The 280,976-nt window shown below is 47.9% G+C and overlaps 2 protein-coding genes, 1 non-coding gene and 1 pseudogene across 8 annotated transcripts; 2 read left to right on the top strand and 2 right to left on the bottom strand.

Moving 5' to 3' along the window:
• Positions 36,053–38,776, bottom strand: LOC102171112 (annotated as a pseudogene).
• MOCS1 (molybdenum cofactor synthesis 1) lies at positions 69,825–103,807 on the top strand. Of its 4 annotated transcripts, none has more exons than XM_018038896.1 (11): positions 69,825–70,033; positions 78,062–78,188; positions 79,627–79,794; positions 93,005–93,169; positions 95,522–95,583; positions 95,875–95,986; positions 96,398–96,510; positions 96,991–97,101; positions 99,504–99,624; positions 100,117–100,179; positions 102,322–103,807. In XM_018038896.1, exons 1-10 carry the CDS (start codon positions 69,920–69,922, stop codon positions 100,170–100,172), a joined length of 1,149 nt encoding a protein of 382 aa, XP_017894385.1. In that variant the 5' UTR covers positions 69,825–69,919; the 3' UTR covers positions 100,173–100,179; positions 102,322–103,807. The 4 variants fall into 4 exon arrangements, with proteins under 4 accessions (XP_017894385.1, XP_017894384.1, XP_017894382.1 ...); XM_018038895.1 differs by having other exon boundaries at positions 100,117–100,164; XM_018038893.1 differs by lacking the exon at positions 100,117–100,179.
• On the bottom strand, positions 104,433–235,162 carry DAAM2 (dishevelled associated activator of morphogenesis 2). 3 transcript variants are annotated; one of them, XM_018038890.1, is made up of 26 exons: positions 235,098–235,162; positions 158,570–158,795; positions 149,515–149,604; positions 146,411–146,485; positions 145,877–145,971; positions 141,816–142,149; positions 140,389–140,499; positions 138,815–138,918; positions 137,656–137,722; positions 136,495–136,612; positions 134,159–134,297; positions 130,062–130,120; positions 129,548–129,732; positions 128,697–128,996; positions 124,387–124,494; positions 122,047–122,073; positions 120,916–121,022; positions 119,831–119,915; positions 115,831–115,937; positions 115,396–115,484; positions 111,553–111,721; positions 111,045–111,152; positions 110,100–110,160; positions 108,796–108,927; positions 107,602–107,772; positions 104,433–107,407 (listed from the first exon to the last, which is right to left on the bottom strand). In XM_018038890.1, the coding sequence occupies exons 2-26, from the start codon at positions 158,735–158,737 to the stop codon at positions 107,186–107,188; spliced, it is 3,231 nt and encodes a 1,076-aa protein (XP_017894379.1). In that variant the 5' UTR covers positions 158,738–158,795; positions 235,098–235,162; the 3' UTR covers positions 104,433–107,185. The 3 variants fall into 3 exon arrangements, with proteins under 3 accessions (XP_017894379.1, XP_017894380.1, XP_017894381.1); XM_018038891.1 differs by lacking the exon at positions 235,098–235,162 and adding an exon at positions 234,381–234,804; XM_018038892.1 differs by lacking the exon at positions 122,047–122,073.
• On the top strand, positions 199,689–199,761 carry TRNAG-CCC. Its single transcript has one exon. It is a non-coding gene; the product is annotated as a tRNA-Gly (tRNA).

Below are 280,976 nucleotides of genomic sequence, written 5' to 3' on the forward strand. Positions count from 1 at the left end.
AAATGCTGGAGAGGGTGTGGAGAAAAGAGAACGCTCTTGCACTGTTGGTGGGAATGTAAATTGATATAGCCACTCTGGAAGATGGAATGGAGATTCCTTAAAAAACTAGGACTAAAATCACCATATGACTCAGCAATCCCACTCCTAGGAATATACCCTGAGGAAACTGAAATTGAAAAAGACACATGTATCCCCTTGTTCACTGCAGCACTATTTACAATAGCTAGAATATGGAAGCAACCTAGATATCCATCAACAGATGAATGGATAAAGAAGTAGTGGTACATACACACAATGGAATATTACTCAGCCATAAAAAGGAACACATTTGAGTCAGATCTGATGAGGTGGGTGAACCTAGAATCTACAGAGTAAATATCGTATTCTAACACACAGATATGGAATCTGGAAAAATGGTACTGAAGAATTTATTTACAGGGCAGCAGTGGAGAAACAGACATGGAGAATAGACTTATGGACATGGGGAGAGGGGAGGAGAGGGTGGGATGTAAGGAAAGAGTAACATGGAAACTTACATTCCTCCTCCTAAGTCACTTCAGTCGTGTCCGACTCTGTGCGACCCCATAGACGTCAGCCCACCAGGCTCCCCCGCCCCTGGGATTCTCCAGGCAAGAACACTGGAGTGGGTTGCCATTTCCTTCTCCAATGCATGAAAGTGAAAAGTGAAAGTGAGGTCACTCAGTCGTGTCCGACTCTTAGCGACCCCATGGACCGCAGCCTACCAGGCTCCTCCATCCATGGGATTTTCCAGGCAAGAGTACTAGAGTGGGGTGCCCTTGCCTTCTCCAAACTTACATTCAGTTCAGTTCAGTCGCTCAGTCATGTCCAACTCTTTGCGACCCCAGGAATCGCAGCACGCCAGGCCTCCCTGTCCATCACCAACTCCCGAAGTTCACTCAAACTCACGTCCATCGAGTCAGTGATGCCATCCAGCCATCTCATCCTCTGTCGCCCCCTTCTCCTCCTGCCCCTAATCCCTCCCAGCATCAAAGTCTTTTCCAATGAGTCAGCTCTTCGAGTGAGGTGGCCAAAGTATTGGAGTTTCAGCTTTAGCATCATTCCTTCCAAAGAAATCCCAGGGCTGATCTCCTTTAGAATGGACTGGTTGGATCCCTTGCAGTCCAAGAGACGCTCAAGAGTCTTCTCCAACACCACAGTTCAAACGCATCAATTCTTCAGCGCTCAGCCTTCTTCACAGTCCAACTCTCACATCCATACATAACTACTGGAAAAACCATAGCCTTGACTAGACAGACCTTTGTTGGCAAAGTAATGTCTCTGCTTTTGAATATGCTATCTAGGTTGGTCATAACTTTTTTTCCAAGGAGTAAACGTCTTTTAATTTCATGGCTGCAGTCACCATCTGCAGTGATTTTGGAGACCAAAAAGACAAAGCCTGACACTGTTTCCACTGTTTCCCCATCTATTTCCCATGAAGTGATGGGACTGGATGCCATGATCTTCATTTTCTGAATGTTGAGCTTTAAGCCAACTTTTTCGCTCTCCTCTTTCACTTTCATCAAGAGGCTTTTTAGTTCCTCTTCACTTCCTGCCATAAGGGTAGTGTCATCTGCATATCTGAGGTTATTGATATTTCTCCTGGAAATCTTGATTCCAGCTTGTGTTTCTTCCAGCCCAGCATTTCTCATGATGTACTCTGCATATAAGTTAAATAAGCAGGGTGGCAATATACGGCCTTGACATACTCCTTTTCCTATTTGGAACCAGTCTGTTGTTCCATGTCCAGTTCTAACTGTTGCTTCCTGACCTGCATACAGATTTCTCAAGAGGCAGGTCAGGTGGTCTGGTATTCCCATCTCTCTCAGAATTTTCCACCGTTTATTGTGATCCACACAGTCAAAGGCTTTGGCATAGTCAATAAAGCAGAAATAGATGTTTTTCTGGAACTCTCTTGCTTTTTCAATGATCCAGCGGATGTTGGCAATTTGATCTCTGGTTCCTCTGCCTTTTCTAAAACCAGCCTGAACATCAGGAAGTTCTCGGTTTTCACGTATTGCTGAAACCTGGCTTGGAGAATTTTGACCATGACTTTACTAGCATGTGAGATGAGTGCAACTGTGCAATAGTTTGAGCATTCTTTAGCACTGCCTTTCTTTGAGATTGGAATGAAAACTGACTTTTTCCAGTCCTGTGGTCACTGCTGAGTTTTCCAAATTTGCTGGCATATTGAGTGCAGCACTTTCACAGCATCATCTTTCAGGATTTGAAACAGCTCAACTGGAATTCCATCACCTCCACCAGCTTTGTTTATAGTGATGCTTTCTAAGGCCCACTTGACTTCACATTCCAGGATGTCTGGCTGTAGATGAGTGATCACACCATCATGATTATTCGGGTCGTGAAGATCTGTTTTGTACAGTTCTTCTGTGTATTCTTGCCACCTCTTCTTAATATCTTCTGCTTCTGTTAGGTCCATACCATTTCTGTCCTTTATCGAGCCCATTTTTGCATGAAATGTTCCTTGGTATCTCTAAACTTACATTACCATATGTAAAATAGATAGCCAACAGGAATTTGCTGTATGGCTCAGGAAACTCAAACAGCAGTTCTGTATCTACCTAGAGGGGTGAGACGGGGAGGAAGATGGGAGGGAGCTTCAAAAGAGAGGGGATATATGTATACCCATGGCTGATACATGCTGAGGTTTGACAGAAAACAACAAAATTCTGTACAGCAATTATCCTTCAATAAAAAAAAATTTTTTTTAAGTACATGGAGTGGGTAGCCATTCCCTTCTCCAAGGGATCTTCCCAACCCAGGGACTGACCCCAGGTCTCCCACATTGAAGGCAGTTTCTTTACCGTCTGAGCCACCAGGGAAGCAGTTAAGCAGCATGATGGTGCATCACACCTGACACTGTGAGCGCTTCTAGCTAGTAGCAAAGAGGGTAGTCAAAGCCCCTCTTAGGAAGGGGGTCAGAAAGGAGAGGACATTACTGGCTACTTCATAGATGACAGCTAGACTGGATTTAGAGGGAGAAAGGCATGACCTAGATTAAGTGGGGAAAGGAATTTAAGTAGAGGAAGAGGTGTGTGGATACACCTGGGGTGTGTGTGTGGAGGGGTGGCTGCATGGCATATATTGGGAATGGCTGGAATTCTGACATGATTGAAAAGGCTTTAGGAAATCAGAAAATGACCTTTTCAATGATACATATCCAAAACTGATCTTCCCCTCCTCCCTACCCACTTCCGTGAGAAACAGGATATTTTGGTGAGGAGAGGCACGGGTGAAGCTGTTGTGCGGTTAGACACCCACACAGCTGATGACAAACCCAAAACGTCTGAGTTAACAGCTCCAGGTTACTGTTTAGATCTCTCCATCCCTCCTTCCACGTCCTTCCCAGTGTCTGTCGAGCCACGAGGATAGTCAGATGTGAAAAAACAGAAGATTTGTGCAAGATTAGAGTGAGTATCCTTAGGGGTCTAGAGATGGGAGACAACATCGTTTCTGCAGCTCTTGTCTGTGCACAGATGTGGGAGTTCCCATCTCGGGTACCTCTGGTGTGATAAAAGCCTCAAATACTCTTCCTGTCAATCCTTGTTCTTAGGCTGTCTCTCTCAGGCCAGTAGTTTCTAGCACCTCAGAATCAATCCTAGGGAAGAAGAAAAAATCAACCGCTAATATATACTTCTCCAAGGTACCTACTTACCTCTAAATATTTTCAACACTCTTATGGAATTATGAGCATTTTAAACTAAGGTTGATAAAATACCTATATTAGAGGGGAAGATCATAAATCTACCAATGTCTATTATTCCTAGCAGTATAGATGGTTCTTTATGCTATTAAGGTAAAACAAGGGATTGACAAGCTTTGAAAGGGAGGAGGAGGAAAAGATGAAAAAATATTGGGCTGTTGAATGCAGAATAAGGAGAGATTTGCAGCTTGAGGGTTCTGGATAGATGGGAAGAATCATGCAATGGAGATCAATAGGCTTGAACTTATCTAACGGTTACTTGCCTATTCATGTCTTGGTTTCATTCTTATCCAGCTGAGCCTGGTACATGTCTCGGGAAACCTGCTTGGAGCAGAGCCTCGTGATGGTTATTTTGTATTTCATTTAGCCTGTGTGGGGAATTTCATTAAAACTGCCAAAGAGGAAGTTGATCTTGACAGCCATGGGTTAGCAATAGAGGAAGCTGACAGGAGTGTGGTTCCCGACAAGCTGTGTGCCCCTTGAGGGTGAATGGGAGTAGGAGACGGGTGATGCAGGCGGAAGGTCAGAAGAGCCAGCCCAGACCGCGAATGCGGTGGCTTGACTCTGAAGATCATCCTGGTCTCTGGGCTGGTCAGTGAATGTTGTAAGCCTTAATTCCCATCTGGAGTTGGGTGGGGAATACACTTTGACCCCCTCACACAAGGTTGTAGGTAAAGAGAACATTTGAAGCCATGTTGAAGGATGAAAAGCCACCAATATGCTGAACTAACCAACATTAACTCCTTCCTCCAAGAGGAGCACTGGCAAAGTTAAAGCAGGAAATGCCAGAAGAGGAGAGGGAGAAAACTCTCCCTTAATATTAGAAAACACATAAATACAATCCGGGCTTCCCTGATAGCTCAGCTGGTAAAGAACCCACCTGCAATGCAGGAGACCCCAGTTTGATTCCTGGGCTAGAAGGATCCCCTGGAGAAGGGATAGGTTACCCACTCCAGTATTCTTGGGCTTCCCTTGTGGCTCAGCTGGTAAAGAATCCACCTGCAATGCAGGAGACCTGGGTTTGAACCCTGGATCGGGAAGATCCCCTGGAGAAGGAAAAGGTTACCCACTCTGGTATTCTGGCCTAGAGAATTCCAGGGACTTCAATGGAGTTGCAAAGAGTTGGACATAGCTGAGCGACTTTCAAGTACAATCCGCTACATACGAGGTTAACAGAAAATACTGAGAGACAGTCCTCTATGGATCCTATATTTATGCATATTTTGTGTGCGGAAACTCCTGTGACCTTCAAGACCTCCCATTTCTTCAAGATCATTGTGTAAATAGGTTGAAAGATATTGTCTTTTCAAAGTAGATGACAGACTTTTCACTCTCCAATATAATAAAGATAATGTCTCACTTCAGACCAAATGTTGAATAGATTTGCTTGTAGCCTATTTCAAAAGCTTCAGGTTTTCTCAGCTAGAATGCAAATCCACTTCATACGCATTATTCACCTTTACTGCCCTCTGTTGTTCCTAGAGGTATTGAGAGGCAAGGGGATATGATGTTAGCATGAATATAATGCTGCTTGCGCACCGTGAATAATAGTCCCTTATTTCTTATAAGAGCCTCATGTCTTTTGCCAGAGTCTATAAAGCCACAGTAGGCTCACTGACTAGCTTGCATGGGGATTAAAATCTCAAACCCTCAGAGTTATCTAAAAAGCTCATGATAAAGCATGTCATAATGTTCTGTAGCCATTTGTGGTTGAAAAATTTTAAATGGAATCATTAAAAGCACTTATTTTAAAATTAGAAATGAAACAAAAAATTTCACAAACTTATTCAACATTGTATTGACAGTCTTAGCCAGGGTAATAAGACAAGAAAAATACAGGCATAAGGACTGGAAAGGAGGAATTAAAACGTCATTGACTATAGAAGGTACTCTGTATATTGTTGTTGCTCAGCCACTAGTCATGTCTGACTCTTTGCAACCCCATGGACTGCAGAACACCAGGCTTCCCTGCCCTTCACCATCTCCCAGAGCTTGCTCAAAGTTATGTCCATTGAGTCGGGTATTTCATCCAACCATCTCATCCTCAGTCACCCTCTTCTCCTCCTGCCTTCAATCTTTCCCAGCATCAGGGTCTTTTCTAATAAGTAGGCTCTTCACATCAGGTGGCCAAAGTATTGGAGCTTCAGTTTCAACATCAGTCCTTCCAATGAATATTCAGGGTTGATTTCCTTTAGGATTGATTGGTTTGATCTTCTTGCTGTCTAAGGGACTCTCAAGAGTCTTCTCCAGCACCACAGTATAAAGGCATCAATTCTTCAGTGCTCAGCCGCCTTTATGGTCCAACTGTCACATCCATACATGACTACTGGAAAAACCACAGCTTTGACTACATGGACCTTTATCAGCAAAGTAACATCTCTGCTTTTCAATATGCTCTCTGGATTTGTCATAACTTTTCTTCCAATGAGCTAGCGTCTTTTAATTTCATGGCTGCAGTCACCATCTGCAGTGATTTTGGAACCCAGGAAGATAAAACCTGTTACTGTTTCCATTGATACCTCACCTACTTGCCATGAAGTGATGGGACCAGATGCCACGATCTTAGTTTTTTTTAATGTTGAGCTGTAAGACAACTTTTTCACCCTCCTCTTTCATCAGGAGGTTCTTTAGTTCCTCTTCGCTTTCTTCCATAAAGGTGGTGTCATCTGCATATCTGAGGTTATTGATATTTCTCCTGATATTTCCAGTTTGTGCTTCATCCAGCCCAGCATTTCTCATGATCTACTCAGCATATAAGTTAAATAAGCAGAGTGACAATATACAACCTTGACATACTCCTTTCCCAATTTGGAACCAGTCCATTGTTCCATGTCCAGTTCTAACTGTTGCTTCTTGAACTGCATATAGGCTTTGCAGGAGGCAGGTAAGGTGGTCTGGTATTCCTATCTTTTGAAGAATTTTCCAGTTTATTGTGATCCATGGAGTTAAAGGCTTTAGCATAGTCAATGAAGCAGAAGTAGAATTCTGGAATTCCCTTGCTTTTTCTATGATCCATTGGATGCTGGCAATTTGTCCTGTGGTTCCTCTGCCTTTTCTAAATCCAGCTTGAATATCTGGAAGTTCTTGGTTCATGTACTGTTGAAGCCTAGCTTGGAGAGTTTTGCATATTACTTTGCTAGTGTGTGAAATGAGTGCAATTGTGCAGTTGTTTGAACATTCTTTGACATTGCCCTTCTTTGGGACTGGAATGAAGACTGACCTTTTCCAGTCCTGTAGCCACTGCTGAGTTTTCCAAATTTGCTGGCATATTGAGTGCAGCACTTTAGAAACAACATATATTAAGAAGTCTGGTTGTATATGTATTCAAACTTGGTTGTATTTCTAGATAACAGCATTGAACAATGGGAAAATGTAGTTGAAGAGGAGAAACCATTTACAGCACTATCAGAGAATATAAAGGATTTAAGAATAAAGCCAACAAAAAGATGTAACACCTGTATAAACATAAATCTTAAATATTTTGAAAGATGTAAACAATTAGAGAGTTACATCATGTTTGATTGAAAGCTTAATGCTGGGGTTTTATAAAATTCAATAAGATGATTGCAAATTTTATATGGAATGGTAAATAATCTCCCAAAAAAGGGGGGGAAGGAGTTTTCCATATCAAATATAATTACTAGGCATGATGCTACATTAATTTAAACTGGCTGGTACTGAAAAAAAAAACGGACAAATAGACAAATGAAATAGAATTGGGACCCCCAGAAACATACCATGATTAGTAGTATGTCATGTTATAGGTGAAGGAATAATTTTTCAATGAGTAGCCCCCCCAAAATTCTAACTATGTGTAGTCAAATCAAATTGAACTGTACCTCACACAAGTCTCAAACACATATGCATCCAGTAACTTTACATGAATTAAAAAATTCACTTATTTCCTGAGAGTTTTAAAGTTTCATTTTTTGAAACTTGGAAAAAAACTTTGGAAATTTTTCTCAAAACAGGAAGAGCATTTACATGACAGAAAACTGACACCCCTGCCTAGGCTAAAATTAAGACTTTTTCATTAAAGTGAAAAAAACAGTTTACAAACTGAGAGATTTCTGTAATACATACTAATTATAAAATACTAATATTCAGTATATATGAAGAGGTCCTACAAGTAAATAGCAAATAGGCAAAGATATAAATGGGCATTTCACAAAAGATGAAAGATACATAACCAATAAAACAGTCATCAGTGATCCAAAAAGTACAAATTAAGATAGCAGTGAAACACCATTTTATATCCATTCAATTGGCCAAAAAATGTCTTGAAATCTAATAATACAAAGAGCTGGAAATGCTATGCATTCACAAAATTTCTTATCATGCAAGTGGAAGTATAATTTGGTACAGTCGTTTTGGAAGATAACATTAATAAATACCACAGTATGCAAAATTCTTTGCATAAACACACAGGAGGGGAGTGACTGGGTTGTAAGTTCAGTTGCTCAGTCGTGTCTGACTCTTTGCGACCCTACGAATCACAGCATGCCAGGCCTCCCCGTCCATCACCATCTCCTGGAGTTCACTCAGACTCATGTCCATCGAGTCCGTGATGCCATCCAGCAATCTCATCCTCAGTCATCCCCTTCTCCTCCTGCCCCCAATCCCTCCCAGCATCAGAGTCTTTTCCAATGAGTCAACTCTTCGCATGAGGTGGCCAAAGTACTGGAGTTTCAGCTTTAGCATCATTCCTTCCAAAGAAATCCCAGGGTTGATCTCTTTCAGAATGACTGGGTTGTAAATTGTTGGACATTATCTCCTAAAGCTCTTCTGAGAAAACAAACTTCCTGGTCTCTTGGTGGTCCATTTCTCCAGGGGATCTTCCTGACCCAGGAACTGAACCCAGGTCTCCTGCACTGCAGGCAGATTCTTTACCAACTGAGCTACTAGGGAAGCCCAGGTGGTCCACAGGTCTAGTTTTGACCAATGAGTTCTAAGTGGAAGCGATATGTCACTGCAATACCGGAGCCCTGAAATGCTGATGCCAAAACCTCCAGGGCTCCCTTTTCTCCCTCCGGCACACCTACCATCAACGTTTGAAGTGGTGACTATTTTGTCAGCCTAGGTCCTTAAGTGATTATAATAAGCAGAGCCTTTCTTTTTGACAACAGACATAGCACGGTGAGAAATAACCCTTTGGTGTTTTAAGGCTTAGATTTTAAAGATTGTTACTGTAGCAAATTATAGCTTACTCTGACTGATACATACACAACGGGAAACATGTAAAAGACTGTTCATAGCACTGTTATTCCCAGTGGCTTTGGAAACCATCCAAATGCCTGTCCCCTGAAGGAGAATGAATAAATTATGATATATTTACTGTGGGCAATTATTCAGCAGAAAGAACAAAATAAATGCAGTGACATATAACAATACATGTGAACTTTAACCAAGTAAGTGAAGTGAAACAATCCAAAGGATTATTTTTTAGTATAGAAAATTATATCAAGATGCCTTTTTATAAAGTTAAAAATACTAAAATGCAAACATAGACTCTTTATGCCAATAGTTGTAATAAAAAGAAAGCAGAAAAGTAGGAAAGTCATCAACACAAGATTCAGGATGGTGGTTCCCTGAAGCAGGAAGAACGAGGGCAGGGGATGGGCGAATCTGCATCGTTAGATGCAGGTGACTGGGGGAGAGGGGACAGTGGAGAATACATGTATTATATTATTAAAATAGTTCAATGCCAAGTCAGTCATGGGTTGATGATGAATGCTTTGTAGACCAAGGTTACAGCTAATCCATAATCCAATTCTACGTGAGATTGGCTTTTTAAAAAAACATATGGGACGGGTTCTATTGTGATTATGTTTGAAAAGAGGGCTATATATGTGGACAGATTCTCAAACATCCAGAGGTTGAGTTAAAATGTGGAGGTGGGTGAACCTAGAGCCTGTCATACAGAGTGAAGTATGTCAGAAAGAGAAAAACGAATATATATTAATGCCTATATATGGAATCTAGAGGAAATGGTACTGATGAACCTATTTGCAGGGCAGGAATAGAGACACAGATGCAGGGAATGGACTTGTGGGCACAGATGGAGGATGGAGAGGGTGGGACGAACTGTGAGATTAGAGTAGCATTGAAATATATACACTGCAATGAGTGAAACAGATAGCGAGTGGAAAGTTGCTGCATAGCTCAGGGAGCTCAACCTGGTGCTCTATGAGGGCCTAGAGGGGTGGCAGGGAGGATCAAGAGGAAAGTAATACGTGTGGTTCATGTTATTGTATGGCAGAAACCAGCCCAACATTCTAAAGCAATTAATCTCCAGTTGAAAATGAATTTTGAAAGAGAGATGGAAGAGCACCATTCATTAGCATTAAGCCCTGAGAGTAGGGTGACCTGAAGCCAGAGAATCATTCTATCTGTTGTTCTTTTTATAGGATCGCTCTCAGCCTGAGAGTTCCTGTATCATTCCTTTCCTTATAAGATTCTTGGTTGTATACCACAGTTGCAGACTGAGGAGGAGATAATTTCTGCAGGAAACAAAACCAATGAACAAGTATCATGGTTACTGACCTGTTGACCATCTCGTCCCTTTCCCAGGCATTGTTCCTGAGACTGGAAGTAGGATGGTATGAATGAGACCTCAGGAAGGCAGGGAAGTCACAGTTTGCTGGGACCCAAGGGCAAATAAACCAGTGCCATGATAAACCAAATCTCTAAACCAGACTGTTGATGGGAGGAGGCGACAGTCAAGTGAAGACCTAAGGTACAAGTAGAATTCATCCAGATAAAGAGTTGGAATTGTGGGGCTCAGGGATACGAGATACTTGAAAAAGAGGGCATGTTTCAGGCAGAAGGCAGTGCACTCATCCCTCTTTAACCACGGGAGATACATTCTAAGATCCACCCCCGCCCCAGTAGATGCCTTCAACCAGAGTACCAAACCCTATATAGACTATAGTTTTTTCTCTGCACACACACATGTGTCAGTTTAATTTATAAACTAGGCACAGTAAGACATTAACAACAATAATAAAACAGAACAGTGACACTAACATATCAGAATAAAACTTACGTGAATGTGATGCCATGACAGTCAGTCCCATAACCCAGATGGCTGCTAAGTGACTGACGGGTGGGTAGCAGGCACACTACGATCACGAGGGCCAAGGGAATGAGTCCCATGCCAAGCAGGATACAGCAGAACGGCGCGAGGTTTCGTCACACAAGTCAGAATGGCTGCAATTCCAAGCTTATGAATTGTTTACTTCCGGAACTCTTCGTCTCATGTATTTTCGGACCACAGTGGACCATGGGGAACTGAAACTACAGAAAGCAAAGCCACGGATGATGGGAGGCAGCTGTGTGTGTAAACATTCAAGACAAGGAGGTTTTGAGCAACTCTAAACCTTGGCCTGGCTGGACTGAAAAGAGAAAGAGGGACGATGGCAAGAGGAAGCATGAGAACAGATCATGCAGGATCAGGTAGGAGTCTGGACTTGAGCCTGAGGGCACTTAATCATGTTGGTGTGTGCTAATCAGGGGGAAAGTAGCAGGGTTGCCTTTTAAAAAAAATGGTTCTGGGCCATTGTGTGCAGAGTGGATTACAGGGGTGTGTTGCAGGGGGCTCATTTAGAGGGTGTCTCAGCTTACCGTGGGAAACACGTGACACATTTATAGGGTTTTATTGAAAAGTTCATGAAGGACTGTTTACACAACCCAGAAAGAATGGTGCAGCACCCGGGGACTAGCGCTAGTGGGAGCCTTTAATACACCAAGCCCAAAAGCTCAAGGGGAGAGAGCTGGAGTCATAGGAAGAGGGGCCGTCTAACAGAAGCTGGGACTGTAGAGGAACGCAGCCAGTGCCATGAGGGAAGCAGAGGGGAGACCCCTCCCCATGAGCTCAGCCCATGCTTCCCGCTAGCCTGATCTAACCAGAAGACAGATGTCATGAAAACCTCAGAGACGTGGCCTGTGGGGGTCAGCCTCCTGGGGCACAGGGAAGGATGTGGAGGGGCGAATGAAGAAAAGTTTGCACATGAGGCACTGGTGGTGATCCCAGCATTTTGGTGGCCTGGGCTAGGGGCATGACCCAGGAGACAAAGACATGTGGGGACTTGAAAGAGATTTAATAGGTCTGCCTGCATAGCAGCCTTGTGTTCAGTGGAAGAATGGGCATAAGAGCACTTCAGACATGGGCCATGAAGGAAGAGACCGCCTTTCCACCTCCCTGAGGGAGCATGAGGACAGAGGAATCTCTAATACCCTTCAGCATTCCCTCATTCCTCTGTGGGAGGAGAAGGGCTAGTATAGTAGGTCAGAATCCGACATCCACGGGCCATGCTTCACTAGTGGGGTAGAGTCACTGTCTCGGCGCTTTTACCTAGAATCATTTTCCCTCTTTTTTCACATCCAGAAGCCTCCTAAGACAGGCTGGCCAATCTCATCCATGGGTGGAGTTGGTCAGCTGAGCCGGGGCCCATGCTATGGCCGTAGATCCCATCCAGTGACTGTGGGCAGATGTATCTGCTCTATATGCCTTGTCTCTCCTCTGGGGGTGTAAGGTCTAGACTTGCAGAGCTGGAGCGGGGAGGATCTGAATGAAACTGAGAATCAGATCCAAGCCACATTCTCCAGTCCACCACTACCAGCAATTAGGATTCTAGCTTGATCACTGGTGTTTACTTTCCCATTGGTTCCAAGGAAACAAGTGACGCCCCCAAACCCCACCATGTGTGCTGTAGGTTGTCCACACGCGCTGTGGTGGTGACCATCACAGCGGCCCCTGAATGAACCTTTCAAAGGTCAGTCTTCAGCCAGTAAATGTCCACTAATGTCCAGCCCAGCAGGGAAGGCTTTTAGACAGTCGTTAGTCAAAAAGTGGTCTTTTTGCTCCCAAATGAGAGCCACGGTTCAGAAATACCATCACTCGTGGCTGTCACTCATTTCATAAAGTACATTAAAGGGAAGTAAATTATGTTCTAAATCACAGGGTTGTGTTAGCAAATTGCAAATAACTAGGACTATGAAAACACAGCTGATGCAAGCTGAGCAGTGATCTACTTTATATGTGTGGGTGTGTGTAAATAATCACTTATATGTGCAAAGTTCACCTCCTGCCTGTCTTGTGCACTGTAACAAAGGATTTAACATAGACCTGTAGACGATCTGGAACAGCATGGGCTCAGAGGAGGATCAGCCAATAAACCCACCCAGCTGAGAAAGGAGAGGGCTTGCATGGGTTTAATCGATTTCCTAGAGCAAAGAATCAGCCATACTAAGTTCATGCCATGCATCTGCAGCTTGAAATTATGTTTGTAAACTAAGCTTAATATTGCAGCCTACCAGCCACTTTAAATTTATTCACACCTACTTGTTCCAAACATGATTGAGTGACTGTGCATATTATGAAATATTTGCAATTTATAAAGCCATTCTCTTGTCTTTATATAAAGTCTAAAGTTCAAGAACTCCTTTGAGTATTATAGACAATTAAAGGTGTTTAGTTCAGATATCTGAGCACTGAAACGTTCTCTGTGATGGAAGATAATGCTTATTTCTATCTGAGAGCATCACATTTAAATATGCAGAAGTAGCTGAGCTATAAACATGGGGGATTAGTTACAAGAAGTAGGCAATTCCAATGTCTTTGTCTCAGCATCTGTTTGTGGAGGAACTGAAAGATTCCAGAGCAAGTCATTTATTTTGGGCTTTCAGATGCTTTAAAACTTCCCAAGTGATTTGCAGTGTGAGTCCAAATTTGAGAATCTGACGCTAGCTAATAGAGATGATACTATTAAACAGTTGACTGAGAAGCTGGAAGCTCTAATCTTTAAACTGTTTTTTAAAACTGGCCTTAGAAGTCTTATCTTAGACTCTCAATTGACAAATGAGGAAGCTAAATCCCAATAGGTAAACATTCAGCAGTCAAATAGCTGATTGAATATTCTTGAATATGCAAAATATGCAAAATATTTGGTGTCTATACCCAGACAGCGTTTAATAAGCCATTGTCTGATGTAGAATCAGATGCGAATGACCCAAATGTACCAAGCATTTCATTGCCTGACTTAAAAGAAATTTTTATGGCCTTTTCTCTCTTTAATTTTTAAAAACATTGATATTTCAGTGTCCTGACCACCTCCTTCTAAACAAAGCAAGATTTGGAGGACAAAAATGTAAACGTTTTTTTAAAATCCTCAAACAAGAATTAAGAAGTTTTACAAATCACATATTAAAAACTACAGACTTTTAGTAAGTAAAAGAATCACATACAGAACTTTGCAGATACAAAAAGAGTACAAGATTGAAGTACTTTTGACTTTTATCTCAACTGTTCGCCAGCATATGAAAACTGCCATTACCAACTGCCATACTTGGGACTAGGTATATTACCATCGCCTTGTGCAATTCCCCAGGTGTGGAAATTAAAGAGTAACTCATTTATTGGTGCATTGTAGTTTTGGAGAAGCTTGTGTGCATTGAAACAGCATAAGGCACATCTTTAAGAACGGTTTTGTTTGCTTCCAGTGTATTTTGCTTTGCAGAAAATTGCTAAAATAAGTAACATAACTTCATTTCTTCCACTTCAGTGCACCCCACCTTGTCTTTATTTTTTTATATTTACTGAATTGGCTGCATCAGGTCTTAGTTGAGACACATGGCGTCTTCTGTTGTGGCACACGGACTCTAGCTGTGGCTCTAGAGTGTGGGCTCAGAAGTCGTGGTGTGTGGGCTTAGCTGCTCTGTGATATGGGGGATCTTAGTTCCCTAACCAGGGACTGAACCCATGTGCTTTGCATTGCAAGGCAGATTCTTAACCACTGGACTACCAGGGAAATCCCCTTATCTTATGAAGACAGTCCGACTCCTAGGGAAGGATGAGGCCAGCTCCTGCCTGTAGCCTCGTACAGCCAATGCAGACGTGGTTCCCTCGATGTACGATATGCTGCATGGGAAATGCAATGCAATCAATTTCATCCAGTCAAATGTGCCAAGAAACCATCAGTGGCTTTTGGTATTAGTAAAAGGGCTTTCAACGCAAGATCTTTAAAACTGAATAAGGACAAAAAAATAAAACCACCTCTTAGAAGGAAAATTATAGTTTTCCTGTAGGGGTATTTCCAGTATTATAAAGGCAAGCAATTAAATTACCTTTATATTGCCTTTATAATACTGAAATCAAAATATGCTTAGTCTGATTTTGCCTGGAGCCAAGGATCATTTGCTTCATACGTTTCACATTCTCATTTTTGTTTTCATGCTTCAAGACTCCTAGTGAAAAATATTAAGCATTGAAGGGAATAGTCTGTATTTTGTCCATACCTTAGGTTTAGCCTAGTGCATAGGAAACTTCATCTGGGACATTGCTTGAAGTCAACCCTGAGCAGGTAGTGGGAGGCACTTTTGAGAGTTCAGTTCTGCCTGAAGTGACTCCTTTGGGAAAACATGTGCTGTCTCTGGCTCCCTCCCTCTCCCATGTGATGAGAGAGCTCACCTGTGGGAAGTGCCTGCAACCTGGAGCAGCCCATTTTGGAGAGCCGGAGCAGGGGGCTAGAGTTTCAACACTATGACCTCTGGGTACTCCTAGCAAAAGTTGCCCCAACTCTGCCACTTTATTCTAAAGTGTCTCACTGTAACATAATAAATATTTGACTTTTGTCCCAGGTTCCTGGCCCAGAGCTCCCAAAACCCTTGGAATTTCCTACCTTTTGTGTGCTAGTGAAATGGCTCCTGGGCTGGAGGAGAGGTTACTAGATAGCTTCAGGATGGGACTAGTTGTCACAAAAACTAACCACATGATGAGAAGGTTGAAGGCTTCAGCTCCACCCCTCAACCTCCAGGGAAGAAAGAAGAGCAGGAGATTGTGTTCCAATCACCAATGACCAATGATTCAATCAATCCTACCCACATAATGAAACAGCCAAAAGACCCTTAAATGTTGAGGTTCAAGGGACTTTGCAGCTGCTGGACACACTGAGGTTCTGGGCGGGTGGCACTTCTAGGGAAGGCATGGTGCGCTGGGCAACCCCTCATCCTTGCCCTGTGCTTCTTTTCCATTCAGCTGCTAGTGTCAGAGTGGGAGTTTTAGACACCTAGCTGCAGGTGGGTGTCAGTTCTCTACCTGGGATGGTTTAATCTAGCTTGACCCTGTCTCTATCTGTGAAAGGACGTGACCCACCACCGCTAGGGGCACGTATCCTGGGTTTTCCCCACCTGGAGATACATGAGTTCCTGGGTGAACAGCACCAAGAGGGAGAAAAGCTTCCTCTCTCAGTCGAAGGTGGTTCTCATGGGCCCAGAGTCTCACTGTGTATCACAGTCTCTCCCAAAAAGCAGGTCCAACCTCTGTCACTGTGACTGTGGGGCTCAGACCTCGTGCTACCTTTGTTTACACTTGCTCCTTAGACTTTCCTTTCCTGCCAAAACTGCTCCCCCAATTTCCAAAGCAAAATCTGTCATCTGGTATCTATGTGCTTAGTCAGGTATGTTTGGGAGAAAGGAAGTGGAAGCGTAATCTGCACAATGAGAAGAGCCCAGCTCAGCCAACAACAAGACATTACACAGACAATAAAAAGAAACATTTGCATAGGTATGAATAAAAGAAATCTCAAACAGCCTCCTTTCTCCATCACAGGATGTATAACCATTTCCTATTCTCTTGCCCCTCTGCTTCCAGATGGATAGACAGAGTTGATGGGTTAGTCATGTCTACTGGTGCCCAAGGTCACAGTGCTCAATTCCAGAAGGCAGAACCAAGAGGCTGAATGTTGCTTCAAATTCTGGTACAATGTAGGCCACCAGAGGCTTGGAAAGGTCCCAGGGTTCAGAGAAACATTGGCTTTTTGTTAGTTATTGATTGCTATGTACCAAAATACTGCGGAAGTTAGATTAAAGGGACAAAGAGCTGTTGTAGAGTTTCTAAGGGCCAGGAGTTTGGGAGTGGCTTAGTGTAGTTCCAGCCCACGAGGGGACAGTCAGCTGCTGACCAGGGCACCAGGCATCTGATGCTGGAGAATCTGCTACCAAGCTCACTCACGTGTGTGTTGGCAGGCCTTGGTTCCTCCCAGGCTGTTGGAAAGAGGACCACAGGGGCCTCTCTCTCCATAGGGCTCCCTCCGGGTTCAAAATACTTGGCAACTGGCTTCTTCTAGAGTAAGTGATCCAAAAGGGGGAGAGACCCCAAAACAACGCTTCAATGTCTTTTATAACTAGAGGTGGCTATGGCTGCCTGCCGTTAATCACACAGACCAATCCTGATACAAGGTGGGAGAGGATGACACAAGAGTATGGGGATCACTGGGCTTAGGGATCATTGCGGGTGTTTGAGTCTGGGTGTCACTTGATGGGAATCGTTGCAGGTCCTGTTGGAAGCTGGCTACCATCCTCCTGGACCCTCCTACCTAGCAAAGAGTAAGTGTCGGAAGGAGGAGGCCCTAGTCCAGCTAGCAATCAAGGAATAATTGCCGCACTTCTCAGTTCAGCTCCTGTTCCTTGTGCTTCTCTAAGGAACATTGTGGACTGGAGGAATCACTGACACACTAGAGTCCCATGGAAATGCCATCTAATGTTATTAAACTCCTCCTCCTCTTGGACAGTCATGGCAGACAAAGTGGGTACGTTCACAGAATCTGGGAACCAACCACTACATTGTTATTAATAGAAGGTAATGGTCTCTAGTGGTCTTCCCTGGCAGCTCAGATGGTAAAGAATCTGCCTGCCATGCAGGAGACCCAGGTTTGACCCCTGGGTGGGGAAGATCCCCTGGAGAAGGAAATGGCAACCCACTCCAGTATTCTTGCCTGGAGAATCCCATGGGCGGAGGACTCTGGTGGGCTACAGTCCCTGGGGTCACAAAGAGTTGGGCACGACTGAGTGGCTAACACTATCTCTAGTATATGACTGGTTCTTGGATCACGGTCTGTATTAGAAATGCAGGGGTTCAGGGGAATCCTAGGGTCAGGACAGACACTCTCTGAGACATTAAATTGTGGAAGTGGCTGCACCTGTTATGAGTCTCTGCTGACTGATCTTGCTCCACCTGGAGAGGGCAGGGCTATGGCCTGGGCCCAAGAAAATGCAATTCCAAACAAGCCCTTTAATCTTTGTGGGTAGAATGGCTTCTGCCATCACAACTGTTCCTCCTTCATCTCAAAGTGCTCGTTCTTAGATGCTTCTCAGGATATGTTTTGCTTCGCCAGTGGGGAACTGATGTTGCCAGCAAACTGATAGAAAAGAGAGATTGGGTGCTGCCTTTGGAGTAGTCAAGTCAGCCATGGCCTGGGGGATCCAAAGGCTAAGGAGAGAGTATGGTCCTGAGAGCCCAATGCATTGCATTGGGTTTTTGGAGCATAAGCAAGGGGACAGGTTCTATAGCTCTTTAAGTGGGGTTTCTGCAAGGTTTGGAAAGAACTGGCAAAGGTCATTGAGTTCACTGGACTACTACTATGTTAAAAAAAATTTGCATCAGGACAAGCTAGAGTGTTTGGGCTTCCCAGGTGCCACAGGATTAAGAACTTTCCTGCCAATGCAGAAGGCGCAAGAGATACAGGTCCGATCCCTGGGCCAGGAAGATCTCCTGGAGAAGGAAATGACAGCTCACTCCAGTATTCTTGCCTGGAAAAGTCCATGAACAGAGGACCCTAGTGGGCCACAGTACCAGCAGTTGCAAAACGCTGGACATGACTGAGTGGCTGAGCACACACACAAGCTAGACTGTACTGTAATAACACACACTGTCTCCATTTTGGTGGCTTAAAGATATGTTTTTCTGTCATACATTGTGTTCATAATAGATTAACTTGGTGGTTGTCATCATAGTCACTCAGGGACCCAGACTGGTGAAGCATCTAAAATTTTGAACTGACCACCTCCCAGGGCAGAAAAGGACCCGAGAAAGGGGAGTGGAGCATGCAGGGATGTAAACAGAATCAACACAGCGAGGCTGTCTCTAGTCGATTGAGATAAATTAGAAAATTACAAAGAGACTTGCTTCTAATTTCTCTGAGACTTTTAATTTCCCCCAGGGATGAGAGATTCTGTTTTCTCCATGGCAACAAAGAAAGGGAGAGTTTGTTACTAGAACTTAAATATCTCTGAGAGAATTTAATAAAGGGTGGGGATTCATATGGTTTCAATTTGGGACTATTTCTATATTGTGGCCATTATACATGTGTTACTTTGCTGTTCTAGTGAACTTTGCTGCTCTAGATTTTTCTATCAGTTCAGTTGCTCAGTCATGTCCAACTCTTTGTGACCCCATGGACTGCAGCACGCCAGGCTTCCCTGTCCATCACCAACTCCTGGAGCTTGCTCAGACTCATGTCCATTAAGTCAGTGATGCCATCCAACCATCTAATCCTCTGTCGTCCCCTTCCCCTCCTGCCCTCAATCCTTCCCAGCATCAGAGTCTTTTCTAATGAGTCAATTCTTTGCATCAGGTAGCCAAAGTATTGGAGCTTTAGCATCAGTCCTTTCAATGAATATTCAGGATTTATTTCCTTTAAGATGGACTAGATTGACCTCGTTACAGTCCAAGGGACTCTCAAGAGTCTTCTCCAACACCACAGTTCAAAGCATCAATTCTTCAGTGCTCAGGTTTCTTTATGGTCCAGCTCTCACATTATACATGACTACTGGAAAACCATAGCTTTGACTAGACAAACCTTTGTCAGTAATGAGTCTGCATTTTAACATGCTGTCTTAGGTTTGTCATAGGCTTATAGTTATTTGGTTGGGAAATACAATAGGAGGTCAACCTTTGGTAACTCTCTGATTTGAGGCTAAAATGTCATATTCTATTCATTTGAGATGTTTCTAGAAGCAACAGCTGCTGCTGCTACTGCTGCTAAGTCACTTCAGTCACGTCCAACTCTGTGCGACCCCATAGACGGCAGCCCAGCAGGCTCCCCTATCCCTGGAATTCTCCAGGCAAGAACACTGGAGTGGGTTGCCATTTCCTTCTCCAATGCATGAAAGTGAAAACAAAGACGCTCAGTCGTATCCGACTCTTAGCGACCCCATGGACTGCAGCCTACCAGGCTCCTCTGTCCATGGGATTTTCCAGGCAGGAGTACTGGAGTGGGGTGCCATTGCCAACAGAACTGCTCATTTCTCTAGTCCCAAGAGTTTATAAAAATTAGTGGTCAATGTCAGGGCATAGCCTCAGAGATTTCCCTTGATAACTGTTGCTCTCCCCCGCTGAAGGAGGTTGTCTCATTCCTGGTTGACCAGAGCCATGAGTGAAAACCATAACCTTGAGCTCACTGGGCCAACAGAAATGAAAGTGAGTAAACGCAAAGTGAAGAGTTCTACTAATCAACCTGCTTCTTCCTAACTCTACTCACCACCGAGGAGGATTTGTTATCTACCCTGATGGCTGAGATTGGGTCTCACTTCCTAGTTGGGGAAGAACTGGGCCTCCTGGGGGTTTCTGACTCAGTGCACCAATTCTGTGACTTGGAATGAGAGGGGCCTTCAGGAAGTGTTGTGATCTTTATTATGTGGGTGTTAATTGTTTAGTCATTCAGTCCTGTCCAACTCTTTGTGACCCCCATGGACTGTAGCCTGCCAGGCTCCCCTGCCCATGGGATTTCCCAGGCAAGAATATTGGAGTGGGTTTCCATTTCATCCTCCAGGGGATCTTCCCAACCCAGGGATCAAACCCAGGTCTCCTGCACTGCAAGCAGATTCTTTTCCACTGAGCCACCAGGGAAGCTCATTGTGTGGGTAACTTCATTGCATTCTTCCTTGTAGTTTGAAGCTCTGCTCTTTTTCTAAGCACATAGACCACTGATCTATGACTTTTGACTTGAACTAGGGTACTAGCTCTACTTAAACCTCAAAGCCGGGAGGGAGGTGGAAGGGGGGTTCATGTTTGGGAACGCATGTAAGAATTAAAGATTTTAAAATTTAAAAAATAAAAAAAATTAAAAAAAATTAAAAAAAAAACCTCAAAGCCAAGCCTTGTGCATAATTCAGGCCTCCGTTTCAGGTTTACATGTCCCTGACCTAGCTAATAGAAGCAGCACTGTCTACTTTTCCTAAATGTGTCCTCTGGGTCCCTGGGGAGCTGACGAGTAGAGATCTATTCTCACTTGCTCAGCATCCTTTCTCCCCCCTAAATACCAATCTTGTTTAGTAACAACACTTTTCTTTTGAAGAATTCTCCTCCTCTACTGCAGTTAGGCAGTTTGAGCAGCAAGTTGTCAATCATAGGCTATGGGTGGACACATGACCCAAGATAGACCAATCAGGGCACCTGGTTCCTTGGCAACAGGAATGATTGGCCCTGCTTTGATCACATGCCCCTCTTCTGCAATATCAGTTTTTGTGGTTGTTAAGTCCTTGTTGAGAAGAGCCTTTTCCTTTCTGGTAGTGAAATTGACAAGTGATGCATGGAGAAAGTCAGCCTTCCGCAGGGCACAATGAATTTGACACTTAAAGCAGCAGAGCAGAGCCATGAGAATTTTCTAGGGAGATCAGCTCAGTTCAGTTCAGTCACTTAGTTGTGTCCGACTCTTTGCGACCCCATGAATCGCAGCACTCCAGGCCTCCCTGTCCATCACCAACTGCCAGAGTTCACTCAGACTCACATCCATCGAGTCAGTGATGCCATCCAGCCATCTTATGCTCTGTCGTCCCCTTCTCCTCCTGCCCCCAATCCCTCCCAGCATCAGGGTCTTTTCCAATGAGTCAACTCTTCACATGAGGTGGCCAAAGTACTGGAGTTTCAGCTTTAGCATCATTCCTTCCAAAGAAATCCCAGGGCTGATCTCTTTCAGAATGGACTGGTTGGATCTCCTTACAGTCCAAGGGACTCTCAAGTGTCTTCTCCAACACCAAAGTTCAAAAGCATCAATTCTTTGGCACTCTACCTTCTTCACAGTCCAACTCTCACATCCATGCATGACCACTGGAAAAACCATAGCCTTGACTAGACGGACCTTGAAATCCTTAATTCCAATCTTTCCCCAGCTGCACTTGCACCCTTCCTAATGTCAATGACATCTTCTTTGTGTGTTGAGTAGATTTAATTGGATTCTATCGCAGCCAAGAGAGTCCTTACTGATCTAGCAGGGGACTGTTAGAAATGCCCACGTACCCGGCCGTCCTCAGGACCCCAGCCATAATAACACCTCCAAACCTACATCCTTAACAGTATAGAGGAGACAACGCAGTGGCCCAGCAGTGATCAAATCTCCTAAATGGGTCAGAGATTGCGTCCCAAAGAGAGATCTTAATACATAGGTTTCTGAACACAAAGCTCCTTAAACTCTGCATGGTACTGTTTAAGTGTAGACACGTAAAAGGAAGGAAATCCTGCAACACAGGGAATATCTTACATCATGCTGTAGATTAGAACTTTATCCCACAAGTCAAAGGGAACCTCAGTGTAGCTGCTCTCTAAGACTCACGACCTCTTATTGCTCTGCTCAGATTGGCACTTCTTGTTTTGATTCTAAAAAAAAAAAAAAAAAACAGAAAAAAAGCTTCTACGGTTCTAGAAGCAGAACCTAGAGTCACTGCATTGTCCCTAAAAGTCTGAGGCAAGGAGAATGGGACAGGGCTAGTCGTTGGTATGCTCAGAGCAAATCGCCCCGCCTCCCCATCCTCTACCTTCCCATCTGTGAAATGACATTTTTCCATTGAGCCCCCTCTATTCGCCAAGAAACCTTTGCAGACTCATGTGCTGACTGACGCCGCCATCTAGTGGGCACCTTTGGAAATTATTCTGTAGGATCACACCCCTGCTCCACCCTCCAGCCCTCCTGCTGCCTCTGTACCTCATCAACCTAGGAGACAGGGATGCCCTGTCCTCTCTGCCTGGTCCCTCGCTGATTGTCTCTCTAAATTCAGGCTCTCTTCCCCTCGTCTTCTCACCCCTGTGCACATGAACACAATTCTCTACCTGGAAATATGGGGCTCTACACCTTGCAAGCGATGCTCCCTTACCATCCTCCACGGCCCTTGTCATGAACATAGAGAGATGGCAATACCAGCAGAACGTGGCATTTCTCCGGGTCCCTCATTAGCTATTTTTGAATGACCTTCAGCCCCTTCTTATTCCTTCTCAGTGATTTTGGGAATTGTGTGTGCCAGTCAACAACTCCAGTCATCTTGGTAACAGTAATGCCTGCCATATTTGCTTAAAAAATAACAAGCTCTAGCTCCCTGGGCTGATGTGTCCTTCTGCACTTCATTCATGAGTACCAGCCCCTCCCCTTGCTTGATGAGCTACCAAAGCCCATGTAAGATATTAGGGGCCCTATATCCACGCTGAAAGGGCCAGCGTCACTAGATATGCCATAACGTCTGATATACTGATGCCATTGTCAAGGACACTGCTATCCAAAGTTGCTATTACCAAGGCAACACCCCTCCCCCATGTCTCCTCCCCACCAGCAGTGGTGACCAAGAGCACGCTCACACATGTCTTATGAGGACATCAGGAGATAAGGTGTCTGCTCTATAGTCCAAATATTTCCAAAGAGGAAAATTACCCCTATTTCCAGTTCTTGACCCCAGCTTCTGTTTACAACTCTTTTGGCTTTGGGGTCAGAATACCAACACCTCTATTAGTGGCCTCAGGCACAGCTCCGGCCCAGCAAGTTGATTCTTCCATTCCCCACAATTTAAACCTGGAGCATGGCCAGGCCGAAGGCTGGAAGGAGAAGAGCAGCTGCAGAGCCGAGCCTTGTGTCTGTCTGTCTGTTGCTCATCTTGGGAAAAGGGTAGTTGATGCAGAAGCCCCTGAGCAGACTCCTGGCACCATTCCTGGTGGATTTCTAGGACCAGGAAGTTCCTTGAACATCATCTACTTCAGCTTGAATCTCAGTTGGAGGAAGAGGGGAGAGAGGAGCTGGTAGAAGGGAGAAAGAGACAAAGATAAAGAGGATATAGTCAAAATTTTATGACAAAAAAAACAATTGTCTGCTCTTTGAAGTCATTTGTTGATCTCTTAACATGACTCCCTGCCTTCTTTCATGTGTGAAATTGAAATCATTGAAATTTTTTTACACTTAACCTATTAATGAATGTAACATGGGAGTTTGCAAATATTTTACTGTGCCCAAGATAATTTCAGGATTCATAGAACACAATCAGGTCATAGCATACTGAAAATAGTCTGTTATTGGGCCACTAATTTTAAGTTCCACAAACATCTTTCCATCCCTTTATGACGTGCCTAGGATTTTAGTATAGATGATCTTATTTGAAGTTAAGCTTAAAAGTCTGCAGTTGAGGACTTTTATGAAGATGAGGCCCACTGCCACCTGCAGAGATCTTGTTTGTGACCTTCCCTGTCCTTTAAGAATGTACCCTTTGCCTCTGAGTTGTGAAGCTCAGTTAACACTTATGAAATCATTGAAATGGACTGACTTGCCATCTGTTCAGTTCTGCCAGCAGTGAAACAGATGCAAAATAAGCAAGACAAAACAAACACCCTTCCCTCTGTTTTGGGGAATGATTTTGCAAGGCTGCATTATCAGCACAAATCCCAAGGATTATATTTCTTCTTTCCTGGCAGCACAGGACTCCACCCTGCTTTCCTGATATGCTAGGCCTGTTTTCCCTACCCATCACTAGGGAAAGAACATGGAAAGAGGGGAGGGGAGGGTTGAAAGGGTTTCCAGAGGTAGAAGTGGAACTGGCCTGAGGGGAGGCAAGTGGTCCGGTCCATGGAGCAGAAGACCTGGCTCCCACGCTGACCACTGTTCATTCAGCAGTCTCTCACTGCATGCTTCCTGTGTGCCAAGACTTGTGTTGGGTGCAAGAAACCGACATGTCAGCAGAGTGTCATGGCTAGGAGAAGATATCTAGAAGATGAATCTGGATGTGTATGCAAAACTCAGTAAAGGAGGAAGCAATTCAGCAGTTGGAATGAGTAGCTCAGAGCAGCAGAAATTGGAAGGGCAATTTCAAAAGGTTCTGCAGAGGCATTTAGAACTCATATGCATCTGAAATCCTACAGTGTCAGAAACTGAGGAGAATCGGGGAAACACTAGTGGAACCTACCCATTGTGCCCGTGAGGTGGTTGAGTCTTGATTCTGACACCACTTTCTGGGCAACATCAGGCAAATTTTTCTACCTCCAATTCAGGTGGCCTGATTTGCATGGTCCCAAATTCCTCTGAGGTTGGAAGAGCCCGTGTGGCAATGAGTAGAAGATTCGAATTGTTGACAGTGAGATGTCAACACGGCAAGAGAACGTGATGTCCGTGTTGCAGTCTTTGGAAAACCCAAGGAGCCAGAATAAGGATGTGCACTTGTAGAGCCTGGAGATTGGGTGTCCTCATTCACCAATGAATTGAATGTCTGGTATGTGCTAAACTATTTACAGAACGCTAAAAAAAAACAAACAGACAAAAAAAACTCCTGTTCTGAAAAAAATCATAATTATACAGTGTATTCACATTTTCCTTTCTCCAGATTATCCAACTCCAATATTCCTTTTTTGACTAAACTCCTTTCTTCCATCCCACCCTCTGCCCACACTTACTGATCACCAACCTCCCCACCAGCCATTGCCAAGTTTGCCCAGGCTCCCGACCTCTGCCCCCTCATGTCTGCCTCTGAATCCATGGCCAGCTGTACCAGCTGTATTCTCACCAACCCTCTCAACTCCCCAGTGCTCTTGACCTTTGCTCTCTCCACCCTGCCAGTTGCCAGTTTCCAGTTTGGGCTCAACTATGCTGCCTTCCATTCTTTGAATAAATATTCATTAAATACCTACTGGATTTCCCAGGTGGCTCAGTGGTACCAGGCTAAAGTCCATGGGCTTGCAAAAGAGTCAGACAGGAACTGGCGACCAAGCAATAGGTTCCTGCTATTACCTAGATACTTTTCTAGGTGCTGACGCTACATCAGTGAGGAGCAGAATTCGTCCTGGGGCTTATGTTCTACTGGTGGTAGATAATTTTCACTGAAGGAATAAATATATAGTGAAAAGTAAGCAAGTAATACAAGGTCATATGATGATTAGGGCTACAAAAAATAATCAGAGTGGCCAGGGAAAGGCTCTTTTAACCTGAATGGAGTATAAGAGTGAGGCAGGCGAATATCTTGGATTAGAACAATGCAGGAAGAATCAATGTACATTCCCACCAATGGTGCAAGAGGGTTCTCTTCTTTCCACACCCCCTGCAGCATTTATTGCTTGTAGGTTTTTTTGTTTTTTGCTTTTTGATGATGATGGCCGTTCTGACCAGTGTGAAGTGATACCTCACTGTAGTTTTGATTTGCATTTCTCTAATAATTAGTGATGTTGAGCATCTTTTCATATATACCTTTCGGCCCTGTATGTCTTCCTTGGAGAAATGTCTACTTAGGTCTTCCACCCCTTTTTTGGTTGGGTTGTTTGTTGTTTTGATATTGATCTACGTAAGCCGTTTGCATAATTTGGAGATTAATCCTTTGTCAATTTCTTCATTTACAAATATTTTCTCCCATTCTGAGGGTTCTTTTCATCTCAGTTATGGTTTCCTTTGTTGTGCACAAGCTTTTAAGTTTAATTAGATTGAATTTGTTTATTCTTGGTTTTATTTTCATTACTCTAGGAGGTGGGTCAAATAAGGTCTTGCTGTGATTTATGTCAAAGAGTGTTTTTCTGACGTTTTCCTCTAAGAATTTTATAGTGTTTGGTCTTACGTTTAGGTCTTTAATCCATTTTGAGTTTATTTTTGTGCATGGTGTTAGGTAGTGTTCCAAAATAAAATTTTTTTTAAATTCCAGAAAGAGACCCTGAGGGGAGAAGTGTGGTTGGTATATTTGTTGTTGTTTAGTCACTAAATTGTGCCAAATTTTTTGCAACCCCGTGGACTGTAGCCCACCAGGTTCCTCTGTCCATGGGATTTTCCAGGCAAGAATACTGAAGTGGGCTGCCATTTCCTCCTCCAGGGGATCTTCTTAACCCAGGGATCAAACCTTCATCTCCTGCATTGGCAGGTAGATTCTAAATGGATATGGTTTGGTGAGTTGATAGAAAGGAAAGGAAGTAGGAAACGGAACTAGGGCCAGCTCAGATGGCGCCTTGGGGGCCATATTGAGTTTCTATTCTAACTGTGATGGGAAGTCATTCCCAGAGGGAGAATTTGAGTAGGAGAATGACGTGATCACTGGAGAACAGAGTTGAGCGCTATTGCAGGAATGCTGGGGAGGAGTGCGATATTGGCTTATATTAGGAGGTGGCTGTCATTGGGAGTGATAGAGTGCTCAGGGGCAGGACAGAGACGCATGGGTAGAACTGACAGGATCTGCTGATGAGCTGAACGTGACTCAGAAGGGAAAGATGACAAGACAGACGCAGGGATGACGCCAAGATGAAGAGAAGTGTCATTTTATGAGATGAGGAATCATGGGGGAGGAGTAGGCTGGCAGAGGATGAAGGGGGAATCAAAAGTCATTCCTTTTACTTGTTTGAGATGCCTGCTGGATACCCAAGTAGAGACAGTCAGTGGGCTGTTTGATAGACAGTATCAGTAGGGCGTGCTCAGATTACCAATGACATTTAAAACCAAGATGCCAGAGGAGATCACCCAAGGGGCGGAAGTACACAGAAGGGTTCAGAGTCTGGGCCTCAGCGACGCCCCTACATTTAGAGGTCTGGAAGAGTGGACCCACCTAGCCAACTAAGACTGGGACAAGGTAGTCAGCGGGGGGCCGAAGGAACACCAGGTGAGCACAGAAGGAAGGGAGAAGATGTCAGAAAGGAACCTCTGGTTTCTCCACACCTTCTGGGCAGCCACTAAGACCATGAGCCAACCCACAGAGCGAGGGAGCTCGCTTCCCCCACACATTCTTCCTTTCCTGCCCCTAGTGAGCTCTCCTGTTAGTCCTCTCCGGGTAGTTTTCCTGGCCAGGGCCTACAGTATTTTTCCACTTTCCCACCCTCCAATGCCATCACATCTCACAGGCAACCTCTCATTTCCCTCTTAGGTCAGAGGGGCAGAGCAGTACCCTCCTCGTTTTCTTTGGACATTTCTATCCTTGCCTCCTTGATTCCCAATATCCCAGCTCCCAGTACAGATCTAACTGCTCACCCTGCCCTGATCTGGCTGCCCAGTCCCAGTCATGAAAACAGAAATACAGGTTTGCCCTAATGTGGACAGGCTCCTATATCCCTCTCAAAATTTACCTTCTACCAGAAGTATCTTAATAAAACCCAAACGTATTGATCATAGTGTTTTCCCTGTTCAAAAAAACCTTCAGAGAATTCCTTCAGGAGAAATTCCACATTGATTGCAGGGCCTTCAGGTCAGGCCCCTGCTGTCTGACTCCCCAGCCCTCCATCCTAGCCTCATCTGGCGCAGTAGATGATGCCCACTTCTTCCACAGGGGTATATAATCTCCAAAACTACCATGTACTTTCTTGACCACAGGCCAAGTTAATCCCTGTGCCTGGATTCTACAATGGAGCCTTCAAAGGCCAGCTGAAACCTCATCACCTTTGATGTTTTCCAGACCATCTCCTCCCACACAGAGCTCAGGCTTGCTGGGTTTTTAAAGGGGTGGGAGGAAGGCTTTCCAACACTTGGGTGAATTTTCCATCACTCAAGTATATAGTCTCATCTTCATAAATTTAGAAAACATAGGTTGTACTGAACCAAATACCCTCATAACCACAAAGGGTATGTTTCCAAGCTCACAGCCTGACCTGCTGAGAGCCCAAAGCCACACCCACCTGGATTGGTGTCCGCTTTCCCATGGTTCTCTCAGGGCCTCTCTCCCTGCAGGTCCTGTTCTAGTCTTACCAGCTGACCTGGGCGTCTCATAGTCCCAAACCAACCACTACCGAAAACAAACAAAACCCAGCTCTTTCGCCAAGACACATAGTTCTCATGAGTGTAAACCTGAGAAGTTCTAACAGAAGTCTCAGAAGAAGAGAACAGAAGAACTGAGGGTGGGACAAGGGGAAAGGAAATCACTAAGAAAATAACAGCTAATAATATGTCATTAAATTGAAAGAGCCCAGCAAGTATTAAGCAGGCAAAAAATCGAAAATACACACACCTACGTATCTACTAGTTGCGGTTTCTGTATCTTAAGAATGAGAAAATTTCAAAATGTTTTTGCAAAGAAACAATAAAGACCTCATCAACAGTTCTGGATACTAAACGACAATGGAGCAATGCCATCAAAAACTGGGGAGCAAATGACTGGGAATTGGATTCTAGGTGCAAAAAAATCAAATGTGAGGTGAAATTAAGATGTTGTGCAAGTTCGGGTCCTGTAAGAAACACGCCAAGACGGAGTTGTGTAAGAAGTATATGAAGCAAACACCTAAAGAGATAAAGGCACCCAAGAGGGTCTCTGAAGCTTCAGACCAAGGACCACAAGGCTAATCTGACTCCAGGGAAAGGGGAAAAGGAAAGGAGGAAGGGTGGGAGTGTCTTAGACTGCAGAGAAAGTTTAGAAGCACTCAAAAAGGCTTCCAGGAAGTCCTCAAGCTCAAGTGGAGTCCCTGGTCTCCTTGCTCATCATTGGCTGGAGGCAGCCTATGGGAAGGCTTAGCATGAACTCTGTGATGGATCTCACAGCAGCCGTGGGGACCACGGGTCCATCATGCTCTCTGCAGTCAGAGATCCAAAGAGCGTGCATTCATGACAGCCACTCATGTGTTCTGATGTATAAAGATCCAGAAAGTTTGCTACCCACTGGCCCTGTGTGTTAAAAATGAAAAATGTACTTTACCAAAAGGAATCCAAAAAGATGGAGCAAAATCTGAGACATGGCAGCCGCTGAGTACATCCCAGAACCAGCAAAGGAAGCTGAGTGATTATGAAAAGAAAATGCCTGTAACCTCATGGCCTGGCCCAGTCCCCTTCAAGGGAAACCAGTTAAATATGTGGTTTGCCTTGTGGCTCTGCGGTAAAGAACCCACTTGCCAATGCAGGAGATGCAGGTTTGATCTCTGGGTCAAACCTACCAAACATGAGCGCTTAGCCTAATCTACCTTAAATGTGCTTAGGATCCTTACATTAACACACAGTTGGGCAACATCATCTAACACAAAGCCTACTTTATTATAAAGTATTGAATATCTCCTACAACTTATTGAATAATGTACTGAAAGTAAAAAAAAAAAAAGTTGTATGTTTACAACAACCCTTAACAGAATGGTTAAGTATATGTGTGTGTGTGTGTGTGTGTGTGTGTGTGTGTGTGTGTGTGTGTATTTTTTACTTTCATGATAGCATGGCTGACTGGGAGCAGCAGCATCACTGGAGAGTATCATGTCACATAAGCCTAGCCCAAGAAAAGATCAAAATTCAAAATTCTAAGTTTGGTTGCTATACAATGCATATTATTTTTGTGCCACTGTAAATTGTTAAGTCAGAGACTGTCTGTATTCTCCGTTACTTGGGCTATATACATGGATTAACTTTTGTCATTTTAAGATGTTAACCATATAAAAGACCTCTAGGAATAAATATGTTATTTTGGGAAAAGTGTAGGGAATTCCCTGGTGATCCAGTGGTTATTAGGACTTGGCACTTTCACTGCCAAGGCTCAGGTTTGGTCCCTGATGGGGGAACTAAGATCCTATATACCATGAGGTTGAGCCAAATGAACAAGTGTAAAAATAGAACCTTTAAATACTCCGCAGGAAGCAACCCAGCTATCATTCTTATTTGTGTGTGTCTGTGTGCAGCTCAGTCATGTCCGACTCTTTGCGACCCCATGGACTGTAGCCCACCAGTCTCCCCTGTCTAGAGGATTTCCAGGCAGGAATACTGAAGTGGGTTGCCATTTCCTTCTGCAGCTCTCTTTCTTAGGAAACAATATTGATGCCACCCTTAACCTGAGTACAGATTTCTTAGACTAAGATGTCATACCAGTATTAGTATTACTAGTGGTCCGATTAGCATTGCTAAGTATGGCATTGTCAGAACTTCTTTTGTCTGGACAAGCGGCAACCCGCTCCAGTATTCTCGCCTGGGAAATCCCACGGATAGAGAGCCAGCAGGCTAGAGTCCTTGAGGCCGCACATAGTCAGACATAGCTGATTGACTAACACACTTTAGCTTTTTGGTTTCTGGAATATTCAGCTTCAAATCTGGGATTTATGAGGCAAATTGAAAACCCAGGAAACACTACTTTGTGGTCCCTAGCCACTCAGCCTCCTCTCTACTTTTCAGAGTAGTCTTAGGTTTGTTTTATATTTAATGTTCAGGGTTCTTGGTTGTACTCTGAGTAGAGACTAGGGAAAAGTATATTTATTCTATCATGTATTTTATCAGAAGTCTGAATTACTTGTTAATTTAAAAATAGGTAGACACTTACTCAGATTTTCTCTCTTCTTTCATTTGATTTCAGTAAGTTGTTTTTCTAGGACGTTATCTACTTTAAGTCTCCAAATTCACTGGCATCAAATTATTCACAGCAGTCTTTCATTTTAAAGCTCACTGAATGTATCCATAGCTCGGTCTCCTACTTTATTCACCATTTGGTCATTTGTTTCTCTTTCCTTCCTCCTCTCTGATCCTCCCACCCTCTCTTCCACTGCCACCCAATCATCCATCATGTCTGGCAAAGGCTTCTGATAGATGTCTTTTCAGAAGGTCGGATTTTAGGTTTGTCAATTCCCTATTATATATTTTCTGTTTCATGAATGAATTAGCTTTTGCTGCAACTGTTCAGTCGCTGAATCATCTCTGACTTTTTGCGACCCCATGGACTGCATAGCATGCCAGTTTCCTCATCTTCTGCTGTCTCCCAGAGTTTGCTCAAATTCATGTCCACTGAGTCAGTGATGCTATCTAACCATCTCTTCCTCTGCCACCCTCCTCTCCTTCAATCTTTCCCAGCATCACTGTCTTTTCCAGTGAGTCGGCTCTTTGCATCAGGCGGTGCAAGTATTGGAGCTGAAGTTTAGTCCTTCCAAAGAATATTCGGGGTTGATTTCCTTTAGGACTGACTGGTTTGATCGCCTTGCTGTCCAAGGGACTCTCAAGAGTCTTCTCCAGCACCATGGTTCGAAATCATCAATTTTGGGCACTCAGCCTTCTTTTGCATATCAAACCACAACTCAGCATTTAAACAAGATTTCCTTCTGAAGGATATGTGAGTCAGCTGTATCATCAGGGCTTGGCTGTAATTCAGGATCTAGACTCCAAGTTTCAGGTTCTGTTCATGTCTCATCCTCCTCAGCCTGAAACAGTGCCCTTCAGGTTGGGACTTGACTTGAACCCAACCAAAACTCATGGTCTTTTAACTAAGAGTACACGCCTGGCCTCGGGACTTAATGAAGCCCAGGTTCTTGATGTCTCGTCGCACAAAGAATTCAGGGAGAAACAAAGTGATAGGTGAGAGGTGGATTTATTTAGAGAGAAACACACTCTGCAGACAGACTGGGCCATCTTAGAAAGGGCTGTCACTTTTTACAGGGTAATTTCACAGGCTGATGAGTGAGTGTGGGTGTCGATGTATAATCCTATTACAGGAGAATGAAACACGGAGACTAATAATCCAATCTACTACAATTAAATGCTGATCATATCTTTATTATCCTCTATTTAATTACTTTGAACTCTGTTCTTTCTAACTTCTTGAGTTGCATGATTAACTCATAAATTTTCAGACATCTTTGAGGATATGAGGATCTAAATTTCTCTAAAGGTACTGCTTTGGCTGTACTCCATGAGTTTTGATATGTAGATTTTCATTATTGTTCAGTTGAAATACTTTTTAATGTCCCTTACAATATTGTCTTTGACCCCAACACTGCTTAACAGTGAGGTTTCTAAATTTCCAAATATATTTCTATGTGATCTTTGTTATTGTTTTCTAGCATAATGTTACTATAGTCAGATAATATAATCTGTGTGATATTGATTATTTTAGTATTTGTAGAGATTTGATGGGTGGACCAGTGTGTTCTCTTGGCAAAACTCTATTAGCCTTTGCCCTGCTTCATTTTGTACTCCAAGGCCAAATTTGCCTGTTGCTCCAGGTGTTTCTTGACTGCCTACTTTTGCATTCCAGTCCCCTATAATGAAAAGGACATCTTTTTTGGGTGTGAGTTCTAAAAGGTCTTGTAAGCCTTCATGCAACCATTCAACTTCAGCTTCTTCAGCATTACTGATTGGGGCATGGGCTTGGATTACCGTGATATTGAATGGTTTGCCTTGGAAATGAACAGAGATCATTCTGTCGTTTTGGAGATTGCATCCAAGTACTTCATTTTGGACTCTTTTGTTGACCATGATGACTACTCCATTTCTTCTAAGGGATTCCTGCCCACAGAAGTAGATATAATGGTCATCTGGTCATAGAAAACACCCTCTTCCAACAACACAAGAGAAGACTCTACATATGGACATCACCAGATGGTCAACACCAAAATCAGATTGATTATATTCTTTGCAGCCAAAGATGGAGAAGCTCTATACAGTCAGCAAAAACAAGACCAGGAGCTGACTGTGGCTCAGATCATGAACTCCTGATTACCAAATTCAGACTTAAATTGAAGAAAGTAGGGAAAACCACTAGACCATTCAGGTGTGACCTAAATCAAATCCCTTATGATTATACAGTGGAAGTGAGAAATAGATTTAAGGGACTAGATCTGATAGAGTGCCTAATGAACTATGGTCGGAGGTTCGTGACATTGTACAGGAGACAGGGATCAAGACCAGCCCCATGGAAAAGAAATTCAAAAGAGCAACATGGCTGTCTGAGGAGGCCTTACAAATAGCTGTGAAAAGAAGAGAAGTGAAAAGCAAAGGAGAAAGGGAAAGATATAAGCATCTGAATGCAGAGTTCCAGAGAATAGCAAGGAGAAATAAGAAAGCCTTCCTCAGCAATCAATGCAAAGAAATAGAGGCAAACAACAGAATGGGAAAGACTAGAGATCTCTTCAAGAAAATTAGAGATACCAAGGGAACATTTCATGCAAAGATGGGCTCGATAAAGGACAGAAATGGTTGGGACCTAACAGAAGCAGAAGATATTAAGAAGAGGTGGCAAGGATACACAGAAGAACTGTACAAAAAAGATCTTCATGACCCAGATAATCACTGTGGTGTGGTCACTCACCTAGAGCCAGACATCCTGGACTGTGAAGTCAAGTGGGCCATAGAAAGCATCACTACGAACAAAGCTAGTGGAGGTGATAGAATTCCAGTTGAGCTATTTCAAATCCGGAAAGATGATGTTGTGAAAGTGCTGCACTCAGTATGCCAGCAAATTTGGAAAACTCAGCAGTGGCCACAGGACTGGAAAAGGTCAGTTTTCATTCCAATCCCAAAGAAAGGCAATGCCAAAGAATGCTCAAACTACTGCACAATTGCACTTATCTCACACGCTAGCAAAGTAATGCTCAAAATTCTCCAAGCCAGGCTTCAGCAATATGTGAACCATGAACTTCCATGTTCAAGCTGGTTTTAGGAAAGGCAGAGGAACCAGAGAACAAATTGCCAACATCTGCTGGATCATCGAAAAAGCAAGAGAGTTCCAGAAAAACATCTATTTCTGCTTTATTGACTATGCCAAAGCCTTTGACTGTGTGGATCACAATCAACTGTGGAAAATTCTGAGAGAGATGGGAATAAGACCACCTGACCTGCCTCTTGAGAAATCTATACGCAGGTCAGGAAGCAACAGTTAGAACTGGACATGGAACAACAGACTGGTTCCAAATAGGAAAAGGAGAACGCCAAGGCTGTATATTGTCACCCTGCTTATTTAAATTCTATGCAGAGTACATCATGAGAAATGCTAGGCTGGGAGAAGCACAAGCTGGAATCAAGATTGCCAGGAGAAATATCAGTAACCTCAGATATGCAGATGACACCACCCTTATGGCAGAAAGTGAAGAGGAACTGAAAAGCCTCTTGATGAAAGTGAAAGAGGAGAGTGAAAAAGTTGGCTTAAAGCTCAATATTCAGAAAACGAAGATCATGGCATCCAGTCCCATCACTTCATGGCAAACAGATGGGGAAACAGTATCAGGCTTTATGTTTTTGGGCTCCAAAATCACTGCAGATGGTGATTGCAGCCATGGAATTAAATATTGTAAAGTAATTAACCTCCAATTAAAATAAATAAATGTATATTTTAAAAAATTAAAAATTTTCTCCTTTTCACCTATATTTGCTTGGAAGTTACACATTCTATCTGTACCATTTTAGTGATTTACTCTTAAAATTGTCACAAGCACACATAAATTAAATGCTTAGACTAATCAGTGTGTTAAGTTGAATTCTCCCAAGAGTTGCCCTTAGGACCAGACCTTGAATACAGGCATTTGGGAGGTGACATCAGGAAGGGCTAACAAGGGGGAAGTGAGGCAGGGGAAAGAGAAAAGCAGGGCTAGGAAATGCTCAGGAGCAGTTTATTGTTGTGGGTGCCAGGGGCTCAAATCCTCTGAACGACCGCATGAAGCTTGGTTCAGAGTTTTACTGTGAGGAGATAAGAAGGTTGGAACATTTATCTACTGACTGCTCCATTGATTGAAAGTCATTCCCGGAAGTGTTAACTCCCTTGCATGTCCAGATTACACCTGCTTAAGGCAGAGAAAGTTCTATGATGCAGGAGAAAGACATCAGGCATAGAAGAGAGACACGTGCTGGAGCAACATCTGGCAGCCTGTTGAACTGTCTGTCCCATCAATAAGTGAACTTAGGTGGACAGAGAGAATATGGGTTGAGTGACAACAGTGTTTACTACAATAAACATTCCTAAATATCGACTGCTTTTTGCCAAACCTTGAACTTGTTCATTCACATCCCCTATCCTACTTTGCATGTTCCGTGCATACTTTATTTATGTAGTTTTTATATTTCCCCCAAACAGTTGTTTTTTATTATTATTATTTTAAACAATCAAGGATCACTTAGATTTATCTATATGCTTTGTCATTTTTCTAGCTCTTCATTCCTTCTTAAGACTCACTTCTTTCTTTGTGAGTTAATTTCTTGCTTTAGTGTAAGTTGTTTTCATCATCTGAATTTTTGGGTTCCTAGACTTGGATGATTTGGGATATTGAGATTGAAAAGTACACCATGTTATGCAAATCTTTTTTATTCCTGAGTTTCAGACAGCAAATAGCAAGGGTTTTCATACAGAAGGATCCATGTACTTCAGCAGTTTTCTTTCAGTGTTAATGAATTTAGACTTCGCCTTTCTAAAAATGACTTTCGTTTTCCCATTCCTGAACGGTAGCTTGACTGAGTATAAAAGTGTAGATTCACTATTTTCTTTTGCTTTGAAGATACTATTCAACTGTTGTTAATTAGAAGTCTGCTGTCTATCACTCCACTTTGATGATGTAATTTTTCTACTTTTTTTTTTTTAACTTCAAGACTTTATTATCTTTATAAGAGCAAAGGATGATGCTTAGAACTGGACCACTTGACCTATTCTCTCCTTAAATCCTCCCAGTTCAAAATGTTTACATCTCTTAATAGCAAGAATCCTTTGATCTACAACTTCAGCACAGTCTTTGTGACTTTAGTTTTTCCTGGAAAATTGGCTTAGTCTGCTCACCATAGCCACTCTGCTTCCTCTCATAATGCCGCATTCCCTGGACACAGGCATGCTTCTTGCCCTTCTTGTATTGTGCCACTTTGAGGGGCCGGTGCTCACCACCCTGCTAACAGAAAGTCCTGCAGGGTTTTGGCATGTTCACCGTGTTTGTAGGAGCACAAAACTCTGGTTGTTTCAAGACAGTCTCTCTGTCTTTATTGTTATATTCTGCGCTTCAGTGTGTCTGTGTGCATCTATTTTTATTTACGCCATCCACAGCTGTTGTCATCGTAAAGCCGAAGACCTGAGATTGCCAAAACCTGTAACCCAAAGACATAGGAAAAAATGAAAATAGTGTCCAGCCAGAGAGTAATGAGATGAGTGAACAAAATCAGTTGCAGTCTGGTTGGAGGTTGAAAAATTCAAATGATCAAGTCATCAAAAGGGAAAGCGGTTACAAAGAGTATTATGTGGTTGTGCAATTGGAAGAGGAGGTATCAACCTTGCCTGAAGGGTATAGACATGGAGTCTCCTGTAATTTCGAGATTCCTAAAACTGGACTCAGTATGTCAATGTGTGATACAGGAAGGACCACACTGGACATAGGCAGCTGCAGGTCTGGCATTCCTGAAATAAATGTGTCTTTTCAATAAGCAACTCCAACTCGCCCCAGGTGACAATCATACTCTTTGCTACTAAGCCTCCTGAGAAGCCCAACATCCTGAGTTATTGGCTCAGGAATTTTAAAGTCACAGTAAAGCTCAGTGGGTTGTGTCTGTTAACCCCAGAAATATGAAATTATGAAACATGTCAAACCAATGGCATTAATCATTTTGTATTATAATCAAGATAATCACTGTTTGGCATTTAAAATCCTTATAAAATATAATTGAATTTGCATATTAAAATGTATGACAAATTGGCCTGTGATTCCAAATTAAACACTTAATTTGAAGTTGAATGATGTAAGTGACTTAGTTTATAAACAGTGGTAGAGTAGTTAAAAGAACTTGCATTAGAGAGTTATTTAACAATGTGGGAAGGATTAGCTTATTGAGTTATAAGTTTGTTGAGTTTGGACATTCCAAGTCTTAAAGAAAACTGAATACATTAAACATATAAATATTATTTGAAGTATTTAAAGGTAATTAGTCTGTCCAAGTTTACTTAATATTATTCAAAAATCAAATTCCCTTAAATAATCAGTCCATTTATGTGGAAGTTTCCTTGAAATTGTCTCATTTTATATAAAATGTACTGGATATGAAATTGTATAATAAAACATAAATTCAGGAGTTTAAGAAAAACTAGGCTTTTAAATTTATAACTGCAGTAGGTAAAGTTGTAAAAAAGACCCAAATAAATGAAAATCACCTTCTCTGCATACAAAAGCCATCCTTGGACATCAAAAATATCTCATAGAAACTGAATCTAAGGATTCATGTTCTTTATCAGCGTAACCTCTTCCTGTCTACTTTCACCTTCTGAAATTCCTATTGGATATAAGTTTCATCTTTTCACTCTTTCGTGCCTCATTTTTTTTTCTTTATTCAGAATATAGCATAGAGATGCTTATTTAGGACAGCACATAGACTAAAATTGGAATGATACAGAGAGGATTAGCATGTCCTCTGCACAAGGATGACACGCAAATTTATAAAGCATCCCATATATATATATATATAGCATAGAGGTATAACTTCTTAAATTATCTCTTCCAATCTACCAGTTCATCTCCAGCTGTATCCATATACTATTCAAGCTACCTACTGGGAAGTATTTAATTTCTACGACTCTATTTTTAATTTCATATCAGAATCTAAGCTTGTTCACCTCCTCAGAGTCAAACTGCCTCTCTATCCTCAGAGTTCTTCCAACTCCTAGTAACTCCCACAAGTGTGCGGGTACTCTGCTACCTCTGCTGAGCTCCCCAAGTTGGCTGGAGGCCTGGGATCACGATGCTTCACCTTCTACATGCTAGGGTGTCTGCACCAAGTTGTTCCTCTGCTTCTGGACCGAGGATCTAGTTTATTGAGTGGCATCAAAGGATGAGCAACACTGCACTCATGGATTAGCTCTCCATGGAGTGGATTTGAACAATAGGAAACGGGAGAAAAGAGGGAGCTGGGGGGAGATAAATTCTCCTTCCAAATAGAGGTAGTGTTTCTTTCCAGAAACTTTCCAGAGACATCCTGGGTGCTAGGCAAAATTCCTGCTAAATGACCAGCTATTTCTCCATGGCTCATCAAATAGTGCCCAGCACTGTAACATACCCTATCACCTTGCCTCATGTCTTTCCTTGGCCCACTTCCCCTTTCTTCCTTGCCTTAATCTCAACAGGCTTCTTCTCCTGAATAACAGATCAATAGCCTAATCCTTGCCTTCAGCTCTGCTTTCTAAAGACCCTCAGGTAAGAGAGTCTTTAAAACTTTTGTTTGATTCTTTTTGAGAGTCTCAGTTTTTGGTTATGTTTTGTTTTTAATTCTATTCTTTAATGTGACAGATTCAGCCAGAGGTTAAATAAAATATTAAAAATAACTACCTTAAGTTGTTGGGAATCTAATCCTGCTCCTCACACTACTAAAGCTCACTCATGGTGGATTATTTCCTTGTTGGTTCTGCAGTTTTGGATTGTGAGATCATCTTCAGGGCTATGTTGAAGAGCACCCTGAGAATCTGCTGAGGGTTTATCCCTCCAAGAGGACTTGTATTCACTCTGTCACGGGTATTACAGCTTGGGAGTTCTCAGCCACAAGAGTGGTATAAACGCCAAACTCTGCCTTCCGTGAGGGCAGGTATCATAAGGAATCTTTTCCCTTTATCCAGATATAAGTGAAGATAGACAAGCTTCCTTGATCTCTTTTTGCTGATATTTGGCTTTTAGTCCCCACTTTTGTGCTAAAGCTCTTTGACAGTTCTCAGCTTTACGTTCAAAGTTGTCATGAAATTCCCTTGTGACAGCTACACTGTGAACTCAGGACTGCTGCTTCGGTGTTTAGGTCCCTCTCCATTTTGCCCCTGGGTTTTGTTTATTTTTGATAAATTCAACTATGCAGGTAGAAGACTATTTTCTGTATTTCAACATAATTTTATGGTATTTAATAATGGAAGGCTTGGGGGATTATCTAGTCTGCTATAATAGTAGTCATGTAAGATCTGGTCTTTAATAACTGAAATGGATTGAATTATTACCATTTGTCAAATACTATTGTAAGCACAGTAAATGAATTAACTCCTTTATCCTCTCAACAACTCAGTGAGAGGTAGGAACTAGTATTATCCCTACTGTGTTAGTCCAGGTCCTCTGAGAAGCAGATACCAAGACCAGAATAAACATGCAAAGATTTTATTAAGGAAAATGCCTTTGAGAAAGGAAGTGAAGGGGAGCTGGTAAAGGCTGGGAGAGTTGCTAGGCCACAGCCCAAGTTTAACCCTGAGTGAAAGGGAAAAGAAAGGTTGGTAGAATTGTCTTGGATGGCAGAGCAGTTTTAATGAAGTTTACCAAAGCTTAGGAGGGGGTTGTCTTCAAGCTAGTGTTAGCTGATGGAATCTAGTATCTTTCAGAAATGAGCCCGCCTTGGTATCCCTGCCATGTCCCATCATTGGTGGGGAGCAGCCCATGGGAGAAGTGGCTGTATCACAAATGCCACAGTGGATTCCAAAGTGCAGCAGTGGGGACCTTCAGCCACTGTGCTCCTTGAACCAGAAGGTCTGCCAAGTACCTCCTCACGGCCACTCTATCTACTTTATGGATAAGGAAACAAACATGGGGGCTAGATAACTTGCTCAAGGACACACCACTGGTATATGTGGAGCCAGATTTCAAACTTAAGTAGTTTAGCTCCAGGACACAATTTCATAACAACTATGCTATGCTTTAAAAAAAAAAAAAGAAAAGAAAAGAAAAAACTTTATCACATTGGATTTTTGCGCAGAAAGAATATCATTAAACAGTTGTGCATATAATTTGCGTGTATTTTTTTGGAGTTAAAAAGGTCTATTTTTAATCAGATTCTACAAGAGGCTGTATAAGAGAGGGGAGAAAAAGACCTTCAAAGTTTGGAAACTTCAAGGGCAGTTGCCTATGAATTTGGTAGTAACCTTTAAAATGTGGGGCTTCCCTTGTGGCTCAGCTGGTAAAGAATCTGCCTGCAATGCGGGAGACCTGGGTTTGATCCCTTGGTTGGGAAGATCCCCTGGAGAAGAGAAAAGCTACCCACTCCAGTATTCCAGCTTGGAGAATTCCATGGACTGTATAATCCATGGGGTTGCAAAGAGTTGGACACGACTAAGCGACTTTCACTTTTTAAATGTGACTGCTACTGGAAATTCAATGACTGATGCATTGTGCCTCTCTCTTCAGACTGGTTAATGACAAATTAATGTTTCTCAAGGGTATATACATGTCCCCTCCGTCTTGAACGTCCCTTCCACATCCCACCCCTCCAGGTTGTCACAGGGCACTGGGTTGAGGGGCATCTTTATTTTTCCCTCTATCCCTCTTAGAAGAAAACCATCTAGCTGCCTACTCTGTCTAGTCCTCCTTCTTCATTATTAATGACCAGCCCCCCAACAACCAACAATAAGCCATATGTATATCCCTACGTCCCTTCAGCAGAATGGCCATCTAACTTCTAACTGCAAGAAGAAATTGTTGGGTGAAGCTTTTAGAAAGACTTCTTAAAAGAGGCTGACTCAGCAGGCCTGTGACTTATATCATTCTGAATTCTAGCAGGGAAGCAGCTGGAACACTGAAATTAGGATAACATGGAAGGTGTTATATATTATGGGACTTGATAAACATGTGAGCAGGACGTACAGAAATCATGAAGAATAGAACAGGAGAGCAGGATTAGTATGCGGTGGCAAAGAATCTGCCTGCACGTGCAGGAGACGCAAGAGACGTGGGTTCCGTTCCTGGAGCTGGAAGATCCCCTGGAGTAGGAAATGACGACCCACCCCACTATTCTTGCCCTGAAAATTCCATGGACAGGGGGGCCTGGTGGGCTACAGTTCGTGGGGTTCCAGAGTCGGGCACCCCTGAGCACAAGCACAGAAACAAGATTAGGCTCAGCCAAACGGTTATCTTTCTGTGCTGGTAAGCAGAGGGTCAGTAGAGCAGATTGCCTTGAGAACAGCGGCCTTCAGGTGGCAGCCAGCCAGATGTGACTTTGTAGAAAGGGAGCCAGTGAAGGAAAAATCCTGAGCCCATTCTCTTCTCACATTCTAATCTCCTGCAATGGATCCTGTTGGCTGAACCTATCAGAATACCAAGGGCAAGAAAGCCACTGATGTAGCCCACACAGGCCAGCCTGCTGAAACAGAGAGCAGATGGGAAAGGAGAACAGAGTTGAAATGAATCAGGACAAATAGGAGATGGCAAGCATGCACACTGCTGCCCTGTCTTCCTTTCTTTTTCCTTTCAGTTCAGTTCGGTCGCTCAGTCGTGTCCGGCTCTTTGCGACCCCATGAATCGCAGCACGCCAGGCCTCCCTGTCCATCACCAACTCCCGGAGTTCACTCAGACTCACGTCCATTGAGTCACTGATGCCATCCAGCCATCTCATCCTCGGTCGTCCCCTTCTCCTCCTGCCCCCAATCCCTCCCAGCATCACAGTCTTTTCCAATGAGTCAACTCTTCGCATCAGGTGGCCAAAGTACTGGAGTTTCAGCTTTAGCATCATTCCTTCCAAAGAAATCCCTGGGTTGATCTCCTTTAGAATGGACTGGTTGGATCTCCTTGCAGCCCAAGGGACTCTCAAGAGTCTTCTCCAACACCACAGTTCAAAAGCATCAATTCTTCAGCGCTCTGCCTTCTTCACAGTCCAACTCTCACATCCATACATGACTACTGGAAAAACCATAGCCTTGACTAGATGGACCTTAGTCGGCAAAGTAATGTCTCTGCTTTTGAATATGCTATCTAGGTTGCTCATAACTTTTCTTCCAAGGAGTAAGCGTCTTTTAATTTCATGGCTGCAGTCACCATCTGCAGTGATTTTGGAGCCCCCCAAAATAAAATCTGACACTGTTTCCACTGTTTCCCCATCTATTTCCCATGGAGTGATGGGACCAGATGCCATGATCTTCGTTTTCTGAATGTTGAGCTTTAAGCCAACTTTTTCACTGTCCTCTTTCACTTTCATCAAGAGGCTTTTTAGTTCCTCTTCACTTTCTGCCATAAGGGTGGTGTCATCTGCATATATGAGGTTATTGATATTTCTCCCGGCAACCTTGATTCCAGCTTGTATTTCTTCTTTTTCCTTTGGTATCTGGAGCAACACTGGCCACTTTTGCTACCTGAGACTACCTTCTAAAGATGGTAGAGCAGAAATATAGAAGAGGCCTGAGAATTAATGACATGACTGAATAGCTGTATCAGCCCTTAAGTGCTCACCCAGACTTCTTTTATATGAGAAAAATGTAAATCTTCGGCTTAAGTCACTGTTTCTTAGATTGCTTGCATTTGTAACTAAGCTCAATTCTCCGTGATATACATCTCCACTCTCTGAATTCATGGCTTGATTTCCTGCACCTCTGCCACCATACTATTGTCTTTTCTTCTTAGTTGACAAATGGCCTTTTGCTCCTTCCACTTCTTTAGCTTCTGCCTTCTCAATCCATTCAGACATATGGGGTCCCCCAACCGTGGTTCTCTCAGGGAGGGAACTTGGTGTCTGAGAGTCAAGGGGTTGGAGGGAGACTTTTCAGGTACTCTGTTTTACAATTTGGACTTTGTATCGTACATACACATTACCTAAACCAACTGAAAACGTAGTTCTCTGAAAAAAAAAAAACTAATTAAAAATATTCTATCACATCACTGTTTCAACAGGATTTTCAAAAAGAGTTCTGGAGTCCAGCTTCTCCATGTAGACTTCTCCCGAAATAATACCTGGCCAACTTGAAGATCGGCACATTCACATTTTAGTACCTGAGAATTTAACAGATTCTTACAATTGCGGTTATCCAGGTGGCAGCTGCAATGCAGTTATTGTTGTCTGCCTGTGCACAAACTTTGGATGGATGTTAGCCCATGTTTAAATTGTCTCTAAACAGTCTGTTGGCCAAAATGTAGAGGACTTGCAATTGACCAGTATGCCACCGGAAATATGAGTCCTGATGGTCTGCAAACATTTTATTTGACATCTTTTAGTTAGATCAATAAAGATCCAGCAAAAGAGACACAGATGTATAGAATGGACTTTTGGACTCTGTGGGAGAGGGAGAGGGTGGGATGATTTGGGAGAATGGCATTGTAACATGTATACTATCAGGTAAGAAATGAATCGCCAGTCTATGTTCGATACAGGATACAGCATGCTTGGGGCTGGTGCACGGGGAAGATCCAGAGAGATGATGTGGGGTGGGAGGTGGGAGGGGGGCTTCAGGATTGGGAACTCATGTACACCCGTGGCAGATTCATGTCAATGTATGGCAAAACCAATACAGTATTGTAAAGCAAAATAAAGTAAAAATAAAAATTTTAAAAAAATTAATAAAGATCCAGCATCAAAACCTATAGGATAAGCATCAGCAGCTTGAAAGACAATCACAGATGCAATATTAGAGCCCTCTTAAGAATAGGTGCTGACTCCCCAGAGAATGATAGAGTGTGAAAATACTCTGATATCAACTCTCACTGAAAATAATTCAGAGGACTTGAATTCTATGGGAAAAAATTAGGGACCCCTCAATCAGTGTTTACAAATTTAAGTCAGATTTATTGAGGTAAACTTTACATATTATAAAATATACCCTTTTTAGGTATGCAAATCTATGAGTTGATAAAAATGTATAGTCATATATCCACCACTGAAATCAAGAAATAGAATATTTTTAAAATATCCTTATTCCCCCTTTATATCCAGCCCCCCACCCATACTCCAAGCCCTCGGCAACCACGGTTTTCTATCTCTATCACTTTCTCTTTTGTGTAATGTCATGCAGCGTTTTGTTTCACTGAGCACATGTTTCTGCATTTATCAGCAGTTCATTTCTTTTTATTGTTGAGTAGTATTCCATTATGTAATTATATCAGGGTTTGTTTATCCATTCACAATAGAAGAACATTTGGACGGTTTTTCATTTTTGGCAACTATGAACAAAGCTATAAATGTTTAGGTACAGGCTTTAATATGAATATATAGTTTTATTTCTCATGGGTAAATACTTAGGAGTAGGATTTCTGGGTCATATGGTGAGTCTATGCTTAACTTTATAACAAATGGCTGAACTGCTTTCCAAAGTGTCTGCATTATTTTACATTCCCACCAGCAACGAACGAAAATTCTAGTTACTCTGCGGCCTCACCAGGGCTTAGTATGATCAGCTTCTTAAAAGCATAGGCATTCTCTTAATTTATAGTGGTATCTCATTTTGTCCTTAACTTGCATTTTCCTAATGATGTTGGGCATTTTCCGTGACCTTATTTGCTGTTTATATACTTCCTCTGAAGAAATGTCTGCTCAGATCATTTTTTAAAATTGTTTATGTATTGGCTGTGCTGAGTTTTTGTTGCTGCAAGCAGGCTTTCTCCAGCTGCAGCGAGGGGGCAGGGCTACTCTCGAGTTGTGGTGCCGGGGCTTCTTGTTGCAGCGGCTTCTCTTGTTGCAGGGATGGGCTCAGAGTGCAAGCTTCAGTAGTTGTTGCACGTGGGCTTAGGTCACGTGGCCCTTCCCAGACCAGGGATTGAACCCCTGTCTCCTGCACCAGGAGGCAGATTCTCAACCACTGGACCACCAGGGAAGTCCCTCACATCATTTTTAGTTGGATTATATTCTTATTGAGTTATGACAGTTCTTTATATTCTGGGCATCCTTTATCAGATGTTTGGCAAATATTATCTAAGTCTGTGGTCTATCCTCATTTTCTTGACAGTATCTTCCCAAGAGCAGAATAATTAATTTTCACGAAGTCCAATTTGTCAAGTTGTTTTTTTTTTAATGGCTCTTGCTTTTTGGGTCCTAAGAAATCTTTGCCACACGCAAGGTAACAAAGATGTTCTCCTGGGTTTTCTGTAGAAGTTTTATGGGTTTTGTGTGCTGGGTGTCTAGTCGCTCAGTCGTGTCTGACTCTTTGCACCCCCACGGACTGTAGCCCACCAGGCTCCTCTGCTCATGGGGATTGTCCAGGTAAGAATACTGGAGTGGGTTGCCATGCCCTCCTCCAAGAGATCTTCCCTGGCCCAGGAATCGAACCAGGGTCTCCTGCATTGCAGGTGGATTCTTTACCATCTGTGCTACCAGGGAAGCCCCTTTTGGGGTTTTAGGTTTTTACAATTAGGTCTATAATCCATTTCAAGTTATGCTTTGTATATGGTTCATGATTATAGGTTAATATCCTATTGTTTCATTATTGTTTATTGAAAAACTTTTTCTCCGTGTAAATGCCTTTCAAATTTTATTGAAAATCAATTGAACATGTGAGTCTATGTTCTGTTCCACTGATCTGTCTAAACTTTGGCCAATTTCATGCTATCTTGATGACTGTAGCTTTATAGTAAATCTTGAAATAGTGTAAGTCCCCCAAACTTATTCTTGTTTTTTAAAATTATCTTGACTATTCTTGTTCTTTGCTCTTCCTCATAAATTTTAGAATCAACTTTCCATTTCTACCACACACAAAAAAAACCCTCTAGAACTTTGCAATTTGGGGGTTATGTTGAACTTATCAATTTGAAGAAATTGATACCTTGACAATATTGAGTCTTCCAACCCAGGAACACAGTCTTATTTCTCTCAGCAATGTTTATAGTTTTAAGCATAACCTTGCACATATTTGATTTATCTCTAAATATTTCATGGGCTTTTTTTAGCACTATTACAAATGGAATTGTTTTAATTTATAATAATTCATCAGTAGCACATGAAAATATATTTGATTTTTATATATTCACCTTCTATCCTCCAACCAAGATAAATACACTACCAACTTTTATTTTAGATTCTTTAAGATTTTCTATATAAACAATCATGTCTGCAACCAGAGATAGTTTTATTTCCTCCTTTTCAATTTTTATGCCTTTTTTTTAATTGTGCTAGCTAGATATTCCAGTGTAATGTTGAATAGGAATGGTTATTTTTTTCCTATGTATATACAAGGTTGAGATATGATAAATCTGTCTCAATAAGTATTAAAGAGCTCTTTCAATAAATATACAGTGAAGTGAAGTGAAGTCACTCAGTCGTGGCCGACTCTTTGTGACCCCATGGACTGCAGCCCACCAGGCTCCTCCGTCCATGGGATTTTCCAGGCAAGAGCACTGGAGTGGGTTGCCGTTTCCTTCTCCAGGGGATCTTCCCGACCCAGGGATCGAACCCGGGTCTCCCACATTGTAGGCAGACGCTTTTACCGTCTGAGCCACCAGGGAAGTCAATCAAAATAAAAGAGCATTTTTGTCTTGGCTTAATTGGCAGCTTCCCTCCACACCCACCCCACCCCCCCACCCCCACACACACAGTGGCACCAAAATAACATGGAAATACACCCATCGACTGTTAGGGACAATGAAATACTGCAATAGTGGGAGTAGTCACATTGCATATTTCTAGACTGTGATGTGAATACTTCCTTGAAGCTGCACAATGTGGAGACCCTGGTATCAGGTTACAAGTGCCTGCGCTTCATAGTTGATACTGTCACTACTGATGTCATTTCACTTAACTGCACACAGGGTGTTCAACTTAACTGTGAGTGAAGCCTGCCACTTGGGGTTCCCTAAATCTAGCAAAGGTTACTGAGCCAGAGGCATCTACTCGATGCTAACCATGATACATTTGATCAGGTGACTCTCAAAAACAGAAGGACCTGAGATTTTACCTTACTGGCAAGCTGACAAGTTACCCTGGTACCATTTGATGGTTGCTTCCGGGAGACACTGAATGCCTAGGTAGAAATGAGGGACTTGATTACTCAGAGTAGAGCAAGCAACATGAGTTTCAAGTCTGCACAGGTTCCCCTTGCCCACCAAGTGCCATGGGGCAATGCAGGGCATTCAGTGGATGCTGACCACATAATAGTTTTCCTTCACCCCTGAGGAGCCCCAAGCATAGGGAACTTCAGTCTTTAAAGGGGCTGCAAGAAAATGTGTCTAACTTTTGCCCCAGAGGGAGACATTATCTTTTTTATCCTGGACATCAAACTAATGTGCCTTCAGATCTGCAGGACCTCCACGAAAAAGCCCGGAGTGCTCTCAGGCTCTCTGCTCAGAGGACGATGCCCATAGAGAATTGTTTCCCAACTGGAACAGAGACTCAGTTGTCAACTGGGAATGTAATTTTGAGTAGAGAGTAATGTCTGTCCCTCATTTGGTCCCCAGCTGTCATAGTCTTCCTGTACATCCAACAAACCTGTTTCTTTTTGGTCTGGACTGACGGATTTCCCTACCTCCTGTAGGCCATGAATTAGTTGGCCAAGGAAACATAAATAGAAGTGATGTTGCCATCTTGAGGCATGACTCTACAAAATTCTCTGTGCTCCCATTTTCCCACCCTTTTCTAATTCTTTCCCACCCTTATCTAGCTCTGGTTGAATGCAGAAAAGGGCATCTTCCTAAAAGATGGTGGAGTCTTATGATGTAAGACAATTGGGTCCTTGAATGACTGCATGGAGTTTTCCCTAATATGCATCTAACTGTGAAGCAGATGAAAAATAAACCAAAGACTTTTTAGTGGCTTGACCATAAATGTTAATTCTGGTGGCTAGCAATGGGTACTCTAATTAATACATCAGCTTTACCTACATGTCATCCCCATATTAAATCTCTCTCCTCATTTCTCTAAATGGGCATCAGTTTTAATAGCCCTCTACGGGTTTCCCAGGCAGCACTATTGGTAAAGAACATACCTGCCAATGCAGGAGACCTAAGAGATGAGGGTTCAATCCCTGGATCAGGAAGTTCACTTGGAGGAAGACATGGCAACCCACTCCAGTATTCTTGCCTGGAGAATCCAATGGACAGAGGAGCCTGGCAGGCTACAGGCCATAGGGTCACAAAGAGTCAGACATGCCTGAAGTGACTTAGCACGCATGCAGATGTTACAACATGAGAAGCTTTCTACTATATTTGCAATGAATGTAGTGTAATTTGTGTGTTTTTGGAAGCAAACGATGCCACTATCTGGTAGTGCAGGGTTGTACTGGGCAAAGGTGAGGGCAAGAGGCAGGGACTTGGCATCTAAAGGGCTGAGTAGAGCCCTGCTCTTTCACCTGGCAGAACAGGTCACTGTCTGGAGGTACCACAGCTCATTTATTTATTCACCTACTGAAGGGCATCTTGGTTGCTTTCAAGGGTTGACGATTATAAATAAGGCCACTAGAAACATCTGTATGCAGGTTTTTGTGTGAACATAACTTTTGAACTCCTTTGATAGATGCCAAGTAGTGCAGTTACTGGATTGTATAGCAAGACCATGTTTAGTTTTATATGGAACTACCAAACTGTCTTCCAAAGTGGCTGTACCTTTTTGCATCCCCACCAGCAATGAATGAGCATTCCTGTTGCTCCACATCCTCAAGAGCATTTGGCGTTGTCATCGTTTTGGACTTTGGCCATTCTAGTAAGTGTGTGGAGAAATCTCATTATTGTTTTAATTTTCATTTCCCTGATGAATTACAATGTAGAGCATCTTTTCATATGCTTCTTGCCACCTCTATATCTTCTTTGATGAGGTGTCCATTAAGCTCTTCAGCCCATTTTTAAGCTGGGTTGTATGTGTTCTTACTGTTAAGTTTTAAGAGTTTTTTTATATTCTGGATTACCATCCTTCAGCAGATGTGTCTTTGGCAAATGTTTCCTCCCAGGCTATGGCTGATCTTCTCATTCTCCTGACACTGTTTTTCACAGAGCAGAAATAATCTAATTTTAATGAAGTCTCTTTTTCCCATGGATCATGTCTTTGGTGTTGTATCTAAGAAGTCATCAGCATACCCAGGGCCATCTAGGTTTTCTCCTACATTATCATCTGGAGTTTTTTGGTTCTGCATTTTATAATTATTCTGTGATTGTCTGTTTTTGTAAATGAAGTCATATTGGGGCCCAGCCACACTTTCTGTTTAGCATATTATCTGTGGCCACTTTCCTGCTATAGCAGCAGGGTAGGTGCAGTGGAGACCTACCAAACCTAAGATATTTAGTCTCTGGTCCTTTAGAGGAAAAGTTTGCTGACCCCTGGTATAAAGCCATAATTAAGCTCATTGCATATATATAGAAACCGAGGGTCTGTATATTTAAACGATTGGATTTAATCCACAGAACCTGTCAGTGGTCAAGCCAGTCAGCTAGAAATTTAGATTCCATCTAAGACTCCTTCTGCCGGCACATGCTGTTAGAAATTCTGCACACATCTACTTAGCCTAGAGTATGTGTTTGATTAAAAAATAACAAAGCTAAAACATATAGTATGTATGCTATTCATGGCATACTTCTTTTCCATTCTTTTCTTTCTCAAGAACTAAGGTGACTTGACTCATCCTGGAAGAAAAAGGCAAAATAACAAGAACAACAAAACAAACTTTTTCAAAACCCCTGACTGAAGGAAAACTGAGGTGGTCTCTGAGTTTTATAGACAGTTTTGGAGACAGAGGGATGGCCAGTAGCCCCCAGGGACCCTTCTGTCCAAAGAATCCAGCTGGACCAGCAGGACACCCAGGCAGATGAAACCTTGGTGACATGTCTCATATTTCTGAGGCTGGTGTGTGTGGGGGGGGTGGGGGGGTGGGGTGCAGGGGTGGGTTGTTATCACGCTCACTTCTTCCCCAGTGGCTCAGTGGTAAAGAATCTATCTGCCAATGGAAGAGACGTGGGTTCAATCTCTGGATTGGGAAGACCCCCTGGAGAAGGAAATGGCAACCCACTCTAGTATTCTTGCCTGGGAAATCCCATGGACAGAGGAGCTTGGTGGGCTACAGTCCATGGGGTCGCAAGAGTCAGACACGACTTAACAACTAAAACAACAACAACATCAAGCTTACTATGACCTGTGGGTCATAATGTCTTCACTGAGAAAACAGAACCTGGGAAACCCTTTGCATCACTGTCTCACTCTGAGTTTTAAACGCCTGTATCTCACCCTCACTCTTTCTTGCTCGCTTTGTCTCTCTAGCCCGCTGCATCTCTCTCTGTCTCTCGGCCCCATTCAGGCTCCTCTTCCTCCCACCCAAGCTTCTATGAGATCTTCTGAACATTCAGTCCCTGAACTGCTTCATTTTTATCTTACTCTATCACCTCCCTTCCGAATGCCCAGCTTCCCCATCCATCATTTCAAGCCCTCTGTTACCCTCGGCTTGCATCTTGCCTAGTTGTCCTCACAGGCCAATTCTCCAACTTTGGATCAATCCTATCATTCACCTTCTCCTCTCCTACCACCAGCCTGGTGCAGACAGTCATAAAACCAAGAGGTGTGAAGCCAGTACAGATTCCTCTGTTCTTAAGCATCAGAACCCTACCTGAGCACAGCACATCTTTGAAGCCACACCCCTTTTAGGGTGGGACTCGAACCCAGCCAAAACTCAGATTAGGACTCAAACCCATGGACTGGGACTTGAACCCACCTACATCTCAGTTTGAGACTTGAACCCATGATCCCTGACTAGAAAGGGACTAGAACTCTTTTGATTACAACTGCTCACTTGGTGTCAGAACTTACTGACACTTGGCTTCTTTTGTCTCATTACAGCAAGAATTCAGCATGAGGCAAAGTGGCAAAGAGTGAGTTTATTAGCATAGCATGCTTGTGGGAGATATTAATACAAGCAGGCAGGCAGGGGAGCTCAGTGGCCCCCAAAACAAAGAGGGCTACACTTTTATAATTTAAAAAACAGTTGGGAGGGGAGAAGCCACCTTCTTCCTCATTCCTGGGCAGACACTAAGGCTGACATAATTAGTTCTTCAGCCCTGTGTGGTCTAATCAGGACTGTCATAGTGCTATTTAACTCGTGTGTGAAAGTTGCTCAGTTCGTGTCCAACTTTTGCAACTCCATGGACTGTAGCCCACCAGGCTCCTCTGTCCATGGGATTTCCCAGGCAAGACCACTAGAGTGGGCAGCCATTTCCTTCTCCAGGGGAATCTTCCGGAACCAGGGATCAAACTCAGGTCTCCTGCATTGTAGGCAGATTCTTTACTGTCTGAGCCACCAGAGAAACCCATTTAAATCATATATATATATATTAGCAACCAGGTAGTAACACATATGTAAATACGGTAATTCATTTCAGGTTTCGGGATAATGTCCCCTTTCACCTAGCTTCTTTCCTTTTTCACTTATATTTCTGTCTTGGCTCCGTGCAGACATGTTACTCTTCAAGGACTATAACTCTCTGACTTCATGTAACAAGATTCAGACAGCCACATCTACTGTCTTGTATTTTAACCGTCAGGGTTTCTGGATTGAGTGTGTCTGGTGTTTGAATGCACCTGGTCTTCCTTTAAGGTAGTATAGATTGTTGCTAGGTTACTGGATTCCTTTCTTGAGTGGTCATTAGCTTACAACAGTCGCTAAACTCATTTAAAATTTCCTTTCTGTCCTTAATCCCCTAGTGCAGTTTCTAAACTACTACTTAATTACCCTACTCTACCCCTGTCACCGTGACAAATGTTTCAACAGTTGCTTCTCACATTTTCCCCGGAAATGAACTACGGCGGACATTTGTTGGTTGACTTACCGCATCTGTTCCCTGCCACCCTCCACCTCAACCTTTTCCTCCAAAACACCCAAATTTTCCTTTAAGGCAGTGCCCCTCCCCCAGTCTCAGTGCTGTTATTTGGGTGGGTTTGGCTTCATTTGCATTTCCAGCAGTGGGCTTCAGCCAATCACCTCTCCTGTTTCTCTGGATATGGTGATTGGTTCATCACGGACATCACCCAATTTGGGCCAATGACACACCAAGAGACAATTGTAGGGGATTCTGGGAAATAAGCATCCCCTGTCTTCTGCTGGAGTCCCAGAGGAGACCACATCCCTCTGGGTGTTGCAGTGGGGACATGGTGTTTATAACTGCGAGGGCCAGAAGGTGCAGTTACGGAGTCAGATGGAATCCTCACTCTCTGGGCCAAACGATGCCTGTATCCAAGCCTGCCTTTAGACTGTCAGGTTGTATCAAATCTATTCATTTTCTTTCATAAAAAAAAATTTGTTTATCTATTATTTATGTCTGTGCTGAGTCTTCCTTGCTGCACGCAGGCTTTCTCTAGCTGCGGTAAGCAGGGGCTCCTCTCTTTTGTGGTGTGCGGGCTCAATAGTTGTGACACACGGACTCAGTTGCTCTGCAGCATGTGGGATCTTCCCGGACCAGGGGTCAAACCTGTGTCTCCTGCATTGGCAGGTGGATTCTTAACCACTGGGCCACACGGGGGAGTTCCCTCCACCTTGTTTTCTTAAAGCCAGTTTGTGTTGTGCTTTCTATTATTGCAGCCTAACTGGTGCCCCATTCCCAACGTTTGCCTGTACTCTCGAATCCTCCGTTTCACTCTACCCCCAGCAAATGATCTAGCCTCCTGGTTCAAGCAGGAAACAGGCTAACTAGCGAGGGTGACATCAGCATATTTCCCTGGCACCTGCAAGTATCTGAATCTGAACCTTCCTCCTTCCTTCCTTTTAATCATTCCCTTCTGCCTTCTCAGAACCTCAGCTTCTCCCACATCTTTGCCATCTTTCTTTTCACTAGTTTCCTCCATTCACCTTTCATTTGGTTAGCGTACTTACCAAGACAGAGACAGGCAGAACTTGTCCAACCCCACCTCCTCACATTCCTGCCTCTCTTCTTCTATCCTTCTATTCCAGACTTCTTAGGGGGTAAATGTACCACCACAAAGACTTCAGTTGGTGAATGCGTATTCGGTCTCTCAGTCATATCCGACTCTTTGTGACTTCATGGACTGTAGCCCGCCAGGCTCCTCTGTCCATGAAATCCTCCAGGCAAGAATATTGAAATGGGTTGTCATTCCCTTCTCCAGGGGATCTTCCTGACCCACAGATTGAACCCAAGTCTTTTGAGTCTCCTGCATTGGCAGGAGGGTTCTTTACCACTGAGCCACCTGCAAAGCCCTATCTGAGGATGCACGGAACATTCAAGAGGCTCCATCCAGTGGGCAGGTTTGCATCGGAGGAGGCTCAACCCAGAGGTCTGGCTGGGATGTGAGGATGGGGGCATCACTGGGATTTGTTGGAGTGGAAGCCAGTGAAGTTGGTGGTCCCCCAGGAAATGCGAGGAGTGAGAAGAGAAGAGAGCTAAGGAGGGGCTTTGGGGAATATGGATGCCTAAGTGGAAAGTGAAGGAAAAAAGGGGCATCTTTTGAGTGAGACCATGGTAAGAGGAAAGTTTACCACCAGAAATTTCCATCATTAGAGGAAAATGGGAGAGAAGGCTGTCCCCGAAGCCAGGAGAGGAGTGTGTGCCAAGGAGGAAATGGTCTGTCAACTGGTACCTGGAGGTCAAGTGTGATAGAACAGGATCCCTGGATTTGGCAAGACCTGGCGATTCCAAGTGGCAGGGACAGAGCCAGCTCTCAGTGGGATGGGAGAGTAAATGAAACGTAAGAGGGGGAGAGAGAAGCGAGCAGTGATTTTACTTTCCTCTCCAACTGTCTTAGTTTAGATTTCTCCAAAAAATAGACCATGGATGAGTATTTGGGTATGGCAACCCACTCCAGTACTCTTGCTTGGAGAATCCCATGGACAGAGGAGCCTGGTAGGCTACAGTCCATGGGGTCGAAGAGAGTCGGACATGACCGAGCAACTTCACTTTCACTTTCAGTCTATTCGGAAGGTGAAACCGGAAGTGCAGTGAAGCAGGGTGAAGGAGGCAGGGAAGAAAGAAAAGGCAGGACATCAGGGTCCTCACCGGCAAGACAGCCACACACAATGAGGGTGCCGTCCTTCTGCAGCCCCACCTCGGGAACCGTGTGAACCAGGCCTCCGAACGCTCCCTCAGTCGTGGGTCTGCTGCCTCCTATGACCCTGCTGGGTGAGGGTTGCCTCTGGCCGTCCCCACCACCAACGCTGACCAGGTTACCGCCTCACCCTTGCCAAGCGAGCTGCCCTGGCTTCTGAGAAAACCCTCTGCCTCCAGGTGGGAAGAATTGCTGTGCTGGGGCTGCAAACCATACCTGCTGTGCACCCTGGAGGGTCTGGGGAGTGTGGGCCGGGCATCAGCCCACACATGACCCAATCAGTCACATGGTTAAGGTAATAGGAGGGAGCCTTTTGAAGTGTAATTAGAGGCAGGCATGAGAGAGAGATTTTAGCATAATTGAGGTGAGGAGAAAGTGTGCCAGCAGGAGATGAATCCTGGCAGAGGTGGGAGAGGTCTGATCTGGGTTTTAGATAAAAACTTTTCTCAGCCTTGCATTGTTCTCTTCTTAGAACTGGGGCAGGAGGAGGGGGAGGTGCAGAGGCTGTGGCAGTGTCCTGCCCTTTGACCCTTTGCTGCAGAAACTTGGGGATGCACATGGTCATCCCCATGTTTGTCAGGTCATCTCCCCGCATTTTCCTTCCCTATGACTGACCTCTGTATACTCGGTGTTAAATTAGAGAACTTAATGACTTAATCTATCTTCCTTGACTACACCTGCACTGTGATTGATCATGCACCATGTGTTAGGAGCTGGAGAAAAAGTTTATCTTAAAAGTGAGCAATGAACCAAGAAATGGCAGCTGCAGAACTGTGGCAACACAGCCTTGAAGCCAGCGTAGAGGCCAGCTGAACTAGCCAGCGTCAATCACTCCTTTTTCCTCTCTCTACTTTCATCCCTTTTCCTGAAGGTCAAGGGTAGAAGACAAACAAGGTGTGATTGGGTAAAACTGGGGTGGAGGGTGGGGGTGGAAGAGGCTGGCAGTGCTGAAAGCCGATAGAGTGTTGAGTCCCGTGAACAATTTCCAGTTGCCCAGAGGAAGGTCTCCCTTCTAGTGTTTCGTAGAGGCAGAACTCTAGCCTTCTGACTATATACACTCTGAGGGAAGGAAAGACAGCCAAAGAATGAAAAGCCAGATGACAAGGGGTTGTCTCTTAGGAAGAATGATTCCTGTGGAGGCCACAGGAAGGGAACTGAATGATTGGATGTCTGCCCTCTTGGGTCTGTCCTGGATGACCTTGCACTTGACATCTTTGCCTGATCACTGGGCCCCTCACACATTTCTGGGGGCCCTTCCTAAATGTCTCAAAAAATAGACCCAGGTAACAACACTAGATCCAACCAGTCCATTCTGAAGGAGATCAACCCTGGGATTTCTTCGAAAGGAATGATGGTAAAGCTGAAGCTCCAGTACTTTGGACACCTCATTGACTCATTGGAAAAGACTCTGATGCTGGGAGAGAGTGGGGGCAGGAGGAGAAGGGGACGACCCAGGATGAGATGGCTGGATGGCATCACTGACTTGATGGATGTGAGTCTGAGTGAACTCTGGGAGATGGTGATGGACAGGGAGGCCTGGCGTGCTGCGATTCATGGAGTCGCAAAGAGTCGGACATGACTGAGCAACTGAACTGAACTGAACTGAACTGAACAACCCATGAGGAAGAAGCATGCTTATTTGCAGGATAGGGATAAATGGGAAAGGAAAATCATAAACATAAAGGTATAGGTGAAACTCCAAGGGAAAGTGTAGTGTCCTGGAGCTGGTGACTGTGTGTGTGTGTGTGTGTTGGGGGTACGCCTGAAGGAACAAGGAAGAGGGGGCAGATAGCAGATTCCAGGAAGGAGAAAGCCATGTTGGAGAGGATGCCTTGACAGAGGCTGTCACAGCAGCTGAAGGACACGGGCCTCCCAGGGCAGCCATTCAGGAGCCCAGGGACTAGCACCCAGCCACTGCCCTTCCCCACTCCCAGCTCCTGCCAGGCTCCCTGCTGGACGAGCCCCATCAGAAGCTAGAGGCCACCCCTGTAGGTCAGACTTCTGAGGCCCAAGCAAGGTGGAGAAGATGGAAGGGGGTCTGGAGGTGCAAAGAGAAGCTATTTCCACTTCCAAAAGCAAACACTCTGATGCCTTTCTTAGGGTCAGTGTTTCAGAGCATAAGGACTGCCCCAGTCTACCAAACCACAAGGGGAAAAAAAGAGCTCTTTCATCTTGACCTGGGGAGGGGACAGAGCCAGAAACTGCATCCTCTTTCCCAAGGAAGTAACTAGAACTAGAAGGGGGAAGTATGTGCTCCTCCCTCTGATAAAAGTTTATTAGATTTATTACCCTTGGCCCGATTCTGATTCTGTATTACCTCACGCCCACAATCTTTTATCTCTAATTCTCCAAGCCAAACTACTTCTGAAAAATAAAGTTCTTCATTTGTCAACATAACATGACCTACTGATATGAACTGTATATCACCATGATCTGTTCTACTTAGTGTGAATGTCTGTTTACTTGAGAAAAAATATTTGGTTTCTGAAGGCTTCCGTAGACCCTGTGTATGTGTATAATATACTAAATAAGACTTTTCAAAGCCCTGAAACATTTCTAAATTCTGAAATCTATCTGGCCTCTAGGCCTTCTGATAAGAGATCTTGGACTTGTGTTTTCATTCACATTAGCTTTATAATATTTAGGAAAAAAGCTAGGGAATGGTATATTTTTCATTTCTAATTAATATACTTTACCTAGAATTCAGCTCTGATATAAAATGTAAAGTTCTTTTAACTCAAAACTATTTTTTAAAGTAATTCCCAGTCTCTTTTTTAATATTTTGTAAGATTGTGAACAACCGTAGACTATGGTACAGAATTACAGCAGGAAAGAAGTGAGAGCTCTAGAGAGATACTCAGGGAATTAACTAAAGGACTATCTGAGGGATGTGGTGAAGGTCAAGGCTACCAAGAGGTCAGAGTGCCTAAGAGCATGGATTCTAAAGCCAGACTTTCTGGGTTCAAATCCCAGCTTCACCACTTGCTATCCATGTGTTCTTGGCCTACTTCCTTAACCTGTTTGTGCCTCATCTTATGTTTAATAACCCAGCATAATTCTATTTAACTTATTTTTTTTCATAACCACCAGCCCGTGAAGTAGATAAGACAAACCAATTTCCTTTTGAAACCCAAGAATTTATTTGCCCATGGCTAGGCAGTGAACTTGCAAGTAAGGACAGGCAACCAGGTCTCCCTGCTGCCAAGCCAAACCTCTTTGCAATCTAGTACCAGCCTTATTCGCAGAGGCTTGCCCCTCCCTGACTGCTCTAGCAAGGGAATGTGTCATGAGCAGCGTTCTCAGTTCAGTCAATCTCAGCTAAGTCCCAAAGGAACAGGAAGACCTTCTGAGGTATTTCCAGAAGTATCAGTCTTTGATACTCCTTGTTTCATTTCTCCACCCTGATAATTACCCCAATTTAATTTAAGAAACAATCACATAATCTAGAGAGTGAGACTTAATTTTGCTTGCTTAGGAATCAGGCTTATGTAAGTGGCTCTGATTGTCTTCAGGGAATTACAGGCTGTTTTCCAGTTCAAAGGAAGAAATGAATCAAGAGGGTGTCGATTTTCTTTTAAATGCATGGACCTTAACAGGGTGAACCCTTGCTCTGCAGGTCTGGATAAAACAAAGCCATGTGTAATATCATCTCTTGCCTCCCTAGGATGGTGGGAAGGAAATCATAGTCAAAGGGATAGATGTCCATACCTCTCTCTTGTCTTGCCTTCTGCTCCCCTACCAGTGTTTTCCATGGATGAAAACCAACCAGAAGCCTGAGGGCAAGGGAGTCCACACAATCAACCTCTTAAGAGCAGAGAGAGAAGGAAAATGATCCCACATAATGGTGGGGTGAAATGGAGAGCAAACAACTCAGAATTCCAGTGATACAGATATCAAGTTTACTTCAGTTCAGTCGCTCAGACATGTCCAATTCTTTGTGACCCATGGACCACTGCACGCCAGGCTCCCCTATCTATCACCAGCTCCCAGAGGTTGCTCAAACTCATGTCCATTGAGTCGGTGATGTCATCCAACCATCTCATCCTTGTCACCTTCTCCTCCTCCTGCCCTCAATCTTTCCCAGAATCAGGGTCTTTTGCAGTGAGTCAGTTCTTCACATCAGGTGGCCAAAGTATTAGAGCTTAAGCTCTAGCATCAGTCCTTCCAATGAATATTCAGGACTGATTTCCTTTAGGATTGACTGGTTTGATCTTGAAGTCCAAGGGACTCTCAAGAGTCTTCTCCAACACCACAGTTCAAAAGCATCAATTCTTTGGTGCTCAGCTCTCTTTATAGTCCAACTCTTACATTCATACATGACTAATGGAAAAACCATAGCTTTGACTAGACAGACCTTTGTTGGCAAAGTAATGTCTCTGGTTTTTAATATGCTGTCTAGGTTGGTCATAACTTTTCTTACAAGGAGCAAGTGTTTTTAAATTTCACAGCTGCAGTCACCATCTGCAGTGATTTTGGAGCCCAAGAAAATAAACTCTGTCCCTCTTTCCATTATTTCCCCATCTATTTGCCATGAAGTGATGGGACCGGATGCCATGATCTTAGTTTTTTGAATGTTAAGTTTTAAGCCAGCTTTTCACTCTCCTCTTTCACTTTCATCAAGAGGCTCTTTAGTTCCTCTTTGCTTTCTTCCATAAGGGTGATGTCGTCTGCTCATCTGAGGTTATTGATATTTCTCCCAGCAATCTTGATTCCAGCTTGTGCTTCATCCAGCCCAGCATTTCTCATGATGTACACTGCAAAGAAGTTAAATAATCAGGGTGACAATATACAGCCTTGATGTACTCCTTTTCCTATTTGGAACCAGTCTGTTGTTCCATGTCTGGTTCTAACTGTTGCTTCTTGACCTGCATACAAGTTTCTCAGGAGGCAGGTAAGGTGGTCTGGTATTCCCATCTCTAAGAATTTTCCACAATTTGTTGTGAAGAACACAGTCAAAGGCTTTGGCATAGTCAATGAAGCAGAAGTAGATGTTTTTCTGGAACTCACTTGCTTTTTCGATGATCCAGTGGACGTTGGTGATTTGATTTCTGGTTCCTCTACCTTTTCTAAAAAAGAATACATTTGAATCAGTTCTAATGAGGTGGATGAAACTGGAGCCTATTATACAGAGTGAAGTAAGCCAGAAAGAAAAACACCAGTACAGTATACTAACAGATATATATGGAATTTAGAAAGATGGTAACGATAACCCTGTATGCGAGACAGCGAAAGAGACACAGATGTATACAACAGTCTTTTGGGCTCTGTGGGAGAGGGAGAGGGTGGGATGATTTGGGAGAATGGCATTGAAACATGTATAATATCATATATGAAGCAAATCGCCAGTCCAGGTTCCATGCAGGATACAGGATGCTCGGGACTGGTGCACTGGGATGACCCAGAGGGATGGTACAGGGAGGGAGGTGGGAGAGGGGTTCAGGATGGGGAACACGTGTACACCCGTGGCGGATTCATGTTGATGTATGGCGAAATCAATACAATATTGTAAAGTAATTAGCCTCCAATGAAAATAAACCAATTTATATTTTTTAAAAATAAATAAATCCAGCTTGAACATCTGGAAGTTCTCAGTTCACATACTATTGAAACCTCACATGGAGAATTTTGAGCATTACTTGGCTAGTGTGAGAGATGAGTGCAATTGTGTGGTAGTTTGAGCATTTTTTGACATTGCCTTTCTTTGGGATTGGAATGAAAACTGACCTTTTCGAGTCCTGTGGCCACTGTTGGGTTTTCCAAATTTGCTGGCATATTGAGTGCAGCACTTTCACAGCATCATGTCTTAGGATTTGAAATAGCTCAGCTGGAATTCCATCACCTCCACTAGCTTTGTTTGTAGTGATGCTTCCTAAAGCCCATTTGACTTTGCATTCCAGGATGTCTGGCTCTAGGTGAGTGATCACACCATCACGGTTATCTGGGTCATTAAGATCTTTTTTGTACAGTTCTTCTGTGTATTCTTGCCACCTCTTCTTAATATCTTCTGCTCCTGTTAGGTCCATACCATTTCTGTCCTTTATCGAGGCCATCTTTACATGAAATATTCCCTTGGTATCTCTAATTTTCTTGAAGAGAACTCTAGTCTTTCCCATTCTGTTGTTTTCCTCTATTTCTTTGCATTGATCACTTAGGAAGACTGTTATCTCTCCTTGCTATTCTTTGGAACTCTGCATTCAGATGGATATATCTTTCCTTTTTTCCTTTGCCTTTCCCTTCTCTTCTTTTCTGGGGTATTTGTAAGGCCTCTTCAGACAACCATTTTGCATTTCTTCTTCTCGGGGATGATTTTGATCGCCACTCCCTTTACAATGTCATGAACCTCCATCCATAGTTCTTCAGGCACTCTATCAGATCTAAGCCCTTGAATCTACTTGTCACTTCCACTGTATAATCGTAAGGAATTTGATTCAGGTCATATGTGAATAGTCTAGTGGTTTTCCCTACTTTCTTCAATTTGAGTCTGAATTTGGCAATAAGGAGTTCATGGTCTGAGCCACAGTCAGCTCCTGGTCTTGTTTTTGCTGGCTTTATAGAGCTTCTCCATCTTTGGCTGCAAAGAATATAATCAATCTGATTTTGGTATTGACCATCTGGTGATGTCCATGTTTAGAGTCGTCTCTTGTGTTGTCAGAAGAGGGTGTTTGCTGTGACCAGTGCATTCTCTTGGCAAAACTGTGTTAGCCTTAGCCCTGCTTCATTCCGCATTCCAAGACCAAACTTGCCTGCTACTCCAGGTATATTTTGACTTCCAACTTCTGCATTCCAGTCCCCTATGGTGAAAAGGACATCTTTTTTTGGTGTTAGGCTTCCCAGGTGGCTCAGATGGTAAAGCATCTGCCTGCAATGCAGGAGACCCGGATTTAATCCCTGGGTCGGGAAGAGGCCCTGGAGAAGGAAATGGCAACCCACTCCAGTATTCTTGCCTGGAAAATTCCATGGACTGAGGAGCCTGGTAGGCTACATTCCATGGGGTCACAAAGAGTCGGACACAACTGGGTGATTTCACTTCCACTTTCTAGAAGGTCTTGTAGGTCTTCATAGAACCATTTAGCTTCAGCTTCTTCAGCATTAGTGGTTGGGACATAGACTTGGATTACTGTGGTATTGAATGGTTTGCCTTGGAAACAGAGATCATTCTGTTGTTTCTGAGATTGCACCCAAATACTGCATTTCAGACATTTTTATTGAGTATGAGGGCTACTACATTTCTTCTAAGGGATTCTTGCCCTTAGTAGTAGATATAATGGTCATCTGAATTAAATTCATCAATCCCATTTTAGTTCACTGATTCCTAAAATGTTGATGTTCATTCTTGCCATTTCCTGTTCGACCACTTCCAATTTACTTTGATTCTTGGACTTAACATTCCAGGTTCCTATGCAATATTGTTCTTTAAAGCATCAGACTTTATTTCCATCACCAAACACATCCACAACTGCATGTTGTTTTTGCTTTGGCTCAGCCTCTTCATTCTTACTGGAGCTATTTCTTCACTCTTCTCCAGTACCATATTGGGCACCTACTAACCTGGGAAGTTCATCTTTCAGTGTCCTATCTTTTTGCCTTTTCATAACTGTTCATGGGGTTCTCAAGGCAAGAATTGTGAGGTGGTTTGCCATTCCCTTCTCCAGTGGACCACATTTGTCAGAACTCTCTACCATGACCCATCTGTCTTGGGTGGCCCTACACAGCATGTCTAATAATTTCATTGAGTTAGACAAGGCTGTGATCCATGTGATCAGTTTGGTTAGTTTTCTGTAATTGTGGTTTCCATTCTGTCTGCCCTCTGATGGATAAAGATAAGAGGCTTGTGGAAGCTTTCTGATGGGAGGGACTGGCTGTGAGGGAATCTTGGTCTTGCTCTGATGAGCAAGGACATGCTTGGTAAATCTTTAATCCAATTTTCTGTTGATGGGTGGGTCTGTGTTCCCTCCCAGTAGTTTGACCTGAGGCCAAACTATGGTAGGGGTAATGGCAGTAATATGCAGCCTCCTTTAAAAGGACTATGCCAGGACTGCTGTACTGATGCCCTTGACCCTACAGCAGGCCACTGTTCACCCATGTCTCTGCCTGAGATTCCTGGACACTCACGGGCAAGTCGGGCTCAGTCTCTTGTGGGGTCACTGCTCCTTTTTCCTGGGTCCTGGTGCACACAGGGTTTTGTGCCATCCAGGAGTCTGTTTCCTGTGGAAGTTCTGTAATCCAGTCCCACTGGCCTTCAAAGGCAAATTCCCTGGGGGTTCTCAGTCCCTTTGCTGGATCCCCAGGTTGGGAAATCTGTTGTGCACCCTAGAACTTTCAGAACAGTGCGAGAACTTCTTTGATGTAATTGTTCTCCAGATTGTCTGCTGGGTGGCTCTATGGTGGGGCTCACAAGCCACACCTCCCAGGTCTGCGGCAGTCAGAGCCCCAGTCCCCACGGCAGACCCTTGCTGACCTGTGCCTCCACAGGAGACACTCAAAAACTCAAAGGTAGGTCTGGCTCAGTCTCTTGTGGGATCCCTGGGTCCTGGTGCACGTGACGTTTTGTTTGAGCCCTCTGAGCATCTCTGGCAGGTATGGGGTTTGATTCTAAATGCGATTTTGCCCCTCCTACCATCTTGCTGGGGCTTCTCCTTTGCCCTTGGATGTGGGATACATTTTTTGGTGGGATGCAACATTCTCCTGTTGATGGTTATTCAGCGGTTAGTTGCAATTTTGGAGTTCTCACAGAAGATGAGTGCGTGTCCGTCTACTCTGCCATCTTAGCAAGGATGTGCTGTCAAAGGGCACCCCTTTCCTGTAATTGGGCCAGGCAATATATTTAAAGAAATAATAACACACAGAAGGAATTTGCATACTGTGTTAGTTATCCACGGCTGTGTAACAAGTCACCCCAAATGTAGTGGCTTGAAACAAACATTTTCTCACACAGTTTCTGAGGATCAGGACTCTTGCAGTGGCCAGCAGTGTGATTCTGGCTCGGATATTCCAAGAGATTGCAGTAAGATACCCACAAAAGCTGCAGTCGTTGGAAGGTTCAACTGGGGGTGAAGGGTCTGAGTTCAAGATTGCTCACTCACAAGGCGGGTTGGCTGGAAGCCTCAGTTCCTCACTGGCTATCAGCAGGAGGTGTCCCTTCCCGGTCTGTGGGCCTCTCCGAAGTACTGCTCACAACGTGGTACATGGATTCTCCCAGAAAGTGAGTGATAAGAGAGCAAGGAGGAAGCTGCTTGCCTTCCACAAACTACCCTCAGAATCCTAACACCATCACCTTTGCCACGTTCCAATTGCTACTCTTCCTAAATCCAGCCCACATTTAAGGGCAGGGAAACAAGGCTCTACCTTAAACAAAAGCAAAAAACTAGTGTTTTTATTTTAATTCATTTTTTAAATTGAAGGATAGTTGCTTTACAGAATTGTGTTGGTTTAAGCCAAACATCAACATGAATCAGCCATAGGTATACATAGTCGCCTCTCTCTTGACCTTCCCTCCCAGCTTCCTCCCCACCCCACCCCTCTAGGTTGTTATAGATTTTCCCGAGTCACACAGCAAATTCCCATTGGCTATCTATTTTGCATATGGTAATGTAAGTTTCCACATTACTCTCTCCATACATCCCACCCTCTCAGTTTTTTTTGGCCTTGCTGCATGTCAAGCAGGATCTTAGTTCCTCGACCAGGGATTGAACCTGAGTCCCTGGCAAGTGAAACCACAATGTCCTAAATAACCACTGAACAGCCAGGGAATGCCTGGCTCCACCCGACTTCCCTGGTGGTCCAGTGGTTAAGAATCCACCCACCAGTGCAAGGGGACACATGTTTGACCCCTGGTCTGGGAAGATTCCATGTGCCGTGGGGGCAACTAGCCCATGTACCACAACTACTGAGCCTGTGTGCCCTAGAAACCATGCTCTGTAATGAGAAGCCACTGCAACAAGAAGCCCGTGCACTGCAGCTAGAGAGTAGCCTCCACTCTCTGCATCTAGAGAAAGCTCAGGTGTATCGACAAAGACCCAGCACAACCAAAAATAAATAAATAAATATTAAAAAAATGTGGGCCAATCTTAAACCACCCTATAGTCAGGAAGAGATTAGGAGAAAGAGTTCAGAGTAATTTCCTAGCAGGGGTGGGAAGGTCTCACAAGGTTCTCAGCACCCTTCCACACCTTCTCCCGCATGCCGAGGGCCTCAGGGCTCCCTGGTAGTTGGTTTGCCGCTGGGACCTAGCCTTCCTGGCAATCCCTTCTCAACTTTCCCAATTTATTATCATACCTACCTCATTTCGCATGATTGCTATTGGCTACCTATCCTTGGAAAGCAGTTAAGCTAATTTGATTCGAGGTGTTTATGGTGTGGACTCACAGACCCCTGGAGGCTTAAGGAACCCAATGAAATCAATCTAATCTCTTTCATGTGGGGCAAAGATGGTTTTGGTGGCACTAGTAAGGCACTCTTTGCTCCTAAACAAATTATAAAAGCAATAGAGCATTTGCTTTGCATTATGATTTAATCCTAGGGAAACTGAAGACCTGTTTATGATTCCTAACTGATTAGGAACCTGAATCAAATGAATAGAAAGTGACTAAATGACAGAGGTTACACTGAAGTGTGGGGTTGGTTTCCAATGTGGGGTTCCTTCATTGAACCCGGTTTCCTAGGGAGGATTCCCTGAAACCATCATCCCACCACTATCCTCTTCATAAAACAGATAGCCCACCAGGAGCCCAGGGAGATAGGGACTTGGTCTGAGGGGTTTTTTTTGTTTTGTTTTGTTTTGTTTTTTTATGGTTTAGGGAATATGATGTGATCAGAGAGTAATTATAAAGCACTATTAGGCTGCCTCTGGGTCTGCAGAAGATGAAAAGGCATATATTAAGGCAGAAATTCTCAACCTTTTTGTCAAGAAACCATTCTACTCTTTAAAAGTACAAAAGACCCATAGAAGTTTTTCTTCTGTGTGTTATGTTTATTTAATATATATTTAGTATGCCAATTTGTTTATATTTATCATATTAGAAAGTAAGACAGAAATTTAAAAATATTTAACTCATTTAAAAATATGAAAATACCTATTATAAGCATTCTTATTAAAATATCTGTATTTTCCAAAACTTAGGAAGAAAGGTGGCATTGTGTTCCATTTTTGCAGATATCTTTGTTGAGCTTTATAGAAAAAGCTGGATTTTCATATCTGCTTTTGCATTCAATCTGTTTTGAAACCACTATTGCATAACCTGTTTAAAATCCGTCTATAGAGCCATAGGAGCATGAGAATGGACAAGGCAGATAGTATCTTAGCAGTATTAGGAAGCATTGAGTATTAGTATTTGTATTAATACAACTGTTAATATGCACAAGTATTAGTGTTTGACCTTGGAAACCCACACTGTAAGAAGCACTGAGTTCAAGACATACTACAAACTCTCCCCGCTAATTTTGCTCACAGACTACTGAATGGTGAAGTCAGCACTTCATAGCACTGGGATGGTGCCATGTGCAGAGACACAAAACTTCCATCGTTGGCTTCAGTATATAATGCAATACCCAGGGATGAACAAAGGCAAGAGCTGTCCAGGGGAACAGAACAGCTTGCATGATACTGTATTAAAACACAAGGGGAAGTTTGTTCCCTTGGTAACATTCTTACTGTTCACCAATATCTGCTTCCCCTCTCTGCCAGGAAGCTAAGCTCCTCTTCCCTTTGAAATTCTATGTAGCCACATGACTTCCTAGAAGCGGAATGGTGTGTGACCTTTCCAGGAAGAGGCTCTAAGAGCTGGTTTGCTCCTCTACACACTGCTTCTCTCTCCACACATTCTGTGTTGATATCAGCTTCCCCACCAACCTGGGGCTCAGAGTCAGCACAACACTGATGGGAAACAATTTTCAGCTAACCCATACCGGACATGTAGCCATTGAGATGTTGGGATTGGTTGTTATAACAGCAGAATCTAGTCCATCCTGACTAATACAGCCACCTCACTGGAAAGGCAAGTCAAGGCATAGAGTGTACTATTTAATGCACGTTTATCGGGAGATTACTGTGCATTAAACACCATGCCAGGTGTTGTGATTACACATTACTTAAATTTGGCAGCAGCCCTCAAGGAGCTTATACTGCAGGAGGCACGTAGATAAGCTGTTGCTGTCCTGTAATTACCTCTATCAACAAGGGTGAATCTAGGCTACTGTGGGAGGGAAAAATCCTTGAATCCTGTATCAGTCTTGGAACCAGCAAGAAACCGACAGTACATGTAGGTGGGCTTTCCAAAGGGATCATTTTTGAGGTGTGGGCAGAGTTCAAGTGGCTAACAGGGATGTTGAGGCATCTGTGACCACCAACAGAGGTAAGCCAGCCCCACCCCAGCTTGAAGGGACAATGGCTAGAAACAGTGTTGTCGGACCTGGTGTTACTGGACTCATGATGGAAGGGCCATTTAATTATAGTTGTAGAAAAGGACAGTCAATGCCAGACCACCGCAAAACAGGCAGGAGGAGTAAACACTCTGAGTTCGCTCTCTTTCTCATCTCCAGTCTCCTGCTTCTGCCTCCTGCTAGGCAGGAAACCAGAGACAAGGGTGCCTGGGGGATGCCATCAAACAAACAGCTGGTAGACACCAACATTCTAGTCCTCAGAGCAGGGTGGGGAAGGTCACGGAGAATCTGGAGAGGCGAATGGAGAGCCGCGTGAATAAGGTCCAGACAACATAGACATTAAATGAATTGCTGAAATATTTTTCAAAACTTCAAAAAATTTCATCGCTTAATTAAAATGCCTAAATTTGCAGAGTCCACAGCTACTGATGGAGCGAAGAGGGATTTGAATGAGTGTAGAGGGCTGCATACTTGAGGCTTCTATTATGAGAGAGACAGAGGCAACGGGCATACAGCCAGAAAACCAACTGCGGGTCTTTGTTGAATAAAGACTTTGTTTATTAGAGAAGTTTTAGGTTCACAGAAATATGAAGAAAAAGGTACAGAGATTTTCCACATACCCACTGCCTCCACACATGCACAGGCTTGTCCACTGTCAACATCCCCCACCCGGGCGGTGCATGTTACAACTGACAAACCTATGCTGACACAACACAACTAGCCAAAGTTCAACATTCACAATTTGGTTAATTCTTAGTGTTGTATTGATACATCCCGTGCTTTTGGACAGACGAATAACAATCTGTACCATCATTGCAGTATTATAGGGAATACTTTCACGGTCCTAAAAATCCTCTGTGCTCCAACTATTGACCCTTCCCCACTAAACCCTGGCCACTACTGATCTTTTTACTCTCTTCATGGTTCTGTCTTTTCCAGAATGTTCTATAGTTGGAAACATACAGTCATATGTAGCCTTTTCAGATTGTTTTCTTTCACTTAGTAGCATGCAGTTAAGGTTCCTCCATATCTTTTCATGGATCATTAGCTCATTTCTTTTTAGCACTGAAATAATATTGCATTGTCTAGGTGTACCACAGCTTATTAACCCATTTACCCACTGAAGGACATCTTGGTTGCTTTCAAAAGTTTTGTCCTGGGTCCTTTTTGGCGGGCGGCGGGGGCGGGGAGGAGTTGAGAAGAGGGAAGACAGGCATCAAACTTAGCTGTGGAGACAGAGCTTGAACAGTCCTCCATGGGTTCTCAGGCCCTTTTCAAATAGATTTCCATCAGGCCTGTCCCACTGTTTCAAATGTACCCAAACATACCTTCAACCCCTGCATATATTGTCTGAACTTTGACTGAAACATACTATCAAGTGTGTATTAGGAAATAAACATACAGTTCCTGGGTAGAGAGGAAAAGATAACTGACAATAATGGATTTGTACAAATGCAGTGAGGCTTTCAGAAAAGCTAGGGTGATTTTAGTTTCAAACTAAAGGTGAGTTTCCTATGATGTTTTTTAGTGTTTGGTTCTTGAAGTTCCATAGAGATATAACAGATAGGCCTATTTGAGTATAAGGATTCTTAGTACATAGATTGGAGAAGGCAATGGCACCCCACTCCAGTACTCTTGCCTGGAAAATCCCATGGACAGAGGAGCCTGGTGGGCTGCAGTCCATGGGGCCTTTAAGAGTCAGACACGACTGAACGACTTCACTTTCACTTTTCACCTTCATGCATTGGAGAAGGAAATGGCAACCCACTCCAGTATTCTTGCCTAGAGAATTCCGTGGACAGAGGAGCCTGGTGGGCTGCTGTCTATGGGGTCACACAGTCAGACACAACTGAAATGACTTAGCATGCATGCATGCATTGGAGAAGGAAATGGCAACCCATTCTAGTATTCTTGCCTGGAGAATCCCAGGTACGGAGGAGCCTGGTGAGCTGCTGTCTATGGGGTCGCACAGTCGGACACAACTAAAGCGACTTAGCAGCAGCAGCAGCAGCAGCAGTACATAGATTCATTACTGAGGGTGCATTCCATGGAAAGTTTCAAAGACTATGCTCTTTGTTTCTGAGAGAGAGAAAGGGACCCTTCTCACCAATTCCTGATATATACTGAATCTTGACTTTAGGAATCGTATTGTCTTGGGTTTAAATCCCAGTTTTGCCAGCTATCAACCATGTGACTCTGGAAAAAATTACCTATCCTCTCCAAGCGTCTGTTTCCTAAGTTGCAAAGCTGACATTCTATTAACTGTAAGACTATTGTAAGTATTAAGTGATACTTAGCATGGTGTTTGGTGTGTAGGGAGCATTCCAAAGATGATATCCACTTATTCTATGACTTCTTGCTACATACGTTTTTAAACACAGACAGCAAGATTGTTAGTGTCCTTTGGGGCACTAACAGTTGGAGAAATGTACCCTGAAGGAGGGAGCTGACCATCCTACAACCAGGGCCTAGACTCCATGAAAGGACTTAGAGAAGTCATAATGTGCAGGCTCAGATATTGCCTTTTTTAAATTGATTAAGAACTATTCAATAAACTCTATGGGAAATGTACTGTGCTGAACACTGTAGGTGATACAAAAATGATCCCCTCTTTCTAGAAGACTGCAGTCACTGGGTATAGGAGCATTACAAATATATATAAAATTATAGTACATACCATAATAGGTTAAAGGATTTATGACAAAGAAAGAAATAAAAGCCTAAAAGTTTCAGGAAAAGAGAGAACATTTGGTTGAGTATGTGTTTAGGGCTTAGGGCACTGTTGAGATTAGTGAAATGGAATTTCTTGTGTCTGAGCATGGATGACCTTTAAATCAGCAGAGATGGGCAGAGGTGCATAGGTAGGAAAGCTCAGTTGAGGAAATGGCCAATAATCCTGTGTCAGGGAATGCAGGACATACTTTGGGGAGAAATGGCTGATAAAGCTAGAAAGATGGTGAGGGAAAAGCCTACAGCTATTACTCATTCTTATCTTTTTCCCTCAGATCTTTTTATGTAAAATGTTGTTATTTTGTTCATTATGGGTTTTTTTTTTTTTTTTTTGCATTCTGACTTTTTGAGATATTGCATTAAAACATTATCTTGAAAATCTACTTTTTTGGCACCTCCTCAAATTTCATTCACTTGGCCCTAAAGCACTTAGGTCGTGGTATGCGACTAGCACAAAGTCCAGAGCTGCCAGTAGGAAAAGACTCAGGATCTTTTGCTGAGTTTGAACCTGGCGTTTTCCAAGCCCTCCCTAGATAGAACACAACCAGCCAGGGAAAAGGAGCAGCGGGAGTGGACTACAACTCCCAGAAAGCCGCGCGGCACGGCGCCCACCCCGATTGGCTGCTCGGGCCCCGCCCCCGCCCCGCCCCTGCCTCGAGGACCCGGGGGCGGCGAGTCCCGGGCTAGCGTTCTCCCGAATCGGCTACCCTGTGGGATCTTACACCACCGGCAGGCTTCAATGGCGGCCCAGCCAGTGTCCCGGGTGGTGCGGCGGGTCCTGAGAGCCGGTGTCCGAAGCTGCAGCTCCGGGGCTCCGGTGACGCAGCCATGCCCTGGGGAGCCTGTCGTGGAGGTGAGCCCGTCCGCATCCACACTTTTCCTGGGGGAGGCAGAGGTCAGGCCACTAGCTGCCCAGAAGCACCCCGGCCCCTCCGCGGCAGCTGCTTCTGAAAGTGGTGTCCGCTCCTGGGAGGGACCCCCCTCGGCACTTAATTAGGCGCGCAGGGAGAGGGAGGTGTGGAAAGATGTTCTCTAGATCGACCGCCCAGTCCCACCTGGAATCCCAGCTGGGGGTGGCGGGGTGGGGGTGCTCCCTGGGGTCTGACTCGAAAGCTTCCCTGCCCACCTGGCCAGGCAACCTCCTTCCAGGTCTGAGTGACTTCCAGAGATGGGGGAGCAGGCGGGCAGGGACCAGTGCGATGTTATTAGCACCCGTCTCAGCCCTGCCTCACCCCCTTAAACAGCTTCTTCCTTAAACAGTTTCCTCACTGTACCCCCCAGGGAGGTTATCTGTGTGATCAGGTGTTTTTGTGACACCTACTTCATAATGTAGCACTGACTAAAAATGTCACTTTGTAGTCACCTGGCTGTGTGACCTGTCCTTCACTGGCTGTTTGTGTTTCATCTTCATTTCCCTTAGGAGGGTTCAGCCTGATTCTGGAGCAGAGTGGAGCCCAGAACCTGGGCTTTTGCAGGTTTGGGAATCTGCTGTCTCTTTAGGGTTAGGATAGCCACCCCCCTATCCCCACCCCCCAGTCCTTAACAGCATCTCTCAGAGGGATTTTTGGCATGACAAGTTTTCAGTTTGTTTTGCCCATCTTGTCAGGGTATCATTTTGGGAGAAGCATCTGTTTTTATTTGGTGAAACCTTTTTTCTGGGTCCGTTTGGTCATTCCTTTCCCACTACCTGGCACAGGACTTCAGGTTCCGGGGCTCAGCAGGTCAGCAGATTGAGCACCTGCTGTTGCTCAGTCAGGAGGAGGGTCTCAGGCTAAATTGCTTTTCCCCAATTCTGACCTCCCTACTCACCATCAGGATCCTTAGATAAGCAATTCGCATTGCTGGGAGGTGAAGAAGTGTGTCCAAATTCTTGAACTCCGAGAGTTACGGAGGGAAAAATGGGAAAACCAAGATGGCTGAGAGGTCTTTAAAGAATTTAGGAAGAGGGGAAGTTTCTCCTCCACACCCCGAGCCCCTAACTTACTTTGTACTTTTCGGCCTGTGCTAAGTGGCTTCATTTATGGTCTCACTGAGGCCTCACAGTAAACCACCTGAGGTGAGTAGAGTTTGTATCTTCAGGTGAGGGAGCCCATGGAAGTGAACTCCCCTGGACCCCCCTGAGCTATAAAGTGAGTGATCAGGAGCGCAAACTCTCGCACCTGTGCTCCGGCTTCTTTTCTTCAGGGAGGATGTGGGGGGTGGGGGCTGTTCCTGCCCTTTCCTTTACACTGTGAGGGCGGAGGTATCAGTAGCAGGTAGGGAGGTGGACTTGAGCAGAATGCCTCAGTTTGAATCCCAGCCCTGCCACTTACGAGGTGTGTGAACGTCAGCAAGTCTCTTCACCGCTCAGTGCCTCAGTCTTCTCCTCTGTGAAATGGGAAGAACAGTGTCTACTCCTTAGGGTGGTTATAGAGATTAAAGGAGTTAATGTGATATATATATATATATATGTACACACTTGCATAGTCTGGCCCATGTACATGCTGTGCATGTGTATTTCATGTTTGTCTTAATAATTATCCTTGCCACCATTGTCACATGCTGTGTCCCATAAGCCCCCTCCCACCCTGGACGTCTCTCAGCAGTGTTATCCTCCGCAGACAGGTTGCTCCCCTGTGTTTCCAGGTACGGTGCTTACCCAGTGTTCTGCGGGCAGTGGCGTCAGCAGATATTTGGGGCCGTTTGAAACAGACCTGGTGAGGTAGCACGCGACAGAGCGCTGGGCAGGACGCCCCAAGCTTTCACACTTGCTGTGCCCCCAGGGTGACCCGGCTCCTGGGCCTGTGGTTTCCCCTCTTTTCATGTCTTTAAGACCAGGGGGTGGCCAGCCCATCTGTACGCAGTTGAGGGAGGACATAGAATGTCCTTTGGAGACTCTGAGAGGTGAGCGAGTCTTGGAGACAGCTGTGTTCTCCGCTGAGCTTGCCAGTTGGCGGGAGCTAGGGTGGGGGCTCCTGGAATCCCTGTCCTCCCTTGCCTTTCAGCAGGGCCCCTTTTCCCCACACCACCATGCCCTGGATTGCCCTGGAGGTCTGGTTTGGGATGGGAGGTGCTGGGAGAGACAAGGGGAAGTCAGGAGGTGTTGTCCGTTTGTCAGGGTGTGGGCGGGAGAGTGATGTGAGGTGTGGGGAGGGAGCTGGCTGCGAGGCTGGTGGAAGGGGGCCTTGGGCTGGGTCCACTGGCAGCTTGAGGAGGTTCTCCAGGTGGACCGGGGAGGTGAGTGGGTATACAGGGAGGTGGGTAGGGGAGACGGAGCTCCCTGCCAGCCTGGTTGGCACAGTCAGGACAGAGGGCTTCCCACAGTTGCAAGCACTACACCCCTTTTTCTCCATCTCAGGCTCCGGGCAGGCTTTGTTGGGGTGACACAGGGCTGGCCTCAGGTCCTGGGAGTGCTGCCTCGGTTCAGGGGAGAGGGTGATTCCGTGCCAGTGGCACCTAGTTATTCGGAGGGCTGGGAAGAGCACGTGTTGGAGAGGTTTCTGCAGGGAGGGACTGTGTACATGAGGAGGGTGGCCGGGCCAGGCCTGGGTCAGTCACCCTCGGGAGGAAAGCCGACTTTGCAGGAGGCCTGTCTGAACGTCCAAAGTATGACTATCCTTTCAGGTGTGACGTCCTCAGACTTAGGGTGGGGCTGGAGGGAGAGTGGAGGTCAAGGCCTGGGGCTGGGCACTTTGCCCAGGTCCCCTCATTTAATAGAGATGAATTTTGAACATCCCTGGGTATAGCTCGTCCCAAAGAGGTGTAAATTGGGCCAGTGCTGTTTGGGTTTGGCCTGTCTCTCTGTTCCCCATCTCCTCTGGTATCTACACTCCAGAGCAATTTGGAGCTTGGCCTTTATCAGTCAAATCAAAGGCCCGATGTTGGTGGATACCAGGGAAGGCACTTGGAGGGCAGGTCCCTTCCTAAACTGACTCCTTCCTACTACCCTTCCCCACCTCACCCAGTCTGCACTGGTAGGAGACGAGATGTAACCAGTAGCATATGGTTGGCTGCCTTGTGCCCAGTTAATCACGCTGGTGTCCATGGTCCCTGGGTGGCTCAGACCCTGCTTGTCCTGCTTCGAGTGGTGTGAGGGCAGGTCTGGAAGCCCCGGCCTTGGGCCCTCTGCCATTAAGTAGGGCTTTGCAAGACTAGGGAAGCGGACATGAGTGGGAAAACTAGTCATAGTGTATACAGCTAGTGCCCCTCCATGGATATATGATGACTGGATATTTCTGAGTAGGAGTTAGATTAAGTGAATGGGAGCAGTCTCTTCCTGAACCCCTACTGTGTGCCAGGAGCTCCTCTGGTTGACTTAGGTAGCATTGTTGTCCATACTTTATGGACAAGAAAGCTAAAGCTGAAAGGGTAGTAGGCAACTGGGCCTGTCGTTCAGGTTTACCTGCCTCCAAAGCCAATGCTCAGAACTGCAATCACCCGGATTAACATGGCACCGAATTCTGGTGTGGCTGAGCCAAGGGTTCTCAACCTGGGCTGCAGACAAGAATAGGAACGCTACACACAAAGCCAGGGCCCCAACTCAGAGCAGCTGAGACAGAATCTTTGGTCTGGGGCTTTGACATCAGTACTGCTAAGAAGTTCTTCAGGTTATTTTCATGTGTAAAAAGAGTTGAGAGTCACTGTTAGAGGCTAAACCTTTTTTTTTTTTTTAACTTTGGAGAAGGGCATGGCAACCCACTCCAGTATTCTTGCCTGGAGAATCCCGCAGACAGAGGAGCAGGCTACAGTCCACGGGGTCACAAAGAGTCAGACACGACCGAGCAACTAACACACGCATTGTTACTTTACAATGTTGTACAACAGAGTGAATTAGCTGTATGTATATATTGGCCCTTTCCCTCTTGGCCCTCTGTGGGGCTAAAGCATTTTGACAGTAGAGACCAGCCTAGAAATGAATGGTTACCCTAGTGTAACTGGGTTTCACACACACTGCCTTTCTCTCTGGATTGGGGACCTGCCTATCTGTCCATTGACACAGGTGATTCGACACCTGCTATGACTCGGGAACGCTGAGTCAGGCAGGAAGACTTCCCACCCCAGGCGAGGCCCAGGGAGTCTGTGCAGCCAAAGGTGTTCTGCTTGTGACATGTCCTAGCCTCTCCTGGGCGAGAGGCTTCACTGTCTAATCTGCCCGGTAATTCCTCCTGGATTCCAATCTCCTTTGACTGGTGCTAATATTTTTTTCCCTCCAGGGAGTTTAAAGGAAAGGAAAAAAAAGGAAGAATGGAAGTAGGACATGCAGTGTTGGAGGAGAGAGGAGGCAGGGATGAGGCGTGTTAATATCCAGGCGATGAGTTTGCAGTCCTGGCAGGGAGAGGGAGACGAGAGATGTGTTTTGTGTGTGTTTAGGAGGCTGCCTCAGGTACTGGCTGTATGATCTGAATGAATGTAGATAAGGTCCTTCTTGGTTTCAAAAATGAAATCAAGCCTGCCCCACCCTTGGCCAGAACAGAGGGCCTAATTCCTTGCTGGGTTGCTCCATTCCACACTGCCTCTCCGGTTTCTGCTGAGTCATGTGCCTCTGTCCTCTCACTGGCTCCCATTGGGGGTTCATTTGGGTTCCTCCCTCCCCCAGGATGTTCAGATTAGGGTGAGGAGGACGTCTTGGCGAGGGGGAGGAGGGGCCCTGGAGTGATTAGCCAGTTACTAAGTTGTGAATAGCTGCAGATTCCTGGGTGTCTGGGCTCCTGGACCCTGGTGGCCAGTGGGGATGGGACTCTTGATTCCGCGTGTGTCTTTGCCCCACCCCCAAGGGCACGGGTGGAAAGGCCGTGGGGTGAGTAGGGAGGGAGGAGGGAGCACTGTTGTGATTATTTCAGACTGCAGTTCAGGGAAGTGACGGCTACTTTCTGGTCCCTGGACCATGAGCAGAGTTTCTTAGATGATTGGGAAACCGGTCCTGGAGTGAGCAGAGTGAGGTCAGTTTTATGGACACAGGAAAAGCCTGAAGCACCCCCTGCTCTCTCTCTGTCTCACCCCTTCTGCCTCTTGAGTCAATCAATGGCCCTTAACCTTGGCTGTACATTAGAATCGCCCAGAGAGATGAAAAACGCAAGCACCTGGAGATCTGAATTCAACTGGTCTCCATGGGAATGTTTTCCTTCAACTCCCCAGATGGTTCTAACATGCAGCCAGGGCTGGGGAGGTCCCTGAAGGAAATGTTTCTCTTTTCTGGACCGCAGGAGACCCAGAGACCTGCTTTCTTTCTTTTTTAAACATTTAAAAAAATTTTTAAATGGAATATAGTTGATTTACAATGTGCCGTATAGCACATTGCTGCTGTCCAGCAAAGTGAATCACTTACACATGTACCCACTCTTCTTTAGATTCTTTTCCCGTATAGGCCATGACGGAGCACTGAGTGGAGTTCCCTATGCTATACAGTAGGTCTTTATTAGCAGTGTGTGCACAGGCTTCCCTGGCGGCTCAGTGCTAGAAGGATCCACCTGCTGATGCAGAAGATGCGAGTTGGATCCCTGGATCAGGAAGATCCTGAGGAAGGAAATGGCAGCTCGATTGTGCATTCTTGCCTGGAAACTGCATGGACAGAGAGAGGAGCCGTGGAGTCAAAAAGAGTCAGACATGACTTAGCAACTGAGCGCTCAGCACACAAGTGTGTGTATGTCAGTCCCCCTTTATAATAAGTCTTCCGATTTATCCCTTTCTCCCTTGGCAACCATAAGATTGTTTTCTACATCTGTAACGTTTTTCCCCTATTTTGTAAGTAAGTTCATTTGTACCTTTTTTTTTTTTTTTTTTTTTTAGATTCCACAAGTAATTGATACGGTATCTGTCCTTCTCTGTCTGACTTCAAACTCAGTGTGACAGTCTCTAGGTCTATCCATGTTGCTACAAATGACATTATTTGTTCTTTTTTTTATGGCTGAATCATCTTCCATTGGGTATAAGTACCACATCTTCTTTATCCATTCCAGAAGCCTGCTTTATTAGGTTATAAGATGGTGATAATCTGGGGTGTTTCTCTGCCAGCATCCTGGCTAACCCCCTCTTTACAGCAGGACACTTTTAGCCCATAACTGTCCTTGTTTTATAGCTGGGTGAGCAGACCAAGAGGAGTCAGAGAACTCTGCCAGTCTGTCAGGGTACACAGAGCCCGGAAACCAGGGGTTCCTGCCCCCAGTCCAGAGCTCTATCCGTAGACCTCACAGATGACCACCACGATCATGATTTCTTGTTCTGAAGACTAGAGAAATGGCTTCTCCCTGCCCTGTATTCCATCCTGTGTTCCTTCTTGGACACACCCCATGCAACTAGGGCAGAGACTGCAGAACTTAGACCTGGATTTGAGTCCTGGTTCCACCAGGGGTGTTCGTGGACCCCATCCAAGCACTGGTTATAATAATCCTTTCAGGTGTGGGGACGGAGCAGAGAACGTTCTTTGGAAACCTCAAGATGCCTTGCAGATGTTATTTCTGTGGGGCAGTTATCATCAACATCGGTCATGACCCAGGGTTGTGCTCTAAAGCAGGGGTCCCCAACCTTTTTGCTACCAGGGACCAATTTCATGGAAGACAGTTTTCCACAGACTAGGGCTGGGGGCGAGGGGATGGTTTCGGGATGATTCAAGTGCATTACATTTCCTGTGCACTTGATTTCTAATCTAATGCTGCCACTGATCTTATAGGAGGTACCGGTCCACAGCCTGGACTTCGGGGACCCCTGCTCTAAAGGGAGGCGGGGAGAGAGAGCAGATGATCTCACACTTGGGAAAGGGGGACGGAGGCTGGCTGCCTTTCTCTCCCCCAGGATGCATTTGCGCCTTGTGAGAAGCCTCCAGCAATCCCCTCCCCATTAATCCCCAAAGTGTGGGTCCTTAACCCTTTCTTCTGGCCGTGGGTAGGTGAAGGATAAGGACTGACGTAATCTGGGCACAGGGTTAGCATGGCGGCCATCCTAGCACCTCCATCCTCCCTTCCTGGGGGCTGGTGTCCTCATTCCCTGTGTGGGTCCCCCTGGTTGTATTGTCCTTATCCTAGGGTCTTCTACAGGAGGGGAGCCCTCCATCGTAGGTGTACCCATCCTGGCTGGCTACCCAGCTGCTCCTGGGGGTGTAGTCTGTTGGGTCCCCCTGGGCAGTGGAGAGGCAGCTTGTGTGACCCCATCTGCCACAAGGAGTAATTGCTTTGAGCTCAAGGTAAGGAGGGCTTCCCTTGTGGCTCAGCTGGTAAAGAATCTGCCTGCAATGCGGGAGACCTGGGTTTGATCCCTGGGTTGGGAAGATCCCCTGGAGAAGTGAAAGGCTACCCACTCCAGTATTCTGGCCTGGAGAATTCCTTGGACTGTATAGTCCATGGGGTCACAGAGAGTCAGACACAACTGAGCGACTTTCACTTTCAAGGTAAGGAAGGGGAAGCCTGGGTTGGAGAAGTGGTTCCATGTTCCAGGCCAGTGGCCCTCATAGCTGCCTGCTCCTCCCTCCTTGTTTCTGGACGTGTTTCTTGGGTGCCGAGAGGCACATGCCCTCCCGGTGACCTGTCCAAAAGATGCTAGGGATGGCTGTTCCTGGATGGGCGTCCTTTGAGGGAGGCGTGACAGGGAGGAGGTTGGGGCTGGGTGGGGTCTAGTGCCCTTTGCCCTGTCCTGATGCCCAGGCAGCTGCACCCCAGCAGAGGCCCTGCACCCCCAGGGCTGAGTATGGGGCTTGGAGGGGCAGGTCCTTCCTTCTAGACCTGTCTCTCATCCTGTGAATGAGGGGAGACTTCCAGACCCCCAGAACCACGGAGCCCACATATGGATGGAGAGGCAGTGTGCGGGTGTCAGAGGGGAGGGAGGGGGTGGTTGACAGGGGTGGGGGTTGTGTCCCGGAGGTGGGCTCTCCCCACACCTGCCCCCAGCCTGTGGTTCCTCCCACCCACTGCAGGTGCCGTCCAGGCCGAGGCCGTTCCTGGGGGAGCGCGCGGCCCCCTTCTCCGCCTTCCTCACCGACAGCTTCGGCCGGCGCCACAGCTACCTGCGGATCTCCCTCACCGAGAGATGCAACCTCAGATGTGAGTTGCCCCCCGGGCCTTCTCTGGGCACCTGTCCCTCTGCTGCAGTGGCCCCTGGCCCAGGAATCCCCCTCCCCATTCCTCTTTCTAGGAAACTTCGTCCAGCCTTCTTCCTTGCTCGTCAAGTGGGGTTCAGGGGTAAGGTGGGGATCAAGAGTGAGTTTTGTGATCCTGGAAGCTGGTTCTCCTTGGAATCAGGCTGGAGAACAGAATTGCTGTTGGATTCAGGACTGAGGCTGACCCGGGACCTACCACGGGCTCGGGACTCTTTCTCCCGCCCTCCTAATTCCCTGAGGTCTGCCCAGTGCAGGACATGGCATGGGGCTCGCCGGGCACTGTAAACAGGTGAAATAGGCCAGTGCCCACGGCCAGCACGGCCGGGTATAAGGAAACACTCCGGTTGCATGAGACAGGTCGTCTGGGGCCAGGCTGGTACACAGTCCTCATTGCATAACGTCGTACAGAGAGCTCTGGGGTGGGTCCACTGCTGGAGGGACTTCCAGAGTGTGCGTGTCCATCTGTCCTGCCTTTCTTCCATCTTTCCTCCCTCCCTCCCTCCCTCGCACTGTAACTCACGGTAAGAAACGTGTTTACTTCATGGCCCAATAAATACATGTCTGTGTAGTAAATGTTCAACCTAACAATACTTACCCCGTGCAGTACTGATGTTCTGATGTTCTTGCCTAATCTGTTCCATCTTCAAAGACCAATTCTAGACCTTTCCCTAATCTGCCCGACTCCCTGGCAGGTCCTGACCACTAGTGCTGTTGAACCTGTCCCACGGGAAATGAAGGGAGGACATGGTGCCCCACTGACCAGCCAGGGCTTGCCTCGTTTATCCCCTTTTGCTCCCTTGCCCTGAACAGGTGGTACCTCAGTCTTCCAGTCTGTGAAATGGGACTGGTGTTCAGTCACCTGAAGGACTGTAGCCTGGGTGTGAGAACTCATGTTGCCAAGGAGGAGAGTGGCCTTGCCCAGGGCAGGGAGCACCTCCTGGCCTCCTGCACCTCAGGACACGCAGAGGTGGGGCTCACTGTCACAGCCAGAGGCAGTGAAGGCACTGAATGATGGCCGGAGTGGGCCCAGGGCCCTGGCCTTCTGCGCAGACCCCGCCCAGCGGCCCCTCACAGAGGAGGAAGTCTCGGCCTGCCCCTACCCCCAGCCGGGCTGCCCTGGCCGCTCATTTCTCATCTTTAACCCACTGAGGGACACCAAGGCCAGATGGGGAAGGGTGTTAAATTTTATGGAAATGGAAGGTGAGCCTCAGAGTGAATCTGGCCTAGGGTTTGTGCCACCTCAGACTTGGCCAGGTCTCTCCTCCTGGCTGAGTTGGGGTTCTGGAGAAACTTGCAGCATGGTGGGCAAGTTGGGGACCGGAGGCCTCGCGGTCTGACCGCCGCAGTCACTTCCTTCCTCCACGTCCCCTCCCTTCCCTCAGGTCAATACTGCATGCCCGAGGAGGGGGTCCCTCTGACCCCCAAGGCTGACCTGCTGACCACAGAGGAAATCCTGACCCTGGCCCGGCTCTTTGTGAAAGAAGGCGTGGACAAGATCCGGCTCACTGGCGGGGAGCCGCTCATCCGGCCGGATGTGGTGGACATCGTGGGTGAGTTGACCAGAGTTATCACCACCTCTCCCAGGTCCTGCTCCATTCACCTTGACTCGAGTACAAATATCAGAAGCCAACACTCCCTTGGGACCTTATGTTCACAGAGTCCTGCCACGTCCTCTGAAAACAAGCACTGTCCTTATTCTCATTTTTGTTAAGAAATGAGGCACAGAGAAGTTGGAGAACTCGCCCAAGGTCACACAGCTAGTAAGTGCCAGAGCCCAGTGGTTTTACGTCAGATTTAGACTAAAGTCCTCCCCCGGGCTTAGAGGCCCCGTGATCTCGTTCCATCAACCCAGAGACCTCTCTCCTGCCGCTCCGCCCCAAGCCTCTCCCGCATTCACGCTGCCAAGCCTTTCCACGTGCCACTGCCCTCCCCGGGAGCAGAGGGCTGCCAGCCTGTCTCGTTCAGGGCTCTGCCCCCAGGTCACCTCCTTAGGGGAGGCCTCCTTGACCTGAAGTCCCTCCCTGCATACACGCCCCCAGCTGTTTTGTTTCCCAGGAGTTGGCAAGATACCGTCCAGGGCCACCAGCGGCTTGCGTGTAGCCTGTAAGCTAAGAATAGTTTCTCTGTTTCTAAATGTGATTGAAAAAGAAAATCAAAAGAATAACGTCTGTGGCACGTGAAAATTATTTGAAATTTTAAATTCGCCGTGCATTAATAAAGTTTTATTGTGACGTAACCACACCCACTTATTTACATATCTCCCACGTCCAGTGCTCTTGCCTGGAAAATCCCATGGACGGAGGAGCCTGGTGGGCTGCAGTCCATGGGGTCACTGAGGGTCGGACACAACTGAGCAACTTCACTTTCACTTTTCACTTTCACGCATTGGAGAAGGAAATGGCAACCCACTCCAGTGTTCTTGCCTGGAGAATCCCAGTGACGGGGGAGCCTGGTGGCTGCCCTCTATGGGGTCGCACAGAGTCGGGCACAACTGACGCGACTTAGCAGCAGCAGCAGCAGCACGTTGCAGAGCTGAGGCGTTGCCGCAATGACCATATGGCTGGCAAAGCTGAAAATGTTTACTCTTTGGTCTTTCTGACAGAAAAGGCGTGGCGACCCTACTCTACCACAGTATGTTGTGTGGTTAGTTTTTGTCTTCTCATTAACTAGCATGAAAGCTCTCAGGGATCTAGGTGGATTCTGTTCATAGCTGTGTTTCGAGCACCTAGAAAAGTGCCTGGCACACGGCTGGTGCTCACCGGTGTTTGCTGAATGAATGAAGGTGGTTTAAAATGATATCTCTGAAGTATGATACACCCTTGTGGGGATCTCAGCTGCACCTGTATACTACTGTTACAGTAGTATATCTCGGGCAACTTTTAAAGTCCATCCTTAGCCTTCAGATGAAGAGGGTAACCTACCTTATAGACTGGACCTGGGGAAGAAATAAGAAGGAAATGTCCAGCAAGTGACAAGTGCTGTGTGTGGGGTGGCCCTTGCCGTATGCTTGTTCTAAGCCTTGAGGTCAGGCAGGGACTGTGAGTGTGCGATTATAGAAGTTGAAGTCAGAGGAAAATAAGGTTTCATTTTCTTGATTGCTGAGGCCCTCACGTCCGCTGCTCGGGGTCGGACCCCCGGGTGGGACTCCCCCCCCCCCCCCATCCCTCAGCTGTCCGCCTCGTTTGCTGGTTCAGTGCATCTTCTCTAGGGTGCCCGCTTGTGTGCCTGGCACTGTGTTGCGGTCAAAGGTGAGTGATCGCAGGCCCCGCCTTTGAGGATCCCAGCCCACTGGCAGGTGTAGTTCCTGACGACTGCCATCTAACACAGAGTTCAGTGGCTGTGGGGGCTCTGAGAAGGGGCCCAGGGACCCCTGCTAGCTCTTTCCTCCCTCCTGCCCTGTAGCCAGCTCCCTGCAACCCCCACTGGTCACTTGACCTGGAATCCTGGCATCCTTCCTGGGCTGCACACACTGGCCAAGGGGAGTTGACTTGACCCGCCCTGTTCCAGGCCATTCCTCAGGGCCTGACTGGCAGACCAGGTTCCAGGAAGGGGCCAGACCTGGCTGGCTGCCCTTGGTCAGGGTGCTGCCTCTGCTGTCTGTCCAGGGCCTGTGGGTGAGCCAGAGGGTGGGGATCACTGTTGGTTAGAGAGGGCTGGCTGAGCACAGTCAGGGGGGCACAGACTCTCCTTGCATAGGAGGAGGCCAGGGAGCCCGGAAAGGTGGCCAGCTGCGTTTCCACTCTGGGCTCTTCTGCCCCCTTGCCGTGTGAACTTGGGCAGGTTCCTGCCCCACCCTGGGCTCAGTGTCATGATCTACACAGTGGTTGCTTCATGCGCCCTCCTGGTCTGGGTTATTGGTCCCGGCTTGGTAGTGTGATAGTCGAGGGTTGATCACCACATAGATGGTGGTTTGGACAAGGAACTGGCTACAGTGACCTACTTTGAATGATGGATCTCTCTCTTCAGTGGTGTGTATTGGGGTGGGGCAGGGGGCACTGTACCACTCCCCTGCTCTCCCCCAGCCCTCCACCAGTGTCCTGAGACAGTGGCAGTCACAGGGCCTTGAATTCCTGTGCTGCTGTTTGCTGCCACTTTGACATCTCCCAGCCCAGCTCCTTTGATTGGCAGAGGTACTTATTCAGAGTAAAACTGCCCTGTAGGGCAGGGTAAGTGGGGCTAGTGAGGAAGAAGAGCTAGATGGAGGGGAGGGGGCAGCAGGCAGAGCTGAGATGTTCACAAGCACTTGTCCCCTACCCTCCAGATGAGGGTTTTTAGGGGCCCCATCCAGGGGACAGAGTGAAGGGGTGGTGGGTTTCACTAAGTCAGCCGTCTTGGTCTCTCTGGGTGCCTGCTTGAGGCTGTCAGCCCTGGGACTGGTGCTGCAGAACTCCCCCTGAGAAGACAGCTCAGCTTGGAAGCCCCTCCAACAATCCTGAGCTGATCCTGCACTGCTCCTCCTGGCTTGTGTATGAGCAAGTTCCTCCCGTCTTGTCGTAGGTTTAGGGCAGTGCTGTCCCACAGAACTTCCCAGGATGATGAAAACGTTCTATGTATTGTCTGATACCGTAGGCAGCCTCGGGCTTCAGATGCTGCTACTGTGACTGAGAAACTGAATTTGTAACTTTATTACAGTTTCACTGATTTAAATGCCCACGTGTGGTTAGCAGCTGCCACGTTGGATGGTGACGGTTTGTGATTTTCAAAAAAAAGGAAGCATCAAGTAGGCACACCTTACTTGATGATGCTTTGCTTTACTGTACTTCATAGATACTGCGTTTTTCTACAAATGGAAGGTTTGTGGCAACCCTGCATTGAGCAAGTCTATTGGTGACGTTTTTCCAACAGCATCCGCTCACTGTGTCGACATTTTATTCTCACATTTCCAACTCTTTTGTTGTCGTTACATTTGTTATGGTGATCTGTGATCAGTTATTTTTTAAAAAATATTTATTTGGCTGTACCAGGTCTTAGTTGCGGCATTCGGGATTTTCAATCTTTGTTACCGCTTGTGAGATCTTAGTTCCCTGACCAGGTATTGAACCTGGACCCCCTGCCTTGGGAGCTTGAAGTCTTAGCCACTGGACTTCCAGGGAAATCCCATGTGATTGGTTATTTTAGATGTTACTACTGCAACTCCCTGAAGGCTTAATAGGAGTAATTTTTAGCAGTAAAGTATTTTTTAATTCAAATATGTACATTTGCTTAGACTAATGCTATTATTGTACTCTTAACAAACTACAGGGTAGTGTAAACATAATTTTTTTTTAACCACACAGGCTTTCTCTAGTTGTGGCCAGTGGGGGCTACTCCTGGTTTTGCGGTGCACGGGTTTCTTATTGCAGCAGCTTCTCTCATTGCAGAGCACGGACTGTGGGTGCTTGCACTCGGTAGTTGTGGCGCACAGGCTTAGCTGCTCCGTGGCATGTGGGATCTTTCCAGACCAGGGATAGAACCCATGTCCCCAGCATTGGCAGATGCATTCTGAATCACTGGACCACCAGGGAAGTCCAGCGTAACTTTTACATGCACTGGAAAACCAGGAGACTCAGTGTGACTTGCTTTATTGTGATCCTTGCCTTAGTGCAGCGGCCTGGAATCAGCACCACAGTATCCCCAAGGTATGCCTGTAAATACACGTCCTGCGATAGTGCTGGCAATGTCTGCAGGGCACTTTTTTTGGCTTCTGACTTCAAGACTGACTTGGCGTCACATGACAGCTTAGTTGGAGAATCGCTCAGTCCTGCAGGCTTTCCCTTTTTGGTTTTGTTCTTCCATCCTCTGTTCTGTTCTTCCATTATGTTGAAGAAATGAAACGTGGAGCATCCAGGTCTCAAAGCTTAGAACCCCTGGTAAGAGGCCTGATGCAATGAAGAGGCATGAAAGATTTTTGAAACAAGGTGAAGTTTTTTAAATTTAGTTTTGATGGACTCTAGTTACATAGAATTTTAGAGTAAATCCTGATCCTAGGTTCATTAAATAATCTCATTATTGATCCATGCATGGCCTTTTTCACTTTATTTATACAAATGTATTTACATATTTTGATAATGCTATGAATTCCTAAGGAAACCCGCTACCTCATCTTTTTTTTTTTTTTTTTTGAAGAATCAGAACCCTGGAAAAAACCTTTGACCACCTCTGTGGACTTCACTACCTTGTATTTCTCCTTCCTAAGAAAACACTTTTAAATGCCTTGTCTATCACTTCTTTGCTTTTTAAGAATGAGACAGTGTTCCAGAATTTTTAAGTATTGTGCTGTGTGCGGTCCTTCAGGAATTAGTCTTTTGACGTAACTGAAATTCACAGATGTCAGCCTGAGTTGCGGTTGGTTTCTTTCATCTCCTTTTCTCTTCGTCTCCTGTTCCATTATGTGAATATACCACACTTCCTGTTAGTGAACGTTTGGGTTCTTTCCAGTTTCTTGATGTTATAAACAGTGCTGCTTTAAACACTTGTATTCTCGTTCAAGATGTAACTGCATCTTGGTGTACACTTTTTCTAGGAAAGGAATTGCCAGGGTATGGAATATGTGAATGTTTAACCTTGGCAAACAAGTTGGCATTGTCTTACAGTGGCTGTACAACTTTACACTCTCCCTAGCAGTACCTAAGTGTCTTTTGGATCCTTCCCAACATTCAGTATTATCATTCTGGACTTTTTCCAGTGGACTGTGTATAAAATGCCATTTTATTGTGGTCTTGCTTTGTACTTCCCTGTTTAGAATGAGGTCAGGCGTCTTGTCACGTGTTTATTAGCTATATATATATTTATTTATTTTCCTGCGTCATGCCAGATCAGGTCATGTGCTCATTTTTCTGTTTGGTTTTTCATATTGGTAGGGTCCAAGTTTTTGAGATACATTGCAAATATCTTCTCCCAGTTTGAAAAAACAAGCCATCCTTTGTGTAACAATTTTTTTGATCAGTAGTAGTTCTTGAATTTATTAGTTCTGTCTGTTATGGTTAGTGCTTTTTGTACTTAATGAAACGCGTCACTCAAGGTCAGAATAATGCCTATGGTTTTACTAAAATATTTGAAGTTTTGTTTTTGCATTGAAGTCCTTAGTTAATCTGGGGGTAACTTCGGGGAATCCAGTTTCATTCTTTTTCATGTGAATAGTCACTTTTTCTAGTTCCATATTGAATAATTCCTGCTGCTAGGTCACTTCAGTCGTGTCCAACTCTGTGCGACCCCATAGACGGCAGCCCGCCAGGCTCCCCCGTCCCCGGGATTCTCCAGGCAAGAACACTGGAGTGGGTTGCCATTTCCTTCTCCAGTGCATGAAAGTGAAAAGTGAAAGTGAAGTTGCTCAGTCGTGTCTGACTCTTAGCGACTCCATGGACTTCCTCCATAAATCAGCTATGTGTGCATTGGTCTGTTTTGAGTTTGTTTTATTCTATTTAGTTTGTCTTTCTGTATGCCAGTATCACACAGTTTTAATCTCTATGGCTTCATAAGTCCGTTATCTGATAAGGGAAATCCGTTTTAATCTTCAACAGTGCTTTAGCTAGCTATACCAAGCTTTGTCCACGAGAATTTTAGAATCTGATTACCATGTTCCCTGGAAAATTCTTTGGGGATGTTCCTCCCCCCCACCTTTTTTTCTTGTGTTTAAATACATAGAAAATTCACCATCTTACTGGTTTGGGCTGTTCTAAGACCCATAGCAGGAAAGCTATGACAAACCTAGACAGTGTGTTGAAAGGCAGAGACATTACTCTGCCGACAAAGGTCCATATAGTCAAGCTGTGGTCTTCCCAGTGGTCACATACGGTTGTGAGAGCTGGACTGTAAAGAAGGCAAAAAGCCGAAGAATTGATGCCTCAAACTGTGGTGCTGGAGAAGACTCCTGAAAGTCCCTTGGACAGCAAGGAGATCAAACCAGTCAATCTTAAAGGAGATCAACTCTGAATATTCACTGGAAGGACTGATGCTGAGCCTGCAGCTCCAGTATTTTCGTTATCTGATGCAAACAGACAACTCTTTGGGAAAGTCCCTGATGCTGGGAAAGATTGAGGGCAGAGGAGGAGATGGCTGGATGGCCTCACCGATGCAATGGGCATGACCTTGGGTAAACTTTGGGAGATGGTGGGAGACAGGGAGGCCTGGCATGCTGCAGTCTATGGGGTCACAGAGTCGGACACAACTGGGAAACTGAATAAGAACCTCATAGAAGTGAAATCCTGTAGCATTTGGGGTTGTGTGTGTGTGTGTGTGTTATTGGCTTTTTTCATTTAGCAAAGGTCCTCAAGATTCATTCTTGCTGTAGCATATTGAAGAATTTCCTTTCTTTTTAAGGCTAAATAATATTCCGTTGGATGAATGTGCTACATTTTGGTAATTTATTCATTGATCAGCTTGGGTTGCTTCCATGTTTTAGCTATTGTGAATAATACTGCTGTGATCATGGATATACAGTTATCTGTTTGAGACTCTACTTTGAATTCTTTTGGGTGTATATCCAGAAGTGGAGTTTCTGGGTCATATGGTAATTCTGTTTTTAATTTTCTGAGGAAATTCAGCACTGTTTGTAGGGAAGTCAGCTTCCCAGTTGGCACTAGTGGTTAAAAAAAAAAAAAACCTGCCTGTTAATGCAGGAGATACAAGAGATGAGGACTTTAATTCATAGTTTTATTAAAGTGTAATTTAATTATATGGCCAGAGAATCTTATCTGTATGAAACTTATCCTTTCACATTTATTGAGGATTGCTTTATGACCTAGTATATTAGCAATTTTTATAATTTTTTTTTCAAATTCTTGAATAGCTTATCCTTTAATTATTGCATAAAGAAATCTATATTTGTTTATTGGACCCAGCTGGTTAATTTTCTTGCCTAAACCTTTGGTTATGTCAGTCTGTGCTGACTTTCCGTCTGCGTGGCCTGCCAACAATAAATAAGTGGGTGGATTTGTTGGTTTCTCTCAGAGGTCCTATTGCTTTTTATTTTATCTATAGTTGAGGTGATTTTCTTAGGTTCATGTGTGGTTAGAATTGTTATGTCTTCTTCATAAATTGGATCTTTTATCACTAAGTAGTAGGTCTCCATAATGATATTTTTGGTCTTAAGGTTTATGGATTTGATTTTACTGAAGCTTTATCAGCTTGCTTTGAGCTTTCATAAGATTATTTTATCTGTTTTCATCTATTCATTTTTAACCGCTAGGTGTTCTTGTTCTTTCGGTATGTCTCTTCAAATAGCACATAGCTATTACTTTGATCAAATTTGACAATCTTTGACTTTTAACTGGCAAGTTTATTCTAGTTGCCTTTGTTGTAATTATTGAGATAGTTGGACTCATCTCAACAGTTTTTAAAAATCTGTTGTACTTTTTTGTGTTTTTTCCTCCTCCTTGGCTTTTAAATAAATGACCCGCCGCTTTTCTTCCAAACAAGGCAAAAGCTTTAGCACACTCTTAGGCCTTTGCTTTTTTTTCAACCTTCCCCACTGTTATTGTTGGTGTTTTCTAGAATTTTACTTTCAGGTTATTACGAATAGTCTGCCCGTCTGTATCTCTTGTCAGCACCCTCCCTTTCTTTTTAAGATAACTTTACCAAGTATTTGATCTTGTGTAAATGTGCATTTCTTGCAGTATCTCTTGGATTTGTTTCTCTTCTTATATGAATGTTTTCGTTGTGATGGTTTTTAATGGTGACTCGAATATTGATGGTGAATCTGATTAAATCTGATGTGCCAGGTGGTGTTTATAATGTTTTAAAGCAGTTCAGTTCAGGTCAGTCGCTCAGTCGTGTCTGACTCTTTGCGACCCCATGGACTGCGGCATGCCAGGCCTCCCTGTCCATCACCAACTCCCAGAGTTTACTCAAATGCATGTCCACTGAGTCCGTGATGCCGTCCAACCGTCTCATCCTCTGTCGTCCCCTTCTCCTGCCACCTTCAGTCTTTCCCAGCATCAGGGCTCTTCAGATGAGTCAGCTCTTCACATCAGGTGGCCCAAAGTATTGGAGTTTCAGCTTCAACATCAGTCCTTCCAATGAATGTTCAGGACTGATTTGCTTTAGGATGGACTGGTTGGATCTCCTTGTAGACCAAGGGACTCTCAAGAGTTTTCTTTCTCCAACACCACAGTTTTATAATATTAAAGTAGTAATTTTATAATATTGTTTGAATGCATACACAATTTTGTGTTCAAAGTCTGTTCCTTCATCATGTTAAGAATCTCACTGCAATGTCTCCTTAATCAGCCTGGCTACTGGGAGAAGTCTTACATCAGTCTGGTTTTTGCTGTTGGTGATATGCTCTTCTTCTTGGGATTGAGTGTTGCTTTTGTTGTCTACTTTCCTTAAATTTTACCTAATATGTCTAGGATAAGCTTTTCCTTATCTGTCCTGTTGGCATTCAATGAAATTTTCCTGATATAGGGAATTTTTTTTTCCCATTATTCTGTTCCTTCCTTCTCCCAAGTTTAATTTTTTTTTCTTGGACCTCTATTTTGATGTGACCCATCTGCTTAGATCCTCCACTGTTCGCAAATTATATTTTAGTGTCTTATTCTCCTCCTCTTTTTGCTAGAAGAGCCCTTCAGTCTTACCTTCCAGCTCATCAGTTTTTCCTGTGTGGATGTTACCATTTATCTTCTTGTGTTATTTATTTCACAATAATGTTTTTAGCTACTGCTTTCCCTTGTTCCCTTTTACCATGAAAAATTGTGTTTCGTTTTGTTCATATCCTCTGTTATTTGTTTTGTTGTATTTATATTTCTCTTACAGTCTTGGTCTGTTTGATTTTTTTTTCTATTTATATGAATGGAGGGTTGGGGTTTTTTGGTTTGTTTTTGTTCGGGGAGGCACTAGATGTACTTCTCAAGGGTCTCCTTGGTTTAGCCAATAAATTTACTGCCCCGAGGATATGCGCTATTCTGTATGACACTACTTCACCGGGAAAGGTTCAAGGCCAGATCGTCGTCTTTGTTAGGCCCAGAGAGCTCAAGATGCCAGAATATCACAGTTATTCACTCATGTTTGTAATCTTCCCCACCAGGGACCAGCCTAACCCTAAACCCTAACCCAAAATAAGTCTCTGGCGTTCTCACTAAGTAAGGTCTTGATATTGTCTCTACTCAGGTCACTGACACTGCCTATAATGGTGGCCAGACTCACTCCCTGTCACTGGTCATAACTATAGCCTTGATGCTTGCCCCAACAAAGGCCCTGACAATGTCCCTGATAGCCTCAAATGCCCCTCACTATCCCCCTAATCCTGTCCCTAAATAAGCCCTTGATGCTGCCCTAACTAACAACCTGCCTCTTACGAGGGCCCTCAAGTTATCTCCAACAGAGGCCCAAATATTGTCCCTAACTAAGGCCCTGAGGCTGGCCCTAACTAATTCCTGACTATGGCTCTAACTCATGCCCTGATGCTGGCACTATTAATTCCCTGCCGCTGGCCCTAACTGAGGCCCCGAGGCCCTTCCTAACCAAGCATGCTAACGTCAGACTGTGCAGGTTGTGTGCTGTGCAACTCCAGAAGATGCTGTCCACCTAGAGCGTGATGAGAACGGCACCTCCTGGAGCGATGTAATCCTGGAGTGATGTAATATGGTGGTCCAGCAGGCCTTCTGCCCTCGGGGAGAAGCAGGTTGGAAGGAAGCAATGACCCTCAGTGGGCTTTGGAGGAGGGAAGTGGAGGAATGGATGCCTGAAGCCAGACGGTCTCCCACTGTGGTCTTCAACTCACAGCAGGACGTTGACAGCTGCCCCCCACTGCACCACACCCCCTGCCTCCCCCGCCCCCACCTGACCTGCAGTGAATTCCTGAGCTAGTTCTCTGGTGCTCCTATCACCAGATTCTTCAGTAAGAGGACAAGCAGTTACCATACTGAGGCATCAGTGCATAAGGGCAGAGAGAAAGCTAACCTGCCCACCCCCCACCCTCGCTGGCTTTCTCTTAACTGCTTTCATCGGCCAGTCCCCTTCAGCTCCACACCCCCTTCCCCGGACCAGCTCAAAAGGGACTGTCCATCATCCTGTGAGTTTCTCAAGATTTTTTTTTTTTTAAGTTCCTAGATTTCTGTGTTTCTTCAGGGTTGATTTGTTGAAGGGAGCCAAGAACTACTACCAATTTTTTCACATTGGCAGAGTCCCCAGAGTAAAGTTCTTCTCTTTGTTTTTAAAACAACAACTTTTATTTTTACACTTTCATTTTCTTATTGCAAAAGTAATACATGTTTATTTCAGATAAGCAAAAATAATATCACTGCTGCCCAACTGAAACTGCTGTCAACATTTTGGTTTGGCGACCCGCCTGTCTTTTTCTCTTCTCACCCTAATTTTTAACCTGCCCTCTGGACTTTGTGTATTTCCCAACATCCTGACATATTTTGGTACAGAGTCATTTTTAGTTGCGTGATATTCCATCATTTAGACAAAGCATAATTTACCAGTTGTCTATTTTTGACATAGGGGTGCCCTTTTCTCCACATCCTTGCCAAGACTTGTTATTTCTTGTCTACTTGATCATAGCCATTCTAACAAATGTGAAGTGATATCATTGCTCGTTGATCAGTACGCATTTGTCGATGAATATCGTTCACATCCATGATTATTGGTTGGTTTTTTTTTTTTTTTTTTAGTTTTTTGGTTTTATTTAGATTCCATGTTTAAGTGAGATTATGTGGTATTGGTCTTGTCTGTCTGACTTATTTTCATTTAACACAATACTCTCAGGGTCCATCCATGCTGTTGCAAATGGCCAGATTTCCTTCATTTTATGGCTGAATGACATTCCATTGTGTGTGTGTATACCACATTTTATTTATCCATTTATCCATTAATGGACAAGTCTGGGTTATTATAAATAATGCTACAGTGAACATGGGGTGCATATATCTTTTCAAGTTAATGTTTTCACTTTCTTTGGATAAATACCCAGAAGTGAAATTGCTGATCCTAGGGTAGATCTATTTTTATTTTATTTATTTATCTTTTAATTTAAATTTATTTATTTTAATTGGAGGCTAATTACTTTACAATATTGTATTGGTTCTGCCACACATCAACATGAATCCGCCACGGGCGTACATGTGTTCCCTGTCCTGAACCCCCCTCCCACCTCCCTCCCTGCACCATCCCTCCAGGTCATCCCAGTGCACCGGCCATCTTGGCACCGTTTTCCACAGGGGCTGCTGCTGCTGCTGCTGCTAAGTCGTGTCCGACTCTGTACCAGTTTGCATTCCTACCATTTTTCAATCAGATGGTTGTCTTTGTTTTTGCTTTTGTTTTTTTTGATGCTGAGGTGTATGAGTCCTTTGTACATTTCGGATGCTAACCCTTCATCGTATGTATCATTTGCAGATACCCTCTGCAGTTCAGTAGGTGGACTTAAGGCCACCATTCCCTTTGCTGTGTGCAGGCATGTTCCTTTGATGTAGTCTCACTTACTTATTTTTGTTTCTGTTGCCTTTGCTTTTGGTGTCTAATCCAAAACATCATCACCAAGATCAATGTCAAAGTAAGCCCCTTTGACTCACTGCCTGTCTCCTCTTGGGAGTCCTGTGGTTTCGCATCATGATTTAATCCATTTTGAATTGAGTTTGATTTCTGTGTGTGACATGATAGGGTGGCCCAGTGTCACTCCTCTGCACTTGGCTATGTAGTTTTCCCCGTCCTTTCCTCACTGTGTATTTCTGGCTTCCTTGTTGGAAATTAGTTGACCACACGTGCATGGGTTTATCTCTGGACTCTGTTCTGTTCCGTTGATCCATGTAGCTTTGCTTATTTATTTGGCTGCTCTGGGTCTTGGTTGCAGCATGCGGGATCTTTAGTTGCGGTATGTGGGATCTAGTTCCCCGACTTGGGATTGAACCCAGGTCCCCTTCACTGGGAGTCTTATCCACTGGACCACCAAGGGAATCCCTCACGGGTCTTTTTTTATGCCAATATTATACCATTTTGATTGCTACAGCTTTGTAATATAGTTTGAAATCAGTGAGTGTGATGCTTCAAGTCTTGTTCTCCTTTCTCAAAATTGCTTTGACTGTTGAGATTCTTCTGTGGTACCATACAGGTTTTAAGATTGTTTGCTCTCTCTCTGTGAAAAATGCCATTGGAATTTTCATAGAGATTGCATTGAAGCTGGAGATTGCTTTGGGCTAGGATGGCGCATTTTAGCATCGTCGATTCTTTAACCCCTGAGCAGAGAACATCTTTGCGTGCATTTGCGTGGCCTTCAGTCCCTTTCTTCCGTGTGTCGTAGCTGTCAGTCTCTTCCGACTGTCTGCAGCTACTCAGATAGGGGTGGGGGAGGGTTGCCCCCACCCCCTTCAGCTGGCTCAAGTGCTGCAGCCTTGGGGTAAAAGTTGCGGCCATCCCCCTGCTGGTGGGGATGGTAGGGCGACCAGCACACACAGCTCGTCTGTATACAGTTCCCTAGAAGGCAGCCTCCCTGCCACGCACAGGGCCCCCGCTTCTGCTCCTTGTCTAGGTGCCTGCTCAGCTTGGTGCAGGCTAGCTTCCCTCCCACTTTGTGCAGAACCTCCTCCTCTGCGCTCTTTGGGCTCTGGTCTCCTGAATCCAGCCGGTCCCATGTGCACTCTAGCAAAGGGAACGCTCGGTGTTTGATCTTTTGGTTGCTTCTTTAGATTATTGTTTTTATCCTTATGTTTCTTGTTAAGCTAAACCTGGTCAGTAGTAGTCCACAGAGAGCTCGTTTTCTATCCATCTTACAGTTTCTCCTTTCAGCCCTTCTCCCTTCTTCACCAAGAACAAGCAGGCTGATACCCCTCCCTGTTCTCTCTCCAGCCCAGCTCCGCCGGCTGGAAGGGCTGAGGACCATCGGTATCACCACCAATGGCATCAACCTAGCCCGGCTGCTACCTCAGCTTCAGAAAGCTGGTCTCAGCGCCATCAACATCAGCCTGGACACGCTGGTACCTGCCAAGTTTGAGTTCATCGTCCGCAGGAAAGGTGATCAGATGGGGTTCACCGTGGAGGGTGCCCCTCCCAGGCCCTCGTAGCATGGGAGCCATGGCAAGTGTGAGGGCCCTGGTCTCTCCCTCTCTGTGTCTGGGCTCTCGCAAAGCCTTGACGTTTATTCCTCCCTCCTCACTCTTGCAACATGTCCCTCTTCTGTGTGGCCACCCCCTTGAGGACAGTTTAGGGTCAGATGCTAATGAACCATGGTGAGCAGCCTTCCCTCTTCCCTGCCCAGCACAGAAAGTGTTCCCAGAACACAGAACGTTCCATTTTAAAACCAAGACAGTCCCTGGCATGCTGGGACAAGTTGTGTACCCTGTAGTGAGGTCTGAGGAAGTGTGGGGCAGCCTGGGGGGTGGAAGCCGCCATCCTAGATGCCAGGGACAGGGCCAGCGCTGCCAGGTGGGGGGGTCCCCCAGCACCCAGGGGTGCTCGCTGGGCCCCTCCTGATGTAGCAAGCCTCTTCCATCACCCCCTGCAGCCAGCACACCCACGGCCGCCTCCTGCCAGGCTCCATCAGGGAGGGGCCGGGCTCTGGGTCTCACTGGACTGGCACCGGCTGTCCATGAGCCCTGGGTTGGGCGGGAGGTTCTGTAGAGGGTCGAGCGCCCTTTGATTTGGGAAGGGCAATACACTACGGAGACTGCTCTGGAGGGTCAGAGAGATGGCTGGGGAGATCTGGCTCTCCTTCCCCTTCTCTGGAAACAGCCCGGAGATCTCAGCCCCACCTCCTCCCCCTACCCCACCCCCGGCGTGTGACTTCCTGTTTATACCCAGCAGTGTGCTGTGGAAGCTTGGGGCAGTCTTTGCTTCCTGAGAAGGGCCGCTCTGGGCACAGTAGAAGGACAGACACAGGACGCTGCTCTGCCTTATAGACTACGAAGGGCTGAGAGTGTGATGCCAGGGGACCACCTTTGCTGGCTGTGTGGTGTCAGTTCCGGCCTTCAGAGGGGACGAGAGAACTCTCTCTCTAGGGCTGTCTCTCCTAGCAGGGGCATACTGGGAGGGCTTCAAGGAGGAGGCATTTCTGCTGGGCCTTGAGGGATGGGGCATTCGAATCAAGGGAGCTTACTTTGACGTGGAGCATCAGTTGAACCTGCAGGAGCTCTGAGGCGGGAAGGTGGAAGGTGTAATTGGGAGCTTTATTCGCACCCGCCTACCTGCTATCGCCCACCCGCAGACATACACATCTGCACACCCCCTGCCTCCTTGACTCCTTTCCTGGAATGAAGATTGGAGACAGAAGATCCTAACGTCAGATCTGCCCTCCCACTTGCACCTCTGTGTCCCCGGCCTCCTTTTGGAGGGAGAGTACTTTGGAGAAGAGGGAGCTTTCTAACGACACATTGTGTAAATGCTGCCCAGTCTTTCCTTTGCCGTCTCCTCCTGCCGTCTTGGGGAGGGCATGGCAACTCACTCCAGTATTCTTGCCCGGAGAATCCCATGGACAGGGCCGCCTGGCGGGCTATAGTCCATGGGGTCGCAAAAGAGCCAGACACAGCTGAGCAACTGAGCACTGCCGTCTTACTCCAGAAATGCTGCAGGGAAGCCATGGAGGCCGGCTGGGGGCAGGGGAGGGTCTGTAGGCACCTAGATGTTTGGATGCATGAGTGAGCTGGGGCAGGAGGAGAAGGCAGCCTGGGACCACATTCACTGCATTAACCACAGAGATGGGTGAGACTCACATGCACGGGACGTGCTCACCAGCCCGGCCTGGGCCTCCTAGGTGCTTGAGAACGTGAAGAGTGGGTGAATGGATGCACTGGGGAGGACAAAGTGCTGTGAGGGAGTTGGGGAGCCTGCATCCTGAAGGATGAGTGCGAGCCGCCCCCTCCCTCCCCCAGCCCCGCTGGGCACTGCCTGTCTCCCTGGACCTCGGTTTCTTCCTCTTGACCATCAGTGGGTTCATCTAGATCTGGGTCCCCACACTACAGCCCACCAGCCAAGTCCAGCCCCTGTGCCTGGCTTTTTACAGCCTGCGAGCCAGGAATGGATTTTGCTGATAGCATTTGCCATGAATTTAATGATAAGGAACATTCGCCATGAATCCCAATTAAGCGAAATATTGTCCCTGCAAAAAGAACTTCATTTTTCCATTCTATTTGCAGAGCTGTGTTATAAGTTATACTCAATTATTATCATATTCTGAATTTAGTTAATGAAGCCTTTATGATACGTGTCTACATAATGCCCTTGATTTTGCCTCTTGGCCTACAGAGCCTACAATATTTACCCTCTGGTCCCTGGACTCTGGTCTCTGAGGCTCTGGCGCTTCACTGTGGGTGTGAGATCGGGGGAAGAGGGAGGTGGTGCCTGGACCCTTGCTTCTCTCCCTGCCCACAGGCTTCCACAAGGTCATGGAGGGCATCCACAAGGCCATCGAGCTGGGCTACAGCCCCGTGAAGGTGAGGACTTCCTGCCTCCTCCAAGACAGGCTCCATCCCTGGCCGGAGCAGCTGCAGGGCAGCCCCCACTACCTTTGGCCCACTCCCTCCAGCCTTGCCCCTGCTCCCCACAAGAGAGAGGAGAAAACCAGTGACCCCATGGGATCTTCCACCCCATGGAGAACTGGGGGAGGGCTGCAAGGAACGGGACCCTCGGTGGAGAGCCTTAGGGAGATGCCAGAACCAGCCCTCCGCCCCCGGAGAAAGAACACCGCAGGGCTAACCCTCACGGTTCCCTCATTCCCCGACAAGGTGAACTGCGTGGTGATGCGAGGCCTGAACGAGGACGAACTCCTGGACTTCGTGGCCTTGACCGAGGGCCTCCCCCTGGACGTGCGCTTCATCGAGTACATGCCCTTTGACGGTCAGTGCCACAGGGCAGGGTGGGTGGGGGAAGAGGAGGCCAGGCCTGTCCGCGGAGCCTGACCAGGGCCTTACTGAGAGCACAGTGGGGGCCTGCCGAGGACCCTGGGAAGGGCTGAGTGGGCAGGCAAGGTTTGGCCACCCCTGTGGATGCTGCTGACCTCAGACCCCCTGTGCACGTAGAAATTTCTCCATGGGTGGTGGGGAGGGGTCTGGCAGGCACCAGGCCCATGGTGGGGATTGGAGGCTTCTCATGGAGAGTGTAGGTGTGGTTCCATTCCCCCATTTCAGGCTGAGCCTCATGCCCTCCTGGCCCAGAGGCAGAGAACTGGTTCCTGGGTTGCGGGAGGGTGAACTTGAAGCCCTGGCATCCCCATTGCGTGCAACTCAGTGGCTCCCACCCCCAACGCAGGCAACAGGTGGAACTTTAAGAAGATGGTCAGCTATAAGGAGATGCTGGACACCCTCCGGCAGCAGTGGCCGGAGCTGGAGAAGCTGCCCGAGGAGGAATCCAGCACAGCCAAGGTTGGGGGCAGATGGAGGGGCTGGGGCTGGGAGGAGGGTCATGCCACCACCCTAGGACCCTCGGACGGGAGAGCTGGCAGGGGCTGCGCTGGGGTCGGAGTCAGTGATACAGGACAGTGCTCTTTAAGCGAGAAGTGGTTCAGGGCCATCATAGCGGACTCCCTGCTTCACTTATAGAAAGGAAGGCTTAACATGGGTTAAGGAGCTTGTCGTGGGGCACTCTGGAGTAAGTGGTGGAGGGGAGCTTGTCTGGCCCTTCCACGTGGCCGTCTCTGGTTGTGCTGCCCCCAGGCCCCTGAAACTTAAGGAGCCTTCATCTTGGGCAGGCCAGGTGCGGGCAGAGAGCTCAGGGGTTCTGTTGTTTGAGGGTCTTGCGGGCTGCTTTCTGCGGGGCTCCCACGGAGAGGGAACGGTGTCAGGTGTGATGTCATGGGGGGAGAGCTGGCCCACCCCCATCTCCTCCTTTGCACCCGCCCACAGGCCTTTAAAATCCCTGGTTTCCGAGGCCAGGTCAGCTTTATCACGTCTATGTCTGAGCATTTCTGTGGGACCTGCAACCGGCTGCGAATCACAGCTGACGGGAACCTCAAGGTGAGTGTCTGTTCCCCTGCGGGACCCCTGCCCCTTTGCGCTCTGTATGTGTCTTCCCAGCTGTGCCCCCTGATTGGAGGCACGGCTCACAGGGTACACGGGAGTGATGGTGGAATGGTGTCAGGTTTGGGGGGATGATGGGAGCAGCACATGGGGGTGAACTTGTGGCTCCCATGGAACTGTCTCCCTGGTTCCGTCGTTGCTTGGGTCCCTGAAGTAGCTTCTGCTTGATTGGGAGCCCCTCTCCAGGACTCAGTGCTGTGGAAGGTAGGGGGCCAGGCAGGCAGGGATCAATGTGCCTTTTGCCCCCAGCCCCTACCCCGGCTGCCCTTCCCACCAAGCCAGGGGCTCATCCCTGAAACCACATCCCTTCCTCATGTCTAATCAGCACACGCTGTGCTGTGCGTTCAGCACTGGACACAGGGGGTGGAAGGGAGGCGCAGACAGGCCCATTTCCTATGGGCACAAAGGTTCCTTCTGAGACCAAGGAGCTAAGGGTGGTAGCATGTGATTCTTTGTCAAATGAGCGCTGGACAGGCCTCCCTCCAGGTGTGGGGAAGGAGGCATATCTGAGGCTCACCCTAATTTGGGCCAGGGCAGATTTCAGTCAGCTCTGGGGAGACCACGTGGAGGGCCTGAGCACCCCCTTGAAAGGTGCAGAGTGTGTCCCGTTGACAGTAGGGTGCTGTGCAGTTTTTTTTGCAAGGTGGAGGTCGGATGCCCCATTCGTATTTTAGGAAGAATCACTCCCAGCTTGAATTTGGAAATAGACAGTTAGATGCCATTTAGTGATGTTCCAAACATGTTAAGAGTTTAGGGGAAAGTGGGAAGGAAGAGAGAAAGAACTTGGAGATGCAGGTGGAGGTGGAGAGAGGGGTGCCCGGGTGTCTGGTGGGCTCTGGGACCTGCTTGGGGGCGGGGGTGCTGGTGGGTGGGCTTAGACCATCAAGGTGGGCATCAGAGCGGAGCTGTGCAGCAGACTGTCATAAAGCCAGGGGCTGGATTCCCTGGCGTCCAGTGGTTAGGACGCCACACTTTTACTGGAGGGTTAAGGGTTCAGTCCTGGTTGGGAAACTGGCTTGAGGGTGCAAGAGACCCATAAACTCCGACATACTGCGTGGCGTGGCTCAGCCAAAAAGAAAAAAACCAAAGGCTTATCTGGGCTGGAGGCGTAGGACTGACTGGGCTGTAGATGAGAGATGATGGCTTTGTCATTCAGCCTCCTGCCGCCGCCCCAGCCCCAGGAAGTGAAGCCAGGATTCTGAGCAGAATGTCAGAAATAGGCTGTTTATAGTGCACGGTTCAGGGGGCCTGTTAAGGAGTGTTGAGGCACTGGATGAGCTGCAGCAAACTGCTGTCCCACCCCTGGGAGGAAGGGGGCCCAGGGGAAGATGGCGTACCTGGGGCCCTGGGAGAGCTGGAGCCTGGCAGAGTGGCTGCCTGGCCGGGGCTGTGGGTGGAAGCTCCACTGCCGAAGTGCCCGGCCTCTCCCTCCTCTCTCCTTCTGACTTCCCAACAGCCAAATCCCCAGGCAGAAGGCAGCTGGAGGCCCCCCAATCCCCCCACCGGCTGCAGAGAAGGGCAGAAAGTGGCGCTTCGGGGCTGCTGGGGAGCAAGGAAGGGCACCAGCCCACACGGGGAGGTGGCTGTGCCTTCCGCTTAGCTCTCGTTCACATCCTCTCCAACCATCTCAGTTTGTCAAAGATGCTTTGCTGCCTGTGTCCAGAGCGCCGTGTACAGAGCTGGCACTTAGTAGGGGCTTTATATGGCTTCGTGGGAGGCAGTAGGTATCTCGCTTTGTGGGACTGCCCCGTCAACCCTGAGCCCAGAAGCAGCAGAGCGTTGAATCAAGTTCGACCCCAGGATGCCGTCTCCACCAGCCCTCTGCTGATCATCCGCCAGTCAGGGACCACAGACAGAGTCGGGGCAGGCGGGCAGGGTCCAGGAGCGCAGGGACAGGGAGAGGATGGGGGGGAAGTGGTCTGTGTGTGCCGGTCTCCCAGGAGACCGCTTGGACGCGGCTCCCACTCTCTGGGATCTGTTCTGGCAGCCAAGAGGCCATTCCATGGACTGTCTCAGGAGAAGGTTCGAATCTAGATACTGATGCGCTGTCTCTGTTGGCAATTAATTAAGTTTTTAAAGCACACTCTACACCCTGAAAGAAGCATGACTGGAAGTCAGACACAGGCCTTGTCTGGTTTTGTCTTCCTGCCCTTGCAGCCCCTCTTGACTACTCCATCTAGCACCTTCCACCTCTCATTGCAGGAAATCTTGCTTTGAGTCTGACCAGCCATGGGAGGCCCTCCTGCTCAGCCCAGGGCGGGGTACTCCTCTAAGAGTGGGGGCCAGGGCTCAGGATTCAGAGGGTGTGTTGGCCTCACCCACCATGTGACCCTCTCCAGGTCTGCCTCTTCGGGAACTCAGAGGTGTCTCTACGGGATCACCTGCGGGGAGGGGCCTCCGAGGAGGAGCTGCTGAGGGTCATCGGGGCTGCAGTGGGCAGGAAGAAGCGGCAGCACGCAGGTAGGGTGCAGGGAGGCCGGGCTGGGCGGCGAGTGGGCTGTTGGCAGCAGGAGGGAGGTCTGTGCTTTGGGGGCAGGAGGATCGGGGCAGCCTGGGGACCCCGTGTGGTCTGTGCTCTCCATCACTCCTCTTGGACCTCTCAACTTGGGGGTGCAGTGATGCTTCTTGGCACAGCAGAGCCCATGAGAGACAGGGGAGCCCAGAGGCTCTGGGGCCGTTCTCATCGGGTGGGGGAAAGAGAGGGGTGTCATGGCCTCAGTCATCCCACACATTGTCTTCCACCAAGGCAGGGTCCTGGCACCCATGTGCGCTCTGGGCTCTGTCGTGGGTGGCCTTGCGGGTCCTGCAGGGGGTTTTGCTGGGGTGCATGTAGGTGAACGCGTGTCCCGCGGCTCTCACACCACTGGGTCCATCGTGCGTTTAGTGAACTCTCTTCCCTGCCCTTTCTCCCCCGTCCCGACTCTCCTCTCCTCACCCTTTCCCTCACCCCAGGCATGTTCAGTATCTCCCAGATGAAGAACCGGCCCATGATCCTCATCGGTGGGTGACCCATCAGTACGTAACCGCGCACTCTTGTCACTGGGGATCCCCTGGGGCAGGGCCCCTGCCATAAGGCAGCCCCCCGCCCCGATCCTGCACTTCATCCTGAGGTTTTCATCCTTCATCTTTTCCTGCCCCATCCAGCCTTTACTGCTGCTTTTCTTCCCTTCCTCGGCTCCCCCTCACAACACATCCCCAGGAGTCATCATGCTGTCTCATGAGAGATCAGGCTTGGGGAGTGGGGTGGCTCTAAGTTCATGATCGCTGCGGTAGTTGTCCCCTGAGAATGGAGTTTCTGGTTAAGACAGAGACCTGTCCTTGGCCCTGGCATCTCCCAGCTCGGATGCAGTCATTGTCTGTCCCTCCCCTTCCGCCCTGAGGGCCAGGCCACGAGTGTGTCTGGACCATCAGTGCCACTGGGCCGTGTGTTGTCATGTTTCTGTGCTGGGCAGCGCTTAGGCAGCTAAGCAAGCGCATGGCTCAGCTTTCTATGGAGGACGCAGCCAGGATCGCAGCTACCTAATTCCTGAACTCCCGGGAACTGAACATATGTGCCCAGGGTGTCTCTAGAAGGAAATGGCAACCCACTCCAGTATTCTTGTCTAGAGAATCCTGCGGACAGAGGAGCTTGGTGGGCTGCTGTCCATAGCGTTGCATAGAGTCAGACACAACTGAAGCGGCTTAGCATGCATGCATGCACTGGAGAAGGAAATGGCACCCCACTCCAGTATCCTTGCCTGGGGAATCCCAGGGACGGGGGAGCCCGGTGGGCTGCCGTCTATGGGGTCGCACAGAGTCAGATGCGACTGAAGCGACTTAGCAGCAGCAGCAGGGTGTCTCTCCTATGCATAGGATGCTTCAGGCAGAAACCCCTTGTTATTGAGCTGCATGTGGGCTCTAACCCTGGGGACCTGGCCGGTCCACAAGGAGCTTTAGGGATGCTGTCACCCGGCTGGCACATGCCCAGGCTAAAGCAGGGGAGGCCTTGCCCCCTTGGCCACAGGCAGATCTGGGCCCCTGAATCGTGCCCTAAGCAAGAGAAGGCAGAGAGAACAGCTAGGGGCAGGGGTTCTTTTCTTCAGCACGTGGAGCCGAGCCAGCCAGTGCCCTGAGGCAGCCCAGGGGCCACACCAGCCTCCCTCACCACAGCGTGCCATCGAGGGGAAAGCCGTGTCAGCTGTCTTCTGCCCTCACCTCCACACCCTCCTCCTCCTGTGTTGGGCCTTGACCCAGGCTGACACGCCTTGATGGCAGAGAGTGGGGGATGCCTGGATAACCACCCCCACCCTCCCACCGAGGGAGGTCGTATCTGTGACACTGACAAGCTGGGGGACCCAGAGCATGTTGGAAGGCTGGGAGTTGGGAGCCCTGATTGATTCACAAGGAGTAAGGTTAGTGTCAGGATATAGAGTAACTAGAGTGGGCTCATTTTTTATAAAACCGAGAGTTGTCCAGAACAGGGCCGCTTAGACTTTCACACGCACTTGAATCCCTTAGAGATCTTGCTATTTCAGACTCGGATTTGAGAGGTCTAGGCTATCTCTCTAACAGTTCTCAGCAGGTGCTGGTCCCTGGACCACCCTTTGAGTAACGAGAGCCTGCAAGGTGGTTCCCCAGGTCCCTGGGACCATGGGAAGCAGCCTGTTGCTTCGTGTGCACTTCTGATGTGCTTGAGATGTCATTGAAATAGATTCATTACTTCCCTTAGAATCTTGTCTGCAAAGCAGATGATTACTGTTAGCCCTTCCTGGAAAACTTGAAGATGAGAGTAACTAATTGATAATTCAGGCTGAGGCGTGGCTATAGTTTTAAGAAAATGAAGGGACAGAGTGGTCGTGTGATCGAGGCTCCAGTCTTCAGACCTTGCGTGGTGGCAGCAGGCGGGAGCTCCCCCACCCTCCACTGCAGGGCAGGTAGAGACCCCGACCCTTGCTCTCTGTACCTCCTGGTGAGGAAGCCTGCGTAGTTACATTCTGGGGGCCCCTTCTCTGTGGATCTTCTCTTTTCTGTCTTCTCACTGTGCTCTTGGCCCTTCATTCCACGTTCCCTGACATGAATGGGGGAGCTCGGGGTGGGATGGGGAGAGAGAGTCAGGGGAGGAGATGGTTTTGCAGAAGACCCTTTTGGACTGAGTCCCCTCTTCTGCCTTCATTCTAGAGTTATTTTTGATGCGCCAAGATTCCCCACCAGCCCTTCCAAGCACTTTCCGGAACTCTCTCCGTGTTCAGGTTCTGAGACACAGAGTGAGTTTCTCCAGCCAGATAGTGACTTTATGGAAAGGAGGCGGGGTCCCCCAGGCCCCTCTTGTTGCCCAGCAGTGGCTGGGGTCCAGCCTCCCTCAGAGACACTTCAGTTCCCACCTGGACTCAGATGCCAACCCAAAGTGCCTTAGCCCAACAGAGCCCCAGGCTCCTGCCGCCTCCTCAGGACCTCTGCCAGACTCTGAGCAACTGACCCATGTGGACACAGAAGGACGGATGGCTATGGTGGACGTGGGCAGGAAGCCAGACACAGAGCGGGTGGCCGTAGCCTCGGCTGTGGTCCTCCTGGGGCCTGTGGCCTTCAAGCTCATCCAGGAGAACCAGCTCAAGAAGGGAGATGCCCTGGCGGTGGCCCAGCTGGCAGGCATCCAGGCAGCCAAGCTGACCAGCCAGCTGATCCCTCTCTGCCACCACGTGGCACTGAGCCACGTCCAGGTGCAGCTGGAGCTGGACCGCGCACGCCACGCCGCGGTGATCCAGGCGTCCTGCCGGGCCCGGGGCCCCACCGGGGTGGAGATGGAGGCCCTGACCGCCGCTGCCACAGCTGCCCTCGCCCTGTACGACATGTGCAAGGCCGTCAGCAGGGACATCGTATTGGCGGAGATCAAGCTCGTTAGCAAGACTGGGGGTCAGCGAGGGGACTTCCATCGAACGTAGAGCTCCTGCCCCCGCTCTCACCCCCAGGCCGGCAAGGTCAAGCAATGGGATGTGGTTTCAACCCAAGGGAAAGAGGTCAAGTTCCTTTCACCAGTTACCTTCAGCCGGAAGGAACCTGAAGCCAGCCCACCCCTTCACTGCTGGATGACCTTCACTGACCTACAGGGTTTCCTGTCTTCCAAGAGGAAACCAGCAGGGCCTTCAGCCTTCCTGGATCCTAAGGTTGTGCCTGGGAGGGTTATCTAGCCATAACCACAGTGTGATTTGTGAACTTTTTGAGACAATCAGTCAAGCCCATGACCTCCACTTCTCGAGTGGGTTTTCTCTTCTCCTCCTTTTCCCGGGAGGAACAAGGGCTTATAAGCAGAGGAACCCGCTCTGAGGAAGGGAATGCGGCTCGCCCCAGAAATGGATCACTTCTCTTTAACTGCAGCCCCGGCCTCCCGGCTGTGCTGCCTCGAAAAAGCAGGTTATCCCCCTCCCATTGCCTGAGTCTGTCCCATCAGATGCGCAGGCTTCCAGCTTATCAGTTGCACCGTCCTGCAGCTTCTTCCCTTGGCCCCTCCTCCTCCTCAGCAGTATCCCCCGTGGGCCACAGCCCCGAGGCCTCCTGACCGAGCACACCTCCTGTACCCCTTCATCCTGGGACACACCAGGTGGGGAGGAGCGGTGGAGCTTGCCTTCACCCTCACTGCGCACAATAAAGCCACGATGCCAGCTTTGGAGATGCAAGAGTGTCTGTGCCCAGGGCACCGAGCCGTGACGCAAGGTCTGCCCTGCCGCCTAAAGCCTCGCCCCCTGGGGGAACAGGAGCCGCAGAGATGCTGGGAAAGGCGGGGGCATGCAGAGAACATGCTCTCCTCCCTGGGGGAGAAGAGAGGCTTGGAGTAGGAGGTATGGAGATGCAGCGTCTCCCGTAGCAGCGTCAGCTGGGGGCGTCCCAAGTGCCTCCCGTCAGGGGTGCAGTTAGAGGCTCCTGGTTTTCACATCCCCCCAAAACACGATGCGCTCGCTGGGTTCTCTCGACATTGGTGGGGTAGCGTGACCCACCCTCTCACCCCACCCTACCTGCTTCCGTCTGCCCTACACCCAGGTCTGCTGGGAAACCAGTAACAGCCACCCAGCTCTCAGACCGTGGAAAGTGGCTTTTTCTTTTCCAAGTCTTCCCACCTTGGCTGATTTCAAGGTACCGTACAATGTGAACTGGCTTGCGGAATCCCTGAGGTTGTAACAGTCAGTGCTCCCAGCGCTGGTAGGATCTGGTCCCAACACCCCACAGGCTCTGCCCCCTCCCCAGCACACTTCACATCCCCACCTGGGAAGGAGACACAGGTTTCAAGGCAGGCTAGGTGAGGGTGGTACAGATTTAATATTTTTTAGTATTATATTCTTATAAAAAAGGTGCAGGCAAAAAGGACACTGCAGATTTTGTACATTAGCCTCATCTGTCGTCTGAAAGAGCTGGTGGGAACAGCCTTGGTGTGGAGGTGGCAGAGGTCGGGGACATGGCCATCCCCCACCCCCACCCCCAGTGGGTGCAAAGTGGGAGGGCGAGGCCTGGATCAGACCCTTCCGCATCCACCTGGAGAATTTCCTCCTGCTGCTGCCCTGAACACACCCAGCTTCCATCACTGAGAGGAAGGGGGTGGGCGGTGGGTGTTGCTGCTGAGAAAGGGACAGGTTGCATCAGGTTAATTGGAGTTTTACACTGGACACACAGTAAGACAGCTAGAGAAACTAACCCATAGGTGGCAGGTGCAGGGTGGGGGTGGGGCGGGAAGGGCATGGGGGAATGACCGAGGAACAAATGTAACAGGCGTAAACACGGAGTGTATTGAGGACCAACTCGGCCATCTCTAAGGCGCCTGCCCCTCTTGCTGAGTCGGCCACGATGGTCCACAGTCCAAGGCACTGTTGGCCATCTGGCTACAGCAGCATCTGGTGTCAGAGCCACTGGCCAGATCTAGAAAATAATAAATAGAGAAGGCAAAACCTTTAGAAGTGAGACGCCTGAGCCCTGGAACAATATACGTGTCCTCTGTAAACAGTTAAACCACACTGTGCTTTTTCTGTGATTCCCAACGTGTCTTGCCAAACGCTTCTGTTATCCCTTCTTTTCCTGGTGCGTATCTAGTCTTCCATGGTGGGCGGGAACGCTGGGATCTGGACAGGCCTGCCACCTAGGCGGGGAGGCCTCCGGCCTGGCCAGTCTTGGGGAGGGCCTTAAGAGGCCCCACCACAACCTTCCCATCATCCCAGCGCCGGCTTCTTAACAGCGGGGGCTCGTGGGTGGCACATTGCTCTGCGGCCAGTCTTCCTGGAGGCCTTCCCTGGCCCTCACACGGACTCCAGTGGCCTTTTCACACCTGTCCCCATCACACTCACACTTACTCCAGTCCCTCCCCCTCGAACCAACACACGTGCTGGGCTCACCAACCCTGTGTTTCTCCCCCACCCCGCAGCTACTCTGGTTCCACCTCCAGAAAAGACAGCTGAAGAGTGGGCCCCAGCCCACCAGTCTGTCCACTGGCAATAACCCTGAGCTGGAGGAGGTCAGAGGTGAGAATCAGAAGAGGAGGGCAGGACAGAAGGGCAGGGAGCCTGTTGATGGGGGAGGCGGGGTGGGGGTGGGGGTCAGGCAGGTCTCCGACACTGAGGATGAGGGGTTAATTCTAGGAGATGGGAAATGTATTAAAAGTATGAACCTTGCTGGAGTTGGGCTTACCCTGTCCTTTTACGAGAGAAAACTATAGATAGCAGTCGTCATCCTGCCCCATGAGGACAGTTCTAGGACAGAATGAAGGTGAGAGTGGACAGGAGCACCAGAATGGGCCCCCTGGAAGTCAGGTGGGCCAAATCAGGCACCAGAGATGGGCGAGTGGGACCCCCTCAGCTTTCCACCATTGGCTCCCCTGGGCAGTGTACTCCCCGGCTTCTGCTTTGCTCTGCTGTGCCTCATGTCTGAATGCTGCTGATGGGGTGGGGGGGGGCCCTCTTACCCCCTTAGAGGTCGCAGAGGGGAAGCTTTTGCCCTTGGGACCCTCTCAGGAACCGATGCCCCAGGGCTAACCTCAGCCGGATACAGGCAGTTTAAAGCAGCCCCATGCAGGCTGAACAGAGCAAGAGGTCACTGCAGATGTTAAGAGAAGTGTGGGCTCTGAGTGACGGTGGTGACCCAGGAGCTCTGGGGTGAACCTAGCCATTCAAGCGCTGGCTTCTGGAACCCCCAGCCAACGTGTGAGGTCACTGTCTCCAAGACAATAGTCAGGATATACCAGGTCTGGGTGGGGAAGGAGAGTTCTGTTCCAGAATCCCTGTGCCTAGGATCCAGGGTGTGATGATGGAGTATTTGTTGAACCCTTACCAGATCCATCAAATACCTGATGGTGAGCCACGGTCATGGGAACCCAAAGGTGAGTTTTGAAATTCTGGATTAGTAGACTGGAGATGGCAGGAGAAAAGGGAAAGAGACTTATGACATGCCAGAGAGGGGCCAGCGGACTTGTGATCTAGGAAATGGGTACTGCCACCCTATCGTGGTGACTTGGTCCCCACAGCATCCTCCCAGCATTGTTTTTTTTCTTTCCTGGAACACATAGCTGGCATCTCTAATGCCTCTTCCATTTGATAGGATACTTCACCCCAGATCAATGTTCCATCAACCCTACTCTTGAGAGATGGGGGCCTGGGTGCCCCCACCCCGCTGTTAACTCCCCACGGCATGGAAAATCTGGACATGGTCTGTGGACCTCGCTCCAGTCTAGATCAGGAACAGCTCTGTGCCAACACACAGGTGCCCATGCTGCAGGGTGGGGAACAGGGCCCCTTCAGCCGGGGCTGGCCGGGGAGGTCCAAGTCAGCCTCAGGAGAGTGACCGCTGGGGCTGGGGTGCAGGAAGAATAATGGGAAGTGGAGATGGGGGGAACCCCTTCAGGTGGGGAGACACCAGGGTCCTGCCACACACAGCCCTGCCCCCAGGACCCAGCCCAGGGCTCTAAGCCCAGCACCAAGTCGCGTAAGTATCACTCGCGCCTCCTCCACTCGTCCCCTCGGGGGGGACCCATCCCTGTCTCCCAGTCTCCCGCTGCCGGCCAGTCCTCAGGTCAATAATTTAGCCTGTTTATCGCCCGCTCCCGGGTGGCTTCCAGGGCCTGGCTCCCTGATCGCTTGCGGCTGCGCTTGAGTTTGCACAAGTCCTTGTCGAAAACTTCTCCGGAGCGCAGGGCCGACACCAGGTCGTCAAACTCGCCGCCTTCCTCCAGCGCGCTGCCCGCGTGCACCTTCCGCTGCCGCTGCCACCGCTCGCGTTCCCGCTGCTCCTTCAGCTGGGGAGTGGTGGGGAGGGGGAGGCGAGGCGGGAAGGTGAGGAGCTGGCAGCCACAGGGTGACTGACGCCTGGGCTGCGTCTGCCCCCTGGCCACCCCCGGGGCGCCCCGAGCCTCCCGCTCCCAGTGCGCGCTCCCCTCGCCTGCTCGGCTGTTCTCAGCCGCACATGCCCAGCCCCCAGCGGCCCCCTTACCATAGCCTCCATGCGCGCCCTCCGCTCCTCCTCCTCTTTCCTCCTGCGCATGGCCTCCAGGTCCTGCCGGGCCTCTGAGAAAGCCTGCAGGAAGGCGTCAAAGATGCCGAAGAACTCGTCCGGCTGCATCTTGCTGTCCTGCTCCCCAAAGTGTGTCAGGGCCTTGGAGAACTGTTGGGAGAGAAGGGTTGATGGAGGGTCCCCTGCCTGAGCCCAGTGGGCAGGTGGGTTCTAGCCAGAGCAGAGCTCATCCGGGTAGAGGACCTTAGGCTGAGGGGGCAGGAATAGAGAGGGGAGATCCCCCATTGTCATCCGGGGTAAGGGCAAGGCTGAAGGAAAGGCTTGACACCTGCCAGAGGTGAGGGACCCAAGCCACCTCTGGGTCCACTAGGGTATAGGTACAGGACCAGGAGCTACAGAGCTAGGGAAGCACATGCACAGGCCCGGACCTGCCTGGTGAGAACCCAAAAGGATGTCAGATCATCTAGTTATTGGGCTAGTTGTTTAACCACTCTGTGCCTCAGTTTCCTCATCTGTAAAATGGGGATAACAGGACTACTTCATGATGTTGGGGGAGTTAAATGAGTTAGTGATGTAGGGCGCTAGCCATGTGCCTGGCACTGTTTACTGACAGCTACGTCTGTAATTCAACCTGCTGAAAACCCTCTAAGACAGCCCTCATGACTCTTAAGCGTGCTCCTTGGACTGGCAGCAGGGACACCTCCCAGAAGCCAGTTGGAAGACTGAATCTTCGGCCCCAACCCAGACCCTGAATGAGGACCCACATCTCAATAGGATTCTCGCAGCAGGGGTCCAGGGGCATGCCTGCCGGAGAGGCAGAGCTGGGCTCTGGAGTCAGGCTTCACCCAGCTCTGTCTAGCACAGCCGGGCAACCTTGGGCAAGTTACTTAACCTCACTGGATGTCGCACATCTGTCGAATAGGACAATACCCCTTCAAGAGACCCATAAGGTGGGTGGTGAGGCAGATGGTGGAGAACGCTCAACAAGGTGCCTGACACTGGTCGCGGATGGTAAGTTTTACAACAGAGTTGCTTTTCTTGCAGGAGTGAGGACAGGTTCCTCCTCAAAGCTCTGTGCCTCTGGGTGGGTCCCTCTGCGCCCTCTGTGGTGGGGGTGGTGCAGGTGGAGAGGAGTCGCGGTGGGGTCAGCCTGCAGGCTTGGGGCCCCCTTACCTTGGCCCTGGCTTCATTGAGCTGGTCCTCCAGCTCTGAGAAGCTGAAGCTGGAGACCGTGATGAAATCGCTCATGACCGGCACAAACTTGTCGTTCGGATCCCGCACCTGCCGTTTCTGATATTCCAGCTCCTGAGGAGGGAGAGTCAAGTGCTGGTCAGACCTGTGCCAGGACGGGAGTCAGGAGTCCCGGCTCACCCCACCCCCCACCCTTCTTGCCAGCTGCCGGCTCTGAGTCTTTAGGAAGGGGCACACCCCAAGCCTCCAGGTCTAGGGGTGGCAAAGAGTGTGAGCTTTCAGCCAGTCTCCTGCCTTAATCCTTCCCTCCTCCCCACTGCCATCTTGCTCCAGGTCCTGGGACCAGCACCGTGAAGTTTTCTATGAAATAGGTTCTTGGGCTCACTCAGAATTAGCATCCGCATTTTAATAAGCCCCTCAGGCAATTCATGGGCGGATTAAAGTGTGAGATGCATTTCCAAATCTCCATGCGATGCTGCTGCTTCATGGAGCGCATTTCGCATTTCGGGTAGTGCTTAAAAGAGCTATAAATTAGGAAGCGTCCCCCCTCCTGCCACAATAATGGCAACAAAAGGTTCTTTCTCTTACTTCTCTAAACCCATTACTCCCTTAGCTGCCTACCCACCCCCACACGGTGAAGATGAGAAGGCGCTCCAGTTTCTGGGAGTACGGGCCAACCCCATACTGGGTACCAGAGACAGCGCATCATCGGAGAAGCCCTTAGAGCTGGAATAGGATGACGACAGTGGTCCCCAGTGTCACACTGGGTGCTACCTGCCATGAGCCATTTCCAAGGCCTGCAGATCCTCTTTCCCATCCATCTGAATCAATCTTTTTTTTAAAAATTTAATTGGAGGCTAATTACAATATTGTAGTAGTTTCTGCCATACATTGACATGAATCAGCCATGGCTGTACATGTGTCCCCCATCCTGAACTCCCCTCCCAGCTCCCTCCCCATCCCATCCCTTAATATGTGGCTAATTCACCATTCATTCCCATCCCCTCTATGGTGACAGGTTGCACTGTCTTGGATGGATGTCCCCTATTCAGGAGTCTAAATCTAAGCCTTGAATAATTCAGCTACCCTTTCCTGAGGGCCCACTCTGTGCTGGGGGCTGTGTCCGTTACACCAGCTGCTCTGTCAGTCCCGCCAGGAGTTTTGGGTCACAGAGATGCCTCCAACAGAATGTGCAGCTGGGGTTCCACCCTCTGGCCCAGTGACAGGCAGCCACCAACCCAGGCAGCATCCCTTCAAACCCAGGCGGGCACAGACGATGTACTCACCACCTCGACTGCTCTGAGGCCCCTCCTGAGGTTGCCTACCTCCTTCTCCAGCTCTGCCAGGCTGGGGGTGGGGGGTGGGGGGTGGGGAGGGGACAAAGGGAGGGAGAGGAGCTGGGGTTAGTTCAGGGCAGTGTCAACCCCAGTGGCCTTGGGATTCAGTGGGCCTGGGTTCCAGCTCTGCTTTTGCTACTAACCTGTGGCCCTGGCAAATCACCTCCCCTCTGAGCTCTGACTGTGCATCTCTTGGAGATGCTTGTATCAGCCTGTATATGTTTAGGACTGACTTCTTGCCTGTAGCAGATTGCTTTGGTGCCCCCACCCAATAGCTCCTCGGACCATCCATCCCAGTGTGCAGCCCTGACTTCCAACCACTAAGCACTTTTTCTGGGGGGGGGGCGGTCACAGAGTCATTGCCCCCCCCAAAACCCCTCAGCCAGGGACCGACAGATGATGGTTCCCCTCCTTTGCAGTTTGGGGGGATAAGCAGAGTGAGTGCCCCATGCTGCTGCCCAGCTCTGCAAGCAGGATTAAGCTCTGATGCCTGCAGTGGTAACTGACTTAACAACACTCCCATTGTTGGCATTCTTCCCATCTGCCTCCCTTCCCCACTCCCCACTGCGTTTCCTGGGAGAATCTCTGAAATGAGGATTTGACAGCAAATAGTGTCTTTTGTTCTGGAGAAAGAAATGGCAACCCACTCCAGTATTCTTGCTTGGAGAATCCCATGGACAGAGGAGCCTGGCGGGCTACTGTCCATGGGGTCGCAAGAGTCGGACACGACTTAGCAACTAAAGGACAACTCCTAGTGTCTTTTGTTGGGTTCCCCCAGAGCAAGCCCCAAGACACTGTTCATTCCTAGTCAGCCTGGAGTAGCCCCGAAGGAGGAAATTTAGATGAGAGAGTACATGATCACAGGGAAAAGGAAGCCTCAGGGGGTCCCCTCACTTGACTTTGGCGGCTTCTGGAAGGTGCTGCAGCTCAGAGGGCATGTTCAGGATGTCAGGGAAGTGCTTCTCCAGAATCATGATCAGGTAATGGAGCAGAGAGATGTTTCTGTGGGTGAAAGTCAGGTCAGGGTCAGGGGCCAAGGGAATTGGGAACGAAAGTTTGGCAGAAATTAGGCTGAGGTGTTAGGGGAAAGCTGTGACCTATTTTGGGAAGGCTTCCCCGGTGGCTCAGTGGGTAAAGAATCCACCCGCAAATGCAGGGGACACAGGCAGATGCAAGTTCGATCCCCGGGTTGGGAAGATCCCTGGAGAAGGAAATGGCAAGCCCACTCCAGTATTCTTGCCTGGAGAATCCCACGGACAGAGGAGCCTGGTGGGCTGCAGTCCACAGGTCGCAAAGAATTGAATATGACCGACCGGAGCTACAGCACACATGTACAGGAGAGGGGAGAAGGGAGAGGCCAGCGCGGGGTGAGAGAGGGGCCACAGAAGCCGGTAGGTCCCACCTGTCGATGCTGGACTTGGTGTCAGCGATCTTGTTGAGGCTGGCCACCCGGAACCCGTAGGCGCCCCCACGCTGCCCTTTGTTCATGAAGTTGCCGATGGCCAGGACCACCTCCAGCATCCGCGCTAGACGCTTGCTGCGGATCAGCTCCCGGGAGGCCAGCAGGATGGCTGGGGGAGGAGGGACAGGTGAGAGCCCTGCACACGCCGGGGCTCCTGGACCCTCGGATGGTGCCACCAGAGTCCAGAAAAGGAGTCGTCAAGTGTCACCTTCAGAGGGGCAGAGGCTATTCCCATGTCCCAGAGGACAAGCCTCTCCACACCTGCCTGCTTCCGGGGGAAGCCGACAAACTCACCAAAAGCCAATTCAGCCACATAACCCTTTCTCAAAATGTGCCAACATTTCCTAAGACGAGACTTGAGAACGTATCTTTCCTACATATAAAGATTACTGTTTTTTCCTATGGATATATGCAAGAATATAATACTTTTACTTTTCTAAAGTGAAAGTGTTAGTTGCTCAGTGACTCTTTTGTGACCCTATGGACTGTAGCCCACCAGGCGCCTCTGTCCATGGGATTTTCCAGGCAAGAATACTGGCATGGGTAGCCATTCCCTTCTCCAGGGGAACTTCCCAACCAGGGATGTAACCTGGGTCTCCTGCATTGTAGGCAGATTTTTTACTATCTGAGCCACCAGGGAAAGCCTTTACTTTTATAAACCTAGTGATTAAAATTTTTAATTTCAGCATGGTACATACTATGGGACTATTTCTGCCTCTTTTGAAGTGCTGTATTTTGTTGATTTTTTTGGAAAGGAAAAAAATCCCTGTCAAATTAAAACATCAACTGCAATAGTCTCATATTTTTTCTTCGATAATGTTATGCTTTGCAGTTGATGGTGCCTTAGATTTGATTAAATAGGTTAGGTTACATGACAGCCTGTTGAATAGCTTTTAAAAATGTCCTTCAACCTTTAGACATTTAAAAATTTCCCTCTAATGCCTTAAATGATACCTTTGCTGGAAATACAAGCAATCTAAGGCCAACCCGTCACCAAAACTTGAGTATTTCATTCTGATAGGCTGTTTTGGCCCTTCCCTTGGCAATTCTGTATTTATGGTGGGTATGCAGAATTGGGACACAAATCCTACACTGAAAATTTGGCTTCTGGTTAAAGAATATGATCTTGGATTATTAAATGTGATGAGAAGATCAAGCCAATGTATTATGATTTTAGCCTCTGCCAAACTAAACATTCCGTAAGATGCTGCTATGAAGATAAAATAAGAGTCATTTGACTAAAAGTATGCAAAACTCTTCAAAGGCAGTTAAAGTAAGTAACTGTCCAAAAGCTGTAAAAAAAAAAACGAGAAGGTAGGTTGGTCAGTGGCTTCTAAACTCAAACATATGCCACCTAGCAGTAGCGTTCCTCTTGAAAGGTAATTGAGTGGTTCCTAGTCTGCCTTTTTTTAAAAGTTACATCTAGATTAGATTAAGTACATTATGGTATATTCATACAATGGACTAAAATGCAGCACTGAAAATAAATAGCCCACTGTTCCTTACAATCATAATGCTGAACAAGAGACCAGCAATGATCACACAGGTGAATTCACTTTGGGATGGTTCATCAGTTAGGACTCCTAGGGTCTGTGCACTTTTCAAAGTGCACATTCCAGTCGTGAGTTTAAGTGCATGCATGCGTGCTAAGTTCCTTCAGTCGTGTCCAACTCTGCGTGACGCTATGAATTGTAGTCCGCCAGGCTCCTCTGTCCATAGGAGTCGCCAGGCGTGAATGCTGGAGTGGGTTGCCACGCCCTCCTCCAAGGGATCTTCCCGACCCAGGGACCGAACCTGCATCTCTTGTGTCTCCTGCCTTGGCAGGTGGGCTCTTTACCACTACTGCCACTTGGGAAGTTTCTGGCAACATATATTGGTTGTGGTAGTTTTTCTTAGATTGATATGCTATCTGAAAAATCTGCAGAGGAATCCTAAAAATGCTAAAATGTTGACAAAACAGAAAATGATAAGAATTCAAAGGGCATCAGTATAAACGGAAAAATCGCCATTTGCCATGGACACATTTTAGATATACTCATAAGAATAATGTATTCATACATATATTCATAAGAATATATTTCCATGTGAAGCCATATTCATCTTGACTATACTCTGTAAATATGTTCATAATGAGAACTGGTGAATTTGGGATATTCAGCAATGAACATATTTATAAGAAGAATATATACAAGAAGACTATGTTCATGAATATATTCATAGGAGAATTGGTAAATTTGTTAGATTTGATGAATTGACTTTTGGCAAATTGACCCAAAAGCCCTGCCTGGGCATGGATGGATGGATGCGAGGGAGGAGAGTTAACAGCTTATCAACCAGCTGGGACAGGCAAAATCTTAGCTTTCGCAGGAATGTTTCTTAGGGAGAGTTTAGGAGTGAGCTCCTGGGAACAGAATTATCTGAGATTAAATCTACCCAGTGGCTAAACTAGTTCCACAGCACCAAACTGCAGGCCATTGCTCACAATTGCTCCGCTGATCCAAGACGCACAAATAGTTGAGCACAAGTCTTGGGCTGAACCCCTGTGTCCCTGCCTCAGGCCCCAGAGACAGTCAGCAGCAGAACAAAAGTAAGGACTCGCCCATCAGCAGGGCAGGAGATGCCTCCAGACCACAGCCCTGCCGCGTCACTGCTCAACCCTTGCTTCCTGCTCAGACGTGTTATCTGTGATCACACAGCCTGAAGACCCCTTGTTGTGTGTGTGCACATGTGCGTGTGTGTCCAGATTACAGAAAATGTCAGCCTCGAGTTCTGTCATGCCCCACCTGACCCCCCAGAGTCCTCCCGAAGCAGCTCATCAAACTCCAGGAAGGACCATACTCCGGACCTGGCCTCCCAGGGCGTGCGGGCCAGCCTGGTGTCCAGCAGAGGGGGCCCGTGCTCTGCTCTGCCCCAAGCCTGCCCCCCAGCATCCAGTACACAGGCTGTCTCCAACCTGCTCAGCCTGTTCTCGCCACACAGGGGCCCACAGCCTCTCCTGCTTCTCTCCTAGGGGCCCTCATGGGCTGCCCACCCTCCTGACCACCTGCCCCTCCCCCAGGCTCCCTGCCCCTCCATCCTCTGCCATCCCCAGGCAGTTCCACATGCCCTCTGGGACAGGACAAGAGGGAAGGGCTGGATTCTGAAGAATGACATCTGCATTCCAGCCCCGGCTCCACCAACACCAGTAGTAACACAGCCTCGGGCCACTGACACAGATCCATCTTAGAGGTGAGAGAAGGGCCCCCAAACGGGACCATCCACGGCCCGTGCTTCACACAGTGCTTGACCTGTGCTTCTTGTCTAATTACAAAGTTTCCACCTGAAATAGGTGGGAGAAGTTCCCCAGGTCAGAAAATCAGATGCCTCTGGGGATCACCTCACCCAAGTTCCCTACTTTCTGAGTAGCTCACACTTCAAATAACGTGTCTGGAGGTCTTCTCTGCACCTCGGACCTCTCCCAAGCAGGGCAACGATGGGTTAGTCCAGGCCAAGAAGGGTGCTAGCTGCTTACTATTATCATCCTTTTTTCAGCATTTCCGTCCCAGGCTGGGGCAGAGAGCAGCAGGTCTGTGGCCTCAAGAGTCTGCATGCTGAGCCCGGGGAACAGGGTGCGGGGCTGGCATGGGTGCTCATATACACAAGCGCCACATCTACGAAAAGCATAGACTCACATCCTGTCCTTGGTTTTGGGGGCGAATCAAGAATAAGGAAGGAGTTTCCCTCTGTGCCTGTCCACTGACTCCCACCCCTCCCCAAGGCTTGCTCCCCAGTCCTGGGCCGTACCTTCCACTTTGGGCTTGGCCTCAGCCAGCCGCTCCTGGAACTTCTTCTTGAAGAAGAGAGCCTGCAGCCGCTGCTGGTAGTGGTCGATCCTGTGGACAGGGTGAGCTGCATGGTGAGGCAGCCCCCCTCCCTCCTTGGCCTGCCCACCCCCCCACCCTCCTTGGCCTGCCCACCCCCGCTGCCTCCTGCGATGCCTGCTGCTCTGATTGGCTCATCTCATAGAGGAAGCGGTCTGCCCCCATCCTGGCCAGCTCCAGCCCCGCTCCTCCTCCACCTGCCCGCCCCCGCCGCCTCCTGCCATGCCCGCTGCTCTGACCGGCTCATCTCATAGAGGAAGGCGCCTGCGCAGGCCATCCGCATGGCGAGGCAGCCCCCATCCCGGCCAGCTCCAGCACCCCCGCCCCCGCTGCCTCCTGCCACGCCCGCTGCTCTGACCTGCTCATCTCATAGAGGAAGCGGTCCGCGCGGGCCATCCGCTCGATCTCATGCTTGTGCTCCTCCAGGAGGTCAACGTCGCTCTTCTCCGGGATGAACTTGAGGAGCTGTGAAGGGGAGTTGAAAGTCACGAAACTGGTGAGAGGCTGTCATGGGGTTGCAGCCAACGGAAACCCCCCCACACTGACCAGGCTCAGATGAGGAAGGCCCCCCCAGCTCTGTCAGAGACGCATCCTCGTCTGGGTGGTTCATGTTTCATCTGCTCCAAGGGATTCAGGGCACCCAGCTCCAGACTTCCTTCCTTCTTTTTCACTTTTTAAAAGTGAGCTATAACTTACATACGGTAAACTTACATACAGTGTTCTTAAGTGTACAGCTCAATGAGCTTTTTCTTTTTAAACCAACATGATTGAGGTATGTGAAAGTCTCTTAGTCGTGTCTGACTCCTGCAACCCATGGACTGTAGCCCGCCAGGCTCCTCTGTCCATGGAATTCTCTAGGAAAGAATACTGGAGTGGGTAGCCATTCCCTTCTCCAGGGGATCTGCCCAACACAGGGATTGAACCCAGGTCTCCTTCATTGCAGGAAGATTCTTTACCATCTTTTTATTGCAGGCAGATTATTTACCACCAATTTCAGTTCAGTTCAGTTGCTCAATCGTGTCTGACTCTTCGCAACCCCATGGACTGTAGCATGCCAGGCCTCCCTGTCCATCACCACCTCCTGGAGTTTACTCAAACTCATGTCCATTGGGTCGGTGATGCCATCCAACCATCTCATCCTCTATCATCCCCTTCTTCTCCCACCTTCAATCTTTCCCAGCATCAGCATCAGCATTTTCAAAAGAGTCAGTTCTTCTCATCAGGTGGCCAAAGTACTGGAGTTTCAGTTTCAGCATCAGTCCTTCCAATGAATATTCAGGACTGATTTCCTTTAGAATGGACTGGTTGAATCTCCTTGCAGTCCAAGGGACTCTCAAGAGTCTTCTCCATCAATTTATTGAGGTATAATTTACATAAAATAAAATGCATTCATTTTAAATGTCAGAGAAGGCATTGGCAACCCACTCCAGTACTCTTGCCTACAAAACCCCATGGACGGAGGAGCCTGGTAGGCTGCAGTCCATGGGGTCGCTAAGAGTCAGACACGACTGAGTGACTTCACTTTCATTTTTCACTTTCATGCACTGGAGAAGGAAATGGCAACCCACTCCAGTGTTCTTGCCTGGAAAATCCCAGTGACGGGGGAGCCTGGTGGGCTTCCGTCTATGGGGTTGCACAGAATTGGACATGACTAAAGTGACTTAGCATAGCATTTTAAATGTACAACTAAGTGAATTTTGATAAAACTATCTTGAGAGTCCCATGGACAGCAAGGAGATCAAATCAGTCAATCTTAAAGCAAATCAACCCTGAATATTCACTGGAAGGACTGATGCTGAAGCTCTAACTCTTGGGCCCCTAATGTGAAGAGTGGATTCATTGGAAAAGACCCTGATGCTGGGAAAGACTGAGGGCAGAAGGAGAAGGGGGCAACAGAGGATGAGATGGTTGGATGGCATCACTGACTCAATGGACATGAGATTGAACAAACTCCAGGAGATAGTGAAGAGCAAGGAAGACTGGCGTGTTGCAGTCCATGGGTTTGCAAAGAGTCGAACACAACTTAGTAACTGAATAACAACAAATCCATGAATTGAACCATCCAGATTAAGATACAGAAGATTTTCATCCCCTGCAAAGTTCCCTTGTGCTACTTTAATAAGAAAGCCACCTCTTCCTCCAGTGTAGCCTCTCAACTGACCTCTATCACCTTAGATCAAATTTAGCTATTTTTTTTGGACATGCCACACAGCGTGTGGGATCTTAGTTCCCTGATCAGGGATTGAACCTGTTTCCCCCTGCAATGGAAGTGCAGAGTCTTAACCACCAGACCACCAGGGAAGTCCCATATTTGGCTATTCTTGAACTTATTCTTGAACAAATGATGCTGTGTGCTCTTTCTGGGGTCTGGTTTCTTTAACAGAATATCTGAGACTCATTCACATTTAGGTATGAAAGTGAGAGTGGAGAGTGAAAAAGTTGGCTTAAAGCTCAACATTCAGAAAATGAAGATCATGGCATCTGGTCCCATCACTTCATGGGAAATAGATGGGGAAACAGTGGAAACAGTGTCAGACTTTATTTTGGGGGGCTCCAAAATCACTGCAGATGGTGACTTCAGCCATGAAATTAAAAGACGCTTACTCCTTGGAAGGAAAGTTATGACCAACCTAGATAGCATATTCAAAAGCAGAGACATTACGCTGCCAACAAAGGTCCGTCTAGTCAAGGCTATGGTTTTTCCTCTGGTCATGTATGGATGTGAGAGTTGGACTGTGAAGAAGGCTGAGAGCCGAAGAATTGATGCTTTTGAACTGTGGTGTTAGAGAAGATTCTTGAGAGTCCCTTGGACTGCAAGGAGATCCAACCAGTCCATTCTGAAGGAGATCAGCCCTGAGTGTTCTTTGGAAGGAATGATACTAGAGCTGAAACTCCAGTACTTTGGCCACCTCATGCGAACAGTTGACTCATTGGAAAAGACTCTGATGCTGGGAGGGATTGGGGGCAGGAGGAGAAGGGGGTGACCCAGGATGAGATGGCTGGATGGCATCAGTGACTCAATGGATGTGAGTCTGAGTGAACTCTGGGAGTTGGTGATGGACAGGGAGGCCTGGCGTGCTCCGATTCCTGGGGTCGCAAAGAGTCGGACACGACTGAGCGACTGAACTGAACTGAATTCATTTTTTATTCATTGATGAAAGTGAAAAGTGAAAGTGTTAGTTGCTCAGTTGTGTTTGACTCTTTGTTGACCCCATGGACTGTAGCCCACCAGGCTCCTCTGTCCATGGGATTTCCCAGGCAAGAATGCTGGAGTGGGTTGCATTCCCTTCTGCAGGGGATCTTCCTGACCCAGGGATTGAACCCAGGATTCCTGCATTGCAGGCAGATTCTTTACCATCTGAGCCTCCAGGAAAGCCCATTCATTGCTGAGCACTATTCTACTGTGGGAATATATCTCAATCTGTTCGCTTTCCTATTGATGGACAGTTGGGGTGTTAACAGTTTGAGGGTTTTATAAATAGTTATGAATATTCCTATAGTCAGTATTTGTACCCAGTGGGATTGCTGGGAAATGGAATAGGTGTGTGTACTGCTAAACTGTTTTCCAGAATCGTTTCACCAAATGAGAGTTCCAGTTGCTTCGCACCCTTGCCAACAGCTCGCATTGTTGGCCTCTTCGGTTTTAGCTGTTTAAGCGGGTGGCTGGTTCGCCCTCACTGTGACTTTCTGTGTTTCTCTGATGGCTAATAGTACTGAACATCTTTTACCGTATTTCTCTGATGAGGGATGGTATTGAGTCATTTGGAGATTCTCTTTTATAAAGTACCTATTTGAATCTTTTGCTCATTTTTAGGTTGGTTGTCATTTTTCTCACTGATTTGTAAAGTCCTCTGTTCTGATTATGAGATCTTTGTGCAAAGGTCTAAAGCTTGTCTTGCCTTTTCACTCTGGTAACAGTGCCTTTTGATCAACAGAGTTCTTAATTTCAATGTCCAACTAATGGTGGCTTTGCTTGGTAGTTTCTGGGTTTCTCTTGAAGGACACAGCAGACTGATGAGGAAGAGATGCGAATCCGTGTCTCCTGTGTCTCCTACGTTGCAGGCGGGCTCTTCACCTGCTGAGCCATCAAGGAAGCCCTCAGCAGCACATGGCTGCAGCCACTGTCTTTGCCCTGAGACTCATGGGGGAATCACTCCTCATGTTTCCTTTCTAGGGGCCTCAAGCCCCTGAAAAGATGTAGTCTGTTCTGGTCTCCTCTCAGAGAGGTTGATCCAGGGAAGTTTCTATGAGCCTCTCCCTTGCTCCTCCAGCCTGGCTTCTCCTTGACCTAAGAGTCTCAGCCTCCCTGGGGACTGTCGGGAAGGGATACGGCTGCCCCCTAGTTTCAGGGGCCTCACCTGCTCCAGCATGTCCTTAGCGAGGTCCTCCTGTTCGTCCATCTTCAAGATAGCTTGCCGGATCTCCTCATTGGACAGCTTCAACCTATGGCAAAACCCCACCCTGAGCAGCCTGGCCTGGCCCCTCTGCCCAGGACAGACCCCTGGCCTCCTCCTTCCAAAACCAGAGCCGGGGCCTTCTCTCTCTCCTTTACCTTTGATAGCACTCCCTGCTCGGTAAAACCTTTGACACTAAACTCACCCGGTTCCCTCTCTAACTTGAGCCTGAGATATTTTAGTCCCTAAACAGAGACGTGAGTACTCTGGTCTCTTGCTTGAGTCTCTATCCTCACTGATGGGGACGTTTGGGAGGAAGAGGGTCATCTTCAGTGTAGACTGAGACAGGGACACACACACACACACACACACACACACACACACACACACACACACACACACACACACACACACACACACACACACACACAGCCCATCGGGAGCGGGCAAGCAGAAGTCTCCCTTGCCATCGAGGGGGAGACACCGAGCCCTGGGGCCCTGTGGGAGGAAAGCGGGGATGCGTGTCCTAGGGCAGCACTAGAATAGTAAGGGAGGCGGTGCCCTCTGACCCCAGCTCAGGCGGGAGGCCCCGCACAGAAGCTAGGCTGTTAGCCCAGACACTGCCCTGTTTGTTCTGCAGCCGCGGGAAATGCTTGGGGGCTGACATCATGCTGCTCTGTGGCCTAAGCCAAGCGGGGCCCTCCGCGGGCTTAGAGCGATGCCACTGCCAGACGCCGACCAGGCAGGTCAGGGGCCTCGTGCCTGGGGCAGTTTCCTGTCTGCAGAGCCTGCACCGCTGCTCCGCGGGGGCTCCCGGGAGAGGATGCTTGGATCAGGGGCGCCCTGCCATTCCCAGGGGATAGCTGGGAGATGGGGGGAGCCCAGAGGTCACCACCACCCCATCTGTCTGCCAGTCCCTCTCTCCCCAGGCACTCAGCTCCCTCCTCTTCTTCTCTAGCCCCAGCCCAGGCCTCCACTCTCTGGGGGCGCATCCTTCCCACCTACAACCTTCCCTGGGGCAGGGCCACAGAGGCAGGGCGGGCACCTACTTGGAGAGAAGGATGATGCAGTTCTGTGCCCTCCGGCCGTCAATAACAGACAGCTCTTTGACCTTGCGTGAGGCCAGGTGGATGTCCTCAGTGGAACCCAGCTCTTTCTGCAACCGACAAGCCAAGTGGCAAGGGTGAGGTGTGTGTTTCCCCCAGTCTTCTTCCTGCCCACCCCCAACCCCAGCCCATGAGCCACCCCAGTGCCAACCAGGGAATGCTCCTGGTGTGAGCGGAAGAAAGAAAAGGAAAGAACAAGACTGGGGAGAAAGGAGGGTGGTTAATAGCTGACTAATTCGAGGCTCTGGGACTTTAGCCTGGGCTAGAAGGGGTTGGGGGCAATGAGAAGCCCCCTGTTCAGACACTGCCTTCTCTGGGCAGGCTAGAGGGGGAGTTACTGATCCCTATAGCTGCGGGCAGTGGGATTTGACCCATGCCAGATCCCAGACAATCAACCCCCACTCCCCTCACCCTGCCCAGAGAGCCTCCTCCCGCTGATCTTATGGTGAGAAGCTGGCTCCAAGTCCCCAGAGGGCCATGGTTCCTGGACCCCTGAGGACTTTGGGTGCTTCCCAAGGTGCCCAGGGTGGAGAGTATCCACTAGTTCAGAGGGGAGGAAACTGAGGCACAATTCCTTGCAAAGTTCTCTCCTCTGGGGTTCCAGCAGGCAATTCCCAAGAAATCAGAGACCGTCCTCTTGCCTTCCCTTGGGCCCTGATGAGGTACACAGGAGGCTGGCTCCTCCTCTGGGAGGTCCTTCCATGCACATGCTCCAGGGGCGGCCACTCACATCACTGCCTGTGTGGACTGTGCCCCTGGAATTGTGCAGTGCCCAACCTGTGCCGTCTTATAGGACGGCCTTGCCTTGGGCCTTGTGGGTGAGACAACAGACCTAGAAGCTTCCTCACTTCTGCAGACGTTCACCTCCCTTGTGGTGGGGGTCTGTTTGCATTAGCTCCTTTCCCTACATTTCCACTTTTTCTTTGGGGACCCAACCTGATGCCACCCTGTTAAGATGAGTAATAAGGCAGAAGGTAGAACTGACAAGCCCCCTCTTTGGAGCCCAGTATAGGGCAGCAGAGCCCAGGACAGTGGTTAAGAGTTATAGTGTCCAGAGCCCCAAGAGTGACTCACCTGCTGGGAAGGATTAGTTATCAGCTCCTAGGCAGGTAGCAGCCACAGCCAATAGAGAATCAAACATGCATAACGTTAGCCAAGAGGTTTGGGGACCCAAGAGTAGCAGGAAAGGAACGGGGACCCCTTAGCATCTACTCTGTCTGCCCCACCCCAAGGGAGAGCCCCCCATGGCTGGAGATGGAGACTGCAGGTAGCACCAAACACGAGCTGCTTCCAGCAGACATGCACTCACAAAGAAGCCAGACCAAGCGGAGGACAGGCAGCCTCATCTGTGTGCCCCGTGCCCAGGGAGACCACCACTTCCTGGTCGGACGGGCCCCCCAAGCTGCCCACCCAGGCTTTGACTGCACTTCTTCCCTCTCCCACATAGAGCATCCCAGTGCCCCTGCATGACTTCATTCTTCCAAAACAGGGGAGGAGACACAACCACAACTGAACTTGAGCTCAAAGCAAGTGCATGTCGCATTCATTGAGACAGAGGAAAGCAGACATCCCTGAACTTTGTCCCTTGCCCTCTGCCCCCGTCTGTCCTTTGACTTCCAAGGAAGCAGAGGGGGCAGAGCTCACACCTGGTTCTCCCTTCCTGACCCGGGTGGGGTTGAAGTCACCAGCTCAGGACTGGCAGAGGGCACAGGACGGTCCCTGTCCCATGCGCCCAGGACCCCAAGACAGAAAGAGGAGGCCAAAGAGGCAATGCAGCCTCTGGGATCTCTCCAGCTCTACGGCTGTGAATTCAATCCCCCAGAGTCCGGGCGACCTGCAGAGTGACAGTCCTCTGTGTGAGCCCAGCTCTGAAATGGGGCGATAGACTGAGAGGGCTCAGAGGAGAAAGAACAGGGCGCTGTCCATCTTAACTCTTCCTCATCCCCAAACTGGGGGTGGGGTGGGGGCAGGCCCCATTTGTCCTAAACCCCAGAGTCCCGCCTTCCCTACTGGACCTGGTCCTACCCCAGGACCTTGGAGACTGGGCAGGCAAGGCTGGAACCCTGGCCTGGAGAAAGACTCTCAAAATACAGGGAGGCCAGGCCTGATCCTCCGCCACCCCCCGCACATCCTCTGCATCCCTCCCTGGTGCCCGCTCAGGAGCACTGATCACAGGAGCAGCAAATGCCCCAAAGAACCTCTTCCGGCCCCAGTCGGGCCACAGTGGCTGCTTGGGCCATACCAGGCAGACATGTCCATGGGGCTAAAAGTGCTTCCTGGATTAGGGGTACAGAATCAGACACCCTGAGCACCTACATTTAAGCTAAGCAAATAACCGTTGGGTTTTTCTAGAACCCTAAGGCATGGGCAGAGCCCCACCCTCACCGCAGCCCTTTGGCTATTGGCTAGGCCCCACTCCCTGCCCCGGAGCTGTCACCGTGCCCTCAGCCCTGTCTGCCCTCAGGAGGGGTCACCCACAGCTCCGGGCTTGGCAGAAAGCAGTGAGGAGATCGGCCGAGACACGCAGACCCAGGAGGGCTCAGAGCCTTCTCGCAGGCACTGGGGGACGTCCTCGGGGTTGGAACCCCGGACTCAGTGGAGAAAACACGGAAGACAGCACAGCCCAGAGAATAAACAAACCCTGCGGGAGGGCCAGAGCGAAAGCAGAGGCACCGAGGCCTCTTTCCACACTGGACCTCCGAGGAAGGCCCCAGCTCTGCTGTGCAGAGTTCTGCGCCCTCGTACTCATGGGAGGGGGAAATCGAAGAATTGGCATTTGTGGTCATCCCGGCAGCTACCGCCTCGGGTTGGCCCTGCATCCTGCTATCCACCCCACTCCCTGTCCTGCCTCGGGAAGAGCAGGCTTGCTGATCCACCTCTGCACAGCATCCTCAGAGCAAAGCCCAGGGGCCTCTCCTGGCCTGCCCCGCCCAGCTTCAACCCCTCAGTGTGACCTGGAGCAGCGCCACCATCCTTGACACGAGATCCTCTGCTCCACTCGTGGGAGTGTCAGGATATGAGAGCAGAGTGGAAAAAGCGGTTGAAAAGTGATCGTGCCTTGTAGGTATAATTCCTAGGTCCTGGGCCAGAAAAAGAACTAGGTCCGCAGTGGCCTGGCCCTGCTCCTCTGCCTCCAGCGCTCCAAGACCAAGGAGAGAAATGGATAACATATTACATCATCCCGCGATGGGTAAATACAAACTAATACAGTGGGATTCTTCCCCTGTGCACAGCACCCCTCCTCCCCAGTTCATGTCCCAGAAAGAACATGGTACCTGATAAAGAATAAAATCAATTAGTGTATGTGGGAGGGAGGAAGAAAGGCAAGGAGGGGCTCAGGGTCGAGTTCAAGGGATGATGTCAAGTCACGACTGGAGGCCAAGACTCAAGACACCAGAGCGGGCAGGGTCTTACCTGATGCCTCTGATAAGCTGAAAACATTTTTTCAAAGTCCTCGAGGTCTAGAATCCGAAACACCTGCATGTCATCAATCTCATTCCATATGGTGCCAGGGACACGTTCCTAAGATTCATGGGGAGGGAGGAGGCCGTGGTTGACTCGGCTCCTTTGTGATGGAGATGCTGGTGCCCCCCGACCCTACCTCTCCTCCAGGTACACAGACGCAGGCAGCCAGGCTCCCAGGCCTTCAGAAGGGGGGTGATTCCTCCCCGCGTCCCCCCTTCAACACTCCGCTCCAGGGGAGCGACGAGAGACCACTCCTGCTCTTCACCTGGGGCCATATGTCAGCACACCCCAGAAATCAACAGTAGCGCTGGAGTGACGGGTGGGCAAGCATGGAAGAGGGCTATGAAACTCCTTCCAGAAAAAAACCAAGCCAGTGTTCTCAAAGGACGTCCCCCCGCAAGGTCGGGTGGCTGTGGTGATGGCAGGAAGAGTGCCCCCACATACTCGGGGATCCTCAAGTCCCCAGGGCTGCGGGCATGTCCTGTGTCTGAGACGGTCGTCTTCTCTCCCGGGGGTCTTCCTCCCACCTGCCCAGATTCCCAGAAAGTGGACAAACAGCAGAGGCCGGGCCATCCTGGCCCTGCTAGTGACTGTTCCGGCCAGCAAGACTCTGCCATGAGTTCCTGATGGTCAGAGGCCGTCTCATCCCTTGAGACTGGAATGGGCCCAGGGTTATATTCCAAGGTCTCTCAGCTGAGGCAATGTCCACTTCTGGGTAGGATCCTTGCACTGAACTCCACTCCAGGGTTCTGGACAAGATCTGGTACCCATGCCGGGAATGCCCTAGTAGTCTTGCAACATCCCAATAATGGCTTAGAAGCCGAGACAAGAGGCCCCTACCCAGGACCCCTCGCCTCTCCCTGAGCTTCGCTGCCCTTTAAAACAGAACCTCCCCCACCTCTCTGCCTGCGGGGGCAGCCGGGAACCTTCCTAATGCCACTGCCACCCCCTCTCTCCATCACCCCTCAGCAAGGCTCGGAGAGAGAAACATACCTTTCACTCACTTTTATTTTCTTAAACTCTGCAAAGGGGAGGCAAGGCCAGAGTGGGAGGGGGGAAGTGGGGACATTCCTGCGGCCTTCCTAAGGCCAGGGACCCTCTCGTGGAATGCCGGGCTGGGAAGCTGGGAACAGCAAGGGATGCAGGCAACTGGCCAAAGCCAACACAGACACATTCTTCTCATGGCAGAAACAACCACTCTGTGTGTGTGTGGGGGGGGGGGGGTGGGCACGTGTTGGGTAGGGGACTGGGGAGAGGAGCCAGGCTCTCGGATGGGGTACGTGGGAGGCAGATAGGAGATGGGAAGGAGAACTGGACCGGGGAAGGCGGGGGGGTGGGGGTCAACATGGGGAAACATTTCCATGAGTCAACAGGCTGAGGACCCAGCTCCCCTCACTGCTTCCCAAACACTCCCCCTGCCCCGTGGTCACCAGGAGAACCTAGGATCCTCTGTAAAGGTGGAGTTGAGGTCTGGGGCCAGAGACTCATACATTTCTTCCTAACATCTTCCACATCCTAAACGCCACCACGCCACCCCAATGTGTCCCTGTCACACAATCATTCTCAAATTTGATCTTCACACTGCTCCGGCCAAGACTTCACCACTTCCAGTCCAGATCCCTGAAACTTCTGCCCCTCTAGGGACACCCTTTACAGGCCAGGGAATCTTGCTCAAGAAAGTATGTTTCCCTCGAGCATCTGGGGTCACACAGCCTCTAAGTGGGGCAGCTGGCAAAGAGGGCGTTTCTCTTCTCTTCCTCCGCCCCATGAAAGGAAACTGAGTCTCACTCACGTTTGCCTGATGGAGCTGGAGTGAGGGTTAAGGGAGAGAGCACACGTACGGCACGCGTGGTAGTCGCACTCATGGCAACTCGCCTGCTCTTCTTATTTTAAAGGCTTTCTGTGTGTCAGTCGCTTTGCATGTATTAAGTCAATCCTCACAACAACCTTTTGATCTGGTTATCATCATTACCCCCATGTTACAGGTTGGGAAACCAATGCCCACATGACGAGATGACCTGAATTTAGCCATGCAATTAAAAGCTTGGGGCTGGGATGACAAATATGACTCAAAGCCCCACACTCCCCACACCCTACATGAGCTCAACACGTGTTCCATCAAACCTGGACTTCCCAGTCTAGGAATGAGACTCTGGCCAGTTCTGGGTCCCTGAGGAATTGATATACACTTTATTATTGCTAGATCCCAGAGAAAATCCTAAGCACTAAGTTCTTTAAGATGAAAATATTTAAAAAATATTAGATGCCTTATCTGTTCTCCTTAATTGTGGAGATGCCTAATCAATCCTTCATTACATGATCAAAACTATAAATTGCAAGTGTGGGAGGCAAAAGCAAAAGTCTTTTTTTAATAGCAACTTAAAAATACTACTTCTGGTCATGAACAATGAACATTTCTACACAGCCTACAGCCTTTGGTTCTGCGGAACCATTTGCCTGCTCATATGCAGCTGGTCTATCTGGCTGGTCTCAAGACCACAGGGAAGCAACTACAGGGCACAACCGTGCGATGCAGTTGTCACAAACTTTAACGATATTGCTTCAAAGTGCTGCTAGCAGGTGGCTCTACATCAGAGCTCCAGGAAGTGACGGATGGGCTATATTCATACTTTGTCTTTCTTTCCACTTAGATGACAAAACCAGAGGTAAAAGGAACCAGAGATCATCTCACAGATGAGCAAACAGGTACAAGATGAATGATTTCTGCAGACCACACAGTTAGTTTGAGCCAAACCTGATTTGGTTAGAAGTTAGAACCATTCCTTCAACCCATCCCCAGGACCTCAAGGTAGTTCCTTGGACACATTTCCTAATTTGCCAGATCCAAAGCTCTTTCAGGGCAATATTATGTCTCATCCTTTGTTATTATCCATCACAGCCCCCTCCCCACCATAAAAGAAAGCTTTACATAAAGCGCAGCTCAGACTGATGGGCTAGCTGGTCTACCAGCAGGAGACGGCACCTAGCAAACAGCTGAGCATCTACTTAGCAAACTGTGTCTCCTCCTACTTAAGTCTCCATTTGAACTAATTTACGCTCAGAGTTGTAGAGTAGTGATTTCCCCAAGAGTTAGTCCCTGGTCTATACAACAAGGTCAGAGGGCATCCATTGGTCCCAGTTTCAAACTGTTTTTGCAGTGTGAATGGGCCAGGCTAACTGAGGCCAGTTCCCTTGTCTTGCTGAAGTGAAAGTTGTTCAGTCATGTCCAACTCTTTGCGACCCCATGGACTGTAGCCCACCAGGCTCCTCTTTCCATGGAATTCTCCAGGCAAGAATACTAGAGTGGGTAGCCATTCCCCTCTCTGGGGTTTCTTCCTGACCCAGAGATCAAACCTGGGTCTCCTGCATTGCAGGCATTCTTTACCATCTGAGCCACCAGGGAAACCTACCATATCTATTAGGTTGGCAAAAAATGTTTGTTTGGGTTTTTCCATGTTGATATGGAAAAACCCAAACAAACTCTTTGGCTAACTCAACATTTACCTCAAGGATAAAGCCACTGGTCCTTGCAAGAGGACACAGCACAGAACCAGAGCAGGGCTTGGACCAGGCTGGGACTGGCCTTCAATTACTAGAGGTCCAATGTGACCCAGGACATCTCTACACTCATGAGAATCCAACAGAGGAATCAAGCCCCACATGTCAGCCTGGGATGAGAGGTTCTTAGTGGATAATATTCATGAGGACCTCTCACTGCTGAGCAGTCTAGAGAAGTAGCCAGTGCAGGCACCCTCCCCTACGAGGATGTCAAAGTGGCTGTACCTTGACATCAAACTCTTCCTTGTCCTTTTCCTGTTACCCTGTCATAGCCTCATCATTTCAGTCCTTTGTACACACTGGTCTTGATCGTCTCTAGACCTTGGCCAAAGATCTTCACCTATATGTTCCACCCTTTTCCTTAAATCAGCCCTATCCTTAGCATTCTAGCCAAGCCCTTGTCTAGAAAGCATCCTTGACTGGCCCTACATTACTCCATGAACCCTCAGCACACTCATATTCCATGTGTAGGTGGCTCTGCCAATGTGAGCATCACCACATGCCAAACCATCTCCTCTCTGTGCTCTTCCCAACAGACAGCCTGTCATCTGCAACCCCCTGTTCTGCATCCACTGTGTCTACCCTTACCCCGACCAAAGAAAGCATTCGCCACGGAGATCTGCAAACAGCAGGCTGCCGATCTATGGGCTGACTGCCCCGACCTGTAGAAGGGACCCACAGACAGATCTCTTGTTACTCACCTCATTCAGCTTGACCCAGTTGAAGGACTTCAGTGGGTGTGAAGGCTGGGGGACACACTTCTTCCTGAGTGGGACATCACTGCTGGGGAAGGGGTCTGGGGGGAGGGGCATCCCCATGCTGAAGCAAGGTGGGGCACCGGGGGGAGTCAGAGGCCCCCCGGGGGGCAGAGGAGGGGGTGGCGGTGGGGGGCAGCACGCGAACGGAAGAGGGGGCGGGGGTGGAGGCAGGTCGTTGGTTGTCATCGAGGAAGACAAGGTAAGTGGGCCCCCAGGGGGAGGTGGGGAAGATACAGGTCCTGTCTGTGGGGAAAATAGAGACATCAGGAAGACAAATCCATCAACGAGGATGCCTTTTAGTCCCCAGTCACTATGCCTTCCCTTACTCTTATTCTCCCTCTAGGCTAGACCCCAAAGTCTGTTCTCACCGCCCACACAAGCTGAGCCCTGTTTTCTCGCCCTGCATCCTGAACACCTAAATATCCTGAACACCCAGGTGCACCCACAAGTCAAACACAGACAGCGGACAAAGTCAGTCATTGCCGGCAACAGCAAGACTGATGATAAGGATCAGTCTGCACAAGGACATCCAGCTGCAGGCGGGGAGGGGAACCAACACCCAGCCGGCCCTCTGCTTTCCAAGGCGTGCTTCCTGCTTCCCTGGAGGAAGGAACATGGTTTCTCTAACACAAAGGTGCCGACCTTGCAGACAAGGGTGCCCTCTATCCTGGTCTGAGATCCTCTCTCTCTCCTCCTTCATCCTAGGGTCCTTGGTCCCTCCCTACACCCACTTTTCCCTGCCTGACCTGAAGGTCCCAGCTCAGCTCTGCAAAAGGAGAGGAGAGGCCACGCACCGAGATTTCACTGAGTTGGGCCACCAGCTCTGCCACTTGTCCCCGAGCCTGGCGCAGCTCCTGAGACTCACGCGCCAGCTTGTCCTTCATCTTGTTCAATGTCCGCATCATCTCTTCCTTCTCCAGCGTCTTGGTCTCGCATTCCCGCTCTTTCCTCTCTAGCCTGCTCACCAGCTCTGCGTGTTCTAGGGTGGAAGGGCGACAGGAGGGGAAACGGGAAGAAAGGACGTAATGTGTGTGCCTTCTCCTAAGGGTGAAGGACTTCCCTGGCGGTCCCGTGGTTGAGACTCCACCCCTCCACTGCAGGGGTCATGGGTTCAATCCCTGGTCTGAGAACTAAGATCCTACATGCCCCGTGATGCAGCCAAAAATTTTTTTTAGAAAGAAAAAAGATGGCACATTTAAAACTTAAAAAAAAAAAAAAAAAAAAGAAGTAGGCTAGGGGATGATCCTGAAGTGGGCAGGGGCAGGGGAGGGTGGGAAGCAGGTGGTGGGTTTAGGCAGAGCCCCTCACCTTTCCGGAACTTCTCTGCCTGGTCTCGCCACTGTTTCACTTCATTCTCGTTGATGAGCCTGGGGTTGGGGTGAGGGGGTTGAGAGAAGGAGCTGTTGACTGTTGGCTCATAGCTTCCCAGAGGGCAGGGTACCTTTCAGTCCCCCTCAATGGTGCCCTGATCTCCAATCTGTGCAGCTAGAAGGCTAGGGTTCTGACTCTTCAGATGTCTCTCCAGGTCCCACCCCTGACAAGGTCTCTTCACCTGTCTCTCTGTGGGCTGAGAAAGTGAAAGCACCCTCAGAGTCCAACCCCTCTGTGATAAAGAAGATGAAGCTAACTCGTGGTCAAGCTAGGATGATGTCCCAGGTTTCGCCTAGTTGTACAATGATTTGTACCCCTTTGTAATAATAGGTCCTTGCATCTGAGAGAAGTCAAAATATCAGCTGGACTTCCAGTCTGTTACAGCAAGAGAAATTACTCACCCCAGCAACTCAGAGTGAGTGGGCAGAGGGTGTCTAAGTCATACGCCCTATTCATGTCAGACTCTCATTATGTGGGGTTTAAATGAGGGCTGTACCCAGACACATCCGCATATGAGAGGTGAAGTTCCAAGGTGAGATCCCAATCATCATTTCTTTTGTGAATCTGGAAGCATGGAGGGGATAGATCCACGACTCTTGGCCTCCTCAACCAGATCAAGGATACGAAGAGGAGACAGGGACTTCCTCGGGGGTCCAGTGGTTAAGGAAATGGGAAGAGAGGATGTGAATGCACGTGTGTCCTTCTGCAGAGGACGGAGGACTTCCCTGGTGGTCTGGTGGCTGAGGCTCCATGCTTTCAGTGCAGGGGGCCAGGGTTCCATCCCTGGTCAGGGAACTAGATTCCACATGCCGCAACTAAGTCCCAGTGCAGTCAAATAAACACATAAATTAAAAAAAAAAAAAACTAAAGAGGGGGTAAGGTATGAAGGAGGAAATAATTTATGAAGAGATTTCTCTGGAGCAAGCTATGGCCATTCTCCCTTGGTGGGGAGGTTTAGGGAGGGTGGGTACAGGGAGGTTCCCCTTCACTGCCCCCTAGTGGAAGTGACTTCCTTGCACCCATCCAGAGAGTCTGACCCATGTCCCCTGCTTTTGGGAGGGAGGCATGGCGGACTGAGGCAAGGCAGGTCCAGAGGGTGGGCTGGCGCCCACGGCACTCCAAGAATTTGTTAGTATGAGAGATAGCATGAGGGTTGCTCATGAGTCAGAGAGCATCACGGAGGAACTAGGCTGAAGCTGTTGTAAGTCTCATTCAAAAAATGCACCTGGGAGAAGAGTGGACACTTCAACAACGTAAGTCTATGTGTACTGTTGTTGTTCAGTTGCTAAGTCACGTCCGACTCTTTGTGACCCCATGGACTGCAGCACGCCAGGCTTCCCTGTCCTTCACCATCTCCCAGAGTTTGCTCAAACTCATGTCCATTGAGTCAGTGCATTGTACTGCCAGTGAGCCAGGGTCTGATAGAAGGGATGGTACCAGGCAGGCTTGGAGGGAAAAAAGAAAAACAGGCCTCGCCAGTGACCAGGGTTTTGTAGTGAGAGGCACCCAGCAAGGAACATCTGAAGACCCCAGGGATATACGTCATCTCTTTATCCATGTGCTAAACCCAGAGAGCAGGAAACCTCTTCACTAAGTTACCTGATCAAGCAGGGCCTTTTCCCATTTTTCCTTCCTGCCCTCATGCTCCCTCTGGTGGGGGTTCAGAAAATGGTTAGCTAGAGGAAAGGAGGGGATAGAAGGGGCTGAAAGAGAAAGAGAACAGATAAAGAAGCCAATCATCACACTCACACGCACGCACACACACACACACACAGACACACACAGACACACATATGCACACGCACACACACACACACGCACGCACACACACAGACACGCATGCACAGACACACACACACACTCACACAGACACACACACAGACACACACGCACGCACACACACGCACACACACACAGACACATACACACACACACACACACACTCACTCTTCCCACTGCAGCTTCCTGCTCCAACCCAGGAAGGAAAGAGATTTAAGGCTGAATCAAACCTAGAATGCTGATTCACCTCTAAGACTAGCCCTTCTACTTGCAGATTTGAGACCATATTGGTGGCTGAAAGTGAGCCTAGGACTCTTATTGTCCAAGAAGCAGCAAAAAGTTCACTGCACCTGAGGAGTTGTCATCCTCAGCAGAGGAGAAGCTTCCCCACTAAACAGTGTAAAGAATGAGCAAAAGATTAAAAAATAAAGCTGTTTTCACTGTTTATAATAGCCAAGACATGGAGCAACCTAAATGTCCATCGACAGAGGAATAGATAAAGAAGATATGGTATATATAGAAAATGGAATATTACTCAGCCATAAAAAAGAATGAAATAATGCCATTTATAGTAACATGGACAGACCTAGGGATTATCATACTAAGTGAAGTAAGTCAGGCAGAGAAAGACAAATACCATGTGATATCACTTATATGTGAAATATAAAAAATGACACAAGTGAGCTGATAAACAGAAACAGCCTCACAGACATAGAAGACAAACTTAAGGATGACAAAGGGGAAAGATGAAGGGAATAAATTAGGTCTTTTGGATTAACAAATACATACTACTATATATAAAATAGGCAGTCAACAAAGATTTACTGTATAGCACAGAGAACTTCACTCAATATTCTGTAACAACCTATATAGGAAACGAATTTTAAAAAGAATAGATAGATACACGTTTAAGCTAAGCTAAGTCGCTTCAGTTGTGTCTGACTCTGTGCGACCCCATAGACGGCAGCCCACCAGGCTCCCCCGTCCCTGGGATTCTCCAGGCAAGAACACTGGAGTGGGTTGCCATTTCCTTCTCCAGTGCATGAAAGTGAAAAGTGAAGTCGCTCAGCCATGTCCGACTCTTAGCGACCCCATGGACTGCAGCCCACCAGGCTCCTCCATCCATGGGGTTTTCCAGGCAAGAGTGCTGGAGTGGGGTGCCATTGCCTTCTCCCCAGATACACATTTACGTATAACTAAATCACTTTGCTGTACCCCTGAAACTAACACAACATTGTAAATCAACCATACTCCAATATAAGATAAAAATTAAATTAAAAGGTTTCCTAATAAAGCTGGCTTCTGATTACTAGCTGTATTCTGCCAGCCTACCAGTTAGGATTTTGACTATAACACCCGGCTATTTGTGCAAATGAAAACAGTAGCGTGAATAGTTCAAAAATCATTTTCTACTTGGCCTTGCAATACAGCACAATGAATCATTGAGAGAAAATGTATCTCCTTAAGGGCAACAGACTCAGACTGATACTGAAAGCAAAAATTTAAAATTAAAACTAAGTGTGTTAACATGAGGCCTGGTTATTAACTGATGCAACTGTAAACTCATTTCTTGGTGTTTTTTTACACCCAGGGTGAGTCAAAGATGATAAGCCAGAGACCTTAGGCTCTGACGTCCTTTTCTGATGATTCAATTGTCATGCTCCATTTTCAGTGGTCGGCAGACCATCTCTAAAGGGCCAGAGTAACCATTTCAGGTTTCATATGTGAGGTCTCTGCTGCAGTATCTTGTGCGTGATTTTAACACCTCTTTTAAAATCTAAAACTATTCTTAGCTCGTGGACCACACAAAACAAACTGGAGGATGGGGGCTAGCCCACAGCCACAGGTTGCTGACTCTTCCTCCATGTTACATTACCATCTCCCTCCGTCCACTCCATGCAGTGGGTCATGGGGAGCGGTAAGCACCCTCTATAAACCTCTACTATCCAGTATGGTGGTCACCAGCCACATGTCTCATGGCTACTTGAGTTTAATGAAAATGAAATAAAACGTGAAACTCAGTTTCTCAGTCACACTAACTATGGGTCAAGCGCCCAGGAGCCACGTTTAGACAGTGTGCATAGAGACCATTTCTGCTATCTCAGGCAGTTCTATCATCGGATGCTTCGGCCCAGGGCCCATCTGGAGCCCTGTCTGGGTTTGCGAGAGGGAGCTGAGATTTTGCTGGTGAGACGCCAAGTAGAAGAGAGATGGGGGAGGAAGACGAAGACAGGTGAGGGATGGCCACTGCTCACATGTTGACGATGTTCTTGACATTGAAGTTCTCCAAGGGAGCCTGGTCAGGATCCACGCCCCTCTCATCCTGGAGGACGATCTGCTGTAGAATGCGGTCCAGGAGCTGCCACTGCTGGAAGTAGCCGCCGTTTCGCTTGTCTGCGGGAGGACAGACATCCTATCTTGACTGAGCTGCAGAGCCCCCTGGGGCCCTGCCCTAGGGTCACCGCCTGGGGCCAGGCCCCTCCCCACCCTCTGCAAGCTCCCTGGATGATGGAGGAGGAAATGTGATTGCTGATAATGAAGGCTCATAAATCCTATCATTTCTTGCTGATCTGCAACTGACCTTTTATGAATGTGTCAACCCTCTAGATATATTTCTCTACTCCCTGAAACGCTTTCTGGCTGCCTCTTCCCTGTTGGTACCGTGAGCATCCCATGCCTTAGGAATGCAAATTGCTTTTTTTTTTTTTTTAACAATTATCTTAGAAAAGCACATTCAAGGAAGTAAATCTCCAAACATTACATGCTGAATGATGAAGTCTCTAGGGAAATGCTTTTTAAAAAACAAAGGCTCTAGGATTATCGACGTTATTGTCCTACAGAGAAAGATGAATGGAAAATAATTACAGGTGTGTACTGAGAGGGGGAGTCAGAAAGGGCTGGAGAAGAAGTCTTGGAATCCAGGCAGATTTCTCGGTGAAGGTGACCCTGAACTGTGAAGGCAAAGGCATTGTGTGGGTTGTGCCTATTTCTACAGGGCCCTACTGCCATCTGCCCTAATCGTAGTCTGGCTGGAGAAGGACTTTCTTTACATGGGATCGCCACAGGCTCCTCTTCCTGGGTTCTTAAGTACTGCGTTTCTACTGACCCCCAAGGGCGGTCAAGCAGCAAGATCCTGACCTCAAAGGCAGACCATAATGCCTACAAGGAGGAAGGTCATGTCTGCACAGCTCCATTTTGAGGCAGACTAGGGGGCCCCATTCACAATGCCCTCGGAGCACCAAACAGTCACGGGAACAGAAGTCAGAATTCCCAGGTCTTTCGCCAAGACCTGCTAGCCTGGGTTTTGGAGAACTGGCAGCTTCCTGGTCCAGGGCACTCCATCTTCCCATCACTTCACCGGCACATGCGTTGCAAAATGATAATGTCTTCCATTTACCTTTCATCCAGGAACACAGGGTAAAGCCTGTGTTCACAGTTGTAGAAAGTGATTCATCTAAAGCCCTGACCCCTGGGGACTTCCCTCGTGGTCCACTGGCTAAGACTCCATGCTCCCAATGGGGGCCGGGGTGGGGGCGGGGGGGGCCTGGGTTCAATTCCTGGTCAGGGAACTTGATCCTGCATGCTGCAACTAAGACCCAGTACAGCCAAATAAATATTTTTGAAAAAAATTTCTCTTAAAAAAATTAAAAAATTAAGTCCTCATCCCAAAGGAACAAAATTCTTTCATATGTAAAGACTGTCTGAGTCTCAGGCTCACCCACTATAAGGATGTAGATAATAAAACACATGCCTTAAGCCATTTTGAGATTTACAGACACTATATTAATCTTCCATCACACCCAGCCCTGAGTGGGCAACAATAAATTGTAGTTTTCACCACCACCTTGATTACCAACACCATCACCACCACTAAAGAGAGTCTGCCTAGGCTGACCATTTTGTTGGTCCAGGCCAGTTTCCAAATCTGCTATTTTATGAAGAGCTTAAATACCAAATGGTGCAGTTACAACTCATTTCAGATCGCACACTGGGGTGGCTACTAGTAACTATGTAGAATTTATTTGGTCACTGTATACACCTGGATCTTAAGGGTTTAGCATCTGCCCCTATAGACATGGTCATTTGGTATTTGTAAAGTGAGGCAGGAACAAGGGTGCTAGGGTGGGAGCCAGCAAGGGCTAGATGGAAGAGTTAATAAAATCTTTAAAAACAAACAAACAAAGCAGCGAGTCTGCTTGCACGTGATTGCCACAACCTCCACTCCGCAGCTGGACTGCTCCCGCAAGCAGGAAACTTCTTTCTGGAACGCCCCGAGAAGGCCCATCACAACGCTGCCATGAGCTGGCAGTCAGGGCTGTTTGATTTAGCAGGGATCAAGTTCTGCTTGTTGGTCCAGGATGTTGGCATTGCTCAGGGCTGAATCCTCAGCCCCTGCGCTGGGGACAGTGAAAGTCTTGACTCCAAGGAAGACGGGTAGAGTAGGGCTCTGAGTCCTCCAGTCTGACCTCCTGGGAACTGGGGTACAACTGGGCCAGGAGGGAGACACACTGACCCTGGGAGCTTCTGACACCTTGTCTCGAGATGCCCCGGGCCAAGGGCTCAGACTGGCCAAGGGCGGGGTGCTACTCACAGGGCATCTGTAGGCAGTGGTGCAGGACGGACAGCAGGCAGGGGTAGGCCTCCGTGTGCTTCAGCTTCTTGTGGATCAGGTCAAACATCTGGGAAGCACTCTTGGTGTCAATGTGGACCTGAGGGTGTTGGGGGGGGCACCGTGAATGGGGCGAGGGGAGGGGAAGGAACAGGGGAAGAGAATAGAGGGGGGACGACCCTGTTTCCATCCACTGAGCCCCATCCTAAAGGAGAGCATTCCCTCCCTGCCTCTGGTCCAGGCTTAAAAAAAGAGAAGGGCAGAGAAAAGGAGGAGAGAGATGTGCTAATTATATAAGCCAGGGTTCCCCAGCCTTGGGAACCCTGCATCTCAAACTAGATGGTTCTTTATCGGTGGGGGGTGAGGGGCTGCCCTGTTCACTGCAGATGATTTAGCAGCATCTTAGCCCTACACCTACCAGATGCAGAGGCATCCTCCTCACACCCGCTGTGACAGCTAAGAACATCTCTAAACATTGTAGATGCCTCCAGAGGAAGTAAACTCGCCCCTGGTTGAGAATTACTGATTCAAACTAAGCGGAGGAAGCAGGGCCTGGCCGACTCCAGGAGCACATGGCCTAGATCCACAGCCTGGGAGCAAACGCCAGAACAACTCTGCAGCTGTGTGACAGCAAGAAGCTGCTGGTCCTCTCGAACATTGGTTTCCTTCTCTTTGTACCTGGGGCTCTTTTTAGAATTGAAAATGATGGTGCTTGGCCACTGAAGCACCAGCCCAAAGTAGATCTCTATTTGGACAGGGATTTTCTAGCACCATATTAAAGCAGCAGGTGTGTGTATTTTCAGGGTTACCAAGGCTCACATGGAAATGATTTTGTTTGCTAAGCAGGATCAGGTTAGCAATGGGGAAAGGTGACTCAGATTACTGGAAGACAGGGAGAAAGTCATCCCAGAGGAGGCAATCAAGGGTAGCCGTGTGTAAGAATTGTCTCTCCTTCCTTTGGGGGTTGCAGTCTCCTCCAGGGGAGATGCTCTCCCAGTTTGAGGCAAGGCCCTGTAGAGCCACTATAGTGCCAGGGCTCCAGAAGTGAGACCCGGCCACGGTGGCACCACCAGGGAACCAGGCTGACACACAGCACAGGAGTCGGGACCTACCGCAGTCGCCCCACCTTTCCAGGCTTCTCACCATGTCAAACCTCCTGGCCAGCTCCAAGTCATCCTCATTCCGGACCATCTCGAAGAAGTCCAAATGCCTAGACGGGATAGGGGGATAGAGGAAGCAGACATCACCACCAGGTCAGCCCTGGGTGAGGGTTACGGCCCCTTTAAGCCTCTGAAATGACTAAATCTGAAGGCTTCATGCAAATGAGGCCAAGACAAGACCAGAAAGAAGTTAGCTTCCTGTACGTCATAGAATCTCATGCCTGCCCCTGGAGAGGCCAACCCAGGGTCCTATAGCCTTCAGTCAGGCTCTCCCAGGTTGACATCTGCGGCTGGATCATCCCTGACTCTGTGGGGGCAGGTGGACCTGTGAGTTGAAGGACATGTACCAGCATCCCTGACCTCTACCCACCAGATGCCTGCAGCGGCCTCCACTCTGAGTTGTGATGACCAAAAATGTGTCCAGGTGCTGCCACCTGTCCCCTGGGTTGGGGAGGGGGGTGAAGTCACCCACAGTCAAGGATCACTGCCCTAGGTTGACCTTCCCCAGTGTTCTCAGACCATCCTAGGTCTCCACTCAGAGCCAATCTGTCATCTTCTACCCCATCCCCTCCTCCACTCCACTGCAAAAGGGTCCATCCACCCATGCTCTCTCCCTTAAGACCTAGTGTCATAAAATAGCCTGTGTGAAGGGGGTGGCCCAGAGGGGCCCACCGGTGATGCACGGGAGCTTCATTGTGCTCTTTAGTCAAGAAAGACCTTGAGGGGGCGGGTCTCTGCTGAGCAGGAGGGCACGGTGGATGTTTGGCGTTCCTGGCTCCCTACAACCGATGCAAGTAGTGCGTCCCCCAGCCAGTTTGAAAACCAAAGAACACCCCTACATTTCCAAATTCCCCCCAGGATTGGTACTGCCACGGCAGAGGACCACTGGGCCCACCTCCTCTAACATCAGAGATGAGACAGGAGGTTGGCGAGGAGGCCAGGAGGGGACATAGGTGATGTGGGACAGGGGGTGGGAGAGCCATTGTCCACCTTTCCCCCAGACCCAGAGCTGCTCCTGAACTGATGCTGGGTATGGCAGGTGGTCTCCCAGGGAACAGAAGCCTCTCTGAGGGTCTCACCCATCCTCCACTGAGGCGCTTTCCCCATAGGTCTGCAGTGGGGATGGGTGGCTTGGGCCTTACTTGTCCAGGATGGCATTCTCGTGCTGCCGGAGTTTGTCAATCACGGGCTGTATCCCCAGCATCAGGAACTCGTACCGCAGATGCAGGCGGAACTCCAGATTATCCTGGGGGTCACCAAGGGGGTACTAGGCTCACCGGCTGGTCTCCATTTCTGCAAGAGTCCCCCAGTGGTCCCCTCACGGCCACTCCAGTTCCACCACATCCCCAGCAGCAAATGCATCGGAACTGCTTCAGGTCCCAGAGCAGCAAGGAGGGGTTGGGGGAGACATCCTTTCACCTTGTTAGTCACGCGCTTTAGGTCTCCTGCCTCACTTCTTTTACATCCTTCACCAGCTTTCTCTAAGATTTTGGCCTCAAAGAGCAGTGCTGAAGAGCGATACAGAGCACACGCTTTGGAACCAGACAGATCTTGGTTCCAATCCCTGCTCTGTCACTTACCAGCTTTGTGACTCTGCAGAAGGCTTAGTTTTCTCATCAGTTAAATGGGCATGACATTACCTACCTAACAAGAATGATATTTATAAAAACTACCTAATGAGATATGGTTAGCAACTAATCAGAACAGATGTCAGTATAAATAGCTAGTACTGAGCCAGGTGATGTCAGCATCTTGCTGCTGCTGCTGCTGCTGCTGCTAAGTCGCTTCAGTCGTTTCCAACTCTGTGCGACCCCATAGACGGCAGCCCACCAGGCTCCCCCGTCCCTGGGATTCTCTAGGCAAGAACACTGGAGTGGGTTGCCATTTCCTTCTCCAATGCATGAAAGTGAGAAGTGAAAGTGAAGTCGCTCAGCCGTGTCCAACTCTTAACGACCCCATGGACTGCAGCCTACCAGGCTCCTCCATCCATGTGATTTTCCAGGCAAGAGTACTGGAGTGGGGTGCCATTGCCTTTTCCGTGTCAGCATCTTAGGGACAGGTAATTCCCTCAACCTATCTCACTTAATTCAGGTCATCAGGATGGGATGCAAAAAAAAAAAGAGAGAGTATGCTGGCAAAAAACAGGGGAAAGCAAAGATCATTAAGTTGCCCCTTTTGACCTTCAACAAGCTGACCTTCACCGAGGCATCAGACTGCCTTAGAATTTGGGGAGTTCACCTGCTCTTCAAGTTCATCTTCCACTTTTCTATTTTTAAGGTCTGGGAATCTCATTCTGACCCCATTCTGAAGGAAAATCAGAAGTTGCATGTCCTAACAGAAGATTCTAGAAGACTATGACTGGCCAACTCAGAAATCAGTGCAGAAACAGTATTTAGAAAGCTCTAGAAAGAAGAGCCAACATTTGTCCTCCTCCTATAAATGATCTCCTGCCATCCTAAGCCATCATCAGCCAGACAAGCTTGGGTTTTGCCCATGACACACATAATCCACGGCGCCACCCATGCAGGAAGCTCCCCAGGAACCCCTCCTTCTTGGTGTCCAGTGCAGGGGGCAAGACGTGATTCAGACAATCTGAAGACACGATGATGGCGGCGGCAGCCACACCGACCCTCTGCCACCTCCCCAGGCAGCACTCACGCCCTCTTCCCAGGCCAGAAAGTCAGAGCACAGCAAGGACACGGAGAAGAGGCCTCACCTCTCCGGCGCCAGCGTTGAGGACAGCGTTGATGAAGGACATGATGGCTGTTTTCAGGTTCACTTCATCCCGGTATCGGCCCAGACTCCGGTCCAGCTCGTTCAGCAGGGTCTGGATGGAAAGGCAGGACCGAAAAGGAGGGAGGGATCAGGATCCTACAGGTCCAGCCTCGCACCTTTGCTCCCACCATTCCAACCACCCAGAACGCTGCATTCATCCTCTGTACCTGATCTATCCAACTCATCTTGAATGTTCTCTAAGCTCACCTTTTCCAAGAAGTGGCCTTTGCCTCTCCACACCTCAGCCCCAGTCCTGCCTTAGTCCTCTCCCACTCAGCCTTGAGGACTTGCTCTGTTTTGCTGGGTGATGCCAAAATGCTGTTTCAGCACTTTACAGCTGTTTACAGCTCATCAGCCCTCCATATCCATGGGTTCAACCAACCCCACGTTAAAAAATAAATATATACATATATATTTTATATTTCAGAAAGATTCAAAAAGCAAAATTTGAATGTGCTGTGCACTGGCAACTGTTCACATAGCATTTCTATTTTATTTACAGTTATTTACAGAGATTTACATTATGGTACGTATCAGAAGTAATCCAGAGATGACTTAAAGTGTACGGAAGGATATGCATAGGTTATATGCAAATAGTGCACAGCTATAAGAGATTTGAGGATGCACAGATTTTGGTCCCTGTGAGGGTCCTGGAGGAGGAACCCCAGAGGATACAGAGAGTAACTGTATTCACTCTCAGCTCCTTAAAATAGCATGGTTACTACCTTTCATCTCCTTTGTATATTCTGCAAAGGGTCCAGGGTCACTTTCCAAACAGAGTGGGTGCTTTAAAATGTTTGATGACAGAATAAGCATGGAGTCAATTCTGGTGGACAAACCATAAAGTTTGTGATGACACGTCACATCTACTGAGACTTACTCTGTACCAAGACACTAAACTTCTTGTCTGTCTCTTTACTGGAGCAGTCAGGGAGAAGAAACGGCACTAGTATGGCCTGAGCTCCCGGGACTGGTCGCAGCGTTCCCAAAGTAGGCACTGGTCCAGGCTTAGGCCCTAACACCTTTTATTTCACCTGGCCACGCCAAGCAGTGTGTGGGATCTTAGTTCCCTAAGGATTGAACCGGTGTCCCTGCAGTGGAAGTGCAGAGTCTTAACCACTGGACCCCCAGGAAAGTTCTGAGGCCTAAAGTCTTGATTCGAACAATGGCATTCAATTCAATAATTCTTGATGGAGCCCCTGTCTGAGCCAGGTACTGGGCTGAGTTGCAGAGCCACAAAAATGAAGCAGAGCAATGTTCTATCCTCTAGGAACCCACGGTCTAGGTAAGAGTGCATTATCCCAGCCAAACCCCTCTCTCTTAAGGGCCCTCGGGGCTTCTTACACAGGCCCTCCACCAGGCCCTTACCTGGAAGCGCGTCCGCTCAGCCGCATACACCTGGTAGTGGAGCATGGCCTGCAGCACCTTCTTGTGGCCACCGGGCACCAGGCACACAGCGCCCAGGATCTCCAGCACGGCCACCTTGGTCTTGCTGTTCTCCGTGCGCAGGCTCTGGGCGATGGTGCTGATGGCCTCGGGCTGCGCCAGCACGTGCGCCCGCCCCTGGGAATTGTTCATCAGCGCCTTGATGCAGCCAATGAGGGAGGTGTGGATGCGGCTCTCGCAGGTGGCGTGGTCCATGCTCCGGAGGAAGTTCAGCAGACAGGTCAAGCCCTCCAACTCGATGAAGCGGGTCACAAACCTGCCCAGACCAGAGCCGTCAGCCAAACAGGTATCCTGCATTTGCATATTATTCTGTCTGCATTTTGCAAATAGCTACCCCTTATCTAGGGACCACTGTGTCCCACCTACAGAAGCCACTTGGTTCATTTATAAAGTTTATCTAAAGCACTAATCCCTCCGTGGTTGCTATATGGTCAACTTATTAGGGCTTCCAACAAAGATCATGGCATCTGGTCCCATCACTTCATGGGAAATAGATGGGGAAACAGTGGAAACAGTGTCAGACTTTATTTTGGGGGGCTCCAAAATCACTGCAGATGGTGACTGTAGCCATGAAATTAAAAGACGCTTACTCCTTGGAAGAAAAGTTATGAGCAACCTAGATAGCATATTCAAAAGCAGAGATATTACTTGGCCGACTAAGGTCCATCTAGTCAAGGCTGTGGTTTTTCCAGTAGTCATGTATGGATGTGAGAGTTGGACTGTGAAGAAGGCTGAGTGCTGAAGAATTGATGCTTTTGAACTGTGGTGGTGGAGAAGACTCGAGAGTCCCTTGGACTGCAAGGAGATCCAACCAGTCCATTCTGAAGGAGATCAACTCTGGGATTTCTTTGGAAGGAATGATGCTAAAGCTGAAACTCCAGTACTTTGGCCACCTCATGCGAAGAGTTGACTCACTGGAAAAGACTCTGATGCTGGGAGGGATTGGGGGCAGGAGAAGAAGGGGACGACCGAGGATGAGATGGCTGGATGGCATCACTGACTCAATGGATGCGAGTCTGAGTGAACTCCAGAAGTTGGTGATGGACAGGGAGGCCTGGCGTGCTGCGATTCATGGGGTCGCAAAGAGTCGGACATGACTGAGCGACTGAACTGAACTGAACTGATGGCTCAGAAAGTAAAGAACCTACCTGCAATGCAGGAGACCTGGGTTCGATCCCTGGGTCAGGAAGATCCCCTGGAGAAGGAAATGGCAGCCCACGCCAGTACTCTTGCCTGGAGAATCCCAGGGACGGAGGAGCCTGGCGAGCTACAGTCCACGGAGTTGCAAAGAGTCGGACATAACTGAGCAACGAACTAACACTTTCACTTTCAAAGCACTGAAGAGCTTATGCTTCAGAACTGTGGTGCTGGTGAAGACGTTTAAAGAGCCCCTTGGACTGCAAGGAGATCAAACCAGCCAATCCTAAAGGAAATCAGTCCTGAATACTCATTAGAAAAAATGATGCTGAAGCTCCAATACTTTGGCCACCTGATGTGAAGAGCCAACTCTTTGGAAAAGACTCTGATACTGGGAAGGATTGAGGGCGGGAGGAGAAGGGGACGACAGAGGATGAGATGGTTGGACATAAGTTTGAGCAAACTCTGGGAGATAGTGAAGGACAGGGAAGCCTGGTGTGCTGCAGTCCATGAGGTCGCAAAGAGTTGGACATCACTTAACAACTGAACCACCACCAAGCTCTAAAACCCTAACCACCTCACAAGGGACTCACATCTTGTTTGCATTTTAAATACTGTGCATTTGCACATCACTGACTGCCATTTACACAACTATGAAGGTATATATGTGAAAGAGATGATTATGATAATTATTAGGATAATTATCATGGCTGTTAAACCTGAAGACTCATTACCAGTGAGGATGGGAATGAAGAGAATTATAAGCAAACAAGGAAGACTTCAAGAGAGGGGAGACATCAGACTCACTGCATCAAGGGATCAAGGCTGGGGAAGGCACTCTTTAAGGGATCCCTAAGAAAACATCTGAGTTAGCTTAAATGTTAGCAAAAAACATTAAAAACCATGTAGTACAGGAGTTCTTAACCTGGAATATGTGTTCCCCTAAGCGGTCTATGGCTAATGAACTTCCATGGGAAACAAAAAATACACTTTTGGGGGGTAATCTCTACCTTGAATTTAGCATTTCTCTCAGTGAAGAATGCAAACCATAAAATATAGTGGCATTATCAGAATTTCTGACTTTCTCACCCAAAGAAATCACAGCTATTTTCATCTCAAATTGCAGCTGTTACAGATATCTCAAAATATCATTTCCACTCATCAGCACTTCAAAGTTATGGCGGTTGCTAGTTCTTTTTATTTAAGGCATAAAGCAGTACATTTACTGCTATCTCACCAATGTTTAAAATTTGGTGGCTGTATTTCAATTTAATTGGTTCATTTTTAAACCTTATCTATTTCTATGTATTTTATTATTTAGAAACATCATTCTAATAAGCAGTCAATAGGTTTCATCTGGGTACCAAAGTCATCCATGGCACGCATGCACGCATGTGTGCATGCCTACACACACACACACAAAGGCTTAAAACCCTTGATTTAGTAGAACAATAATTAATGATCTGAGGACATGCCATAAGTGAAGCTGAAGGAAGCACTCTATATAATGAAGACATTTGATTCCAAGGGCATCTGTGAGCCTTTCTACATGATTATATAAATATACTTAGAAAAATAGAATGCATTAAGTTGTTAAAAATAGCTATCATTTACTTTTTTTCTATTATACACTTTTTGTATCCCACAAAATTTCCACCATGACTATGTGTGACATTTGTAATCAGAATTTGATTCAGAGAAAGAAAAACAGATGGAAGTGGGAGATGAACCCGGCAACATCCCCTCAACCCTTCTACTTCCTGACTTTCTCAACCTTCCTGTATCCCCTTTCTAAATCAGACCCCCACCCCACCTGAGCAACAAGCAGGGGTTAGGGAGCCCCTGTTCTCCATGAGGCTCCACTTCCAGGCTCCCCGGGCAGAAAGGTCAGCCTAGACCACACACATACACACACACAGGCAGACTCGTGTGTTGGTAACAACTGGCCCTCTGGAGAAAGAAAGAGGCCTGACTGTGCTGTTTGCCAATTTCCATGGTATAAATACTCCCAGCACAGCTGACTTCAAGCTAGTCATGTGATGTCACTGAATGCGGAGCTGGGGAGACATGTACTGTTCAAATATTCCTGCCAGGCACACACACCGGCTGCAATTTCAGTGGGCACACACGAGTGTATAGGAAAATGTCGTCAAATCATCAGGCAGTTAAGGAGTGATAAGTTTCAAGTTCTTAATTACCTTTGGTTTTTATGTCATTTTAAAAATCACGAGTTGATACAATTTACATTTTAATCATAGTTTTGTTTAACAAGCAGCTTGCAAAACTGCTGAAAATCTAACAGTTGCCTCCCCTAAGCCGGAATGAGCCCGTTGCCAGACACGAGAGGAGCCTGTGGCTCTCTTGGGCCCTTTCACGATGTGGCCCGGGGCGCAGGGAGAGGTTCTTTTCAGTCCTGGAGACAGCCACCACCTGCTTCCTTGCCCGCTCCCACGCTCGATGGAGAAATCTCATCTGGAGACAGCACATCGCCCTCTAGTGGCCAGCGTAGTTCTCACCCACTCTCACCTCCCTGGTGGGGCTCCTCCCTTCTCGGCGCTCTGGAGCACCTTGCCGGTACGCCCACCTCTGGAGCGGAGGTTTACCCCATCTTCCTATGTCCATCCGCCCTCCCCAGCATGCTCATCTTCTGGAAGCATCCCAGCTCCTCAGAGAGGGCGGGGGGAGTGGGAGCCCAGATGTGAAAGAGGGTGAAGTAAGCACGAGGGGATGCTGAGAGTGGAGTCGGCCAAGGGGCCTGGGATGGGAGCAGGGCTCTGTGTGAGGCCTCGAGAGGCTGAGGGGCCCACTGGGGGAGGGCCGTAAGAGGAGCGAGGGAAGGGGCGCACCTCATAGGCTGTGTGCGGAGGGCAGTCTTCAGGTCTTCCACAACTTGGTTCCTCATCTCTGTCTCCTCCTCATCAAACGCGTACAGACTCTGCATCTGAGGTCAGACAAAGCGGCAGAGGTCGCGCCGGGCTGCCTGTCTCCCAGCTCCCTGCACCCCCAGCCTGCCTATGAACCAGGGGCCACCCTCGCCTCAGGAAGAGTGAGGCCCCACCAAATGGTTTACTGAGACGAGGGTGTCAGGCTCTGAGAAGAGCCAGGTTCCAGTCCCGGGCTTCACTTTCCTCATCTGTAAAATGGGGAGAATGATTAGGCTGTTTCTCAAGCCTGGGTGATCTGTACACATCATTAATCACTATTTCAATGGTTTGGGGACTCTATAAAGTCACACAGGGGAGGGAGGGGTCATGATACAATCTTGGGAATAGCTGGGAAGCTGCTGATCCCCGGATGTGGGCTGCAGGGGAACATGAGGGCCGCCCCCACCCCCCACAGCCTTTCCTGGTGGGGCCGGGGCAGGACAGGCGGAGGCTCACCGCGGCCATGGAGTTGATGCGGTCGATGTAGTAGTCAGGCCAGCTGGTCGCCAGCTTGTTGGGGTCCTCCTGCTCCTGGAACAAGAGGAAGGGTTGTATGGACCACCCGGCAAGACAGGCCCACGGTCTGGAGTCCTGAGCTTCATTCCAGGTCCGCATTCAGGTTCATCTCCCAGCCCCGCCTAGACGGGGTGACTTTGACCGAGTCACAGAAGCCCCCTAGGCTTCTACTTCTTCCCCAGCAAGACACAGATCACAAACATCCGAACCTCAGGACCAGATAATGACATGGGCAGAAACCATGCAGGTATACACACCTTCAACTAACAATATATATGGTTAAAAATAATATTTTTCCCCCCATCATACTTGTTCTGACTCCATGTAATGAAACACGACTTTCAGTCTGTTGAATCTAATGAAAATGCGCACTTGTACTTTGTACATCTACTTTTTCAAACTTCATTTTTTCTGGTATCATTCTCACTATATTTTACAAAACAGTATCAGTCAGTGACAGTCTGGACCTTTAAAAAACTTGGTCTTTCGGAGTTTTGAAAAATATTGATTGATATTAAGCATTTGGTGTAGTGCCTGGCACAGAGTAGGTGCTCAATAAATTGTAACTTTAAAAAAGGAGAGAAAGAGATTCCCTCCCCCACAACCCAAGGTCCTGGGTTTTGGAAAGGGGGTGGGGGATGGGGTCTGTGCAGCCGGAAGGCAGAGCCCTGATCAGACCCAGCCCTCAGGTCCCAAGAGAAAGCCTCAACTCCTCCCCAGCGGTGGGCAGGAATGATGGGAACTGGACAAGCATTGGTGCTGATTGAATGTTCAGACCCCTCCTCCGGCCAGTGGGTCTGTTCTTCACACTCCCTCCTCCTTCCTGTCTGTGTCCCATTTGGGTGCTCCCCTTTATTGGCTTTCTACCAATTTCCTGCTTTCAAATTAGCATGAAGCATTTACCTCCTCAAGCACCTTCCTGAGGGACCACCCGCCTGCCAGCCAGCCTGGACTTCACCCTGCATCGTTCAGTCCCATCTACTTGGGTTTCATGATTTTGTTTCTTAAAATCCAAGAGTTTAAATTTCTTAACTCTTAAAATTTTAGATCAGTGTGAAACCTGCTTTGATTGGGTCTTTGTGACTTCACCTACCGGTACGCCTGAAGCCACGAGGCTCCCGTAACTGAGGCCTCTGTAAGCTTCTGCCTTAAAGAGGGGATCACAGCACATAAACAAATGTATCATGAAACACACACTTCCCTGCCTTCACTGGCTTCCCATTTAGCCACTCAATGTGCATTTAATGAGCACATACTCCATGCCAATCACTGCTATGAGCCCTGAAAGTACTAAACAAAAAGCCATCCATGTAATAGCCTGTCTGATACCAGAGACAGGGTGATCAGTGCCCTGTGGTAGGACTGTCCACTGTGGGCCCTGGAAATGAGAGCGGGAGTTACCTAACACGGAGGGCCAATGGGGAAGATGGGGTGGGGGTCTGAGAGGACTGAGCTGAGTTACTCAAGATTACTGAGGCTGAGACAAGGGGAGAGTGTCACAGACAGAGGAAGTGCCGTGTGGAAAGATGGGGAGTGAAAGTGTATTGGGAGATGACACAGTCTGGTCTGGAAGGTGGTGAGAAGCGTCCTTACATTTTAGTGCATTTTTATGGGACCTCCATTGTAAATCGATTTGGAAAGTGGGGAATCACGAGGGAAGATGAATTACTCCTGAAATTCGTTTTCTCCTCCTTTCCTTCTTTATTTCTATACTGTGAGTTTTTTAAAGATCTGCTCTCCTCATAAGACTCCTGGGCACAGAGCATGGTATTCTGCAGCTGCTTAATAAATGCCTTGACTGGACTAGACGGTGGCTCGCAGTGCCCGCAGGTTCTCAGCAGGCCGGCCTTCCAGCATCAGCGCAGCCACTCGTCATGCTGGCTGGCGACTCTGGGTGAGGCCATCGCCCCTCCAGGCCTTCCTTGTGGCCTGTGCAGAATAAAAAACTGGGCTGGGTTGCTCCTCAGTCCCTTCCAATTCTAGAAGAGTGACCAACTTTACAAGCTTGGTCTGGCCCGGGATGGAGCCTACGATGGAACAAATATCCCGAGCAAGAAGACTAAGAGAAGAGCCAAAATGGGCTTCAGGGAGCATGAAGGAGAAGCAGTCTCACACTGCCCCAGACCTGCCCATCTTCTCCCAGGAGGGAGACTTCTAAGCTTTTGGGTGCTGGAATAGCAGGTTCCAACTCCCAAACATCTGTGCGTTGAAGTGATGAAGCTGCAAGCCTGGGAGATGAGAGGGTGGAGGGATGGGGAGGAAAGTGGGCCAAGGAAAGAAAAATAGAGTGAAAGGAACAGACAGGCTAGAACCTTGGGTTGGCCAAAAAGTTTGAGTTTTTCTATAAGACATTATGGAAAAACCAGAATGAACCTTATGGCCAACCCAACAGAAAGGAGGTGAGAGAGACTTAGAAAGAGATGAGGTGAGAGAGACGGAGAGAAGGAGGAAGGGAGAGGAAAGCACAGCCACTGAGAAAGTGGAGGGGAGAGAGAAAACCCAGCTCAGTCCTGGCTGCAGCCCGGCACACCCTGCTAGGGAGGACAGCAGTCAGAGGAGGCTGACACCTTTTAATGAAAGTTGGGGGGTGCGTAGAGCAGAGACTGGTGTGTGTCCCTGAACCGCGTGCTGCCCTGGGACAGGGACACAGCCTGGGACATTGCCCAGGCTAAAGATCCAGCAGAGACCATTCACTTCCCTAAAACCAGTCCTTCCAACAGAGCTGCCCCCGCGTACCGCTCAGGGTGGCATGCCCTCCCCGCGTGCGCACAGCCACGGAAAGGGAATCTGGGTTTGTCATTGCGCATCTCCCTGACCCGGCACCCCTCCTGGAACCCAGAAGAACAGCTTAACCCTCTGCGTGTAAGCTCCATGAGAGCAGGGATTATTTTCGTCCTGATTCATTCACTGTTGTTCCTCCGACACCTAGAATGGAATGATGCTGGTGTGGAACAAAGGCTTGCAAAATGAATGAGCGAGCGTGGAAGCAAGAGCTGCCCGAGCTGCGGACCCTGCGGGGCAGTGGAAGGCGTCAGAGAGGGTACCTTCTTCTTGCTGCAGTAGATCTGCCATTTCTTCTCAGGGGGCAGTGCAAATACAGCCTCCCGGTTTTTGTCAGTGAGATCCAATTCATCCTGCAAAGACACAAAAACACGTCTGAAACCCAGAGACGGCTGATCTTAGGATATTCAACCTATAGGAAATTAGTTTCCTCAAATTCCTCAGCCTGCTGTCTTCCTTCAAAGAGCGTCAAAGATACGATACAGCAATTCTTTCTCTTGAAGCACAGCGCCATCCTCCCATCCCCTTGCATCAAGCCCTCAAGCTTCTATCCAGGCTTCCTTCACTTCCTGTCCCCGCCCCTGGCTCCTCCCCATCCAAGGCCCTGTTCCCGCCCATCTCCTGCATTGCTCGGCAAGCTCCTAGTCCTCCTGCCTGGAGTTTCTTGTCTTCTTCCTCTTGTCCTTCTTAAGCTGGTCAACACCATAAATCAAGACTTGACAAAGAAAGAAATCCGTCTACCAATCCAGTCTGTTGTTATTAATTTATGATTTGGGTGGCCACGTCTGATCTTAGTTGTGGTACTTGGGATTTTCCTTGCATCATGCGAGATCTTTCCTTGCAGCAGCATGGACTCTCTAGTTGTGGCATGGGACTCCAGAGTGCATGGGGCTCAGGAGTTGCTGTGCACAGGTTTTAGCTGCCTGCAGCATGTGGGATCTTAGTTCCCCAACCAGGGATGAAACCTGCATCCCCTGCATTACAAAGTAGATTCTTAACCACTGGACCACCAGGGACGTCCCCTGATCCACTTCCCTCTTGGCCTCCCATCCTTCAAGTCTCTGTCCCTTTAAGTGTGTCCCCCAGAAAGTCTCTGGCTCCCCAACCCCACCATTGGCCCCAGCATGGTTGAGGAGACCTGGTAAAGATGAGGAGCTGGGAAACTCATCTAACTCAACTAACTCATCTAACTCACCAATTCATCAACTCATCTAATTCAGCCTCCTGCTAAGGAGGGCACCCTGTGCCATGGGAGGTATTGGTCTGCTTCCCATGGAAGTGTGCCTGACAGACAGCCCTCCAGCTGTACCACCACCCAGACCATGCCATGCACACACAAGGTTGGGCTCCAGAGTTGAACCCACACTTCCCTGGGAGCCAGACTGGGAAGTTTCTGACATCATCAAGTTTCAGGTAACTCTGTAGGTAGTTTGGGATGACTTTTTTTAGGTTTAGCTATGGTGAATGGTGCCTAAAAGGCTCTCTTACTGAAAATTCTTCTCCTGTGATTCCTGAGCTATGCCAGGACTCAACAAAAAAAGTAAATAAATAAGTAAAAGTTAATGAGCCGTGGAAACATAATGGGCCTTTCAACACAATTCTTCAAAGAATTTTTTTTTAATAAAAGCAAAACTTACATTAAGACCAAAAATAGCATATTACTAATCTTTGTATTTTCTAAAATGATAGTGAATGTAATATCTAACAAAGTACAAGTCTTAAGTATATCTATGCTGCTAAGTCGCTTCAGTCATGTCTGATTCTGTGTGACCCCATAGACGGCAGCCTACCAGGCTCCCCTGTCCCTGGGATTCTCCAGGCGAGAACACGGGAGTGGGTTGCCATTTCCTTCTCCAATGCATGAAAGTGAAAAGTGAAAGTGAAGTTGCTCAGTCGTGTCCGACTCTTCGCAACCCCATGGACTGCAGCCTACCAGGCTCCTCCGCCCATGGGATTTTCCAGGCAAGAGCACTGGAGTGGGGTGCCATTGTCCTCTCCGAGTATATCTATACCTGTATTCAATGAGAACCTTTTAGACTTTTCTTCACAGAGACTTGACCTATCCAACAGAAATATGAGCCACATTAAAAAAATTTTTTTCTAGTCACATTAAAAAATTAGGAAGGAATAGTTGAATTTAATTTTAATAATGTGTGATAAGTCGATTCAGTCGTGTCTGACTCTTTGTGACTGCATGGACCGCAGCCCGCCAGGCTCCTCTGTCCATGGGATTCTCCAGGCAAGAACACTGGAGTGGGTTGCCATGCCCTCCTCCAGGGGATCTTCCCGACTCAGGGATCAAACCCGTGTCTCTTGCATCTCCTGCATTGGCAGGTGGGTTCTTTGCCACTAGCGTCACCTGGGTACCTTGTATTTAACCCAAAGTATCTAAAATAGAGTCATTTTAACATGTAATCAATGTAAAAGAGAAAGATCAATGAGCTATTTTCTTTTTTTTTTTTCAAAGTTATCAAAATCTGCTGCGGATTTCCCATCTTGGTTCAGACCAGCCATGTTTCAAGTGTCATCAGCCCCATGTGACCGGCGGCTGCCATCCTGAGTGGCACCTACAGAGACAACTTGAATCTATGCCCACCAGGTCACCTGCTTTTTGAACTAAAGACTCCTGTAGATCAAATGCTAAAGAAAAGTTCTTCCCTGGAACCACTCTCTACATATCCCAGGAATGTTTCCAGACCCTGCTCGAGGTTTCTGAAGCATTTCCTTTCTGTGGTCAGAATCAGAAATTAAAGAGAGTTCTGTGCGCTTGCCGCTGCCTGGCACACTGCGCCCTCTCCCGCTTTTGCTTATGCAGGTAGTTCTACCCAGCCGGCGCTCCTGGCCCACCCGCCCCACGGTCTAATGCCCAAGCTCAGAGTTGGCATCATCCGGCAAACCTTCTACAGCCCTTCCCAGGTAGGAACACCCGTCCCTACCTGAATCCACAGCTGTTGTGTTCAACTTTGTATTCTGGTTATTTAGACACTCGTCTTTTCTCACCAGTGGTCTCTGCCACTAAATCAAACGGCATTTCTTGATAATTTTGTGGGTTTAGCCCTGGTAACCTATGACTCTGTGGACCACCCACTTCTTCTTGAGTCTCTTTCCTTGTTTCCTGGACAATCACACCTTTGGCCATCCCTCCTGCTTTGCTCTATGCTCCTCTTGGGACCCCTGACTGACTTCCCCTCCTCTCTCCTATCACCCAGCGTTGAAGTGATGGTGCCTCAGGGCACCATCCTGAGTCCTCTTCTCCCCTCCTTGTATGCTTCCTCTGGTGACTCATTCCCAAGTCATTCCCAAGGACTCAGTGACAATCCTAAATCCTCTCAGCCCCCCAGTGTCCCGAGCGCCCAATCCTGGCACCCAGCTGCCTTTGCACCGATCAACTTGATGGCCCTCAGGTGCCTCATACACTCATGCACGTGTGACAGTGTGCCAGGCACTGTTCTCAGTGCTTAAAGTTTATTCATTACATCTGCAACAACCCATTTTACAGATGAGGAAACTGATGCACAGCAAACACACGCAAACTGGGTTCATCATCCCAGTCCCCTCAGCCTGGGTCTCCTTGGCACATCCTGTCCTGTTGAGGGTCTCACCATCCACCCAGATCCTCATGCAAGAAGCCTGGTATTCCCTGACTCCTATTCACTCATTAGTCCCAACAAGTCCTATTATACTTCCTTCTCAGTGGCTTCTGAATCTGTCCACTTATCCCCATTTCCACGGCGAACACTTTAGTCCAAGCTACCATCCTCCACAGCTTGGGTTTGCACCAAGAGCCCCTAAATGGTCTACACAGTGCCTTTGGAGCCAATAAAGTACCCCGGATGGTCTTTTTAGAAAAGCATATTGGAGAACCTCAAACCCCTGCTTAACCTTTTCAGTGGCTTTCTATCACCCCTAGGATTGAATCCCCAATCCTCAGATATTCTCATCATAATGGTACCCCCCAAAGGACCCAGCTTTTTCCTACTTGAGACTCTCACACCTGCTGCTTCTGGCAGGGGCTCCACGGCATTATTCTGCGTCTCCATTCACTTACCTGACCACCACTCTGTTTTAAGGTCTGTCACTGCTTCGGGGACCCATCAGGACCCTGAATCTAGAAGAAGGCTCTCTGCTAGACACTCCCACAGACCACCCCCCCCCCCAAAACATTCCCTCTCAAGGCACTCTCTACACTCATCATTACTGTTCAAGACCCGCCTTCTCGTTAGACTTCATATTCCTGGGGGGAGGGGCTGCGCCAACCCATTTTAGTGGGTCCATCACTAAATCCCTGGCAGCCCTCGGAGCCCAGTACACGTCAGTCTCTCAAATATTTTTCATTTGTTTGATCAATACCTCACGCTAGCCTGCAGACGAGACAAGTCTGACTCATCCTTGTTTTTTGCCAAAGTACCTAGTAAGAAACCCTGCCACTTATGCTCAATAAATATTTGGAGACCAAAAGGGCCAAAGGAAGGAACACTGCTTGCCATGTCCTTCTTTCAAAACTCATGCACTCTTCTCAGGAAGATGACCCTGACTGGGATAATGTAAGAAGTATACTGGGTTGGCCAAAAAGTTCCTTTGGGTTCTTCTGTAAGATGTTATGGAAAAGCCTGAACGAACTTTATGGCCAACCCAACATTTCTTTTCTAAAAAAAAAATCTGTTTTGGTGTTTTGTGCCATCATGCTTTTTTTTTTTTTTTTTCAACTTTTTATTGTGTGTTGGGGTATAGTCAATTAACAAGCAATGTTATGATACTTCCAGATGAATAGCAAAGGGACTCAGCCATACACATATATGTCTCCACTTTCTCCCAAACTCCCCTCCCATCCAGGCTGCCACATAACAGTGAGCAGAGTTCCCTGTGCAGCACAGCAGGTCATTGTTGGTTATCCGTCTTAAATATAGCAGTGTCAACCTAATATTTCTGATCTTCATTCCCAGTTCCCGTCTTAGAGTTCCTAAACCCCTCGGAATTTCATGAATGAGAGAACTGACAGGAGTATCTCTTGTTCCTGACATAGAGCTCCTAAACCCCTCGGAATTTCCTGGGTGATAGAAGTCCCTTTTCTCCTGTGGCAGTGACTCTCCGTGGACCCTAGAGAGCTTCAGGGTGGGGGCTGGTCACCAGAAGGATCAGGCCTTGATTAGAAGCCTTGAACTTTCAGGCCTGCTCCCCAAACTCTGAGCAGGGAAGGGTTATAGATGGAGCTAAAAATCTATCATGCCATTACAAATGAACTTATTCACAAAACAGACTCAGAGGACGAACTTATGGATACTAGTGGGGAAGGGTGGGAGAAAGGGATGGTTAGGGTGTTTGGGATGGACACATACACACAGCTGTATTTAAAGCGGATAAGCAGCAAGGTCCTCCTGCACAGCACAGGGAACGCGGCTCAGTGTCGTGTGGCAGCCTGACTGGGACGGGAGCTTGGGGGAGAGGGGATGCATATATGCGTATGGCTGAGCACCTGAAGCTATCGCAGCTTTGCTAATCAGCTATGAGCAGCAGTAGTAATAGTATGCCGGCCACTCAGTTGTGTCCGACTCTCTGCAACCCCATGGACTGTGGCCTGCCAGGCCCCTCTGTCCACGGAGAAGCAGGCAAGATACTGAAGTGGGCTGTCATTCCCTTTTCCAGGGGATCTTGCTAATCCAGGGATGGAACCAGGGTCTCCGGCATCGCAGGCAGACTTTTTACTGTTTTAGTCACCAGTTCAGTTCAGTCACTCAGTCGTGTCCGACTCTTTGCCACCCCATGGACTGCAGCACGCCAGGCTTCCCTGTCCATCACCAAGTTCTGGAGCTTGCTCAAACTCATGTCCATCAAGTCGGTGATGCCATCCAACCATCTCATCCTCTGTCATCCCCTTCTCCTCCTGCCTTCAATCCTTCCCAGCATCACGGTCTTTTCCAATGAGTCAGTTCTTCACATCAGGTGGCCAAAGTATTGGAGTTTCCGTTTCAGCATCAGTCCTTCCAATGAATATTCAGGACTGATTTTCTTTAGGATTGACTGGATGGATCTCCTTCCTGTCCAAGGAACTCTCAAGAATCTTGTCTAGCACCGCAATTCAAAGGCATCAATTCTTTGGCGCTCAGCCATCTTTATGGTCCAACTCTCACATCCATACCTGACTACTGGAAAAAACCATAGCTTTGACTACACAGACCTTTGTCAGCAAAGTAATGTCTCTGCTTTTTAATATGCTGTCTAGGTTTGTCATAGCTTTTCTTCCAAGGTCACCAGGGAAGCCCCATAATCAGCTATACTACAATATAAAATAAAAAGTGAGGAAAAAATCTATCTTGCTAAAACTGCCATAAAAGCCCCCAAAATGGTAAGGCTCAGAGAGCTTCTGGGTGGGTGCATGCATCCACGTGATGGGAGGGGAGGACACCCCGAATCCCAGAGGGACAGATGCTCCTGGGCTCAGGACAGGAACCTTACCCTTCTGGGCTTTACACTCCATATGCCTTCCTCTGGCTGTTCACTTGTATTCTTTATCATCTCCTTTATACTAACCTGGTAACAGTACATAATAGTTCTGAGAGCCGTTCTAGCAGATTACCACACTTGCAGAGGAGATCTTGGGGACTTGTGGTTTGTAGCCACGTGGGACAGAAGCATAGGAAAACTGGGACCCACCACCTCTGATGGGTGTATGAAGTAAGGGGCAGTCTCGTGGATCTGAGCCCGGAACCTGTGGGCTCTGTGCTCACTCTGGGCAGTTAGTGTCAGAATGGAGTTGCATTGCAGGACATCCAATTGATGTCCACAGAAAACTGGCAAACTGCTTCATGTGGTAAATGGTGTTAGCAGTATTTGAGTGAAAAATTGATCTTAGCAGGACTGACAAACACGGATCAGGCTTCAGATATTATCCTACACAAGCAAAGAAAAGTGTTAGTCACTCAGTTGTGTCCAACTCTTTGTGACCCCCGTAGACTGTAGCCCACCAGGCTCCTCTGTCCATGGGATTTTCCAGGCAAGAATACTGGAGTGGGTTGCCATTTCCTATCTCCCACCCCTGGCTCCACTCCGAGGAAAGGCATAGCTCGGGACAGTGAGTTTTCCTGAACCTGATGTGGTGAGAAAGGTGGATGGATCACTTTTTCTCCCACAGGTATTGCTGCATCTTACGGTGGTCCTGTGCTTTGAAGAGATGGATTGTCTTCATCAGATACATCCATGACCAAATCCAAGTAGGAAACCCGGTTCCAATCATGTTGCATCGTTTCTCTGCAGGCCAGCCATGAGAATGAGTGACCAAGAGCTGATGGTAGGTGACCCTGTGTTTACGGCTCTCTCTCCCAGGGGCTCAGGCCCGAGTCCTGGGCACAGACCCTGCTCCCCAGTCTGGGAATTTCTTTGGTGTGCAGCCTTTGTCTCACCACCAGACCTCCAAAGAGAAGAATCATGCCTTCTTCCTGTTCTGTCTCTTTGTGGTCAGAAAAGGATGTTTCACACACAAGGTGCTGCTGTGGTCTAAATGGGTATCACAGAGTCCGGAAGAGCTGCCGCCAGTATGAATGACAGAGCTCTGTCTGCCACAGGCTAGACATGGGGTGTTATCATCCCAGCCCCAATCCAGGTGTCTTTCAGGCATCTCTATCTCCTTGTTTCTAATCATCCCTTGATTTGAGACTTGCGGTTGCCCAGGAGGAGAGGGTTGGAGGAAGGATGGAGCGGGAGGTTGGGGTTAGCAGATGCTGCTGCTGCTGCTGCTGCTGCTAAGTCACTTCAGTCGTGTCCGACTCTGTGTGACCCCATAGACGGCAGCCCACCAGGCTCCCCCATCCCTGGGAATGCTAGTTATTATATACAGGATGCATAAATGACAAGGTCCTACTGCACAGCAGAGAACCATACTCAATATCCTGTGATAAACCACCATGGAAAAGAATATAAAAAAAGAATGTATACGCAGGTATAACTGAATCACATTGCTGTGCAGCAGAAACTAACACAGCACTGTAAATCAACTAGACTTCAATTGAAAAAATCCCCTAAATCTAAAAAGAAATGATACCAATGAACTTACACAACAGAAAGAGACTCACAGGCTTGGAGAATAAACTTATGGTTGCTGGAGCAGGAGGAAGGATGATGGGAGGAAGGGATAGTTAAGGAGTTTGGGGTGGACATGTACACACAGCAATATTTAAAGTAGATAACCAGCAAGGACCTGCTGTATAGCACATGGAACTCTGCTCAATGTTACACGGCAGCCTGGATGGGAGGTGAGTTTGGGGGAGAATGCACACTTCCATATGTATGGCTGAGTCCCTTTGCTGTTCACCTGAAACTATCACAATACTGTTAATCGGCTATACTCCAATATAAAATTTAAAGTTTGTTTTTTTTTTAATCCTGTTCTGAGGTACCCAGAATCTGTCTACAGAATTCCACCTGTTTCTTATGTCTGAGATAAGAGGATCCCGGGGAAATTCCAGCCAGCAGATGAGAAAAAGGTGTCAAGCACTCTGACGTTCTCTGAGTCTCCTCGGTGCCGACTTCACAAAGCCTGCACCTGCTCCTCTCATGGGAGCCTACCGCTGCCCGGCGAGGTCAAGAGTCCAGTGGAGATATGACGAAGGTCCATCTTCTGGGGACAGGCTTCACGGTGTCCACCCCAGTGCTGGCTGTTTCTCCCCCACAGCTGAGGTGCTCTGGGACCCGTCTCAGCCAAAAGCAGTTTCAGCAAGTGAAGATCTCGGCACACAGGCCCCCGCCCTCTGTCTGGCTCCTTCTACTCCTGCTGGGGCCCGCCACTCCATGGCCAAGCCCTTCCTGCCCTGCCCCTCATCCTGCCCCGCCCCTCACTCTGCCCCGCCCCTCACTCTGCCCCGCCCCTCACTCTGCCCCACCCCCTCACTCTGCCCCTGCCCCTCACTCTGCCCCCGCCCCTCATCCTGCCCCGCCCCTCACCCCACCCCACCCCCTCACCCTGACCCACCCCGCCCCCTTCACTCTGCCCCCGCCCCTCACTCTGCTCCTGCCCCGCCCCCTCACTCTGCCCCCACCCCTCTCTACCCCGCCCCCTCACTCTGCCCTGCCCCTCACTCTGCCCCCGCCCCTCTCTGCCCCGCCCCCTCACTGCCCCCGCCCCTCTCTACCCCGCCCCCTCACTCTGCCCCGCCCCTCACTCTGCCCCGCCCCTCACCCCACTCCACCCCCTCACCCTGCCCCACCCCGCCCCCTTCACTCTGCCCCCACCCCTCTCTACCCCGCCCCCTCACTCTGCCCCCGCCCCTCTCTACCCTGCCCCCTCACTCTGCCCCGCCCCTCACTCTGCCCCGCCCCCTCACTCACCACCAGCTCTGCAAAGCGGATGTTCAGCTCCTCTGGGTTGGGGATAGGACTGGAGAACTCCATGTACTGCAGAGGGTGGCTGTCCCGGAGGTTGATCTCAGGGAGGTCGCTGCCCCCAAAGCAGCACAGGAAGCCCAGGCCATGGCGGCTCCTCTTGCGGGGGGCCATGGTCACTGCAGGCCAGGGGCACAGTCCGCAGGCAGATGCCCTAGGTCCTCATCGTGATCTGGGTAGAAGAGAGAGGACAGAGTGGTCAGGCCTGGCAGCCAGGTGGGCCAGGACGTGGCTGCTCTGCCACCATAACTTCTTTGGCCAACTCTCAGGGGCCTCTGACCCCACAGCCAAGCTCCTTCTTTCTCCCACAGCTGCAAACACTTGCATATTCTCCGTCTGTGCCCTGAGAGAAGATGGGAGGGCTGCAGTCACAGAATGTGACTTTCAGGGCAGAGGTGGCACTACCCACTACCCACTCTTACTGTACAGATGGGAATCCTGTTCCCCGTCCACTGGCAGACCATTTTCCTAAAGGGCTTCCTTATTCATGTGAATTTTCCAGGGTCTGGGGATACCTGCTTTAAAGGTGTCATCCAATGGGGAGGGAAGGGCTGAATTTGGCTGGCAGGGGAGACACTGAGCTAATTACATGGCCTGGCTCCTGCAGTGCGGGCCTCCATGGGAGCAGAGGATGGAAGGCTTGCACAGCTTTCTTCCCATCCTGCTGTAGCCAGGCATGTCTAGATGAATGTGAAATATCAACAGGGTGTGGGTTCACCCATCCATCCAGAAGAAGGGCTGACCTTCGGGAGCCATTAGACTGAACCCTGGGTAAAGAAACGGGGCTGATCATTGGAATGGTGTTCAACCAAGAGTGATGGGAATCTGGGCAAATGTGCTTTCCATACAGACCGAGAACAGAGGACACCGCTATGGCTAGAGCCCAGAACTGAGAGACACCCAACAGACGGGTGCTCACTGGAACAGAAAGGATTAAGTGGGAAAGCCTAGTTCTATGATGACCAGCCTAAGGATGAACACTGGCCCTAATCATTGAGGCCACATAGCTTCCAGGTGGATTAAGTCCAGTTATCCACACAAGGGCTTCCTAAATGGGCCAAATGATCCTTGACCAATGCTTCCTCAACGTGGTTTCAGATCTGGGTAGGTTCAGCAGAAAGACCATTGTTTACCCACCACACTGCTGCTCAACATACTCTCTCCACACCTTTGTATCTTAAGTTTTGAATATAAATCAGATTTTACCTTTATATTCTACAGATATTCTATCTGTAATAGCTGTGATATAGCACAGGTTTGGGGACAGGATTTTATTAAATTGTAGGTATATAACATGAAGTTTACTATTTTACCATTTTTCATGTGTATAGTTCAGTGGCAATAAATACATTGACCTTGCTCTGCAACCATCACCACCATTCATCTCTATTAGTTTTTCCATCTTGTAAAACAGAAACTCTGTACTCATTAATCACTTCCCATTTCCCTCTCCCCTCAGCCCCTAGCAACCACCACTCTACTCTCTGTCTCTAAGAATTTGACAGCTCTCAGTATCTCATATGACTAGAATCCTACAGCAGTCGTCTTTTCTGTGACTGGCCTATTTCACTTGGCATAATGTCCTCAAGGTTCGTACAAGCTGGAGCAGAATTTCCTTCCTTTTTAAGGCTGAATAATATTCCACTGTATGCAGAGACCACATTTTGTTTATCCATTCATCTGTTGACAGGCACTGGCGTTGCTTCCTCCTTTTGGCTATTGTGAAGAACGCTGCTACCAATGCATACAAATATCTGTTTGTGTCCCTGCTTTCAGTGCTTCGGGTAATATCCCCAAAGGGGTCAAGGTATTTTTAAGTTGTTTGTCCTATATCTAGGTCATTAACGGAATGATCAGAATGTCCCCTTGGTCTTCAGTTACATCACTGCTCTAAATGTTGACCACAACAAGGACACAGACAAGCCCAGATGACACAGCTTCCTCGTCTGGGAATGCCAAAGAACTAGTCATTAACGCTCTCAAGGGACAGTCCTTCAACCAGCTTTGAACCCCGTGGACTGATCTAGCCCTCTTTTTTTTGTTTGTTTGCTTTTTCGTTCTTTTTGACCTCACTGTGCAGCATGAGGGATCTTAGTTCCCCCACCAGAGAGTTAACCTGTGTCCCCGCACTGGAAACATGGAGTCTTAACCACTGGACCACCAGGGAAGTCCCTGCCCTCTTTTCTTAAAGACACCACAGGAGATTGTTTCCTGAGTCCTTGGGGAGCTCCAAATATGTCAAATCTAAGGCATTCCCTTGAACCAAGTTCTAGAACCTTATTGAAAAAAGATAACTGTGGCATAACCTGTTCCTAGTGAACCCAAGGTAACTCAAGGAGAACACTGCTTTACTTCCTAAACTCTAACAAACTAGCTAATAAATTAATCATCTGAGCTAGCCTCCCATATAAGGCATGATGCATGTTACTCATCATTCAAGAGGTGTTTTTATTGATTCCATTTTATCTCTTTTTTGGGGAGGGTGCACCACAAAGCATCTGGGATCTTAGTTTTCCCACCAGGTATTGAACCCACACCCCTTGCATTGGAAAGTGAAGTTTCAACCACTGACCCACCAAGGAAGTCCCTACTTTATCCTTCTTTATTAACTTTGTGACAGACGTTTTCAATGTTTGCTAGCATTTATTAAATGTATTTGGTACATATGTACAATGGAATATTACTCAGCCATTAAAAAGAATGAAGTAAGGGCATTTGCAGGGACTTGGATGGGTCTAGAGATTGTGATACTGACTGAGGTCAGAGAAATATCATATGATATCACTTACATGCAGAGTCTAGAATATGATACAAATGGACTTATTTAAAAGGGAGAAATAGACTCACAGACTCAGAGAATGAACTTACGGTTGGAGGAGGAGAGGAAGGAATAGGTGGGGATTTTGGAACTGACATGTACACACTGCTGTATTTAAAATGGATATCCATCAAGGACCTACTGTACGGCACAGGGAACTCTGCTCAGTATTCTATAACAACCTAATTGGGAAAAGAATTTGAAAGAGAATAGATACACGCATATGTTAAGAAAAAGAATAAATCAACCATATTGTTACTGTAAAAAAGAATAAATATATTGTTACACTAATAAATGTATATGAACATAGAACTTAAAAAATTTTTTCTAAGGATTATTTTTCAAAGACATTAAGAAATATTGCCCTATACAATCCAAGAGTTATGTTTTATATATCTAAACTTCAGGTTATTCATTCAAAGGGATTTGATCCTTCCTTCCTTTTACCTACCAATTTATCAGATTAGGAGTTTGGGATTAACACAGACACACTACTATATATTAATGGACAGCCAACAAAGACTTACATAGAGAACTATATGCAATATTCTGTAACAACCTATAGGGGAAAATAATCTGAAAAAAAAGATACATATGTGTGTATAACCAAAATCACTTTGCAGTTACACCTGAAACACAGCATTGTAAATCAACTATACTTCAATTAAAAAAAAAGACTTTTTAGTAGACCCAGGGATACCTAAAATAACACACTATCTGAGCCTGCCTGATATTACTGGCCATCTTTTCTAGGTTTGCACATTGTCTCCACAGCTACAGTGAAGGCTCTCTGAGGACAGGGGCCCTGCCTCCTGCTTATTTGACACCCCCCGCCTTTATGGCTAATAAAAGGCCTTGTGCTTAGTAGGTGCTCAATAATATTTTTTGGTCAATTGGAAAAAAAAAAACACCTGTGCTTATGGAGACAGAAAAGACGGGTCTTTATCAATCAGTCAAGAAATACTGATTGAAATCTGATTCCTGGTAGTTAAGACATCAGGAACCCTTGAAGGGAACAAGGGGACAGTCTCGAAGGTGGAGGAAGCAGCTAGCAGGCTAGTGCAGAATCCTGGTTTATGTCAGCAAAGACCTGGAACAGGCTGGTAGCTGAGGACATCAAGAGAGGAAGGGAGACACTGAGGCTTTCCAGGGGACTTGATAGCCAATGGGCAGGAGTGGGTGGGACAAAACCCTGGCCCCCGAGTGTCAGGCTCAGTAAAGCACTAATTCCATAGGTAGATAGGGGTGGGCCTCCCTGGGTCCCCTGCCCATCATCCGTTTGGGATGTTGATGCAGGCTCCAGGTCAGGTCCCGTGGGCAAGACTGCTTTGCTGGGGACACAGAGCATGGAAGGGCAGGTCCCAGAGGTGGGATAAGATGGGCTGGACGGCATGACGGGGTTCTCGGGAGGGATGGCTGATGTCTGGGAGGAACTGTGAACTCTAAGCCTGCTCCAGGTCTTTGCCAACATACTCCAGGATTCTGCACTAGCCTGCCAGCTGCTTCCTCTACCTCCAGACAGTGCCCTTGTTCCTCTCAAGGGTTCCTGGTGGCTTAAGTACTGGGAATCAGAGACTGCAGTCACTGCACCTGCGAACTCTATTCTGTCGTCACTTCCTCGACTTCTCTCACCCCAGTCTCCCTCCTGGTCCTTCTTTGCCCTTCAGTGCCTGAACCAGGCTTTCCTGGGATGGGCGTCAGGGGCAGGGCTGACATACAGCTGTATGCAGCATCCCAGTTGTCTTACACCCACATTCATAGCTGTGACCCCTGAGTGGTTGGCACCAGGCCCATACCTGTCTTTAAATATTTTTAAGGTCTCGCCTGAGTATGAGGAGTAAGGTGGAGTGGCCTCAGGACGAGAGAAGGAAGAAGTAGACACAGACCTCCAAACGGGAAGCGACGGCCCCACAGAGAAGGGCCTTAACCAACCCTCCCTCCCCCTGACCCCCCCACCCTCGGCCGCACTGCATATTTGCCCTTTTAAGGGCGGCCTGCTCCACTGCTCCTACTCCTGAGTGTTTATGTTCCTGAGGGTGTCCTCCTCGCTAGGAACCCTTAAGTCTGTCCCTCCTTTTCTTGGGGCCCCTTCTGAACCTCCAAGACTAAAACCATAAGCCCTAAGCTGGAAAGCATCTAGCTTCAAGGGAGAGATCTGAAAATTGAGGTACCAGAAAGAAATGCCTTCTCTGAGGCCACATAACAATGGGGACAGAGCTGGGGCTGAAAACCAGGATGCCAGCGTCCAGGCTGTGGTCCAGTCACTGCCTCCCAGAGCGCCTCTTCCAAACATCAATGCCCTTTGTTCCCATCTTGCCCCAGCCCCCAAAGCAGCCTCCCCCTACCTCCCAGAGAAGATCAGACTCTGCGGCTCAGTATAGAAATAGCTCCAGGGAGTTCCCTGGCGGTCCAGTGGTTAGGCCTTGGCGATTTCACAGCTGAGCCCCAGGTTCAATTCCCGTTTGGGGAACAGAAATCCCAAAAGCTGTGTGGCACAGCCAAAAAATAAACAAAAATAAAATCCAAAATAGTATTTAAAAAAAGAAAGAAAGAAAGAAAGAAATTGCTCCTGTAAACAAGGTCCTTTCTAGACCAGGAGAGGGTATGAAGATTCCAAAGGCTGCCTGCTTCTCCTCCCCTCGGGGGAACTGCCTCCATCACCCACCACCCCAATTTCTCTCCCACCCCTACTCTAATGCTTCCTCCACTCCAGCAGAGGCTCTGAAGTCAGACGGACTGGGGTTTGACTCCTGGCTCTGCCTTCCCAGCTGGGTGACCCTGAACATGACGTCTTAACCCCCAAGAACCCCAGGTTCCTCATCTGTGACATCAAGGCAATAATAGCATCTTCCTCATGCGGTTTCAGTGAAGAATAAATGATCTAATGTAAGTAAAATGCCAGGAGTACCCCAGACATTCATTAAAGAAGGCCAACACTGCTGCTGTGACTTCGGTATCACCATGACCAGCAAGGTGAGACTGGCCCTCCCCAAAGTCTGAACCATGAGCCCTTCCCCGGACACAGATGGGGCCACTAAGGCCTGGCGTTGAAGGAACTTGCTTAGCCAGATTTAAGCAGCCACCCACCTTTGCCTTCAGTAACTGGGAAGCCTGGACCAGAGGGGGCAGGACTCTCCCTCAGGCTCTGAGTGACCTCTAGTTGGAAAGATAAACCCTTGTCATTGACCCTGGGCAGGGAGTGGAAAGGTGGAAGTGGCCAGCGCCATTCATTTCCGCAAAGTCTCTTTTACGAAGAGGAGCAATGGAGGAGAACTGAGAAGCAATATGGAAGAACAGGAAGACGCAACAGAACAAAACCCAGAGGACTTGGACCTGGGTCTGAGAGACTGGACCTGCGCCCGCCCGGCCCCCACCACCCACCTTCCTCTCCAGGGAAACTTCCCTCACACCAACAGCTCCATGCCCTACACTTCCCATCTGCCTGCTTCGTCCCGTATCCCTGTGGGGACACAGCCTTCCCAGGACCGTCTGCCCCTAAACACAGACCAGCCGGCCTACAACATCAGATCGTCGGGGCGCCATCCACTGGCCCTCCTGTAACTCTCTCAGGGTCTCCTCTAGTCCTCTGGGTGTGACCGGACTCCACTTCCTCATGGTCACATCCTCCACATTGTGAAGAAAGCACAGCTTCTTAACTCCGGGGACGGGGCAAGTCACGAGGCAGCAGCGGGTCGGGGGCCACAATGCCGTCCCCTCGGGGCCTCGGTTCCCCCCAGTGCTGTGTCCCCGTTGGACTGAAGACCTCCGAGGGCCCCTTTAGCCCTGACTGTCCACACTGCCTGGCTCAACCTCCTTCGCCAAGATTCCCCCAGAGGCTGTCCTCAGCGCCCCTGGGCGCTCCTCCCACATTCCACCCCAGGCCAGGAAGTGCTTCCTCTTACTTGAGCCCAGAACTCCCATTTGGTTTTTAAAGATGAAAATCCTAACCTTTAACCCCAAACCCTGGCCCCTAGGACCAGTTTTTATTTACATTAATTAAAGCTTCAAAATTCCAATATCATTAGTGCTTACTCCTAAGTCTTAAGTGAAAGCAGAACAATATTAGTACTTGAGACTTTGGTATTTGCTGGCCACGGGGCTATAGCTACCCCTGATGCTCTGAGATGGAAGGCACCAACTTAAAGAAGTTATCTAAAGGAAAAACAAACAAACAAAAAACCTTTGGTTCAGAGAAGTTAAGTAACTTGCCTAAAGACACACAGTTAGTGATGTCATAGCTAGGATTCAAACACATGACTGACTGTAAAGCTGCTGCTGCTGCTGCTGCTGCTAAGTCGCTTCAGTCGTGTCCGACTCTGTGCGACCCCACAGATGGCAGCCCACCAGGCTCCCCCATCCCTGGGATTCTCCAAGCAAGAACACTGGAGTGGGTTGCCATTGCCTTCTCCAATGCATGAAAGTGCAAAGTGAATGTGAAGTCGCTCAGTCACGTCCGACCCTTAGCGACCCCATGGACTACAGCCTACTAGGCTCCTCCGTCCACGGGATTTTCCAGGCAAGAGTACTGGAGTGGGGTGCCATTGCCTTCTCCGGACTCTAAAGCTATAGACCACTAAGCCAGAGGGCACGTGTCCATGGAAGACAGGTCCTGATCTGAGACCCACTCAGAGCTTTCTCGAGTGTTCTTTAGGCTCAATAATTCATGACTGAGCATTTCCTATGGGCTGGGCCAGGTGTTTTCACAGCTCTGCAATTACATTCAGCTTCACAACGACCCTGTGAGATGGTTATTACTATTATCTCCCCTTACAGATGACGAGACTAAGTCTTCAGCAGCTGTTACACAGCACATCAGTGACACCCAGTAGCTAAGGGACAGAGCTGGAACCCCAAGGAAATATTCTGACTCCAAGTTCAGAGCTCTTGTCACAGAAGCAAAGCTGATTCATGAACCCTTCCTTTAGTTCTTAGGGCCAATGCCATGACCCTGGGATGTTCTTCTCCATCCCCTCCCCCGAGCTCCATACATGCGGGTAAGAGCAAGGGCGTACCGCGGCATCTCCCCTTGGCCACTTCCCAGTGCCAACCAGGAGCCAGGCACTGAGCTGACAATATTGCCCTTTATCTCAACCCTCTAATAGCCTGACTATCCCTTCTCACCAGTGACTGAGACTCCCAGAGTTCAGGCAACTTGCTCAGCCACCACATCCTGAGCACAGTGGTGTTGCCCTGGAACACACAGGCCTGGAACCCGTTTCTAGCCCTTGTGCTGGATGCTGACTGTGTGGGGAGGACACAGGAGTAAACACAGTCTGGTCCCTTTCCTCAAGCAGGACCTCTTCAGGTGGGGGAGCTGGGGGAGTCGAGGCAGTGACAGTACAGAAAGGTGGAGTGAGAAAGTCTCAGAAAGGGGACCCGGTACAGTCTGGGGGTGAAGAGGAAGTCAGGGGAAGCTTCCAGGAGAAGCTTCCATGAAAGCTAGCTTCCATGAGCTAGCTTTGAGAAAAGTCTTTTTCTTTTTGTTTTTTGGCCAAGGCACATGGTTTCTGGGATCTCAGTTCCCTGACCAGGGATTGAACCTGGGCCCTTGCAATGAGGACACAGTCCTAATCACTGGACTGGCAGGGAATTCTTTTTTCTTTCTTTCTTTTCTTATTTTGGCCGTATGACTTGCAGGATCTTAGTTCCCCAACCAGGGATCGAACCCATGCCCCCTCATCTTGAAAGAGAGAAGAGAATTACGGAAGGGTGCTAGAAGAGGGAAAGACATTCCTGGCAAGGCCATGAGCAAAGGCACAGAGGGAGCAATAACACAGAACACATGAGGTCAGAGTCCCAACCAGCTGCCGGTTAATCTGAGGCTAAACTAACGGGTAAAGGGAGTCGACAGGGTATCTGAGTGCCATGACTTGTTGGCAGAGACCAGGCATCCTGGAGATGCAGGGTGGTGCTCCTCTGCCCTCCTCTCCCGACCAGGTCCCCAGGATCCAGGCCTGGGAACAGGGCCCAGAGCTCCCCAGAGCAGCTGCATGAAACATAAAGAATGTCAGCCACGTCCTGTTCCCCGGGCAGATTCCTCCCCACACACTTACCCTTCATGTGCCACTGCGTGTCACCCAGGAAATGGCCCCAGCCCAGCTTACCCGGAACCTGGTTTCCCAACAAAGAGTCTATGCTTTTCCATCCCGGGCCACAGTACTTCCCAGGCCTTCTGCCCACCCATCTCCCCACTGCTCACCTACACCATACCTACTTCCACTTCAAGTCTCTGAAGACCATCCCCTCAAGCTCTGTGGACACTAAATAGACTCGAGACCCCTCACAAGCCTGCCCCTGCTCCCATCCTGAACTGCTGACATCCCATTCTACCCCACAAACTTGGGTGGGTTCTGTTCAACTGCTGTCAACTCTATGTGACTTCAGACAAGTTACTTAAGCTCTCTGAGCCTCAGTTTCCTCATCTGTAAAATGGGGAAATAACAGGGTTGTCATTATTGTCAACACACTTCATAGGGTTGTCATAAGCATTAAACTAGCTAATATTTGTAAAGTATCTAGAATAGGGCCCAGTAATAATAATAGCAAACATTTAATAGCTACACAGTAATAATAAGTACTTACTAGCTACGTAGTAATAGTAAACACTTAATAGCTACACAGATAAGCTACTGTTACAATTATGAAGAAACCTGAATATTGACCGTATATATTACAGATGGGCTCTGTGTGTGAATGGCTCTTACATATTCATAGATTCTTTACTAACTGAGCTATGAGGGAAGCCCACATATTATTACAGGGGTTGCCAAATGCTGCGGGGGTCAAATCCAGCTGCAGCCTACGTTTGAAAATAGTCTGGTTAAAGCACAGCTACAAGCAACCATACTCCAGTGAAAGTTAAAAACAACACAACTATACTTGCTCATCACTTATAAATGTTTTATTCAACAGAGACCCTAGGGCCCACAAATATTTCCAAAATATTTCCAAATATTGCCAAAAATATTTCCTACCTGGCCCTTTACAGAAAGTGTACTGATCCCTGTGTTATTAGCTTGAATCGTATGTAGCTGACTGCTGAATTGTTTTTAATCCACAAAACCATGCATTTCAAATGGTTTAACTTGGGATAGCATACTGGCTCATCATGCACCCTGCCTTACCCACTAAAACAGGAGTGAGGGCGTGCGAAGTCACTTCAGTGCGACCCTATGGACTGCAGCCCGCCAGGCGCCTCTATCCATGGAATTCTCCAGGCAAGAATACTGGAGTGGGTCGCCATGTCCTCTTCCAGGGGATCCTCCCAACCCAGGGATCAAACCTGAGTCTCTCGTGCTTCCTGCATTGGCAGGCAGATTCTTTACCACTGCACCACCTGGAAAGCCCAAAACAGGAGCGCTGTGCTTTAAATCCAGTGATTCTGATCATAATAAAGTGATAATGATCATTCTTTGAATATTTACCATGTTCAAGGTTTATCTGGAACTTCTACCACATTCCTGCAGGGTAAGCACGATCACTGCCTGGATTCCCTCCCATATTTGAGGCTCAGAAAGATGTTAAAGAGTGAGTTGAGGATCCAAACCAGGCTTCCAGACTCCACACCTACCATACCGTTCCCCCTGGGTGCTGTCTAAGAGGCTGTTGGGAGTAAGATCCATCTCTGATAGGACAAAAAAATGGACAGCCTGAGGCCCTCCTATCTCCCTACTTCTCTGCAGGTCCACCTCCCAGACAACGCTGCCCACACAGTGGATGGGGCCCAGCTGTGACTTCCCTGTCGGCCTCAGGACAGGACTCTGAACAATCTGACTTGTCTTGTGAGCCACGGTCAGGGCTGGGGAGGGGGCGGGGAGCACTTTCAAAAATAAGCGAGCTCTCTTTCCAGGACTGGGGGAGCTATTTTTAGCAGCTGCCTAAATGATGGTTTCCCCCTCAGCTCTGGGAAAAGCAAGAAAGCAAAAGCAAATGTTCGCAGCCCCAGGGGCCCCTCTGTGCAATCTGCCCCCCAAGGTGGCAGGAGGAGAGGGAGAGAAAGGGGCGTCTTGCTGGGAAAGTGAAACTGAAAACGTCCCCCAATGCGACATTGCTCTGACTCAGGACGGGGGGCAAGTGTGGAAGCTGTGGGTTTTCCAATGGGTTTTCTCATTCGAGAAATGATCAAGAGAACATAGGTTTCTTTGTCTCAGCAGGACAGAAAACAAGCAGATAGTAGCTCTCCAAGGGCATGGCCAAGTACGCAGGCATTCACTCATTCATCCACCCATCTAGCCACTCAGCCCCCAAGGGACTGCGTGCACAAGCACTTTTCTAGGTGCTTTGGGTGAACCAAACATCAAATCCCATTCTCACCCCAGTTTACAATGTTGTTGGGGAGGTCTGTGTATAAACCACCAGAATTCTCAGGGGGCGGAGGGAGAGAGTTCCAGGCTCTGGGACCGCAGGGAGAGGACAGTGGCTTCTGGCTGGGGTGGTCTGGAACATTCACCAGAGGAAGTGGCCTTGAAGCCAGAACTCAGAGGAAGGAGGTGGACATGTGCCAGTTGGGAGGGGCTAAGAAACCCGTTCACGACAAAGGTGTACTGGGGTGAGGACTTGGCATCCAGGGGAGTGTGGGGCAGAGGGCTTCCTTTTACCAGGCTGGAACACAGAACTCAGAGAGGGCAGTGGGAAATAAGATGGGAAATAACCAGATAAAGAAAGACAGGCCTCGCAGGGCAGGCGGGAGAGGAGGAGGTGGTGGCGGTGGCAGCTCCAGGCTGGTTGGCTTATTGGCCGATTAGTCGGCTGGTTTATGGCAAAGGGGAGTCTGCAAGGCCTGCTCTGAGCTGGGATTTGGATGGACGCCTTTTTTTTTTTAATTGGTTGATGATTGCTTTACAATATTGGTTTGATTTCTGCCATACATCAACATGAATTAGCCACATGTATACATATGCCCCCTCCCTCTTGAACCTCCCTCCCACGTCCTGTCCCACCCTCTCCCACCCCTCTAGGTTGTTACAGAGCCCTGGTCTGAGTTCCTTGAGTCGTACAGCAAATTCCGTCGGCTGTCTATTTTACATATGGTAGTATATATGCTCCCATGCTTCTCTCTCTCATCATCTCTCTCCATTCATGCTACCCTCTCCTTCCTCTCCCCTGTCCTTGTCCGTAAGCCTGTTCTCTGTGTCTGCGTCTCCACTGCTGCCCTGCGAATAGGTTCGTCAGTAACCATCTTTCTAGGTTCCATGCTGCTGCTGCTGCTAAGTCGCTTCAGTCGTGTCCGACTCTGTGCGACCCCATAGATGGCAGCCCACCAGGCTCCCCCGTTCCTGGGATTCTCCAGGCAAGAACACTGGAGTGGGCTGCCATTTCCTTCTCCAATGCATGAAAGAGAAAAATGAAAGTGGAGTCACTCAGTCATGTCCGACTCTTAGTGACCCCACGGACTACAGCCTACCAGGCTCCTCCGTCCATGGGATTTTCCAGGCAAGAGTACTGGAGTGGGGTGCCACTGCCTTCTCCACTAGGTTCCATATGTATGCGTTAATATCTGATATTTGTTTTTCGCTTTCTGACTTACTTCACTCTGTGTAATTGGCCCTAGGTTCATCCGCCTCAGTAGAACTAACTCAAATATGTTCCTTTCTATGTCTGAGTAGCATTCAGATGGACAATTCTGGTGGCACTGTCTCAGCGTGGATTATCGGAGGGACAGAATTGAGGAAGAGCCTGGAAGCAACTCTGAGTAAGAGTTAACGATTCCCTGAGCAGCCCAGGAAGACAACAGGGGCCAGATGCCCAGGATGTCATGGACGGGCGTGCGTGCCCACACGCATGCGAGCCGTGAGCAGACGCGGGGGCTTTGGCAAGACACGGACTGGGCACAGAAAGCAAGAACTTGGGCTGAGACTGGGAGGGAGCGGAGGGGAGCTCTCTGAGCAACAGCTGTGAAGTAAAAGAGGAGAAGGAATTTCAACACCCAAATCTCTGCTACCCATTAGAGCCAGAGGCCTGAGGCTCCCGGCCAAAGGGAAACCACCCCACATGTGACAACCCAGCCTCACCCCCTTCTGCTTCCTGGAAGCCAAGCCCCCTTCCGCGGGCCACAGGGATGGAGAGGCCCTATTGAAGGGTGGCAGGGAAAAGTGCCCCCAGCTTCCTCCTGGGTGCTCCTCCAGGTCTCCTGCCAGAGTGCCAGACAGCTGAGAACTCACACCATTCTGGGCAACCCCCGGCCTGGGAGCAGCTCCCTACAGCCACTCCTCTTGAGGTCCCGCACAAAGGCCTTCTGGCACTCATGAGGGCAGGACCTCGAAGTCCCATCGAGGTAAGCTGGCCCTGGGGCTCTCACTGGGCCTGTGTGCCTGGTCACACCAGGACCCTGGGCTGACAGTCCTGCTAGTCCCTCTCCACGTCCTCACTCACACCAGAAAAGGCCTTGCATGTGCCCTGGCCCGGCCGGACATAAATCCTGGACTGCGGGCACATTCCGTCTCTTCAGGGAACGGGAGGGCAGGGGCTGGGGGAGGGGAGATGAGCTGACTCCTGGAGGACAAGTGATTGAAAACATAGACCCCTCCCCTCACCTGCCCCTCAGTCTTATTCATGCAATTTCACCCATTCATTCATTCTAACTAACATCTGTTAAGCACCAAAGTGCCTTGCTAGGAGCTGGAAAAATACCAGAGTAAACAAAAGTTCAGCTTGGTGGGGGAGGGAGACAAACGAACATAATAAAGTGTGGCTACGAGCTTTCCTGGTGGCTCAGCAGTGGCTTCTCCTTACGCAGGAGACTAGAGTCCGATCCCTGGGTTGGGAAGCTCCCCTGGAGAAGGAAATGGCAGCCCACTCCAGGGTTCTTGCCTGGAAAATCCCATGGACAGAGGAACCTGGTGGGCTACAGACTGTGGGGTTGGAAACGAGTCAGACATGATTTAGTGACTCCACCACCACCGCATGGTTCTGTTAGGGGCAGTACTGGTGTTTGGGTCTGAGAATGTTTGCAGAGCTCTCTCCCAGTGTGGGGTTCCATCCTCCTCCGAGCTCTCTGTTCATACAAACGGTATCGTGTATGGACAGAGTGCTGGAAGACAGTCAGAGATGCCCTCAAGGATTCAGGACCAGATACCCTGTCCCAGGGCTACTAATATTGGGTTGGCCAAGAAGTTTGTTCAGGTTTTTCTGTATGGTGTTATGGAAAACGAACACATTTTGGCCAACCCAATACTATTAAAGACTAAAAACAGCCAACATGTTAAAGCATAAAGGCTAGTTAGATAGATACAGATAGACACATATACATATATGACAACTTGAAATAATTATCTTTTGAGTTTAGAGTTATTTACTCCCAAAGTAATTATCTTTGGGCGTTTAGCGTTGTTTCTCTTATCCTTTTCTGGATTTTCCCAAATTTCCAACAATAAGCATCGATTGATCAGAAAAGACAATATTATTTTTAAAAGGGGCTAAACCCTAGAGTGAAACTGAGGAAACCCAGGAGCGAGTCCCAACTCTGCCCCAGCAGGCGACCTGGGCAAGACAGGAATGACCTTGGCTGAGAGCATCATTTCTCTGAGCCCTGTCTGTGGATGAGGAGGTCAAACCACATGCTCTCCAGAGTTCCTTCCACCCTGGACACGGGGCTCTGAGCCACAGAACACACAAGGTGCTAAATGATGCCGGCTGAATGGAATCCTACCCACACTCCCATTGGTTAGTTCACCCTCCATCCAGCTGCTCGTTCAGTCCACCTCTACTGTCTCAGCACTCACTCTGTGGCTGGCCCTGCTCACAGAACTGGGGATTGAAGGGCAAACCACACAGACGCAGCTCCTGCCCTCACGGAGCTACAGCCTCCCAAGGTCAAGGTCCCCTTCCGTGGCTCTTTGTCTTCTCTCCCAAATGCCCCATCCTTTTAATGCTTCTTGTCACCTTTCCCCCACATGCCTCAGGTGAATCTGTTTCATTCCCAAACACCAAGCTCCAGACCCAGTCCAGTCCCACAGAGTCTCATCTGGGATGGGTGCCGACCTCTCATTTTCCCCCACTCCTGGCATTCTGCAAATAGCCATCTGAATAATAATTCTAGGAGCACCTGATTCTACATTCTTAGGTTCAGCATCACTCAGAGGTCCCTGTCCAAACTGAAAGCCAACTGGTTCAATTTCCAGGTTTGGTCATTTTACGGGGCTCACAAATTCTATACCAGCCAAGCCTTGAGATCAGAGCTACATCCGTGTGCCCCTGAGGACAGAGGAGAACTGGAGCTCTCCTTACTGCTGGTGGAAAACAGCTGGGCTGTTTCTTAAAAAGTTAAACTCACACCTCCATATGAACCAGGCTTTCCACTTCTAGGTATTTACCCCAAACATAGAAAGCATGTGCCCATACAACATGATTCATGAATGTTCAGGGCAGCTTTGTTTGTAATAGCTCCAAGCTGGAAACAACCCAAATGTCCATCAATGGGTAAACCAATAAACAAACTGTATAGTGTATCCATAAAATAGAATACTCCTCAGCAATCAAAAGGAATGAGCTGCTGTGATGTGCTGCATGTGAAAGGAGCTCAAAATAATTATGCTAAGTACAAGGAACCAGAGGACAAAAGCATACGTATTGTATGATTCCACTTATCTAAAATTTGAGATAACCCAAACTAACCTATAGTGACTAAAAACTAAGATCTATTGATCTTTTGCTCAGTTGATCTTTCTAAAGATTGTGGGTGGAAGGTTGCTTATGGAGGGGCTGGAGAGTGGGGAGGGAGGGACTAGATTATAAAAGAATTAAGGGAACTTTGGGGGATGATGGTCAAGCATGATCTTGAGGGTGGTGATAGAGTCAAAGGTATATACATATGCCAAAATATATCAAATTATGTACTTGAATTATGTAAAGTTTTTGGTACTTCAATTAAATCTCAATGAACTTGTTTAAAAACAAACAAAACACAGATATTCACAGCCTCACAATACCCAGCAACCAAGGGCTCTGGAGTCTGCAGGTGGCAACCCTCTAGAACAGCAGGTGTCTAGCAGGATAGGTCCCCTCCTCTTTCATTGCTTTGCTCTTGGCTGCCTTCTTACTTCCTCTCGGCACAAAAGAATCACCTGATGAACTGTCTTTTCATAGGTGAGCATCTTCTGCAGTGGGCCCCACCCATTTTTGGCACCAGGCACTGGTTTCGTGGAAGACAGTTTTTCTTTGGACCAGGGTGGGGGTGGTTTCAGGATGATTCGAGTGCATTACAGTTACTGTGCGCTTTATTTCTGCTCTTACTACACTGACTCCATCCCAGATCGTCAGGCATTAGATCCCGGAGACTGGGGACCCCTGCTCTAGAAGACCACTGGTATCATAAGCTTCTCTACAGGTTCTAGGAAAGACCTCCCAGCCCAGGGGTGGTGGGAAGGTGGCCAGGGAACTCTCTTCCGGTCCAGGTCTCAGCTGATCTTGTTTGGTCTTCCAGGAGGCGGGACTGTTTCTTGTAAAGAGTGTATGCTCTCATATTAAGCCTGTGGCTAAGTTACTTAGGACCTGTGAGCCTCACTTTCCTATAGGCACATGGAGGACAACAGCCACCTCCTAGAGGTGAGCATCAAGCAAAGAGCGGGCATCAAGCAGCCAGCTCAGCTCTGGGCACATCACAGGCCCTCCAACAGGGTTCCCTGCCCCTGTTCCGAGCGCAGGCTCCTCCCAGGAGCGGTTACGTTTCAGGGCTTTACCAAAGCATGAGAAAAGCTGAGGGGCCCCCAGAAGCCTAGTGAAGCATAAGCCTGATTCTACCCGGGTGCCTCTGGGGGTAGAGCTGAATTGACAGCAGCCCCAGGATTCTGGGTGGGTAAAAATAAGGCACCTTCAGCCAAGGTTACAGTTCTGGAATTTGTCAGAGGCAGACGACATAGCAGAGGGGATTGAGAAAGAAAGGTGGCCGTGACTTGGAGTTTCTAGGACAAGACATCAGGAGAGATGCGGGGTAGGGGTAGGGGGGATGCCCAGTCCTTGATCACTGGACAAGTATAGGAGATGCTTAGAAATAACCAGACAGCAGAGGGAGGGAAGATATGAATCCATGTGGCCTGTGAAAGGGTTTGATGCCATGGTACAGAGGTGTATGTATGGGGTAGTATGGTTTTATTGTTCAGTCACTCAGTCATTCCAACTCTTTGCGACCCCGTGGACTGCTGCACGCCAGGCTTCCCTGTCCATCACCATCTCCTGGAGCTTGCCCATCAGTTCTACGGCACTCAGTGTTCTTTAGGGTGCAACTCTGGGTGGTGTGTATGTGTGTGTTTATAGTGTTACATAATTAAAAGACGCTTACTCCTTGGAAGGAAAGTTATGACAACTTAGACAGCATATTAAAAAGCAGAGACATTACTTTGCCAACAAAAGTCCGTCTAGTTCAAGGCTATGATTTTTCCATTAGTCAAGTATGGATGTGAGAGTTGGACTATAAAGAAAGCTGAGCACCAAAGAACTCATGCTTTTGAACTGTGGTGTTAGAGAAGACTCTTTAGAGTCCCTTGGACTGCAAGGAGATCCAACCAGTCCATCCTAAAGGAGATCAGTCCTGGGTGTTCATTGGAAAGACTGATGTTGAAGCTGAAACTCCAATACTTTGCCCACCTGATGCGAAGAGCTGACTCATTTGAAAAGACCCTGATGCTGGGAAAGATTGAGGGCAGGAGGAGAAGGGGACAACAGAGGATGAGATGGTTGGATGGCATCACCAACTCAATGGACATGGGTTTGGGTGGACTCTGGGAGCTGGTGATAGACCGGGAGCCTGGCGTGCTGCGGTTCATGGGGTCGCAAAGAGTCGGACATGACTGAGCAACTGAACTGAACTGGTGTGTGTGTGTGTGTGTGTGTGTGTGTGTGTGTGGGTGTGGGTGTGTGTGTGTGTGGGTGTGTGGGTGTGTGGGTGTGTGGGTGTGGGTGTGGGTGTGTGGGTGTGTGTGGGTGTGGGTGTGGGTGGGTGGGTGTGGGTGTGGGTGTGGGGTGTGGGTGTGGGTGGGTGGGTGTGGGTGTGGGTGTGGGTGTGTCATGGTACAGATGTATAGGTGATGTGGGTATGTATATGTGTGTTCATTCCCAGGAAATAAACACACACAATTCTACTGACTTCCACGTTTCTGTAGAGAGAAGACCCAGCTAGCTCCCTGATATATATGAGCAGAGGAAAGAGTAGTATCATTGACAATCAGCCTCCATGCCAATTTAAGATCAGCCCAGCTTGGTCTATGAGGAGCTGCCCAAACGTAATATTCAGGAAATGTTGCTGTGGGGAAGACATTGTCTTGGCTTCAGTTTCCCGTGAACCACGTTGTGACCTGGGAAGAGAGATCCACCAAAAGATGCCTGTAGCTGCCGTGGACCAGAGAACGTAGCATTCACATGCAGCATCTCACGGAATCTCAACACAACCCAGCAAGGCCAGTATTTCTGACTGATAAAGACACTGAGGTTTAAAACCAGGAGATGATGCCCACACTCTCCTGTCAAACGCCATCTCATTCCAACCCAGTTTTAACTCAGTTCTGTAACGCGTATGTACACATACATGTGTGCATTTCTCTGGGTGTATGTTTTTGTCCAGAAGACATAATTGGGTTTTCCTTAGTGTCTGTTAACAAGGTGTACACATGCACCCCAGTGTTCACCGCAGCACTATTTACATGACATGGAAGCAACCTAGATGTCAATCAAAAGATGAACAGATACAGAAGCTGCAGGACGTATATACAATGGAATATTACTCGGTCATAAAAAGCAATGAAATTGAGTCAGTGCAGTGAGGTGGATGAACCTAGAACCTATTATACAAGTGAAGTCAGGCAGAAAGAGAAAATGAAACGTTGTATATGAACACCTATCTATGGAATCTAGGAACATGGTACTGAGAAACCCATTTTCAGGGGAGGAATGGAGCTGCAGATGTAGAGAACAAACTTGTGGGCACAGTGAGGGGAGGAAAGAGGGGGACAAACTGACAAAGCGGCACTGACATAAATATGCTGCTGCTGCTGCGTCGCTCAGTCGTGTCCGACTCTGTGCGACCCCATAGACGGCAACCCACCAGGCTCCCCCGTCCCTGGGACTCTCCAGGCAAGAACACTGGAGTGGGTTGCCATTTCCTTCTCCAATGCATGCAAGTGAAAACTGAAAGTGAAGTCGCTCAGTCGTGTCCGACTCTTCGCGACCCCATGGACTGCAGCCCACCAGGCTCCTCTGTCCATGGGATTTTCCAAGCAAGTGTACTGGAGTGGGCTGCCATTGCCTTCTCCCATAAATATGCTACCGTGTATCAAATAGCTGGCTAGTGGGAAGTTGCTGTATAGCACCAGGCGCTTTGCGATAAACTAGAGGGGTGGGAGGCGCAGAAGGAAGTCATGACTGATAGTTATGGCTGATTCTAGTTGTTGTACAGCAGAAACCAACACAACAGTGTAAGGCAATTATCCTCCAATTTAGAAAAGCAAACAACATGCATACTCCCTCTGCCTCTATTTGAAAGTCTGGTGTTATAGTTTAGCCCTTTCCCCAGTAAGCCTGAGACGGAAAAGAAAAAACAAACCAAAACAAAACGAAATTGCTGACAATAATGTGTCCTCAAACTACACCATGCTCCACATTTTACAAGACAGAGATTCAGCACATGTTTAGAAAGAAGGATGGTAACATTTACTAAGAGCTAGGCTGGGCTCAAACATTTGCCTTTTTAATTTCACTTCATTAGCCCACCAGCCTGCAAAGATGATCTTATGCATTTTTACCCATAGGGAAATTCAAGCTTAAGAGAAGGTAAGCAGCTTGCCCAAGTTAGCAGAGTTCATCAAGAGTGTGAACCTCAGTCTGCTGCTGCTGCTGCTGCTGCTGCTGCTGCGGCTGCTAAGTCACTTCAGTTTGACTCTGTGCGACCCCATAGACGGCAGCCCATCAGACTCCACCGTCCCTGGGATTCTCCAGGCAAGAACACTGGAGTGGGTTGCCATTTCCTTCTCCAAGGCACGAAAGTGAAAAGTCAAAGTGAAGTCTAATTGATTCCAAAACTCAGACACAGCCTTCCCATGCACAGAAATGGCAGCATCATGGTAAACAGTTGTCGTCCCCCGCCCCCCGGCCCCCAGCCATGGAAGCCTTCCCATCCTTTCCCCATCGCTCACCCCAACTCTCAGGGAAGAACTGAGCGCTAGCACAGAGAAGCCCCGTCCCTCGGCCGCGGGCAGCAATCGGGCCCCATCATCTTACCGCCCACGCTGAGCCACAGAAAGATCCAGGCTACTCATCTTCAGAGCCAGCCTCTTGAGGATGAGTGCCAGGCACTCTCACAAGAGCCACTGGCTTGGTTTAAGGCTCTGCCGCTGCCGTCCTGAAATCTTCAGTAATTTCTGAACCAGCAGCCTTGCCTCTCCATTTTGCGCTGAGGCCCATGAATCTCGCAGCTGGTCCTGCCCATCTTCCAAGGAAGCCAGCTCGGGCAGCCTTTCCCAGGAAGAGCAGCCCAGCCAGCCACTCCCTGCGTGTTTCCAAAAATGTTACCCACAGTCCCCGAATGGTCAGGACAGAACGGAGACAAGTTACTTTAATCTGGGGTGGCTTCCTGGCCCTAACAGCCTTGATGGGGCAACACAGTAACTGCTGGGCTGCTCCCCACCCTGCTCTCTCCTCTCCATCCCACCTCACCCCTCCGGCCCGCATGCTCCCTGGTCACTCCTCCCTAAACACACCATTGCTCAAGGGATTAACATTCCTGGAGGGCACGGACACTTCCGCTTTATCTCCAACTCCCCTGACCCGGGCTCTTTCTGCACACACAGCAGGAACTTGATGAGAGCGGATGGATACACTGCAGTATGTGTTTCCTGAATTCTTGACCCCATCAGTTACAGGGTCTAACATCAATGTGATGACTCTACTCAGATACAAAGATTATGGGTCCTTCTACAACTGGATAAATATTAAAAGCAAGAAAAATGTGTTAGCTTTGAAACAGAGTTTAAAAAAAAAAAAAACTGGTTCTGCTTGTTCTGCATTTGGGTTTGCAACATTTATCCCCTAGCCCACGCCTGCCTCTGCTTCCTTCTCCTCTCCTTTGCCTGTGCAGGTCCCACCTTCTCCAAGCAGCCTTCTTAACCATCCTCGGCTCTCTGAATTCTTCCAAATAAACTCAGAGCCCTTGCTGTCTACCCTTTTTATAGGATGCTGCATTATCAACTACTCTGCGACCCTTCATGGTATTTGACGTCTTGAATTCATTTATCTTTTTTATGCCAGTGAGCTTTTCCACCATCTATACTGAGTGCCCCAGGAACATGCCATAACGCCATGTGTGCCGTGAATGAAAGCCATCTGACAGCAGGGAGTGTGGGTGGGGAATAGACAGAGGAGGAAGTTATTAACCCCAGAAATAAAATCTTCCCAGCAAACCCAATGTATTCAGGTCCTTCAACCATTTCTCTTCTTAATGTTAGGGGAAGCGCACTGATTGAAACCTTCCACCCTGGCCAGGCACCGTAGTAACCATCTGCATAAGTTGTTTTACCACAGGAGGTCCTGGTATGGAACATGGAACAAATAAGCCTCCACCAACCAGAAGAGTTCAGGAAAGGTCAAAAGGAGACACCACAGGTCTGACCACCTCCCAGAATCCTTCTCTCTAGCATCCATCTTGGCTGAACAAGGCGTGCACCACCAGGAAGGACTCTGAGTCAGAATGATTGGCTGAGGACAACCCGGAAGCTAATCCCATCACCATAAAACCCGAGACTGCAGAACCACGCGGCAGAGCAGTTCCCCTGGGTTCCCTTAGCCTACTGCTCTCCACCCGGGTGCCCTTTCCCAATAACATCTTTTGCTTTGTCAGCACATGTGTCTCCTTGGACAATTCATTTCCGAGTGTTAGACAAGAGCCCAGTTTCGGGCCCTGGAAGGGGTCCCCCTTCCTGCAACATTAAGAGTTCACTGGAGGTCAAAGGCATCCAGACCTTGTCCAGACACCATCAAGAAGTGTCTCAAGTGGCCCTTAGCAAGAGGCAAAAGCGTGCGCCTTGACAGACCCGCGTGGCTAAATGAGGTCTTGGCATTCCCAGATGAAACGCTGGACATTTTCATTTCTGTTTGTTTCTGCTGCCCTCGCTCCCTTCCAGCGAACCAAAGACATCTCGTATGTAAAAGGCGTAAGCTCTTTTTCCTCCCTGTGCCTCTAGAATGGGATGCTTCCTCCAAGGGAAGTGACACCTCGGCTGGGAGACTTCAGGCTTTGGAACCCAGGCCATGCCCTCCGTAGCTTCAAGCCCAGTCTCTGCGTGGACCCCCATCCCTAAGTCATGTTCCTTTGACTCAGACACCCCTATAAGCTGTGCCTGGATTCTCTCCACTGAAGGAACTTTACTTACCCGAGGGCCCCTCACGTCCCCTTTGCCTCCCTCCTCAGTGTCCATCTCGCCTGGAAACTGCACTTCTGCACATCAGCATCACTTCTTTCCAGCCTGTCTCCCCACCTCCTCCAGACGCTCTCTTCCCAGTACCTTCTCCATGGTGTTTCAGAACAACATGACATCCAACGCAGCTTTCCCCACGCTCCACTTTTTCTCATCTCTTTCTGATTCCAACTAGCTGGTCCCCCTGTCTGGAGCACCCCTCCTGGACCCTCCCCTTCCTCCCGGCCACCCACCTGGCAGCCTGCGCCCTTGCTCACAGGTGTGGTGAGGCGCCCCTCCTTAGCATCCTGTGTTTCTCCCATCAGACATCAGAGCTGCTGCTGCCGCTTCCTGAATAAGGTCGCTCTCAATGGGCTGCTACACCCTTGAGTTCAGGACCAGCATCGCACGGTCTCTTGGGAGCCCTGCACCCGGCAGAGCTGGTCCCGAAGCTGGTGTGCTGGGGCTTGGCCAAGGTTCACACCTCCAATCTCTGTCCTTCTCCCTCACCCCTTCCCCTCCCAGCAAACCTTCCCTCTCTTTTCAGACGAATTCAGCCAGTGGTCTCTCCCGAAGCGTTGTGTCCCCCATCTCCAGCTCCTTATTTCCAACGACCCACATGTCTGCTCTGAAATGCTGGCACCATTACCACCGACTTCCTCTCAAACCGTCTTCGCTCCTCCCACCTGTAGCCCACCTCGGCTTTCCTCTGTGAGTGACGCCACGGTCCGAGGTTCAAAGCACAGCTCATCCTTAACGCTTCCTCTGTCTTGAGAAAGGCCGCATGCCAGGCCTTTACATGTATTATCTCATTTCTTGACCACATCAAACTCCGAGGAGTGGGTATCAGCATCCTGAGTTTAGACCGGGAAACTCTTCCCTTCTCTTTCACATCTGAGGCTGAGAGAAGTCCGGTGACCTCCCCAAGGTCACAAGCACATAACTGACTGTGCTGGGGTGAGAGGCAGGTTTTGACAGGCTGTCCAAAAGACCACCAAGCGCGTGTGCACACAAACACACACACAGATGCACGATGTTCCCTCCTTTATGTTATAATTATCCAATCAGTCTCCACGCCCAGTCGATTCCCACTTGGAATTGCTTCCTTCATGGGCCCTGTGATCTCCCATGTGGACTCAACCCAGACACACAGGACATGACCGTGTGGTCACAGAGCTGGGGGGATGGGAGGCCATGGGTCCTTTTGTCTGGCCAGCAGTGCTGACCTCCCCTTGTGCTCACAGCTTGGAAGCATTTCTCCAAGGCCCCATCCTTTCTTACCAGTTTGGCTGACCTCCAGCCCAGGCAGAGGCTGACCTCTTTTCCCTGGAGCTGCATCTCACTCACTGCTCCTCCTGGCCTCAGGCCCAAAGCCGTCAACAGGCTACCCACCTGGAGCACACACTGGGTTTCCAGGTCTCTTCCCCCAATTTAGCTCTTGGTTTCCCCACTCTCCACAGAAGAATCCCAAGGACAGTGGATCCCATCCTAAGGGGTTTCTCAACAATGCAGATCCCAGGGCCCTGCTCTTAGCGTTTCTGAATCAGCAGACCTGGGTAAGCATAAATCTGCTTTTTAACGAGTTCTTCAAGGGACTGGGATGCAAGTGGTTTCATTGACTTCCCTTCTCTTTCACATCTGTACCAACCTTTTCTTTTTTTTTCACAATTCACCCTTCTTTCCAGAGTAGTGCTCAAATCCCCCAAGTTCTCATCCCTGGCTGCACAGTGGAATCACAGGGCATTCTGAAAATATTTATGCCCAAATCCCAACCAGAACCAGTTAAAACAGCATCTCTGGGCAGGCGTCAGGGAGCCACTGGGATGACAGCTCATCCTCCTTTGCTCAGGACTGTCTCAGTTTTAATCCTGAAAGTCCCACATCCCTGGGAAGTTCTGAGTCCCAGGAAAACAGGATCAGTCAGTTACCCTACAGGGCTCTGGGTAGGGGGTCGGGGGTGGTGAGGTATAACTGTTTCCTGGTGATTCTAATTTTCAGCCAAGCTCACCAAACACTGGACCCCATCTGTGCTCACCTGCCTTTTGTTTGCACTCAGCTCACCTAATCTAGAGACAAAATGTGTCTCTAGACCAGCAGCATCAGTGTCAACTGGGAACTTGTTTTAAAAAGGGAGAGCCAACTCTAACTAGAATTTGTGCTTTTCTCGGATACAGAGGGCTGTCCTGGTGGCTCGGTGGTAAAGAATCTGCCTGCCAAGTATTCTTGCCTGGGAAATCCCACGGACAGAGGAGCCTGGTGGGCTACAGTCCATGGGGTCGTAAAGGGTCAGATACAACTGGAGCGCCTAAACAACAACAATGACGACAGACAGCTACAGGGGGATCCTTTGATACCCTACCCAGAGCCAGCAAACTTCACTGACCTAAGTGAGGACTAAGGAGTTAACTGGTGGTGGGGTCTGAGGCTGGGAGGTTTCAGATCTCCCTGGAGGGGTGTAGGGGTGGCCAGAGTGGGCTGCATTTTGATTCAAATGCACTGACCCTTTACTGACCACTACTAAACTAGCTGGAGTGTTCATGACATCTCACAAAATTCAACACTAACCCTGTCCAGTGTATGGTGTTGGGGTTTTGCAGGGTCCATCTACGAAACTTTCATCTTCTGGCTCAAGTTCAGGGCCAGCTGAGAAAGAGATTCATGGAGCAAACAGATGGAGGTCACAGTATCAGCCACGTTCCTGATAAAACTGTGGGAGTGCGCAACTGTCTCTTTAGACAAATGGACTTCCTGATATTTCACCCATGAGTGAGGCCAGCTGATGTGTCCAGTCCTTGGCAGAGGAGGGTGACCGTGGACCTTTCCATAGGAGCAGGTTTCCAACCCCACCACCCAGAGCTGGCCAGATGCACCACCCTGCAGACAGCAGAACGCAGAGAAGGGAGGAGTGTTGGCCAGCCCAGCTCGTTACCTCCCAGAGTCACTGGTCAAAGATGCCTCGCCTCTTCCCCTGGGGAAGTGATGGGGAGGGAGAGGCCGAGGTTCTCCATCCCCACACCCATTAAAGCCTGGCTCCTTCCTTGGACCAGGCCAGCATCTCTTGGGGTGGGATCAGGGAATGAGTGGCTTTAATATCTGATGGTTGTAAAAGTTCCCTGGGTGATGCTAAGGTGCTGTGACTATTGAGTAACCACTCTTGAGGAGATCCTGTCTGGAAATGAGAAGCCAGAGAGATGCTCCCTTCTAAGGGGTGGGGGTTGCTCCTATTTCTCAACCAGGGAAACAAGGTCTGGGGAACCTTGGGCATCTAGCCCACTGCCTGGAGCCAGTCAACAGAATCCTAAGGATGAGTAATAGCAGTAAATGAATCAGCTTTCTCCAAATCTTGGGTGGACTTGGAGGTTGATCAGCCAGGTTGGAGCCAGATCAGCTAAACCAGTGGTTCTGGAATCTCCTGGAGGGATTGTTAAACGCAGCTCAATGGGCCCCACTCCCAGAGTTTCTGATTCAGAGGGAGGGCTGGGCAGCTGTGAGAAGAGAAGGGCACAGGTTCGTCTGCTGGGTAGGTCTTTGGCACCAGCTTTAAGGATGGCCTTGCCTGGGGTTCACTCAACCTCTCTGGGGCTCGGCTTCTTCAAACAGCCATCATCACGGGAACGATGACCCCGTGTGTTGCTGGTGAGCTGAACCAGTACACATGAAGCACCTAGTGTGGAGCCTGGCACTTGGTAGGTCTGCAGATACATTGTTGATGTTGATTATTATTTGTAGATGATGTTGTTTTTCAGGGATGGCTTCTTTGAAAAGACTGGGAGGAGGTTTGGGGAGCCAGGCAAGAATATCAAGAGGCAGAACACCAAAGAGAGAAACAGCCAAGTCTGGAAGGATGCAGGGGGCAGCCAGAAACGGAGCAGAAGCAGTACACAGAAGGGACAGGCAAACTGTGTGCAGAGGGTGGGGGTCTGCGGCGGACCTGGCTGGAGAGAGGCTGGGAGTCAGAGCTGCCCAAAATAGAACTCCCTCCTCTCCCAAGTCCTCAGTGCTCCCCCCTCCCCCCTCCCTTTCTCCCTGGGCCACACTCCACACGCCTCTGTCCAGACTCATTTGTTAGAACTGACCCCCCCCCAACCAACTGCACCCCCACCCCTGCCCTAGGGACTCAAGGAATTTTAGCAATGTGCTCAGTTCCAAGTGCTGGAGGAAAGAAGCGCAGTAAAAAGGGAAAAACCCTGTCTCTAGGCTTGTGTCTTTGTATGGCTACCCACAGCCGCCCAAGTCTTCCTCTCCCCTAAGAGACGGGCATTCGGACTCAGCATCTGGTTAGAAGCATCCAAACCAACTAGTACCAATGGCCTGCCTCCCCTCACCCAACCACAAAGCCCTCCCTGCTATCTCTGCCAACCCATGTCCTTCCCTCTTTCATAACTAGACTCAAAGCTCATCTCCCTGAAGTCTTCCCTGGATGAACCTCACCTGATTGTAAAGAGTTTCTTCCTCCATGCATCTATCCACCCATCCATTCATTCCACAAATGTTTACTCAGCATCTGCTCTTGTAACAGAGGAGAACAAACCTGACTCCATAGTGGATCTGTTTCTTTAGCTCTAACCCTTGCGCGCGGTTGCCCGTGCTTAGTCACGTTGGCTTTTTAAAAGATTGTTGCCTATAGCCCGAAATACACGTAATAGCCCATTCTCAAGGCTCCGACCTTTAAAAGTAAAACACTTTCCCATTCGCATAGAGATAAAAAGTAGAACAGAAAACAATTACCAATAACTATCTAATTAATGTGGATATTTTTAGGCATACTGTGATCAGACCTACATGGACAGCTGCAAGAACAAAGGATTACTGCACCAGGTTTGCAACAACCAGCCACACCCTCTGCTCTTTGGGTATAAAACAAGCCTGAGTTCTAATTCAGGTGAGATGGCTCTGTGGGACACTAGTCCATCATCTTCTCAATATGCTGGCTTTCTGAATAAAACCTCTATTCCTTGCCCCCCAAAGTCATCTCTTTTGATTTATTGACCTGTGGCACAGTGAGCATTACAAGCTTGGACCTGGTGACCCTCTGACTAGGCACGTGCTGCGTAGCAGAGAGTCCAGTCCCTGCCCTCCTACAGCCTAAGGAAGATGGCACTAGAGTGGGAGTTCACAGTCAAAAGGAGACAACAGTGTCCCTTTGACATGTTCAAGTTCACGCTCATGCTCTTCAATCCTCCTTTTTAGCATAAGAAGAGACCTCCCAGCCAGTGGTGAGACAGCATCCTCTTTGCTTACACACGAAAATCACACCAAAGAAAACACACCTGTATAACATACTTTATGGTTCCAGGTTGCTTTCCATCCTGTGGACTTTAGAAACACGTCTGAGCCTCAGTGCATGTCATCTTCAATAACTCACTCAGCCTCTGTATCTGGCACCTTAGGGACCATCTTAACTGACATGAATTGACCTGCTCGGATGTGCCAGGCAGGAGAGATAAGAGCTGAATAAGGCACGTTCCTGAGCACCTAATGACAGTCTAGTGGGAGAGCCAGGCATGAAATAGCTAGTCTAGCACTGTATGGGGTGGACACAGGTAAGGCACTGTGATGTGAGTGGAGAGAGGCATCTGCTGCAGTCTGGTTGTTGACCAGGAGGAGACCAGGGAGGCTCCCTGCAGGAGGCAATGAAGAGAAGCAGTAAGTCTTAAACTGAGCCTGGGCAGTGGCTTGGCTGCTGCCATTTCAGGTCATCTTAACCACGTCTCACTGACTTCGCTTCCTTCCCTTCCTTGTCCCAGCATCTCAGAATGTCCCGGGTACTGGGGCTTCTGGGAAAATGAATCCATGTGAATGTGGTCAAAGGGAAAAAATGTTACAATACCAATAACTTCATTAAGTCATAAAAGCTAAATATAAAAGGAAAAGGTTATTTCCCCTGGCTATTTTTAGTTGGTGCTCAGATACCCTCCTTGGCCTATTCAACGCCAGTGCAACCAGGGGCCAGAGCTGAATTTTCAAATGTTGCACCGCGGTCTTCGGAGCCGGAAAACAGCTCCTGGCAGATGGAAAAGGGCAGGGCTTCATCTGACTCGTGAGCTGAGTCAGGTCTGTACCAGGCTCTGCACAAAGCAGCTACAGCTGTGAGTCAAAGGCCTCTTTAGCTAGGGAAGCTGAGTGAGGAGGAGGCTGTCACATCACACTTTTTGTCAAGCACAGTCATCCTCCCAACAGGTAGTGAAAGTCACTGCTTCCAATGCATGCAGGGGGCACAGGTTTGATCCCTGGTCAGGGAACTAAGATCCCACACCCAACAGAACACATCAAAAAAACAAAAACAAAAGAAGAAGGATGAACGTTTTTACATACCTAGGAATAGGAAAGAATCTGAAGACAGTGCTTGCTAACATGGAGTGAGATTTCCTATGACATGAGAGGTTTGCCCTGATGTTCACCCCTGGCTGAGTCAGCTTGAAGCCAATCCCCCTTTCTCTGGGGAGGATTATATGTTTTTCAAGGGGCAACATTTTATTTTTACTGAGGGCTAACAAACTTCGACCGCAAGACTCCTTTCTGAGAAACAAAGGCCCTAGGAATAGAATGGAGCCGAGAATCCAGAATTTGAGCTTCTAAACTTGGCTCTGCCAGGAACCCGCTCTAAGACCTTGGGAAAGTTTGCTTCCTCAAAAGCCTCACTTTCTTTGTCAGGTCAGGTCATACCCCACAGCGCTGTCATGAGCAGTAACTGACAAATTCAGGAATAAGATGGCAAGCCAGATAGAGCATTGTATGAGGAAAATATTTCCCAATATATTCTGCCTCTGGGAAATCCAGATGTTTAATTTTTTTTTTCCTTTTCTCCTGTACCCTTCTGATTGTTGTTGCGGGTTTGTTGATTTGGGGCCACATCTTGTGGCAGTGCAGGGTCCCTAAAACCAGGAATCGAACCTGTGCCCCCTGCCATGGGAGCCAGGAGTCTTAATCACTGGATCATCAGGGAAGTCCCTCCCATACCCTTCTATTAATATGAGAGCTAAGCCATGGCTTTTCTCTGGTCAGAGAAGAGTTATAACCGCCCCGCCCCCAACCCCAACCCCAAACAAAAAGGTCAACCAAGCAGGGAAGGGTCACTAAGAGGCAGTGTTGTTTACTCTGGACAGGAAGAGGAAACAGAGAAACTTTCTAGGATTAGGAAGGGGAGGAAGTAAATGAGCAGGATTGCACTTCCACACCTGGGAGGAGGGACATGGTTAGAAAGGAGCCAATGACCTGGAGAATCCTAGGAGAGGGACCGCACGCCTGGGGAAATACCACGCCCCTTGGAGAAGCCCCATCTTCAGCTGGGCTCAGAGCAACAGGGCTCCACCAGGGGCAGATTGGGAAGGACCGGGAGGCTGTCCTCGAGCCTGCCCAAGAATGGGCCTTCATACCCACAACGGCTGAAACTCAGGCCCCTCAGGGGAAGGTGGGTGTCTGGGAGAGTGGGGGACCTGAAGAAGCCACAGCTTCAGCAACAGGTGCCAGGTAACCCTTTAAAAGCTCCAGGACAAGAGCAGACCTGGCCCCTTCAGCGGACTTCAGAATGCCAACTACAAACTGGCACTTGCCAAGAACAGCTGCCAGCAACTGAACCACAGTGTGGGCATCTGCCATGTGCCGCTGCAGAGACGGAACCCTGTGCCACGGCAGCTGCTGACCGCCCCCCCCTCCGGGAGGGTTCAGGGTGCAGTGAGGCACTCTGTGTTCCATGGAAGAGGGTGCAGCAGTTCTTTAGACAGGCAGATATCGTGAACTGATTGCATGATCCCAATCTTTGCATCTCTTCGTAACTAGAAAAGTACGAAATCTCTTCATGGTGACATCAGCTCTTGGTGACTAGCAGAAAACCTTCTGCAAAGTAAGCACTTGATTGTGTTGAACTTCCCCCTTCACCAAAATCTTATATATAGACCTTCCCCCACGTCTCTTTGGAGTGGTCTCTCGGAGCTATCTGAGGTGCTGTTTCCCGGGCTGCAGTCCTCATTTTACCGCAAATAAAACTGAATTCGCAACCCCCAAGCTGTGCATCTTTTTGAGTTGACAAGCACCAGGATCCTAGACGCAGAGGAAACACAGAACACCTCAGTGCACGTCAGCGTGGAACCTGGGCCTTGGGAAAATGGGAGCTTCCCCAGCGAGCTGATGACTAAGGAGGGGCCCCCTAGAAGACTGAATCCTGATTTCACTGGACCATGAGTCTCTGTCTATCATCACAGAAAAGAGGAAGATACCTTTACTGACCAGGCTAATGTTTTTTTATTGCAAGTGATCAAGTCCAGCAAGTCATTCTTTTTCTTGCACGTGTGAGTTGTAATGCACACATGTTCCCCAGCCATTTCAAGAAGTCTGCAATAAATATTAGCTGCCTTCATCATCATCATAACTAACTAAGTTCTCCCCAGACTGATGTGGAGGGAGGGCAGGTTAGAACAAGGAGTAAGAAGCAATCCTACTTATTTCAGATCTGAGTTCTCCTGGAGCTGAAGGAGCCTGGAAGGATCAGGAGAGGAGAGAAGAACTGGGGAGGGGTGGAGAGCTGCATCTGGAATGTTCACCCTCTATTACTTTCTGCAGATCTACTTAAGCCCTCCCTTCTCACTCAGGTTTGACTCTGAAGAATCCACCCATTTCTCTACCCTTTCCTCCCCCCTCAAAAGGGCTACAGAGGAGGGGGCACCAGGACGCTTGCCCCCTTAGCACCTGCCTGACCTGTCTGAATAGGGTCCTGCAGGCCCACTCCTCTGCCCACCCACTCACTGTCTGTGTGGCCCTAGAAGGGGAGCACAGTGGTACTGAGCCAGAACTCAGGTTGCTGAAGTGCAGATCCCAGCACCACTGACCAGCTATGTTTTCTTTAGCAACTTAGTCTGCCTCCCTGTGCCTCTGTGTCCCCATCTGAAAATGTAAATAATAGTAATTTGCCTCCAAAGGTAGTTTCAGGGATTAAGTTAGTGGGTTAGTGGTCTTGTACATGGTGGTCAGGGTCATGCCTGGCTCCCAGCAAATACTGTGTAAGTAGCAATAACTACTCACCTTCTCAATGAGATTACTTAAAATAACCCTTCTTCCATGTGCAAAAAGGGAAGCCTCCACACCGTTTGTGGAAATATAAACTGGCATAGCCACTCTGGAGAACAGTAGGGAGGTCCCTTAAAAAACTACAACTAGAACTATCACACGATCTGGCAATGCCACTCCTGGGCATATATCTTCAGAAAGCCATCATTCAAAAAGATGCATGCGCCTCCATGTTCAGAGCAGCACTGCCGACAATAGCCAAGACATGGAAGCGACCTAATGTCCCTCAACAGAAGAGTGGATAAAGAGCTGTGATATGTAAACACACAGCGGAATATTACTCAGCCATAAAAAATGAATGAAATAATGCATTTGCAGCACTACGGATAGACCAAGAGATTAGCATACTAAGTACGTCAGAGAAAGACAAATATCATATAATATCACTTAAATGGGGAATCTTAAAGAATGATACAAATGAACTGATCTACAAAACAGAAAGACTTACACAGAAAACAGACTGAAGGTTCCCAAGAAGAAAGGTGGGGAGGGAGTAAGTTAGGAGTTTGGGATTAATATATACACACTACTATAGATAAAAAGATGATCAACAAGGACCTACTGTGTCGCACAAGGAACTCTACTCAGTATTCTATAATAACCTATATGGGAAAAGAATCTGAAAAAGAATAGATATTCCTATATGTGTAACGGAATCCCTTCTCTGTATATCTGAAACTAATACAACATTGTAAATCAGCTAGATTCCAATATAAAATAAAAAAAAATTTTTTAATGAAAAACATTTTTAATGCAACAAATATAGTCAATGATGAATTGCAACAACAGAAATCATAAAAGTTTAAAATTAAAAAAAACAAACCTCTTCCAACACCACCCACTCCCTTTTCCCTCCTCCTGTCCTCCGCATAGACTTATCACCATACAAGATGCTATATACATTATTCTCTCTCTCTCTCCCTGTTTGTCCATCATTCATTGTGTATCCACAGGGCCCAGAATTACTGCCTAGCACCTAGCAGACCCTGTAATAAAGGATGAATCCAGGAACTTTTCTTACTAATTGTATAACCTTAAGCAGGTTACACGGGTTTCCCAGGTGGCACAGTGGTAAAGAATCCACCTGCCAATGTAGGAGGCACAAGAGACACAGGTTCAAGCCCTGGGTTGGGAAGATCCCCTGGAGTAGGAAATACCAACCCACTCCGCTATTCTTGCCTGGAGAATCCCATGGACAGAGGAGCCTGACGGGCTACAGTCCGTGGGGCTGCAGGGTTGGACACTACTGGGCACCACCACCAGCATAAGCAAATTATGTAACTCCACACACACCTCAGTCTACTCATCAGGAAAATGGGACTGACATGAGGATGGAATGAGATAACATTTGCAAGTATGTCCTCTCCAGTCCTTGGCACGTGGTGGATGGATGCCAGCTGATCCGGTAGGACTACTCTCAGCCTGGCTCAGGCAGGGCCTGCAATGGTTAATCCCCAAATCTCTTCCCCCGTGGCAAGGCAAGGCTGGACTGCAGGGCCACTGGCAACTGTCCAGGTGGCAGAGGGATGTCAGAGGTGGGCGCCTATGGAGCTGCCCTGGTCCTGATGCAGGGTCCTGACCCAGGCAGCTGGAGTCTCTCCCCACGCCCTCCTGCTGGGAGACACCGCCTGGGCTTGGAGCGTTTTGGGTGTAGGAGCCAAGTGGTGGGAACCTCTGCCTGCCTGGGTCCCACGCCACATCCTGGCCTTGGGGGAAGTGGGCCCAAGGCAGGGCCTGACTTCCCAGCCATTCCCAGGCGGCCTGCTCTCCTGCAGGCCCAGCTGGGCGGACTGAACCGGGGGCCCATAGGGGCAGGTCTGTCCCTCAGCACTGCCTTATCCCCACCCACGAGGAGGGAGACACAGGCCTCAGCAAGGAGGGTCCATGTTCAGCTCTGTCGGCCCTGAACCCTACCCGCCTTCCCAGCCCGGGGGAGGGAGTGTGTTCAAAGGCAGATGAGCCTCAAGCGGCCAAATCGCAGAGAGGACACAGAGGAGCTGACTCCAGCCAGGGTCTTCTCCCATCTCCCCCAGTGTTCCAGCTTTCCAGCAGCTTCCCCAAGGGTTCACCCCGCTCCAAGGCTCACCCGGAAAGAGAGGAAAACAGATGTGCAAGCTGAGCGTGGATGGGGAAGATGGATAAATGAAACCAAGCGTTTACCCCATGGCTCATTAATTCCCCAGTCACATGTGGAGGCCCCACTCTGCGCCAGGCACAGCATGCTGCAGGGGTGTGGTCATGAACAGAAGGCAGACCTGGGGACTTCCCTGGTGGTCCAGGGTAAGACTCTGAACCCCCAGTGCAGGGCAGCAGGGGGAGTTGGGGGTTGGTCTGGCTTCAATCCTTGGTCAGGAAACTAGACCCTGCAGGCCCAGGCTGCAACTAAAAGACCCAGCATGCTGCATTGGAAGGACTGATGCTGAAGCTGAAGCTCCAATACTTTGGCCACCTGATGCCAAGAGCCAACTCACCGGAAAAGACCCTGATGCTGGAAAGATTGAGGGCAAGAGGAGCAGGGGGCGACAGAGGATGAGATGGTAGGATGGCATTACCAACTCAATGGACATGAGTTTGAGCAAGCTCCAGGACACAGTGAAGGACAGGGAAGCCTGGGGTGCTGCAGTCCGTGGGGTTGCCAAGAAGTGGACACAACTTAGTGACTAAACAACAAAATACTGCAAGAAAGACTCTGCAGCCAAATACATAAATATTTAAAAAAACAAAAAAAATATAGACCTGGTTACCAAAAAGGCTCTTGGTTGGTCAGGGACAAAAGGTCCACAGGTAAGCAGGTTGGGGAGAGGGCAGAGTTGTGCAGGGCAGGGTGGGAATCTAGGGGAGGGGTCTCTAACACGCCCTGGGGAAGGAGGGAGGGCTGAGAATCTGCAAGGGTGATATCAGGGTACTTCTGGCAGGCAACATCTTGGGGAAGAATGCAGGGACTAATGAATGGAGAGAGGATACCCCTCACCAAGAGGCCAGCTCAGAATAGCCTTGGAGGGGGACACCGGCCTCAGCTCCCATCCTCTTGGTCTTCCGGGACTTTCACTAGAAAGTCAGCTTCCCCGAAGGCAGGGACTTGGTCAGGTGGCTCCCTCAGAGCTTAGAACCGTGATGGACACACATGGGAGGCACTCAGCAAATGGACCTGGAAATGCTGGAGCGTAAACAAACACTCCTGATGCTCAGCAACCCCTTCTCTCCTCTGATCCTCCTGGCCTTCATGCAAGTTGGCATTGCCCAGGTTTCTCTTGATGAGCATGGAAAGTTTGACCCACTAGAACTCTCTGACTGGTACCAAGTTAAGTTGTCTCCTCAGCCTCCAACACAGGTGTCCATCACAGGCACAAACAGTCAGGTTTTCCCCAAGTGCTGCTGGAGTCACAGGCCGCTGGGGACGATGGTCAGGAAGAACCGAGAGTTGTCACACCTCCGTCCCTAAAGAAGGACAGCACAGTGCTGCCACCTACACCAGCCCTGGGCTCCTTGCACGCCCATCAGCCCAGCTCTCAGCCCCTCGCACGGAAGGGTAAGCAGGGGACTGATTAGCATGCTCTGTTCAGACACCACTGTGGAGCTGGGCCCTGGGGAGACAGCCCAAACACAAACCACTCCTGCCTGCTTGCTTCTCAGTGGAAAACCTCAAAGAGCCCAGGTTCCCTTCGCTTGTCATTCAGCCAATGTTTAATCAAGACCTACCTGCTATGTGCTAGAACCTGTCACTGGGACTAGGAGAGCCCAGTCGAAGCTATTGGAATCCTTGCCTTCTGGAAGCTCCTGGTTTAGCGAGAGCCAAGCAGAAGAGTGGTTTTCAAGCAACCTGCTAAGTGCTACATCAGTGGCAGGTCTGCCTGGCAGAGGAGGAGAACTTCATCTCCCTGAAACCAGGGGGGGTGGGGGCGGGAGACTTTATAGCAGCAGGGTGGAGGGTTTGAACTGAGCCTTGAGGGAGGGCTAGATACCTCACCAGCTATCAATCTTCAGGCAGAGGGGACGGAGGGAAAGAGTGAAGATATAGCCGGTGAGAGGAGGGGCATGCAGAGATGGGTGTGGCCAGACCTGAGAAGTAGCCCAGGGCTTGGTCTTGAGAGGACCACCCTCCTTGGTCTCTGAAACTGGGTTTGGGATTTTCCAAACTCTCCTTAGGTCCACTAAGAGGATCCACGCTCAGACCAAGGAGGTCAGAGGGAAGCACAGAGAGACAGAGGCCCTGAATGGCAGCCCAGGCCCACGCCCCACAGTCAGCCAGGCACAGGGGTGTCTCAGTGGACCCCCACTCAGAGAGCCAAGGCAAAAGGGCCGCTGTTCTCTGGAGTGACCAAGTGCCATTTCACAAGCTCAGGTGCAAAGCTCTGACCCTGGGAAAGACTACTCAGTTCTGCTTCTGGATGGTTCCACCTCCTTCCCCTCCGTCCCCACTCCCCCAGCCTGTGGGTAAGGAACCGGACTCCTTTTTTCTCTGATTATCCTGCAGGGGGCTCCCTCAAGGATTTTGGAAGGCACGGGATTTTTTAAAGTTTATTTTTAATTGGAGGATAATTGCTTTATAATTCTGTGTATCAACATGAATCAGCCACAGGTATACATATGTCTCCTCCCTCTTAAACCTCCTTCCCGCCCTCTAGGTTGTTACAGAGCAGTGGTCTGAACCCCCTGCAGCATGCAGCAAATCCCTGCTGGCTGTCTGCTTCACACATGGGGACGCGCATGTTTCCATGCTGCCCTCCCAGTTCGCCCCACCCTCTCCTTCCCTCCCTGTGTCCACAAGTCTCTTCTCTCTGTCTGCATCTTCACTGATGCCCTGCACACAGGCTCACCAGTACCTCTTTCTAGATTCCATACATACGCCTTAATACACAATATTTGTTTTTCTGTCTGACTTGGCTCTGTATAATAGGCTCCAGTTCATCCACCTCATTTAGAACTGACTCAAATTCGGAGAAGCACAGGACAGAGAGAGGAGGTGACAATCCTTTTCAAGACCACCTTACAGAGGAGAAAACTGAGGCCTGAGAAGCAAGGCCACTTGCCCCTGGGGAAAATCAAACTCATGAGAGCCCATGGCTAGAATTCCACCCTCAAATTCTCAGTAGCAGACAAATCCTGGTTTGGTCCTTCAGTTCTTGGTTTCCTCTAAATAGTTTCTACTGAAGAGAGTGTATATAAAACAACAACTATAAAAAATGTAGTAAATTAAAAACTCTGAAAACCTTTACCCAGATTCCTCAGTGAATACTTCCCTAAAGGCTGTGAATCCTGTGAGGGCCTCTCCCTCTGGAAAATGTTCCCTAATATTCTAGAAACAAATTCACAACTTCTTTTGGTCTTTATCTCAAATGTTCTCTTTGAAGCCTGGAGGATGTTTAGAAACTCTTTAAAAAAGAGACAGTCTTCCCAATAGTCAGTGCAAAAAAGTTCTGACCTGCCAAGTCAATGTTATAGAAAGCTGTGACTTCGCACACAATTAGCATTATTCATCTACCATCAGTACGCTGTCTCATATTCCACGCCTGATTTTAAGTATACTTTCCTTAATTAAAAAAAATTTTTCCTCAATTTTTGCATGCAAATGGTCCTAAGGCAAAGTGAGAAAAATTAGCAACAGAAGTTGAAAGCAAACAAATCCACCTGATGTCCAGGGATTTGGGAGTTTGAGGAGGATCAGGTGGCATTTTGAACAGGTTTTCCAGGAAATAAGAGCTATTGATCATATCAGCTTTACAACATAAGGACTGATTTGGAAATTAAAAGGGAAAATAAGTGGGCGGGCGGGGAGCGGGAAGCAAGGGAAAGAGGGAAGAAATGGGAAAAAAGAGAAAGATCAGAAACTCCCCCTCAAAACCTCAAATGACTTGTGTCCCACTTATAGCACCACAAGGATTCTCACTTTCTGAGAGACATGCTTTCCCCAAATGACCCACCTTCCTGCAGAATATGGCCTTCCCTGCGAGTGAAGTAGTCATTACCTGGGGAAAGCAAGGAGCTCTGAGATCCCCCAGGGGATAAAGGCAAGGGTCTCAAAAGTCAAAAACTATCTGCCACCAACCGTTGATCATTTGGACAGTTAAACCAGATACAGAGAGCTGACTCTACAACCCCTTCTTCCTCAGGCTGAACAGAAGCTAATCACGTCTTTGTTATTCCTCCCCAGCATCTTTTCAGGGAGCCAGATACCTGGCCAGTAGGCAGGATGGAACAAGAAGACATCCAGTGGGGGAGGAAGCCAGGTTCCCTGAGCCAGGCCGGGTATGCGTATGTCTTATCCAATATTTGGAACATCCCCGGTGGCTCAGACAGTAAAGAATCTGCCTGCAGTGCAGGAGACTCAAGTTCAGTCTCTGGGTTGGGAAGATTGTTCCTCTGGAGAAAGGAATGGCTACCTGCTCTATTATTCTTGTCTGGAGAATTCCGTGGACAGAGAAGCCTACTGGGCTACAGTCCACAGGTCACAAAGAATTGGACACGACTAAGCAACTCACACTTTATCCAACATTTATACACACCCACACCTTCCGGACACACATTCTGCGTGCGCCTCATCCCCTTTTCCCACTAGAAACCAGGTTCACAAAGGCCAAATGATCTGCCCTGGACTGTTCCGTAGTGGTAGAGCAGGACTGGGTCTCCAGCCTGCCGTCCTCTGCCCAAGGGCAGCAGGACCACTGCGTGCAGCGTCCAGGCTGGGCAAGAGAATCCCGCTTCCACGGAGCTGTGCGACTTCACGGCGGCTGCAGGGCCAGCACACCTGGAAGCGAAGGCACAGGCTGGCCCCTCAGCACCAACGCCTGATGCAGCCGTGCTCCCGCACCGCCCGGAAGCCCAACTCCGATCCCCACAGATGTCAGATGACACCTCTGTCAGGGAAGGCCGCTGGAGGAGGCCTGGCATTACTTCCAAGGACCCTAGAGAGTGTGGGTAAGGAAGAGGGTGGGCTGGGCAGCTTCTGCAGCAATATACTGATATTTAGCTACCTTTCCCTTAAGAAAAGATACCCTTTCAAATTCACATCAAGGCTCTGCATAGGTGAGCAACAGCCCTGACTGCGGGTTCCCCCTTGGCAGGTCAGCCCAGCTAAAGCCATCCCCGGACCACCTCTCACCGCTCTCTTCCACCAGCCAGGAAGCTGGAATAACCTGGTTCTGGAGAAGAAGACGGGCAAATTCCGGGCTCTCGAATCCTCCTCCACTACTCTCATCCCTCTGGCCTGGATCCATCCTCCATCCGTTCAGAAAACACCCTGGGAAGGGCAGGTGGGGCAGAAATTCACACTCTGGGCTCTGCCTGGAGTCGGCTGCCCGGGACGCAATTTCAGAGCATCTTCTCTTGCTGAGAAGGCACGGCAGCGCCTCTCCGGCTCACCTTGCCTACAGAAGCTGGGAGGCCTTTCCTGCATGCTGACATGCACCTTCTGCCCTGGATCTGCAGAACCATCGCAGCAAGGGATTCAGGGCTTGTTTTCTTAATTAACTGAAAATGCTAACACAGGAGCCCAGGAGTTGGCAGGGGCCTGGCCTTCAGCAGCTACCAGAGAAAATTTTAGCTTTGAAATCAGGATCTCTCGTGTCCCCACTTGGGCCCCTCACAGGATGTCAAAACAAACAGGGTCACCTGATCACGGGGTGCAGGGAATGGGGAGGCTCAGGTTACAGGCCCAGGGATGGATTTGGCTCTGGGATGTTTCAGGGCCTGACATGTGACGAGGTCTTGATTTCCCAAAATGGCTCAGCTAGACCCCAGAAAGCCACCAGCTGTGACAGGGGCTCTGGAAGTGGGGAAGGGACAGGTCATGAGCCTTTGTGCCAACAGGACTTCCTTCCCGCCTGCTGCCTGGCTGGCACGGAGCCAGGGATGGGGGAGGCAGTGGCAATAGCCAAGTCTATCGATTCCTGCCCTTGAAGAGATACCGTGAGGGACAAATTACTAAAGTGCAGGGTGTGAAGGAGGTATGAAGCGACAGTCACAGAGGAGAATTCGCTGTGCTGGAGAGGGTTCAGGGGTGCAGGGTCGTGGCAAGACATAAAGAGGGAACAGCTGACCTGAACAAGGAGTCAAAATCTTATGAGTAAATAGGACTCGGCGGGGGTGGGGGGCAGCGACTGGGGGGAAGCGACTGGGGGGACTGCACAGGCAGGGGTTCAGAGGCAGGGAAGAGACGAGTAAGTTCAAGGAAGGGTAGGCTGGGTGGGGCAGCTGGAGAGTGGGGCTCACGGCGGGGAGGAGAAAGACGCAGTGCCGAAGCTGGGCCCAGAGATGTAGAAGCGGGTGGGCGAACAGGTTAAGGAGTCCAGCTGGCCACGGGGAACCAACTTGTTAGAGTCAAGTGACAGTGACGGAGACCTTGTAGCCCCCAAAGTCAAACTCTGTGCTCTCAGGACTTCCCAGCTCGCCGACTCCTAATGCCGGAGCTGGATGGGGCCAGAGAGAGGTCTGGAGAAAGGAAGCCCAGCATGATCGGTCAGGATCCAGGGCAAGGACAGGAACCAGAGGATAAAGATAATGAGAGCGTTGCTCACAGGGAGGTGTGACCACCAGTGACCTCACAGCAAGACCCAAGACCTCAGCAGGAAGAGGAAGAGGAACAAGAGGTGGACGAGGACGAGGGGGCGGTCTGGGTCCTGGGTCTCATCTCTGGCCACCTGCCCTGGGGGGCTCTCTGATCCACATGGGGTGCCAGCCACCTGGCCCCATATGCAAGGGCCGAGGCTCGAGGCCAGCACAAAGTGCCTGCTTGTCTCCAGGGGGTCGAGGCCTGGGTTGCATCTACAGTTCTGGATGTCAGGGAGCCTGCTCTGGCCTTCTCACCCAACAGCTGGACCCTGGGAGAGGCCTGAAGTTCTGGGGTGGGCAGAGAACACCCCTCTTTGGGAGGAAACCACACAGCGCTCTCAGGAGGCTTGGCACTTTCCCTTACCAGCCTTGGCACAAGCTGCCCCATCTGGAAAGACTTACAGAAGAGCATCCATCTGCTAGAGGTCAGAGAGGGTGTGTTGGAAATGGGGCTCCTTGCCCCTAATTCAGGGACTTTCCTCTTTCCTGACCTGCATGTTCCTCTCTGAATCTCTGGACTGGGTCCCCCCTGATCCTGCGAGATCAGAAATGCACGCTGCTTCACTCCCCCCAGCCCCAGACTGAGTCCAGTTCACTCTGTCCCGAGGCGGAGAAGGGATGTTAAACCATCTCTTCCCGGGATACCCTTACTGCACCTCCCCCTCCCTGCAGTAGAGTCAGTGTAGCCTTTCTTAATCTTTGGTATTTGGGCCTTCCAAGCACACAATGCAGAATCCGGTTTAAGAAACAAAGCATTAACGTTAAACACTATCATTTTAGGAAACCACTTGGGCCCAACTCACACAGAAGCATAAACTCGGGGACAAAAACCTCAGGCCAGTAGTAGGTTCTGTGATGCCTATTCAGATGATTCAGAATGAATGCATTCATTTTTAAGATTATTATTAAAGTGAAAACAAAATGAAACATTTAAGGCAAAGAACATTTTCAAGCCGAGTTCTCAACACAACTCTCTCCCCCAGGGTCTCTGGGTTCATCTGAAAGACTGCCTGGGGCTGAGGACTGGGCTGTGGGGTTAGGCTAGTCAGGCTTTCCTCCACCTAGTGCCCAGTCATGTCTTCAGTGCCCATCAGGATCACTGGCACACAAAGGCTCTCGGGCTCAACATTTTTAAACCAACACAGGAATGAGTGAAGACGTTCGAGTCCTGATTCTGCAATTTACCAGCTCTGTGTCCTCAGGCAAGGACCTTCACCTCTCTGAGCCTCAGTTTCTTCATCCATAAAAGTCTCCAGGGACTTCCCTGGTGGTCCAGTGGCTAAGACTCCGCACTCCCAATGCAGAGGGCCCTGGTTCAAACCCTGGTCAGGGAACTATATACCACATGCCGCAGCTAACAGTTCACATGCCTCGACTGAAAGATCCCACAAGACCCAGCACAGCCAAATAAATAATAAAATAAATATCTTTTTAAAAAAATCTCCAAAACTATTCATGACTCAAACAATCACTGCGAGGATGAAACGAAACGGTACCCCAAAAGCCCTTGGCACTATGATTGGCACATTCAAGCTACAGAATAAATGGTAATTATTATTGTCACTTGTCAAAGACAGCTTTAATCTCGTATCCAAAACCTCTTTCCAGATCTTCACACCCTGCCAGTTCCATCATGGCATTTTTTTTTCCCAATCTCAGTAAACCCTCAGCCACAGCCTGGCACAAGATGGGACAGAGGAAAGGACTCTCGGAACAGAATTTGGCAGCGAGCATCTCCGATCTGGAGCTCAGGGACTGAATCTGCTTCTGTAGCCTGCATCCTTTGTGGGCATCACAGACCCCAGCCCTCCCAACTGTACCTGGGCATTCTCAGCTAGGCAGTTCACCTGTGCCCAGGCCTCAGGAATAGGGCAAAGTGGGGAGGTACCAGCTCAGTCCCATTCTGCCTGGGGACCCCTCCCCCATGCCTTCTCAGGCTGAGCTGGAGCAGCATGGGCCTCCCCCCAGGGCAACGTTCCCAGGCTTCAGAACAACAGGCCTTCATTCTTCCCAACCCTGGGCAGACCTGCCTCCTCCCGCTCCAGCCCTGCCTGCTGTCACTCACGGGCAGCTGACCGGGCCCAAGGGCCCTAGAGACCAAGCCCAGGGCCTGGTCTGTCCCCTTGCCCCTGAGTCCCCAGCTGAGACGGAATCACGGTGTCACACACTGCCTTTGGCCTGGGGCATCTTCATACACAGCCCTCCCAGGCCACACTTTGTTTTCCCCAAATGAGAGAAAACTGACATCTGCCTCTCCTTGATCTTCACCCCTCGGGCCTGGCTCCAGATGTTTCCAGATGTCAATCCTCAGCTCCCTGCCTCAGGGATGACAACCGCTAGGAGGAGGGGTGGGGCTGGCCCCAAGTCCAAGGCTCCCTACCCACTGGGAATCCCAGCCCTGGCCCCCCTTTCTCCTTCCCACATTTAACCATCAGATTCCATCCAGCAAGAATCACCAGACTCAATCCCAAAACTGCAATCCACAATCGGAGGTTTCTCTCACTTCCCAAGTTTATCCAGCTATTTTCTAACTTTCTTTTTAGGGATCCTGAGCTCAGTCTTTAAGAATGATCCTTGTATGTCCCAGAGCCAGGGCAGAGGGATGGGAGCCCAGGACTGCAGTGGGGGGCTCTGGCCAGAAAGTCCTTTCTTGGGCATGGATTCCTGGGGATGTACACTTGATGCAAAGCAGCCTCCTTCCTAGGGAGGGTCCAGCCCACAGATCCAGCCCAGGAGGGTCCCAGCTGCAGTCTAAGGAGGCACCCAGCAGGGGAGGCCGGACTACCAGTGGAGTACACAGCTTGTGGCTGCTTTCTTAAAGGGACAGCCTGCCTGGAAAGCCCATGGGGAGAAATATACACAGGAAGGAGGCTGTGGGGATGGTGAAGCCACTCAGGGAAAAGCTGGCAACAAGCACTAGGACCCTGGTTTGTTCACAAGCCTAATCCTCGGATTTAACAGGCTTGACCTTCTCCTGCTGTGTAGGACAATGAGACAGAAAGACAGTTCTCACAGGCAGAGTTCTCCACCTGCAACCACCCCCACCCCAAACCTCCCCCTCTGGGGCCTGAACTCACCCAGAGGGCAGTACAAAAACCCATAACAAATGTGAACCACTTCCTGTGTGCAAGGCCCCTTCCTATGCCCTTTGCACCAAAGAAGTTATTTGGTCTCCGCTCTTGAGTGTGCACCCATGCCAGGGGTGCCAGGGGTGCCAGGGGTAAAGAGCCCGCCTGCTAGTGCAGGAGACGTGAAAGACGCAGGTTCAGTCCCCGGATCAGGAAGGTCCCCTGGAGGAGGATGAGGCAACCCACTCCAGTGTTCCTGCCTGGAGAGTCCCATGGACAGAGGAGCCTGAAAGGCTACGGTCCATAGGGTTGCCCAGAGCTGGACAACCTATTTTTTCCTTCTTCTTTACTGTTTGATTTCCTACACTTTCTAAAATAAGCACTTATTCCTTCAAGAGTCGGACATGACTTGGCAACTAAAAAAATTTTAAAGAGAAAATTTTAAAATAAGATTCTGCCTCCTATCTCCTACTTGAATATTTCAAATGACCAGACGAGAGCAGAGAGACCTCTCTATTCCATGTGGAAGTTCTAAGAGGTGGGAAAGTGGCAAAATGAACAGGACAGCGCGGCAACTCTAATGAAATCGACATTTTGCCCATTATCAATCTACAGGCAGCTTTTCAATAGAATTAGAGCAATAGCATTTTTTTTTCCCAGCCAAAACTGAAATGAGAAAGTTTTTCCACATCTGGTAATTAAAAGAAAACAAAACTCAGCTAAGACCCAACTCCTGTGCTATTCTAGACCCCTCACGATGTGATCAGCAACCCTTCACAGTGTGATCACCAATGCCCTGATGCTTTCCTCTCACTTGGTCCCATTTGCCTCACCCAGCAGCCAGGTTAGACTTCCCGAGGTCTCCCTATGCCTAGCCAGCAGGCTGACCTTTGCTCGTGCAAAGCCTTCTGCCTATGGTGCCCTTCGCTTCCTCCCACAAAGTCCTTGACACCAAGATCCAGCTTGTGGTCACTGCTCCTACGGAGGCTTCCACCCTGACAAGCAGAATCGATTGATCCCTACTCTGAGCTCCTATAAGCTTTGCCCATCCAGAGCATGCTGAGATCTGGCATCATGTGTATTCTAATGAATTACTGTCTGTTCACTTTTCCATTCCTAGCACCAAAATATCTATGGACTAAGGCAGCACACGACGATAATTTTTTTTTAAGGGGGCTACTGTGATCCTCCAGTTTCTGATTGAAAGAAACAAGCTCCTTCAGAGGAAACATTCTTTTTATTTTTCTTATATTTATTTGGCTGCGTTAGGCCCTAGTTGCATCATGTGGGGCAACACGGCACATGGATTCTCCAGTTGGGGCGCACAAGCTTAGCTGCTCCATGGCACGTGGGATTTTAGTTTCTGGACCAGGGATTGAACCTGCGTCCTCTGCATTTCACAATGGACTCTTTGGAAGAGGACCCCTAGGGAGGTTCTGATATTAATTAATGTTTGGACAGCATGTATAGCTTTCCAGGTCCTTTCTCAAACATTATCTCACTTGAGCTACAAAACAACTGGTTGGGGTGGGTACAGGAAGCACATGAATACTGTGACAGCAAGTCGTGTTGAGGCCCTTAAAACTCTGCTCTTTGGGGGTCAGGTGTGCCTGGATGGCCATAAAGGGCTGGCCTGGCTCCCAGACCCCACTTTTAGGTAAGATGGATGGTTCCCATCTCCTGGTCCTGTCCTCTGCATGCTTCCCAGAACTCCATCCAGCTCGACACATCCTAGCTCTGGGCTCCTCCACCAACCAGGAAGGGGGATGGTGCTTCCGAGCTGGGCTGAAGAAGGGATTCTCTCTGGGCTCATGAACACAGCATGGGCAGAGCACTAACGAGGCCCTAACGGGAGCACTAACAGCTTCAAGTGAGAACCCAGAGTGATCCTGCCAGTTTCAAGGAGGAGAACCTTGCCATGCAGCCCCCACCGGACCCAACCAGGCAGCCGGTCCACAAACCCTGGCTCTGGAGGGGGCGGGTCACTAGCAGAGGCTGTGGACCAAAGATGCCCAGAACGTTAGACCCAGAAGGAAACTTAGAGATGCCAGGGCTCAGTGCCCCTCTAGATGGCTGGGGAAACTAGGCCCAGACTAGGGAGGGGCTTGTCAGAAGTATAGCATGCGTGAGCGGCAAAGTGAGGGCTAACAATGGAGCCTTTTCTCATCCAAGCAAGAAAAAACACAACCTGAAGACTCTGTATTAAAAGAAAGCCACAAAGGCCAAATTACTGTTTCAGGGCATTCTTCCAGTACACAACATGCAAGGATTCTTGAATGCAACACCACACACAGAAAACAGGAGAGGAAATAGTAAAGAAGTAACAGAGGAAGATGTTTAGTAACAATCTTAAAATTCAGTACCCCTGGAGGCCAGGACGCATCATAACCCACCCCTCATAACCTTTCCTGTGAGCGAAGAGGGCAGGCAGGTCTCAGTCTAAAACTAATTCCACGTCAAAAATAAACAACCCAGTCAAAAAGTGAGCAGAGATCTAAATAGACATTTCTCCAAAGAAGACACACAGATGGTCAAAAAGCACATGAAAAGACGCACAGCACTGCTAATTATTCAGTTCAGTTCAGTCGCTCAGTCGTGTCCGACTCTTTGCGACCCCATGAATTGCAGCACGCCAGGCCTCCCTGTCTCCACCAACTCTCAGAGTTCACTCAGACTCACGTCCATTGAGTCACTGATGCCATCCAGCCATCTCATCCTCTGTCATCCCCTTCTCCTCCTGCCCCCAATCCCTCCCAGCATCAGAGTCTTTTCCAATGAGTCAACTCTTCACAAGAGGTGGCCAAAGTACTGGAGTTTCAGCTTTAGCATCATTCCCTCCAAAGAAATCCCAGGGCTGCTCTCCTTCAGAATGGACTGGTTGGATCTCCTTGCCATTCAAGGGACTCTCAAGAGTCTTCTCCAACACCACAGTTCAAAAGCATCAATTCTTAGGTTTCTTCACAGTCCAACTCTCACATCCATACTTGACCACAGGAAAAACCATAGCCTTGACTAGACGGACCTTAGTCGGCAAAGTAATGTCTCTGCTTTTGAATATGCTATCTAGGTTGGTCATAACTTATCTTCCAAGGAGTAAGTGTCTTTTAATTTCATGGAGTCACCATCTGCAGTGATTTTGGAGCCCCCCAAAATAAAGTCTGACACTGTTTCCACTGTTTCCCCATCTATTTGCCATGAAGTGATGGGACCGGATGCCATGATCTTCGTTTTCTGAATGTTGAGCTTTAAGGTTCTTAAAAAAACTAAAAGGAGAGTTGCCATATGATCCAGCGATCCCACTCCTGGGCATATATCTGGAGAAAACCACAATCTGAAAGGATACGTGCCCCCGCCTCACGTTCACTGCAGCACTGTTTTCAAAAGCCAAGGCACAGGAGCAGCTTAAACGTCCATCGGCAGAGGAGTGCGTGAAGAACATGTGGTGCCTATGCACAATGAAGTGCTACAACAGGCATGAGAATGAAATGATGCTGCTTGCAGCCACATGGATGGACGCCGAGATGATCACACTTACTAATCAGAGAAAGACAAATACCATTACATCACTCATATGCGGAATCTACTTTTTAAAGTGATGTAGATAAACTTATTTACACAACAAAAATGGACTCAGAAATCACGAAAGCAAACTTGTGGTTACCCAAGGGGGAAAGATGGGGGTGAGGGATAAATCAGAAGTTCAGAATTAACATATATGCACTATGATATATAAAATAGAATACCAATAAGGACCATATAGCAGAGGGGACTCTACCCAATATTCCATAATGACCTAGACGAGAAAGAGTCTGAAAAAGGATGGATATGTGTGTATGTGTAACTAATTCACTCTGCTGTACACTTGAAACTCACATAATATTGTAAACCAAGGGGCGGTTTAGTCACTCAGTCGTGTCCAACTCCTGTGGCCCCATGGACTATAGACCGCCAGGCTCCTCTGTCCATGGATTTTCCAGGCAAGTGTACTGGAGTGAGTTGCCATTTCCTTCTCTAGGGGATCTTCCCGACCCAGGGACTGAATTCAGGTCTCCTGCACTGCAGGCAGATTCCTTACTGACTGAGCTACCAGAGAAGCCAGGTTAATCACGTATACTCCAACAAAATAAAACAACTGAAAAATGGAACAATTTCTACATCCAACTCTGCAGAAGGCACTGGAATGGGAACCATGCAGACTGAGGCTTTCTTTCATCCTCAGGTAACAGAATTCACAGCTGTGATTATGACTGGCACTACATCAAATATCACTGGTTCCACTCCTCCCACTAGGCACATAATAGATCGTACATCCTGGACTCTCCCGTCTGAGTGGGGCCATGTGACTAATCCTGGCCCATGACTTGACAGAAGACGCTGAGTGTTAATGATGGTTAATTATGATGGTTAATTTCATGTGTCAGCTGGGTCAGACCAGGTGTGATCCCAGATATTTGATCAAACTAGATGTGTCTGCATGAAGGTAATTTTTTTTTTTTACATAGGATAAACATTGACATTGGTAGACTTTGAGTAGAGCAGATTACTGTCCATAATGTAGGTGGGCCTCATCTAATCATCTGAAATGAAATGGCCTTAAAGAAAAGATGGGCATCCTCCAAGAAGGAATTCTGCTTCCAGACTGTCTTTGGATTTGAGCTGCAACACTGACTCTTCCTGGGGTCTCCAGCCTGCAGGGGCTTCTCTGCCCCCACAGTCAAGTGAGCCAGTTCCTTAAAATAAATAAATGACAGGAAGGAGAGAGGGTAAGTAGGGAGGAAGGGTAGCGAGGAGAGAGGAAGGGATACAGGGATGGAGATACACAAATCCTATTACTTCTCTCTGGAGAACTCTGACCGATACAAGCATCATCAGTGATCTTGATTCTGGAGCATTTAATTGTCAGAACCGGATCCTCTTCCCCTTTGGCAGAGCAAATGCCTACACTTAGGGAGGTGCCTGTTCTGCCAGACATGGTTCCTAAGTTTTACTACAATGAGTGCAGGTCTTACGTTGACCCACTATGAACAAGGAGCATGAGAAGAAAGAAACCTCTGTTTGATGCCACTGAACTCTGGGGACTCTGTGTTACCACAGCGTAATCTAACTCATACTGGCTGAAGTACTGGCTGTTCCTCTTAGATTTGAGATGCTAGAATGTAAGGGAGGGAAAAAACCCAAAAAATAAAAAAGTAATGGAGTCATAAAAGGATTTTCATTACGGCCTCCCACGGAGCCCCAGACACACGGCTCTTCCTCCAGTTTCCCTCATCTGCCTTAGATCCTGGGAAGTCTTAACGCAGAATCCAACCTCAGTCCTGTACGTGCACCAAAGGGACAATCTCTCTGGTGAAAGAAACTTCCCTAGAAAATGTTCAGAGTTCCACTGAGGAATCTGACCCTATGCCTGGAATGGGAAACTCGCCAAAGAACAAAAGTTTCCACTACGGCAACAAGAATGTTAAACACGATAAAAAAATTTTTCTCAGTAAGAAAAATGAGACCGTGAGTATTTATAAGCCAAAACCCAAAGGCCATTCCTAGTTCCTGCGAGGTTTCCTGCTGTAGCAGGGGGGTGGGGTGGGGGCTTGGGAGTCAAGAAGCAGATTAAACGGTACTGGGGAGAGAGCGAGATGTCCTTGGCTCAAATGCAGGTGGGTTAAGTGTGGAGCCTTTCAGGAAATGCAGTTACAAAGTGTCGGTGATTCTCCCTAGGAATCGCTGGTGACCCAGGACCTGCTGGGACTCTGCATCTTTCTACTCAATGGATAAATCCAGTCCACTAACCATGTGCATGGGGCTTCCCTGGTGACTCGGTAAAGAATCCGCCTGCTAATGCAGGTGACCCCGGTTGGATCCCTGGAGGAGGAAATGGCAACCCACTCTAGTATTCTTGCCAGGGAAAACCCTATGGACAGAGGAGCCTGGTGGGTTATAGTCCATGGGGTCGCAAAAGAGTCGGACACAACTCAGTGACGTAACAATGTCAACAACCATAAATACACTACAGAGGTAAACTCTGGGAGAGAGTAAGGTATACTGGATTTAAACTACTACAGAAGATTTAGCTTAGACCATTCTCAACAGAGTGTGTGTTGGGGCTGAGGGTTGGTGGCGGGCAGTTCTACAGACACCTGGCAATGTCTAGAGACAACTTTGGTGTCTCTAGAGGGAATGCAACTGGCATCTAATGGGCAGAAACCAATGATGCTGCTAAACATCCTATAAAGCCCGGAAAGACACCACCTCTCCTCAACAAAGGATTATCCAGGCAGTATCAAGATTGAGAGGCTGCGGTTAAGACTAAACCCCCAGTTGTACAGGTGTGATGGTTTACAACAAACAGCAGGAAAAACATTCACAGACAGATGTTCTGTCTGTGAAAACATTCACAATATGCTCTGACAGGTCAGATAAGCAGATCCAACTCAATATTCATATACATATATAGATAAACCAAAGCTGATTGCGCCGCCAAGGCCCTCTGAGAGGCACCATAATGTAGTTCACATGCAAAGGGAAATGTATTTCCCCGCTGCTCTCTCTTCCCCGATAGGCAGGAAGCCAGGGTGAAAGTCAGACGAGAAGGTCCGTTATTCTAAAGTTGTCAGATTTACAAAGAAGGCAAAGAGAAAAGTTTACAAGTAGGGCTGGAGGAAAGGTAGCCAAACCACTCGGCAAAATAAAGAGGGAGCTGGTTAAGTTTCTGATGAGCCCAAGAAAGGAGCAAGTTAAAAAGTCCAAACCATAAGACTGCTCCCCAACCAATCAGCCTCTTGGAACAAGGCCGTCCAATCCTCAATTTCAACTGTTTGCAGTGTTGTAAACACCATCCATTTCCTCAAATCTCCTTGAAGTTTCCCTTGTTCACAGAGCCCTTGTGTAAATGGTATGTGCGTGTTGTGTAAATCAGGGTATAAGGACTCAATTTCACATCTGGGTCAACACAGTGCAAAAGAGTCTGCCTGCACAACACCAGCAATAAGAAAAGTGAGCGTTGACTGTAGCCCTACTATGTGCCAGGCACTGCTCAAGTAGTTGACATACAAACACAGCAAAGGCTCCCAGCTGCCTTGTGGGGAATATGATGTTAACCTTATTAGGGATAAGCGGTCTGAAGGAGAGGGAATTTAAGCCACTCAGGGACCGCAGTGAGTAGAGGTCAAGAATTCAGATCCAAGTGGTCCAGTCCAGAGCCATGTTCTTAACCTTACAGCCATGCTTGTTCACGACGCACAGTGATTAATAATCTTAACTGTGTGCGTGCACACAAACACTAAGTCATGTCCCACTCTTTGCAACCCCCTGGACTGTAGCCCACCAGGCTCCTCTGGCCATAGCATTTTCCAGGCAAGAGTACTGGAGTGGGTAGCCACTCCCTTCTCCAGGGGACCTTCCTGACCCAGGGATTGAACTTGTGCCTCTTGAGTCTCCTGCTTTAGCAGCCAGATTCCATTCTAGCTGGATGGAAATAGGAACTCAGAGCTGGAGGTGACAGGAAAAACTGAAGCCATCACCTGTTACTTGGGAGTCTCTAGAGCAGTGGTTCTCAACCTTCACTGTGATGAGGATCACCTACTGGGCTTGATAAAACACAAACAGATTGCACCTATGGCTTCGGATGTGGCCGATCTCGGGTGGGGGTTGGGGGGGCAGGGCAAGGACTTGCATTTCCAGCAAGCTTCGGGGGATACTGATCCTGCTGGTCCAGAACCACTGCTGCTTAGCAGGGATGTGAGGCTCCCTGTGCTTTGGAGAGGGGCAGGGTGCTGGATCCAGCTAGTTTATTCTGAATCCCAGAGACAGGGCTGCTCAGGTGGCATCTGGACACAGTATTATCTACTGTATAGCTGGAAACTAGAGAAGGCTAATGCCGAAGAGGATGGAGGAAGGGATGGACAAATGGCAATTAGACCTCAACCTGGAAGACTTCCTGGAGGAAGAGCCTAGGGGTGAGAAGTGGTAGCCCTGGACTTACTGATTTGACGCCCACTCTGGACACCAGGACTGGGGCGTTCGAGTTCCCTCCCTAGGGAAAACACCATCATTCAGTGTCGTGCTCTCCCTGGAACCACTTGTCTTCTCCAGTGGCTCAGTGGTGAAGAATCCGTCTGCAATGCAGCAGACTGCCTGCAGTGTGGAAGGCGTGGGTTCGATCCCTGGGTCAGGAATATCCCCTGGAGAAGGAAATGGCAACCCACTCCAGTTTTCTCATCTGAGAAATCCCATGGAGAGAGAAGCCGAGTGGGCTACAGTCCATGGGGTCACAAAGAGTCAGACACAGCTGAGCGACACCACCACTTGAATCTGCAGCCATGAGCGGTTCCTTCTCAACTGAGCATCTTTCCTTGCACTGACCTGAGATGCTCTGGAAAGCAGAGCCGCCCCAGAGTAGAAGATGAGCAGCTGATCTCACTGTCTGTATCCTGGGATCCACTCCCCCACCTCCCCAAACAAAACCTCACTAGCATGTTCTTATGAGGTGAGTGGCTCAAGCCAAGAGGAGCTACAGGAAAGAGACCAGCAGTGAGGAGAACTGTGTACACACACATGAGTGCAGGCACCCCATCTGCCTCTTCCTTCCTTCTGTATCTGGAGGAAATTATCATCTGGTTAGTGCCCTCAGATGAACTGGGGAGGCAAATTCGCCAGTTGTGGTTTGCGAGGGGGTGAGTAGCCCGGGAGATGGGTGTCAGGGGGGGCCAATCCACTTCCCTCTGGCTCTGAAATCCACAGTTATTTGCCTGGACCGGCCTAGGATCTCATTTCCCAATGCGAGGAATCTCGCTCTCTCGGTGACACACACTTTCCCCAAGAAGGCTTGACTTTTCAATAAGGAATTCTTGTATATCTGGGATTCTTGGAATCAGGACAAACACTAACAGATTGCTGGCTCTATCCTAGGATTGCAAACCCTCTAGAACTCACAGGAGTAGAAAGAAAAGGGAGGCTGGAAGTGGGGAGCACCGCAGGGAGACAGTGGCAGGACTGAGATCCAGGACCCAAGGGTTCAAGCCCCAGGCTCTCCAGAAGCTCCCCACTGACCCCCGGATCAAAAGACACCTTCCCTGCTGTGACTAGACAGCCACCTGGGTGTGGGTGCAGTCATTAACTTGTGTCTAACTCTTTGTGACCCCATGAACTGTAGCCCACCAGGCTCCTCTGTCCATGGGATTTCCCAGGCAAGAATACTGGAGCAAGTTGCCATTCCCATCTCCAAGGGGATCTTCCTAACCTAGGGATTGAACCCACGCCTCCTGTGTTAGCAGGCAGGCTCTTTTACCACTGAGCCACCAGGGAATCCCCCGAGCAGGGTGGAAAGGTAGAAATACAGAATAATGCCTGTTGTTGCTACAGTTATAGCATGGTGGAAGTCACGTGGTTGGTGAGATTCCCCCTGGAGAAGGGAATGGCTACCCACTCCAGTATTCTTGCCTGAAGAATCCCATGAACAGAGGAGCCTGGCGGGCTACAGTCCAAGGGGTTGCAAAGAGTCGGACACGATTCAGCAACTAAGCACGCATATCCCTTGCCCAAGCACCTGTCTAATCACAATGTAGAAGGTGCCTTCTGATCTGGGGGTCAGTGGGGAGTTCACTGTAAAAGGAGATGGGGACGTCCCTGGTGGTCCAGTGACTAAGACTCCATGCTCCAAATGAAGGGGGCCCAGGTTCGATCCCTGGTTGGGAAACTAGATCCTGAGTGCTGCAAAGAAAGATCTGTTGCAGCCAAATAAATATTTAACATATACATACATTTTAAAGGAGATGGTTATGATGTATCAGGGGGTAGTACAGAGGACCAGGGTCTTGGAGTCAGGTCCTCTGTGCCTTTACCTATCTGTGTGGCTTCAGGCAAAGTGCCTAACTCTCAGAAACTTGGTTCTCTTTTCTGTAAAATGGGATAACACCCGCTTTGCACATCTGTTGTGAGCATGAGGCGTGCTGAAGTGTGCAAGTGTTCAGCCCAGTGCTTGGCACAGAGTAGTCCCTGGATGTATGGCAGGTATTGCTCAGCAAGTTTGAGGAGGAAGAGTCCAGAAAGCCCTCTGTGTGGCAGGCCAGCTGCAGGAGGCCTGGCAGCAGGAAGACGCAGCTCCCAGGGACAGGGCGACCAAGCTTCCTAAGCGTCCTCCAGCCCCTCGGGGGCTCCACATACTCTGGCAGGTTGCGGCCAGGCCACCCCTCCCCAGGCCACAGCGCAGCCCCAGCTGCTTTCATCTGAAGTGCTAATGTGTGGGTTCCAGGTCACCAGAAAGAAACAGTAGGTGGTCTACAGGGGTCCTGGGTCCCTTGGCCTCCTCAGCTTAAAACGCTGGCCTCTCCATAAAGATCAGGCCAACACTCCAACCTTGCCGTCTAGAGAACCCCAGGAGTTCTTCATCCAACCAGAGAAAGCAGGGGCCTGAGCATTTGCCCCCACCCCCACCCCCCCAGCTCCTGCAAAAGCTCTACTAACCTGGGCAAACAGACCAGGCCCCCAGGGTGTTTTCCGTCTAACTGAGAAGGCAAAACATGGACATGAAAGGCTTAAGAAACACAGAAAAACAAGGGGGAAAGAAAACAGTTGTCTTTCCAAGGAGCTCATGTACGCAGAGGGATCAGGAGGTGACCTGGGGAATCCACAGTCCACAGGGTTAATCTGGGGAGACTTTCGAGGGGGAGCGGTGCTGGGTGGGGCAGCCACTCAGGGTCACCCGCCAGCTCCCCCCTCAAAGTCCCCTCTCTTAGGCCCTGTGGCCTGACTGCAGGAGAATGGGCACTCTTGCCTGAAATAGTAAATTTACATAACCTCCCCATTGCAGCGATGCTCTGCGCGGCTCTGGTTACAACAACAAGGGTTTAAGAACAGGAGAGTTTGCAATGGCAAAGGCAGAGGGGGGAAAACAAAACAAAATCCACATGAGGTTTTCATTTGCTTTAGCCACGTGAGAATGGCCCTGTAGATCCAGCTATAAATACCCCACTGCCATTGCCGCAAGATGGAAAATCGTGCGCGCGCACATGTGCGCGTGCACACACACACACACAAGTCCTTTCAAACAGTTCATGGGCTTAAGAACGCAAATCAATGTTTCTAAGAATATCTGCTTTGAGAAGATAACAGTACTGGATTCCATCTTGTGCCGAGTCCTCCCCAAGCATACTGGACAGGACTGGCGAAGATGCTGCCCCACAGTCATCACCAGGGTGAAATGCAGAGCTGCCCCACAGCCTCCAGGCCAAGCCAGAGAGGCCACAGACAGGACTGAGGGGTCAGGTTTTATACCAAATCCCTTAGAAGGAAGTGGAGACCCTCCCCACCCCTTAAGCTGTTTGACCCGGGACACCTTAGATCCAATTCCCTGGAAGCAGAGCCTGAGACAGCAGTTCATACGCATGGCATGTACTGAGGTCGTGCTCTCAGGAGAAACCAGGAAGGGAATCAGGGAAAGAAAGGGGAAGGATCTGCCAAGAATGTGGTTTTAGGAGAAGTCGAGCTTCAGCCCAATTCAGGGGGAGCTCTGGAGAAGGAAGGGCATTGCCATATCTACCCCAGTTGGGGCGAGGGAGTGGGGCTTTTGTACCTGTTCCCCAGTTAGTCACTGGCCCACAGGATGCAGGGGAAGGTGGGGGTAAGTATGACATAATTCCCAGGCACCTCGGGGTGAGAAGGTTCAGTAACCCCAGGGCAGTCCCCACAGGTGTGAGCCATTAGCTGGAACACCCACGGTGTCTGGGGAGGTGGGGGGCCTGCATGGGGCCCCAACAGCATCTTCCCAATGAGTCTGTGAGCCCAAGCGCTTTATTGCTTCTAGTATTTTCTATTGATTACAAAGAGTAGTTGGTTTCCTTGCTCGCTTTTATTTCTTTGGCATGGGATGCTTTTAGAATAAACCCGGTGAAGAAAGAAGCAAAGATTTCATCAATCAACGTGGCACATGATGTGAACGGCCCACCTAACATTAATTCTCTCCTGCTCCCATACTAACAGGTCCCTGGTCTGGTTTGAAGCATCAAAATACCCATTTTAAAAGTTTTTAGCTTCTCTGCAGACTCTTGCAGTTTGAAGTCCCCTTAACAGAGTTTCAACCAGTTTCTAGAGGTTGGAAAAAAAGCTTGTTAAAAAGCTTTTCAGGAAAGCTTATTAAAGAGATAGAATTAGCTGATATGTGCTTTTTGCACTTCGTCCTTCTCCTTCTTCCTGCCTGGAATGCAGATATGAAGCGAGCGGTGATGCAGCCATCTTGTAACCATGAGACAATGAGGGCAAAAACAAAACTCTATTCTAAGGAAGGCTGAAGTAGAGAGACAGAGGAGCTCAGGTCCCTCATAGCACTGTGGTGCCACTCTGCCAACTCAGGACTGCATCTACTGTCCTGAAAATTAGAAAAATACAGAACCTGAGTTGACACAGCCACTCTAGTTGGGCTTCTGAACTCCACGGACAGAGGAACCTGGTGGGGCTACAGCCCATGGGGTTGCAAGAATCAGACACGGCTTAGGAACTAAACCACCACCCCCATCACCACGTAGCTGAACAAAACTTCTGATACATGTCTAAAAACACTAGTTCTGTGGGGTGTCCTATGGAAAAAAGTCCTCTTTAGATAAAGAAATTGAGAGAATCCTATTTGAACATTGTGAAGCCAGTTTTTGACTACAGTGCCTCTCTGAGCCTTGTGGCTCTGTGAGGGAAAGAAGAGAGAAAATGGAATGGCTGCTTCTTTAACCACAGATCTCTCTTTCCAGGGCCACGGTGGGACCCAGTGGTTTATCAAACAAGGTTTGGGAAACACGAGCCAAGATTGGCCCTTCAGACTTTTCCTTCCAAACACTTCAGGATTCCCTACCTGGAGGGGCCCAAGCTGATGGCCAGGTCCACAAGCTCCCGTTTCACCTGTGAGGGGACATGAGTGGGAGTCAAAGAACTGAGGCCTGTGAGCTGGTCTGGAAAAGGGCAATGAACTCGGTCAGTTAGAAGACTCAAGGAGGTGCGAAGTCCTCTGGAATCTTGGAGTCCTTACTCCTCTTCCCAAGTGGTGATTGGTATTCACCTCCAGGAATAATGATGGTGTTGATAATCGCCAACCTTTACTGAGCATTTATTGTGTACTAGGCAATGGCGCCCCACTCCAGTGCTCTTGCCTGGAAAATCCCATGTGGGATGCAGTCCATGGGGTCGCTAAAGAGTCAGACACGACTGAGCGACTTCACTTTCACTTTTATGCATTGGAGAAGGAGATGGCAACCCACTCGTGTTCTTGCCTGGAGAATCCCAGGGACAGGGGAGCTTGGTGGGCTGTCGTCTATGGGGTTGCACAGAGTCGGACACGACTGAAGCGACTTAGCAGCAGCAGGCCCTGTGCCTCATATGATGTTCCCATGTAACCCCTGCAACTGCCTAATGAGAAATAGACTTTTAGTTTGCCCATATTACAGAGGAGGAAACTGAGGCCTACTGTGAGCTATCAAACGTTTAGCTAAGGTTACAGGGCGCGTGGGGCTTCCCTGGCAGCTCAGCAGTTAAAAAATTCGCCTGCCAAATGCAGGAGACATGGGTTCAATCCCTAGGTTCAATTCCTGGAGAAGGAAATGGCAACCCACTCAAGCATTCTTGTCTGGGAAATCCTGGCGGGCTATAATCCATGGGGTAGCAAGAGTTGAACATGACTTAGCAACTAAACCACCACCACCCCATAGGACTATTATTCTCTGCTCCCAGTGGTTCTATTCTCCAACCCTCTCTCACCAAGCACACATTTCGTTTGTGTGAACTTTCTCATGATATGTTGCCTCACAGGGGTTCCTTATCTTTGGTGCGTACATCCCAATTCTCATACTAGATTTGGAATTCTCAAGGGCAGGTCCTATACCCCCACGAGTTCAGCTATGTTATTTTCTCCTTCCTGGGTATCCTGCCACAATGTTTAGAGACCTTGTCTACATAATTGGAGTCATTTGATCAAGCCTGCCCCTCTGACATGTATCACAGCCTCCAGGAAAAGGTAATGAATAATGCGAATCAAAGTGGAGCCAGGAGGAAAACTCCAGGAAGATCATCTCCAGCTAAGAGCATCATCAGCCTCACAGGCGTATACTCTGGGTACTCATGACCAGCGTGGTGTGTGTCACTTGGGTTAGGCTCAGAAAAGGTCTCGAGGCTAAAATCTGCCACCTGAGATTACCAAGTTCAATCATCTTAAGGTATGATAACCACCTGGAGCATGAAAAACAGCCAATCCTCAGGTCTCATTCAAATCATCTTTTTCAAAGCACAGAACAAAGCACATGCCCCATAACCATGAATGTCAGTCCTTTTTCCCTCCCAGATCTCCTTCCTGGCTCACCCGTCTAAGCAGGAGTTAACCAGTCCCAGAACCATAGCCCCAGCTGCCCAAAATGCTATTACTGGTTGAACACTCATTATGCCTGGTCTTCCTGGTTACATGGGGACAGCATGGAGAAACATACATGGTGCTGCCTCCTCTCTGCCTGGCCCTCTGGCTCTACTCCCTGTCCTTCTCTGCCTTGCTCCTGCCCAGGGTGGCTGGGGGCTGACCTTTCCAGAATGCATCACTCAGCTTCCTGGGCTTCTGGTACTCAGTGGGATTCAATCAGTGGGAAGCAACAGCAGGTGACTGGAGGGCAGAGGGAGAGAGATCTCAGGTCTGTGCTAAGCCATGGCTCTGGCAGGGGCTGTGTTCCTCTAGGGCCACATCTCCAGCCGCCCAGCCCTTCCTCCTTGGCTTCAGCTGGCACAGGGCTCAATGATAACACCAGAACTTCCTCTGGCCTCTGCAGGCGTAGGAGTGTTAAGAGCTTCTTGCTGTTGATGGCCCCTGGGTGCCTCATCATCTCCTTAGCCCTTTATCTCTCTGCAATATCCCTCTCATTACATTCTTATCAGTTTAATGCTTTGGGGCATGCCAACTGCTTTCTGCCTGGAGCCTGACTGGTGTGGACTATAGTGTCCATTCTCAGAGCAGCCTAGGTCTTGCTCCCCAAAGCCCCAGCTTTGAGTGACTTTCTCCCATTTAAAGATGAATTATATGATGTATAAATAAGCCAAAGGCAGAGAGGAAAGTCACCCCCAGCTACAGTCCCTAGCTGCAAGCACCATGGGAACCAGAGAAAGGGGCTCACTGTTGCAGAACCACTGAGCAATGAGGTTCACAGGCTCAGTCAAGGACAGAGGCTGCACAGTACAGGACAGGGCACTCAAGGCCAACACTGTATGTGTCACCAGGATTGAACCTGGACCAGATTCCAAGGGAGACGGGGCTGCAATAAAAAGGAAGGCACATAAAAGAGATGGATCGCCTGCATTTCAATGAGCACCCAGAGGAGAAGTCAGCATGGCTTCACCGGCAAGCAAAAGAAAGTGAAGCAATTCCCAGCGGTGGGCACTTTCCCATTTCACAATGTCTGCCACAGGAACACGGGGCTGTACTAGTGGAACTAGGAAGGGTTGCGGAGCTTCCCTGAAACCAGGCAGCGATGGTGGAGAGAGGGGGGCTCCTCCCCCACCCTCGGGCAATCAGAAATACTCGAGCATGTTAGTGCCATGTCCTTATCAAAGGGAGGTCAGGATGGCGGTCACTTGTCAGCACCAGCAAGGGATCCCAGTAACAAGGAAGAGATGGGACGCGAGGAGGCTCCAGCAATTTGCTAGCCGGAGAATAAGCCAGAAAGACGCCATTTGGTTTCTATTACTATGGCCCTGTTCTGCATCTCCACCAACAAATCAAAATAAGATCCCCAAAACCCCACAAGCCAGGGACAAAAAGATGTTTCGTTCAAAAAAACAGCGACTGCCTTGTGCACCCAGGGTCCAGCGCAGATGTATGGGGAATGTTCCCGTTGAAGATGGTCATGCTCAGTCACATCCCACTCTTGGCAACCCCATGGACCGTGTAGCCCACCAGGCTCCTCTATCCACGTGACTTTCCAGGTAAGAATACTGGAGCAGGTTGCCACTTCCTACTCCAGGGGATCTTCCCAACCCAGGGATCGAACCTGCGTCTCTTGTGCACCTCCTGCACTGCAGGCAGACTCTTTACCATCGAGCCACCAGGGAAACCTCTGAAGATGGTCACATCTACTTAAAACTCCCCGAGCAAATGGGGAGAGCTTCCCAGTCACTGTGCCAACAGGCAGAGGAGGCAGAGCAGGAGTTCGTGCCCATTTGATAAAGTTACCTTGTCCTAGAAGACATTTTACATATCTACGAAATATATACGATAATGTAGAAAATAATAAAATAAACATCTGTGCAGCCATCACAAGCCATAGATATCACGGATACAAGCGGAGGCCCTGTGTGACCCCTCCCTGGTCTTCCTTCTTGTCTTCCCTGCAGGGAGCCACTTCTTTGAATTTGGTGTTTATTCCAAAATAATGTGTTTCTTATACTTTAATTACACAGGTAAATATATGTAAATAAGAGTATTACTTTGTGTGATTTAAACTTCATAGCAATGGCGTCCTTCTGTATCTTGCCTTTTCTACTTTATACTGTTTCTGAGAGTATGGAGGTTATGTCTCCATAGCAGTCTATGCATTTTTTTCACCGCATTTCATCACACAGAAATATCAGATTGGTGGATTCAGGTCAATGTATGGCAAAACCAATACAGTATTGCAAAGTAAAATAAAGTAAAAATAAAAATATTTTTTTAAATAAAATTAAAAAAAAAAGAAATATCAAATTATGTAACCAGTTTTCTGGTTGATGATAGATATTTGGGTAGTTTTCTAGCTCTAAAAAACACATGTTCTCATGAATATTGTTGGATATTTCTTTTTTCACATGTATTAAGAGTTTCTCTAGACTTACCTAAGAATGAAATTCCTGCGTTGTAGGGGGAAGTATATCTTTGGTTTTACTGGATAGCACCAAATAGCTCCCCCAATTGTCTGTACCAATTTAATGCCTACCATGAGTGAACAGAAGATTTCTTTTTTTTTTTTTTTTTTAGAAGATTTCTTTAAAGGAAATCAGTCCTGCATATTCATTGGAAGGACTGATGCTGAAGCTGAAACTCTAACACTTTGGCCACCTGATGTGAAGAGCTGACTCATTGGAAAAGACCCTGATGCTAGAAAAGATTGAAGGCAGGAAGAGAAGGGGACCACAGAGGATGAGATGGTTGGATGGCATCACTGACTCAATGGACGCGAGTCTGAGTAAGCTTTGAGAGCTGGTGATGGACAGGGAAGCCTGGCATGCTGCAGTCCATGGGGTCACAGAGTCAGACAGGACTGAGCTACTGAACAGCGTACAATGGGGGGAGTAAAATTTGGGGGGCCAATCTGATGAGTGTGAAATGGTGGTCTCCCCAAGACTTCAGTTGAGGGTCATTCCCTGATCCCAAGTCAGGTCGACGTTTTTTCACGTTTATTATTTCACAGCATCACTGCAGTGTTCACACTGCATTTGTATGCTCTGGAAAACCCCAAGAATTTTTCTTTTAATTTATGATAGTTTGAATAAGTCGGATAGTATTTCATCACTTCTTCACTAGGAAATTTGGAGAGGGAGGAAGAGCTGTGGCTGGAGCTCTAGAGGGAAGACTTCCTTTTGTTAAACTGGCTTTGAGATAGACAATTTTAAAATGAGTCACAGCATTAGAGATGAAGCCCATGAAGCAGAAATTCCAACAATCCCTGGGCACTGTGAGATACACATTTGTGTAGACCTTGTCAACACTGTCCAGGAAAAGTGCAGAGTGTTTTCTCATTGTGCCCTTTACCTGTGAGACATCACAGACATGCCGAAGGAACCACAGATAGCATCTGTCCATCCTGCTCCCGCAGGAAGCGCCATACATTTACCACCCCATCATCACAGCAGAAACTTGGAAGGAGATTCCCGAACTTCCTCACATTCCCAAACACTCTTAAGCGGAATCTTAATTTCTCAGCTTTCAGCATCTCGCACTCACGGCACTGGTGACACGGGATAGTGTTCTTCACTTCCAGATGCTTTCTTGACGACAGGGTCAGTCCCTGCAGGACTCATCTCAATATTCCCCTGTCCCTGACACAAGGATGGAGGAACTAATTTGGAAGTAACAAGCAGGGGCTGCTCCATAGCTGCATGCACTGGCTTCTCGTTGTGGTGGCTTCTCTTGCTGTGGAGCACAGGCTCTAGGCGTGTGGGCTTGCGCAGTTGGACACACAGGCTTAGTTGCCCCGCAGCATGCAGAATCACCCCGGACCAGGGATCAGACCCGTGTCCCCGGCATTGGCGGGCAGGTACTTAACCAGCGGACCACCAGGGAAGTCTAAACTTATGTCTCTTAAGGGCAGATTTTTTTCTACACTAAATCTTTTCTTCCAACCTTAAAGAACAAAGAAATCATGGGCATGAACTTTCTGCTCTGAGTGTAAAAGAATCAACCTTGAGGATGCTTCTTTTCCATGAAGCCTTCCCAGACATCCCCATTACAAAACGAACTTCCCTTCTCTAACTATGAGGCAATAGCCTCAGCACATCGTATTCCAATGGACCACACATTATTCGGCCAATAATAATAACACAGGTTTACCGTGTACTCTTGAGATACCTGTATGCAGGTCAGGAAGCAACACTTAGAACTGGACATGGAACAATAGACTGGTTCCAAATAGGAAAAGGAGTACGTCAAGGCTGTATATTGTCACCCTGCTTATTTAACTTCTATGCAGAGTACATCATGAGAAACGCTGGGCTGGAAGAAGCACTAGCTGGAATCAAGATTGCCAGGAGAAATATCAATAACCTCAGATATGCAGATGACACCACCCTTATGGCAGAAAGTGAAGAGGAACTAAAGAGCCTCTTTATGAAAGTGAAAGAGGAGAGTGAAAAAGTTGGCTTAAAGCTCAACATTCAGAAAACGAAGATCATGGCATCTGGTCCCATCACTTCATGGGAAATAGATGGGGAAACAGAGGAAAGAGTGTCAAACTTTATTTTGGGGGGCTCCAAAATCACTGCAGATGGTGACTGCAGCCATGAAATTAAAAGACGCTTACTCCTTGGAAGGAAAGTCATGACCAACCTAGACAGCATATTCAAAAGCAGAGACAGTACTCTGCCAACAAAGGTCCGTCTAGTCAAGGCTATGGTTTTTCCTGTGGTCATGTATGGATGTGAGAGTTGGACTGTGAAGAAAGTTGAGCGCCAAAGAATTGATGCTTTTGAACTGTGGTGTTGGAGAAGACTCTTGAGAGTCCCTTGAACTGCAAGGAGATCCAACCAGTCCATCCTAAAGGAGATCAGTCCTGGGTGTTCATTGGAAGGACTGATGCTGAGACTGAAACTCCAGTACTTTGGCCACCTCATGTGAAGAGCTGACTCATTGGAAAAGACCCTGATGCTGGGAGGGATTAGGGGCAGGAGGAGAAGGGGACGACAGAGGATGAGATGGCTGGATGGCATCACTGACTCGATGAACATGAGTTTGGATAAACTCCAGGAGTTGGTAGTGGACAGGGAGGCCTGGCGTGCTGCAACTCATGGGGTCGCAAAGAGTCGGACGTGACTGAGCGACTGAACTGAACCGACAGTGTACATACTGTGTTCTAGGCACTGCTCTAAGTACTTTTCAAGTCTTATTTTTGTCCTCATTCAGTGGTAAAGTGAAAGTGGCTCAGTCGTGTCCGACTCTTTGAGACCTCACGGACTATACAATTCTCCAGGCCAGGATACTGTAACGGGTAGGTACCCTGACCTTTCTTCAGGGGACCTTCCCAACCCAAGGATCGAACCCAGGTCTCCTAGCATTGCAGGTAGATTCTTTACCAGCTGAACCACAAGGGAAGCCCCTTTTAGTGGTAGGTACTATTAAAATAGTATCACCTTTTCACAGATGCGGAAACTGAGTCTCAGGGGAGATAAATACTTGCCCAAGGCTGCAATTCTAATAAATAGTGGAATCCTAAATTTGGATCCCAGCAGTTTTGACCCCAGAATCTACATGAGAAACTACCACACCATACCAAAGATACTGTGGGATACACATTAAGCCTCTACATGCTTCTTTCTGTTGTTCTGAAGAAAATGCAGCTGTGGGCTTAATGAGAAATTAATCATCCTCTGCATCCTTATCTTTCGACACCCACATCAAATCCCTAAGACCTGGAATAATTTGCTGAGTGCTTCCTGGTTTATTGATAAGAATTCCCAGTCATATGGGGTTGCCGCGTACATGCTGATGCCTCGCTTTGAGAGACCAGAGGCCCTGGGGGATTTAGCTGATAGGGGGATTCACTCAGCTGATGGAGGACCTGCCTCAGCACACAGCGCCTCCCACTGGTGCTTCTCAGAGAGCGGCTGAACCACTACAGCCAGTAACAAGAAATTACCCAACACTTCACAGCATACTGAGCGTGCTTCATATGCCCTGCTCCACAGACACATTTCACTCCTCTACCCCCGGTACTACTGTGCTTCCACTCCACACATGGCCAAAACCGAGGCTCAGCAACGTGAAATTGCTGTATCACTTATCTAAGCCAGTGCAGCTCATTAGTGGATGGCTGAAACCCAAACCTAGATCCTGACATCAAATCCCATGACGTGTTTGCTATTCATTAAGTGGATCCCTTTGATTCTTCATTCTTTGCATGCATGCACTACCCCTACCACACACACCCCGACTTCTTTCTGGACCAGAGGAATAGGAGTGAGATAAAAAACAGAGGTCAGGATGAAAAGGAACAACTCTGAGTCAGCTGAACTGAGGTCGATGAACCTAAAGCCCGTTATACAGAGTGAAATCAGGTAGAAAAACAAATATGGTACATTAACACCTATATATGGAATCTAGAAAAATGGTATTGATGAACCTATTTACAGGGTATAAATAGAGACACAGAAGTAGAAACTGGACTTGTGGACACAGAAAGGGAAGGAGAAGGTTGGATGAACTGAAAGAGCAGCATCAACATATATGTTGGTGTTGTTCAGCTGCTCAGCTGTGTCCGACTCTTTGCAGCTTCATGGACTGCTGCACACCAGGCTTCCCTGTCCTATACCGTCTCCCAGAGCTTGCTCAAACTCATGTCCATTGAGTCGGTGATGCCATCCAACCATCTCATCCTCTGTCGTCCCCTGCTCCTCATGCCTTCAATCTTTGCCAGCATCAGGGTCTTCTCCAGTAGACAGCTTGTGGGAAGTTGCTGTATAACGCAGTGCTCTGTGATGGGGTGGGGGCTGGGAGGGAGGTTCAAGAGGGAGAGAATATATGTATACTGATGGCTGATTCACGTGGTTGTACAGCGGAATCCAACACAACATTGTAAAGCCATTATCCTCTAACTAAAAATAAAATTTTAAAAACAGGCTAGGATCTAAAGTAAGCTCTTTTCTAATGAACTATGAATGAATGAATAAGCACATGGATAAACATCACATACAGTCAAGCATTCCTGGAGCGCTCACTCTATGTTTGTCACCCAGCTAAGTGCTGTAGATATCACAGTGACTAAGGCACAGTCCAAGGCTTCTAGAAGCTTCTATCTGTTGGCGCATGCATCTCAGTGTGACAGGATCTGTTTTAAAGGAAGCTTACCTTGTCAGGGCCCCATTTGGGCAGGGAATGTTGTATAGAAGGGAAGAAGAAAACCAGACTCGTTTTTCGTATAAACAGAGGAGACTAGAAGACATGACATCAGGGCAGAGTCCAGACAGACACTGTCCTGAAAGAGTTAAAAAGAACCTGTGCAGCCCCACTTAGCAGGAGAGCCATATCCACTTAGACTTCTGAGCGGGGAGCAAAGCTGGAAGAGTCCCAGTTTACGCCTGCCTCCCCAGCGTCCTGTGCAGATAGCACGCTTTCACTCTTGAAAGAGTCCTGGTTTGGACAGTAAATTACATGGTCGCCCTTGCCTTCCAGGAAAGTTATGACTTTCTCCAACCCTCCCTGGGCAGGGAAACAATTTGACCTCCCAAGGTCATCGAGCTGCTTGTTTCTGCTCCCTCTCACGGCCACCACTCACAGCTGGTATGGGTTTCTAGAGTGGTCTGTGCTTCTCTCTGCTGTTAGCACCAAAGGCAAAACAAGGCACCGTCGGACCCTAAAAGGCACACGTTGTAGAGGCGGGCACACTTTCCATCCTGACGAGTGTTGTCCTGAAGGACCTTAGGGGTCTCATCTCATCTCAGTTGCCTCATCTGTAAGAGGGGTTGATAACAGCATCTCAGCTCCCTCCCCAAGGCTTTCTACAACCAAGAGCTTGGAGAAGATGCACATTTCAGGAGCCCCAGGATACAACCAGGCCTTGTGCCCCCACACTACCAAGTCGGAACAGCTGCTTTGTCTTCACGGAAAATGCAAAACGTGGTACAACCACTCCATAAAGCTGTTGGGCAGTATTTCCTAAAGCTGAATAAATGGATTCCCTAGTACCCAGCGGTTCCAGTCCCGGGAACACAGCAACAGAGAAACATTCCTATCTTCATCCAAGAACAAGTGCACGAGTGTTCACAGCAAGGCTATTCACAGCAGCATCAAACCTGGAAACTGCCCAAATGCTCACCAACCAGAGTAGATCAAATGTGGATAGCCCCATAGTGGAATACTACACAACAAGAATGAGTCATCAACACATCGTGCTGAGCAAACACAGACACCGACAAACAAGTACACAACGTATGATTCCATTTACATGAAGTTCAAGAACAGGCAAAACTAATCTTTGACATTAGAAGTTAGGATTACGAAAGGGGAGTAAACAGAAAGGGACATGAGGGACTTATCGGGGCAGAGGAGGTAGGAGTTTTGGAATATTGTGTTTCTTTATCTGGATGCTGGTTACACAGGCGTGAAAACCCACTGAGATACACACTTACAAACTGCATCTTTCTGAGTCATGTCAACTTTAATAAAGTTGAAATAAAAATATTAAATGGAAAACATTTTTTTTTAGTAGAGAGTTGAGCAGACTAATCAGGCTGTGGATACTTGACAAAAGGCAGGGGCATATTTCACTTGATACATGCTCGGCGGGCCCCTGCTCTGTGCCAAGCACTGTGGAGGATGAAGGGCCAACGGGGCTAATGAGACTGGATCCGTGTTCTCCATCATTACCTCCACCACCATCACCTCCATCACTAATACTTCCTAGTGCTATGTGACAGCCATAGTTTCAAGTACAGTTTTTTCTTTTTACCAAATCATGTACTAACTTTACCTTCATAACAGCCCATTTTACAGATAAGGAAGTTTAGACACATAGAGATGAAGTAACTGATGCAAGGCCACATGGCTAGCATGAAGTAGACCCAGAACCTGAAGCCAGAGCCTGTGCTCTGATCCACAGCTTTATATTCAGAAGTCTGGTCTGTTTATCAGCTGTCAGTCCCAGCTTCCATGTGGGAACCACAGTCATCAATAACATCACCTCTATTCAGGGAAGTGGTAATGCTAAATTATCAACCGAGTGTCTCGGAAAGACAGGCAATTCCTAACTCTCTTTCTCTGGGCAGCTGCCAGCTCAGTGTCACATGATCAGGAACAGACTGATGAATATATTGGAGACTTTTATTAACAAAAGAAAACTTAAAATGGCTTGGCCTTTCTATTGCCCAAAGTCCACAGAAACTTCTGAATTTGCTTCAGACAAATTTCAAAGCTGCCTCTGGCACTGTGGAGATGCTGACGGATCTCCTCGCTGACCTGGAATCACTCCCTTCCCTCATTACCTTATCAGGGGAACCTGAGGCTGGGGGCCGTGGTGTCTGAGAGGAAGTGATGGAGGGAGTGTTGACACTGACCCCCAGGAATGCGGTCAGACATGAACTGTGAGTCTGGCACATCGGGAATCCTCGATGCAGGCAAGCTTTGCTTTGGCACTTGGGCAGGCGATCCGTGTACGTAACCCAGAAGGTGGAATGTTCAATGCACAGCCCCAAAGACCTCCCTCGCTTGGCACCAAGCAGTAAGAAATACCCCTATAAGAACAAATCAGATCTGGCAGAGATCCAGGCAGGCATGAAAACCTATACAGGCAGGAAGCTGGCTCCCAGTGAGCCAACAGAGCCCCTTGAGATCTCCCCCTTTGTATAGCAGATGCACTGGTAAGATAGAGAAGAATTCCCAAAGGTCAACTTGTCCAGATCCTGTCTCCAGGCACGATGGCAACAAAGCTATCCGGTCATGCTTCCAACCTGACGTACCCACAACTCTCAGCCTAGACTTGAAGATCTGAGGGAGGGAGCAGGTGCCAATGCAAATTTGGCAATAAAATCAAAACATGCGCTTAGCCTTCCCAGTTATAACACAACTCTATTGGAAGAGAAATCAGTTGGGTCCCACCTAGAAAACATACAATATAGAGCACCAGGGAAAAAAAGGAAAAAATGTACTTTTTCCTATAGTGGCATAGCCACCAACAATTATCTGGATAATAATGGGCTGCTCCAAAATGATTTCATGTAAAATAAGTAAAACCTCTGGGAGCAGGCAGGGGGTTATTGAAGGGTTCTTAGAATTAACCAGTCATGGGAAGGAGGTTCAGGTAGGAGGGGAAGTACAGCTGTCACGCAGCATCAGTGAAGGCCTCCGCCAACCCCACGAGGAGCTCTGAAGCCAGGATGCCCTTTAGAATTTCCCCCACATTGGGGCAGAGGGGACCCAGTAGGAGAGATAGCAGCTGAGGCAGTTCTAAAGAGGGCTGACGACTGCCAGCACTGTCTGCTGCCGGGAACCAGTCCTGCTGGGGGCTGGTGCTCTGAATGCAGGGTCCACACACCTGCCCATTATCCTAATTGTAGGATGTACCATCCTACACTGCCTGACTTGCCCTGTCACCCATGTTCTCCAATCCAGTGTATCAGTCTTTGACATTTCCTGCGGCTCTCCCTACATATTTAGTGATTGAAGAGACCCAAGGAGGGAAGACTCAATCTGATGAGAAGGAGGGGGCAGCCACAGGGACTGATGCTCAAGAGCTTTCCCAGGGGACCAAGACCACACACAGCATGGAGGCATACCCAGGATGGTCACAGGCTAGGGGACAACACTCACTCATCTTTCCTGGGTGATGGATGCTTGGTATGTTAGACTCAGGTACCCAAGCTGGTGGTCACCCAGGATGAAATCACATGCAATAGCTGACTAATTGAAAAAAATAATAATGATGAACTTTGCTGCAAGAATGGCATGATCTCAGAGATGTAGGGCTGTGTGCGTCTGTATACTCAGCCGCTCAGTCATGTCTGCCTCTTTTGCAACCCCTCCGGGCTTCTCAGTTCATGGGATTTCCCAGGCAAGAATACTGCGGCAGAGATTGAATCTGTGTGCCCTGCGTTGCAGGGGGATTCTTTCCCACTGAGCCACCTGGGAAGCCCCTGTGTGTGTCTAGGCATATAAAGAAATCAGAAAAAATAAACGGTTCCATTCACCATAGGGATGACCCTGATAAACGGTCAAAAGAGAAGAAATGTATGCTGCAGAGTAATACACAGAGATTCCCTTCCAGTGAAAAACAGTCAAACAACAAGAAAGTGAAAGCGAAGTCACTCAGTCGCGTCCGACTCCTTGCGACCCCATGGACTGTAGCCTACCAGGCTCCTCAGTCCATGGAATTTTCCAGGCAAGAGTACTGGAGTGGGGTGCCATTTCTGTCTCCAGGGGATCTTCACAACCCAGAGATCAAACCCGGGTCTCCCGCATTGTAGGCAGACGCTTTACCGTCTGGGCCAAGACCCCACCATAATAGTATACACGCCTGGAGTAGCTGTATGGACAAAGATAAGGGAGGATGAATTCTAGGCTGTAAACATTAATTCCCAGGGTGTGGAGGAGGAGTGGAGATGCTATTCGCTTTCCACTTGTCTTTTTGTATCTCTGAGTGATATTGATTCACATGTTTAAGCAAGAGAGAATTACCATCGTAATTCTGAAAAATCAAATAAATACATTTTTAAAAAATTATTAACATGGTGCTACGTGCATAGTGAGACCTACTATTAACAATACGATTTCATTCCCTGTCTTCCTTGCCCTCTTAGACATCAGCTCCTTATTGCCCATTTGGGGTTGCTCAAAGAGGAAAATTTAATTTAAGGCTGACATGCTTCCATGCCTTCTCCATCATTAGAAAATAACAGTTTTAATGTTATTCCATATATGACATATATTTGCCACGAGTATACATCTGCCACTGAAATCCATAAAAATTATGCAACACATTCTGCGTTCAGATGGCAATATTGTGAATTATCTGCTGTTTGCTATTACGCGTGACTATGCCTCTCTTTGCTACCGTGATAATGAAAGCTGACCGTCCCAAGCCAATTCCCAATTATCTTGGCACGTACACATGAAAAGCCCAGAGAAGCCAAAACCCAACTTCTCACCGCATCTGCTGACAAGAAGTCAGAGGGTTGGTTTCAAGTTTCTTCCCTCTTTCCCTGTCCCTGGCTACCCCTTAGGAGAGGTGCTCCGAGGGCAGCAGCTACCACGGCACGGAGGATGAGGACACAGAGCTTCCACGCCATCTATAAACTGGACGGCTCTTCTCCATCTGGTTGGCTCTGGGGATTTGCTTTTGCCATCTCATCAGCACCCGGGCACGGACCATCGGCATTCCTCAAGAGTTAACTCAGCTGTCAGAGTCGAACCAAGAGTTTAATTGACACTGGCTACCAGGTGTGGCTTCTAAAATGTAATTCAAGTTTTATGAGCTCCAAAAGACTCAGTCCTTCCTGGACTCCGATGTCACATGTTAGATGTTACGTCAGAGCTGCCTGCTAAGTTTGCAGAGTGAAGAGGGAGTGACTGGGCGGGGAGGAAAGCCTGGAAAAGGGAGTTTGGGAGAGAAGGGGCCACCAGAGCAAGGCTGGTAGGACAAATAGCCCCAGGAAGGTGGGCCATCGAGGCAGAACAAACTGCAAGCAAGGGGACAGAGGCGGGACATGCCTGTGACTAAGCTCAGTAAAGCCCAAGCTAACCCTTTCAGGGCAGGGTTGGGGGGGAAGGGGCTTCCCAGGTGGTGCAGTTGGTAAAGAATCTGCCTGCTAATACAGAAGACGAGGGTTCAACCCCTGGGTTGGGAAGATCCCCTGGAGTAGGAAATGGCAACCCACTCCAGTATTCCTGCCTAGAAAATTCCATGGACAGAGGAGCCTGGCAAGTCTACGATCCAAATGGTCACAAAGAGTAAGACAGGAGTAAGCCACTGAATACAGCAGAGCACTAACCCTTGAGGGATGACGGAATCGACGGCTGACATAGCCACATAGCCATCAGCCAAACAGCACCTCACTCGCACACCAGGAGCCTGTCCTGTGTTATCTTAAAAAGATCCCCTTTACCTCACAAACCTCACATTAGTCCTTCTTCCTCACACCAGCTTACCAACTGATTATTTTTTTCCCACCACACCCCTTATTCTGTTAGTAATACTGGATTTAGATTTTGACTTTAGTTTTCCCTCCAATTGGCTAGTGGCCAGGAATTACAACCACCACCACCACAGGGATAGTAAACATTGATTGAGTGCTTACTCTAGGCCAGGGGCTGGCAATCTTGGCAACCATCCTTCGAGAATGGTAGCATTTATTAACATCCCCATTTTTCAGATGAGGAAACTGAGGCTCAGGTGAACTAATACACAAGGTCTTACAACAGGTTAAGTGGTGGAGCCAGGATTCAAACATAGATCTGATTCTAGACGCCGTATTCTTGACTACCAAGCTGCAACAACCTTGCCTAAACTGTATTGGTCTGTTCACACTGAGAACCAGGGCAGGTAAACCTCTAACCTGTCTGTCAGAGGGCGAGACAGTAAACATTTTCAGCTCTGCGACCCATACAGCCTCGATGACAACACTCCAACTCCACCCTTTTCTCATGAAAGGGGCCACGGATAACACAGACAGAAACAGCATGGCTATGTTCCAGTGACACACAAGGCTTGTTTCACTTACACCACAAGGTGACGGGTTGGACTTGGCTGCTGGGATTGTCAGCTCCTAATCTATGGCAGTCTGTTCATTCCTTCAGCCAACATGGGCCAAATGTCCACCTTGTATCTGGCATGTTCTAGGTTCCAGATAGAGGGAGAACCACACCAGTTTCCACTGCCAGGGAGCTGAAATCCTAGTAAAGATGTTTCACCTGTGCCTGATAAGACTGATTCCTCACCTTGGTCCACTTCTCGCTTCCCTTAGACCTATGGCTCTCAACTCATACTTCACAGCACCTGGGGCCCTTGCCCCAGAGATTCTCATTTAATCAGCCCGAGGAGGGCCCAGGTACTGATAATTTGACAAGCTTCCCAGGGGATGGGTTGAGATCTACTGCTTCGGTAGCTGTTGGCCTCCTGTTTTTTCCACTTATTTACGATCTGAAATGGGGAAGTCTTTTAAGCTCCCCGCTTTGAGTTCTAAAATGTAGATTATACCCGTCTCGTAGGATTGTCATGAGGATAAAATGAGGCTACATGCTTTTCAAACATGAGGTATGACTGTCATCGTGCTGTTATCATTCAGCTTTAATGCTGGGTCCTACATCAGTGATTTCCCTCTCCGGTTTTGACCTCAATTCTTTGAACCAAGACAGAGTTTGGGACTTCTAAACCAAGCTCTAGAGGTAGCTCACTAATAGCTCAGGTTCACGGGTGAGCAAGTCGGTGGCCTTTTCCTTTAGGCTAGTGGAGCCTCGCATGGCGCTGCCACTTGTCTGGCATGGGGAGGGCTGTTCTGTGCCCCACTTTTGTAGTGAAGGTCTCCATCTCCAGGCAGAAACAGCTGATCTTTGAGCACTGTTGCGAAGCCTTGGATAAGTGGCTTATTTACTTTGACACATGGACAAATGTCCAAATCCAGGTACTTTCAAGAACTAGAAAGTGAAGGGCATTACCATTTCGCTGAACACTGATCAGTGTGCTCCGTCTTTGCCATATACTATTTCATTTCACCTTCAGAACAACCCTTTAGAACACTTACTGTTCTCATTTGACAGGTGAAAAAGACTCAGAGAGGCTCAACAGCCTGTGACCCGATGGTTCCAGGACTGGACTCACACCTGGGTCTTGCTGACTCTTGCACAGACCCGTGGGGCATCCTACAAATAATTCAGCTCCTCTGTAGCCAGGATTCAAAGAGCTACCCAACTGCCTCAGGTTTATTTTTCTCGGTTTTCTCTTTCCTTTTCTTTTTCTGAAGCAGGTGGGGGGCTGGGGGGGTACCCAGAAAGAACCCCACAACACCTGCTAATGCCCATAGTCTGACAGCCTCGCTTAGCACTAGCAGGATGACCCACAGGTCCAGAGAAAAAAGCATTTCCTCCCTGCACAGCATTCGGATGGTGCAGTTTTATAACCTCATAATGAAACAAAAAAAAACAAACAAACAAACCAAAAAAATGTGAGGAGAGAGTTTGGAGAAATAGATACTGCCAGGAGTGAGGAATTCACCGACCCCCAATCTGGGCCATCTCAAGAGTAGTTGGCCACTGGCTGAGTCTCTTAAAAGCTGAAAAGTCATCCCAGGCCACGGTTAAAGAGAGAGCTTGAACAAAACAGAAACAAATGTGATCTTCAAAGTCTTAAATGTCAACTTGAAGGATAACTGAGCAGCACTGAGATGGGCCAAGAGAACCTGCAGCTGCTTTCCCCACATCAGATGGTCCTTCAGTCCTCTGAATTGGCCACCCCACAGGGCTAGACGGCGCGTCCACTGGGGGAGGGGGCAGTCTCCCCAGCCCATACCTGCCAAGCTGTTTACAAATGGCTAAAGCTTCCATCTTTACCACCCATCAGAGTCTCCCCTCTAACCCTGAGGAGCAGTGACCGTCTCTGACCTGGGCCTTGTCCTTCAGGATGCTTTCTTCTTGATCTTCCCGCCCCACTCCCACCTTCCCACCCCATCCATACAACCGGCTCCGCTGCCCTCCTCCCTCTCAAGAACTCAAACACGAGAGTGATTTCCAGGCCAGATATCCAGGATGCCTGGTGTCCCCTCCTAGCCCTCAGGATAACAGAGCAGCCACGCTCCTGGATAATCCCCAGTGGCTACTGTTTCTAGAGGGAGGAAGTAAGGGTGACCTGAGCCCTTGAATCTCCACCCAGGTGTCTTCAAGAACGGAAAACAACACAGCCAGATTTGGAGAGGGGTCCTATCCAAACCACGTGGGTGGCTGATGGCTAAAAAAAACTAGAAAATAAAATTATGAGATTCCCTTTATGAAAGGTCTACAACATTCCTCGCTCTGTTTTAGCCACTTTGTATAAGTACCATGTTTGTAGCAACCTTGAGCAGTATCACTCTCGTTTCACAAGTGAGGGAACTTAAGCTCAAAAAGAATAAGTAATGTATCCCAGGTTACTGCTTCCCTGGTGACTCTGGTAAAGAATCCACCTGCAAAGAAGGAAATGCAGGTTCGATCCCTGGGTGAGGAAGATCCCCTGGAGAAGGAGATGGCTATCCATTCCAGTGTTGTTGCCTGAAGAATCCCATGGACAGAGGAACCTGGCGGGCTACAGTTTATGAGATTGCAAAGAGTTACATGACTGAGCGCGCATGCCCAGGTTACTAATTCTCTCCCAGGAAGACGGCTCTGATGTCGGTCCTCTTTCCATTGTGCCAGGCTGCATCTGAAGTCCAGAGCTAAAGGACACCAGATCCCTGAACACAGAGACTCTAGTTGTGGAGACTTAGGTCAACTCCTGTCAAAGCAAAGGACACTTTCCAAGTGGTTCTTTCTGCCAGGTGCCTTTGACCTTTCGACCTTCTGGAGAGCCTGAGAATGCACCCTAAGTATTCTGGTCTCAGAGATGCCCAATGAGCTGGTCAGAAGCTTGAGCTGATAGACGGGCCAATGAGAAGGCTTCCATATCAGCCCAGGTATCAGTGGTCTGAGAATCCGGTGAAATGTTCCCCTGAGCAAACTCTAAAGGGTCAGGATCTCACTGACCCTCCAGAGAGGATGATGAAAGAACTGAAAGGCCAGATCTCAGCCTCAGTTGTCCCTGAGGGGTCCTGTGCTGGGACAAGAGGCCACCCTAGACTCCAAAATTTCTTTCTTTTTTTTTTTTTTTTTTTTTCAGTAAGCTCTGGGAGATAGTGAAGGACAGGGAAGCCTGGCATGCTGCAGTTCATGGAGTCACAAAGAGTTAGACATGACTGAGCGCCTGAATAAGACTCTGGGATAGGTCCCCTCCACCCCTGGATAGTCAGTCTTCTACTTGTCCATGGTGGGAATGAGTGGGGATGTTTTCAGTCGTTACTTCCATCAGCTCCACTGTGAGGCCAGCCCCTGCCTCCCTGATTATCTTTGCATCTTCCTGACCACCTACACTTCACCCTGCCCTCTTCTTTATCCCTGGATCCCAGGCTCTTAGTCATGGCAACAGTTTAACCTGTTTTGTGTCAAAAAAGAAAAAAACTTTGGTGACAGGGGGCTGGGAAAGAAGACTGGGGAGGAGACTTTTTTCCATAGAAGGCACTGGCCTTTCAACCTCCCCCACAACCACCAAAACTAAAACCCTCCACCTCCACTGGCCTTTCTCCTGGTCCCCCCCTTACACCCTCCCCCTTCTCGAACTCCTCACTCTCTTCTCAGTTCTGAGGTCCAGGAGAAGTTTCTCTCCTCTTTTTGTCCTGATGGGGGCACGAGTATTCCCTCAGCATCTGAGGATCTGGAGGAAAAACCCTGGAAACGCAGCTAGGAGTTAGGAGCTGGACTGTGCAGCTACCAGGGAACCAGACAATAATAGCATAGTTGTGTGTTTTGTTTTTTTTTTTTAATGGCGAGATGAAGGTCGATGCAGCTCCCAGAGCAACCGAGAAATGGCCCGTTTATGCTTCCAGGCCTGAGGCCACGACCATCCCCACGCGGTCGCCAATGCATAAACAGGCTCCTACACATGCATTTCGCGGCGGGTACTTTTGTTTAGACGGCCCTTAGCGTGATTTCCTCCTCCTTCACTGCCCTCAAGTTAAAGACAGACTCCTGAAGTTAAAGGAGTCTAGAGCTGACTTGCTGTCTGTTCAGTCTTACAGCTCTTCTCGAGGGGTCAATTTGTACAATTTCTAAAACCCTTCCCAAATCTTCAACTTCCTGTGGGTCCGTTTTTTATATCCACATTTCCTCTCTCTCTCTCTCTTTTTTTTTTTTTAATTCTCTCCTTTTTTCTAGGACACAAGGAGAGTCCAGTAATCTTCCTCCCACCCAAATATTGCAGGTTGGTTCTATTGCAAAATATAAAACCAGAGGCCCGGGTAGGATGACGCTGAAAGGGCTCTCTTTGTGGTCACTGGTTTGCTGAACAGCTATGGACATCCAATGTGCGCATTGGGCAACCCCAGGCTAGCGGATCCATACTGCCCCGCTTCCTCCCACACTCAAAGAGCACAATTTCCCCTCTAAGACCTAGGGAAAATCCATTCCCTTCTTCAGCCAACTTTTCAGGGAAACTCAAGAAACTGACACCGAACTTGGAAGGAGGAGGGGGACACAAAACCTGAAACTATTTAAAGATAGAAAGTTGCTCTCTTTCCCTTGTAGGTTTCAAGGAACGTCTCCAGGGACTCTTTCCTGGAGAGGTGTTCCCCCTCGCCCCACCCCATCTTCCTAGGGACTTTGCAAAACCACCACAGCACTGTGGAAAAGTGGCCAAGGCAGAGAGAGAAGAGTTAAATCAAGCCCAGACCTCAACAATCTGTGTTCAATTTTGATAAAAATCTCTCTCCCTCTCCCCCACCACCCCCCTTCCTCCACCCCACAACTCAGACATGTCTCTTTATGTTACGAGCTTGCATCTTGTTTGGGGGCACCGAGGGGCTCCCAGAAAACCCCCATCGGCCCCCACAGTGGGCACATGTGGCAAACACATCCATTCCACTCTCCGGCACGGCTGGACACAGAGTCCTGCCCACCACCTCCTTCTTCTCCTCCCCCTTGCAGTTACCTGCCTCCAGCCCAGCTCCTTCGTTCGGGTTAAGTCAAAGCCCCATTGCCCCGCGCTGTCAGGGCCCCAGCAGGCGGACAGACGGGCAGCAGCCGCAGGTGCTGGGATTCCAACTCAGGACGCCTTTCCTGGGACGCTCCTTCCCTCTCCCAGGTCCCGCTGCTTCTGAGAGCAAGAGGCTCTCCGCTCCCCACCGCCCCGCCTAGCCTGCTGGCCAGGGGCCAGGCTTGCAAGTGGGAGCTGGGGTCGTGTGAAGAGTTAAATCACCCAAAGGCAGGCACAAGCGAACCGGGAAAAGCCACCACCAAAATGTTGTCCGTTTGGGGGTCACCGGCTCTGTCCACTTACGACAAGAAGGAATCGGATTTCAAAGCCATAAACATTCTTTTTAAAAGTTTTCCGAAGACATTTCCTGTGTCCAGATGTGCCCATCCAGACAGACCCGACACGCACATCACACCCGCCGGCACCGACGCGCTCGCAGCCCCCGCCTCCCCACCCCGGAACTCCGCTCAGAGATCCTCGGCGGCTCCTGCAAAACACTTCGGGGACGCAAAAACAGGCAGCCGGCGGAGCCGCTGCCTCGCCAAATCCCCTTTCAGCCTCGGAAAGAAAAGTAGAGGAGGAGAGAAGTGGGGAAGTGGCCCGGAAAGCCTCCCGCGGTCCCCTGGCCCCCCGGACGCGAAGCGGGGAGGAGAGCGGGGCGGCCGTACTCACCCCGGGCCGCCCATGGCGCGTCCTCGGCTCCCGCAGCCCCGCGCCCGGCTGCGCGCCCGCCCGCCTGCCGCGCCCGCTCCGCGCTGAGCCGAGCCGAGCTCGCCGTCTCCCGACCGAGACCTCGCCGCTCCCCCTGGGCCGGCCTCGCGCCCGCCCGCCCGCCCCGCTCTGACGTCAGGCGTCTTGGAGCGGGATATTTATGGCCAGGATACTCTGCATTTTCCCTAGGTAGAGTTCTGATTGCAGTTCCTTGGGATTTGTAATTTTCACACTTTCAGACAGAAAGCAGCGGAGGGAGGGAGGAGAACGCAGCCCGCAGGGCGAGGCAGACAATGAGGGTAGCTGTTTTCCAACTCTGGCAAAGAGCCTTCTCAGGGCTTCCTCTGTTCTGGAAACAGAGAAGGGGTCAAGGAGGCAGGAGTAGTGACCTGAGGCGGTGGGTTTCTCCTCGTTTCTCTCCTGGTCCGAGCGGGCTGGGAGGTCAGGTGTTTCGGCCCGGGGAGCCCTGCGCTTCGCTTCCACCAGGTTCCTTCACGGGACACTAAGTCCCAGGAAGGTGCTAGGACAAGAAAGGAGATAAATCAGGAAGAACAGAACAGCTAATTAGAAGCCCTGGTCCACACCCTAACAACTTTTCCATTTCTTCTTTGGGAGTGGGTGTGTAAAAAAAAAAAAAAAAAAGTTTATTTTTATTAAGTTATGTTCCACACTCCCTGCCCTTGTATAGCTTTTCCAACTCAGTACCAGTCAATTCATCTTATTTCATTGCTTACATATAGAGTTTGAGCCATTTATAATAGTCCTTATTCATACTTTATAAAATGGCTTTTAATTTTTTCTTTTTTTCCTTAAATGTGATTGTGATCCATCTCCTTGTCTGGACGGAAGTTGCCTTAGTCAAGAACAGCAGTCTCCTCCATGACTGGCACCTTCACCAGGATGGAGTCTGGGTTGTTTCACTCTCCCAGGAGTGAGCAAGCAGATAGAGCCCACGTTGGGTGATGAGCCAGGTGGAGTTTTCTGGCTGTTCAGGTCTGGATTCTGGATTCTGATGGTTGTCTATTTCTCTACCTAGCCGAAGAGGTTTGGGGACATGGCTTGGTTTAATGGCCATCTTTCCAGAGTAGAGAAAAAAAGAGAGCATAATGCTTTATCCTACTTGGTGCCCAAGGTTTGGAGAATGAACTGAAAAATGAGATGCATGGGATGCAAATCACGTGTTCAGTTGGATAACATAAGTGTGTAGGTATTCAACTCCCCATTAAGGAGAAGGAGGATAACCGCAAATCATCACTAAAACAACACAGCTCCAGCGAGCGTTCTGTTAGCCCAGATGGGGTAAAGGTGGGGGTGTGTCTTAACCACAGTTACAGTGCAGCGGGGACTCAGGGGCTCGGAATGTGTTTACCCCTTTGGCAGCAGCTGGTTAGGGCTGATTGCCAGAAGGAGCCAAGTCTCGGGACTGGGCCTCTTGGTGGGAGACAGCCAAGATGTTTTGGTCCAAGCCACAGAGAGCTCAGAGCCCTGCTGTTTGGCCACTGTCTGGCTGCCCTCCTGAGCATCATGCCCCACAGCAACATCTCTCCATCCCCTTCCTCCCATCAGGGTTCCAAGGTGAACTCGGCTTCGTGGTGGACACTGCACATTGGCTTCCAAAATCCCCTCCTCCCTTGCCTTCCTCAACTAAAGAAACTGGAGGTCTACAATAGTCACCATCCCAGACACCCTTGTAACTAGAGATAGCTGTGAAACCCATTTCCATCCAGTGAGGTTGGCATGCAGAAGGCAGGGGTCAGCTTCCACAAATATTCTTTAAGAAAAAGTCAGATTCAGATGGCATGCCCCTTCAGCCCCTTGACAGCCCCTGTTTCTCCTTCCTCCATTTCTTCTCTCTTAGGATGTAAATATGATGTCTGGAGATACAGCAACCATCTTGCAACCTGAGTTCAAAAACCACTCACTTCAGAATGGTGGAGCGGGAACATAAAAGGAACTAGGGCCCTCGATGACATCTGTACGTGACTGAACTTTCCTCTGACTTCTTGTCAGGTGAGAAAAAGAAACTCCTATGTGTTCCTGTTATAATAGTCGTCTTATGTTTCTTTTACAGCCAAACATAATCTTACCTGACACATTTCCATCAATCCACCAAAATACAATATTGGAACGATTCCTGAACATTAGCTCACCAGTATGATGATTCCTTTTAACTTTATGTATGTTTAGTCCCTCTGTCGTGTCCAACTCTTTGTGACCCCTGTAGCCGCAGGGGTGGTCTATAGCCCATCAGGCTCCCCTGTCCATGGGATTCTCCAGGCAAGCATACTGGAGTGGGTTGCCATTTCCTCCTCCATTTAACCTTGTACTGACATTACTCTTTTCAAAGCCTATCTTCATATATTCCCCAGCAAACTTCATAATTTGGAGAAGTATCACAATAACCTCCATTTTTCATATAAGAAAAGAAGCCAGATTTAATAGATATCCTGCCCAAGATCACACAGTCCACAAAGTAAGGGACCCTTGAACCCTAGCCTAGTTCTTCCAACTCCAGTTCTGCGTATTTTCTGCAACACCTTAAATAATAAAACCACAAAGCCCAGTGAAGATGCCTAATCCATACTAAGTCTATTTCAACCAAGATGCAAGAGACTGAAAGTAAATTCTGGAACTAGAAGGTGCCACAGTCCACATGGGGAATTGAGTCCAGTCCATCGTCTCCCCAAATCCCCCTCACCTTCCAGCTACCCTCTGATATCCTGCCCTGAATCCCCATCGTTGCTCTTGCTAAGGTCACATGACCCTTTAGTTGAATCGAGTCTTGGCATCTTCATGGTCACGCCCTGTGAGATGCTTAGAGCATCCCTTTTTTGAAGCACTCCCCTCTTTCAGGGACATCTTAGCACAACAACTTCCCATGGGTAGTTTCTCTTCCCGGTCCTTCTTCCACCTGACTGTGGATGTTCCCCAGGGATCTGCCAGCCACCTTCCTTCTCTTGCCGGTCACCAACTCATCTCATGCGATTTCATCCTTTCTCGTTAGTTCTACCGCAGGCTCCGTGACTGTCTGGGAATGTCAACCATCATCTCAACACCCAGATCTACATTCCAACCACCATTTTCCTCTCAGTCTTAACCCTGCTTTTCCAACTGGTTTTGCCCAGCATATGGTGAGTAGTAAATAACTGGTATATGTTTTAAATTATTATTGTAAAAACGATGCAGAGAAGTGACTAAAGCATAAGAGGATTTTGTGACTGACTCACTTCTAGGATCGGGAGCTTTGGCGTGATCATCCTCCCTTGAAGACCCCACAAGCCAATCTGCTTGTCTCCAGCCATAAGAAAACGCAGCAGAATTAATGGAAGTTAGCAGACCCTATAAAGAGGCAGACCTAATGAGAAATAGCCTCATTAACTCCTTTTTACATGTATATGTATGGCTGAGTCCATTTGCTCTCCATCTGAAATCGTCACAACATTGTTAATTGGCTAGACTCCAATATAAAATAAAAAGTCTGATAAAATTAAAATGTCAAAAAAAGAATTTACTCCTTTTGGAATTAACTCTTTTTAGAATAGCCTCATTAACTTCTTCCAGGCAAAGTGAGAGACAGAAGGGATTAAAAATGAGGTGAGATAGGGCCAGTCAATCCTAAAGGAAATCAGTCCTGAACATTCACTGGAAGGACTGATGCTAAACCTGAAATTCCGATACTTTGGCCACCTGATGCAAAGAGCTGACTCATTGGAAAAGACCCTGATGCTGAGAAAGATTGAAGGCAGGAGGAGAAGGGGACAACAGAGGATGAGATGGTTGGATGGCATCACAGACATGAGTTTGAGCGAGCTCCGGGAGTTGGTGATAGACAGGGAAGCCTGGTGTGCTTAGGACTGGAAAGAGTTGGACCCGACTGAGCAACTGACCTGAACTGAACTGAGACAGAGCTGGAGACTTAGAGGTGGTAGGTGGGAAGCATGAGGAGGATGGGATCAAGGGAAGAGGCTGTGTACCAGAATATTCCAGGTCTAAGGAGAGGAGGAAAAAAGACTCCATCTCTCCCCAGGTAAGCTTACTCAGATTCTACTGGGAAGAAGGGCAGGTGAAGCTTATAAAATGCATGGCTATCCATGCTGAGGCTGTTTTGAGGTTATTGAGTCTTGAAGACTCCATAAAGTGGGAGGGGCCCTTCCAAGATCATCTGTTTTCCCCCTACCCCCAACACTATTGCACACAGCACCCTAATGTAGGGAGGGTGGAGGGTAATCGCTTATGCTCAAGACTGCTCCAAGGGTGGGGGTGGGGCCCATCTTTTTTCTCCTGTCAGCCACCTGTATATCCCAGGAATATGGCTCTGTGTGGCACACCGCTCATCTAGAAAATTCCACCTGCTTCCTAAAGGACCCCCAAACAATTCAGCAAGCTTGTCCCTGCATCCAAAGCCAACTGTACACTTCCAAGGCCTGGCTAATTCGTGAGAGAAGTAGGCATCACAAAATCCCCTCCTTGCCCACTTGCCAGGGCCAGACCTCCTGGTCCTATACCGCACAGGCTCCAGGAGCACTCAGCAAAGATCTTGTAAAGGATCAGTGAGAACTCCATGAGTAGCCATCCAATCAGTACAAAATTGCCTTCCCCAATTCACACTGACAGGCCAGAGAAGATGGTGATAAGAACTCAGGTGTTAGAGACCCTGGTTAAATCCCCACCTTGCTTCCCACGGCTCTGTGAGCTGCCTATGACAGGTAACTTTCTGAAGCTTAGTGTTTGTGATGGTTAACTTTACATGTCAACTTGGCTGGGCCACATACCCAAGTATTTGGTCAAATATTATTCTGGGTGTTTTCATAAGGGTGTGTTTTGGATGAGATTAACATTTAAATTGGGGAACCTCTATAATGTAGGTGGGCCTCATTCAGTCATCTGAAGGTCATGCTAGAACAAAGGGTGTCTTCCAGGATGCTCCCAGCAGATGACATATCAGCCCTGAACTGCAACTCTTCCCTGGATCTCCAGCCTGCCAGCCTCCCACAATTAAATGAGCCAGTTCCTAAAAATCTACCTGTCTGTCTATCTACCTATACACACACACACATATACACACACACCCCCAACCACCACCCCCCCCCCAATTGGTTCTGTTTATCCAGAGAACCTTGACTAATACAGTTTCTCAACAATAACATGGGATGAAGAACATTCCATCCCTAAAGGATTGTTGACAAGGTTAAACCAGGCAAATGGATTGAAAGTTCCTACTCCAGTGAGTTCTTCTAGGACTGGGGAGAAAGAGGAACCCTCAGAGTTGTGAGGTCCCTCTCATCCCACCCCTGAGGCCATCAGAATCCACCTTCGGACCCCAGGCTTTGCTCAGGAAAATGCCAAACTCTGTCTCAAGGGCGTTGGTAATGCCGAGAGGGCAGAAGAAGGCTGTGTACACTGGGCCCAGTTCAGCACAGATATATAACACCTTCGGTGTTTTGTTCATGGACTATTCTGTCTCTTTCACTTATGTTTAGGGGTATAGTCTCCATTGATTAGAACCAGCCTCCTGAACTTCCATTATCCAACAGTAACTTTTTTTTTTTTTTTTCAAACTTTTTATTTTGTACTGGGGTATAGCTGATTAACAAACAATTGTTTTGATAGTTTCAGGTGAACTGCAAAGGGGCTAAGCCATGCATATCCATGTACCCATTCTCCCCTAAACTCCTCTCCCATCCACGCTGCCATATAACACTGAGAAGAGTTTCACATGCTATACAGTAGGTCCTTGCTGGTTATCCATTTTAAATTTAGCACTTAACCAACAGTAACTTTTAAGACTACAACTAAAGAAGGAAGGTCAGGTTCCACAATTTCTTCCTGGAAAGGACATGGAATTAGGACGTGAACTCCCTGAAAGATGTTTTAGGTTCTCATCATGGTGTGGGGTTGTAGAATGGCCTCAGAGTATGGCATCAATAAAAGCCTGGTTTCTAACCCCAGCTCAAGATCTTACAGCTAATTAAGAGCATCATTTAGTTTCTCTGGAAAAATATGGAATAATAGGAGGATCAAGCCCATGGTGCCGGAGTGAGGATTGAATTGCAGAATGTTTGTATTACAGATGGCCATTATTCTTACAAGCCTCTTCCTCTCTTTGCCCTTTTCCATCTCCACCCCCACCCCCCACCACACACAGCTCTCCTGTTAGTTAATACCAAGAGTGCACTTAACATTAACGTACAATTCACCAGGTTCCTGGCATCTAGCTCTCTGCAAATATCTTTGCCTGGAGTTAAGAAACTTCCCCTGGCTCGGACATGACCACACCAAATAGGCAGCGATTGGAAAATTGGGCCCGTAAAAGCCATCTCCTTCCGAGACGCAGGACAGCATTTTTGAGAAGCCTGCTCAGGTTGTTTGCAGCGGCTTTGAGGGTCGGCTCTGCTGCCTTGCCTACGTCAGAACCCTAAGTGTTTAACCACAAGACACACAATCCTGGGACATTGTGGCGGCAGCCGTCCACCCCCACAGCAAGGCAGGCCGTGCGTGCATCTAATCCGGTATGTGCCCCTACTCCCATCCCCAGCAGAGGCCAGACAGGCTCCACACCTGGCCAGATGTGGGATGGGATATGGCCCAGTGTGCAGAGTACTTCAACAGCTGAGAAAGGGGGTGGAATTCCTTCCTGATCCCCCTAGACAATGTGTGATCTGAGTCTAGGGTCCCCAGCCTGGGGAAAGGCTATGCCCACTGGTAGCCCCAGCAGCTCATGTTATTTCTGGAGATGAAGTCCTTGCAGTTGGGGCTGCCTACAAACTCCCATGATGGTCTCACCTTTGGTAACTCAAGACTCTTTGAAGAATCATGCTCAGGGCTGAGTGCTGCAATCAAGTTCAAGGTGAAACTGTCTTTTGAAATGTTTGAGAGAAAGAAATTTTCCCACCTGACCCTATACTGGGAATGGAGATGGGGAAAACACACACACACACTCATTTTTCTCTGTTGAAGAATAAATGGAGGCTGCTTGGAATCATCAGGTCTGTGTGACTTTGGGCTGACACATGTGTGTGTATGCAACTGAGCAGGGACCTGGGGGAGGCCCAGGGACATCAGAAGAAGCATAACACGTTTCATCATTCAGTGGTTTTGTCTTTTAAAGGAAAGACCTTAAACATGGTAAAGTGATGATGTTAGGAATCTGTTCTTAATTACCACTCAGTAACTTGGCAATCTGTTTTATCCCATTCATTTCTTTTGGAAAGTTCTCAGCGACTCATCTCTTCAGCTGTGTGTACACAATCATACACAGAAATAAAGAAAGAGAAAACCCACCCTGGTTGCCTTTGGAAAAAGCAAGGACATCTAATGAATCCTCCTGCAGATAGTCATGAGCACAGATTTTTAGATATTTTGGCGGAGTTTCATAAACACAAAATAGGCATATTTGACGGATGCATGTATGTGGTTTTGGGCTCTAGTGTAGGGACTTTTTCTTAGTTTCTTTAAAAGAAAGAAGCAGGAGCAGAAGCAGCAGCAAGACACTGCTTCACTGATGCTGTTTATTCACTCATCCCGCTAAGTCTCAGGCATTGTGATAAGCCCTGGAGATGCAAAGTTGCATTGGATGGGGTTTCCATCAATTAGGATTTTAATCTAGTGGGAAAGAAAGCTCAACTTCCTGCAAGGTAAAAAATACATGAAAGCACATGAAACTTTCAGAATCACGGTGGATCGGATGTAGTGAAGGTCAGTAGTAGATTGCCTGCCTTTGGATGAAGAAGAAAATACCCTTCCTTTCCACTGGTACCTTCCAGGCCAATTGTGATTCCAGGCCAAAGTGCAATTTCCAAAATGCATTCTATAGAATGCTAATTCCTTTCAATGGCTTGCCAAACAAGGCAGAGGGAGTGTTTTTCATGATCAAATAAGCTCAAGAAAAACTGTATATATTCTACCCACCTCCACACACACACACCTTGAAACTTCACAGTGCCTGTTAGCATCTGGAAAGTTCTAGAAGGTCCACAGCAAAAGAGATCTCCAGAAACTTAGCTCGGCACAGTGTTCCCCAAAGTTCTTTCCTCACAGGACCTGTTTTTCACATAACCTCTATGAACATCCCGTAACTTTCAGAAACATTGTTTAGTCTGAAGGGGACCAGAAGAAGTCTCTAAAAATAAACACAAGTGTAATGGGATGCTGAATTGGAATTTTTAATGAGGCAGCAAGATGCAATAGATAAGAAATTCTCAAATAATGTTTCATAGTGAGAAGCAGATTTTCAAAAGGAAGTATCTGGGAAGTGCTTTCATGCCTCCAGAAACTCCTTCCGATAAGAAGAATCAGAAGCATGAAAGTTGAGAAAAAATATAACGAGGAAGATTTCTCTGAGATGCCTGCACCAAAATTCCTTCCCTTTACCACGCCCTCAGTGAGAACAGCTTGAGGGGGATGACTCAAGGACCTATGTGCTTCCTGGAGTTGGGAATCGTGGACAGTGTCAGACTCCAGCCTGGAAATATGGAAGGCAAGACACAGATGGTAAATTGATTTGGTGGTGGATCAAAGGAGAAAAGTTGCTTTATTGGGAAGGCTGGCACTCTACGTTTGCGAGGACAAGGGTTAATACATGTGTCCCGACAACCATATGTGGGCCACATGGGTGAGAAAGTGAGCCAGGAGACATATTTAGACCTTATCAAAGAGAACTACCTGGAAGAACTGTGGACCCACGATATCAAGGGTTGGTATAGAGTGGGCCACTGGCAAACCAACTAAATGGGAGAAAATCAGCTGAAGGAAGAAAATGCACAGCCCATATCACGGGAGTTGCAGTTGGAGAGATCCAACTGAATAGTCTTTGAAGAACCCACCAAAGGCTCACAGGGAAAAGAGTCTGATGTATGCAAGCCATTTTGAAACCATGCCAAAAAATTCTCTGCAGAAGAGGGGACTTCCACCTATGGCTGAGTAAGGAGATCAGCAAAACTTATCCCCCCACAAAGCAACTACAAACTGGGATTAGATTAACAAAAACAACCATTTTGAGACTATGGAAATCAACCAAATGCAAAAGACAATCTGAGAAGTGTTCATATACTTTACATAATACTTTACAAACTGATGAATTCTGAGTAACAATTTTGAAATTCGTTAATGTCCTGACTTGAGGCTGTGTGAAATCATTGACTTACCACTATACCAGGAAGATACAAGTGTGATCTTTAGGAAGCCAAGCTTATAAATGAAAGTAAGGATATCAAAACAAAACTGATGACACCACACAAACAGGTTGAAAGGAAAAGTTTGGAAAAAAACAATACATGGTGCAAACTGCATTCACAAAAAATCTAGAGCGGCTATTAATATCAGATAACATAGACTTCAAAAGCAGAAATAGTAGGAGGCAAAGAAGCATATTCCATAATTATTAAATGGTCAAATCATCAGAAAGATATAATAAATAACAACAGAACCTCAAAATATGTAAAGTAAGAAGTGACAGAATTGAAAGGGGAAATTGAAAACTCGATAATAACAATCGGGGACGTCACTATTCCACCCTCAAGAACTGATAAACTCACTAGACAGTGAACCAGAAAGGATATAGAAGACTTGAACAATTCTATCAACCAACTTGATATAACAAACACTTTGTATGTACGTGTATGTGTGTCTTAAAGTCTATTTTGTCTGATACTATAATTTAATTTCCTTGTGACCAAGCATCATACTTTGTATGACTTCAGAGTTTTTAAATCACTTGAGACTTGTTTTATGGCCTAATTTATGCTCTTTGCTGGAGAATGTCTCAAGCATGCTTGATAACCTGCAGCCGTTGGATGATTATTTTATCATTAGGAAATATTTTCCTTGTCTAAAATTCTATTCCTAGTCTAGCACACCTGGAACCTTCTCTAGAAAATACCATGGCCATGAAACAAGTTTTAATAAATTTTAAAGGATTGAAATCATATGAAATATGGCATCTGATCACAGATCATCTAAAGTAAATTATTAAAAAAATCAACAAAAGGAAATCTGGGAATCCCCAAATATTTGGAAATTAAACAACATACATTTAAATATTCTAGATTGAAAGACTCAGTATCGTTGGCAATAAATTTGGCATTTATCCCCAAATTGATGTATAGATTCAATGCACTCCTATCAAAAACTAAGCAGGGTTTATTTGTTTGTGTTTGGCAAAAAGTTACATTGACAAGCTTATCTTAAAATGTATATAGAAATGAAAAGGAACTAAAAAAAAAAATTTGAAAATGCAGGACAAATTTGGAGTGTTTATATTACCACAATTGAAAAACTTACTATAAATTTACAATAATCAAGACAGTGTGGTATTGGCATAGAACAGACATATAGAATCTACATATGATCTATATTGTAGATCATCAGGATGAAATTAAAAGTTCAGAACTAAAACCTTCCATTTCTGTACAAATGATTTTCAACAATTCAATGGGAAGAGGATAACTGTTTTTCAACAAATTCTGCTGAGCACCTAGATATCAAATATGGCAAAAATTAGCCTTAATCATAAGTAAATGAAAGAATTAAGACTATTAAACTTCTTAGAATAAAAATAGGAGAAAATGTTTGTGAACTTTAGGTTTAGCAAAGAGACCTTAAATATGACACCAAATGCATAATTTGTAACAGGAAAGCATGACAAACTGGACCTTGTCAATTTTTAAAGTTTTATATTTCAGAAGACACTATGAAAATGAAAAGACAAGCCATATGTGAAGAAAATATGTACAAATCATTTATCTATGTACAAATCATTTATCTGATAAAGGACTAATATTCAAACATATAAAGAACTCTTACAACTCAATAAGTAGATGACAAATGACCCAATTTTTAAATTGGCAAAATATCTGAACAGACATTTTCTAAGAGGAACTACACAGATGGCTAATAAGTACATAAAAGAGATACTCAATATGATTGGTCATTAGGGAAATAATTGAAATCACAATGAGATACCTTTATACATCTACTAGAGTGGCTATAATTGAGAAGACAGAAAACAGTAAGTGTGGAAAAATTGAAATTTTCTAACACTGTTGACAGGAATGTAAAATGGTACAACCCTTTTGGAAAACAGTTAGTATATTTCTTAAAAACTTACATATAAATTTACCATTAGACTCAGAAATTCCTTTTCTAGGAAGAAAACCAAGAGAAATAAAAAGATGTATCCCCCAAAAGACATGTAAGCAAATTTACATAACAGCATTGTTCATAATAGCCCCAAACTGGAAATAACCCAAATGCCCATCAACTGGTGAATGGATATGGTGAATGGGTAAATAAAACATGATATATCCATAAAACTGAATACTATTCACTGATAAAAAGGAACAGATTTCTGATTCATGCCACAGTATGGATCATCTTCAAAACCTTCATGCTAGATTCCACATATAAGTGATATGATGTGATATTTGCCTTTCTCTGTGCCTCACTCAATATGACAGTCTCTAGGACCATCCATGTTGCTGCAAATAGCATTATTTCATTCTTTTTTATGGCTGAGTAATATTCCATTATATATATGTACCATAGAAAACAAACTTAAGATTTATCCCCACCCGGAGTAGGGGGAAGGGATAAATTGAGAGATTGGGCTTGACCTATACACACATATATGCTGCTGCTACTGCTGCTAAGTCGCTTCAGTCGTGTCCGACTCTGTGCGACCCCATAGACGGCAGTCCATTAGGCAACCTCGTCCCTGGGATTCTTCAGGCAAGAATACTGGAGTGGGTTGCCATTTCCTTCTCCAATGCATGAAAATGAAAAGTGAAAGTGAAGTCGCTCAGCCATGTCCGACTCTTAGCGACCCCATGGACTGCAGCCTACCAGGCTCCTCTGTCCATCGGATTTTCCAGGCAAGAGTCCTAGAGTGGGTTGCCATTGCCTTCTCTACACACATATATAATAGATAACTAATAAAGACCTACTATATAGCACAGAGAACTCTACTCAATATTCTACAATGACCTATATGGGAAAAGAATCTAAAAAAGAAAGGCTGTATGTATATGTATAACTGATTCACTCTGATGTACACCTGAAACTAACACAATATTGTAAATCAACTCTACTCCAATAAAAATAAAAATGAAAAACTTTATGCTAAAGAAAGAATCTAACACAATGTGGTACATAGTGTAGGATTCCATTCATAGGAAATATCCAGAAAGGCAAATTATTTATAAAGACAGAAATCAGATCAGTGGTTGCCTTGGACTGGGGGAAGGAATAGGAGTTGACTGCAAATGGGCACAAGAGAACTTTTGGGGGTAATGGAAAGTTCTAGAAGAGTTAAAATCATTGTGGTTGCACAACTCTATAAATCTACTAAACATCACTGAATTATACACTTACAATGGATGAATATTATAATATGCAAAACTGTTCTTTTGTAAAAACACTTTCCTGCCTCTCCTACTTCCTCTCAACTTTAAACCTGAGGGAGAAGAGGAGGGGGAGAGAATCAGACCAGAAAGAGAAGAGAATGTAAACCACATCCTTTCCCCAAAGGTAAGCAGTTAGACTGCAGCTAATTTTAGCTGGGGAGGAGATGGGTGTAGGGGGTTCAGAGAAAAAAAGTACTCTGAATAAATTGAAGTGCTAATTAATATACAGGATTGGATATTTTAAACCAAGTCTATGTTTAACCCTCTAACATATTTATAGAACCTTCTATTGCCTACTCATGAACAGAAAAGTCACTTGACCTGAGATTTTACTTAGTGAGAGGTAAAATAAGCCACCCACCACATGGGATAAGATACTCACCGCATGGAAGCAGTAAAAGGTCAGTGGGGGACAAAGGTACAGTTGATTTTATAATCATCACCCATGAAAACAACCCTTTCAGCCTCTGGTGACACGAGAATCAGAAACAGAGCAACAAGGACACAATTCAGCCATGCAACAAAGTGCAGACTCAAAGTGTTTGGGGAACAGAAGAATTTTGAACTCAGGATATGTTAGACCTGAGTTTGAGTCCTGGCTTGGCTATTTAATAGCTATGTGATATGCACGTCAGGAAGCAACAGTTAGAACTGAACATGGAACAACAGACTGGTTCCAAAGAGGAAAAGGAGTACGTCAAGGCTGTATATTGTCACCCTGCTTATTTAACTTCTATGTAGAGTGCATCATGAGAAACACTGGGCTGGAAGAAGCACAAGCTGGAATCATGATTGCTGGGAGAAATATCAATAACCTCAGATATGCAGATGACACCATCCTTATGGCAGAAAGTGAAGAGTAACTAAAAAGCCTCTTGATGAAAGTGAAAGAAGAGAGTGAAAAAGTTGGCTTAAAACTCAACATTCAGAAAACCAAGATCATGGCATCTGGTCCCATCACTTCATGGGAAGTAGATGGGGAAACAGTGGAAACAGTGTCAGACCTTATTTTTTTGGGCTCCAGAATCACTGCAGATGGAGATTGCAGCCATGAAATTAAAAGACACTTACTCCTTGGAAGGAAAGTTTTGACCAACCTAGATAGCATATTCAAAAGCAGAGATATTACTTTGCCAACAAAGGTCCGTCTAGTCAAGGCTATGGTTTTTCCTGTGGTCATGCATGGATGTGAGAGTTGGACTGTGAAGAAAGCTGAGTGCTGAAGAATTGATGCTTTTGAACTGTGGTGTTGGAGAAGACTGTTGAGAGTCCCTTGGACTGCAAGGAGATCCAACCAGTCCATTCTAAAGGAGATCAGTCCTGGGTGTTCTTTGGAAGGACTGATGTTGAAGCTGAAACTCCAATACTTTGGCCACCTCATGCAAAGAGTTGACTCATTGGAAAAGACTCTGATGCTGGGAGGGATTGGGGGCAGGAGGAGAAGGGGACGACAGAGGATGAGATGGCTGGATGGCATCACGGACTCAATGCACATGAGTTTGAGTGAACTCTGGGAGTTGGTGATGGACAGGGAGACCTGGCGTGCTGCAATTCATGGGGTCACAAAGAGTCGGACATGACTGAGCGACTGAACTGAACTGATATGGGAAATGTCACTTAGCCTCTCTGATTTCAAATTGCTTATCCTCAGATTGATAGTAATATCGACCTCAAGGGCTTCTTATAAGGATTAGGTGGTGTAATGTATATAAGAGAATTTTGAGAGAGGACTTAATTAACAGTCTAGGTATATCAGTCAGGGTTCTCTCAGAGAAGATGAACTGCTGCAAATGATAGAGAATAACGATACAGAATAACGATTTATTATAGGGATGAGACCAAGCATGGGCATCGTATGGCAGTCTATTTACAGCTATCACTTCTGCATCCCATGTTGGGCCCAAAGTCAGCAGAGTTGGCAGTTGTGAAGGGAAGATGTCTGTGAACTAGGGAGATTAAGGTTTAGCTAGAACTTGGAAGGGCAGACTGGAGCTGTCTCGGTGCCTCACTGCCTCTACTCCAGATGATCCAAGTGGCCTGCAGGATAAGCTTCACAAGTACCTGGTCCAGGATTCAGAGATGGGAGGAGGATATCGGGGAGGGGGGAAGCTGGTAGAGTTGTGTGCCCAGTTGCTACCCCTCACCACCAAGCCAGCAGATCAATCACAAAATGCTTGAGTTGCAAGTGTCTGCCCTTCAGCCACCTTCAGAGCATACTAAAAGGACCATAGCATCTCTTCAACCTTTCAACCCTTGTGCAAATTTCTCTTGTGGCCAGGCTTAACCTAGAACCATGCAGAGAAGCGAATTCTGGGAAATATATTTTCAGCTTTACTAAACTGACAGAATACAATGTCACCATAGTCCAGGCCATGACAACTTGGCATCCATACCTGTTTCTTTTCATCATGTTTAACGTCCAAATAAAGACACTAGCAAGCTCTTGCTTTGCCTTACATGATGCAACTCTCTCAGGTACCATCCAAAACACAACCACCTTCTCTGTAAAACAGGGGCCCCCAATCTCCAGGATCTAAAACCTGATGATCTGGGGTGGAGCTGATGTAATAATAATTGAAATAAAGTGCCCAACAAATGTAATGTGCTTGAATCATCCTGAAACCACCACTCCCACTCCACCCCCTCCCCGGTTCCAGGGAAAAACAGTCTTCCACGAAACTGGTCCCTGGTGCCAAAGAGATTGGGGACTGCTGCAGAGGATACAAGCTTCTTTTATCCATCACTGCCAGATGTTCATTCCTCCTCCAGCTGAGTCATACTCATCTGGAGCTATTTGGTAACTTAAATTCTAAGATACCAATCAAGTTTACTATTAACACATCTTATATTAGATGGTGAAGAAATGGGAGAGGGAAAGAAAAATATTAATGTATCCATAGTAAAATGAGGAAGAAGCACTGTTAGAGTCTTCATTTCTACCGCTGGTTATATGGTCATAGCTGGAGTTTACCTTCTTCTGCTATCCATTCAATATAACTTTTGCTTTCAGTAAACATCTTCAGGTGGTCAAAATTTCCTACCTGATGGAGTGACTCCACCTTTATTCCTAAAGGCTATGGAGCACTGACACTCCAGCCTGTACTAGGCTGCTGTCATTTACCATTTGTCTGTGTTTTGTTTTTGTTTTTAATATTTTGACAGTGCTACGTGATATGTGGGAATCTTAGTTCCCTGACCAGGGATCAAACCCATGCCCTCTGCATTGGAAGCATGGAATCTTAACCACTAGGTCACCAGGGAAGTCCTACCATTGGAGAACCAAGAGATGCCCTGGGAGATCTGCATCCAGACATACTAGTGAATTCGGTCTTCCCTCATTGTACACATGTGCTTCAGTTGTATCTGACTCTTTGTGATGCTATGGACTGTTGTCCATCAGGCTCCCCTGTCCATGGGATTCCCCAGGCAAGAATAATAGAGTAGTTGCCCTGCCCTCCCCTAGGGGTTCTTCCACCACCTGGGAAGTCCCCATTGTACAGTAGTCATCAATTTCCCCTCGGCAAGATCAATCACCTAGGCTTGCACAGTAGTCCACCTTCTTTTTCTGTTTATTCTCCAGCAGGAAGAACCTAAAGAGGTCAAGAGGCAGCCCCAACTTTCCAGTTTAATGAATCATTGCTGTGATGGACAGATTTCCTCTTTGGAAAGAAACTAAGTCCTCTCAACAAGAAGGGCCCAAAGATGCAGAAACAAAAAGCAGAAGTTTAAGTAGAGGTAATAGAGATATTAATCCCTTTCCCACTCTTTGCTGCTGCTGCTAAGTCGCTTCAGTCATGTCCGACTCTGTGTGACCCCATAGAAGGCAGCCCACCAGGCTCCCCCCTCTCTAGGATTCTCCAGGCAAGAATACTGAAGTGGGTTGCCATTTCCTTCTCCAGTGCATAAAGTGAAAAGTCAAAGTGAAGTCACTCAGTCGTATCTGACTCTTAGCGACCTCCCGGACTGCAGCCTACCAGGCTCCTCCGTCCATGAGATTTTCCAGGCAAGAGTACTGGGGTGGGGTGCCATTGCCTTCTCCATTCCCACTCTTTAAGAACCCATGAATCCCAGCTGTGAGAGAAAGAGCACCATCCCTTGGTCACCAGTTTAGAGCATATGGCTTATGCTGTAGGATATTGGGCTTCTCTGGTGGCTTAGATGGTAAAGAATCTGCCCACAGTCTGGGAAACCCAGATTCAATCCCTGGGTTGGGAAGATCCCCTAGAGTAGGAAATGGCAACCCATTCCAATATGCTTGCCTGGAGAATTCTGTGAATGGTAGGACATTGCCTCAACTCTGCAAGGTATTGACACCCAGCTGGTGCCATAACTATATCTTCAAAAGGTCATTCTACAGTTCTATCAGTCAGCTGCTTCACAGTAACGGGGAACAAGGTAAGATCAGAGAAATCCATGGGCAAGAGTCTGCTGCTGTACTTCACTGGCTGTGAAATGAGTTCCTTGGGCAGCAGCATGACAGGGGACACAGTATTCTGTCTAAGCCCAGATACCAGTTTTGACAAAGGCACTGTGAGCAGGAGAGGTCAGCCTATATCCAAAGAAAGAGTCTACTCCGTTAAGAACAAAGTGCTGCCCCTTCCACGATGGAAGCAGTGCACCGTCATCAACCTACTACCACGCGGTTGGCTGATTCCTCCTCCCTTTCCCCCAGGAAATAGTGTACTATCAGGGCCTCACTGTTGGTCTCTGTTCTTTGGCATATTGGAGACTCAGCAGCGGCAGTAGCCAAATCAGCCTTGTTGAGTAGAAATCTATGTCACTCAGCCTCCACTTCTGCCATCAAGCCTACTTTGTTCACAAGCTAACTGGTCAAGGAAAGGTGATTGGGGGAGAGGCTGTCTGACCAATGTAAGGTCGGACCCCGGTGGCCATGATGGGCCGCCCTTTCTCTCCCCTGCTGGCAGGGGAGGTCTCTAATGGAAGGAACCTCCCAGATCCCGGGGACCAATGACAGCACACTTCGCCAGCTAAAGCCGCCCCACCCCAGCCACGTAGAAGGACCTGTCAGCCCATGACGCCTCGTCCTGGCGACCTATCCGAACCCCCGTCCCTCTAGCCTGACCATCCCTATAAAAGACACCCACAATAGGGTCTGGGCGCCGACTCCCTCAACCTGCCTGGTTCGGGTCCAGGAACCCCGCCTGGGAGCGCTTCGCCATTAAAAAGCCTGTTAGACACTCTTTTCGGGGTCCTGGTCATCTTTACCTAACAACCTGCAGAGTGAGCCATCTTGTCTACCAGATTCTTAAACTCTTCCTCTATTGAGGGCATTCTTTGGCGAGCACAAAGATACAAAGTCCTTTACATTATGCGCTCATTCAGAAAATTTAACCATATACTTCGTCCCCAGGCCTCCTTGTCATTGATTTTCCAAGTTTTTGGCCACCCAGCCAAACCATTATCCACTATGCACGAATCAGGATAGCTCCCAACCTTTGGACAACCCTGCCCACTGGAAGTATTACTTATTCAGCCTTGTCCTTCGGGGACACCCGGGGGTGGGACTGTGGTTTCTGTACTCTGCTGTCTTCACACAGTGTTAGTATCTTGCAGCAAATCATACATAAACCAAGTCCAAATTTTTCTTCTTAAGTCAACAGATCATAGAAAACCCCCATGTAGCCATAGGGACAGGTCGAGAGGGAAGAAGCAGGGTGCAGGAACAAAGCCAGCTACATCATTTATGAAGCCCAGAGCAAAATGAAAATGAAGCACCCCTTCCCCTCAAATTACGAATTTCAACACAGTGAGAGGAGAGCACTAAACCAAGTGTGAGGCCCTTCTGAGCACGGGCCCTGTGAGCATGCCCCGGACCCTCAGCAGGAGTATGGGCCTAGGTTCCTGGACTACTGGTTTATGCATATTACTTGTTAGGATTGGTTTGAGCCGTTTCATGTAGGACACTTTCATTTTTTTAAGGAGGTTATCTTCTTTTTAAAAATCAGTTAACCTATTTTTATTTTTGGCTGTTCTGGGTCTTCCTTGCTGTGCACGGACTTTCTCTTTTTTCAGCAAGTGGGGGCTACTCTCCAGTTGTGGTGTGTGGGCTTCCCTTCGCAGTGACTTCTCTTGCTGTGGAGCATGGCTCCAGGCAGTAGCTGCAGTGCATGGGCCTAGTTGCTGAACGGCATGTGGAATCTTCCTGGATTCCAGGGGGTGAAACTGTGTCCCCTGTATTAGTGGGCAGAGTCTTTACCACTGGACCATTAGGGAAGTCCTGTCACTTCCATTTGGTTGTGGAGGGGTCCCTGCACGCCCAGCTGTGTGTTTTAATGTGTCAGATAGTGACACCCAATTCATGATGTGTCCCTCGAGTCTTATGGTAACTTGGCCCAAGGTCAGGTGGTTTTCAGCCCCCTACTAGGACCCGGGAGCAAAACAGAGCTATTTCTCAAGTGAGGATAGTTATTCACATAGGATGACATATCTGCTCAAAATTCTGCTGGCTTATGCTGTGATTCACCTATGAAGGCTTGCCAAAGGCTTTACAGATGCCTCCCAATATGCCTCAGACACTTCGAGTATCACTGGATGTGCTGGATCACATAGTCCAAGAGGCAAAGCCCCTTGCACCTTAGTCTGGATCTACTGAAGCGCCCTATCCTGTCCTAGGTCCCATTCAAAACTATGCAAGCAGGAGTTGAGAATGTATCCAAGCTCTACCCATTAAACATAGGCTGTAAATATGGCCATAAAGCACAGCAGACCGGGAACTGTGAATAGGTCTATGTGACTCCATCATCACCAAAGGGAAAAAATCACTCCAAGGATATGGTCTATTGATGTTTGGTGAGCAGTACTAGATTCCTTGAGCACAAAAACTAAAATCTTCCAAGTTTAGAAAGCCATATGCACACTGGTTAAGGCTGGGGACTCTGGAGTCAGACTCCCCAGAGCCTAAACCTAAGTCCCATCACTTTCAAGCTGTGTGAGTTTAGGGAAAGAAAGTATTAGTCATTCAGTAGTGTCCAACTCTTTGCGACCCCATGGACTATAGCCTGCTAGGCTCCTCTGTTCATGGGATTCTACAGGCAAGAATACTAGAGTGGTTGCCATTTCCTTCTCCAGGGGATCTTCCAGATCCAGGGATTGAACCCAGGTCTCCCACATTGCAAGCAGATTCTTTACTGTCTGAGCTACAAGGGAAGCCCATGTGAGTTTGGGCAAGTCATTGATAACCTCTCCAAGACTCAGAAGGGATAATAATGGTTATCTATCACTTATCCTTGTCAACAGTTTTAATAGTTACCAAGGGTTATTGAGGGAAGGAGGAGAAGGGGACGACAGAGGATGAGATGACTGGATGGCATCACTGACTTGATAGACGTGAGTCTGAGTGAACTCCGGGAGTTGATGATGGACTGGCGTGCTGCGATTCATGGGGTCGAAAAGAGTCAGACATGGCTGAGCGACTGAACTGAACTGAACTGAAGAGTTATATCCATCTTGTAAGCTTGTTACAATGATCACATGTGCTAAGCTGTGCTTAGGCCCTCAGTTGTGTCCAACTCTTTGTGATCCCATGGACGGTAGCCTGCTGGCTGTCCCACATTGCAGGTGAGTTCTTTACCATCTGAGCCACCGGGGCTAAGGCACAGAGTGAAGACTCAACAAATTTTCTCGAGAAAGGTTTTCTTAGAGATGAACAGAATATAGAAGTCACTAGATTGGGGTAGGAAAAAGACAGAGGTGTGGCTTATGTAGCCCCTTAAACATGGAAGACTCTATATGCCTCTGCTTGAGGTGTAAAGGAAGAGAGGGGAACCGAGAATGTGTTCAGGTTACCATTATGCTTTCTAAAGAGTGAAACTGTGGCAAGTCCTCTCCATCTCAGTTATTTCAGGCATAAAACAACAGGGCTGATCTTCACGATCATGATGGACTATAAAGAAAGCTGAGCGCCAAAGAATGGATGCTATTGAACTGTGGTGTTGGAGAAGACTCTTGAGAATCCTTTGGACTGCGAAGAGATCAATCCAGTCAATCCTAAAGGAAATCAGTCCTGAATATTCATTGGAAGGACTGATGCTGAAGCTGAAACTGCAATACTTTGGCCACCTGATACGAAGAACTGACTCACTGAAAAAGACCCTGATGCTGGGAAAGATTGAAGGCAGGAGGAGAAGGGGACAACAGAGGATGAGATGGTTGGATAGCATCACCAGCTCGATGGATCTGAGTTCAAGCAAGCTCTACGAGTTGGTGATGGATAGGGAAGCCTGGTGTGCTGCAGTCCATAGGGTCACAAAGAGTCAGACATGACTGAGCTACTGAACTGAACTGAACACTGATCCTCATGATTTCCTGGTCTCCCTTTTCCCTAATGGGGACTTCCCTCGTGGTTCAGACAGTAAAGAGTCTGCCTGCAGTGCAAGAGACTTGGGTTCAATCCCTGGGTCAGGAAGATCCCCTAAAGAAGGAAATGGCAACTCACTCCAGTATTCTTGCCTGGAAAATCCCGTGAATGGAGGAGCCTGGCAGGCTACAGTCCATGGGGTTGCAAAGAGTCAGACACGACTGAGCAACTTCACTTTCTTTCCCATCCCTGACAGTCTATGATATGATGACTCCCATCTCTTGTGAGATGTGGGACCTTCCCTTGCCGCAGCCATGAGATTCCACCCACGATCCCAGCAGACAGTGCTTTGGCCAGGTCCCTGCAGCTCTTTGCTCTAAGAGCAGGTCTGGCAAAGACCAATCAGAGGTTTGGGGTATTTATTAAAGCTCTGGCAATGGCTCCCACGTCTACAACTGAACTATTTTCAGCCCCAGCTATTTTCTTTTCCTTTTGAAGAGTGGGTGGATTTTAAGACAAACAGACTAATTAGGTATATGTTAGCATTGCCACAAAAGCAAAACAGTCAGATTTCCCAACACGACACCAAGTTGGGGCTTGGAATTTGGAGGATTACAAGGGAAACCTGGTGGTCTTTCCATTTCTCATACCCGGGGGTCTTGTCTTTTGACCAAATGGCCTCTCCCTGGGACAAGTAAGGGGGAGCTTCTGGGAGGGTCTCCATCCTGGGGGTGGAGGGGCAGGGACAGCAAGATTCCCTCCTTTTATTCTTCAGGCCCCCAAGTTAAGAGCAAAGACACCACAAACACTTAAGCAATTAAAGAATAATTTAAAACAAATGTGCATTGGAGTCCGCGTGGAGGAGAGCAGGCTTGGCTTAATACACAGTGTGGCGAGAGCCTTCCTAGGGCTTGATCTTTCACTAGGAAAAAGGGGTTCCTTCCTGCACCAAACACACCCAGGATTCTGGTGAAACCTCCCCTGCCTCCCCACACACAAACACACATAGGGCCCTCATGACTTTGCTATTCCAAAGCAGTGTCTAGCCCAGGGGAGCTGCCCTTGAAGAGAAATTCCCCAGCATATAAACCAAAAACGTTTTGGCTGCATATGGCAGAAATTCCAAGATAGCAGTGGGATAAATGAAATAGAAGTTTACTTCTTCTATTCACGCAAAAGAACCCCAGAGGTAGGGAATCCAAGGCTGTGTATGGTATAAAGGATGAGGGAGGTACCCAGGGATAAGCAAGGAATTTCAACCTTAAATGATTTTCAAAATCTCTTAGGTGATTTTAAATTGGATTAGACCTTCTTTAGCAGCAGCAGCAGGCATTGCTAATTATCAGCTGAATAACCTATTTAATACTTTAAAAGGAGATCCTGATTTAAGTAGCCCTTGTTGCAGCTATGAAATTAAAAGACACTCCTTGGAAGGAATGTTATGACCAACCTAGATAGCATATTAAAAAGCAGAGACGTTACTTTGCCAGCAAAGGTCCGTCTAGTCAAGGCTATGGTTTTTCCAGTGGTCATGTATGGATGTGAGAGTTGGACTGTGAAGAAAGCTGAGTGCTGAAGAATTGATGCTTTTGAACTGTGGTGTTGGAGAAGACTTTTGAGAGTCCCTTGGACTGCAAAGAGATCCAACCAGTCCATTCTAAAGGAGATCAGTCCTGGGTGTTCTTTGGAAGGAAAGATGCTAAAGCTGAAACTCCAGTATTTTGGCCACCTCATGCGAAGAGTTGACTCATTGGAAAAGACTCTAGTGCTGGGAGGGATTAGGGGCAGGAGGAGAAGGGGACGACAGAGGATGAGATGGCTGGATGGCATCACCAACTCGATGGACGTGGGTTTGGGTGAATTCTGGGAGTTGGTGATGGGCAGGGAGGCCTGGCATGCTGCAATTCATGGGGTTGCAAAGAGTCGGACACGACTGTGCGACTGAACTGAACTGAACTGAGGCTGCTCCGGAAGACATTCCAAGGATGTGACTCTGACCTTGAGATTGTATCTGGCCAGCAAGGAGGTGAGTATTGTCTGCCTGTTGGGCATGTACGTCTTATTTTTCACTCATTCATCCCACAAGATAGTGGCTTAGCCAATAAGTTCATTCAGGTTTTCCCATAAGAAAAACCTGAACAAACTCTGTGGCCAACCCAATATTTACTGAGAAGTCACTGTGTGCCAGGGACTACATCAGGTGCCAGGTCAATAATGTGACTAAGGCAGCTACAACCACACTCTGCAAAGTTCCCAGTCAAGTGGAGAAGACCCATAAGAAGATTTCAATAGAAAAATGAACTCTGTGGCTAAGCTGTACCTAGGAAACAGCCAGGACACTGTAATAGAGAATAGCAGGGGAGACTGACTTAACTCAGGGTGGCACAGGGCACAGCTAGAAGGTTGTGGAAGTGGTAAGGGAGAGACATCAATGGAGAAGGTCGTCAGGCCAGCCAGTGTTCACAAGAAGCAGATAGAAACAATGGCAGATCTTTTGAACATGGCTGATGTCAACCAAGTAGTCACCAGTCACCCTACAAAGAGACCCAGATAGACTCAGGAGAACACTGGGGCTCTAACCCCCTGCCAGGTTCTAGCCTTGCCCAGTTTGGTTAAACCTACGTGATAGAGGTGATGAGGCCCATTTAATGCAACCAAGATGCTCTCGGGACAGTTCAGTGACTGGCCCGACTTCATTAAACAGCGAGAAGGAAGCAAAGCTGCAGTTCACATTCAGGTGTCAGGATCCAGGTCCTTTGCACATACAGATACTCAACACATAAGGTGAAACTGATGTGTTTCGGCACATGCTTTTGGGTTAAGGGGAGCAGGATATTGGCCCCAAAAGCTGGGTGCTGATGCCCATGGAGAATTCACAGACCAGACAGAGAAGGGCACAGAGGCCAGCCAGCCTCCAGCATCGCAGTACGCTCCCCAGACCTAATTGCTTTACCGACTGAACAACACAATTTACAGTCAGCCCTGGGGTAATGACGTCTCCCCATCCAGTTCTGCTCCGTTCCGAGGGATTCCAGCGTTTTCCTCGGAGACATTAGACCAGGGGCCCGCAAGACCGAGGTCCTGCGGACTCAAAGGCAACCATTGTGAGAGAGGCCGGGGAGGGGCCCGTGGGAGGAAGAGGGCCTAAGTGCCATTGCAGACCCAAGCCGGCCGAGGGGCCACCCCAGATAAATCTCGCCCGCGCGCATCTGGAGACGACGTGATGACACAGAGGTCAACCAGAAAGCCAGCAAATTAACTGACTCACGCTCATTCAACTTTTTAGGTAATCAAATAATTCAAACCCAGGTAGACAGTCTTAATCCCCAGAAATAGCTTGCTTTATAAATCACCCACAGAAAACTGTTTCTCCTTATTTCCCCCAAGTCTCCCTTTTTAGTAGAAAGTCGTTATTTTTAGATTAAAAAATAAGCCTTACGAACAAGTCAGATTATCTTCCTGTGTTGCTGCTTTAAAATATAAAACCTCAACCTCCTAAAGTGTTCTTCCCTTTTTTCCAGAGTGTCATCTCCATCTATCTTCAGGCCATGTCTTTTATTTATAAGCAGAAGGCCAGATTGTCCACACGCCATGATCTCATGTGCAGAAAGGTCAGGCCAAGAATTCTTACGGGTCTCACTTAAGTGTGCACTCAGAGTGTGTGTGTGAGTGCGTGCAAAGTCATGGTCAGCGGACTGCCCTGTTCTCTTTATTCCTCTCATTTGTTTTCCAAGTTCCCTTTGAAGCTAAGAAAAACATACGTATGTATTGGACAAAATCAGGTGAGAGTAAATGGCAATATGAGGTGAAGCTAAGCTAGGAGCATATTTATCTGCTCATGGAGTTTCATCTGTTGTTTGGTGGGCTATGCTTCTGGGAAAGTTGGGTACTTGGAACTGTCATCAGCCTTGTGATGAGACCAGATCAGAGTTGCTCAGAGGGTTAGGGCTGTCTTCTTAATTTTTTTTCTAAGCCCCTCACCAGACACAAGATCTTCTGGCATATTTTTAAAATATTTTTTAAATTATTTTTTTTGGTCATACCACATGGCATGTGGGATCTTTGTTCCCCAACCAGGGATTGATGCCACGCCCCCTAGAGTGGAACTGTGGTGTCTCAACCTCTGGACAGTCAGGAAAGATCCTCTGTTCACTTTATTCTTATTTGTAAGTGTCCCTTGGGTGCCTTCTTACTTTCTCCCTGAACTAGCAAGCCCAGAATTCTGCTGGTTTTGTTTTATCAAACTTCTTGGCATTTCTACATCTCCAGCAGCACCCAACATCAGACAGTAGGGTGAAGGAGGAGAAGGGGAACTCCGGAAGCTGCCAGCTCTGGGTCTGAATCCATCTGCTCTGCCTTTAGGAGCTGTGTGGTTATGATCAGGGTACCGAACCTCTCTGTGCTTTGTGTCTTCTGCAAAAGGGGAATGACAGGGGTGATGCCAGCACGATGCATGTGAGGCAGGGAACCCAAACCGCTAGCTACTGTTGCTACAGTATTCATCATTATGGTCATTATTATGACCTACCTGAACAGCCCTGGAATAGACAGTACTGACGTATGGTCTTTAACGAAACGGATTTCTCTCTCTAGACAAAATCACACACACATAAATCATTGATATATGATTTTTGACCTTCTCATCTGATACCTCTAACAATAAATAAATGCATGTACATGGATGAAAAACCCTTTAAACAGGATCCTGGAAAGGAGCAGTGGTGTGGGCCATCCTAACTGGTGGGTAATCGGTATATGCAAGGCTTGACCAACCCAGGGCAATGCTTGCTGGTCTCTACAGTAAGATTAAGGGTGTGGATCCATCCAAACAGCAGGCAATCGTGAATACAGGCTGGGCTCCACACCAGACTCCTGCCTTCTGCCCCAGCAAGAGGGCTCCTTCTAGGCCAGACCATTAACACTCGGGTCCCTGACCAAAGAACAGGATCTTCAGCTCAAAGGCTGAGTGGCCAGTTCCAAACCAGAGACTCAGGGACTGGCCAGGTCAGTGAAGCCAGAGAGAAGAATCACACGGGGAAGCTGGGTTATCGCCAGACGTCAATGCTTTCGGATGGTTCCCTGAAATATCTTTTTACCATTTCTCTGCTCATCCCCTATTTTGTTTGGTGTGATTTCAATCTCTGCACCTTAGACTCTTCGGTGACCTATCTTCCGGATACTAGAGCTCTTTAACCCTAACACAGCTGAAGGCTGCTCACAGTCCTCTGTTTTAACCCATGACTGGGATGGGACCGCAAAAGTCCAGGTCATTTGCCTTAGTTGGCAGTCACTCAGAGGCAGGATCTCTGGTCCAATGATCCCCTGTAGAATCTGGCTGAAACTTTTCCCCACTAAACTCCTGCCCCAGACAGCTCCTTGCTCATCATCCTCCCCTGTCCAGCCTCCCTACTCCCTAATCAGCTTTCCCAGGAGCCATTTCTTAATAAATTATTCCTACAAAAGTCATGGTCTCAGGTCTGCCCCGAGGGCATCCCACCTAAGCCATGAGTCAAGGCAACAGCCTAGTATATGGGAAGCGACTGAATTTGCACCTAAGATTCCCTTCCTTCCAGCCACGTACTGAATCAACATTTCTTTCTCCATTTTTTTTTGTAATTTTATCCCTATCAGATGGACCAATACTCTTGAGTTTGCCGCCTTCTGATTCCTGATTTTGATTCTTCTCTATCTTCAAACCCGTAGCACATTAATAGTGACACGTGAGGTCTTGGAACTAAGACAGACCCCTCCCAAGGTATCAGACAAATCTCCTGAATCCAGGGCAATGGGGTGGAGCCTTTACAGGGTGAGACAGTGGTAACCAACCTTACCATTAAGTCCCCTTTCAGCACTCTTTCTGGGGCCTATATAGCCTATCTGATAATGAATGAGGACGACGAACAAGATCCCTTTGGGAATTGGGGTTCCTGGCGGGCGCCACAACTTGTCCCCTCTCTCAAAACTCTTCCAGGAGACTTAGTCTTTATTTAGGACCCACACGGAGGCCGCTGGAAGTTGAGTTACTACCAACCCCCTTGCTGATGTTTAGAGAAGACAGATGAGGAGATTCAGTTCAGTTCAGTTGCTCAGTCATCTCCGACTGTTTGCGACCCCATGAATCGCAGCACGCCAGGACTCCCCGTCCATCACCAACTCCCAGAGTTCACTCAGACTCACGTCCATAGAGTCAGTGATGCCATCCAGCCATCTCATCCTCTGTCGTCCCCTTCTCCTCCTGCCCCCAATCCCTCCCAGCATCAGAGTTTTTTCCAATGAGTCAACTCTTTGCATGAGGTGGCCAAAGTACTGGAGTTTCAGCTTTAGCATCATTCCTTCCAAAGAAATCCCAGGGTGGATCTCCTTCAGAATGGACTGGTTGGATCTCCTTGCAGTCCAAGGGACTCTCAAGAGTCTTCTCCAACACCACAGTTCAAAAGCATCAATTCTTCGGCGCTCAGCCTTCTTCACAGTCCAACTCTCACATCCATGCATGACCACAGGAAAAACCATAGCCTTGACTAGACGGACCTTAGTCGGCCAAGTAATGTCTCTGCTTTTGAATATACTATCTAGGTTGGTCAAAACTTTTCTTCCAAGGAGTAAGTGTCTTTTAATTTCATGGCTGCAGTCACCATCTGCAGTGATTTTGGAGCCCAAAAAAATAAAGTCTGACACTCTTTCCACTGTTTCCCCATCTATTTCCCATGAAGTGATGGGACCAGATCCAATGATCTTCGTTTTCTGAATGTTGAGCTTTAAGCCAACTTTTTCACTCTCCGCTTTTACTTTCAACAAGAGGCTTTTTAGTTCCTCTTCACTTTCTGCCATAAGGGTGGTGTCATCTGCATATCTGAGGTTATTGATATTTCTCACAGCAATCTTGATTCCAGCTTGTGTTTCTTCCAGTCCAGCATTTCTCATGATGTACTCTGCATAGAAGTTAAATAAGCAGGGTGACAACATACAGCCTTGACGCACTCCCTTTCCTATTTGGAACCAGTCTGTTGTTCCATGTCCAGTTCTAACTGTTGCTTCCTGGCCTGCATACAGATTTCTCAAGAGGCAGGTCAGGTGGTCTGGTATTCCCATCTCTTGAAGAATTTTCCACAGTTTATTGTGATCCACACAGTGAAAGGCTTTGGCATAGTCAATAAAGCAGAAATAGATGTTTTTCTGGAACTCTCTTGCTTTTTCCATGACCCAGCGGATGTTGGCAATTTGATCTCTGGTTCCTCTGCCTTTTCTAAAACCAGCTTGAACATCAGGAAGTTCACGGTTCATGTATTACTGAAGCCTGGCTTGGAGAATTTTGAGCACTACTTTACTAGCGTGTGAAATGAGTGCAATTGTGTGGTAGTTTGAGCATTCTTTGGCATTGCCTTTCTTTGGGATTGGCATGAAAACTGACCTTTTCCAGTCCTGTGGCCACTGCTGAGTTTTCCACATTTGCTGGCATATTGAGTGCAACACTTTCACAGCATCATCTTTCAGGATTTGAAATAGCTCAGCTGCAATCCCATCGCCTCCACTAGCTTTGTTCATAGTGATGCTTTCTAAGGCCCACTTGACTTCACATTCCAGGATGTCTGGCTCTAGGTGAGTGATCACACCATCGTGATTATCTGGGTTGTGAAGATCTTTTTGTACAGTTCTTCTGTGTATTCTTGCCACCTCTTCTTAATATCTTCTGCTTCTGTTAGGTCCATACCATTTCTGTCCTTTATCGAGCCCATCTTTGCATGAAATGTTCCCTTGGTATCTCTAATTTTCTTGAAGAGAGCTCTAGTCTTTCCCATTCTGTTCTTTTCCTCTATTTCTTTGCATTGATCACTGAAGAAGGCTTTCTTATCTCTTCTTGCTATTTTTTGGAACTCTGCATTCAGATGCTTATATCTTTCCTTTTCTCCTTGGCTTTTTACTTCTCTTCTTTTCACAGCTATTTGTAAGGCTTCCCCAGACAGCCATTTTGCTTTTTTGCATTTTTCCATGGGGCTGGTCTTGATCCCTGTCTCCTGTACAATGTCACGAACCTCATTCCATAGTTCATCAGGCGCTCTATCTATCAGATCTAGTCCCTTAAATCTATTTCTCACTTCCACTGTATAATCATAAGGGATTTGATTTAGGTCATACCTGAATGGTCTAGTGGTATTCCCTGCTTTCTTCAATTTGAGTCTGAATTTGGTAATAAGGAGTTCATGATCTGAGCCACAGTCAGCTCCTGGTCTTGTTTTTGTTGACTGTATAGAGCTTCTCCATCTTTTGCTGCAGAGAATATAATCAATATGATTTCAGTGTTGACCATCTAGTGATGTCCATGTGTAGAGTCTTCTCTTGTGTTGTTGGAAGAGGGTGTTTGCTATGACCAGTGCATTTTCTTGGCAAAACTCTATTAGTCTTTGCCCTGCTTCATCTGCATTCCAAGGCCAAATTTGCCTGTTACTCCAGGTGTTTCTTGACTTCCTACTTTTGCATTCCAGTCCCCTATAATGAAAAGGACATCTTTTTTGGGTGTTAGTTCTAAAAGGTCTTGTAGGTCTTCATAGAACCATTCACCTTCAGCTTCTTCAGCATTACTGGTTGGGGCATAGACTTGGATTACGGTGCTATTGAATGATTTGCCTTGGAAATGAACAGAGATCATTCTGTCATTTCTGAGATTGCATCCAAGTACTGCATTTCAGACTCTTTTGTTGACCATGATGGCTACTCCATTTCTTCTGAGGGATTCCTGCCCGCAGTAGTAAGTATAATGGTCATCTGAGTTAAATTCACCCATTCCAGTCCACTTTAGTTTGCTGATTCCTAGAATGTCGACATTCACTCTTGCCATCTCCTGTTTGACCACTTCCAATTTGGCTTGATTCATGGACCTGACATTCTAGGTTCCAATGCAGTATTGCTCTTTATGGCATCAGACCTTGCTTCTATCACCAGTCACATCCACAGCTGGGTATTGTATTTGCTTTGGCTCCATCCCTTCATTCTTTCTGGAACTATTTCTCCACTGATCTCCAGTAGCATATTGGGCACCTAATGACCTGGGGAGTTCCTCATTCAGTATCCTATCATTTTGCCTTTTCACACTGCTCATGGGGTTCTCAAGGCAAGAATACTGAAGTGGTTTGCCATTCCCTTCTCTAGTGGACCACATTCTGTCAGACCTCTCCACCATGACCCGCCCGTCTTGGGTTGCCCCGCGGGCATCGCTTAGTTTCATTGAATTAGACAAGGCTGTGGTCCTAGTGTGATTAGATTGACTAGTTTTCTGTGAGTATGGTTTCAGTGTGTCTGCCCTCTGATTCCCTCTTGCAACACCTACCACCTTACTTGGGTTTCTTTTACCTTGGGCATGGGGTATCTATTCACGGCTGCTCCAGCAGAGCACAGCTGCTGCTCCTTACCTTGGATGAGGGGTATCTCCTCCCACCACCCTTCCTGACCTTCAACGTGGGATGGCTCCACTAGGCCCTCCTGTGCCCACACAGCCACCACTCCTTGAGGGTGGGATTGCTCCTCCTGGCCGCCGCCCCTGGCCTCGGCTTCGGGGGTGAGGAGATTAGGAAAGTTCTTAAACTGTAGTGTCTCTTGTCTTCATTCTTGTGTAGGGTGGTCACCTGGGAACCTTGGCTTGGGAAGGACAACACAATTCAGGAGTGAAGTGGGTGTTGTACATCTTGGAAACCTAAGCAAACAGTGAGGAACTGGGCAGGATGCATGTTGGAGGAAAAGGGGAAAATAGCCTGTGGCTCTGAGAACCAGAGCTGTTGCACTAAAAAAGTCCCAGAGAGTCCAAGATACCACCAAGAGCCAATCATCACTCCTGAGCAGGATGTAATAGCATTGTGACATTCTGAGCTAATATGATGCTAGCGGTAAGCAAAAAACCTATTCTTTAACCACTACATGCAGGCCTATTACCAAAGAAGTAGACTTTTTAAAAAACTTCTTGAAATACTGAAACTAGTTCTAGGTATTTTTGACATAAGCTTCTTTATTGTAAACATTTTTGCTGCATTTTTGCCACATAACTCACTAGCCATAAGACAATTTTGCCATGAAAGATAAAACATGAAAAATAAGAGAGATGCTAAAAAGGGCATAAAGAAACATGAGAAACAGATTTTAAAAATTAAGACTTTATTGTGACATACAAGATATTTGAATACATTTTAAATGGATATAGATTCATGCCAATCTGTGCAAATAATTGGTTTTATTTTTATTTTGTAGGTTGATCCTAAGCACTTGTCTTCCAAGTCTTTCTTAGCATTTTACTTTTTTTTTTTTGCATGTTTATTTGTCTCTTTGTTTGACACTGCACTGATTCTTCTTTTTTTTTTTTTTTTGCTAATATTTCTTCCTTCATTGAGAGAGGTATCAGAGGCTTCCCTAGTGGCCAGGTGGTAAAGAATCCACCTGCCAATGCAGGAGACACGAGTTTGATCCTTGATCCAGGAAGATCCGACATGCCTGAAGCAACTAGGCCTGTGGACCACAACTATGGAACCTGTGCTCTAGAGCCCGGGAGCTGCAACTACAGAGCCCATATGCTGCAGCTACTGAACCTGAAATCCCTAGAGCCTGCGCCCCACCAAAAGAGAAGCCGCCACAGTGAGAAGCCCATAGCCTGCAGCTAGGGAATAGCCCCACTCGCTACAACTAGAGAAAAACTCACGCAGCAATAAAGACTCAGCACAGCCTTTTTTAAAACGAGAGTGGTATCAAGAATTCCCTGGTGGTCCAGGGATGAGACAGTCTGCCTGCCAGTATAGAGGGGACACCAGTCTGATCGCTGCTCCAGAAGATTCCACATGTCAAGGGGCAACTAAGCCCGTGCATCACAGGTACTGAGCACATGCTCTTGAGCCTGAGTGCCGTGACCACCGAAGCTGGTGTGCTCTGCAACAAGAGAAGCCACCACAGTGAGAAGCCTGTATACCTCAACTACAGAAAGCATGCTGAGAGTTACTTTCTGGGGACTGTGCTTCTTAGCCTGCCCACAAGGTAGGCTATCTGTCTCCTTTTTTTTTTTTTTTTTTTGCATAGGGAAATGCCAAATTGGATATTCAGTTGGGCGGTGGAGGAGTGGCTTGATTTCACTGAGTGAGGCCACAGTCAGGCGCGAGACAGTTATTTCGGACGCTGGCGTAGACCACCCTTCTGCTCTTCTGAGCCACTGAAGACCATGAGAGGCCAAATCGGGATGTCTGGTCCTGACCCCCAGAGACCACCTGTAGGTATTCCCATTACCCTCACTGTAGCATCATGCACAGCAATGAAGACCCAGCACAGCCAAAAATAAATAAAATATTCAATTTTTTAAAAAAGGTAAAGAGAGGTATTACTTTCCCAACACAGGATGCATGATTGCAACTGAGCTTTACTGAGTTGTGGAAGCCTTTACACCATTGTATGTCCTTGGCATATTGTCATGTGTCCACGGAGAAATGTTCCAAAGTTCTATGGAAAATGAGGGTTCAACTCTGTGCCCGTAAGGCCTCTTTCTCCTCCAGTGTTTCAAAATTAAGAAATCAACTCTTAGGACAAATCATTGTTCTCTCTCGTGATCTTTATACTGTATACATCAAACCAAACTGTCAACCAGTTATTTTTCCTCTTGTGACACAATTGCTTTATGGCCAATTACTTATGTAGTGAAAATATTCAGGGCAAAAATGTTTGTGGCAAAGAAACATACTGTGAAAATACTGGACACAACTCAAAACAACTCGTCACTTTTGCTGGACCCCTAGACCCTGGAAACCCTCGGCAAGGAGGCACAGAGACGGACCTTTGCAAGATGTTTGCCATATTGATGATGTTCCCAGTGGAGGGGTTAGGAGCAGATCAAAATGGATATAGTTGGCTGCACTGATTTCCCCTGAATCTCTTCTGTCAAGATATGGACTACACTGAGGGTCATGAGAATACCTACAGGTGGTCTTTGGGGATCAGGGCCAGACAAACCTGATTGAGGTGGCTAAAGTCTCTCATGGTCTTCAGTGGTGCAGAGGGGTAATCTGAAATAACCCAGTCTCCCCCATGGAACCGAGCCACTCCTCCACTGCCCAGCTACATATCTGCTTTGGCATTTTTCTCTGCAAAAAAAAAAAAAAAAAAAAAAGGAGACAGCCATGGGCAAACCTACCTTGTGGGCAGGCTAAGAGGCATGGTCCCCAAAAAATCACAGGGAGGCAAAAGGTAGGGGTCTTTTCCTGGTGTGTCTTAGCATCCACGGATGGTGCTTCCACAGACACTGAATTTGCTGCATTCCAGGCGTCTGGAATCCCCAGACAGCAGACTCCGACGGGGTAATTTGGGGCAGCGATATTCGGCTGCAGCGCAAATGGCTTCACTCCATCGTACACTCCTTGTTTCTTTTTATCCTGCCCCTAACTTTTTATGGGATCCTGCATGTAAGGCCAAAGTTATAGTGCCAGCAAGCACACAATGTATCCATGGGGAAATCATTATTCTTGTGTGTTTGAAGCGTTTGTTTGAACCATCTTTAAATTATTTCTCTGGAAATCGGTCTGGCTTAAATATGTTTATCCCTCTGCCTTTGTGAGCCCTTGTTTGCATTCGCTGGGCATTGGTAACAGATGAGAAGAGTCATCACAAGGTATTTAGCCCTTTGAGACACTGTAGTTGCTTCCACATTTCAAGCCTAGATAAAATCAGCAAGAACCGGGAAAGGACGCCGTGGCTAGATGCCCAGGGAGGGGAGAGGGGAGTTTGACTGGGGATAAGGACCTCGCCAGGGCTTCCCAGGTGGTGCAGAATCCGCCTGCCAGTGCAAGAGATGCAAGAGAAGTGGGTTCGACCCCGGGGTCGGGAAGATCCCCTGGAGGAGGAGATGACAACCCTCTCCAGTATTCTTGCCTGGAGAATTCCATGGCCAGAGGAACCTGGCGGGCTACACTTCATAGAGTCGCAAAGAGTTGGACACGTCTGAGCGTGCATGTGCGCACACATACAAAGAACTCACTGTGGAGAAGCTAGAGAAGAAATCTTCATTTACAGAATGGAGTGTATGTGTGTGCTTTTGCATGTACAGATGCACACATTTCCCCCCTTTTCTTTCTGAAATGCAGTAGATATTGCTGGAATCTCAAATCAGAACCAACATAGCAAGGGGCTAGTGAGTGAGAAATTATGTCCAGAGACAGAAAAAAAAAAAGCAGTGTGGAAGTTCTTTGTTGGGCCTTTCCCTGTCTCCTGTGTGACTCTGAATAAGTCACTTTCCCTCTCTGAGCAGTGGAAAACTTGGACCAGAGCTGAGAAGGCTCCCAATTTTGATTTTCCATGATTCTCAAATATAGGAGAATTAATGGGGAAAAAGATCCCTGGGGTGCCCAGGCAGGGGGACGTTCCCTAACTCAAAAGGTGTATTATGATGGGGCAACATGGCTGAGGTGGTAAGAACCTATTCTTAATTGTGCAGGTTCTGGAGTCCCGTGGCGCAGGTTCAAGGCCAAACTTTGCTGCTTCCCAGCTATGCAACACTGAGCTGGTTCTTAACTTCTCTGTCCTTTATTTCCTCACCTATAAATTGGGGCCAATAATACTGGCTACCTCAGAGAGCTTAAGGAAGGGATAAATAATGTGCAGAAGGCAATTAGAACTGTGTCTGAATCAAGCCTGGGTCTCCTGCATCACAGCAGATTCTTTACCATCTGCGCCACAAGGCAATCAGAATTGCCCACCCACTTATAAAGGGCACAGCGGGTACTTTTTAATATAAATATATACTTACATGTGCATCGATGTGTGTATGTGTACATATGTACATATATTGTTCCCCTGGGGTTGGAAGGTCTAGTGAGTGTGGCAGAGATTGCCGGAGGCCTCCTAAGAGCTTTTGACCCTTAGAGAAAAGTAAAAACAAAATAAAACCCTTGTCTAAGATGCCAGGTTTCAAATCCCAGCAAGCTGGTTTTGGAGCCTTGGCTGCAAGGTGTCAGGAGGGTTGATGGACTGAGGTCAGGAAGTGTAATTGTAGATGGAAGGATGAGGGGCCAGAGAGCCTTGTTTGTGTCCTGCAGACAGCTTGGAAGCCTCTAGAGCTACAGAGCAGGGCTGTGGCTGGATCTAGAGGGTTTAGGACAGGGTGGAGTGAATGACGGACAGGGCTGTGGCAGGGAAGCCAAGGGAGGCTGTTACCACCCTATATGGAGATGAGGGAGACCTGAGCTAAGACAGTGGTTGAGGGCAGGGTCTGGGGATCGGAGGGTTCAGAGGCAGAGGATTTAGAATTCTCCCGCTTAGGAGAATCAGGAAGAGTCACCCCAGTGACCTCAGTCCATCAACCCTCCTCACGCCCTGCCCCCAAGGCTCTGAAACCAGCTTGCTGGAATTTGAATCCTGGCAAAGAAGGAGAAGGATGTTTAAAAAAGTATTTATTTATTTTGGCTGTGCCAGGTCTCAGTTGCGGCATGCGAACTCTTGGTTGCAGCATATGGGATCTAGTTCCCTGACCAGGGATTGAAGCTGGGTCCCCCGCATTGGGAGCTCGGAGTCTCAGCCACTGGACCACCAGGGACGTTCCAGGAGAAGCAATTTTTTGTTTGTTTGTTTTTTTAGGAGAAGCAATTTTAAAGAGGAGAAAGTGGTCGTCTCAGTTTGGGATAGTAAACAAGGTACCCGTGGGGTCTTTGGGGGGATATGCTCAGGGATGGTCAAAACAGGAGTCAGTCACTTAGGAGAACAGTCCAAGCTGAGCACAGAAATACAGGTGGAGGGAGGCTCGACTCGACCCAGGTGAAGACTGAAGTCCTGAGAACGGATGTGGCAGCTCAGGGGGGCCTCACGGAGCACGAGAAGAGAGAGTGGCAAGAACCCAGCTTGCACGGCTCTTCCCCTCCCCCAGCATGCCTGGAGCGCCAGATGCCAACACCGGTAAGCCAGCCAGTTCCCAGATCTTCACAGCATCCTGGTACTCTCTGTGGTTTCCCCTGAACCAAGCCCTGGGCCTGCCGTCTAGGGCCTTGGCTCCCTTTCAAAGTCTTGCAAGTTCCGGTTGGGAATTCTGTTGCCAACCACTGACCAGGCTGCCCAGCCCTCCCTCTGATCTCTGGCCACAGCAGGTAGCCTCCCTCCTCTGGGTTCCCTTTCCCAGATGAGCCTGAGGCTCCTTCAGAAGAGACCAGACACGGGGGACACTCTGCTTTGATCTTCGAACCACACAAGAGGCTCCAGCAGGCTGCTCACATGCTCAGCCAGCTGTGTCTAATGGCCTGGGGAGTGCTGGGCAGGAGCAGTGGCCTCCCTACCTCTCCTGGCCTTTTTGTGCTCCTGTCAACTGGATCTCCTCAAGGACATCTTTTAGCAAAGGAGTTTAATACAGCAGTTGCTGTGTATAACTAACTCAGTTCCCCTTAACCTCCCACTTCCCTTTCCCCATCTTTTAACTCAAGGATCGTGAGGAATAAGATGATCATGGAGGGGGCATAGGAAGAGTAGAGGTGTGGAAAAGATGGTTAAAAGCACTGAAGATTTATTCCAAGTTGGACTTTTAGTTGGGAGAGGCCAGTAAAGGTTAAAACCTACACCGAGTTTCTGCAGACAAGACTCTGGCTGCTCCGTTGTTTGGCCTAAGGGGATGAATTCTCCCCCTCCACAGAGCAGCTATTTCACAATCCGCAGGTCTTCAAGGTGGTTTTATAGTGCGCTGCTCACCCTCTGCAGAAGAGCATAGCAAGAGAGAAGTCTTCAAAGTACAGCAAGAAATATTTGGGTCAGTCATAAGAAAGAACTTCCAGGCAGTGAGAACCATTAGGAGAAAGTCCTAGAAATAGTATTTATCTGAAGTTGTCTGGATGTAGTTTTACTGGAAGGCAAAAGAGTGGATGAGGCAAAAGTTTCCAGGTCCAGTAAGGCACACCCGAGAAGAAGGCCAAATACCCCTCAATTCTGGAGAAAAATTAGTTGGTGTGGAAGTGTGATGAAATGGCTGATGCCTAGGCTCTGGAGTCAGAGGGACATAATGTTTTTTTCCAACTTCAATACTTGTTAACACGGTGGCCTTGCCCAAGTGAAAAGAACCACACCGAGCCTTGGTTTTCTCATTGATAAACTAGGGACAGCAGGGGTCATAATAAACATGCAGGGTTATTTTTACCTACTAGAGAAAATATATGTAAAACAACCAACACAGAGTGGGGACTCGATTTTTAAAAACTTGGATTGGGTGTTTTTTTCCCTTCCTTCTGTTTTTGTGTGCCCATAATAAAGTCGCAAAGCGCTTAGCTCTGGTTTCTATTGCAGTTGAAAATGCATTCAGATCTGACTGCGAGCGAGAGCAGATTCCCGGGGCAAAAAACAAACTCCATTGTCTGCTTGTTTAAAATTAGTGACATATTAGCCATTCTGTCTAGGACTGGCTGTGGCTGGTAAGGGAAACAAGGGATCTGTGAAGTGTCTAGTGCTCTGGTTTAAGCTGCAGAGCTGTTATGATACCCACCTCCATGGCGTGTTGCCGTGGAAGTATGGTCCAGGTCCCTTTGAAAATACCCAACGCCCAAAGAACCCCTGGGGAATGTAAATGAGAGGAGATATCACTTCAAAGTAACATGAAAGCCAATCCTTTGTCTTTTCCTCATGTCTCTCGTGCTAACCATACAGCTTCTCTGAAGCTCAGCCTTATTCCTTCCTTGAGCCAGATTTTTAAGTCTTTTAGGTTGGGAGACTCTCAAAAGCCAAGGGGATGATGCCATGTTGTACTTGTAAACTCAGAGGAGCAAGGACAGCAGGAAAGTATCTCGTGATTAAGTGTATTTGGCAAATGAAAAATACCCACCGCCTGCAAGCCCTTCACTGGCGGCGGGGATCCACTGACCCCATCTCATCTGTACCCTCCGGAGAAGCCTGCATGTGAGACAGCTGGCAGGACTGGGTGGCCTTCATGTCCATGAGAAATGGGAATGAACTGACTACACGGGGATCAGAGCCTTCAGTGTTACACTCCGTGCAGTGACTTGCCTAGCCGACGTTGGTACAGCTACTAGTCTCCAAGTAGTTGAGTTCTTGGGAACACTTTGAAGTGCCAAATGTCATGCCTTTCTATTTCTGGTCTCATCCGATTCCAGAAGGACCTCAGAAATCCCAGGGATAAGAGCAACAAAATTCTCTTAGGTCACAGACCCCACACATAACATCTCCACTTGGTGTTAAAGATGCCCCCATCAGCTAATAGGCTGATGAGGGACACATGACTTATATACACTGATGAAACCTATTATGCTTTGTATGTCAAGAACATGTCATGAACAGGGTTAATATACAAAATATATAAGCAGCTCACACAATAGAACATCAAAAATACAAGCAACTTGATTAAAAATGGTCAGAAGATCTGAATAGGTATTTTTCCAAAGACATGCAGATGGCTAACAGGTACGTGAAAACATGCTCAACATCGTTAATCATCAGAGAAATGTAAATTAAAACCACAATGAGATGTCACCTCACACCTGTCAGAATGGCTAATATCAAATAGACCACAGATAAATGTTGAGGAGGATGCAGAGAAAGGGGGACCTTGTATACTGCTAGTGGGAATATAAATTGGTACGGCCACTGTGGAAAACAGTATGAAGATTTCTCAAAAAACTAAAAATAGAACTATTATATGACCCAGCAATTCTACTCCTGGGTATATATCTGAAAAAAATGAAAACACTAATCCGAAAAGATACATGAGCCCCAATGTTCTTAGACTCATTATTTACAATAGCCAAGATATGGAATCAACCTAAGTGTCCATCAACAGATGAATGGACAGAGACATATGTGATACATATATAAATTGAATACTATTCAGTCATTAAAAAGAAAATTTTGCCATTTGTAACAACATGATGCTGGGAAAGATTGAGGGCAGGAGAAGGGGATGACAGAGGACGAGATGTTTGGATGGCACCAAAGACTCAATGGACATGATTTTAAGAAAATTCTGGGAGGTGGTGAAGGACAGGGAAGCCCAGAGTGCTGTAATTCATGGAGGTGCAAAGAGTCGGACACGACTGAGTAATTGAACAACAACAAAAACATAGATAGACTTGAAGTAAAATAAATCAGGCAGAGAAAGAGAAATACTGTATGACACCACTTATATGTGGATCTAAAAAATAAAGCAAAGTAGTGGTTTTTAACAAAAAAGAAACAGACTCACAGATGTAGAGAAAAAACTCATGGTTACCAGTGGGGAGAAGGAAGGGGGAGGGGCAAGATAGGGATAGAGGATGAAGCAGTACAAACCACTTTGTATAAATTAATAAGCTACAAGAAAATATTGTACAACTTGGGGAATAGAGTCAATATTTTATAATAACTGTGAATGGAATATAACCTTTAACAACTCTGAATCACTATGTTGTTAATGATATTTGCGCATCAACTGTACCTCAATTTAAAAAATGCAAACATTAAATAAAAGGAAAATAAAAAAAAGAACATGTATGACCACTTAGCAAATATGTAGATAAGTATCTTTAGGGCTTTTAAGTAGGGCAGTGCATGTGAGTCAGGGACCCGGCAGGAAAGAGGCAGCCACTCAAAGGGCTAACTGAACAGAGCCTGGGGGGCACCAGTGATGCGGTGTGAGCAGAGTTAGGGGATGGTGCAGTACCCCTAGGGGGCTTCCCGGGTGGCTCAGTGGTGAAGAATCTGCCTGCTGATGCAGGAGATGTAGGAGACGTGAGTTCAACCCTGGGTCGGGAAGATCCCCTGGAGAAGGAAATGGCAAGCCGGTATTCTTGCCTGGGAAATCCCACGGACAGAGAAGCCTGGCGGTTACAGTCCATAGAGTCGCAAAGAGCTGGATACAGTTGAGTGAGTGAGCAGGACCAGCAGGAGCAGCGCCCGAGACGAGCAACAGTAGAAAGCCAACTTCACCTGTATTCTTGCCGGACATTTCCTGCCGCTGTAACAAATTACCCAGAACTTAGTGGCTTAAAATGATACCTGGTTTATATCCACAGTGAGGTAGTTTGGAAGTCTGGTTACAGTGTAACTCGGCTGGTCCTCTGATTCCTCTCACAAGGCTGGAGTCACCATGTTCTCAGGCCCATGGTCCTATTTGGTTGCTCTGAGGATTAATCTGCTTCTGAGCGTGTTGGAGAAGTCTCTTGAGAGTCCCCTGGACTGCAAGGAGATCCAACCAGTCCATTCCAAACGAGATCAGCCCTGGGTGTTCTTTGGAAGGAATGATGCTAAAGCTGAAACTCCAGTGCTTTGGCCACTTCATGCAAAGAGTTGACTCATTGGAAAAGACTCTGATGCTGGGAGGGATTGGGGGCAGGAGGAGAAGGGGATGACCCAGGATGAGATAGCTGGATGGCATCACCGATTTGATGGACGTGAGTGTGGGTGAACTCCGGGAGTTGGTGATGGACAGGGAGGCCTGGTGTGCTACGATTCCTGGGGTCACAAAGAGTCAGACACGACTGAGCGACTGAACTGAACTGAACTGAAGCTCATGCGGGTTGTTGGCGGGATCCGGCTCCTTGCAGGTGCGGGGCTGAGAGCTGTTTCCTTACTGACTGACAGATGGGAGTCAGAGCCTCCTCTCTGGCTCCTCCATCTCAGAACCAACAAGGAATCCTTCTCATATTTGGAATGTCTCTGATTTATCCTGCTGCAGCATCTGTCTTATTCCAGCTGGAGAAAGTTCTCTGTTTTTTAGGGCTCGCGTGATTAGATTGGGCCTGCCTAGATAATCCAGGCTACTCTTTTTTTTTTCTCTTTTTTAAAATTTATTTGGCTGTGTTTGTTCTCAATCACAACACACGAATCTTTGTCATGGTGCTTAATCTCTCTAGTTGGGCACGTGGGCTTAGTTGCTCCACGGCATGTGGGATCTTGATTCCCCAGCCAGGGAATGAACCCATGTCCCCTGCATTGCAAGGCGGATTCTTAACCACCAGAACCACCTGGCAAGTCCCTACTCTCCCTGTCTTAAAAGAGCTGTTACCTTAACCACAGCAGCTTCTCTGGTGGCTCAGATGGTAAAGAATCTGCCTGCCAATGAAGGAGACCCTGGGTCAGAAAGATCCCGTGGAGATGGAAACGGCTATCCACTCCAGCCTGGAGAATTCCATGGACAGAAGAACCTGGTGGGTCACAAAGAGTCAGACATGACTGAGCAGATAAGCACCTTAACCACACCTGTGAAGTCCCTTTTGTCATGTAATGTAACGTACTTACAAGTTCTAGGAATTAGGCTGTGGTCAACTTTGGGGGGCAATTACGCACCACACCCCCTAGGACTAAAAGGACAAAGGGCTGGGTGGGTTGGGGGGGGTACTTTTACAAGAATGCAGCAAAAGCTGTAGCTCTGGAGAGAGTGACCTGGTAGGCACTGTGACTGTATATAAACAACCACTGCCAGCTGAAGGCCAGCCGCACCCTCTGAGATCTCTCTCTGGTCGTAGGCTCATGTCCTGCCGCTGCCTTCTACTGCCTGAGCCCAAATGGCACCGAGAAGGCGGGGCGGCGGGGGTGGGGGGGGCTAAGTGATGGAATCCACAGAGTTTGGCATTTCCGAGCACAGATTGGTGCAGATAAGCGTAGAGGGTAGGGTTCTAGGGGCACAAGGCGAATGGCCAGAAGACTGAGGGTATCAAGTGAATCTAGGCTGAATTCCCCGGAGGATTCAGACATTTCTAGGCTGGTCTGGAGAAATAAATAACACGACAGCCCCCACAGGGCACTGTTTACATGAGAAATCTGACTCCTGAGAAAGAACCCTTCCCAAGGGAAGGATAACGGAGGTGGGGAAGTTGGTTTAAGGACAAGGGGATGCCTGATTCTGAGCTCAGTGCATGACCTATCACGTAGACTAAACTCTGACCCATTCCACTGGGCTTAAAAACAAGTCTTTGGCCGAGTGGGTTCTGATAAAAAGCAAGCAAAGATAAAGAGTATCATTTCCATGGAACGCTGAGAATGGAGGCGCGGACTGTGACAGTGGCATCCAGGACTGGTGATGGGAGCTGCAACGTGAAAGTCACAGTACCAGCTATAGAGGTACTTTTAGGGTCCCCACCAGGGACCCTGGCCCAGACACTGCAGCAGCTAACCTAGAGGAGCTAACAGGGGCAGAACTGGCTCTGCTGCCTTTTGAAAAGGTTCCACATAGCAAACTGGGGCAGGACTAGAGGAAGGCTGTGCCTCCAAAGGGTCAAATCAAGCGGACTCGTTGTTAGGGCACCAAGGAACTGAAATTTCTGCAGGAAGCATGGGGGCAAAGGACCAAGAGAAACACTCTTTTGTGTCTATTATTATTATTGCACTCCTACCTGCAGCCTGGGACACGTGGAGTCACATGCAAAGAGGGGTGAACTAAGTCTATGTGGGCAGCAGGGTTCCAGCAGAGGACAGGCCCTCCTACTCACTGGGTAACCTAAGGCCAGCCTTACAAAGGGGCTGCATGCATGCTCAGTCACTCAATCATGTCTGACTCTGTGACCACATAAACTACAGTCCATCAGGCTCCTCTGTCCATGGGATTATACAGGCAAGAGTACTGGAGTGGGTTGCCTTTTCCTCCTCCAGGAGATCTTCCCAACCCAGGGATGGAAACTGCCTCTCCGGCACCTCCTGCATTGGCAGGTGGATTCTTTACCGCTGACCCACCTGGGAAGGCCAACAAAGGGGCCCTTCCAAAGATCTGGGTGGGAAAGAATCTACAAAGAGTATGACAGCAACCTGGGGCTAGACAGGGCAGGAGCTATCACAATCCTAGGCCTGAAATGATGAAAGGAAAGAGTGGTAACCAGAACCCAGAGGCAGAGTGGACTGCCCCAGAGGAGCCAGGGACTTCAGTAGAAACTGAAGGTAGAGGGAAGTGGCTACCAAGTAGCTTAGGAACCAGGACTGGGAGCGGGATATCCTGTGCTCTGCTTTCTTTGAGTCTCCCAGTGTTATATTCCCCCTCCCTATCAGGCAAATCCAAGACCAGCCTCTCTGAACACAGAGAAGGATGGAAGGGGGTAGGGAATGAATCTGGAGGGACAAGTCAAAGACCTTCAGAGCAGTCACTAGGCAGAAATACATTCTACCACCAACTGTCTGGCCCTATGTAGCCTGTCTACCCAATGCATTAGGTAAACCCAGTGGGGTTTGGTCTGTTACACAGCTCACCCCATTGATCTTGGGAAATATTGAGTTGGCCAAAAATTTTGTTCAGGTTTTTTCATAAGTATGAACTTTCTGGCCAGCTCAATAGGTCAGAAACAAGGCCAACCACTGTCATATGATGAGCATCAACACCACGGAGTTTTCTTTGCTTTTGGTGAACTTTACTTTTTTTTTTTTTTCAGAAATTTATTGGATATAAAAGGATTTACACTGTGAGTAAACAGTTTTTCCATTTACAGGTAATGTATCTCTTACCATTCCAGGATAAATAATGCTCAAATCAATCAAAATGAGAATTACTTGCTAACATGTATTTTTTTTTCCAAAATTAAAAAGTTTAATGAATGGCATTTGTCTATAATTTTGTTAGTCTCTTTAATTTGTAATATTTTATAATCTGGATTCTCACCTCTGCTTCTTTCTTTTTTAAAAAATTTTATGTATTTATTTTAATTGGAGGCTAATTACAATACTGTAGTGGGTTTTGCCATACTAACGTTTTTAAAATTTTTTATTTATTTGTTTAGGTGGTGCTGGGTCTTCGTTGCTGCAAGCAGGTTTTCTCTAGTTGTGGTGAGCAGGGGCTACACTCTCTAGTTGTGATGTCTGGGCTATACTCTAGTTGTGATGTCTGGGCTACACTCTAGTTGTGATGTCTGGGCTACACTCTAGTTGTGATGTCTGGGCTACACTCTAGATGTGGTGTCTGGGCTACACTCTAGTTGTGGTGAGCAGGGGCTACACTCTAGTTGTGATGTCTGGGCTACACTCTAGTTGTGATGTCTGGGCTACACTCTAGTTGTGGTGAGCAGGGGCTACACTCTAGTTGCGATGTCTGGGCTACACTCTAGTTGCGATGTCTGGGCTACACTCTAGTTGTGATGTCTGGGCTACACTCTAGTTGTGATGTCTGGGCTACACTCTAGTTGTGGTGAGCAGGGGCTACACTCTAGTTGCGATGTCTGGGCTACACTCTAGTTGTGATGTCTGGGCTACACTCTAGTTGTGGTGAGCAGGGGCTACACTCTAGTTGCGATGTCTGGGCTACACTCTAGTTGCGATGTCTGGGCTACACTCTAGTTGTGATGTCTGGGCTACACTCTAGTTGTGGTGTCTGGGCTACACTCTAGTTGTGGTGAGCAGGGGCTACACTCTAGTTGCGATGTCTGGGCTACACTCTAGTTGCGATGTCTGGGCTTCTCGTTGCAGTGGCTTCCCTTGTTGCAGAGCACGGGTTCTAGGCCCATGGGCGCAGTAGTTGAGGTAAATGGGTTTATGTGCTTTGCGGCATGTGGGCTTTCCCTGGATCAGGGATTGAACCCATGTCCCCTGCTCTGGCAGGAGGACTCTTAACCACTGGGCCACCAAGGAAGCGCTGGGGAACTTCTTGTGTGTGTGTGTGTTTGCTAAGTCACTTCAGTTGTGTCAGAGCCTTTGACCCTATGGATTGTACCTCGCCAGGCTCCTCTGTCCATGGAATTCTCCAGGCAAGAATACTGGAGTGAACTTCTTCAGTTCAGTTCATTCATTCAGTCGCTCAGTTGTGTCCGACTCTTTGCGACCCCATGAATCGCAGCACGCCAGGCCTCCCTGTCCATCACCATCTCCCGGAGTTCACCCATACTCACGTCCATCGAGTCGGTGATGCCATCCAGCCACCTCATCCTCTGTCGTCCCCTTCTCCTCCTGCCCCCAATCCCTCCCAGCATCAAAGTCTTTTCCAATGAGTCAACTCTTCACATGAGGTGGCCAAAGTATGAACTTCTTAGACCCAGCTTATGTGTCTGGTTACTACAGGCCAAGGCAGGTGATGGTATTAAAAGGCAGTGCCAGGTCAGTGCATTCAGCGTAAAGGATCATGATAGTGCCTGAACTGCATTTGAATTTGCTGTGGAAAGATCAGGTCTGATGTTCCATATGCAGTAGGAGGACATGAGTTGGTGAACGGGGCCAGACTCAGTGCCATGAACAGTTCCCTAGAGACTGGAGTTAATCAGATTTCACCAAATGCCTAACCACGTTGTGGAAGAGAGTCTACATGTGGGAGACACTGCTCGCTGCATCTCCATTTAATCTCTTTCTCCTTTGAAGCAACGTATTTCCCACAGGGTAAGTTTCTAAAACTCAGACCATTTAATTTTGGGGAACAATTTTTTATAAAGGGAAAACTTAACTTTGTGTGTTTTCTTCCAGATCCCCTGACTTTCTGAGATTATGCATTTTGCTGTTGGGGAGCTTTTTTTCCTCCTTAGTTCTACAATAAACTCTTTGTTGTTTAACATTCTATTAACCACAACCCTCTAGTAACCGGCACATCTGTAAGTCTCCAGTACAATAATTGTTGTTCATAACCATGACCCTGGGGCTCTGCGTGGTCTCAGATGCTTCCAAGTCATCAAAGGGAACACACTAAAATGATTTTGCATTCCCAGAGCACACATCAACCAACCACAGAGGGAAGGAGTCCAGATAAGTGCTAGGTAGAAGAAGAAATAATGTAAGGATTTCAAATTTGCCACTGGTAATTCACTGTATGGAGAATGAAATCTATGCTACATCTGTTACAGCTTGCCCCCACTCAATGATTTTCTTCACGGTCAGTGTAGACTCAACCAAAATACTTGTGCACAATTTTCAAAAGTACATGGCCGTGAAAGCAGATGTCAGTGTACCCAATTAAATCACTGCTTGCTTGTGCCAAATTTGTATTATCCATTGACAAATTAGAGGTTGTTAAAAAGCTTTTAAAATTGGAAACTTTCTGAGCTTAGGAGTGGGTGAGACATAGCCATCTGCTGACCACACAGCGGCAAACACCTAGGTCATTTCCAGAGCTTGGAATGAACAGTACTAAGCTTCACATGGAATGCTTTCTTCCCTCCAAGAAAATCTCTGCATTAGTCACAGCGACACAAAAGAGTAAAAGCATAAAAAGAAACAAAGGAGGACTAGAAGAACAAGGTTGACAATGGGAGGAGCGAT

Source organism: Capra hircus, chromosome 23 (genome assembly GCF_001704415.2).
Source record: "Capra hircus breed San Clemente chromosome 23, ASM170441v1, whole genome shotgun sequence".
NCBI classification, from domain to species: domain Eukaryota; kingdom Metazoa; phylum Chordata; class Mammalia; order Artiodactyla; family Bovidae; genus Capra; species Capra hircus.

Excerpts from the sequence above, each read along its gene's own strand:
- MOCS1 (XM_018038895.1), top strand. The coding sequence starts at position 69,920 with ATGGCGGCCCAGCCAGTGTCCCGGGTGGTGCGGCGGGTCCTGAGAGCC. Across the intron at positions 70,034-78,061 it reads CTGGGGAGCCTGTCGTGGAG|GTGCCGTCCAGGCCGAGGCC; the intron begins GTGAGCCCGTCC and ends CACCCACTGCAG. Across the intron at positions 96,511-96,990 it reads AGGAATCCAGCACAGCCAAG|GCCTTTAAAATCCCTGGTTT; the intron begins GTTGGGGGCAGA and ends ACCCGCCCACAG.
- DAAM2 (XM_018038890.1), bottom strand. The coding sequence starts at position 158,737 with ATGGCCCCCCGCAAGAGGAGCCGCCATGGCCTGGGCTTCCTGTGCTGC. Across the intron at positions 134,298-136,494 it reads CCACTGCCTACAGATGCCCT|ACAAGCGAAACGGCGGCTAC; the intron begins GTGAGTAGCACC and ends GTCCTCCCGCAG. Across the intron at positions 119,916-120,915 it reads TGCATCATCCTTCTCTCCAA|GTTGAAGCTGTCCAATGAGG; the intron begins GTAGGTGCCCGC and ends GTTTTGCCATAG.